Genomic DNA, 241,666 nt, shown 5'->3' with positions numbered 1-241,666 from the left:
TACACTATAATAAGAGAAGAGACTACTAGACCCTCACTACACTATAATAAGAGAAGAGACTACTAGACCCTCTCTACAGTAAGAGAAGAGACTACTAGACCCTCTATACACTAAGAGAAGAGACTGCTAGACCCTCTCTACAGTAAGAGAAGAGGCTACTAGACCCTCTCTACACTATAATAAGAGAAGAGACTACTAGACCCTCTCTACAGTAAGAGAAGAGACTACTAGACCCTCTCTACACTATAATAAGAGAAGAGACTACTAGACCCTCTCTACACTATAATAAGAGAAGAGACTACTAGACCCTCTCTACAGTAAGAGAAGAGACTACTGGACCCTCTCTACACTATAATAAGAGAAGAGACTACTAGACCCTCTCTACAGTAAGAGAAGAGACTACTAGACCCTCTCTACAGTAAGAGAAGAGACTACTAGACCCTCTCTACACTAAGAGAAGAGACTACTAGACCCTCTCTACACTATAATAAGAGAAGAGACTACTAGACCCTCTCTACAGTAGGAGAAGAGACTACTAGACCCTCTCTACAGTAAGAGAAGAGACTACTAGACCCTCTCTACACTATAATAAGAGAAGAGACTACTAGACCCTCTCTACAGTAAGAGAAGAGACTACTAGACCCTCTCTACACTATAATAAGAGAAGAGACTACTAGACCCTCTCTACACTATAATAAGAGAACAGACTACTAGACCCTCTATACAGTAAGAGAAGAGACTACTAGACCCTCTCTACAGTAAGAGAAGAGACTACTAGACCCTCTGTACAGTAAGAGAAGAGACTACTAGACCCTCTCTACAGTAAGAGAAGAGACTACTAGACCCTCTCTACAGTAAGAGAAGAGACTACTAGACCCTCTCTACAGTAAGAGAAGAGACTACTAGACCCTCTCTACACTATAATAAGAGAAGGGACTACTAGACCCTCTCTACAGTAAGAGAAGAGACTACTAGACCCTCTCTACACTAAGAGAAGAGACTACTAGACCCTCTCTACAGTAAGAGAAGAGACTACTAGACCCTCTCTACACTATAATAAGAGAAGAGACTACTAGACCCTCTCTACAGTAGGAGAAGAGACTACTAGACCCTCTCTACAGTAAGAGAAGAGACTACTAGACCCTCTCTACACTATAATAAGAGAAGAGACTACTAGACCCTCTCTACACTATAATAAGAGAAGAGACTACTAGACCCTCTCTACAGTAAGAGAAGAGACTACTGGACCCTCTCTACACTATAATAAGAGAAGAGACTACTAGACCCTCTCTACAGTAAGAGAAGAGACTACTAGACCCTCTCTACAGTAAGAGAAGAGACTACTAGACCCTCCCTACACTAAGAGAAGAGACTACTAGACCCTCTCTACACTATAATAAGAGAAGAGACTACTAGACCCTCTCTACAGTAGGAGAAGAGACTACTAGACCCTCTCTACAGTAAGAGAAGAGACTACTAGACCCTCTCTACACTATAATAAGAGAAGAGACTACTAGACCCTCTCTACAGTAAGAGAAGAGACTACTAGACCCTCTCTACACTATAATAAGAGAAGAGACTACTAGACCCTCTCTACACTATAATAAGAGAACAGACTACTAGACCCTCTATACAGTAAGAGAAGAGACTACTAGACCCTCTCTACAGTAAGAGAAGAGACTACTAGACCCTCTCTACAGTAAGAGAAGAGACTACTAGACCCTCTCTACAGTAAGAGAAGAGACTACTAGACCCTCTCTACACTAAGAGAAGAGACTACTAGACCCTCTCTACAGTAAGAGAAGAGACTACTAGACCCTCTCTACAGTAAGAGAAGAGACTACTATACCCTCTCTACACTATAATAAGAGAAGGGACTACTAGACCCTCTCTACAGTAAGAGAAGAGACTACTAGACCCTCTCTACACTAAGAGAAGAGACTACTAGACCCTCTCTACAGTAAGAGAAGAGACTACTAGACCCTCTCTACACTATAATAAGAGAATAGACTACCAGACCCTCTCTACAGTAGGATAAGAGACTACTAGACCCTCTCTACAGTAAGAGAAGAGACTACTAGACCCTCTCTACACTATAATAAGAGAAGAGACTACTAGACCCTCTCTACAGTAAGAGAAGAGACTACTAGACCCTCTCTACAGTAAGAGAAGAGACTACTAGACCCTCTCTACAGTAAGAGAAGAGACTACTAGACCCTCTCTACAGTAAGAGAAGGGACTACTAGACCCTCTCTACAGTAAGAGAAGAGACTACTAGACCCTCTCTACACTATAATAAGAGAAGAGACTACTAGACCCTCTCTACAGTAGGAGAAGAGACTACTAGACCCTCTCTACAGTAAGAGAAGAGACTACTAGACCCTCTCTACACTATAATAAGAGAAGAGACTACTAGACCCTCTCTACAGTAAGAGAAGAGACTACTAGACCCCCTCTACACTATAATAAGAGAAGAGACTACTAGACCCTCTCTACACTATAATAAGAGAAGAGACTACTAGACCCTCACTACACTATAATAAGAGAAGAGACTACTAGACCCTCTCTACAGTAAGAGAAGAGACTACTAGACCCTCTCTACAGTAAGAGAAGAGACTACTAGACCCTCTCTACACTAAGAGAAGAGACTACTAGACCCTCTCTACACTATAATAAGATAAGAGACTACTAGACCCTCTCTACAGTAAGAGAAGAGACTACTAGACCCTCTCTACACTATAATAAGAGAAGAGACTACTAGACCCTCTCTACAGTAAGAGAAGAGACTACTAGACCCTCTCTACAGTAAGAGAAGAGACTACTAGACCCTCTATACACTATAATAAGAGAAGGGACTACTAGACCCTCTCTACAGTAAGAGAAGAGACTACTAGACCCTCTCTACACTATAATAAGAGAAGAGACTACTAGACCCTCTCTACAGTAAGAGAAGAGACTACTAGACCCTCTCTACAGTAAGAGAAGAGACTACTAGACCCTCTCTACACTATAATAAGAGAAGAGACTACTAGACCCTCTCTACAGTAAGAGAAGAGACTACTAGACCCTCTCTACACTATAATAAGAGAAGAGACTACTAGACCCTCTCTACAGTAAGAGAAGAGACTACTAGACCCTCTCTACAGTAAGAGAAGAGACTACTAGACCCTCTCTACACTATAATAAGAGAAGAGACTACTAGACCCTCTCTACACTATAATAAGAGAAGAGACTACTAGACCCTCTCTACAGTAAGAGAAGAGACTACTAGACCCTCTATACACTAAGAGAAGAGCCTACTAGACCCTCTCTACAGTAAGAGAAGAGACTACTAGACCCTCTCTACGCTATAATAAGAAAAGAGACTACTAGACCCTCTCTACACTATAATAAGAGAAGAGACTACTAGACCCTCTCTACAGTAAGAGAAGAGACTACTACACCCTCTATACACTTTATAAGAGAAGAGACTACTAGACCCTCTATACACTATAATAAGAGAAGAGACTACTAGACCCTCTCTACAGTAAGAGAAGAGACTACTAGACCCTCTCTACAGTAAGAGAACAGACTACTAGACCCTCTCTACAGTAAGAGAAGAGACTACTAGACCCTCTCTACACTATAATAAGAGAAGAGACTACTAGACCCTCTCTACAGTAAGAGAAGAGACTACTAGACCCTCTCTACACTATAATAAGAGAAGAGACTACTAGACCCTCTCTACACTATAATAAGAGAACAGACTACTAGACCCTCTATACAGTAAGAGAAGAGACTACTAGACCCTCTCTACAGTAAGAGAAGAGACTACTACACCCTCTCTACAGTAAGAGAAGAGACTACTAGACCCTCTCTACAGTAAGAGAAGAGACTACTAGACCCTCTCTACACTAAGAGAAGAGACTACTAGACCCTCTCTACAGTAAGAGAAGAGACTACTAGACCCTCTCTACAGTAAGAGAAGAGACTACTAGACCCTCTCTACACTATAATAAGAGAAGGGACTACTAGACCCTCTCTACAGTAAGAGAAGAGACTACTAGACCCTCTCTACACTAAGAGAAGAGACTACTAGACCCTCTCTACAGTAAGAGAAGAGACTACTAGACCCTCTCTACACTATAATAAGAGAAGAGACTACTAGACCCTCTCTACAGTAGGATAAGAGACTACTAGACCCTCTCTACAGTAAGAGAAGAGACTACTAGACCCTCTCTACACTATAATAAGAGAAGAGACTACTAGACCCTCTCTACAGTAAGAGAAGAGACTACTAGACCCTCTCTACAGTAAGAGAAGAGACTACTAGACCCTCTCTACAGTAAGAGAAGAGACTACTAGACCCTCTCTACAGTAAGAGAAGGGACTACTAGACCCTCTCTACAGTAAGAGAAGAGACTACTAGACCCTCTCTACACTATAATAAGAGAAGAGACTACTAGACCCTCTCTACAGTAGGAGAAGAGACTACTAGACCCTCTCTACAGTAAGAGAAGAGACTACTAGACCCTCTCTACACTATAATAAGAGAAGAGACTACTAGACCCTCTCTACAGTAAGAGAAGAGACTACTAGACCCCCTCTACACTATAATAAGAGAAGAGACTACTAGACCCTCTCTACAGTAAGAGAAGAGACTACTAGACCCTCTCTACAGTAAGAGAAGAGACTACTAGACCCTCTCTACACTAAGAGAAGAGACTACTAGACCCTCTCTACACTATAATAAGATAAGAGACTACTAGACCCTCTCTACAGTAAGAGAAGAGACTACTAGACCCTCTCTACACTATAATAAGAGAAGAGACTACTAGACCCTCTCTACAGTAGGAGAAGAGACTACTAGACCCTCTCTACAGTAAGAGAAGAGACTACTAGACCCTCTCTACACTATAATAAGAGAAGAGACTACTAGACCCTCTCTACAGTAGGAGAAGAGACTACTAGACCCTCTCTACAGTAAGAGAAGAGACTACTAGACCCTCTATACACTATAATAAGAGAAGAGACTACTAGACCCTCTATACACTATAATAAGATAAGAGACTACTAGACCCTCTCTACAGTAAGAGAAGAGACTACTAGACCCTCTCTACACTATAATAAGAGAAGAGACTACTAGACCCTCTCTACAGTAAGAGAAGAGACTACTAGACCCTCTCTACAGTAAGAGAAGAGACTACTAGACCCTCTATACACTATAATAAGAGAAGAGACTACTAGACCCTCTCTACAGTAAGAGAAGAGACTACTAGACCCTCTCTACACTATAATAAGAGAAGAGACTACTAGACCGTCTCTACAGTAAGAGAAGAGACTACTAGACCCTCTCTACAGTAAGAGAAGAGACTACTAGACCCTCTCTACACTATAATAAGAGAAGAGACTACTAGACCCTCTCTACACTATAATAAGAGAAGAGACTACTAGACCCTCTCTACAGTAAGAGAAGAGACTACTACACCCTCTATACACTATAATAAGAGAAGAGACTACTAGACCTCTCTATACACTATAATAAGAGAAGAGACTACTAGACCCTCTCTACAGTAAGAGAAGAGACTACTAGACCCTCTCTACAGTAAGAGAACAGACTACTAGACCCTCTCTACAGTAAGAGAAGAGACTACTAGACCCCCTCTACACTATAATAAGAGAAGAGACTACTAGACCCTCTCTACACTATAATAAGAGAAGAGACTACTAGACCCTCACTACACTATAATAAGAGAAGAGACTACTAGACCCTCTCTACAGTAAGAGAAGAGACTACTAGACCCTCTCTACACTATAATAAGAGAAGAGACTACTAGACCCTCTCTACAGTAAGAGAAGAGACTACTAGACCCTCTCTACACTATAATAAGAGATGAGACTACTTGACCCTCTCTACACTATAATAAGAGAAGAGACTACTAGACCCTCTCTACAGTAAGAGAAGAGACTACTACACCCTCTATACACTATAATAAGAGAAGAGACTACTAGACCTCTCTATACACTATAATAAGAGAAGAGACTACTAGACCCTCTCTACAGTAAGAGAAGAGACTACTAGACCCTCCCTACAGTAAGAGAACAGACTACTAGACCCTCTCTACAGTAAGAGAAGAGACTACTAGACCCCCTCTACACTATAATAAGAGAAGAGACTACTAGACCCTCTCTACACTATAATAAGAGAAGAGACTACTAGACCCTCTATACACTATAATAAGAGAAGAGACTACTAGACCCTCTCTACAGTAAGAGAAGAGACTACTAGACCCTCTATACACTATAATAAGAGAAGAGACTACTAGACCCTCTATACACTATAATAAGAGAAGAGACTACTAGACCCTCTCTACAGTAAGAGAAGAGACTACTAGACCCTCTATACACTATAATAAGAGAAGAGACTACTAGACCCTCACTATAATAAGAGAAGAGACTACTAGACCCTCACTATAATAAGAGAAGAGACTACTAGACCCTCTCTACACTATAATAAGAGAAGAGACTACTAGACCCTCTATACACTATAATAAGAGAAGAGACTACTGGACCCTCTCTACAGTAAGAGAAGAGACTACTAGACCCTCTCTACACTATAATAAGAGAAGAGACTACTAGACCCTCTCTACACTATAATAAGAGAAGAGACTACTAGACCCTCTCTACAGTAAGAGAAGAGACTACTAGACCCTCTCTACAGTAAGAGAAGAGACTACTAGACCCTCTCTACACTATAATAAGAGAAGAGACTACTAGACCCTCTCTACAGTAAGAGAAGAGACTACTAGACCCTCTCTACACTATAATAAGAGAAGAGACTACTAGACCCTCTCTACAGTAAGAGAAGAGAGTACTAGACCCTCTCTACAGTATGAGAAGAGACTACTAGACCCTCTCTACACTATAATAAGAGAAGAGACTACTAGACCCTCTCTACAGTAGGAGAAGAGACTACTAGACCCTCTACAGTACAGTGAGCTTTCATTAAAAACCACCATGAACTATCAGAGAACAGTTTCCCACAGCAGCATGTTCCCTCAGTGTGAAGTTTTAACTGTATGGCAGTCGCTGAATCCTGCCCTTGGTGGTGCATTACTAACGGTGATGACTCGTCAGTGAGTGTGTCCCTGTCCCATCCAATGCCAAGACAGTTTGGTTAATTAAATGAACTCTTGCTCAGGACTTCCTTCCCGTGCCAGCTGTGACATGCTGCACTCAAAGGGAACCCGCGGGATGCCGTGACCACCCGAACCTCACCGAGAAATGTATTACAGACCAAGTGTTAAAGGAGCTCATGTTCTGAAGGCAGAATGAAACAGAGGTGGCATCCCAAATGGAACCCTATTCCCTTTTGTACAATTATTTTGTCCAGGTAGTTAAAAGTAGTGCATTATATAGGGAATAGGGCCCAGGTCAAAATGTGTGAATTGTGTAAGGAATAAGGTGTTCAGTGGGATGCACACTATGACAGCATAGGCCTACAGTGAATAGCAGAGGGAGGAGATCGATAGCATGCCATAAAATAAGACAGTGATGTCAGAGGGAGAGAATGAGCATACCTGCCTACTAAAGCAGAAAAAAAACTGATTCTGAGGCTGATGAGGTATTCAGAGTGGTCGTTCTGTCACTGTATGTGTGGTGTCTGTCCAAAGGGGTTGCGGATAAAATAAGAACACAGAAAGATGACTGAGGGCTGACACTATGCTACACCGGCAACACGTGGCCTCATGTGCTTCGTTGTATGAGGGTCTCCCCTTGTCAAACCAAGTCTAAGGGTAGATGTATTGTGGAATGGGTGAGCTGCTTTCAGGTATTATAGAGTAATTACACACGTATTACACTGTCTTGTACATTGAAGGCAATTATGGTTTGAATGACGGAATATAATCATCTTGTGTGTGTTGTGTGTGTGTGTGTGTAGTACGTGTATACCCTTGAATACTCACGTATATATATGAATGTATTCAGAGACATATATTTATGGCATAATGGTATGTATGGATACATGCTTCCATTGAAACACAATGAATAATATGGAAAGCATTTATTGACGCCTCTGTCAAGAAAAAAATAACTTATTACACAGTTTGGAAGAAACCATTTTGAAATCCCTTTTAAAGGAACGACGAACGCACAGCACAGCACAGGCTGATGAGCTGGTGGAGGAAACTCCACTCCGTCCAGGCAGCGCGTCTTTCCTTCCTTATCGTAATAGGCATGCTCAGCAGAAGGGCTGTGCAGTGCTCTCAGCAACTGAAGCTGGGCGCAGGGAAACTGCAACGGCCGCGCCAAGCATCTTCCAGGTAAGATGCGTATCTCTGTCATTTCGCGTTTATAATGATCTCGCAAATATTTATGCATTTTTATACTATGATAATGCTTTGCCATGCAGATATAATTTTTCAGGGGAGGGGCTGTCTATTTTTGCTTCACGTACACGGTAGCGCAGGGTGGCTGTGTGGGTCTTGGTAAACACACACAGTCAGCTAAGACGCATCTGCAAACCTTATAATTAACGGCGCTTTAAACTTGCACACACGGAACATGTTCAGCCTTCGATTGATCAACGTTAAACAGCGATTGATGGCGCGATGTGAATATGTATTTGATGGCATGGTGGGGTGTATTCTTTGGGGAGACGTGTAAAATTGCAATGGGGTTATGATTTGCCTAACGGCCGTTGTCAATGCACTACCGTTCACTACATTTTTAACTTAGTGTGTGTGCGCACGTATATACATTTTTCATAGGCGCTAGTATATACCTGCAGTAACCTAGCCTGCTGCGTAAAGCAATGTTTTGTATTGTATGGGAGTGCAAAGCTGACTTGAGAAATCATTCTTAACAGTCAATTATATGTAGGCTGTACCATCTAACACTGCAGTATAGCAAGGCTCTATAGCTAACCATAATGTATCTATCTAGTCTACATAGTAACAGGAATAATCAGTTATTGATAGGCAGTGGGCGGCTTCTCTGTTTCAGACGGTTATGCCTTTACGGAGGCAGGTTGAATCATATATGAAAATAAGCGTAATGAATATGTTATTTGTTTTTATATATATCCAGGACAAGGTCCAAACGTGGTATTCAACTTATGGTTCAACTTAGATAGCAAAGTTCAGACACTAGCCTAAGTCATAGGTCAAAGTTCAGACACTAGCCTAAGTCATAGGTCAAAGTTCAGACACTAGCCTAAGTCATAGGTCAAAGTTCAGACACTAGCTTAAGTCATAGGTCCGAAATACAGGACATTTAAAAAACAACATAGGATGAAGTGTCTGACTGACTTTCAGGTCTGCAATAAGATGGCATTCTAGATATCCATCATTAGCACAGAGGTAGGCTGCATGGTGTTGCAAGGGCTGCGTTCCTATTTGGCTTGGTCAAAAGAAGTGTACTATATTGGGAAAAGGGTGTCATTAGGGATGCAGGCTGGTATTGGTTGCATGGTTTTTCTGCACGGTGTTGCTGCACGGTGTCACAGTGCACTACTTACTACCTGACTACTCAGGGGAGGGGGAGGGAGGGAGGGAGGGAGGGAGGGAGGGAGGGAGGGAGGGAGGGAGGGAGGGAGGGAGGGAGGGAGGGAGGGGAGGGGAGGGGAGGGAAATGAAGGGAGGCGTAGAGGGGAAGAGAGGGAAGGATGGGGAGGAGGGAGGGATGGAGGGGGAGAGGAGGGGAGGGAGGGAGGGAGGGAGAAGAGAAGAGAGGGAGAAGAGAGGGAGGGAGAAGAGAGGAGGGGAGGGAGAGGAGGGGAGGGGAGGAAGAGGTGTGAGCCAGATCAACAGCAGACAGAGTCTCTGATGTGGTTTCAACAACCTCAGCATTGCCATTTTTCCTTGCATGCGTTGAATCAGTCAAGGTATTAGTCTTGTGAGTCGGTGTGTGACTGTTTGTCATTGCAGTTGCTGCTGGAGCCTACAAGGAGGCACATGTGCACATTCCAAATGACACCCCATTCCCTATATAGTGCTCTACATTGGACCAGAGCCCTGTGGGAATAGGGTGCCATTTTGGATACAACCTGGAGACACATGTGCCCAAGTGCTTCTTCTATGGTTTCCAGGGGTGACCTTGCTCAAAGATGAACCCTATTGGCCCTAGTCAAAAGTGATACACTATATAGGGAATATGGTGCCATTTCAGATACCGACACCGAATGGTTTCAGTAGCCACCTTCTTCATCTTCTCCAAACTACTTTTCTGTCTGTCCAATTTGTTTGGTCTATGGGTTTTCTTCACCATGGCAACAGAGAGAGTCATAGAGCACGTGCTTTTCATCTACCGTGTCAATTTTGGTTGCCATATTCACGAGCATCCTGTCCAGGGGGTGTCCTTGTACATCAAGCTGCCTCACTACTGGAACAGTAGAAGGGAGTCCTGCCCCTATGGACCATTCTATGCTCGGACGAGGCGTAGGTTGCCTATATTCAGTCCTCTACAATGCTCCTGCATGGTGTGCTAGTTTCGAAATGAAACCCTTAAGGAAATATTTTGTAGGTTATTGTAGAGAGGCAGGCAGCAGGTGTTCAACTGTTTGACACCACACACAAGGAGCCTGGAGTCATCAAAGGGGCTATGGGTTATTCTAGGCGTTAGAGGTTCTAAACGTTATTATAAACAGGGTGGTTCGAGCCCTGAATGCTGATTGGCTGACAGCCGTGGTATATCAGACCGTATACCACAGGTATGACAAAACATGTATTTTTACTGCTCTAATTACATTGCTAATCAGTTTATAATAGCAATAAGGTACCTCGTGTGTTTGTGGTATATGTCCAATATACCACGGCTAAGGGCGCGTGGCGTCGTGCCTAAGAGCAGTCATGGCCAATATGCCATTTGCCACACCCCCTCGGGCCATATTGCTTAATTCTAGATGTTAGAAGTTCTAGACATTATTCTAGACTTTAGAGGTTCTAGAAAATATTCTAGATATTAGAGATTATTTTAAGATGTTATTTACTCAAAATTATATCTCAAGTGCCACCTTTGGGTGTTTACTGAGGACTCATAAGGGGAGTAGCAAATGCCATTCTATTTCCTATATAGTCCTCTATGGGCCCTGGTTGAATGTAGTGCACTATATAGTGCCATTTGTAATCTATACAAGCTTTTTAAATGATGTTTAATGTTCGAAGGTCAAATTGAGGTCAAGAGAATCTGCTGGAATATAAATAGAAATTAAGAAAAATAAATAGCAACTTGATGTAAATAGTATATGGAAAGTGTGAAATTATGTGGATGTACGTTATGTGAAGTATCATTATTCCCTTTACAGTGCACTACTTTTGACCAGGGCCCATAGGATTCTGGTTAAAAGTAGTGCACTATATGGGGAATAGGGTGCTATTTGGGATGCAACCACCGATTTATTCACATAATTGTAAGAACTACTATCAGGAAAATGCAGATATGAATCTGACCCAGCCCCCGATAGGCTTACCACAACATTTCAAGGTTAAATGTTTCTCCATACTATGATTATATTATCAAACATTAAACACACATGGCAATAGTAGAATTATCGAATCCTGGCTACCCTTTCGCCCCACAAACTATGCCATTTACTTGACTTGTTTATAACGAGCAACTAGACTTTATCCGCGTCCCAAATAGCACCCTATTCCCTGTATAGTACACTACTTTTGACCAGGGCCCAATAGCCTCTGGTCAAAAGTAGATGCACCCTTTGTGTTGATGTCCTACCGAAAGTGCTAAAGTTTCCATGGACATCTGTTACTGACTACCCAACTACACTGAATTTGAAATTGTGTGCATTTGTGTAAGCGAACGAACGATGTACTGTATGTGTCAGCTAGTTTTATGGCAAAGGGACAGCTGTTTTGAACAAGCAGATTAAATGAGAAATCTGGGATTTATACATCCTTTTTTGGACTTTTAAATTAATTATATATAGCCATCGATTCTTTATGAATTTGAGAGTGGTTGCATTTTTTCAGCCTCATCCCTCATCTGTTAACCAAAAAAAGCGGCAGGGTTTCCAGTTTGTTTTTGTTTGAATCCCAGATTGCCCCTTTAATGGGTTTGCACTACAGTGTTGATCTTGTATTAGAACAGTGTTCCTCAATCCATTTCTGTGGACACTCATCCAGGGAGGGTCGTTTTTTGTTCCAGTCCTGCACTAACATACCTGATACAAGTAATCGCCAAACCATATTAGTTGAATCAGGTGTGTTTAGTACAAGGTTGGAAGGTAAATGTGCTCCCCTTAAAGGTTGAATGGGTTGAGGAACAAAGTGACAGAGGTGCAGTAACCTGTTCCCGTGTCGGCCTGGTTAAGGAGGAGACTCCACACATCATAAATAACTACTCATTGTTATTTGAAGATGTCAGTCACAATTTACCCATTGTACATCACGGTTTTGATGCTCCCAAACACGGGCTCTCACTCTGTATAATGTCTTATTGTTGTCGTTTAAAAGGGGTGTGATTCTGTTAAAGGAATCTTAGTTATTCAATTCTTGGTAACACTTAAAAGGGGAAATCTGCAGTTGCTACATCAATTTGTTGACCTGTAAATAAATGATATGTACCCATTGATTCATGTATAATATAGCTTATAAATGCCTAATGAACTTAGTCTAATTGTCGTACCCCATCAGAACCCAAAATATACGTTTTTTTTTTACTCCAGTGTTTGTTAACAAAGTAAATGTAAACAAACACTGTCATTTTTATATCATAGATGGTCAGGCCTTGCATCCATAGTCAACAGCTTGAGGTACAAGTACACCCCCTGGACAGGACATTAGTCTATCGCAGGGCCTTACCCTCAATCAATCTCCTCAATGCTGAGTGCCAAGCAGAGAAGCATCGGGGTCCCATTTTTACAGTCTTTGGTATGACTCGGCCAGGGATCAAACTACCAACTTTCCAATCTCAGGGCAAACACAGTAACCACAAGGCCACTGATCTGTTTAAAGGGATAGTCCACCTAAATTACACAATAACATGGTTTCCTTGACCTATAAGCAGTCTATGGACCAGGTAAGACAGCAATCAATGCTTTGGTTTTGTTCACCTGGCGTCTGTCTCCAAATGCTAACTTAAACCAACATGTAATTTTGTAATTTAGGGGAACTACCCCATTAAATTGCACGTATACCTGTGTAACAATAACATAATTACACCAGTAACAACATTTAGCATCAATGTTGTTAGTAGTAATCACAGCGCACAGAGCAACTTGTTTTTTTTCATCTCCTGGGTACCTAAAACACCTAGTCTATCAGCATGGAGAGTCCGCGGCAAGGAGTTTACATACAGTAGGAGTTTACATACCGTAGGAGTTTACATACAGTAGGAGTTTACATACCGTAGGAGTTTACATACAGTAGGAGTTTACATACCGTAGGAGTTTACATACAGTAGGAGTTTACATACCGTAGGAGTTTACATACAGTAGGAGTTTACATACAGTAGGATATGTTCCAAAAGGCACCCAAATGCACTACCTTCCACCAGAGCCCTTTTTATTTGTATATTTTATTTAACCTTTATTTAACTAGGCAAGTGGGTTAAGAACAAATTCTTATTTACAATGATGACCTACCCCGGCCAAACCCTAACGATGCTGGGCCAATTGTGCGACTCCCAATCACGGCTGGTTGTGATACAGCCTGGAATCAAACCAGAGTCTTTAGTGACACCTCTTGCACTGAGATGCAGTGCCTTATACCGCTGCGCCACTTGGGCTAGTTTAAAAGTGTATTCTAACTTAGTGTTAGTCTGGCCAGGCACTCATATTGCTTATGACTTGACATTTGTCCATTGAATGCCGACTTTTTCATGAAAACTGAATGGCAAGCCACTAATCACGTCCAAACCTGATAATCAGCATGCTAATGTGTGCAAAGCCTTTGATCACAGAATTTTTGCTTTATAAGCCCTGCCACTGTCATCTCCAGGCAGGCTGAGTCTGTGATGGGCACTAATTAATACTGTGTATTCAGAAAGTATTCAGAACCCTTCTCTTTTTCCAAATTTTGTTACGTTATAGCTTTCAATCTACACACAATACCCCATAACGACAAAGCGAAAACAGGTTTTACACATTTTTGCAAAGTTATTACAAATAAAAACAGAAATACCTTATTTACATAAGTATTCAGAACCTTTGCTATGAGACTGGAAATTGAGCTCAGGTCCATCCTGTTTCCATTGATCATCCTTGAGATGTTTCTACAACTTGATTGGAGTCCACCTGTGGTAAATTCAATTGATTGGACAGGATTTGGAAAGGTACACACCTGGCTATATAAGATCCCACAGTTGACATTGCATGTCAGAGCAAAAACCAAGCCATGAGGTCGAAGGAATTGGCCGTAGAGCTCCAAGACAGGATTGTGTTGAGGCACAGATCTGGGGAAGGGTACCAAAAAGTATGCAGCATTGAAGGTCCCCAAGAACACAGTGGCCTAGTAGTTAGGAACCACCAAGATTCTTCCTAAAGCTGGCCGCCTGGCCAAACTGAGCAATCGGGGGAGAAGGGCCTTGGTCAGGGAGGTGACCAAGAACCCCATGGTCATTCTGACAGTGCTCCAGAGTTCCTCTGTGAAGATGGGAGAACCTTCCAGAAGGACAATCATCTCTGAAGTAATCTACCAATCAGGCCTTTATGGTAGAGCAACCAGACGGAAGCCACTCCTCAGTAAAAGGCACATGACAGCCCGCTTGGAGTTTGCCAAAAGACACCAAAAGGACTCTCAGACCAAGATTCTCTGGTTTGGTGAAACCAAGATTGAACTCTTTGGCCTGAATGCTAAGCGTCACGTCTGGAGGAAACCTGGCACCATCCCTACGGTGAAGCATGGTGGTGGCAGCATCATGTTGTGGGGATGTTTTTCAGTGGCAGGGACTAGGAGACTAGTTAAGATCAAGGGAAATATGAATGGAGCAAAGTACAGAGAGATCCTTGATGAAAACCTGCTCCAGAACGCTCAGGACCTCAGACTGGGGCGAAGGTTCACCTTCCAACAGGACAATGACCCAAAGCACACAGCCAAGACAACGCAGGAGTGGCTTCGGGACAAGTCTTAGTTGCCCAGCCAGAGCTCTGAGTTGAACCCGATCAAACATCTCTGGAGAGACCTGAAAATAATTGTGCAGCGACACTCCCCATTCAACTTGACAGAGCTTGAGAGGATCTGCAGAGAAGAATGGGAGAAACTCCTCAAATACAGGTGTGCCAAGCTTGTAGCATCATACCCAAGAAGACTCAAGGCTATAATCGCTGCAAAAGGTGCTTCAACAATGTACTGAGTAAAGGGTCTGAATACTTATGTAAATGTTATATTTCTTAAAACCTGTTTTGCTTCGTCATTATGGGGTATTGTGTGTAAATTGATGAGGGTAAAAAACGATTTAATCAATTTTAGAATAAGGTTGTAACGTAATAAAATGTGGAAAAAGTCAAGGGGTCTGAATACTTTCCGAATGCACTGTATATCAGAGAAGCTAGGTTGTTTAGAGAGAAACACACACACACAGTACACCACACCTGCACATACAGTACACACAGTACACCACACCTGCACATACAGTACACACACACACACACACACACACACACACACACACACACACACACACACACACACACACACACACACACACACACACACACACACACACCACACACACACACACACACACAGTATAGCCCAGGAATCCTGCAGTGGAAGGCAGTACAAGTTATTTCTGTTGCAAGTTTGAGACGCATTTGTACATTTTAGTCATTTAGCAGAGCGATTTACAATTCGGGGGGGGGGGGTCATTTAAGATACTATTTGAAGTAGGGTAGGGTTTGAGATGTTTTTGGAAGCAACTCTGCTATCCTAGCTTCAGGAAATACATTTATAGGATTTAAGGAAATACATTTTCATGTAATTTACTTAATTATATTTTTCAGAAGAGATTCTGTGTTTTAGAAAATGATTGACTTCCGGGAGTTTGATCGCTATAGAGGTAGTGCCTGTTGTAACTGGGCTGTAACAGGAATATCTACAAATATAAATTGTCTACTAACCAAATGGCACCCTATTAGTGCACTACTACTTTCCCTAAATAGTGCACTACTTTGAACCAGGTCCCGTAGGGCTCTGGTCAAAGGTTGTGCACTTAGGGTGCAATTTGGGACGTATCCAGTGACCTCTCTTATCCTGTGAAGTCGCCCCACAGGAACATTCTGTGTACTGTGTGACTAATCTGAAATCTGCATGTAAACACATGTATTATTGTGACTGCCAACCAGGAGAGCTACATCAGAGCTGTGCTGTTTCCCATTTCTCCAGCAGCCAACATACTGTTGATCATTTTATACACACAGTACTGTGAAGACATGATCACTTAGGTTGGATCCCAAAATAGCACGTGTTCCATCTATATGGCACTGCTTTTGACCTGAGCCCTGGTCAAAAGCAGTGCACTTTATACTGTAGGGAATACGATACCATTTGGGACATACTGTAGATGGTCAAAAGTAGTGCACTTTTTGGACAGCGCTGACAGAACGTGATCTTCTTCCTGTTTCACTCTCCCTGTTTGTTCTCCCCCTATCTACAGTATAGTGTACATACATTAGTGTCCCGTACAAGATCTGGGTATCTATACTTCTGAAGATGAGATGCTAAAAGCTAAACGTTACCTTTTTCCCCATCTCTCTTCTCCCCATAGTGATGGCCTCTACTGAGCAGCTCTGCTCCAGCTCCCACCAGCAGCACTGAGCATAAGAACAGCAGAAACCCCTTCACCCTCCTGCTGCCAAGCCAGACAGAGAGACACACAGCACCATGTACAGCGTGGACGACCTCCTCATTTCTCACGGATACAAATTGCCCAAGACAAGCGTCCCCTGCCCCTCTTCAACTCCATCCGCCACCGCACCTTGCGAGAAACAGCGCCACGTCGCCGCCACGACCGATTGCCACCGTGAAATCCCAGCAGCAGAGAACCAGAGGCCTGGTCGTGTTGGCTCACTGAATGGGTATGAACAGGCAGCAGACAGGGGGGCCTGCGTCTTCAGGAGCAGCAGCAGGCAGGCTCTACTGGCGAAGGTCTACCCCGGCAGCGGTGACAATGAGAGCGGCGGGGAAAGGAACCAAAGGAGAAAAGAAGCTGGCAGCGGTAACCTAGGTGACAGCCTAGCACAGCCCCTGGGTGATTCTCTCGCCACGGATAGCGGGTGAGTTTTCCCCCCCTTATCTCTCTCTCTTTTGAGACTCCCTCACCACCCCCCTCACCCCATACCTTCCCTCCCTTTTTCTTTCTCTCCGGGCCCTTCGGCGTTGCATGTAAAGCCGAGCCACTCCGCCTGCACTGTGCAGGAGGGTGTTTTCTTCTGTCTCCCCATTTCCTTCCTTCCAGGGCTGTAGAACGAACACTGAGGCTTCTGCACCACTGTGATATGATCGGATATGAGGTCTGTGCTCCAAATGGCACCCTATTCTCTACATTCCCTTGGTCCTTGGTCAAAAGTAGTGCACTATATAGGGAATAGGGTGCTTTATGCTGTGATATGAGGAATAATGTACAGCTGCCGCCCTTCTGCACTGTTGGCTTGTTTACATTGCGATGTGAATCCATGCTTAAAGAGAGCACTCGTCTTTCCATTGGGTTAGTCCACCCCTCCACCACCAGCATCTCTACCAACACACAGACAGGTACACAGCCTGCAGCCCTATGGGCCCTGGTCAAAAGTAGTGGACTAAATAGGGAATAATGTGTCATTTGGGACGCAGCCAGACCATGAACACAGCAGCACAGGATGCTGGGCAGAGTAGCTTACTGTACGTGATGCCTTGAGAGCGTAACCAACCACCACACTGTGAACAGCTCAGGCACCCTGCACTGCACACACACCCTGCAGAGTGAGGATACCACTGGACAAGTGTATGGGTATGTGCACACTTGTCCAGAGTCATCCTCACTCTGCGGAGTGTGTGTGCAGCGCACAGAGCCTGAGCTGTTTACACTAATGTCTGTATGGATAATACATATTACACACTGGATGGTAGTGTATAAAGTGGACGCGTCTCAAATGGCATCCTATTCCCTATTTAGTGCACCACTTTTGATTAGCACCAATAGTATCAGGTATGTAGGTAAGACCCAGATGCAGACAATGTCAAATGATCAATGGTTTAATATTCCAACAGGGGCAGGCTATAGACAGGTCAAGGCAGGCAGGGGTCAGTAAACCAGAGGTAAGGCAATGGTACCGGACCAGCAGGCAGGGTCAGGGTAGGCGGAAGTCAATAATCCAGAGGTGGGGCAAAGGTACAGGTCGGTAGGCAGGCTCAGGGTCAGGCAGAGTGGTCAGGCAGGCGGGCTCAGAGTCAAGACAGGCAAGGGTCAAAACCAGGAGGGCGAGAAAAAGAGAGACTGGGAAAAGCCGGAGCTGAGACACACAACCCCTGGTTGACTTGACAAACAAGATGAACTGGCAACAGACAAACAGAGAACACAGGTATAAATACACAGGGGATAATGGGGAAGATGGGCAACACCTGGAGGGGGGTGGAGACAAGCACAAAGTGGTGAAATAGATCAGGGTGTGACTGTATATTGCCAGTTTAGATCATTCAATGAAATAACTGATTGCCAGATAACTGTGATCATTAATTTAGGGTTTGTTTTATTTTTTCATAGACATATGATTGTCTGAGTTACATCCAGAAACAAGTTAATTTGCTATTATCACCGTACTGAATGTGGGTGAACAGTATCCCTCTACTCTGTCTACTGTTGAGGTCTAACCTAAATAGCCAGGGTGCAATTTGGGAAGCAACACTTTACTCCATAACGACAGGCCCAGCCACTCTGCCTGCTGTCCATGGGACTGAGAGCATGTATGAATGTGGCTGACCATGTTACGATAATCAGGTACATCACTCAGCCTGAAGGGACACTCTTTTTGATTTAATTATATTTTTTACACAATTAAATGAAATCCTATTTTGAGATCCTCGTAGCATTGGATTAAATGGCTAAGAAATAAGACTATGGAGTTGTCTGTCCCTGCAAGATAATAAGATAATGTCTTTATTATCCTCGTGGGGTAAATTGTGATTGCGGCTCTGTGCCAAAACATAGACAAGGACACATACAGACAATAACTACAGGTAGAAAAAAAAGTTCATAAGCAATCAATGACCATCTGTACACTATATACACTATACACATCAGCACAATCTGTCATCTACATTGTCAACTGTACACTATATACACTATACACATCAGCACAATCTGTCATCTGCATTGTCAACTGTACACTATATACACTATACACATCAGCACAATCTGTCATCTACATTGTCAACTGTACACTATATACACTACACACATCAGCACAATCTGTCATCTACATTGTCAACTGTACACTATATACACTATACACATCAGCACAATCTGTCATCTACATTGTCAACTGTACACTATATACACTACACACATCAGCACAATCTGTCATCTACAATGTCAACTGTACACTATATACACTATACACATCAGCACAATCTGTCATCTACATTGTCAACTGTACACTATATACACTATACACATCAGCACAATCTGTCATCTACAATGTCAACTGTACACTATATACACTATACACATCAGCACAATCTGTCATCTACATTGTCAACTGTACACTATATACACTATACACATCAGCACAATCTGTCATCTACAATGTCAACTGTACACTATATACACTATACACATCAGCACAATCTGTCATCTACAATGTCAACTGTACACTATATACACTATACACATCAGCACAATCTGTCGTCTACAATGTCAGCTGTAGGCCAGCCCGCTGGTGCTGCTTGTGGTTTTAAACATTCAGGAGCCTTACCGCCGCTGGGACAAAGGATCATTTGGCTTTATTTATTTTGGGCCCTGGTGCCTGCCCGGTAACATTGTCCCGAGGGCAGTACATCAAACTCCTGGTAAAGAAGATGTCTGGGGACCAGCGGTACCTTGTTTGTGTTGACATCACGTAACTATCACTTTATATACAAGGAAAGTTACGTGTTTCTGCTCAGTGGCAGGCAGGCAGTGCATATCACCAGGGGTGCGTTCCAAATTAATCAAATCAAATCCAATTTTATTTATCGCATGTGCCAAATACAACAGGTGTAGATTTAAGAGGGAAATGTTTGCTTACAAACCTTTCCCAACGATGCAGAATTTAAAATTAATAATAAAAAATAAAATAGTAACTAACACAAGAGGAATAAAATACAATACACAAGAATGGAGCTATATACAGGAAGTACCAGATCAATGTGGAGCTATATACAGGAAGTACCAGATCAATGTGGAGCTATATACAGGGAGTACCAGTACCAGATCAATGTGGAGCTATATACAGGAAGTACCAGATCAATGTGGAGCTATATACAGGGAGTACCAGATCAATGTGGAGCTATATACAGGGAGTACCAGATCAATGTGGAGCTATATACAGGGAGTACCAGTACCAGATCAATGTGGAGCTATATACAGGGAGTACCAGATCAATGTGGCGCTATATACAGGAGGTACCAGTACCAGATCAATGTGGAGCTATATACAGGAAGTACCAGTACCAGATCAATGTGGAGCTATATACAGGGAGTACCAGTACCAGATCAATGTGGAGCTATATACAGGAAGTACCAGTACCAGATCAATGTGGAGCTATATACAGGGAGTACCAGTACCAGATCAATGTGGAGCTATATACAGGATGTACCAGATCAATGTGGAGCTATATACAGGGAGTACCAGATCAATGTGGAGCTATATACAGGGAGTACCAGTACCAGATCAATGTGGAGCTATATACAGGGAGTACCAGTACCAGATCAATGTGGAGCTATGTACAGGGAGTACCAGTACCAGATCAATGTGGAGCTATATACAGGGAGTACCAGTACCAGATCAATGTGGAGCTATATACAGGGAGTACCAGTACCAGATCAATGTGGAGCTATGTACAGGGAGTACCAGTACCAGATCAATGTGGAGCTATATACAGGGAGTACCAGTACCAGATCAATGTGGAGCTATATACAGGGAGTACCAGTACCAGATCAATGTGCAGAGGTACGAGGTATTTGAGGTAGATATGTACACGAAGGCAGGGTAAAGTGACTTGGCATCAGGATAGATAATAATAAGGTATTTGAGGTAGATACAGTTGAAGTCGGAAGTTTACATACACTTAGGTTGGAGTCATTAAAACTTGTTTTTCAACCACTCCACAAATTTCTTGTTAACAAACTATAGTTTTGGCAAGTCGGTTAGTACATCTTCTTTGTACATAACACAAGTCATTTTTCCAACAATTGTTTACAGACAGATTATTTCAGTTTATTTCAGATTATTTCAGTACCACATATCATCTGTACAAACAATAGTACGCAAGTATAAACACCATGGGACCACGCAGCCGGCATACCACTCAGCAAAGGACCTTGTAAAGATGCTGGAGGAAACAGGTACAAAAGTATCTATATGCACAGTAAAACGAGTCCTATATCGACATAACCTGAAAGGCCACTCAGCAAGGAAGAAGCCACTGCTCCAAAACCGCCATAAAAAAGCCAGACTACGGTTTGCAACTGCACATGGGGACAAAGATCATACTTTTTGGAGAAATGTCCTCTGGTCTGATGAAACAAAAATAGAACTGTTTGGCCATAATGACCATCGTTATGGTTGGAGGAAAAAGGGGGAGGTTTGCAAGCCGAAGAACACCATCCCAACCGTGAAGCACGGGGGTGGCAGCATCATGTTGTGGGGGTGCTTTGCTGCAGGAGGGACTGGTGCACTTCACAAAATAGATGGCATCATGAGGGAGGAAAATTATGTGGATATATTGAAGCAACGTCAAGACATCAGTCAGGAAGTTAAAGCTTGGTCGCAAATTGGTCTTCCAAACGGACAATGACCCCAAGCATACTTCTAAAGTTGTGGCAAAATAGCTTAAGGACAACAAAGTCAAGGTATTGGAGTGGCCATCACAAAGCCCTGACCTCAATCCTATAGACAATGTGTGGACAGAACAGTAAAAGCGTGTGCGGGTAAGGAGGCCTACAAACCTGACTCAGTTACACCAGCTCTGTCAGGATGAATGGGCCAAAATTCACCCAACTTATTGTGGGAAGCTTGCGGAAGGCTACCCGAAACGTTTGACCCAAGTTAAACAATTTAATTCTAATTTTACTGAGATTAAATGTCAGAAATTGTGAAAACTGAGTTTAAATGTATTTGGCTAAGGTGTATGTAAACTTCCGACTTCAACTGTATATAGTGTGTATATATAGTCTAGTGAGTGTGGATATATAGTCTAGTGAGTGTGTATATATAGTCTAGTGAGTGTGGATATATAGTCTAGTGAGTGTGGATATATAGTCTAGTGAGTGTGTATATGGTGTGTATATTTGATCTAGTAAGTGTGTATATGGTGTGTATAGATAGTCTAGTGAGTGTGTATATATAGTCTAGTGAGTGGGTATATAGTGTGTATATATAGTCTAGTGAGTGTGTATATGATGTGTATGTATAGTGAGTGTGCGTAGGGTCAGTGCAGATAGTTTGGGTACCATTAATTGACTATTTAGCAGTCTGGCTATTTAGCAGTCTGGCTATGGCTTATGGCCTGGGGGTAGAAGGAGCCTGTTGGTCTGAGAGCGATACTCCGGTACCATTTTCTGGACGATAACAGAGTGAGCAGTCTATGGCTTGGGTGGCTAGAGTCTTTGGGAATTTTTGGGCCTTCCTCTGACACCTCCCGGTATAGAGGTCCTGGATGGCAGGGAGTTCATCTCCAGTGATGTATTGGACTGTCCGCACCACCCTCTGTAGAGCTTTGCGTTCAAGGACGGTGCAATTGCCATACAAAGCGGTGATGCAGCCAGTCAAGATGCTCTCGATGATGCAGCTGTAAAACTTTTTGAGGATCTGAGGGCCCATGCCAAATCTTTTCAGCCTCTTGAGAGGGAAGAGGCACTGCCTTGCCCTCTTCACGACTTTGTGGGTGTATGTGGATTAGGTTATGTCCTTAGCGATGTGGACGCCAAAGAACTAGAAGCTCTCGACCCGCTCCACAACAGCCCTGTCGATGTGGATGGGGGTGTGTTCTCCCCTCTTTCTCCTATAGTCCACGATCATCAGTCGTGGGTGAACAAGGAGCACAGAAGGGGACTAAGCATACATCCCTGAGGGGCCCCTGTGTTGAGGGTCAGCGTGGAGGAGGTGGTGTTGCATACCCTCATCACCTGGGGCCGGCCTGTTAGGAAGTCCAGGATCCAGTTGCAGAGGGAAGTGTTCAGTCCCAGGGTCCCAAGCTTAGTGATGAGCATGGAGGGGGCTATGGTGTTGAACGCTGAGCTTTAATCAATGAACAGCTTTCTCACATTGTTTTTTTCCTCTTGTCCATGTGGAAGAGGGCAGTGTGAAGTGCAATTGAGATTGCATCATCTGTGGATCTGTTGGGGCGGTATGCAAATTGGGAGTGGGTCCAGGGTGTCTGGGACCCCGGTGAAAAGTAGAGCACTATATAGGGAACGAACGCCCAGCTTTCTGAATTAAGGTCAGCGTGTGTTCTAATATGCAGATCATATTGCAGCAGCCGCACAATTTCACGGCATCTTCAAGGGAGTTGGGAGCCGCTGACTCAAGCACTTCCGTCAGATATATGTGTGTTGCCTGACTCCGCCCTCTTGGATTGGAGATGGAGATATTGATTCCTAGGCTACGTCCCAAATCGCACCTTATTCCCTATGTAGTGCACTATATAAGGAACAGGATGCCATTTGGGATGCAACCCTCTTCTTCACTCCCAAAGCCAAAACATCAGCTTGGAGGCTAGCCAGATATACCAGCATTTAAAATGTCAGTTATCAATATCTCTCAGATCGTATAAAACCATGGCAGACTGGTCAGCATTGTGTCATCACAGTTAAACAGTGTATGGAGCGCTGGTATGGTTCCATAAGAGAGCGTTCCAGATAAAGCTCATTCATGATTTTTTTCTTCTCTCTCTTTGATCTTGTTTTGTGGGAGTCAGATGTTGCATCTGAGATTCCGTTTTAGAATGTCTTCCAATTGGCTCCATATTACCTATATAGTGCACTACCTTTGACCAGGGCCTAGTGCACTACAGAGGGAGTAGGGTGCCAATTGGGATGCAACTATAGGGTGCCAATTGGGATGCAACTATAGACTGGCAGGTCATGGAAAGGTCAGCAGACTTTTTCATTACAAATATAAGGGAGATAAACCGAATTCTATTGGTATTACAAGTTTATAAATCTATGAACGGAAATGCTTCAAGAGTTTTGTTATTTTTGGTGTTACGTTCAAAAACCAAGTTAATCCTATATCCAGGTTTTGTATTACAACCAACATGTACACTGTTTATAATATTTTTAGATTTTCCTATGTAAGACATGGGTTCAAATATAACATTTTTCATATTAATGTATTATACGGTATTATAACTGCAGTACCTTAACACTCCCTGGTTCTTTCTTTCTTTCTCCTTCTTTTTTTCTTTTCTATTTTCATTATATGATGATCACCAACCAATTGTGCTTTGTTGTCTTTCCAGGTTCTATGACGCTCCCAGCTTAACCTATTCTGAGCAGATCGAGAGAAGAGAGCAGTTGGACGAGAGGGATGTCTCCTACTGGAGGAGGAGAGGCCAGGACTTCAGCGTCCTCCTGGATTACGCCGATGGCCGGGAGCTGAGAGCGTCCGCTAGCTTTCTGAAAGCCTCTGAGGCGGCATGGAGGCCACAGGCCCTGATAGCAGAGGACCACAGGGGGGAGAGGGAGAAGCAGCAACAGAAGCAGCTATGGGATGACACCTCCATCTCCTGGCTGAGGGAAGCTGACGCGGCTCCTGGACAGCTGAGGGTATTGACTGGGGTGACTGGGGAGCGGAAGTGCCAGAGCCTGGGCACAGAGGAGTGGAAGCCTGCAGTGGGGCTGGGGAGGCAGCTGTCGGATGGGGAGGGCGAGAGGTGGGCTCAGGACCAGCAGCACCGCCTGAGGACTCCAGAGAGCGCTGGTGCTATCCTTCCCAGAACCAGAGGGAAGTCCCAGTCCCTCCCCAGAGTGCTGTCGCCTGATGGAACTACTGAACACACAGACACACAGTCCAGCTTGGTCAGTGTCCAGCTTCGACCGGGCCAGGTTGATAGACAGAGAGTGAACAGCACTGTATTTTCCGGGCCTTATAGTAGGTATTACCACAGCGCTGCAGTCGGCCGGGACCGGTGGGCCAGAAACAGTTGGCAAAGCGGCGGTCATGTTGCACTTTTACCAAAGCCCAGGTTCAGCAGGCCTGTCAAGCCTCCGTCGTACGAGATACACCAGCAGACTAGGGGTAGCCAGGAGATGCTTTCTGTAGCTGTAGTAGATGAGCAGGGTGGGTCCAAACAACAGAAGGACAACAGGCCTATCTATCACCCAAGGGGTGGAGAACTGCAGAGACAAGACTATTTTGCACAACACTCCGCAATCTTTGGCATGGAGCCCCCCGGTTACATCCCGCCCCCGTCTTATAAGAGAGCCCCGCCCCCAATCAGGGGAGGCCCAATCAACCGCAATGAAGTGGTGAACTATAAGTGGAGGGGGGAGATGCAGATACAGATGCAGATGCCTGTGAGCTCAGAGGCGGGAAGGTGGTTTTCCAGACAGACAGGAGGGTCGTGGCTGGAACACTATGGGGAACGAGGTATACCCTACAGGAAACAGGTTAACCCTAACCCAAATCTTAACCCTGGATACACCGAGGAACATCTGGGGCATGTTCACTATTTACCCTTTGATGATCCGCGAGTGAGACACATCTCAGGAGGGCCTGGCGGAAATTCTCTCACTGACTCGGACAAGCTTATCCGAAACATCAACAAAGAGATTCCCTGCGCTAAGGTTTTAGGACAATCCACACATGATAGTGCCTTTTCCCCCCCACAGGGGCTATCTCTCAATACCGACAGCCGCAAGACATCTGTCAATGACAACGATGGTAGTAGTACTAGATGGTGCCACAGGGGTTTAATAAACAAAGGAAGTGTAGACAGTGTAGCTCCTGACCAGAGCTGTGGTAACTATCCAACCGCTTTTCAGGTTAGACCGCCCCCTCAGCAGATCAGGCTTGTGGACCAAGGTGCGTCAGAAACTGTGACTCTTGTGAAAAAGAAAGAGCCTGACTCCTCAGAGAAAGAGAAACCAAGAAAGCCTGACTCCTCAGAGAAAGAGAAACCAAGAAAGCCTGACTCCTCAGAGAAAGCAGAGAAAGTAGAGAAAAAGAGCGTAAAAAAGAAACTTAGCGAGACAATATTCTGTTTGGTGTCTGTTCCCATCCCCCCAACGCCAGGCAGTACGTCCCATGATCAAAACAACAATGATGAGAAGCCGCCAAGCCCAGTCCGGCCACCAAGCCCAGTGGACAGTCCGAGCGAGAACAAAACTGGCCACTTAACAAACCAAAGTCTCCAAAGCACATCTTCAGCAGAGGCTGAGCTGCAAGCACTAACCGGTAGCATAGCAAGCAGCAGATCAAGCAGCAAAATAGTGAGAAAACTCCCCATTAAACCCCCCAAAATAAACCATCACAAGGAGCTGAAACTCTCGGGATCCTGGCCTGGGAACCAGTACCGTGACCAGGAGACTCAAACTAGCCCAGAGGTCAGAAAGCGTCAGCCTCCCCCTCCTCCTCCTCCAGGTCCTGAAAACAAGGAAGCACAAGACCCTCAAGTCCCTGCCCCAGGTTCCCCCGACCCAGGCGTCACCTCAGACCCCAGCGGTGTGGGCAGCACTGCATTCAGCTATCCCATAAAAGGGGTGAAGAGCCTGAAACCATCCAGCAACAGCGCCTTTTCCAGGACGGCCACTTTCTCAATCTCCAGCCAGCTGAACAAGAGCACAGTTCAGCCGCCAGCAGCAGCGCCACCACCACCACCCTCAGGAAACACGATGGAGGCCAAACCAGCAGCGTCCTGCATTGGGCAGGAGGGCTTCGGTCAGTTCCTGCTGAAGCCTGTTAGCAGACGGCCATGGGACGCCATTGAGGAGCTAGAGACTATCAACAAAGAGCTCCAGGATCAACAGCAACAACCACAGCAGCAGAGCAGCAAGAGGCCCAGTGTTGACCAATGCATCGAGGACCTCAACGAGGCCTACAAAGACATCTTAGAGCTAGGCACTGCCAGCAATAACGTTCCCAACAATGGCGGCACTGTGCAGATCCCTGAGCGGATCAAGATAAGGCTGGCGGGGGAGGCGGGACTCAGCAAACCCAGCAGCCTTAGGCGCACTATCGAGAGCTGGACTGTGTCCGTCGACCCAGAGTACAGGGAGGTCAAGAGCGCCTTCTCAAGACCCGCTGAAAGAAAGTCAGTGACATTCAGCAAGCAGCTAAGAGAGGAGCTCCCTGTCCCGCCACGCGATCCTACAGGATTCAGAGAATACAGGGTTGTTTCGAATTTGTCACAAAGGAGAAGTAGCTGCAGTGGTAGGTCGGTGAAGCTAGACCTCTCTTCGCCTTCGGAGACACCACCGCCTTGTGACTTTACCGGCCCTAGTGACTTTATTGACTCTCCTAGTGATCCCAGCGAGATCAGAGACTTAAGCCCAACGACGCCAACAACGCACACGGCAGCAGAAGTCCCCTGGGCAGATAGGCAGCCGATGCAGGACGCCTCCACACTTACGAGTCCCCCTGATTATGAGGACATATGTCAGTCTTTACAAAAGACCAGAGACTCAACAGAAGTTAACAAAACTTTGACGGCCAAATCTAAACTTGGTGGTGGTAGAGGCAATACAGTGCCTCCAGGGGGCGCCAGTCTAGACTCTGAAGAGGAATGCCCCATTTGTAAAAAAGAGAGCGAGAGCCAGATGTCCAGACCAAGCCCAATGTCTCCGCTCCATGAGGAGTCAAGCCCAGACTTGTCTGATCAAAGTAGCGCCACAATCGTCGGTGACAGTGGTAGTCCACAAGGAGATGAAACATATGAAGAACCAGCTGAGGACGAAGGAGACACAAAGCTATCCTCTGACTCTTGCTCGAATCGTTCAGAGGCTCAGACTCTGTGTCAAGATTGGAGGGAGCAGCTGTCACTCACAGATGATAAGAATGTGGGTGGGAGTGCTACTGCTGAGAAGACCAATCAAAACCAAGAAACCAAGGATCTCAACAATCTATACGAAGTGAAATGTGCCGAGGGCATCCCAGAGAACGAATCCATAGAGGAGAGGGCAGCCAGGATATTAGGGATTGATGTGCCTGCAGAGTCCCTAGTTACAGAGGAGCGGAGGCCTAGAGAGCCAGCAACAGAGGAGATTGAATTAAGAGAGAGTGAACCCACTGCTGGAGAAGATTCAGAAAGAAGCAGTGCAAACGAACAGACATTACAAACACATGTGAGAGATACAGAGTCTGGGGAACTGCGGTCTACAGCGTCTATGGTGCCTGACAGTGGGCAGGAGTTACAAGAAAACGAGCCGCCACAGGATACCCCAGAGCGCATCAGGAGTGCCAAATGGACCCAACTGGGTCGAGAAACTCCAGGTATGCTGGAGTTTCCACCAGACAGACTACCACTTTCGGTCCCCATGAACCCCGATCAGAAGCTGTCTCACAGTCTGGAGGGAGAGAGGTGGGGCAGAGGTGCCTCACAGCACATAGAGGCCCTGCAGGACAAGCTGGCTGCCTCGCCCAGCCACCAGGTGGTGATAGAGCGCCTGGCTTGGATGAAGGTGGTGGACTCGGTGTCCCGCATAAGACTCAGCATCAGGAGCACAGACTCTGGGGAGGTGGAGGAGGTGGACGGGGAGGTGGAGGGGGAGGCCAGCGGTGGCGTTGAACAAGTGGAAGAGAGCGCTGTCCTCCTTGCTCCCTCCCAGAGTGACACAGTGGACGATAGAGAGGTCAAGCTAGAGGACGATCGAGAGGCCTCTGAAGATACAGTGTTGCAAGATGAGGAGGTGTCATCTGTCTCGGGTAGCTACTTGATGCATTTGTTTTTTGTTCATTTTAATTCAAGTATTTATTTTCTGTTGAGCGGTGTTACATGTTTATTCTGAATATGAGAGTGTTTCACCAGGAATGAATAGTTTCATGTTTTGTTTGTTATGATACTTTTTTCACTGCCAAATGTGACTACACAAACATTGTTGGTTGTGACTATAATGAGTTATAATTTATGGCGCATGTATTTCAAGCAGTGAATTGTGGCTGTTATTATAGACTCTTCCCACAAGAGGGGGCTATTTGACCTACAATTCAAATCTACTATCACACACGACTGATATTACATTATTTTCATTCATTTTGAAGAAATTTTTTTATGTGTGTGAAATACATTTTGGACATGTTATGAGGACTGTCACATGATATAGTCTACGTCCAAAATGGAACCCAATTACTTATTTTGTGTACTAATTTTAAAGGGCTTTGGTCAAATGTAGTGCACTTGATAGGGAATAGGGTGCCATTTGGGACTCACAATATTCACACTAAATGATCTAGTGTATCCCTTCTTTCTGTGTATTCTACCAGAGGCCTGAGACCCAAGCCCAGTGGATTAAAGTGGAGAGCGACTGAGACGCCCGTCATCTTTCTCCATCTGAGGTTTAGCTCCCTCCAACACTGTGACCTGGCTGCCCACTAGAATGCCTTCATCTCATCCCAAACACAGAAACGGCCTTCTTCTCCGACAACAGCATTGTGTACACCCTCACCCTCGGCGTCGTTGAGTGCTAAGAGTGTTCCACTGCCAAAAGGGAGGTGTCCCCCTACCTAGGGGCAGCTTCCATCTACCCCCCCCCCCCATCTCCCCTTTATCTCCCCCCAACCCATCCTAGGAGGGGTCCAAAATGGTACCCTACTCTCTATATAGTGCACTACTGGGCCCTGGTCAAAGGTAGTGCACTGCATAGGGATCAGGGTGCCATTTTGGGACTCATTCCTAGTGTTATTGTAGCAGCTTGTTCTTTTTCCTTTCTTATTCTACCCTCCCGATGCTTTTCATTGGCTTATTCTACCCTCCCGATGCTTTTCATTGGCTTATTCTACCCTCCCGATGCTTTTCATTGGCTTATTCTACTCTCCCAGATGCTTTTCATTGGCTTTATTATTCTATCCTCCTAGATGCTTTTCATTGGCAGACATTATGCAATTCTGTCATGCATATAACAACCTAAAAAAAATGTCCATAGTGAATACAGTTAGCTGACTCATCGTTCACACGCTGTGTGATTCTGTTTGTTTATGGGCGAGCTGTTTAGATATGAATGTAAACACGTTTTACACAACAAAGTAGACATAGGAGTCATAAGAGCTGTTCTGTTACATTCAGTCGATTACACCAAAATATTTACATTTGATTGTTATGGAAGTGAGAAATGTATTATATTGGACATTCATGTCTTTGGCTCGAGAACTGTTTTAATTTTCAGATGTATCGATCGATCAATCCATCAATCAATCAACCAATCAATCAGTCTATTATTATTTTGTTACATTGTGGCCTGTCTGTCTCATCGCTTTCCCGTACACTGTAATCATAATCCATAGAGCTCTTCAATGAAGAGTGACTCTTTACCTACCAGATGTCAGGGTTAGGGTCAATTCAAATTCAAGTCAGTCGTTTCAGGAAGTAAACTGAAATTCCAATCTATTTTCAATGATTTCTCAAGAAATTGAAAATGAGAAGCTATTTATTAAACACGTTTTTCCATTTATGAATGTTCACCTCCTGAATTGAGTGACTTCAATTTGAAGTGACCCAAACCCTGATGTGGCGAAATGATAAATCAGTGAAATATATTTTGTGAGGCATTGGTTCTACGTTATGGGAGTGGGGGTTACCTAGTGACAGTCTGGTTTGTGCTGTCATGCCAACTCCTTGTCACTCATTGGCTTGACAATGTGCAATGGAGTTGACAAGAGCACAAACAGATCTGGGACCAGGCGTTGCCTTCTGTATCCAGATGTGCATTTCATTATAGACTGGATCAGGTTACAAGACCACTGGGTAGTTAAATCAATGTTTTAAAAAGATCTATCTGGGTGTATATTAGCTCTATTTCCCAGGTAATTTCAGGAAGCAATAATGGTATGGAGTGTGCTCGTTTGAGTTGTAAACAAGAATTATATGGACATAGTAAAAAGATAAGAGCAATATTGTCATACAAACAGCTTAGTTGCTTAGTCAGTGGAGCTGGGAACCATTGTCAGGAATCGAATTATTTCCAAGTCCCAAATGGCACCCTATTCCCTATATAGTGCACTACTTTAGACCAGAACCTCATGGGCCCTGGTTAAAAGTAGTGCACTAATTAGGGAATTGGGTGCAATTTGGGACGTAACATTTTAACGAGTCATCGTTTGAATCATCTTGTAGCTAAATGGAGATGTATCAGGGTATGCTGGTGGGCGGGTGCTTATTTCATAGGAAATATTAGTGGCCATACATGTGTATCGTGTTAAGTGATTACATTTCACTAAATATACATTTTTGTTATCATTGAATTGTTAATCAGTTTGCATAATGTACAAAATAAAGTATATTTTAAATATTTTAAGAGATATTTTGTATTTAACCATTCTATTTTATTTCTCCACACTTTGATCACAAGTTGAAAGTACCATATTGTCTGTACAGTATCATATTGTCTGTAGAGTATCATATTGTCTGTATAGTACCATATTGTCTGTACAGTATCATATTGTCTGTATAGTACCATATTGTCTGTACAGTATCATATTGCCTGTACAGTATCATAAAGTCTGTACAGTAACATATTGTCTGTACAGTACTATATTGTCTGTACAGTACTATATTGTCTGTACAGTATCATATTGTCTGTACAGTATCATAATGTCTGTACAGTATCATATTGTCTGTACAGTACTATATTGTCTGTACAGTATCATATTGTCTGTACAGTATCATATTGTCTGTACAGTACTATATTGTCTGTACAGTATCATATTGCCTGTACAGTACTATATTGTCTGTACAGTACTATATTGTCTGTACAGTATCATATTGTCTGTACAGTACTATATTGTCTGTACAGTACTATATTGTCTGTACAGTATCATATTGTCTGTACAGTATCATATTGAGAGTATATAATTTTCTAGCTCCTAAAAAAAATGAAAAAAGATTGACATAAAGCAGGATTGACCTTACAAGCAAAGCTATGTGCAGTGTGCCTTGATCAAACGGTCATTCTGTTCAGTGACAAGATGAGGGTTTATCTTCTTTGTGAGTCTTGACTTAATGGGAAATTCTGATTGTGCCATGAGTTCCCATTTCTAGTGCATTTTCACACGCTGTCTGAAAAACAGTTGAACATTTGATGTTGGACGCTCTTACTGATGATCCATCGATCCATCTCAGCTGTGTTCTTATGTTTAGGGTCAGCTGTGACCTGCAGTGTTGGGGTCAATTACATTTCAGTTCAGTCAGTTCAGGAAGCTAACTGAAATTCAAATTTACATTTTTCTCAATGCCTCTGTATTGTATTGTTTTTTTTGGGGGGGGGGGATAATAATTACATTTCTTTTCTGGAATTAACTGAATTGAAATGGAATTGACCCCAACCCTGGTGACCTGTCTTATGTTTGTCATCGTCTTCCAAGCCAAATCATGTACTGTTGTTTTGTCGCTGATTCATAGCAACATGTTTAGAAATAAAAATGAAGAAAAAAAAAAAACATTTATTTTATTCATGCAACTTAACATTTCTTTCTTTCTACATTGAGTGAATTTTGTGTTTTAGACTGCTGTCAATGATACAATGGTTAGTGAAGGGTGTATAATGCATTGCAAAAGGTGCATATTAATGCTGTTTTCCTATTTGTCAAAGGTGAATACATACTGTTCGATAATCACATCGTTTTATCACATACACTTTAATGTAGCATTGCTGCGGTTGTAGCATTTAATTGACTTAGAACTTTGTCTTAATTATGCTTAATATTTCTGACTGACATTTTTTTTAATCACGATGCCGGCATAGGCAATTTCGGCATTACATTATAATTAAGGCCAAATAATTACTAATTGCACACTGTTTCATAATTGTAAGTTTTACAAACAACTTATTGTTCTGCCATTTCTTAAGCCTGAAAGGTAGCAATGTTGACTGCATACGTACATAGTGACTGCACTTAACGTTCTTCACTGTGCTATGGTCTTTCAATCAATCAGGAGAACAATGCCGTTAGTCAAACAATACATAGACTTCCAAAAATGCACAAACTCCCATTCGAAACAACAACTATATTTAATATAACTATATTCATTGATTCAGAAGTTTATTGATCAATATCATGGATTAATATCCCATAAAGAGCAACCAGGTGGATAGATTAACAACAGTTGTTGACGCCCGCATTTCGTCTGAACTTAGTACCATTTTTAAGACTTTTGCTTGACTTACCTGTAATGAAGTCCTCTGTCTTAAAGGGAAATTTCTAAATGTTTAACTTCATATTCATCTCCAGCACCACCCCAACATCAACATATGTTAAAATGTTTCTGTGTATTGTAGTAAAAAAGATAGAGGAAGATACGTAATTGTTTCCAATGACATCATCGGTGTGCATCGTGGGATTTTTTTTATTTTAATCAAACATTTTGTTATTGTAATTTTTACCCTCCAAACCCCCTTTTTCTCCTCAATTTCGTGATTACGATCTTATCTCATCTCTGCAACTCCACAACGGGCTAGGGAGAGCCGAAGGTCGAGTCATGCGTCCTCTGAAACATGACCCACCAAGCCTCGCTTGTTAACACCCACCGTCTTAACCCGAAAGCCAGCTGCACCAATGTGTTGGAAGAAACACCACTCAACTGACAACCGAAGTCAGCCTGCAGGCGCCCGGCCCGCCACAAGGAGTCGCTAGAGCGCGATGAGCCTTCCCCTAACCCGGACGATGCTGGACCAATTGTGCGCCGCCCTTTGGGACTCCCGGTCACGGCCTGTAATGACACAGCCTGGCTGTAGTGACGCCGCAACACTGCGATTCAGTGACCACTGTACCAATCGGGACGCCATCATCATGTGATTTTAACCAATTATGAGTAGGCATTAACTACTAATTGCCTACTAATTGGATGATGATGTCATTGGAAACACATATCTCCCTCTATCGTTTTTACTACAAAACATAGAACATTTTTTTTACATATGTTGATGTTGGGGTGGTGCTGGAGATGATGAATATGAAGTTAAACATTTAAAACATTTCCCTTAAGAAGTAAACTGCCCCTTGATCACAACACAAAAATGGCCATTACAGAACATAGCTAGGCTACTGTCCATAAATTGGCATGCCAGAGGAAGCTGGAACTTGGTGTAATTTGACGTTTTTGTACTGCAGGCTATGTGCTACATTAATAATTATGCACACTTGTAATATTTTCTATTTTCATATGAGATTTAATTAATTTTGTACTCCCTGACATCTTTTTTTCTTCCTTGCATGAAATGCAAGAGAGACGAGGAAAACATGAAATGAGGGACGAGGAAAACATGAAATGAGGGACGAGGAAAACATGAAATGAGAGAGAGGCGAGGAAAACATGTTTTTGCACACAGTCTATTTGCAGTTGGTACTCTCCAGTAGGGGAAACCAATGGGCAACCATTATCTTTCATAATTTTATTTACAAAACTATGCCAAGTATTTAAATGCTATGTTTAGAGTAAAATCTAAAGGAAAATCGTTCATACCTTTGCTTTTGTATTGATGAATATCAGCATAACACACAGATTGTGCTACTGTTGTATGACACTGCAGTCTGATTCAGAATAAACTCTTTGCATGAAGGTTGTCTTTGTGATCAATTAGATTTCTTTTCTCGAGAGTGTTAGTTCAGATAAAGTAGCATGACGCCATTTTCCCAAACAGAAAAATGTAATGTACATGTTCGGTTTGTGTTTCTGTGAGCGTGCACCTGTGTGTGTGTGTGTGTGTGTGTGTGTGTGTGTGTGTGTGTGTGTGTGTGTGTGTGTGTGTGTGTGTGTCTGTGTGCGCCTCTGTGTGCGCGTGTGTTCTTGCTAGTAATTTCAGCCCCATTACCCAACCAGACTGTCACACTGAGCTGTGCTGTCTGTTGGATCAGAATGTTGGCACGGCACTTTGTGAACGGAAACCTCATAGAAACTTCCCAGCATGCTCTCTGTCTAAGGCTTGGAGGATATCCATCCTACTTTACATTTTTAGGAATCACAAAGTGTACGGATGCATCCCAAAGGCTACCTTATTCCCTACATAGTGCACTACCTTTGACCAGAGCCCTATGCAGAGAATAGGGTGCCATTTGGGATGCGCCCTAAGGTTTCTTTCTTACACAGAGATGGGGAATGACTGGGCCAATCATAGGCAGAAACACTACTCTGGAACAAGGCAGTCTATATAGACATATCATTATTATAATTTTGGATTTTTATATGCGATTACTGTACTATTATGCTTCTTCTTTTTCTTCTTCCTCCGGTTGACATAATAAGGTCAAAGGTGAAGGCCAAGGGCATGGGCTGAAGCCTAGACCCCCTGGCATGGAGGACATGGAGCCCATGTGAGAGTATGATAACCGGTGCCCCAGCACATTGACTCTGTACCGGTACCCCCTGTATATAGCCTCGTTAATGTTACTTTATTGTTGCTCTTTAATTAAAAAAAAAAAAAAAAAAAAATACGTATTTTTTATAAATGCATTGTTTAATTCAGTTTATTTAGTAAATACTTTAAAAAAATATCTTAAAACTGCCCTTGTTGATTAAGGGCCTGTAAGTAAGCTTTTCACGGTAAGGTCTACTGTTGTATTCGACGCATGTGACTTGATTGCAGCCCCCACCTGTCTCATCTCTTGGGTCTGTGTCTCAAAATGGCACCCTATTCCCCATATAGTGCACTACTTTTGACCAGGGCCAATAGGTTGTGCACTATATAGGGAATAGGATAGGGTGCCATTTGGGACAGAACCTGTTTTTTCTCTCACCTCCTGCCTGACATTGAAGGGCTGTCTGTTCTCCTCCCTGCCAGGGGATCTAGGCTTCAGGCCATTCCCTAAGGTCTTACCCTTTGACCTTGTTATGTCAACAGGAAGAAGGAAGAACGTGGCTCAGGTTTAGACACTAAGTGCATATCCCAAATGTATATTTCTTTCTGCGTACTGGTCCCCCGTGGGAAACAAACCCACAACCCTGGCGTTGCAAACACCATGCTCTACCAACTGAGCCATATTCGAATACTCATACTCGAATATTCAAACATTCAAGATGGCGTAGCAGTAGGAAGGGTGTTTGTCTTCTCCCGTCTTGTCCCATGTAAATAGTCGGTCTCATCATTTTTTTCGTATATATTTTAATCTCACTTTCCACCTACGATCTAAATATACTTTCCTGCAACCCGCCTCACCTAATGTTGTACGGATCTGATATTTTTATACGTCATAACTGGAACCTCCATCAGAAGCTAGCCAGCTAACTAGCTACTAGCTTGTAGTCACTAGCGGTCTTCACCTTTAGCTCGGTCACCTGCCAGCTTTAGCTCGGTCAATACCTGCCAGTCTGCACAGCGCGATATCAAACTGCTTTTCTCCACCACATCACCGGATTCCTGCCGCAAGCTCTGGGCCATTACACCAGATCATAGCAGCTAGCTAGCTGCAATCGAGTGGCAACCGCTGGCTAACGCCTCTGTCCCGAAGCAAGCACCAGTTAGCCTTGACATAGCCTCGAGCTAGGCCCATCTCCCAGCTAGCCGAAGAGGTATACCCGCTAATTCGTGGGCTACAATACCTTTTTTGCCAATTGGCCTGGACCCTTTATTGCCGACACGGAGCCCCGCCGGTCCATCATGACTGGTCTGCCGACGTAATCTTCTGATGTGGTTTCAACAGGCTTTTCTGTTGCGTTGTCACCGAAGACCCATCTGCTAGCCCTGGCCCGCTAGCTTTCTGATCAGCGTGCCTCCCGCTCGCCTAGCATAGTAGCGACTACCGAACGGCTCCCAGACTCACCTATTGCTGCTCATATGACCCTATGACCACTCGGCTACACATGCCTCTCTCTAATGTCAATATGCCTTGTCTTCTGCTGTTTCAGTTAGTTATTGTTTTATTTCACTGTAGAGACCCTAGTCCAGTTCAACATGCCTTAGATAGCTCTTTTGTCACACACCCAACATATGGGGAGACCTCACCTGGCTTAGCTGGTGTCTCCAGAGATGCAAGCTCTCTCATCGTCACTCAATGCCTAGGTTTACCCCCACTGTACTCACATCCTACCATACCCTTGTCTGTACATTATGCCCTGAATCTATTCTACCATGCCCAGAAATCTGCCCCTTTTATTCTCTGTTCCCAACGCACTAGACGACCAGTTTTATAGCCTTTAGTCGTACCCTTATCCTACTCCTCCTCTGTTCCTCTGGTGATGTAGCCCCCAGCATCACACCTATTTCCCAGGCGCTCTCATTTGCTGACTTCTGTAACCGTAAAAGCCTTGGTTTCATGCATGTTAACATCAGAAGCCTCCTCCCTAAGTGTGTTTTATTCACTGCTTTAGCACACTCCGCCAACCCTGATGTCCTAGCCGTGTCTGAATCCTGGCTTATGAAGGCCACCAAAAATTCTGAAATTTCCATCCCCAACTACAACATTTTCCGTCAAGATAGAACTGCCAAAGGGGACGGAGTTGCAATCTACTGCAGAGTTAGCCTGCAAAGTTCTGTCATACTATCCAGGTCTGTGCACAAACAGTTCGAGCTTCTACTTTTAAAAATCCAGCTTTCCAGAAATACGTCTCTCACTGTTGCCGCTTGTTATAGACCCCCCTCAGCCCCCAGCTGTGCCCTGGACACCATATGTGAATTGATTGCCCCCCATCTATCTTCAGAGTTTGTACTGTTAGGTGACCTAAACTGGGATATGTTTAGCACCCTGGCCATCCTACAATCTAAGCTAGATGCCCTCAATCTCACATAAATTATCAAGGAACCTATCAGGTACAACCCCAAATCCGTAAACATGGGCACCCTCGTAGATATCATCATGACCAACCTGCCCTCTAAATACACCTGTGCTGTCTTCAACCAGGATCTCAGCGATCACTGCCTCATTGCCTGCGTCTGTAAGGGGCCCGTGGTCAAACGACCACTCCTCATCACTGTCAAACACTCCCTAAAACACTTCACCGAGCAGGTCTTTCTAATCGACCTGGCCCGGGTATCCTGGAAGGATATTGACCTCATCCCGTCAGTAGAGGATGCCTGGTTGTTCTTTAAAAGTGCTTTCCTCACCATCTTAAATAAGCATGCCCCATTCAAAAAATGTAGAACTAAGAAGAGATATCGCCCTTCGTTCACTCCAGACTTGACTGCCCTTGACCAGCACAAAAACATCCTGTGGCATACTGCATTAGCATCGAATAGCCCCCGCGATATGCAACTTTTCAGGGAAGTCAGGAACCAATATACACAGTCAGTTAGGAAAGCTAAGGCTGGCTTTTTCAAACAGAAATTTGCATCCTGTAGCACTAATTCCAAAAAGTTTTGGGACCCCGTAAAGTTAATGGAGAATAAGAGCACCCCCTCCCAGCTGCCCACTGCACTGAGGCTAGGAAATACTGTCACCACCGATAAATCTACGATAATCGAGAATTTCAATAAGAATTTTTTTACGGCTGGCCATGCTTTCCACCTAGCTACCCCTACCCCGGCCAACAGCTCTGCACCCCCCACAGCAACTTGCCCAAGCTCCCCCTGTTTCTCCTTCACCCAAATACAGATAGCAGATGTTCTGAAAGAGCTGCAAAATCTGGATCCCTACAAATCAGCTGGGCTAGACAATCTGGACCCTCTCTTTCTAAAATTATCCACCGAAATTGTTGCAACCCCTATTACTAGCCTGTTCAACCTCTCTTTCGTATCGTCTGAGATCCTTAAAGATTGGAAAGCTGCCTGTTACAGACCTATATCCATCCTGCCCTGCCTTTCTAAAGTCTTCAAAAGCCAAGTTAACAAACAGATCACCGACCATTTTGAATCCCACCGTACCTTCCCCACTATGCAATCTGGTTTCCGAGCTGGTCATGGGTGCACCTCAGCCACCCTCAAGGTCCTAAACGATATCATAACTGCCATAGATAAAATACAGTACTGTGCAGCCATTTTCATCGACCTGGCCAAGGCTTTCGACTCTGTCAATCACCGCATTCTTATCGGCAGACTCAATAACCTTGGTTTCTCAAATGACTGCCTCGCCTGGTTCACCAACTTCTTCTCAGATAGAGTTCAGTGTGTCAAATCGGAGGGCATGTTGTCCGGACCTCTGGCAGTCTCTATGGGGGTGCCACAGGGTTCAATTCTCTGGTTGACTCTTTTCTCTGTATATATCAATGATATCGCACTTCCTGCTGGTGATTCTCTGATCCACCCCTATGCAGACAACACCATTCTGTATACATCTGGCCCTTCCTTGGACACTGTGTTAACAAACCTCCAAACAAGCTTCAATGCCATACAACACTCCTTCCGTGGCCTCCAACTACTCTTAAATGCTAGTAAAACTAAATGCATGCTCTTCAACCGATTGCTGCCCGCACCTGCCCGCCCGCCTAGCATCAGTACTCTGGACGGTTCTGACTTAGAATATGTGGACAGCTACAAATACCTAGGTGTCTGGTTAAAATGTAAAGTCTCCTTCCAGACTCACATTAAACATCTCCAATCCAAAATTAAATCTAGAATCAGCTTCCTATTTCGCAACAAAGCCTCCTTCACTCATGCTGCCAAATGTACCCTCGTAAAACTGACTATCCTACCGATCCTTCACTTCGGCAATGTCATTTACAAAATAGCCTCCAACACTCTACTCAGCAAATTGGATGTAGTCTATTACCGTGCCATCCGTTTTGTCACCAAAGCCCCATATACTACCCACCACTGCGACCTGTATGCTCTCATTGGCAGGCCCTCGCTACATATTCGTTGCCAAAACCACTGGCTCCAGGTCATCTATAAGTCTTTGCTAGGTAAACCCCCGCCTTATCTCAGCTCACTGGTCTCCATAGCAGCACCCACCCGTAGCACGCGCTCCAGCAGGTATATTTCACTGGTCACCCCCAAAGCCAACACCTATTTGGCCGCCTTTCCTTCCAGTTCTCTGCTGCCAATGACTGGAACGAATTGCAAAAATCACTGAAGCTGGAGACTTATATCTCCCTCACTTACTTTAAGCTTCAGCTGTCAGAGCAGCTTACCGATTACTGTACCTGTACACAGCCCATCTGTAAATAGCACACCCAACTACCTCACCCCCATATTGTTATTCTTTTTTTGTTGCTCTTTTGCACCCCAGTATCTCTACTTGCACATGATCATCTGCACATCCATCACTCCAGTGTTAATGCTAAATTGTAATTATTTCATCAATATGGCCTATTTATTGCCTTACCTCCCTAACATTACTACATTTGCACACAGTGTACATAGATTTTTCTATTGTGTTATTGACTCTTCATTTGTTTCTTCCATGTGTAACTCTGTGTTGTTGTTTTTGTCGCACTGCTTTGCTTCATCTTGGCCAGGCCAGGAACTTGTTCTCAACTGGCCTACCTGGTTAAATAATATATTTTTTTTTAAATAAATAAAATACTAACAGCACTAACCTTATAACCGCACTAATGCTTAGTGGTCATAGTATGGATATAGTTAGTATGCCAAAAGTTCCCGGATGTCGTACTAAATTCGCCAAAATATGAAGTATACACGCAGAGGACACTATTTCCGAACTTTAGTGCCCATAATGCAATTATTCAGGAAATGGGCTTGGCTTCATATCGTTTTCAGATTAGAAGAAAATGGCGGAAAATGTGCAGCCGAAGTACAACGAGAGCGAATACAAATTCATTGCTTTAACTAATTAGGACAAATGTTAAGGAAATGTTGAGCAATTTAATAAAGTAATGACTTTTCAAATAAGTTACCTTACACGTTATGTTGGCTGACAATTTGTTAGCTACGCTGTCCTTACGAACCACATAGCACATCATTACAGCAGTATGTATCGGTATGTTAGCTATCTACCTAACGTTAGTTGGCTATTCATACATCAAACTTGCCAGTATATTAACTATAGGCTATCTAACTACCCAAAGTTTATTGACTTGATTATTCCCGTCATTCTTAGCTTAGCTAAATGGTATAGTCGGTGTGCGTTCTTAATGGACATTCGAGTGCTTTTGTAAATTTACTAGCGCTTGTTAAAGTTGCTTCCTGTTCGTTTCTGGTATCAGAACAAAATAGTCAGCACATAGTAACTTCTGATTTATCTGTACTTTAATTAATGCAAACACGTGTATGGCAAATATGTCGTTCGTATACCGTCTCTCTGTTATACCTCGCAGGGCAAACAGAGAAGAGAGCGACACATCCTATTGTTCTCGCTTTTATACTCTGACAGAGATAGTTCCCGCTCAATGCTGGCCTGTCAGAGGGAGGAGGAGCGTGGTTTAAACTTGCTCCTCCTGTCGTCGGCGTGCAGGCTGATCCCAGCGTCGTGACGAACTTCCTGTTGCCGGTTGTAGTTCTTCTTGTCTTCAACAGTTGATTTACCCGTAGTTTATATACTTAATATTGTAGCATAGCTTCCCCGGTATATTATAAAGGTTATGCATACAAATAGCCAGTTCAACCCTAACACGCTCAACACCCGTTGAATATGGCTGGTGTCAGTAAACGTTGGCAAAAAAGTGTAATTAAATTGTTGCCAGCAGCACAGTTACAGCCACCAACGCTCTGGATAACATGAAAACTGCCTAACCAGCTCTGATAGGGAAAGTAAAATGGTCAGAGTGGTCTCATTTGTGTTTGGAAGTAGCTAGCAAGCTAGCCAACGTCAGCTTGGGTGCTTGACTGCCATTGTAAGGTCAGAACGCTGAAATCAACCCTACTCCTCAGCCTGAGCGTCCAGTGTGCGCTCTGAATATACAAACAACAATCTGACAATGCTCTGAACTTACGAGTGCACCCTGGCACTCCAAATTGAATTTAAAAACACACCCAAAGTTGTAAAATGTCTAACTAGTCATTTGTTATGCTCACTAGCTAGCAAGAGGTTGCATAGCAACAGCATCAACTTCCGGTAGACAGGCGAAGAGCTAGTACGCTCAACTGGAAGCATACTGTTCATTTACAGTATACTAAAATAAACTTATTGTATATCGTTTGTAGTATATACTCATTAAGTATGTAGTATACAGTATGGGTATTCGAACACAGCTATTGTCATTGAAAGAGCAGGTGTTTCTAATGTTTTGTACACTCGGTGTAGCGAACTACTTTTGACCATGGTCCATAGGGTTTTGGCCAAAAGCAGTGCACTAGGGTACCATTCGGGATGTAAACAACAAGTTAAATGTCAACGGGATCTGGATTTTCCTTTGCGACACTCTTTAACCATTCTATGTGTGTATGTTCTGTTCTGTAAGAGTGAGCAGGGAACAAAACATTAAGGGCTTGTTTGGGATTCATGCCAAGGTGATTACAAAATGTATTTTACCTAACAAAATGTAAGCAGTGAGACAGATTATAGGCTTATTATAGGGTAAGGTAAAAGTATTTTAAGCACATCAGCTGATATTATACAACCTATATTACACTACTCTCAAGACAAAAGTTATTGCAAAATTTTAAATACACTATATATACACAAAAGTATGTGGACACCCCTTCAAATTGGTGGATTCGGCTATTTCAGCCACACTCGTTGCTGACAGGTGTATAAAATCGAGCACACAGCCATGCAATCTCCACAGACAAACATTGCCAGTAGAATGGGCTTACTGAAGAGTTCAGTGACTTTCAACAAGTCAGTTTGTGAAATTTGTGCCCTGCTAGAGCTGCTCCGGTCAACTGTAAGTGCTGTTATTTTGAAGTGGAAATGTCTAGGAGCAACAATGGCTCAACTGCAAAGTGGTAGGCCACACAACGAGACCGCCGACTGCTGAAGCACGTAACTTGTAAAAATTGTCTGTCCTTGGATGCAACACTTACTACTGAGTTCCAAACTGCCTCTGGAAGCAACGTCAGCACAATAACTGATAGTAAGGAGCTTCATGAAATGGGTTTCCATGGCCGAGAAGCCGCACACAAGCCTAAGATCACCTTACGCAATGTCAAGCGTCGGCTGGAGAAGTGTAAAGCTCGACTCTGGAGAAGTGGAAATGCGTTCTCTGGAGTGATGAATCATGCTTCACCATCTGGCAGTCCAATGGACGAATCCGAGTTTGGTGGATGCCAGGAGAATGCTACCTGCCCGAATGCATGGTGCCAACTGTAAAGTATGGTGAAAGAAGAATAATGGTCTGGGGCTATTTTCGTGGTTCCAGCTAGGCCCCTTAGTTCCAGTGAAGGGAAATCTTAACGCTACAGCAAACAATGACATTCTAGACGATTCTTTACAGCAACAATTTGGGGAAGGCCCTTTCCAGTTTCAGCATGACAATACCCCTGTGCACAAAGTGAGGTCCATACAGAAAATGTTTGTCAAGATCGTTGTGGAAGAACTTTACTAGCCTGCACACAGCCCTGACCTCAACCCCATCGAACACCTTTGGGATGAATTGGAACACCGACTGCAAGCCAGGCCTAATCACCCAACATCAGTGCCCGACCTCACTAATGCTCTTGTGGCTGAATGGAAGGAAGACCCCGCAGCAATGTTCCAACATCTAGTGGAAAGCCTTCCCAGAAGAGTGGAGGCTGTTATAGCAGCAAAGAGAGGACCAACTCCATATTAATGCCCATGATTTCAGAATGAGATGTTCGAGGAGCAGGTGTCCACATACTTTTGGTAATGTAGTGTAGAAGGACAGCAGATTAAGGCTGTCCTTGGCATTGTGGAATGGCCATGCATTCAATATGTCCCAAATAGGACCCTATTCCCTATGAGCTCTTGTTAAAACTAGTGCAATACATAGGATGCCATTTGGGATTCAGAATACACACCATAAGGTCATGCTTGCTCAGAATACAGCTGTTTGGAATATGTAGGGTAATTTGTCCTCCTTGCTTGGCCAAGTCAACACTTCACAGCACGTGCATCATGGTGATTTCTACAGTAGTTTAGCTAGCCTAGCCTAGGAATCTGAATCTCATTGGCTGCCCAGTTATTGTCAAAAGACTTGATCTGATTGGTGAAAAGTCCAATTAGTGGAAAAATGATCAGAATAAGCAAGTGAAAACGCAGCCTTTGATGGAAGTCTCCTATAATTATTAAAAATATATATATTTCTTATTTTTATTTAACCTTTGTTTAACTAGACAAGTCAATTAAGAACAAATTCTAATGACAAACTAGTTGTGACTAAACAAATTGACACTATTAGCATACATACGAACATGCTTGATAAATGGCATTCATCCATCCCTCCATGTTAAAACTGTTGTAATCTCGTCCACAGGCTCAATTGCTACAGTATATAGGTTGTTGTGGAGAGAGAGAAGGCGACCGTTGGTGGACCGCTGTCACGACAAATGCGCGGAGATTCAGCGCGCATTCAATGGTGCCAAGTAGAATCAGTCCTCTGACTAGGAGTACACTACGGTACGTTTAGATTTTAGCTACCTATACGCTTTCTTTTTCTTAATCTTCTTTCGACACATCCCCGTGTTTTTCCTCTTGTCAAGAAGAATAGGAGACAGAATGGGCGGAAGCGGCACAAAGTTATCAAAAAAGCTCCATTGAGAGATACAGGTAAAACACAGGTAGGCTAAATCGTTTTTTTGTTGCTTCATTTTTACCAATGTTTTTTTAAAGATTTAATTTACATTTTGAATTAACACTTCGTAGCAAGACTATGCTATGGAATCACATCCCCAGTGTGCGCTCATATTCCATCAGTAATAATGATCATATTCTTAGACGCATGCAGACGTTACGGTAGGCCTAACGAAGATAGGGTGCAAATGGCATGAAATAAAGTAGCACACACCAACCACGTGAATATTGTTGACTTTTTCACTCGTGCAGCCCATCTGAGATGTCTGTCTTCCTCAGACAGGCAGCACATAGCAGTAGTGGGAGCACAGAACGCTAGTTGGCACTGGGTCAACCAACTGACTGGAAGGCTGCAGATTCCTTAGACACACCCAGGGAATGATAGTGGTTGTCATGACACTGTCCTATGGCAATGGATGTCCTGTGGAGGATTCTGTTTGGAAATCTTTCTATGAGGACTACTGTGTGTGTGTGTGTGTGTGTGTGTGTGTGTGTGTGTGTGTGTGTGTGTGTGTGTGTGTGTGTGTGTGTGTGTGTGTGTGTGTGTGTGTGTGTGTGTGTGTGTGTGTGTGTGTGTGTGTGTGTGTGTGAGAGAGAGAGAGAGAATAGTGTGCATTGAGAGATCTATGAATGATCATAGTGACCAATGACCTTATAGTACATCTGTAGCCTACTAGTAACTGCACACTAGTAAGTAGTAGACTCACGCTGGGCACACACAGTTCAACATCTAGTTTTGATTTACATTTGGTTGAGTTGTCAACAAACCTGAATTCAATGTGAAATCAACAAAACATTTCACCCAGTCATTGGATTTGCAAAAAGTTATGAAAGTAAGGGAATTCTTTAAAATGTTTAACCTAAATCCAATCCGTTTTCCACTTTGATTCAGTGTCATCACAAGAATTGTGAATTGTTGAAATGATGTGGAATCAACATTGACTCACGCTCGCCGTAGCCGATGTGAGTAAGACCTTTAAACAGGTCAACATTCACAAGGTTGCACAGCCTCCACATTGACTCTGTACCTCCTGTATATAGCCTCCACATTGACTCTGTACCTCCTGTATATAGCCTCCACATTGACTCTGTACCCCTGTATATAGCCTCCACATTGACTCTGTACCCCCTGTATATAGCCTCCACATTGACTCTGTACCCCCTGTATATAGCCTCCACATTGACTCTGTACCCCCTGTATATAGCCTCCACATTGACTCTGTACCCCCTGTATATAGCCTCCACATTGACTCTGTACCCCCTGTATATAGCCTCCACATTGACTCTGTACCCTCTGTATATAGCCTCCACATTGACTCTGTACTTCCTGTATATTGACTCTGTACCCCCTGTAAATAGCCTCCACATTGACTCTGTACCTCCTGTATATTGACTCTGTACCTCCTGTATATAGCCTCCACATTGACTCTGTACCTCCTGTATATAGCCTCCACATTGACTGGGTACCTCCTGTATATAGCCTCCACATTGACTTGGTACCTCCTGTATATAGCCTCCACATTGACTCGGTACCTCCTGTATATAGCCTCCACATTGACTCGGTACCTCCTGTATATAGCCTCCACATTGACTCGGTACCTCCTGTATATAGCCTCCACATTGACTCGGTACCTCCTGTATATAGCCTCCACATTGACTCGGTACCTCCTGTATATAGCCTCCACATTGACTCGGTACTGGTACCTCCTGTATATAGCCTCCACATTGACTCGGTACTGGTACCTCTTGTATATAGCCTCGTTACTGTTATTTTATTGTTCCTCTTATTTTAGTTTATTTAGTAAATATTTTCTTAAGAAAAATAAGAGTGAACTGCGTTGTTGGTAAAGGGCTTGTAAGTAAGGTTTTCACAGTAAGGTCTACACCTGTTGTATTCATGTGACCAATAACTTTTGATTTTTGATTTGACTCAACCAGTTTTTGCCCAATGGGCTATATCACACTACCTGGCTTTTCTGCTTTGAATAACCCCGAAAACAGATACTGCGCTGTTCAGAGATTATATCCATAACCAATGTATAAGGTAAACTATGGTTCAGACTTACAAATTTAGGTCATGTAATATGTAGGGTTCGTTTTGAAGGCAAGGCATAGGACGCGGTATAATAAGACGTTCTGAGGCTCAACGAAATCAGCTTGCATGGACTCCTTGATAATGCTGAAAATCCACACAACGGCGGACATGTTGTGCAACTCTGTCTCAGCAGCAACTTAGTGACATATTTAGAATGGTACCAGGATTTATAGGTGGTAAGCTACACATTCAATAATCCATGTGTCCCAAATGGCACTCTATTCCATATATAGTGTAGGGCCCATGACTCTGGCCAAAAGTAGTACACAATAGAGAATAAGTTACCACTTGGGACACAGACACTGTATCTGAATGTACGGTAGATGGGTTGCAGATGTCTTGTAGATGCACCTAGCTGTTGACAGTCCAATACACAGCTGCCTCATTCTGCATTCGGTCAGTCCGTAAACAGTACATGTATTATTGTACAGCAACACACCTGTTAATCCACTCTTGATGCTGGGGAATTTCAGAATATTGTCAGTCCTGTCAGTTTCCCCTTTCCTATTCTCTTCTCCCAGCCTCTGTGTCTGGGGTGGAGTGTGCAGAATGCCTTGAGTCTGGAGACTACCCCATTCCATTTCTCTGCCTTTACCCCAACCCCACAGAGAGGGGCTTGGAATGAGCCACACCCCAGACTCTGAACCCATTCCATATGTGATATACTGTCTCCCTGGAACACTGATATACTGTCTCCCTGGAACACTGATATACTGTCTCCCTGGAACACTGATATACTGTCTCCCTGGAACACTGATATACTGTCTCCCTGGAACACTGACATACTGTCTCCCTGGAACACTGATATACTGTCTCCCTGGAACAGTGATATACTGTCTCCCTGGAGCAGTGATATACTGTCTCCCTGGAGCAGTGATCCACTGTCCCTCTTGAATCGGTCTCGGAACAAAAACACTAATAACTTGTAATTTCTGCCGAGATCAGCTTGTATACCACTACATTTTTATCTTATTACATGAATTCTCTGTAGAAAACATTGCTTTCATTGCAGCCTGCTGTTCGCCATATACAATTTCAGAAATATTAGAGTCAAATAATTGGGGGGGGGGGGAATTATATGGTCTTGAATTGAACTCGTGTTGCTCTGGCCATGCAATAGCTGTCTTAGTCCACTAGATGGCGACTAACGTTTATAGAACACATTGGAGGGACTGCAGGGTTTATACAGAGAGTCATTTATTCATCGTACTGCCTGGGTGACAGAGGAACTGAAAACCATGACCTGTTGTGTTCTGCTGTGAACCTGACCTTCCTCCCTTTCACCCATCAGCTGACTGACCTATGGAAGGACGAAGCGCATGCCATGTTATCAATCCGCATGACTCTCTTCATGGATCTCTTCCAAAGACATGGGAGAGGAGACTGTGGGAACATCCCAAATGGAGCCCTATTCCCTATATAGTGCACTACTTTAGACCAGGGCCAATAGGGTTCGGTGTAGGCCGTCATTGTAACTAAGAATTTGTTCTTAACTGACTTGCCTAGTTAAATAAAGAAAAAAGAAAAAAAGAAGTGCACTATATATTTATTCTTTATTTAACTACGGAAGTCAGTTAAGAACAAATTCTTATTTACAATGACAACCTACCGGGGAACAGTGGGTTAATTGCCTTGTTCAGGGGCAGAACAGCAGATTTTTACATTGTCAGCTCGGGGATTCAATCCAGCAACCTTTCGGTTACTGGCCCAACGCTCTAACCACTAGGCTACTTGCCTGCCCCTACACTCTAACCACTAGGCTACCTGCCTGCCCCTACACTCTAACCACTAGGCTACCTGCCTGCCCCTACACTCTAACCACTAGGCTACCTACCGTCTCTACACTCTAACCACTAGGCTACCTGCCGCCCCCACACTCTAACCACTAGGCTACCTGCCTGCCCCTACACTCTAACCACTAGACTACCTACCGTCTCTACACTCTAACCACTAGGCTACCTGCCGCCCCCACACTCTAACCACTAGGCTACCTGCCTGCCCCTACACTCTAACCACTAGACTACCTACCGTCTCTACACTCTAACCACTAGGCTACCTGCCTGCCCCTACACTCTAACCACTAGGCTACCTGCCTGCCCCTACACTCTAACCTCTAGGCTACCTGCCTGCCCCTACACTCTAACCACTAGGCTACCTGCGGCCCCTACACTCTAACCACTAGGCTACCTGCCGGCCCCTACACTCTAACCACTAGGCTACCTGCCTGCCCCTACACTCTAACCACTAGGCTACCTGCCTGCCCCTACACTCTAACCACTAGGCTACCTGCCTGCCCCTACACTCTAACCACTAGGCTACCTGCCTGCCCCTACACTCTAACCACTAGGCTACCTGCCTGCCCCTACACTCTAACCACTAGGCTACCTGCCTGCCCCTACACTCTAACCACTAGGCTACCTGCCTGCCCCTACACTCTAACCACTAGGCTACCTGCCTGCCCCTACACTCTAACCACTAGGCTACCTGCCTGCCCCTACACTCTAACCACTAGGCTACCTGCCTGCCCCTACACTCTAACCACTAGGCTACCTGCCGCCCCTACACTCTAACCACTAGGCTACCTGCCTGCCCCTACACTCTAACCACTAGGCTACCTGCCTGCCCCTACACTCTAACCACTAGGCTACCTGCCGCCCCTACACTCTAACCACTAGGCTACCTGCCTGCCCCTACACTCTAACCACTAGGCTACCTGCCGCCCCGATAGGGTGCAATTTGGGGCATATTTTAAAAACATGGGACTGTGAATGGACTGTCATACAGTCTGTAGTTGTTCCCTTAGCTAACAAGGGGCCTGTCTCAACTGGCACCCTATTCCCTATATAGTGTGTCAACTGGCACCCTATTCCCTATGGGCCCTGGTCAAAAGTAGTGCACTATATAGGCCTGGAATAGGTTGCCTTTTGGAATTGGGATGCAAACTCTGTTTTACAGTCTGTGTTCCTTCCCTCAGCTAACAAGGAGCTGTCTCAGCAAGGGCTGTCTGCCTTCCAGCTCTAACAAGGAGCCTGTCTCAGCAAGGGCTGTCTGCCTTCCAGCTCTAACAAGGAGCCTGTCTCAGCAAGGGCTGTCTGCCTTCCAGCTCTGACAAGGAGCTGTCTCAGCAAGGGCTGTCTGCCTTCCAGCTCTAACAAGGGGCCGGTCTCAGCAAGGGCTGTCTGCCTTCCAGCTCTAACAAGGAGCCTGTCTCAGCAAGGGCTGTCTGCCTTCCAGCTCTAACAAGGAGCTGTCTCAGCAAGGGCTGTCTGCCTTCCAGCTCTAACAAGGGGCCTGTCTCAGCAAGGGCTGTCTGCCTTCCAGCTCTAACAAGGAGCCTGTCTCAGCAAGGGCTGTCTGCCTTCCAGCTCTGACAAGGAGCTGTCTCAGCAAGGGCTGTCTGCCTTCCAGCTCTAACAAGGGGCCGGTCTCAGCAAGGGCTGTCTGCCTTCCAGCTCTAACAAGGAGCCTGTCTCAGCAAGGGCTGTCTGCCTTCCAGCTCTAACAAGGGGCCTGTCTCAGCAAGGGCTGTCTGCCTTCCAGCTCTAACAAGGAGCCTGTCTCAGCAAGGGCTGTCTGCCTTCCAGCTCTAACAAGGAGCTGTCTCAGCAAAGGCTGTCTGCCTTCCAGCTCTAACAAGGAGCTGTCTCAGCAAGGGCTGTCTGCCTTCCAGCTCTAACAAGGAGCTGTCTCAGCAAGGGCTGTCTGCCTTCCAGCTCTAACAAGGGGCCGGTCTCAGCAAGGGCTGTCTGCCTTCCAGCTCTAACAAGGGGCCGGTCTCAGCAAGGGCTGTCTGCCTTCCAGCTCTAACAAGGAGCCTGTCTCAGCAAAGGCTGTCTGCCTTCCAGCTCTAACAAGGAGCCTGTCTCAGCAAAGGCTGTCTGCCTTCCAGCTCTAACAAGGAGCTGTCTCAGCAAGGGCTGTCTGCCTTCCAGCTCTAACAAGGAGCCTGTCTCAGCAAGGGCTGTCTGCCTTCCAGCTCTGACAAGGAGCCTGTCTCAGCAAGGGCTGTCTGCCTTCCAGCTCTAACAAGGAGCTGTCTCAGCAAGGGCTGTCTGCCTTCCAGCTCTAACAAGGAGCTGTCTCAGCAAGGGCTGTCTGCCTTCCAGCTCTAACAAGGAGCTGTCTCAGCAAAGGCTGTCTGCCTTCCAGCTCTAACAAGGAGCTGTCTCAGCAAGGGCTGTCTGCCTTCCAGCTCTAACAAGGAGCTGTCTCAGCAAGGGCTGTCTGCCTTCCAGCTCTAACAAGGGGCCGGTCTCAGCAAGGGCTGTCTGCCTTCCAGCTCTAACAAGGGGCCGGTCTCAGCAAGGGCTGTCTGCCTTCCAGCTCTAACAAGGAGCCTGTCTCAGCAAAGGCTGTCTGCCTTCCAGCTCTAACAAGGAGCCTGTCTCAGCAAAGGCTGTCTGCCTTCCAGCTCTAACAAGGGGCCGGTCTCAGCAAGGGCTGTCTGCCTTCCAGCTCTAACAAGGAGCTGTCTCAGCAAGGGCTGTATGCCTTCCAGCTCTAACAAGGAGCCTGTCTCAGCAAGGGCTGTCTGCCTTCCAGCTCTAACAAGGGGCCGGTCTCAGCAAGGGCTGTCTGCCTTCCAGCTCTAACAAGGAGCTGTCTCAGCAAGGGCTGTCTGCCTTCCAGCTCTAACAAGGGGCCTGTCTCAGCAAGGGCTGTCTGCCTTCCAGCTCTAACAAGGGGCCGGTCTCAACAAGGGCTGTCTGCCTTCCAGCTCTAACAAGGAGCTGTCTCGGCAAGGGCTGTCTGCCAAGGTAACCTGTCTAAAATGGCTGGGTCTTGGCAGGGACCTCACGATATGATCAGTATTACAATATATATGATATACATTGCGATTCTTCACGAACCAAGATTCTATATGTCTTGAGATTTGATTCTGCTATAGGGTGGAACTAAGGGTTGTTGTAATGCATTACATTTGAACTGCTATGGTATAAGGTACTTTTCTTAACCTGTTGGTGATGGCGTGCCCACAGGAGCCGCTTGTTCTTAGCTGAGAGGAGTGGAACCCGGTGTGGTCGTCTGCTGCTATAGCCAATCCGTGACAAGGACCGACAAGTTGTGCGTTCCGAGATATAGTTCTGCACACCACTGTTATCCTGCACCGTTATTTGTTTGTTTGTGTTCTGCCTGTTAACTTGTATGATTCTTGCCATTCTGCTTCGACCTCTCATCAACGAGCTGTTTTCGCCCAGAGGACTGCTGCCGACTGTATGTTTTTCGTTTGTCGTACCGTTCTCGTTAAACCCTAGACACTGTCGTGCATGAAAAGCCTGCGTGAAAAGCTCCTGGCAGTGATGATCATACCACGCTCAGAGTCGCTTAGGTCACTTGTGTTGGCCTTTCTAACGTTCAATCGAACAGTAACTGAATGTCCCGATGTCTGTCTGCCTGTTTTATATAGAAAGCCACAGCCACTTGACTCACTGTCTGTAGGAGCGAACCATTTTTGTGAACGAGGTGGCCACTGAGTGTTTACTGCTCAGACCCATATGAACACAGTACATGTGATATGTAGACTATCGACATTGAAACAAAGTGTCAAACATTGTGTTCGAGCTTCTTCGACCTTGCCATTTCTGGAGAGAAAAACATTTGTGTTGGCCTGAGCTTTTGATAAATATTTACCCTGGGGTATGACCACTCTCCCCACACACTTATGGGTAATCAAAAACCCCTTGCATAAACAACACTGGAGCTAGCTATCCTGTGGGCTCGCACATTCTCACATATCTATTGCCCTCATAAAATACCACGGGTCAGACGGTCAGGTTCATGGTTAAAGATACATAGAACAGACTAGATCAGGACCAGAGCCATAGATTTAGAGTTGTGCCAACTTTTAGAATGTTGAATATTGTTCTAATTCTAGATGTTATGTGGCATTATTAAAATCTTCCACATGTAATGTTGATGAGGCGCTAACATGGCTGCCGTAGAATTGTTACGTTTCATGTAAATACATCATAATGTACAAACCATGGTCCCAGTCATAGAATTAGAATTCAATAGGACCTCTGTAGGTCCCAACTCCCTAAATACATGGCTCTAATCTTGACCAGTCTGAAGTTTCTAGTTTGGTGTAGTTGTGTTCTGTAAAGGAATGCTCTGTTTGTGCCCAAACCTTGTTGATGCCAAATCATCATTGGCAGTATAGTGAGTCTAGAACGTGGTATTATTGTGTCTTTCTGTTAGTCAGCAGCTCTTGCAATTCTATGTGCATCAGCTCCTGCTTTTTATTGTTCCGTAGAGCAACACTCCATATGTCTGCTGCACCGTAGAGCAACACTCCATATGTCTGCTGCACTCATTTGTGTTATACTGTACACTGAGTGAACAAAACATTAGGAACACCTGCTCTCTCCATGACAGACTGACCAGGTGAATCCAGGTGAAAGATATGATCCCTTATTGGATGTCAGATGTTAAATCCACTTAAAACAGTATAGATGAAGGGAGGAGACAGGTTAAAGAAGGATTTTTAAGCATTGAGACAATTGAGACATGGCTTGTGTATGTGTGCCGTTGAGGGTGAATGGGCAAGACAAAACATGTAAGTGCCTTTGAACGGGTTATGGCAGTAGGTGCCAGGTGCACCGGTTTGTGTCAAGAACTGCAACGCTGTTGAGTTTTTCACGCTCAACAGTTTCCCGTGTGCATCAAGAATGGTTCACCACCAAAATGACATCCAGCCAACTTGACACAACTGTGGGAAGCATTGGAGTCAACATGGGCCAGCATCCCTGTGGAACGCTTTCGAAACCTTGTATAGTCCATGTCCTGACGAATTGAGGCTGTTCTGAGGGTAAAAAGGGGAGGGGGGGGGTTTGTGACTCGACAGTAGGAATGTGTTTCTAATGTTTGGTATGGTCAGTGTAGATTTATGGTGGTGAGTTGGCATTAGATGCCCCCTGCTCTTCCCAGCGTGGTGGAAGTGGGGCCCTGTGGTGTGGACTGCTGGAGCTGCAGTGGTTGCCTGGATTGTTGTTCTAACAGCTGATTTGATCCCTCTGAGCAAGACTTCTCCTTGGCTATTTATGGCAGATTCCCTGCTATCAAAGCTCCTCTCTTCAGCCCGTACATGGTTGCTCCTGTATGAGGTTACCACCACGACGCTTTTGGCACACAGTCCTCCTCAGCACAGTCACGAAAGCGCGCAAAGCCGGCCTCTCACTCGAAGACTGTCAGATGCCTAATGTTAGTGGTTAGTTAGAATGGACATTTTGAAAATCCGGCAGGCAGGGACAGCGGACTGGTGACTGGATCGTTGGACTATCTTAGAGAAGAATCTGAGGAACATAGAACTTTTGGAATAGTCTGAAGAATAGAACCACCTGCTTCTTTTTAGCATCCCTATTTATTTTCTCTCTCCCTGTCCCCCTTCTCCTTACCCCCTCTCTCCCTCTCCCCCTTCTCCTTACCGCTCTCTCGCTCTCTCGCTCTCTCTCGCTCTCGTGTTCCTGGACTGATTTATTTGGCATAGTGGTCTGTAAGGCACTGTTGTATAATTGTTGGCTGCTGAAATGATCTTCTCCATCGTGGATGAGGCTTGATCCTGGTGCCGCTTTGGAACGGTGTGGACCCTAACCCTGTCCCATCTGCACCTCCTGTACCTCCAGCCTGCTCACTACTGACCAGACATCTTGCCCCCTGCTGGACAAATAAGAGTATTTTCCTTCCTTGGCTGCAAAACCCTGAACTGTTATTTTTCACTATTGTGGTGTTGCACCACCATCTCAATGTCATGCTGAGAAATTGAATGTAGTTGGAACCAAGGAAAAGTAAGTGCCTTACCTTAATCAGGGCTGGATTACTGAACAGGCACGTAGGGCACATGCGCTGGGGCCCTAAAAAAATCTTATTTTTGGGGGGGATTAAGTGAGGTTGGCCTTTAGAGAGGGGTGGCCCCCAAATAGCATATTAACACGTCATAAGCAATGGCAAATTGTATAGAATAGCAAGAAATTTGCTTTAAAACTGCATATTTTCCAGGGCCCCTTGGAGGTAGGTGCCCTGGGGCCCGAAATGTGTTAGTCCGGCCCTGATCTTCATTCATCCTTTTGTTTACTGAAGACTTGCTAGTCTAGTACTTGGTCTTAATAATTAATCTGTCAATGTTGAGGTGTAATGTATATGATTTATATATGGATTGTGTCATTCATAGGATGTACAGTATGCACACCTCTTCATTGAATGTGACCCAAAATGCAAATCCCGGACCGTGATGTTGATATAAGCGAAATTTGAAGTGCTCCGTCATTTAGTCTATGTAACATCGCCAAAGTATGCAGTCTCAAAACGGAGACAATATTGGCATCTGCTCCAGTAGACTAAAGATAATTCAATCAATTATCTTACGTGACATCAGTGGTTATATATAACAAATGTAATGATGTCAGCTTATATCTCTCTACTGACAACAGGCCTAGGGCTTGGCTCTGCATGCTCTTAGAATTAGTGGCGACTCGAGGAACCAAAACTCTCATTCTACTAAACTCAGATTGTACTATGCTGGCATGGGGCTAAGAATGAGGCATCACCTGTCTACTGCAGCCTGTAGATCACTGCTCTAAAGACCAAAGGAGTCGTATATTAACTCTGTTTTGACCGTGTGTGTGCGCACGCACGCGCGTGGGTGGGTGGGTGGGTGGGTGGGTGTGTGTGCTCCCTCATTGCTTTCCTCATAGAAAACACTACAATATGTTTTAATATCAGATGAGTTGAATAAGGCTGCTATGGAGCAGGAATGGGTTTGGACAGTGTGTTCCGATGTGAGTGTGTTCCAATGCTGTCCAGCGGGTCCAGCCTTCATTTCCCCAAGTCTTTGTTATGGTGCCCCAAATGGCACCCTATTCCCTATGTAGTGCACAACTTTTAACCAGGGTCCCAGTGCACTAATAAGGGGAATAGTGTGCCGTTCGGGATGTAGACGGTGAGTATGAGGACCTGCCGGAAGGATCTGGGGCTGCTTCATGTTGTTTAGAGTCCTGCACTGTCACCTCCATCACAATAAAGAGGTTTACTGCTGCTGCTGCCTGAATGCTTAACCCTGTCTTCACCCTGTCTCTCTCTGTAGGCCACACACACACACACACACACACGGTTGTCTTTGACTGGCCCAGTAAGAGGACATCTAAACAACTTTTGGTTGTAGGGAGAAATCTAATGCTTTTAGATTTGTGGCAAGCAGTCAAAGAATGCACACTTAGGAGAAAAGAGAGATTATTGGGATGGCCACTGAACATGTTTCAGGCTTTGACCCTGTGGATCACTGTGGTCAGGTACTAAACCTATGGTCTGGTCAGGTACTAAACCTATGGTCTGGTCAGGTACTAAACCTATGGTCTGGTCAGGTACTAAACCTATGGTCTGGTCAGGTACTAAACCTATGGTCTGGTCAGGTACTATGCTTTCTACTGGTTGTCTTCTCTACAATCACATACTAGGGTCGTAATTTTCTAAAGATCAAAATTACAATAGTTACCAGTAAACACAGATGCCTGTTTATCTGCTCGTAGAGGAGTGTCGTCCTCCTGCTCGTAGAGGAGTGTCGTCCTCCTGCTCGTAGAGGAGTGTCGTCCTCCTGCTCGTAGAGGAGTGTCGTCCTCCTGCTCGTAGAGGAGTGTCGTCCTCCTGCTCGTAGAGGAGTAATTAAAGGCCTAGTTAACACATTTTGGGGAGATAAATAGAAATTAATTATTTTTAAAACATTTTATCAGGGGGTGCTGCAGCACCCTACTCCCCACGGCCATGCTGTAGGTATTTTCCAACAGCTATGGAAACCGATAGTGAACAATATGGCTCTTTGTTCCACCCTGTCCTGTGGTCACAAACACAAAACTAAGCTCTGCAGTGGAATTACTCACAGACAACCACAGACAACCACAGACGACCATCTATTGATGTCATTGGTGGCTGGTGGGTGGTGATACGACTCATTTTAATGGCTGGTATGGAATAAATGCAATGGTATCAAACACATGGAAACCTTTCCATCTATTCAATTCCAGGCATTACAATGAGCCCGTCCTTCTATATCTCTGACCACGTCCTCTGATCGAGGACGTTCACATGTCAGAGATGAACTCGATTATACTGATTTCTTGAGCACCGTGACCTTAACCTCCACATGATGAAGAGCTGTTATAGATGTGCTCTACAAAATTGCCATGGCATCTTGATGTACTGTACAGTATACTCTGAGTGTACAAAACATTATGAACACCTACTCTTTCCATGACAGACTGACCAGGTGAATCGAGTGGAACGCTATGATCCCTTATTGATATCACTTGTTAAATCCACTTCAGATGAAAGGGAGGAGACTGGTTAAAGAAGGCTTTTTAAGCCTTGAGACAATTGAGACATGGATTGTGTATGTGTGCCATTCAGAGGGTGAATGGGCAAGACATATTTAAGTGCCTTTGAACGGGTTATGGTAGTAGGTGCCAGACGCACCGGTTTGAGTGTGTCATGAACTGCAACACTGCTGGGTTTTTCCATGCTCAACAGTTTCCTGTGTGTGTATCAAGAATGGTCCACCACGTTTCCTGAGTGGCGCAGCTGTCTAAGGCATTGCATTGCAGTGTTACAGCGTCACTACAGCCTGGGGTTCGATGCCGGGTGCGTTACTTGGCTCATCTCACTCTAGCGACTCCTTGTTGTGGGCTGGGCACCTGCAAGCTGATTTCGGTCGTCACTTGAACGGCGTTTCCTCCGACACATTGGTGCGGCTGGCTTCCGGGTTAAGATGGTGGCTGTTAAGAAGCGCGGCTTGGCAGGTCATGTTTTGGCCTTCGTCTCTCCCGAGCGATGAGACAAGATCGTAATTGGATCGTAATTGGATATCACGAAATTGGGGAGAAAAGGGTGTAAAATTACAAAAAAAACCAAAAAATGGTCCACCACCCAAAGGACAACTTGATGCAATTGTGGGAAGCATTGGAGTCAACATGGCCAGCATCCCTGTGGTACGCTTTATTCAACACCTTGTAGAGTCTATGCCACGACGAATTGAAGCTGTTCTGAGGGCAAAAGGGGGTGCAACTCAATATTAAGACGGTGATCCTTATGTTTTGTTCACTCTGTGTATATCCTATAGTAACATGATCAGGCCAGAGAGAGTGGTGGAATCTTCCATCACATGGAAACAGGACCAATACCAAAAAACAAGACCCTTCCTTAGTAAATCGCTCCCATCTCCTTACTTTACCTGTAACCCCCTCTTCCCCTTAACCTTACTTTACCTATAACCCCTCTTCCCCTTAGTAACCTTACTTTACCTATAACCCCTCTTCCCCTTAGTAACCTTACTTTACCTGTAACCCCCTCTTCCCCTTAGTAACCTTACTTTACCTGTAACCCCCTCTTCCCCTTAGTAACCTTACTTTACCTGTAACCCCTCTTCCCCTTAGTAACCTTACTTTACCTGTAACCCCCTCTTCCCCTTAGTAACCTTACTTTACCTGTAACCCCCTCTTCCCCTTAGTAACCTTACTTTACCTGTAACCCCTCTTCCCCTTAGTAACCTTACTTTACCTGTAACCCCCTCTTCCCCTCAACCTTACTTTACCTGTAACCCCCTCTTCCCCTTAACCTTACTTTACCTGTAACCCCCTCTTCCCCTTAACCTTACTTTACCTGTAACCCCCTCTTCCCCTTAACCTTACTTTAACCCCCTCTTCCCCTTAGTAACCATACTTTAACCCCCTCTTCCCCTTAGTAACCATACTTTACCTGTACCCCCTCTTCCCCTTAGTAACCATACTTTACCTGTAACCCCCTCTTCCCAGTAACGTTACTTTACCTGTAACCCCTCTTCCCCTTAGTAACGTTACTTTACCTGTAACCCCCTCTGCCCCTTAGTAACCTTACTTTACCTGTAACCCCCTCTTCCCCTTAACCTTACTTTACCTGTAACCCCCTCTTCCCCTTAACCTTACTTTACCTGTAACCCCCTCTTCCCCTTAACCTTACTTTACCTGTAACCCCCTCTTCCCCTTAACCTTACTTTACCTGTAACCCCCTCTTCCCCTTAACCTTACTTTACCTGTAACCCCCTCTTCCCCTTAACCTTACTTTAACCCCCTCTTCCCCTTAGTAACCATACTTTAACCCCCTCTTCCCCTTAGTAACCATACTTTACCTGTACCCCCTCTTCCCCTTAGTAACCATACTTTACCTGTAACCCCCTCTTCCCAGTAACGTTACTTTACCTGTAACTCCTCTTCCCCTTAGTAACGTTACTTTACCTGTAACCCCCTCTTCCCCTTAGTAACCTTACTTTACCTGTACCCCCTCTTCCCCTTAGTAACCTTACTTTACCTGTAACCCCTCTTCCCCTTAGTAACGTTACTTTACCTGTAACCCCTCTTCCCCGTAGTAACCTTACTTTACCTGTAACCCCTCTTCCCCGTAGTAACCTTACTTTACCTGTAACCCCCTCTTCCCCTTAGTAACCTTACTTTACCTGTAACCCCCTCTTCCCCGTAGTAACCTTACTTTACCTGTAACCCCTCTTCCCCGTAGTAACCTTACTTTACCTGTAACCCCTCTTCCCCGTAGTAACGTTACTTTACCTGTAACCCCCTCTTCCCCGTAGTAACGTTACTTTACCTGTAACCCCTCTTCCCCGTAGTAACCTTACTTTACCTGTAACCCCTCTGCCCCTTAGTAACCTTACGTTACCTGTAACCCCCTCTTCCCCGTAGTAACGTTACTTTACCTGTAACCCCTCTTCCCCGTAGTAACCTTACTTTACCTGTAACCCCCTCTTCCCCTTAGTAACCTTACTTTACCTGTAACCCCCCTCTTCCCCTTAGTAACCTTACTTTACCTGTAACCCCCCTCTTCCCCTTAGTAACCTTACTTTACCTGTAACCCCCTCTTGCCCGTAGTAACGTTACTTTACCTGTAACCCCTCTGCCCCTTAGTAACGTTACTTTACCTGTAACCCCCTCTTCCCCTTAGTAACGTTACTTTACCTGTAACCCCCTCTTCCCCTTAACGTTACTTTACCTGTAACCCCTCTTCCCCTTAGTAACCTTACTTTACCTGTAACCCCCTCTTCCCCGTAGTAACGTTACCCTACCTGTAACCCCTCTGCCCCTTAGTAACCTTACTTTACCTGTAACCCCCTCTTCCCCTTAGTAACCTTACTTTACCTGTAACCCCTCTTCCCCTTAGTAACGTTACTTTACCTGTAACCCCCTCTTCCCCTTAACGTTACTTTACCTGTAACCCCTCTTCCCCTTAGTAACCTTACTTTACCTGTAACCCCCTCTTCCCCGTAGTAACCTTACCCTACCTGTAACCCCTCTGCCCCTTAGTAACCTTACTTTACCTGTAACCCCCTCTTCCCCTTAGTAACCTTACTTTACCTGTAACCCCTCTTCCCCTTAGTAACCTTACTTTACCTGTAACCCCCTCTTCCCCTTAGTAACCTTACTTTACCTGTAACCCCCTCTTCCCCTTAGTAACCTTACTTTACCTGTAACCCCCTCTTCCCCTTAGTAACCTTACTTTACCTGTAACCCCCTCTTCCCCTTAGTAACCTTACTTTACCTGTAACCCCCTCTTCCCCTTAGTAACCTTACTTTACCTGTAACCCCCTCTGCCCCTTAGTAACGTTACTTTACCTGTAACCCCCTCTTCCCCTTAACGTTACTTTACCTGTAACCCCTCTTCCCCTTAGTAACCTTACTTTACCTGTAACCCCCTCTTCCCCTTAGTAACCTTACTTTACCTGTAACCCCTCTTCCCCTTAGTAACCTTACTTTACCTGTAACCCCTCTTCCCCTTAGTAACCTTACTTTACCTGTAACCCCTCTTCCCCGTAGTAACTTTACTTTACCTGTACCCCCTCTTCCCCGTAGTAACGTTACTTTACCTGTAACCCCTCTTCCCCTTAGTAACCTTACTTTACCTGTAACCCCTCTTCCCCTTAGTAACCTTACTTTACCTGTAACCCCTCTTCCCCTTAGTAACCTTACTTTACCTGTAACCCCCTCTTCCCCTTTGTAACCTTACTTTACCTGTAACCCCCTCTTCCCCTTTGTAACCTTACTTTACCTGTAACCCCCTCTTCCCCTTTGTAACCTTACTTTACCTGTAACCCCCTCTTCCCCTTAGTAACCTTACTTTACCTGTAACCCCCTCTTCCCCTTAGTAACCTTACTTTACCTGTAACCCCCTCTTCCCCTTAGTAACCTTACTTTACCTGTAACCCCCTCTTCCCCTTAGTAACCTTACTTTACCTGTAACCCCCTCTTCCCCTTAGTAACCTTACTTTACCTGTAACCCCCTCTTCCCCTTAGTAACCTTACTTTACCTGTAACCCCCTCTTCCCCTTAGTAACCTTACTTTACCTGTAACCCCCTCTTCCCCTTAGTAACCTTACTTTACCTGTAACCCCCTCTTCCCCTTAGTAACCTTACTTTACCTGTAACCCCCTCTTCCCCTTAGTAACCTTACTTTACCTGTACCCCCTCTTCCCCGTAGTAACGTTACTTTACCTGTAACCCCTCTTCCCCTTAGTAACCTTACTTTACCTGTAACCCCTCTTCCCCTTAGTAACCTTACTTTACCTGTAACCCCTCTTCCCCTTTGTAACCTTACTTTACCTGTAACCCCCTCTTCCCCTTTGTAACCTTACTTTACCTGTAACCCCCTCTTCCCCTTTGTAACCTTACTTTACCTGTAACCCCCTCTTCCCCTTAGTAACCTTACTTTACCTGTAACCCCCTCTTCCCCTTAGTAACCTTACTTTACCTGTAACCCCCTCTTCCCCTTAGTAACCTTACTTTACCTGTAACCCCCTCTTCCCCTTAGTAACCTTACTTTACCTGTAACCCCCTCTTCCCCTTAGTAACCTTACTTTACCTGTAACCCCCTCTTCCCCTTAGTAACCTTACTTTACCTGTAACCCCCTCTTCCCCTTAGTAACCTTACTTTACCTGTAACCCCCTCTTCCCCTTAGTAACCTTACTTTACCTGTAACCCCTCTGCCCCTTAGTAACAGGCCCTATCATTCCCTGGCCGGCTGTCTCCATTCTGCCTTTATTTGGAGACGGTGACAGCCAGCCAGCCAAGCAGGCAGGTAGCTCTTGCCCAAGATGTGTGTTTAGATTAGCAATGTGCTCCAGCAAGGCTGCTGCTCTGAGCTGAGCCTGTCCAGGACAGCTTCACACATCCAGCCAGAGGACCATCCTACTCCTTCAGAATGTTTACTCTGGTATCCAAAGGAGAACCACGTTCCTGCACTCTCTCTGGCTTGCATCACTGGAGCTGACATTTTGGGGGCCGTCGGGGCAGGATTCTCCCTGGTCTTATATGGTATAGATTAGTGGAGGACTGAGTGGTGGAGAGACGTTCTGTGGAGAATCAACAGAGAGAGGACAGGCTTTCGGAGCAGAGGGGGTTGATATGTTCAGGGAAGCTGCTGTTCTTCAAATGTGCGTAGCCATGATGGATGATTCAGCATTGTGACACAAACACACAGACACACACACACACACACACGCGCAGCATAATGACACACACACACAGCGTAATGACACACACACACGCAGCGTAATGACCATATGTCTTTAAGTATTTCACAAAGACGCATCATTTTGCATTCCTTAGACACGTACACAGCTTAGCATTTGTGCAACAGGTAGAATGTGAATCATGCAGGGACAGCTGTCTGGCTGATGGCTGTCTTAAACTAGCCCGACATTAACACCATCAACTAGGCCTAGACCAGTCAATACTGTCCCCTAATGATGGACAAAGGCTGAAGGTCATCTGACCAAGGTTCTTTAGGGTTACACTGACTGACCCTGTCTCTCATTTAGCATAGCTTCAGATTACATAACAAGGAGAACACTATCAATAATATTGGTCCTAATTTACAACCCTTTTGAGACCTACCAAGGTTACATTTTATCGTGAATGTGCAATAACAAGCTCCTAGCCAACTCATGAGGCAGCATGTGAGCATGATCAGCTGTCATCTAAGTTAGTGTACTATCATAAACACCATCTTCACCAGTAAAAAAAATACGTACCTTTTGTCCATGTGTAATATTTCTGATTTTGTTTTATGTATTCTTTTTTTTTATACATTTTTTATTTAACCTTTTATTTAACTAGGCAAGTCAGTTAAGAACAACTTGTTATTTAGAATGAAGTCCTATCGTACACTGTTCTGTTCAGAGAGAGGGTGGTGGGGAGCAGAGCACAAGACGATGTGGGTTAATTAGACAATATGGATGAGATGTGAGATCAGACTGAACAGCTGTGGTTTATGAGGTGAGTCCGGGCACAGGCTGGAGCCGCAGTCAGGGAGTGGCTGTAGTGTGTGGCTAATCCTGTAGCTAACCACACACGGATATGACTGGGGCCAGAAATACCTGGATTTCTGACACATTTTTTGTCCCCCCCTTAAGGCCCCCATTAGCCAAATAATGATAGTTTTGCATAAAAACGCCCAATTTAGTCCCTGCTGGCCCTAGCTTTAGGTCTGAAAACCCACTTAACCTGGCCATTCCCACACTATTCATGTGCTGTTCACACACCAGCCTGTCCCATCACGCGTATCCCTGTTTATTTTGGTAACTAAGCAGCGTTGTGGTCTGGTGAGACGATACACAGCCAATGCTAGAGGTTACATTCAGCCACTTTATTTTTAAGAAGAAGCCCCGTGTGCATTGGGACTGACGTCTGTTTTGAAATTGTACATTTGTGTGGGTGGCTGTTACGGCCATTCAGGCAGAGGTGCTTAAGGAGGAAGGATCGTGTTTGTTGCTGTGGTGACTGTCAGGAAGGTGAGGGAGTGGGAGGAAGAGTACACACACACAGACTCCCGCTGTCAGGCAGCCACTCAGCTATCACTTTGCCTTATTAGGGATGTCTACTGGGAGTGGAGAGGGGCGGACTGGGGATGGGCGAGGCGTGCGTGAAGGGCGAGGCGTGAGGTGTGTGTTAAATGGTTACTCTGACTTAATTGGGAAGGCCAGTTAAACATTATTTAATGTTTTTAGTGTTCACCGTGTAAAGTACTGTCGTGTTCTGCAGGGAGTCTCCATTAACTCTCCTAGTGTGGACAACAGTAGGCTAGGTCTAATTTTCCTGGAATCGACACTGGTCTGCTGTAAATCTCTGCTGATTATGGAACCTAGGCTTGTACTCCAAATGGCAGTCTATTCCCTACATAGTGCACTACTTTTAACCAGGGCCCATAGCACTCTATTCCCTACATAGTGCACTACTTTTGACCAGGGCCCATAGCACTCTATTCCCTACATAGTGCACTACTTTTAACCAGGGCCCATAGCACTCTATTCCCTACATAGTGCACTACTTTTGACCAGGGCCCATAGCACTCTATTCCCTACATAGTGCACTACTTTTGACCAGGATCCGTAGGGTGCCATTTGCTTCTCTACTCAGTGTTGATCTTCTTAACTCACTGTCTGTTTCCAAAGCAGTTAGATTCTGTGGTGTTGACTACTAACACTATAATGGACACACACACATGGGTAGCAGCACCAAACAGGAGGACTACATCCCATATGTCACCATAGGGCTCTGGTCTAAAGTAGTGCACTATAAAGGGAATAGGGTGCCATTTGGGATGTAGTTTGTGATTATGACACCACTGTGGGAGGGAACTTATCTGTCCCAATAGGAGAACCCTTTTTGGTTCCAGGTAGAACTTTTGTTGTGTGTGTGTATGTTAGACTTCCTGTATTAACATGTAATAACACTGATAACACCCAAACAGTGCATCAGCAAACATGGTGTTCCTAAAGAATAGTTTTCCTGTTTGATAGTAGTGCAGTGTTGTAACAGTGTTGTGCAGTAGTGCCTAGTAATGTAACTCATTAACATATCATTCATCAAGAGGAATCTTCTCTCGCTCTCTCTGCATCTGCTCTCTTCTCGCTCTCGTTCTCTCTCTCTCTCGGCATCTGCTCTCTCACTCTCTGCTCTCATTCTCTCTCTCTGCATCTGCTCTCTTCTCGCTCTCGTTCTCTCTCTCTCTCGGCATCTGCTCTCTCACTCTCTGCTCTCATTCTCTCTCTGCATCTGCTCTCTCTCTCTCTCTCTCTCTCTCTCTCTCTCTCTCTCTCTCTCTCTCTCTCTCTCTCTCTCTCTCTCTCTCTCTCTCTCTGATCTCTCTCTCTGATCTCTCTCTCTCTCTCTCTCTGATCTCTCTCTCTCTCTCTCTCTGATCTCTCTCTCTCTCTCTCTGATCTCTCTCTCTCTCTCTGATCTCTCTCTGCTCTCAATTCAAAGGGCTTTATTGGCATGGGAAACATATGTTAACATTGCCAAAGCAAGTGAAATAGATAATAAACAATACAAAATGTACAGTTAACATTACACTCAAAAAAGTTCCAAAAGCATAAAGACATTTCAAATGTCATATGTCTATATACAGTGCATTTGGTAAGCATTCAGACCCCTTCACTTTTTCCATATTTTGTTACGTTACAGCTTTATTCTAAAATTGATTAAATTATATATTTTTCCTCATCTATCTACACATAATACCCAATAATGACAAAGCACATTTATTAAAAATAAAATACAGAAATACCTTATTTACATAAGTATTCAGAACCTGTGATATGAGACTCAAAATTAAGCTCAGGTGCATCCTATTTCCATTAAGTGGCCAGACGGAAGCCACTCCTCAGTAAATGGCACATGACAGCCCACTTGGAGTTTGCCAAAAAGTACCTAAAGGACTCTCTGACCATGAGAAACAAGATGCTCTGTTCTGATGAAACCAAGATTGAACTCTTCAGCCTGAATGCTAAGCGTTATGTCTAGAGGAAACCTGGCACCATCCCTACGGTGAAGCATGGTGGTGGCAGGATCATGCTGTGGGGATGTTTTTCAGCGGCAGGGACTGGGAGACTAGTCAGGATCGAGGGAAAGATGAACGGAGTAAAGTACAGAGATCCTTGATTAAAACCTTTTCCAGAGTACTCAGGACCTCAGACTGGGGTGAAGGTTCACCTTCCAACAGGACAACGACCCTAAGCACACACCCAAGACAACGCAGAAGTGGCTTCGGGACAAGTCTCTGACTGTCCTTAAGTGGCCCAGCCAGAGCCTGGACTTGAACCTGATCGAACATCTCTGGAGAGACCTGAAAATAGCTGTGCAGCTACGCTCCCCATCCAACCTGACAGAGCTTGAGAGGATCTGCAGAGAAGAATGGGAGAAACTCCCCAAATACAGGTGTTCCAAGCTTGTAGCATTAAACCCAAGAAATGTGGAAAAAGCCAAGGGATCTGAATACTTTCCAGGTTGTCTGAATACTTTCCAGTAAAAAGGAAAATAAATAAACATAAATACAACCCATATTTACAGTGGTGTTTGTTCTTCACTGGTTGCCCTTTTCTTGTTGCAACAGGTCACAAATCTTGCTGCTGTGATTGCACAATGTGGTATTTCACCCAATAGCTATGGGAGTTTCGAATTCTTTGTAGGTTTGTGTAATTGGAGGGAAATATGTGTCTGTAATATGGTCATACATTTGGCAGGAGGTAAGGAAGTGCAGCTCAGTTTCCATCTCATTTTGTGGGCAGTGTGCACATAGCCTGTCTTCTCTTGAGAGCCAGGTCTGCCTACAACAGCCTTTCTCAATAGCAAGGCTATGCTCACTGAGTCTCTACATAGTCAAAGCTTTCCTTAAGTTTGGGTCTGTCACAGTGGTTAGGTATTCTGCCACTGTGTACTCTCTGTATAGGGCCAAGTAGCATTCTAGTTTGCTCTGTTTTTTTGTTAATTACTTCCAATGTGTCAAGTAATTACTTTTTGTTTTCTCATGATTTGATTGGGTCTAATTGTGTTGCTGTTCTGGGGCTCTGTGGGGTCTGTTTGTGAACACAGCCCCAGGACCAGCTTGCTTAAGGGACTCTTCTCCAGAATCTCAATTTGGTGTTTTTCCCCATTCAGTGAATTCTTGGTTGGTGAGCAGACCCCAGACCTCACAACCATAAAGGGCAATGGGTTCTATAACTGATTCAATTATTTTTAGCCAGATCCTAATTCATATGTCGAATTTGATGTTCCTTTCGATGGCATAGAAGGCCCTTCTTGCCTTGTCTCTCAGATTGTTCACAGCTTTGTGGAAGTTACTTGTGGTGCTGTCTAACGGTCTTCGTCGTCCTCAGATGAAGGGGAAGAGAAATCAGACCAAAATGCAGCATGGTAAGTGTTCGTCATTTTTAATGATAAAACTGAACACTAAATCCGACAAGCAAAACAAAAGAACAACCGAACAGTCCCGTCAGGTGCAAAACACTAAACAGAAATGAACTACCCACAAACCCCAAAGGAAAACAGGCTGCCTAAGTATGACTCCCAATCAGCGACAACGAAGTACAGCTGTCCCTGATTGAGAGCCACACCAGGCCAAAACAAAAACACAAAGCATAGAAAAAAGGACATAGAATGCCCACCCCAACTCACGCCCTGACCAACCAAAATAGAGACATAAAAGGATCTCTTAAGGTCAGGGCGTTACATGCTGATGTTAAGGCTGAGGTGTGTATAGTTATTTTGTGTGCTCTAGGGCAACAGTGTCTAGATGGAATTTGTATTTGTTGTCCTGGCAACGTGACCTTTTTTTGGAACACACCATTAATTTTGTCTTACTGAGATTTACTGTCAGGGCCCAGGTCTGACAGAATCTGTGCAGAATATCTAGGTCCTGCTGTAAACCCTCCTTGGTTGGGGACAGATGCACTATCAGACCTCAGGATAAGACCCAGAAGCAGACAGTTTGAAGTAACAAAAGTTTATTACAAAAACTGGGCAGGCAAACGACAGGTCAAGGGCAGATAGTCAATAATCCAGGGCAGTGTCACAAGGTACAGAACGGCAGGCAGGGTCAGGGCAGGCACAATGGTCAAAACCGGGAAAACTAGAGTAAACCAGGAGTACGGGGAAAAACGCTGGTAGGCTTGAAGAGACAAGACGAACTGGCAACAGACAAACAGAAATCACAGGTATAAATGCACAGGGGATAATGGGGAAAATGGGCGACACCTGGAGGGGGGTGTAGACAAGCACAAGACAGGTGAAACCGTTCAGGGTGTGACAAGATAATCAGCAAATAGTATATGTTTTACTTTAGATTCTAGACTGTTCTAGTGCTCTCGCCAATTCATGTATGTATGTATGTATGTATGTATGTATGTATGTATGTATGTATGTATGTATGTATGTATGTATGTATACACACACACACTTGAAGTTTACATACACGTTTTCAACCAATAAACACATTTCTTGTTAACAAACTATAGTTTTGGCAAGTCAGTTAGGACATCTACTTTGCATGACACAAGTCATTTTTCCAACAATTGTTTATAGACAGATTATTTCACTTATAATTCACTGTATCACAATTCCAGTGGGTCAGAAGTTTACATACACAAGGTTAAAGGCACATGGAAAATTACAGAAAATGATGTCATAGCTTTAGAAGCTTCTGATAGGCTAATTGACATAATTTGAGTCAATTGGAGGTGTACCTGTGGATGTATTTCAAGAACGACCTTCAAACTCAGTGCCTCTTTGCTTGAGCTCATGGGGAAATCAACCAAGACCTCAGGAAAAAATTGTAGACCTCCACAAGTTTGGTAAATCCTTGGGAGCAATTTCCAAACGCCTGAAGGTGCCACGTTCATCTGTACAAACAATAGTATGCAAGTATAAACACCATGGGACCACGCAGCCGGCATACCGCTCAGGAAGGAGACGCGTTCTGTCTGCTAGAGAGGAATGTACTTTGGTGCAAAAAGTGCAAATCAATCCCAGAGCAACAGCAAAGGACCTTGTGAAGATGCTGGAGGAAACGGGTACAAAAGTATCTATATTAACAGTAAAACGAGTCCTGTATCGACGTAACCTGAAAGGCCGTTTAGCAAGGAAGAAGCCACTGCTCCAAAACCGCTATTAAGAAGCCAGACAAATGGTTGCAACTGCACATGGGGACAAAGATCATACTTTTTGGAGAAATGTCCTCTGGTCTGATGAAACAAAAATAGAACTGTTTGGCCATAATGACCATCGTTATGTTTGAAGGAAAAAGGGGGGCGCTTGCAAGCTGAAGAACACCATCCCAAGCGTGAAGCATGGGGGTGGCAGCATCATGTTGCGGGGGTGCTTTGCTGCAGGAGGGACTGGTGCACTTCACAAAAGGAAGGAAAATTATGTAGATATATTGAAGCAACATCTCAAGACATCAATCAGGAAGTTAAAGCTTGGTCGCAAATGGGTCTTCCAAATGGACAATGACCCCAAGCATACTTCCAAAGTTGTGGAAAAATGTCCTAAGGACAACAAAGTCAAGGTATTGTAGTGGCCATCACAAAGCCCTGACCTCAATCCCATAGAATTTTTGTGGGCAGAACTGAAAAGCGTGTGCGAGCAAGGAGGCCTACAAACCTGACTCAGTTACACCAGCTCTGTCAGGAGGAATGGGCCAAAATTCACCCAACTTATTGTGGGAAGCTTGTGGAAGGCTACCTGACACGTTTGACCCAAGTTAAACAATTTAAAGGCAATGCTACCAAATTCTATGTAAACTTCTGACCCACTGGGAATGTGATGAAAGAAATAAAAGCTGAAATAAATCACTCTCTCCTATTATTCTGACATTTCACATTCTTAAAATAAAGTGGTGAGCCTAACTGACCTAAGACAGGGAATTTTTACAAGGATTAAATGTCAGGAATTGTGAAAAACTCAGTTTAAATGTATTTGGCTAAGGTGTATGTAAACTTCCGACTTCAACTGTATATTGAAAATGGTGGTGCTTAAGCTGCATTCCTGTCTCAGCCCTGTGGAAAGAAATGTGTGCGTTTTTTGCCAGTTTCTATCCCACACTTGTTTGTGTACATGAATTTTATGTCATATTATTATTTTTTTTGTCCCCAACACCACTTTCCATCAATTTGTATAGCAGACCCTCATGCCAAATTTAGTCAAAAGCTGTTTTGAAATCAACAAAGCATGAGAAGACGTTGCCTTTAATTTTTTTTTGTCAATTAGGGTGTGCAGGGTAAAAACGTGGTCTGTCGTACGAAAATTTGGTAAAAAGCTAATTTGACATTTGCTCAGTACGTTGTTTTTACTGAGGTCGAATTTGTCTCCACTTTTGTGGATTGGGGTGATCAGTCCTTGGTTTCAAATATTGGGGAAGATGCCAAAGCTAAGGATCATGTTAAAAAGTTTAAGTATAGCCAATTGGAATTTGTGGTCTGTATATTTTATAATTTAATTTAGGATACCATCAACACCACAGGCCTTTTTGGGTTGCAGGGTTTGTATTTTGTCCTGTAGTTCATTCAATGTAATTGGAGAATCCAGTGGGTTCTGTTAGTCTTTAATATTTGATTCTAAGATTTGTATTTGATCATGTTTATGTTTTTGCTGTTTGTTCTTTGTTATAGAGCCAACAAGATTGGAGAAGTGGTTTATCCATACATCTCCCTTTTTGGATAGACATTTTGTTTAGTGTTTTCCAATAAGTGGTTAGATTTGATGGATTCTTCAATTACATTGAGCTGATTTCTGATGTCCTGTTACTTCTTTTTCCATAGAACATTTCTGTATTGTTTTAGTGATTCAACATAGTGAAGGCGTATCACTCAGGTTTTCTGGGTCTCTGTATTTAGTCGGATAGGTTTATGAATTTCTGTCTTAGGGTTTCATTCTTCATCAAACCATTTGTCATTGTTTTTAATTTTCTCAGGTTGTCTGCTTGACATGTTTAGATTTGATAGGGAAGCTGAGAGGTCAAATTTACTGTTTAGGTTTTCTACTGCCAGGTTCACACCTTCACTATCTTCACTATTACAGTGGAACGTTTTGTCCAGAAAGTTGTCTAAAATGGAATGAATTTGTTGTTGCCTAATTGTTTTTTGGTAGGTTTCAACACTACATTCCTCCCATCTATCGCATTTCTTAATATTATTCAGCTCCTTTGATTTGATGCCTCATGATTGAGTATTACTCTGTTCAAGTAGACTGTGATTTTCTGTGATCTGATAGGGGTGTCAGTGGGCTGACTGTATGCTCTGAGAGACTCTGGGTTGAGGTCAGTGATAGTATACAGTACTACTGCCAAGAGATGATAAGTGTACCTACCGTAGGAGTCCCCTCGAAGCCTACCATTGACTATGTACATACCCAGCGTGCGACAGAGCTGCAGGAGTTGTGACCAATTTTTGTTGTTTTGTCATAGTTGTAGCTAGGGGGACATTTTTGGGAGGGAATGCTGTCACCTCCAGGTAGGTGTTTGTACCCCTGTGTGCTGAGGGTGTCAGGTTCTTGTCCAGTTCTGGCATTTAGGTCATCACAGACTAGTACATGTCCCTGGGCCTGGAAATGATTGATCTCCCCCTCCAGGGTGGAGAAGCTGCCTTCATTAAAGTTTAGGGATTCTAGTGGGGGAATAATTGTAGGTAGCACACAGGAGGACATTTTTCTCTGAGATAATTAATAATGACATTTCTAGCCACATGTAAAATGTTCCTGTTTTGATTAATTTAATAGAATGAGTTTGGTCTGCTCTATACCAAATGAGCATACCCCCTGAGTCCCTTCCCTGTTTCACACCTGGTAGTTTGGTTAATCGGACTACCAGCTCTCTGTAACCTAGTAGGCAACCAGTGGGTCCGTCTCCTGTATACCATGTTTCTTGTAGGATGACAATGTCTGTGTTTCTGATTTCTTTGGTGAAGTCCAGGTTCCTGCTCTTTAGGCCAAAGGCAGATGACCTCAGATCTTGAATATTCCAGGATGAGATGGTAAAAGCTTTGTGTTCCATAGTGTCTAGTGTTTTCGTGTGGTTTAGGCCTGGACCATTACAGTAGGTGTGAGCAGAGCATCTGATACATACATCTCTTTGCTCTCTCTCCCTGCTTTTGCTACATTTTTTGTAATTTTGCAGATGCTCATATCCAGAGTGACTTACAGGCGCAATTAAGGTTAAGTGTCTTGCTCAAGGGCACATTGAAAGCTTTCGGTTACTGGCCCAACACTCTTAACTGCGAAGATACCTCTCTTTCTCTCCCTGCTTTCTCAATTCAAAGGGATTTATTGGCATGGGAGACATATGTTTACATTGCCAAAGCAAATGGAATAGACAAACAAGGGAAACATTAGTGAACATTACACTCACAAAAGTTTATAGACATTCCAAATGTTATATTATTGGCTATGTACAGTGTTGAAGTATGCTCCTCTGGTTGCCTGTTTCTCATGGCAACGGGCCACACATCTTGCTGCTGTGATGTCACACTGTGGTATTTCACCCAGTAGATATGGGAGTTTATCAACATTGGATTTGTTTTCAAATTCTTTGTGGGTCTGTGTAATCTGAGGGAAATATGTCTCTCTAATGTGGTCATACATTTGGCAGGAGGTTAGGAAGTGCAGCTCAGTTTCCACCTCATTTTGTGGGCAGTGGGCACATATGCAGACCTGGCTCTCAAGAGAAGACTGGGTATAGTGGCCTCTCTCAATAGCAAGGCTGTGCTCACTGAGTCTGTACATAGTCAAGGATTTCCTTAATTTCGGGTCAGTCACAGTGGTCAGGTATTCTGCCACTGTGTACTCTCTGTTTAGGGCCAGATAGCATTCCAATTTGCTCTTTTTTTTTTTGGTTTATTCTATCCAATGTGTCAAGTAATTTATATTTTTGTTTTCTCATGATTTGGTTGGGTCTAATTGTGTTGCTGTCCTGGGCCTCTATGGGGTGTGTTTGTGAACAGAGCCCCAGAACCAGCTTGCTTAGGGGACTCTTCTCCAGGTTCATCTCTCTGTAGGTGGTGGCTTTGGAATGTGTGGGTGTCGCTTCCTTTTAGGTGGTTGTAGCATTTAACAGCTCTTTTCTGGATTTTGATAACTAGCAGGTATAGTCTTTCTCTCTGTCTCGCTCTCTGTCTCTCTCCTGCTTTCCTTAGTCTCACTCTATTTGGCATGACTTAGACAAGTGGTATTTCGTGTCCATTAGCTTGTGTCTGCACCTCCTATGTGTGCCGCACTATTGAAACCTTTCCAATGACTGTGTATGATTGGGAGATTACAAACGGACTTCCTGGCTGGTCACAAAGCAGGTTCAATGAGTAAGCCACCAGTCTTTGATTTAAAAAAAAAACAACAGAAATAACTATTGATTTTCTGCCTAATTAAGAAAGCTGAACTTAGATACACTATATATACACAAAAGTATGTGGACACCCCTTCAAATTAGTGGATTTGTCCATTTCAGCCACAGCCGTTGCTGACGGGTGTCTAAAATTGAGCACCCAGCCATGCAATCCCCATAGACAAACATTGGCAGCAGAATTCCCCGTACTGAAGAGGTCATAGGATGCCACCTTTCCAACAAGTCAGTTTATCAAATTTCTGCCCTGCTCTAGCTGCCCCCGGTCAACTGTAAGAGCGGTTGTTGTGAAGTGGAAACGTCTAGGAGCAACAACGGCACAGCCTCGAAGTGGTAGGCCACACAAGCTCACAGAATGGGACCACCGAGAGCTGAAGTGCATAGCACGTAAAAATAGTCTGTCCTCGGTTGTAACACTCTACTGAGTTCCAAACTGCCTCTGGAAGCAACGTCAGCACAATAACTGTTAGTTCGGGAGCTTCATGAACTGGGTTTCCATGACCGAGCAGCCGCACACAAGCCTAAGATCACCATGTGCAATGCCAAGCATCGGCTGGAGTGGTGTAAAGCTCGCCGCCATTGGACTCTGGAGCAGTGGAAACGCGTTCTCTGTAGTGATAAATCACGCTTCACCATCTGGCAGTCTGACTGCGGAATCTGGGTTTGGCGGATGCCAGGAGAACGCTACCTGCTTGAATGCATAATGCCAACTGTAAAGTTTGGTGGAGGATGAATAATGGTCTGGGGCTGTTTTGCATGGTTCGGGCTAGACCCCTTAGTTCCAGTGAAGGGAAATCTTAGCACTACAGCATACAGTGACATTATTGATGATTCTGTTCTTCCAACTTTGTGGCAACAGTTTGGGGAAGGTCCTTTCCTGTTTCAGCATGACAATACCCCTGTGCACAAAGTGAGGTCCATACAGAAATGGTTTGTCGTGATTGGTATGGAAGAACTTTACTGGTCTGCACAGAGCTCTGTCCTCAACCCCATCAAACACCTTTGGAATGAATTAGAATGCCGACTGTGAGCCAGGCCTAACCGCCCAACATCAGTGCCCGACCTCACTAATGCTCGTGGCTGAATGGAAGCAAGTCCCTGCAGTAATATTCCAACATCTAGTGGAAAGTCTTCCCAGAAGACTGGAGGCTATTATAGCAGCAAAGGGGGGACCAACTCCATTAATGCCAGTGATATTGGAAAGAGATGTTAGACGAACAGGTGTCCACATACTTTTGGTCATGTAGTGTGTATATAGTAGACTGATAGGGCTCAGGTTAAAAGTAGTGATCATGTAGTTTGAGTGTTTTTGGTTGAGTCAATAAGACCATGCCCATTGCAAGCGTATCTTTCCAAAAAATAAAAGGTTATTTCAGAATAGTGCTGCTAGTTGGCTGTAGTATACACCTCTGTCCTACATCCCAAATCCCACCCTATTCCCTATATAGTGCACTACTTTTTACCAGAGCCCTATGGATGCACCTCAGTCCTCCTGGTGCCTTCCTCCAATCCCTTTTCAGCGTTTTTATCATCAGGGCTAATTTCTGCCTGTAATCTGATTATGGGCTCTGAGAAGGTTTAGCACCCTGCCTGCAGAGTCTCTCTCTCTCTCCTGTCTTTATCGCTCTCTCTCTCATCTCTCCCTCCATCTCCCTCTCCCTCTCTTTCTCTCTCTGTCTACATTGAGCTCCCTGGTTGCGCTCACTCACATACACATAGTGTCTGTCTGTCTCAGACTGCTGCGTGGTCTGCGCTGGAGATCCACTCCCACTCTGTGCTGTTGCCTGGCTGTATCTGAGTGTCTGTCTGTCTGCATCACTGCTGCTGTGACTGTCTTTGAGCTTCGTTAGCTGCTGTTAGCTGCTGTCACCCGGGAGAGGGGGCCTGTCATCCGTGTGTGTTCCGTCTGTCTTCAGCCTCCCTACAAGTATGTTCCGGAACCCATGGATCACTAATTATCTCAGCCATGTCAAATACGGTTTCGATGGGCAAGGTAAGGAGGAGGAGAGGGGGGGTGTTAGCAGTACTACCACTTATTATGGACTTATTGTCCATTCATAGTAAGGAATTGTTCTTGTGTTGTGCAGAGAGATTCCAAGGGCGTGTGCGTGTGCGTGCGTGCGTGTGTGTGTGTGTGTGTGTGTGTGTGTGTGTGTGTGTGTGTGTGTGTGTGTGTGTGTGTGTGTGTGTGTGTGTGTGTGTGTGTGTGTGTGTGTGATAATCAGTCAATGTCCATTTGTGGACTTTGAGTTGCTGTTTCTTTGTTACTTCTCACCCGACTCAAACTGCCCTGGTATTAAACGGGTGCTTTATCCTTTGTTGTCCATGAATCATTGTATTGCAGCAAATCTTTACACCCCTCTCCTCCACGCACTTCAAAGACTGTACTGTATGTACAGAGGTAAGATCTTAATTTGAGACAGTTTGCTGGAGCAGGAAATGTGAGTTATGTGGATTATAATTACTGGACATTTTTTGTAGGGGTTGATACATTTTGTTGATGGGGCAAATCAAGTCTGACATGTATTTTGTGTGGAAATTACAAACTTTAGAAGCCTTTCTAAACCTTGAATACATATACTGTCTCAGCAGCAAAAGAGTGATCAAATTAACATCCTACATCTGTATCAAGCATCTCAGAGTAGGAGTGCTGATATAGGATCAGTTTGGCCTTTTTAGATCAAATTGAGTAAGATTACATTGACAGCGTGTCCCTGATCCTGGATCAGCGCTCCTAATCGGAGAAGCCTAATACAAACGGCTCTAGATAAGACTATGGAGGATGACTGAGAGGGTGGTTTGCGTGATCTTTGCTGAAGATGACACACTCTCTAGTCTCTATTGGCTCCTGTGATGCCTGGCTGCGTGTGGACAAGACCAGCACCATTTTAACATGGTCTATTTTTCACTTTATCTTTTCCTCTGTGCATTTATAGAAAATCCCTTTATTCTCTGAGCTCACTTTTGACAGTTGGTCTTCTGAGCTTGTCGTGGGCGTGTTCTTTTCGCTCGGCTGCCCACGAAGCAACCAGACGTTGCCATGATGTAGGGCGACTGACATGCCTCTTCTTAAAGGCCCAGTGCAGTCAAAAACATGATTTCCATGTCTCAAGGCTTAAAAATTCTTTATTAACCTGTCTGCTCCTCTTCATCTACTCCGATTTGAAGTGGATTTAACAAGTGTCATCAATAAAGGATCATAGCATTCACCTAGTCAGTCTATGTAATGGAAAGGGCAGGTGTTCCTCATTTTTTGGTTGGAATAATACTGTGAAATTGTGAGAATGATAACAATGCCCTTTTAGTGTAAGAGCTGTTTGAAAGGACCGCCTGAAATCCAACCTGTTTTGGTGGGATGGATGTTATCAGTAGGCGGTAAATCAGTTAATAAACCAATAAGAAACAAGAGTTACTAACCTCTCTGCCAATCACAGCTAGTTTTCAGTTTTCCCCTCCCCACTCAGACCACTCCCAGACAGTCCTAGCAAAATTCTTGTTTGAGAAATTGATCTTTACTAAGAAGCTATTTTTTACCATTTTTATTGAAAACAATCACAGTAAGGTACTTAATTGTTAACCAGAAATGATTCAATATTGTAATTTTAAAAACGTCTGCCTTGGACTTAAGACGACCTAACTAACACTCTCAGGCCAACTGTAATCGCTCATCACCACCCATGACAACACCTACACACACACCGCTTTGCTGCACAATTCATTGCTCTGTCTTGGTCTAGTCTTTATTGTAAATGAGAATGTGTTCTCAATGACTTACCTGGTTAAATAAAGGCTAAATAACTACCAACACTCCCACTGTCCCTCCTGGCTGGGCCACCCCTCTTTGTCGTCATCCATTGGCTTTTGGGCTAAAATAACCAGGGAGCACAGGTGTATTCTGGGGCAGAGGAGCCTTGCCCAGTAACTTGACCTGCTCCTATACTGGGGAGAAACTTCACCACAGGGTTATATTGCTGCCTTCCTTGAGTAGAGGGACTGTCAACTATGCTATGGTGTACCTATTTAGCCAGAACTAGATGGTTTTACCTTTTTGGACTAGCTTTATTTTTGGACGACAGTGGGAGTTGATAGAAATGCTTATTTAATGAATGCACCTTGGTTGGAGAGCAAGACAGTGTTCCTTTCCCTCTGATTACACTACATGGCACCTGCTCGTCAAACATCTCATTCCAAAATCATGGGCATTAATATGGAGTTGGTCCCTCCCTCTGCTGCAATAACAGCCTCCACTCTTCTGGGAAGGCTTTCCACTAGATGTTGGAACATTGCTGCGGGGACTTGCTTCTATTCAGCCACGAGCATTAGTGAGGTCCGGTACTGATGTGGGCTCCCGAGTGGCGCAGCGGTCTAAGGCACTGCATCTCAGTGCTAGAGGCATCACTACAGACCCTGGTTCGATTCCAGGCTGTATCACAACCGGCAGTGATTGGGAGTTCCATAGGGCAGCATACAATTGGCCCAGCGTCATCCGGGTTAGGGTTTGGCCGGGGTAGGCCGTCATTGTAAATAAGAATTTGTTCTTAACTGACTTGCCTAGTTAAATAAAATAAATAAAAAATTAGGCGAATAGGCCTGGCTCGTAGTCGGCGTTCCAATTCATCCCAAAGGTGTTTGATGGGGTTGAGGTCAGGGCTGTGTGCAGGCCAGTAAAGTTCTTAAACCCCGATCTCGACAAACCATTTCTGTATGGACCTCACATTGTGCACGGGGGTATTGTCATGCTGAAACAGGGAAGGGCCTTCCCCAAACTGTTGCCACAAAGTTGAAGCACGGAATCATCGACAATGTCATTGTATGCCATAGTGTTAAGATTTCCCTTCAGTGGAACTAAGGGGCCCGAACCATGAAAAACAGAACATTATTCCTCCACCAAACTTTACAGTTGGCGCTATGCATTCAGGCAGGTAGCGTTCTCCTGGCATCTGCCAAACCCAGATTCGTCCGTCAGACTGCCAGATGGCGAAGCATGATTTATCACTCCAGAGAACGCATTTCCACTGCTCCAGAATCCAATGGCGCGAGCTTTACACCACTCCAGCCGATGCTTGCATTGCACATGGTGATCTTAGGCTTGTGTGCCGCTGCTCGGCCATGGAAACCCATTTCATGAAGCTCCCGACGAACAGTTACTGTGCTGACGTTGCAGCTTTAGCAGGGCAGAAATTTGACCAATTGACTTGTTAGAAAGGTGGCATCATATGACGGTGCCACGTTGAAAGTCACTGAGCTCTTCAGTTCTCTTCCATTCTACTGCCAATGTTTGTCTATAGATATTACATGGCTGTGTGCTCGATTTTATTCACCTGTCAGCAATGGGCGTCGCTGAAATATCTAAAATCACTAATTACTTTTGGACATGTAGTGTAGCTTTACTTTCACAGCTCTTGACTAATGCTATTAGACTCTTGAAAAAAAACAACAGTTTCCCTCTTCTTTTCCCAGGGTTATTGTTGATTTCAGGAGTGAATGCCTTATTTAGGCTGGAGTCTAGTGCTGGTTATCTAAAGTGTGTAATTCCCTAAAATGTTTCCATTTTAGATTATGATGGACAGATTTCAGTGGAAGAGTTCATCATTTTTAAACATGGTGGATTCCAGTTTTTTGTCCATTATCAATTGGCACATTCTTGATAGTATGGACTTTTCCTCTCTGTTTCTCTCCAGGCTTTGGAACTGAAGCTCCAGTCAAACTCTGCACTTCAACCTCACTGCCAACCGAAGCTCTAAGGTGCGGGAAACAATTTTATGTGCACTTCTCATGTGTCATGCTCTACTCACGTTTATCAACTTTCAAAGCAACATAACTTCCCCATGTTTTAAGCTCAGAGTCTGTACTTTTCTAAACTGTAAAAAAAAAAAAACTGAAATGCAGCCTAGATATGGTCGTCTGGGCCCTGATAAGAAATTGTGCACTGTAGGGAATAGGGTGCCATTTGAGACGCGACTATTGTATCTGCCATATCATCAGGAAAAGGGGTAGATAAGGATAATGGTAGGTTCTTCAGACTGGTTTAAGACTCGTCTTTCTTGCCTCGTAAGCATTAAAAGCTGGACATGCTTGGAGCAGCTTATCCTAAGATGCTTTGTTCAAATGTAAGAACAGAAGAACAGTAATTCCTCTATTAGGATTGCTTTGTTTGCCATATCCAGTAGTCTCTTTCTATCCTGATGGAATTAACATACTCCTGTAACTGAAGCTCCTTGGCTGTATGGGATGAATTTTGGGCACTAGCCATCTGCACTAGTAGCCGGGAAATTTCTACTAACCCGGTTTGAATTATACCAGCTAAGTGTCCAACATCTGTGCCTTAAGATTATATATATATATATATATATATATGGGGACTGACAAGATGTTTATTCCCTTAAAGGGACAATCTGCAGTTGAAACGATAACAAAGCGGTCGTCCCACTACTGGTTCGGTATAAAGCTAAGGGATGGGTCTGGAGAAATGGAACCACTCTCAAATGTATAGACAGAGCTATGGATGCAAAGACTAACCATCCATGATATTACAATTATAGTTTTGACCATGTTTTAAGGCTCATATGTTTACATTGTGGTTGTTTGCAAACATTGGAGTAGAACAACATTTTTACTCTGATGGGGTACGGCAGTTGAACTAAGCACATGAGGCATTTGTAAGTTATATTCTTTGAGAATCCATGAGTGTACACTATATCATTAATTTATAAGTCCAAAAATGTATGTAGCAACTGCAGATAGACCCTTTTTTAAAGGCAGTGAATATAGTAATAGTAGTAGACATGCTGTTGCCTTCACAACCTTCAAATGGTTTATTACTGTCACCAACTCAGTGGCCTTGTGGTTGGTGTCAGCCCTGAGATTGGAAGGTTGGACATTCCATCTCATTTTGAGTTGTACCGAAGACTCTAAAAAATGGAACCTTATTCCTCTCTGCTTGACACTCCACATTAAGATAGATTGTGGTCCTGCGACAGGCTAGCGTCCTGCAACAGGCCAGCATCCTGCGATAGGCTAGCGTCCTGTCCAAGAGGTGTACTTGTATATCAAGCTGCCTCACATGACAGAAACAGGAGATAGAACAACCTATAGGGGCAGGAGCCTGTCTGAGACAATGACATGTCTGACTTTAGAGTAATCTGATGTCCATTATGTGAGATGTATCCTGTATGAATGTGTGTTGGTACCTTACTAAACACTGGAATACATCGTACATGTATATACAGTGCCTTCAGAATGTATTCAGACCAGTTGACTTTTTCCACGTTTTGTTACTTTACAGCATTATTCTAAAATGGATTCAATAAAAACAATTCTTCAATCTACACACACTACCCCATAATGACAAAGAGAACATAAAAATACAAATAAACCTTATTTACATAAGTATTCAGACCCTCTGCTATGAGACTCAAAATTGAGCTCAGGTGCATCCTGTTTCCACTGATCATCCTTGATGTTTCTACAACTTGATTGGAGTCCACCTGTGGTAAATTCAATTGATTGGACATGATTTGGAAAGGCACAAACCTGTCTACATAAGGTCCCACAGATAACCAGTAGATGTCAGAGAAAAAACCAAGCCGTGAGGTCGAAGGAATTGTCCGTAGAGCTCCGAGACAGGATTGTTTCGAGGCACAGATCTGGGGAAGGGTACCAAAACATTTCTGCAGCATTGAAGGTCTCCAAGAACACAGTTGCCTCCAATCTTAAATGTAAGAAGTTTGGAACCACCAAGACTCTTCCTAGAGCTGGCCACCCGGCCAAACTGAGCAATCGGGGGAGAAGGGGCCTTGGTCAGGGAGGTGACCAAGAACCTGATGGTCAATCTGACAGAGCTCTAGAGTTCTGTGGAGATGGGAGAACCTTCCAGAAGGACAACCATCTCAGCAGCACTCCACCAATCAGGCCTTTATGGTAGAGCGGCCAGACGGAATTCACTCCTCAGTAAAAGGCACATGACAGCCCGCTTGGAGTTGCCAAAAGGCACCTAAAGGACTGTCTAGTGTGATAACCTGCTCCAGAGCGCTCAGGACCTCAGAATGGGGCAAAGGTTCACCAACAGGATAATGACCCTAAGCACAGCCAAGAAAATGCAGAAGTGGCTTCGGGACAAGTCTTTGAATGTCCTTTTAGTGGCCCAGCCAGAGCCTGGACTTGAACCCGATCGAACATCTCTGGAGAGACCTGAAAATGGCTGTGCAGCGTCGCTCCCCATCCAACCTGACAGAGCTTGAGAGGCTCTGCAGAGAACAATTGGAGGAACTCCCCAAATACAGATGTACCAAGCTTGTAGCGTCATACCCAAGAAGACTCAATGCTGTAATCGCTGCCAAAGGTGCTTCAACAAAGTACTGAGTAAAGGGTCTGAATAATTGTGATATTTCCGTTTTAAAAAATAAATAAATTAGCAAACATTTCTAAAAACCTGTTTTTGCTTTGTCATTATGGGGTATTGTGTGTAGGTTGAGGGGGGGGAACAATTTAATCAATTTTAGAATAAGGCTGTAACGTAACAAAATGTAGAAAAAGTCAAGGGGTCTGAATACTTTCTGAAGACAATGTACATCTTGAATAGCAAGTCTCATAATATGATGCTAGATTCATCTGAACTTTCAGCTTTCAGAACGACTTTTCATTCAGGGACAAGACTGCGCTGGTAAGGAGTGCTACTGATATCGATGCCAATCTTCTGGCAGTCCTTCCCAAAGGTGAGTTGCGTCCCGAACACAGACTGCATCGTAATGGCACCTTATTCCCTTGGCACTACTTCTGAACAGGACCCATAGGGCTCTGGTCCAAAGTAGTGCACTAGATAGGGAATAGGGTGCTATTTGGGATTCAGTCTTTAAAATAGGAATAAGAGTCTAACATGTTACTGTCATGCTTTCATGTTTTGTAATTTTTTCTTTTTTTTCTTTCCCAGTTTCAGAATTAAAGAAACATTTTGAAAGTGTTGTCTCTATTGATTTGGAAATGAACAGGTATGTTTGCATTTGTCGATTCGGAACCCTTGACAATGACAACCCTCCCTCTGTCCCTCCGTTTCCATACATCCTTTCAGTTCTCATCCACTGTCATAGTTACCTCAGACCGTTTCCATACATCCTTCAGTTCTCATCCACTGTCATAGTTACCTCAGACCGTTTCCATACATCCTTCAGTTCTCATCCACTGTCATAGTTACCTCAGACAGTTTCCATACATCCTTCAGTTCTCATCCACTCTCATAGTTACCTCAGACCGTTTCCATACATCCTTCAGTTCTCATCCACTGTCATAGTTACCTCAGACCGTTTCCATACAGCCTTTCAGTTCTCATCCACTGTCATAGTTACCTCAGACCGTTTCCATACATCCTTCAGTTCTCATCCACTGTCATAGTTACCTCAGACCGTTTCATGTTGGTACTACAGTAGGGTGACAAAATTTAGTTAAAATTCCTAGGTTTTCCAGAAATTCTGATTTGAAGATTTCTGGATGTCCTGTTTATTCCTTTCTGAATCCAGGAATCTTCCAACTGGGATTTCCTTTAGAGGAATGTGGTTTTTCATGATTTGTATTTAGTGTTTATTGGTGTATTTACTACTCTCCTATGCTACCTTCATTGTGCAATTGTTGAGATGCAGGGCTCCCTTGCAAAATAGACCTTGGTCTGAATGGGACTCCCTGCTAAAATAAAGGTTAAATAAATAAACTGTTTCAGTATGTGATAACACAGTAATCTCTGTATGCACCTGTCTGGTATGAAGCAGGAAGGAGAGGATAGCCAGGCGTCTGGAGGGTATAGAGAGTGACGTTCCTCCTGCCCTGACGCCCAGCTGTGTCAGCCTGGTGGTCAACCGTATCCTGGAGGAGGACCTGCCACGATACACCCGGGCTTCAGACCGCTGTGAGCCAATCATGGGTATGTATGCTGACGACGTTTGGGTGACAACCTGTTTCTGCTCTCTTGCCAACTCATCGTGTCATGCCATGTTTGAGACATTGTGTTCATATGATTTAGGTTGCGTTCCAAATGCCACCCTATTCCCTATATCACGGGTATCCAACTCTTACCCGGAGCCTGGTCGGGAGCCTGCTGCTTTTCTGTTCTACCTGATAAATCCTGTTAGGGCTAGGGGGCAGTATTGACACGGCTGGATAAAAAACATACCCGATTTAATCTGGTTACCACTCCTACCCAGTAACTAGAATATGCATATACTTATTACATATGGATAGAAAACACCCTAAAGTTTCTAAAACTGTTTGAATGGTGTCTGTGAGTATAACAGAACTCAAATGGCAGGTCAAAACCTGAGAGATTCCTTTACAGGAAGTGGCCTGTCTGACCATTTCTTGAACTTCTTTTCCATCTCTATCTTTTACTAAGGATCTCTGCTCTAACGTGACACTTCCCACGTCTTCCATAGGCTCTCAGAGCCCGGGAAAAAACAGAATGTCGTCATTCCAGCCCCAGGCTGAAACACATTATCGCCTTTCTCAAGTGGCCGATCAAGGGACTCTGGGCTTATGCGCGTGACCCGACCGCCCCCGCCTTTGTGATTTTTTTCCTCTGTTTGCCGAAAAGGAGATTCCCTGTCGGAATATTATCGCTTTTCTACGAGAAAAATGGCGTAAAAATTGATTTTAAACAGCGGTTGACATGCTTCGAAGTACGGTAATGGAATATTTAGAATTTTATTGTCACGAATTGCGCCATGCGCGCGACACTTCTTTACCATTTCGGATAGTGTCTGGAACGCACGAACAAAACGGCGCTATTCGGATATAACGATGGATTATTTTGGACCAAACCAACATTTGTTATTGAAGTAGACGTCCTGGGAGTGCATTCTGACGAAGACAACAAAAGGTAATCAAACTTTTATAATAGTAAATATGATTATGGTGAGTGCTAAACTTGCCGGGTGTTTAAATAGCGAGCCCGTGATGCCTGGGCTATGTACTTAGAATATTGCAAAATGTGCTTTCACCAAAAAGCTATTTTAAAATCGGACATATCGAGTGCATAGAGGAGGTCTGTATCTATAATTCTTAAAATAATTGTTATGCTTTTTGTGAACGTTTATCGTGAGTAATTTAGTAAAATGTTAGCGAATTCCCCGGAAGTTTGCGGGGGGTATGCTAGTTCTGAACGTCACATGCTAATGTAAAAAGCTGGTTTTTGATATAAATATGAACTTGATTGAACAAAACATGCATGTATTGTATAACATAATGTCCTAGGGTTGTCATCTGATGAAGATCATCAAAGGTGAGTGCTGCATTTAGCTGTCTTCTGGGTTTTGGTGACATTATATGCTGGCTTGAAAAATGGGTGTCTGATTATTTCTGGCTTGGTACTCTGCTGACATAATCTAATGTTTTGCTTTCGTTGTAAAGCCTTTTTGAAATCGGACAGTGTGGTTAGATTAACGAGAGTCTTGTCTTTAAATAGCTGTAAAATAGTCATATGTTTGAGAAATTGAAGTAATAGGATTTTTAAGGTTTTGAAAATCGCGCCACAGGCTGCAAGTGGCTGTTACGTAGGTGGGACGAATTCGTCCCGCCTAGCCCAGAGAGGATAATTAATTGCACCCACCTGGTGTCCCAGGTCTGAATCAGTCCCTGATTAGAGGGGAACAAATGAAGAAAAAAAAAACGCAGTGGAACTGGCTTCGAGGTCCAGATTTGAAATTGATACGGCTCTGGTCATAACTTGGGCACTATATAGGCGGTGGTGTCATTTGGGACACATCCTTACTGTGTGTTTGACTCCCTCCGGTTCCACAGTGAGACGTTACAGCAGAGAAGACATGGAGATCCCACAGATGCAGGCGTCTTCCCCAGACAGACAGTCCAGGACCAGGGGCAGACCGGGGGACCAGCCTGGACCAGCCGCCCACCCCCACACAGAGCCTGTCCTATCCCTCTCTGGCGGCCCAGTGGACCCAGCCAGCCTCAGCTCCAAGGCTGAACGGATCGCCCGCTACAAAGCCGAGCGCCGTCGCCAACTCTCTGAGCGTTACGGCATCGACCTGGATCAGGAGATCAACATGGACTACTCCCCCCGTTACTCGCGCTCACGTAGAGAGTATGACGTCTCCGACAGAGGGGCCCCAGCAGTCACCGAGCGTAGGAGAGATAGAGAGGAGGTGGAGGAGGGAAGAGGAGGGAGGGAGAGTTCTTGCAGGGCTCCCTACAGCTCCAGACTGGGCCAGGTCTACATGCAGACTCACCCTGCTGAGGCTGGCCAAGCTCCTGCACCAGGCCACGGCTCTGCCCATACCCAGGCCCCTCCACCCACCCGGGAGAGGGCCAGCACCTTCTCAGAGCGGGAGAGGATGATGAATCTGGAGAACTATCGGCTGGCCCAGGAGAGGACAATGGCAGGCGGGCCCAGAGGAGCCAGCAGTAGGCCACAGGATACCCTCCATACCCAACCCCAACAGACCCTTCCCCAGACCAGCCCTCTGGAGCAGCATCTCAGCCCCCCTTCATCCAGGGCCTCATCCAGGGAGTCTTGCAGTGTGGATGCCGTCCCCAGCTCCCCCCTGACAGCACGCCGAGCCCCCCTGCCCTACGGCATCTCCCCCGGGGACCTGTTCATCGAACAGCAGGCTCAGGCCGTCCTCAGCAGACATGGGTGAGTTCAAATCAGCTTTGCTATTATAATGCACTCTGTCTCCATTGAGTTTGATCAATGTATCAAGTTTCAAATGTACTCTATGCACATCTAATAAGTTGCTGGTACAAAGAACAAACTCCTGAAATACAGACAGTCCTCAAATCCAGAACAAAATCAAGAAAGTGTTCAGTATTATAAAGAGACATTATTGCGTGGAACTCGTATTGCTCAAATGAAAAGCAAACCTGGTTTCAAAAAACAGATGAAGCAACACCTCGCGGCACAACGTCTCTCTCCTATTTCACCTAGATAGTTTGTGTATGTATTAATATGTAGCTCTGTGTGCCTTTAAAAGAAAACAATGATTTAGTTCTGTCCTTGAGCTGTTCTTGTCTATTAATGTTGTGATTTATGTCATGTTTCATGTTTTGTGTGGACCCCAGGAAGAGTATCTGCTACTTTAGAAACAGCAATTGGGGATCCTAATAAAATACCAAAAATAGACACACTAATTAATGCTCCTGCTGTTTTGTCAGGCTTAAACCTTCAGGTCTTCACTAATGTTTTATAGGAGTTCAGATTAGGTCATGGCCATTATAATAACGCACTCTCAAATATGTTTGATCTCTGTATCAACTCGGGTTGCTTTCAGCATTAACTGACCACTTTAAGGATTAGTTGCTGTATGTTGTTGCCCTTGGTAACAGTGTGTTAATTATGCCATTAGGGGCTGTATCCAGACTGTGGTCACAGTGTTCTATCACACTAAGCACTGCTCTGGTTTCATAGAGGAGGTACTCTGCCTGCCTGGGTATCTCATCAGGGCCCTTAGAGGGGGTACTGGGTGGGTTTGGGAGGGGGTAGAGGGGACTATCTATTACGGGGGGGTTGTTCAGTGGGTTGGGTTTCACAGCTTACCCTGTGAGGCAGACCTGAGGCCAGACCAGAGAAAGAGGGGGAGAGAGCACACGTTTCAGATACTATAGCCTGTTACGAAACCATTTGGCCAGCCTACTGCTATCGCTACACTTGCTAGGTCTAGCGGTTCTAGGCCTGGCTAAATGATCTTTAACCTGTCTGAAACACTATGCAGGCCCATTATGTCCTGCTCTATTATTGTATAGGGTTAATGGCACAGTCTAATGGCACACAAAATACTATGTATTGTCCTGTAGCCTGGCAACCTTGTCTCAGACCCACTGGTCTCTCCAGACAGACTCAGGATGTGATGCTGTTGCTGACACCCAGTATATCTATGTAGCTGGGCCTACTATGTACTTATTATAGCTAGACAGGTTTAAAAGGGCTTTTTCAGCTGAATTTAAGAGAAGAGCAGTCACAGATAAAGTCAATCATAAATCAATCTAGTTTAACACAAGTTGCAACAGGGAGACACCTCCAGCACAGAAGCAGAGAAAATGTCTAATGTGCCTTTTGGAGATAAGCCCTTTAAATTCTAATCCGACAGTATCAAATGTTCTGTAAACACCGGCCCGAAAGGCTGCGAGGAGGACACAACATCAGCTGCTACAGAATCAGAGATACATTATCAGTGTGTCCCTGGCCCAGTGTTGCGTCAGACTTTAACCATAACATTAATACGAGAAGTTAAACAGGTTAACGGCAGGAACCTCAGTACTTAGTTACTGTTAAACAGGTTAACGGCAGGAACCTCAGTACTTAGTTACTGTTAAACAGGTTAACGGCAGGAACCTCAGTACTTAGTTACTGTTAAACAGGTTAACGGCAGGAACCTCAGTACTTAGTTACTGTTAAACAGGTTAACGGCAGGAACCTCAGTACTTAGTTACTGTTAAACAGGTTAACGGCAGGAACCTCAGTACTTAGTTACTGTTAAACAGGACAACGGCAGGAACCTCAGTACTTAGTTACTGTTAAACAGGACAACGGCAGGAACCTCAGTACTTAGTTACAGTTAAACAGGTTAACGGCAGGAACCTCAGTACTTAGTTACAGTTAAACAGGTTAACGGCAGGAACCTCAGTACTTAGTTAGCCGACAGTAAATCAGTTGAGGAATTAATAAAATAATTCCTCATTAGTTAGTGTCCAAATAAAATAAACACCAACAATGTTTCTTAATAGGCCATTGGGTCACCATGTGACGCCAAAATAGATTCTACAAGTGTGTGGAACTCTTCCAAGAGAAATTCCATCATTTGGTGTTTTGTTGATGGTGATGTAAAGCTCTGTCTCAGGAGCCGCTCCGCAATCTTCCATTAGTGTTCAATTGAGATCTGGTGACTGACACACACACACACACACACACACACACACACACACACACACACACACACACACACACACACACACACACTCTTTAAACCCCCTATGTCCCTTTGAAACCCCTCTTTCAAAGTCACTTAGATCACTTCTTGGTAGCCAATATAATGGGCAACTGGGATGTTAATTGCTTAATTAACTTTGGAACCACACGTGTGCGTGTGGAAGCACCTGCTTTCAATATGCTTTGTATTCCTCATTTACTCAAGTGTTTCCTTTATTTTGGCAGGTACCTGTAGTTGTTCTAATGGCCCAGTCTGTCTTTTCCTGTAGCCTGGCAGCCTTGTCTCAGAGTGACTGGTCTCTCCAGACAGACTCAGAAGGTGATGCTGCCTCTGAGTCTCTTATCAGCTGGCCATCCAGGTACTGTAGTAGGAACATATTGTATGGGCAGACCTGGATTCAAATGCTTTTTGAAACCTTTCAGATACTTTCCATGTTTGCTTTAGCCTGCCTGGATTCCCAGGTAGGCGTGGTTTGCACTTTCAAGACTTTTCTATTGGATTCAGTGTAACAGGCAAGTGCAATCAAACAATTTTTCAAATAGTATTTGACCCCAGGTCTGTGTACGGTATGGGTGTCTGTCTGACCTGTAGAACCCAAAACACCTGCCTAACCCATCCTCCTGAAGTCAGTCAGTCAGTCTGTCTGTCTGTCTGTCTGTCTGTCTGTCTGTCTGTCTGTCTGTCTGTCTGTCTGTCTGTCTGTCTGTCTGTCTGTCTGTCTGTCTGTCTGTCTGTCTGTCTGTCTGTCTGTCTGTCTGTCTGTCTGTCTGTCTGTCTGTCTGTCTGTCTGTCTGTCTGTCTGTCTGTCTGTCTGTCTGTCTGTCTGTCTGTCTGTCTGTCTGTCTGTCTGTCTGTCTGTCTGTCTGTCTGTCTGTCTGTCTGTCTGTCTGTCTGTCTGTCTGTCTGTCTGTCTGTCTGTCTGTCTGTCTGTCTGTCTGTCTGTCTGTCTGTCTGTCTGTCTGTCTGTCTGTCTGTCTGTCTGTCTGTCTGTCTGTCTGTCTGTCTGTCTGTCTGTCTTATCATTCCCCTATTCATTTTGTAATCTCCAAGTTAACAGGTGCTTAACTTGTAATCAACATTTTGCAGGCTTCATCCACTTCGATTTTTTTGTAAAATGTCTTACGACGTTATCTTTCAAATGTCATCAAACCTGCTTATCAGGGAATCGTTAACCTGGTTGTTGCATACAACTGCCACAAGTGAATGTTTTGGTCACACTTGAGTAATTGTCCCCCACAATGAAATCGGGGAGGAGACCGTTAATCTTTCTCTGTCCGTTCGTCACAGGTAATATCTCAGACAGCACCAGTCCGATTTTGACGAAACTTGGGTGAATGGTGTCTCTTGCCATAGCGATACGGCATTTACTAAAAAATACAATGATTGGCCAGATGGTGGCGCTATAACGATTGAAAAAGCTAACTTTGAAAGGTCACACCCCTCACACAGTTTGACCTAAATTCATGAAATGTGGTACGTATGTCCCTCTCTTGCCTCGGGGACCCATAAAGTCCACCATGATGGATTTTCCGTAATTTGTAATTTTGTGAAAAACACTTAACTCTACTCCTCTGGCACCGAAGGACCGATACAAAACGTGTTATGTGGCGTCAATGGACAAAGGACCCTCAACGCAATATTTTCCAGACTAGTACCTAAAATAACATGGCCCCTATTGACCAATAAACAATGTGGGTGTGGTCTGGCACATAAATGCATATAAATCAGTCAAGGATATTTATATTGTAACAAAATGTGGTACACATGTTGCAAACACTGTCAACACTCAACATATGTAAGAACATCTGCATCATTTGTGGGGGACGACGTGATGACAATGGTGACTAGTGCCCTTGTGTTCAGGAAAGGGTTAGCTAGGCTAGGGGTGGTATATTTGTGGAGCAGAGCTTGGCCCACATACACTGCATGGCTGGCCAGCTGAAGGCAGGGCTGTTGTCTGAGAAGGGCCCATGGTCAGGCCAGCCTTACTTTGAGGAGTATAGACAAGAGAGTGATGGTCTACTGAGCCCAGCCCACTGAGGCCCTGCACCAAGCCTGTATAAAGCTATCTGGAGTGGACCGTAAAGCTAGACGGTTTGCTTGAATTTATTATCAGATATTAAAATCTGGGGCTGCGATAGATGGCAGCCACATAGTCCCTATGTATTGCATAGGGTGCTGTTTGAGACACAGGCTGGGTCACTTTTCAGTCTGTTTGACACACTTCATTTGCAAGGGGAGAGTTTTCATCTATTTTTACTCCACACACAAATGTATGCAAGGCCCTCTATCGTCCTCCCTTTGGCAAATCAAGCCATAACTCTATCCTCCTGCTTACAAGTAAAAACTCGAACAGGAAGTACCAGTGACATGCTCAATACAGAAGTGGTCTGATGAAGCGGATGCTAAGCTACAGGACTGTTTCGCTAGCACAGACTGGAATATGTTCCGGGATTCATCCGATAACATTGATGAATTTAGTCACCGGCTTCATTAATAAGTGCATCGACGACGTCGTCCCCACAGTGACTGTACGTACATACCCCAGCCAGAAGCCGAGGATTACAGGCAACATTCGCATTGGGCTAAAGGCTAGAGCTGATGTTTTCAAGAAGCGGGACACTAATCCGGACGCTTATAAGAAATCCCGCTACGACCTCCTCCGAGCCATCAAATAGGCAATGCATCAATACAGGACTAAGATCTAATCCTACTACGCCAGTTCTGGCGCTCGCTGGATGTGGCAGGGCTTGCAAGCCATCACGGATTATAAAGGAAATCCCAGCCACAAGGTGCCCAGCGACGCAAGCGTACCAGATGAGCTAAATGCCTTCTATGCTCGCTTTGAGGCAAGCACCACTGAACCATGCATGAGAGCACCAGCTGTTCCTGATGACTGTGAGATCTCGCTCTTCGTAGACAATGTGAGTAAGACCTTCAAACAGGTTAACATTTGTAAGGCCTTAGGGCCTGACGGAAATCCAGGATGCGTACTCCGAGCATGCGATGACCAGCTGGCAAGTGTCCTCACTGGCATTTTCAACCTATCCGGTAATACCACTTGTTTCAAGAAGACCACCATAGTGTCCATGCCCAAGAACGCCAAGGTAACCTGTCTAAAAGACTATCGCCCTGTAGCACTCACATCTATAGCAATGAAATGGTTTGAAAGGCTGGTCATGGTGCACATCAACACCATCATCCCAGACACCCTGGACCCACTCCCAATTTCCATACCGCCCCAACAGATCCACGGATGATGCAATCTCTATTGCACTCCACACTGACCTCACCTACCTGTACAAAAATCATACCTACAGTTGAAGTCGGAAGTTTACATACACCTTAGACAAATACATTTAAACTCCGTTTTTCACAATTCCTGACATTTAATCCTTGTAAAAATTCCCTGTCTTAGGTCAGTTAGGATCACCACTTTATTTTAAGAATGTAAAATGTCAGAATAATAGTAGAGAGAATGATTTATTTCAGCTTTTATTTCTTTCATCACATTCCCAGTGGGTCAGAAGTTTACATACACTAAATTAGTATTTGGTAGCATTGCCTTTAAATTGTTTAACTTGGGTCAAACGTTTCGGGTAGCCTTCCACAAGCTTCCCACAATAAGTTGGGTGAATTTTGGCCCATTCCTTCTGACAGAGCTGGTGTAACTGAGTCAGGTTTGTAGGCCTCCTTGCTCGCACACGCTTTTCAGTTCTGCCCACAAAAATTCTATGGGATTGAGGTCAGGGCTTTGTGATGGCCACTCCAATACCTTGACTTTGTTGTCCTTGGGACATTTTTCCACAACTTTGGAAGTATGCTTGGGGTCATTGTCCATTTGGAAGACCCATTTGCGACCAAGCTTTAACGTCCTGACTGATGTCTTGAGATGTTGCTTCAATATATCCACATCATTTTCCTTCCTTATGTCATCTATGTTGTGAAGCGCACCAGTCCCTCCTGCAGCAGAGCAACCCCACAACATGATGCTGCCACCCCTGTGCTTCACGGTTGGGATGGTGTTCTTCGGCATGCAAGCCTCCTCCTTTTTTCTCCAAACATAACAATGGTAATTATTGCCAAACAGTTCTATTTTTGTTACATCAGACCAGAGGACATTTCTCCAAAAAGTACGATCTTTGTCCCCATGTGCAGTTGCAAACCTGGCTTTTTTTGTGGCGGTTTTGGAGCAGTGGCTTCTTCCTCGCTGAGTGACCTTTCAGGTTGTCGATATAGGACTCGTTTTACTGTGGATATAGATACTTTTGTACCGGTTTTCTCCAGCAGCTTCACAAGGTCCTTTGCTGTTGTTCTGGGATTGATTTGCACTTTTCGCACCAAAGTACGTTCATCTCTTGGAGACAGAACGCGTCACCTTCCTGAGCGGTATGACGGCTGTGTGGTCCCATGGTGTTTATACTTGTGTACTATTGTTTGTACAGATGAACGTGGTACCTTTAGGCGTTTGGAAATTGCTCCCAAGGATGAACCAGACTTGTGGAGGTTTTACACTTTCTTTCTGAGGTCTTGGCTGATTTCTTTAGATTTTCCCATGATGTCAAGCAAAGTAGCACTGAGTTTGAAGGTGGGCCTTGAAATACATCCACAGGTACACCTCCAATTGACTCAAATGATGTCAATTAGCCTATCAGAAGCTTCTAAAGACAAGACATAATTTTCTGGAATTTTCCAAGCTGTTTAAAGGCACAGACAACTTACACGGAACCCAAACCGGCTGCGTGCGTGCGCAATCGTGCATAAATTTGTTTTGTCCACCCACGCCAAACGCGATCATGACACGCAGGTTAAAATATCAAAACAAACTCTGAACCGACTACATTAATTCGGGGACAGGTCGAAAAGCATTAAACCTTAATGGTAATTTAGCTAGCTTGCTTGCACTTGCTAGCTAATTTGTCCTATTTAGCTAGCTTGTTGTTGCTAGCTAATTTGTCCGCGTCTATAAACATTGAGTTGATATTTTACCTGAAATGCACAAGGTCCTCTACTCTCTACTCTACCAATTAATCCAAACATAAAATGGTCAACTGAATCATTTCTAGTCATCTCTCCTCCTTAGAGGCTTTTTCATCTCCGGACTTTATATTCCAATTGGCAACTTTAATAAATTACGTGCATTACCGCCACCGACCTATTTCGTCTTTCAGTCACCCACGTGGGTATAACCAATGAGGAGATGGGTACCTGCTTTTATAAACCAATGAGGAGATGGGAGAGGCAGGACTTGCAGCGCGATCTGCGTCAGCAATAGAACTGACTTCTATTTTAGCCCTTGGCAACGCAGACGCTCGTTGGCACGAGCAGTGTGGGTGCAATAATTGAATAATATAGATTTCTACATTTATTTTGCAACGCTTGTGCACGCGACGCGAGCGGTGTAGTCAGCCGGTTAGTGTATGTAAACTTCTGACCCACTGGAATTGTGATACAGTGAATAATAAGTGAAATAATCTGTCTGCAAACAATTGTTGGGAAAATTACTTGTGCCATCCACAAAGTAAATGTCCTAACCGACTTGCCAAAACTAAAGTTTGTTAACAAGAAATGTGTGGTGGTTGAAAAACGAGTTTCAATGACTCCAACCTAAGTGTATGTAAACTTCCGACTTCAACTGTATGTAAGAATGCTGTAGATTGACTACAACTCGGCATTCAACACCATAGTCCCCTCAAAGCTCAGGACCCTGCGACTAAACATCTCCCTCTGCAACTGAATCCTGGACTTCTTGACGGGCTGTGCCCAAGGCGGTGAGGGTAGGCCACAACATATCCACCACGCTGACCACCAACATGGGGGCCCCTCAGTGGTGTGTGCTTAGTCCACTCCTGTATTCCCTGTTCACACACGACTGCGAGGCCGAGCACGATTTCAACACTACCATCAAGTTTGCTACCGACAACGGTAGGACTGATCACCGACGATGATGAGAACCTATAGGGAAGAGGTCAAAGACCTGTTAGTGTGGTGCCACATCTCCCTCAATGTCAGCAAGACAAAGGAGCTGATTGTGGACTACAGGATACATGCCCCCATATCCACATCAATGGGGCTGTAGTGGAGAGGGTCAAGAGCTTCAAGTTAATCGGTATCCACATTACTAAGGAATAAACATGGTCCAACATGGTCCACACCTCTTCCCCCTCAGAAGCCTGAAAAGATTTGGCATGGGCTCCGTATAGTACGGCAACTGCAAGGCACCCGACCGCAAGGCCCCACAGAGGGTGGTCAGTACCACCCAGTACATCACTGGGGCCAAGCTCCCTGCCATCCAGGACCTCTATATCAGGCAGTGTCAGAGGAAGGCCCAAAAATGGTCAAAGACTCCAGCCACCCAAGCAATAGACTGTTCTCTCTGCTACCGCACAGCAAGCGGTGCCAGTGCACCAAGTCTGGAATCAACAGGACCCTGAACAGCTTCTACCCCCAAGCCATCAGACTGCTAAACAAGACTGCCAAATAGCTAATCAACTGGCTACCCGGACTACCTGCATTGACCCTTTTTTGCAGTAACTCTTGTACTGACTCTCTTGCACACACACTGGCACCCAAACATACACACAGACACTTTACCCCTACCTGCAGTATATCTACATACAGTTGCTACATCAATTACCTCATACCCCTGCACATCGACTCGGTACTGGTACTCCCTGTATATAGCCATTTTATTTTTACTTATTGTTATCGTTATTCACGGTGTATTTATTCCTCACGTCACTACACAAAAGAAACATCCTCTCACTGTCAACTGCGTTTATTTTCAGCGAACTTAACGTGTAAATATTTGTGTCCATATGTCTCCGTAATCTAGCATGGGTAGGATGGCCATCTGAATCAGGGTTAGTTTGGCAGCTGGGATGAAAGAGGAAACTAAGTCTAGATTTAACTTAAGGTTCAGCAACCTTAAAGAAGAAAGGGTCTAAACCATCTGACCCAGATGTTTCTTTTTGCGGTCAAGTTTCAAGAGCTCCTTTAGCACCCCAGACTAAGTGACTGCCTGCAGGGTGAAACTTTGTTGTGGGGCAGGGGTAAAGAGCGAGAAGCATCGGGGATAGTTGCATTAGTACAATTCAATCCCACCCTTTCTAAGATTCATACTACACCGGCTCCGACGCTCGTCTTAACTATTACAGACTACGAAGGGAAGCACAGCCACGAGCTGCCCAGTGACACGAGCCTACCAGACGAGCTAAATCACTTCTATGCTCGCTTCGAGGCAAGCAATACTGAGGCATGTGTGAGAGCATCAGCTGTTCCGGACCACTGTGTGATCACGCTCTCTGTAGCAGACGTGAGTAAGACCTTTAAACAGGTCAACATACACAAGGCTGCGGGGCCAGACGGATTACCAGGGCGTGTGCTGACCAACTGGCAGGTGTTTTCACTGACATTTTCAACATGTCCCTGATTGTCTGTAATACCAACATGTTTCAAGCAGACCAACATGTTTCAAGCAGACCACCATAGTCCCTGTGCCCAAGAACACGAAGGCAACCTGCCTAAATGACTACAGACCTGTAGCACTCACGGCCGTAGCCATGAAGTGCTTTGAAAGGCTGGTAATGGCTCACATCAACACCATTATCCCAGAAACCCTAGTCCCACTACAATTTGCATACCGCCCAAACAGATCCACAGATGATGCAATCTCTATTGCACTCCACACTGCCCTTTCCCACCTGGACAAAAGGAACACCTACGTGAGAATGCTATTCATTGACTACAGCTCAGCGTTCCACACCATAGTACTCTCAAAGGTCATCACTAAGCTAAGGATCCTGAGACGAAACACCCTCTGCAACTGGAACCTGGACTACCTGACGGGCCGCCCCCAGGTGGTGAGGTTAGGTAGGAACACATCTGCCACACTGATCCTCAACACTGGAGCTCCCCAGGGGTGCGTGCTCAGTTCCCTCCTGTACTCCCTGTTCACCCATGACTACAAGGCCAGGCACGACTCCAACACCATCAAGTTTTCAGACGACACAACACTGTTAGGCCTGATCACCGACAACAACGAGACAGCCTATAGGGAGGAGGTCAGAGACCTCGCCGGGTGGTGCCAGAATAACAACCTATCCCTCAATGTAACCAAGACTAAGGAGATGATTGTGAACTACAGGAAAAGGAAGACCGAGCACGCCCCCATTCTCATCGACGGGGCTGTAGTGGAGCAGGTTGAGAGCTTCAAGTTCCTTGGTGTCCACATCACCAAAAAACTAGAATGGTCCAAACACACCAAGACAGTTGTGAAGAGGGCACGACAAAGCCGATTCCCCCTCAGGAAACTAAAAAGATCTGGCATGGGTCCTCAGATCCTCAAAAGGTTCTACAGCTGCAACATCGAGAGCATCCTGACGGGTTGCGTCACTGCCTGGTATGGCAATTTCTCGGCCTCTGACCGCAAGGCACTACAGAGGGTAGTGCGTACGGCCCAGTACATCACTGGGGCTAAGCTGCCTGCCATCCAGGACCTCTATACCAGGCGGTGTCAGAGGAAGGCCCTAAAAATTGTCAAAGACCCCAGCCACCCCAGTCATAGACTGTTCTCTCTACTATCGCATGGCAAGCGGTACCGGAGTGCCAAGTCTAGGACAAAAAGGCTTCTCGACAGTTTTCAACCCCAAGCCATAAGACTCCTGAACCTGTAATCAAATGGCTACCCGGACTATTTGCATTGTGTGTGCCCCCCCCCCCCAAACCCCTCTTTTACGCTGCTGCTACTCTGTTTATCATATATGCATTGTCACTTTAACTATACATTCATGTACATACTACCTCAATTGGCCCGACCAACCAGTGCCCCCGCACTTTGGCCAACCCGGCTATCTGCACTGTGTCCCACCACCCACCACCTGCCAACCCCTCTTTTACGCTACTGCTACTCTCTGTTTATCATATATGCATAGTCACTTTAACCATATCTACATGTACATTCTACCTCAATCAGCCCGAGTAACCGGTACCTGTATATAGCCTCGCTACTGTTATAGTCTCGCTACTGTATATAGTCTTTTTTACTGTTGTTTTATTTTTTTTTACTTACCTATTGTTCACCTAATACCTTTTTGCACTGTTGGTTAGAGCCTGTAAGTAAGCATTTCACTGTAAGGTCTACACCTGTTGTATTCGGCGCACATGACAAATAAACTTTGATTTCATTTGGGAGATGAGGAAATGTTGGATGGACAAGGGGGCATGACCGAGTCAAATAGGAATCCTGACTTAATGAAGTGGTGATTAAAGAGCTCAGCTATGTGCTTCTTGTCAGTAACAACCACATCAACTTTAAGGGACATGAGCAGCTGTGAGGTGGAGGGTTTATTCTCCAGGTCTTTAACCAACTTCTTGGGGTTAGACACAAAGAGAGAGAACTGCTCCTTAAAGTAACTAACTTTGGCCTTCCGGACAGCCTGAGTGCACTTATTTCTCATTTGCCTGAATGATAGCCAGTCAGCTTGAATATGCGTGTGCCAAGTCTTTCACCAAATGCAATTCTTGAGGTGGAGTAACTCTGCAAAATCACGGTCGAACCAGGGGCCGAACCTGTTTATTAATTCTCATTTTCTTTATGGGGGTGTGTTTGTTAACAATACCACTGAAAATATACCAAAAGAAGGTCCAAGTGTCTTCGACAGAGGGGATCAAGCTGATTCTATACCATTTTACAGAGGTCAGGTCATGAAGGAAGGCTTGATCATGAAAGTTAAAAAAAAATTTTTTTTAAATTAACAAGCGTCTATAACAAATCAAGACAGGTCATTTCACTGAGCCGCCATTACGAACACAGGCTGTAAAACAGTGATCATTACAGAAAACACCAGACTGATACCTATCAGGATTATTTGTGAGGATAACATCGAGGAGAGTAGCCTTTTCTGCGTAGCCTTTACCTTGTGGGATTTGTAATAATCTGAGAAAGATTTAGGGAGCTTTAGGACTTGGTCAGGTGATTTAAGCATGTCCCAGTTTAGGTCACCTAGCAGGACAAATTCAGACTTGGTGTAAGGGGCCAGGAGAGAGCTTAAGGCAGGTAGGGTACAGGCCGGTGCTGATGGAGGACGATAGCACCCAGCAACAGTCAACAAAGAGCTATTTGAAAGTTTAATACTTAAAACCAGCAAATCAAATTGTTTGGGTGGAGACAACCGAGCACTGAAGGTGATCCTTGGTAAAGATTGCCACTCCCCCACCTTTGGAAGATCTGGCTTGCCGAAAAAGTTATAACCAGAAAGGTTAACATCCGTCTTCAAAACATTCTTCCTTAACCACGTCTCAGTAATGACCAACACATCTGGATTGGAGCTGTGAACCCACACTTTCAATTGATCCATTTTAGGTAATAAGCTTCTAGTGTTAACATGCAGAAAACCCAGGCTTTTACGAGAGCAGAAATCAGTGAAGCAGATATCAGAGCACAAGTCCGAATTGGGGCTAGCAACAGTAGATGGGCCAGGGTGTACATGCACATTTCCAGATATCATCAACAGTAATACAATCAAGGCACGGCAGAGGACAGGGAGAGCTCTGCAGTGTTGATTTTATGACATCTAAATGTGCATCAGATGGCAACGAGATCATATTGTACAGCAATTTCATCAGGTAACATAAATACAAAGCCGCGAGAGGTGGTTAGAATAGGACGGGAGGCCAAAAGTCTGTGTAACCAATAGAGTCAAAGTCCCAAGTGTGGGAACAAACAGTCTGTCCCAAGGTTAGGTAAAGAAAGTTTGTAGTCAACAAAGTATGCAGGAGTCATAAGGCAAATAGCAAAATGCACAATAATGTTTTAAAATATATAACGACTTGGGGCTAGCCATTGTAAATGCAGAGTCACTTGCCCCAACAGTGCCTGTGTGCTGGAGGCGAGCGTGTGTGTGTGTGTGTGTGTGTGTGTGTGTGTGTGTGTGTGTATTTGTATCTTATCTTTGACTTTGCATTGTTGGAAAAGGCCCTGTAAGTGAGCATTTCACTGTTAGTCTACACATGTTGATAACGACGTATGTGACAAATAACATTTAGATTTGATTTGGTTCCAGCTATGTGCAGCTTTCCAACAGGTGTATAAGTGGCTATCACTTCAAACCAACATAGCATCTATGCAGTGCAGCTTATGTAGCATAGCTTGACCCTACATCTGTTTGTGCTCTTGCCAACTCCATCGCTGTTATTGTTTGTCAAGCCAAACATGACCGTGATGGACAAGGATTGTTGGCATAATAGAACTGCCAGACCGGCATTCAGGCTACTGTATGTGTGGACTTATCTTCCCAGTAACACTAGGTTAAGTGTTAGGTCAAAATGGCTACTGTAAAGTCGTGGCCAAAAGTTTTGAGAATGACACAAATATTAATTTTCACAAGTCTGCTGCCTCAGTTTGTATGATGGCAATTTGCATATACTCCAGAATGTTATGAAGAGTGATCAGATGAATTGCAAAGTCCCTCTTTGCCATGCAAATGAACTGAATCCCCAAAACGCATTTCAGCCCTGCCACAAAAGAACCAGCTGACATCATGTCAGTGACACTCTCGTTAACACAGGTGTGAGTGTTGACGAGGACAAGGCTGGAGATCACTCTGTCATGCTGATTGAGTTCGAATAACAGACTGGAAGCTTCAAAAGGAGGGTGGTGCTTGGAATCATTGTTCTTCCTCTGTCAAGCATGGTTACCTGCAAGGAAACATGTGCTGTCATCATTGCTTTGCACAAAAAGGGCTTCACAGGCAAGGATATTGCTGCCAGTAAGATTGCACCTAAATCAACCATTTATCGGATCATCAAGAACTTCAAGGAGAGCGGTTCAATTGTTGTGAAGAAGGCTTCAGGGCGCCCAAGAAAGTCCAGCAAGCGCCAGGACCATCTCCTAAAGTTGATTCAGCTGCGGGATCAGGGCACCACCAGTACAGAGCTTGCTCAGGAATGGCAGCAGGCAGGTGTGAGTGCATCTGCACGCACAGTGAGGCGAAGACTTTTGGAGGATGGCCTGGTATCAAGAAGGGCAGCAAAGAAGCCACTTTTCTCCAGGAAAACCATTAGGGACAGACTGATATTCTGCAAAAGGTACAGGGATTGGACTGCTGAGAACTGGGGTAAAGTCATTTTCTCTGATGAATCCCCTTTCCGATTGTTTGGGGCATCTGGAAAATAGCTTGTCAGGAGAAGACAAGGTGAGCGCTACCATCAGTCCTGTGTCATGCCAACAGTAAAGCATCCTGAGACCATGTGTGGGGTTGCTTCTCAGCCAAGGGAGTGGGCTCTCTCACAATTTTGCCTAAGAACACAGCCATGAATAAAGAATGGTACCAACACATCCTCAGAAAGCAACTTCTCCCAACCATCCAGGAACAGTTTGGTGACGAACAATGCCTTTTCCAGCATGATGGAGCACCTTGCCATAAGGCAAAAGTGATAACTAAGTGGCTCGGAACAAAACATTGATGTTTTGGGTCCATGGCCAGGAAACTCCCCAGACCTTAATCCCATTGAGAACTTGGTCAATAATGAAGAGGCAGGTGGACAAACAAAACGCCACAAATTCTGAGAAACTCCAAGCATTGATTATGCAAGAATGGCCTGCCATTAGTCAGGATTTGGGCCAGAAGTTAATTGACAGCATGCCAGGGCGGATTGCAGAGGTCTTGAAAAAGAAGGGTCAACACTGCAAATATTGACTCTTTGCATCAACTTCATGTAATTGTCAATAAAAGCCTTTGACACTTATGAAATGCTTGTAATTATACTTCAGTATTCCATAGTAACATCTGACAAAAATATCTAAAGACACTGAAGCAGCAAACTTTGTGGAAATTAATATTTGTGTCATTCTCCAAACTTTTGGCCATGACTGTATGTGTGGACTTATCTTCCCAGTAACGCTAGGTTAAATGTTAGGTCAAAATGGAGACGTGCTGTCTCTGTGTAGCGTGTATACTGTTTAAACTCCTTCCATGACAAATGAAGCAGCAGCCCATCAATTAGGGTTGGCTTAGTGGTGTACGAGGAGATTAAGGATAAATCCCAAATGGCATCCTATTTCCTATTTGGTGCGACCAGCGCCCTGGTCAAATGTATTGTACTATATAGGGTGCCATTTGGGACACAGCTTAACATGACCTTTGGCTACTGGGAGCAAGGGGTCACAGATAAAAATAGTTTAGGCTTGCTCACACTTTGGCCAAGAGAAATTAGTGAGCTAGAGATGACGCAGCAAGGATTAGTATTGAACTACAACATGGAGCGTGATGTCACTACCTGAACTTGTGAAACCATTCTGTCAGTCAGATGGATGTTGTTTGTCCCATGACAATCTACTGCTGTCTTTATATATCCCTGTTTGTTGACCCTAGATTAATGTCATTCTTAAATTAATAATCACTTGATTTGATCACATTTATAGTTGACTTGGTGTGCATCTCAAATGGAACCCTATTCCCTATATAATGCGCTACTTTTGTCCAGGGCCCATAGGGCACTATGAAGTGAATAAGGTGACATTTGGAACAACAAGGGCACTGACTATAGTTTATTTGGGTGTCTGTTTAATAGCCTTTGAGATCTGAAGTTAGTTCATCCATCCTTCCCCCTTTAAGAACCAGAGTAAGAGAGAGAATGTTAAAAGATGACAGTGGTGTCAAAATGGTCCCAGCAGAGCGGGTTCTGGCTCCAGAGCCCCGAGTGAACAGACAGCGTGATCGGGCTCACACCATCGCAGCTCACCACCTGTCCCAGCGTGGTCACAGCTCTGACCCTGTCACCTATCAAAATACTGCCCCCTCTCAGCCCTCCCAGCCTGCCTACATCCACGTCCCAGACCACCACGCCTCAGTACCACACACCCACACATCAGACCCTGCCTTGGGCCACCACGGTACCCACCAGTGGACCCCCATGGACCCCACGGTGGTGGAGGTGGTGCCCCCGAGGAGGAAGGTCAGTGCCGACCACATCTACACGACCCAGAGGGAGACCCACAGGGAGGGCAGGCCGGCGCTGAGAGAGGTCCTCACTGAGGGTCTGCTAAAGAGCAGGAAGGCCGTGCTGCCCTCTGAGATCCGCCGCAGGGAGAAGAGCGTGGACGACCCCCAGAGAGGGGAGCCCCAGCGGGTCCCAGGCAGCCGCCAGGACCACTCTGCCACCTCAACTGGCACAGAGTGGGAGAGCTATGGCATCGTGGGGGGGAGAACCAGTCAGGCGGACTCAAAAGAGTTGGAGACTAGGCCTCAGGACATGGACGAGCAGCAACATCAGCACTTGTCCAGGCACATCCAGGACACAGAGGAGACAGGTCCAGCCAGGCCCATGGAGATCTCTTCCCACATCCAGCCCAGACAGCAGCCCCTCCGCCAGCAGAGCCAGAGTCAGCCTGGGCAACAGAGAGGCAGTGACTCAGCCGTCTACCTCCAGAGTGGCGCCTACCTCCCCCAGGCCAAACCCAGCAGCATGGAGCCAGCTGGGCCGCGCAGGCCCCCCAAACCCAAGGTCCGCACACGCTCCATGTCCGACATCGGCGTGAGCCAGCGCCCGGCTGCCTACAGGAGCATGGAGAGGACAGCAGCCAGCAGAGAGACAGCAGCCCAGCTGGCCAGGGAGGGAGGGGTGGCGATGGGGGTGCTGCCCAACGAGGAGGTGGGAGCCCTGGACACCAGGGTCTCTGTGGCCCAGCTCCGACACTCGTACCTGGAGAACGCCAACAGGAAGCCAGAGCTGTAGGTGGAACAGCATGGCTACCACTGGCTAGCTACTGACTCTTTAATCTGTTTGATGTGGTTAATTACCTAACACTAATGTAGACCATCATCCTATTATGAGGCTTGAGGTGTTTGAGCTTGTGTTCATTTTAGGGCAGTGTATTGCATAGTCAAACGTGATATCAAGAGATCTAGGCCTGTTTGAGGCATAACTTATTATTTGTTTAGCCACCTGCTTGGACATTCTGTCAGCCTGTTGAGCAAACATGAGTGGTTTGTTGCTGCATGTTGTGCTGTGTGAGGATTCAAACACAAGTGGGCTGCTGACAAAATCTCAGATTTTTTTGGGACCGATAATATTTTGGTGGTGTGATCGTGCTCTAACCTGGATTGCTGTGGAAGACGTACTAAACGCATCATCAATATCGAACTGCCCTTGCCGTTTGCTCTCTCAATATTATTCTCCTTTTATGTTGCCGTCGTCTCTATATCGATCCCTAATCACGACCCTAAAAGGGAGCTGACTAAAGTAGAGCTAACTGCTGTGGAAGTAGATCCGGCTGCTGGGAGCGCTGATCGGGAGCGTGGTGCGGTAAGGAGGCCGCGGCGGTACATCACCCCAGGAGACAACCGCAAGTCCTCTGAGAGGTTTAGGACCCAACCCATCACCTCTGCAGAGTGGCTGGAGTCTGATAGGTGAGAGTATTAGGACGCAGCCCAGAGTGGCTGGAGTCTGATAGGTGAGATTATTAGGACGCAGCCCAGAGTGGCTGGAGTCTGATAGGTGAGAGAATTAGGACGCAGCCCATCACCTCAGCAGAAGGGCTGGATGGCTGGAGTCTGATGGGTATTGAAGGCCCTGAGTGACTGGATAATATCCACATAATATATTTGGTAAGATCACCAGTGGGTGTGATACATGCTGGAGGCTAGATGGATTTTTAAGCTCTCAATACTTGGATTGTTTGTTCTCTTGTGGGTAATTTGTACTGTGCCTTATAGCAAAAGACCACTATTGAATTTTGTCTTTGTTTTATCCCTCAGGTCTCATCTGACTCCAACAGCGCTACAGAACCCAGAAGGCAAGTATCCATGGAGATTTGCTTCATTTAGTTACCAATAACACTCTTAATTAAAAACATTTTTAATTGGCCACGTTGCCCCCCCATCTAACAGCACAATGGTTGAGGTGAACGATAGCTAAACTTGCCTAGATGAATTGACTTTGTCAGTCAGGGAAATACACACACACTTCAAAGTTATGAATATAACTACTGTTCCCCCGAAGGAGGGAAATGAGGTACACAGCTATGGGGGATCAAACTCGTGAGAGTGTTGGCATCCAAGCAATATTCCAAAACGTTATACTATTCTCCAACCAATTTGTGACAGATTTTCATGGAAATGTTCTAAAATCTGCAAAAAAAACTGTATGCGCATTTTCCCACCAGAGATGTGTTTCCATCAAACTGCTCTAGCTAACAGCTGGCAATTACAGTGCGGGTAGGCTACCTACATGATGAGATTATTATAGATAAGAGCGATATTATTTGTATTTGTCAAACAGCAGTCAAGCATTGATCATCATGTCACCAGAATAAGACCCATGATTTTTATTGGAAAGGAGCACACTGTGAAGTTCATCATTTATTTCCTCTGTAGCCTAATAAACTGCAGGCTTTCTCGAGTCCTAGTGGGAGGACAACACAACATATCACGTGACTCAAAATTCACTTTGATATGATTGTTATTATATCAATATTTGCCCATAAAGATTTTTCCACCGCCATATCTCGCATAATTAATTTTACCGACAAACAAATAGTTTGACGGCTTTTTTATGAAATTGTGCCGGCGTTTTATGTTTCCATCTGCCCAGTTGTGATGTTTGTTTCCATGCGTCAGGTAATTAATTCATGGTTGGATGGAAACGTGGTTTATGTTGTGATCTGACATTGACATTTTCTGCCCTTCCTTTTTCACAGCTGACGAAGAGAAGCTTGATGAGAGAGCTAAGATGAGTGTGGCTGCTAAGAGGTCCCTTTTTAGGGTACAGTATCTGCCTTGTGTGTAGTTGTCTACATTTAGGGACAGTTTCCCGGATACAGATTAAGCCCTGAACTAAAAATATATTTCAATGGACGTTCTCCATTGGGCCTGCTTTTCAGTCCTGGACTTGGCTTAATCCGTGTCCAGGAAACCAGTCCATAAATTATATACCCGTTGTTTTATGTATGTCGTTGATGAGCGGAGATTTACTCCTTAGGACTGTTCCTCTTCATTCCCTTCACAGGAGCTAGAGAGGATCACAGGTAGCGTTCCCAGACCACGGTCCCGTGACCCCGCCGTGGAGAGGCGTCTGTTACGAGTCCAAGACCGCTCACACACACAGCCTATCACCAACGAGGAAGTGGACATCGCTCACGCGTACGTCACCCTCTGTTCATTACTGAGTGCCACTAAGGTCATTTTGTCAACAAAGCAAGGGTTAAAAAATTTGGCTTGAGGACAGTTGGTGAATAGAAAGTGACACTTTCTCTTAACTCGCTGTTTCTTAACTCTCTCTCTGTCTCACGCTCTCTTTCTCTCTGTCTCTGTCTGTCTCTCTCTTAACTCTGTCTGTCTGACTGCTCTGTCTGTCCTTGTCTGTCCCTTCTTTCATGGACATTTAAAGTGGCCCTGCTATGTCCTCACAAACGGTGATGGTCCACTCCACAGTAGCACCTATCCCCAGCCCCACTGTAGTCAGCACCATCACAACCAGGTACGGGTGACTTGTGTGTGTGTGTGTGTGTGTGTGTGTGTGTGTGTGTGTGTGTGTGAGAGAGAGAGCCCTGGACATGGGTTTACCTAATTGATATCCAATTACAGCAAACACTTTTTTTTCTACATTCCATTCAGCTTTCAATTGGCTTGTGACATTGCATGGAATGTACTGTTCATCTGTGATTTAATATGAAGATATTATTGATTCATTCATAGGGTTGAAGAATTCTGGTAACCTTCCCAAAATATGTTTTTTTTTTTTTATCGAGAAATCCTGGTCAGAGGATTCTGGATGTTCTGCTTATTCCCTCTGATTCCAGGAATCTTCCAACAGGGATTTCTGAAAAACATGGGAATTTTAGGAAAGTTACCAGAATTTTTAAACGCTATTCATTCATTTGTAGTTGTTTTCTCTAGAGCAGGGATGGGCAACTGGCTGTATGCCCTCGATCAATCCCGATCACCCCAAAACATTTTATTTTGTATTTATTTTTTAGGAACTCAGTCGGGGTCTCAACTTACTATTGAGAGTTAGAATAGTAGAATACACAAGGTGACATTTCTAAATTTGGTTGTGCATCAACAGTTCTCTCTTATGTCAGCAAAAATGTTTTAGATTGGTAAGTTAGTCTAGTGGCCAGCTATTTAAACTTGTAGTAATCATGGTAAAATTACCGACTGGGGGGCTACCATTGATATTGTTAGTCACTCTCACTCAGATATCATTTTAAAATCAAATGTTATTTGTCGCATGCGCCGAATACAACAGGTGCAGACCTTACAGTGAAATGCTTACTTACAAGCCCTTAACCAACAATGCAGTTTTAAGAAAATACCTTCAAAAAAGTAACAGATAATAATAACAAATAATTAAAGAGCAGCAGTAAATAACAATAGTGGGGCTATATACAGGGGGTACCGGTACAGAGTCAATGTGCGGGGACACCGGTGTTGAGGTAATATGTACATGTAGGTAGAGTTATTAAGGTGACTATGTATAGATAATAACAGAGAGTAGCAGCAGGATAGAAGGGGAGGGGAAATGCAAATAGTCTGGGTAGCCATTTGATTAGCTGTTCAGGAGGCTTGTGGGTAGAAGCTGTTTAGAAGCCTCTTGGACCTAGACTTGGCGCTCCGGTACCGCTTGCGGTAGCAGAGAGAACAGTCTATGACTTGGGTGGCTGGAGTCTTTGACTATTTATAGGGCCTTCCTCTGACATCGCCTGGTATAGAGGTCCTGTATGGCAGGAAGCTTGGCCCCAGTGATGTACTGGGTCGTACGCACTAACCTCTGTGCTTTGCGGTCGGAGGCCGAGCAGTTGCCATACCAGGCAGTGATGCAACCCGTCAGGATGCTCTTGATGGTGCAGCTGTAGAACCTTTTGAGGATCTGAGGACCCATGCCAAATCTTTTCAGTCTCCTGAGGGGAATAGGTTTTGTCGTGCCCTCTTCACGACTGTCTTGGTGTCCTTGGACGATCTTAGTTTGTTGGTGATGTGGACGCCAAGGAACAATAGGGGGAAGAAGCTTGATCTAACACAATAGATTCTTGACTTGAGTATCTTTCAACTTTTTTCTCAGCATCACTGCTTTCACTATTGTTTATACTCTTAAAGGGATAGTTCACCCAAATGACATTGTGTTTCCTTACCCTATAAGTAGTCTATGGACAAGGTAACGCAGGAATCCATGCTTTAGTTTTGTTTACCTGGCCACTGTCTCCAGATGTAATTTTGTAATGTGGGTGAACTATCCCTTCAAGTTCATATGGTGAAATGTGTCACACGTCTTGTGATGCTGGCTGAGGGAAGAAAGGTCAAAAGGTGAAGCCAGTTAAAGCTCAGTGCATGGTCAGGTTTCCGTGTGAGTGTGTAGCACCCGGTTTGTTTACCGACCGAGGATAAACTTAAGATGTTGACAGAACCAAACGTCTAATATTCTCTACTACAGATGGCCAACTGCATCAACACTTTGAGTAACTACTTCAGTGTAGTCTACACACATCTACTTATAACTGCTGTTGCCACCCCATGGCTGCATCCCGGTTCTCCACCCTTCTCCAAAAGTATGCACTTGCCAATGCTTACACCATCCTGACCGCTGCGCTCTCGACCAATCCTGTGCTTTTAAATCCATGACAGGGTGTGTGCAATTGCAAGGGGGTGGAGAATCGGGATGCAGACCATTCTTTGATCAGGAATGACTTATTTACCTTGGTGCTATTCATAGGATACGTTTATCTGACTATTAACAATGTCGTTTTAACAGAATGTGTTTGACTAGTTACTCACCCAGAATGTCAACATTCTCTAGATATTGTCCTTCAATTGTACAGTACATGCATTACATATGGCCCTGCAGCTGTTACCCAAAGCAGCACAACATGCACTCATTGTGTGTGTGGTTCCTCCTCCCAGCTTGCAGGAAGCGTCACAGCACGGCTCCAAGGTGCGGAGCATGGGGGAGCAGGAAAGGGAGAGGGAGGCCCAGTCAAGGCAGGCAGGAGAAGGACCAGGGCCTGAGAGGATGATGGAGGACCTGGGTCCGGATGAGCCTGACCTCTCCACTCTCAGGTACAGAGAGACAATGTGCTCAACTCCTAGTCTGCACCCTGAGCTCTATACTGTATAGTGCAGTACTTTTGACCCAGGCCCATAGGTGCTATTTGGGACACAGCCTTACTCTCTTGTGTAAACGAATGATAGTGTGCTTGGAGCCGCCCAAAAGTAAACCACAGCAAAAGAGATTTGTAAAAGACCTGATCTGATTTGGCCATCTGAAAAGACCAATTAGTGGCAAAATATCAGAATTGGGCCGCCTGAGTAAAAGCAGCCTATTTAGGGAATAAGATGCTATTTGGGTCACACCCACTGATTACCATCTTCTCTCCTGTCCCAGCCTGGTGGAGAAGATGGCCCTGTTCAACCAGCTGTCCACGCAGCCCTCCAAGCCTGCCGCTAAGGGGGCTGGGGCCTCCAGGGTGGACACCCGCCAGCGTAGGGCAAACTCCCGCTTCCAGACCCAGCCCATCACCCAGGGAGAGGTGGCTCAGGTAGGGCAGGGGTGTCAAACTCATTCCACGGAGGGCTGAGTGTCTGTGGGTTTTTTGCTTTTTCCTTTCAATTTATTTAGACCTAGACAACCAGGTGAGAGGAGTTATTTACTAATTAGTGACCTTAATTAATCAATCAAGTACAAGGGTGGAGAGAACCCGTAGACAGTTGGCCCTCTGTGGAACGAGTTCGACACGTGTGGTAGGGAGTCAATCAATCAGTCAATCACTAATGTTGTTATCCATTACCCAGGTAGAGGTCGATCAGGTAGGGAGTCCTACCCCTCTTTCAGCCCAGATAGAGCCTCTCTTCACCAGGGACTTTATGCACTTCTTCCCTCTTGCGCTTCAACACTGCAGCCTCTAGGTGTCACACAAGTCAAGGAGACGTGGCTGTTGTACAAACTGATATTTAATTTCTGAATTGGTTCAAATGTAGGGTTAAGGCTTTGGTTAGGGTTAAGGCAAGGGTCAGTTTTTGGCTTTGGTTAGTCGGGCTGTCAATGGGATGGTGGCCAGGAAAGACCCCTTAGTCTCTACACAAGTCAAGCTCTACACTGACAGTATCTTGTTATACACAAACGTCTTTCTTTGCCCTGATACAACTACATTTGGATCATACTTTGTAAACACTGACGAACTCACACAATTACACAACTATTCAGTGATTCAAGATGAGCAGCATGTATTGAACTAATATTAAACAACAACATGAAGTCCATATATGGCTTGGTTTTACTGCTGTGTTAATATTGTAGAATTTGAAATGCTCAGGACCTCATAGAGGACATGATTTTCAACATTTTCTTTGACAACATGACATATCTCCACAGTGCCTCGTTAATATAGGAATGAAGAACTACAGTGTATCATGACAATGCTGGGTTGTGCTTTCTGACAGAAAACGTTGGCATGAAAGCGACCGTAGTGAATACGATGATATTCTGCCTCAAGATGTTTTATTATAATATTAGGAAGAGTGTTCTGCTCTTCTAAAATGCTTGTCCAATGACTGAATAAGAATGCATGTAGACTTTAGTAATTGTATTTTTGAATGTATTATACTTTTATATTTTTATACGTTTTTGTGTAAAGGCTGTCTTGTCTTGCACATAGAGTACACTCTAAAAGTAATTACATAAAACTGGCTGGAATATTTTAGGTTTAATTATAATTGCTTAAGCCGATTTTAGAGAACATCAAATTTCGACCCATCATCAAAGATAGCAAGGAAGTTGTGTTGTGCGCAGGTGAATGCAGACTGCTTGTTCTAAAGTTGTACTGCAGGTGAATGAGATCTGAACAAAGTGGTGACTATTCACAGAAGAGAATCACTCCTAAAAAGCGGGATGAATTATAATGCATGACATTGTAATGCTATGATAAGGTCCTACTAAAGAGTGGCCACTTACACGGAGTGTACAAAACATTAGGAACACCTTCCTAATATTTAGTTGCGACCCCCCCCCCCCCCCCAGAACAGCCTCAATTTGTCGGAGTGTGGACTTTACAAGGTGTCGAAAGAGTTCCACAGGGATGCTGCCCATGTTGACTCCAATGCTTCCCACAGTTGTGTCAAGTTGGCTGGATGTCCTTTGGGTGGAGGACCATTCTTGATACACATGGGAAACTGTTGAGCAAGAAAAACTCGTGTTCTTGACACAAACTGGTGCACCTGGCACCTGGCATACCCCGTTCAAAGGCACTAAAATGTTTTGTCTTGCCCATTCACCCTCTGTTTATTAGCAAGTGCATCGGTGATGTTGTACCCACAGCAACTATTAAAACCTTCCCCAACCAGAAAATGTGGATTGATGGCAGCATTCGTGCAAAACTGAAAACTCGAACCATTGCTTTTAATCAGTGCAAGGCAACCGGAAACATGACCGAATACAAACAGTGTAGCTATTCCCTCCGCAAGGCAATCAAACAAGCTAAGCGTCAGTATAGAGACAAAGTAGAGTCGCAATTCAACGGCTCAGACACGAGAGGTATGTGGCAGGGTCTACAGTCAATCACGGACTACAAAAAGAAAACCAGCCCCGTCGCTGACCACGATGTCCTACTCCCAGACAAACTAAACAACTTCTTTGCTCGCTTTGAGGACAATACAGTGTCAACGACACGGGCTCTTCTTCACCGCAGCCAACTTGAGTAAAGCATTTAAACATGTTAACCCTCGCAAGGCTGCCGGCCCTGACGGAATCCCTAGCCGTGTCCTCAGAGCATGCGCAGACCAGCTGGCTGGTGTGTTTACGGACATATTCAATCAATCCTTATCCCAGTCTGCTGTTCCCACATGCTTCAAGAGGGTCACCATTGTTCCAGTTCCCAAGAAAGCTAAGGTAACTGAGCTAAATGACACTCGCCCCGTAGCACTCACCTCCGTCATCATGAAGTGCTTTGAGAGACTACTCAAGGATCATACCCAAGACCCACTCCAATTTGCTTACCGCCCCAATAGGTCCTCAGACGACGCAATCACACTGCACACTGCCCTAACCCATCTGGACAAGATGAATACCTATGTAAGAATGCTGTTCATCGACTACAGCTCAGCATTTAACACCATAGTACCCTCCAATCTTGTCATTAAGCTCAAGACCCTGGGTCGCGACCCCGCCCTGTGCAACTGGGTCCTGGACTTCCTCACGGGCCACCCCCAGGTGGTGAGGGTAGGTAACATCTCCACCTCGCTGATCCTCAACACTGGGGCCCCACAAGGGTGCGTTCTTAGCCCTCTCCTGCACTCCCTGTTCACCCACGACTGTGTGGCCATGCACGCCTCCAACTCAATCATCAAGTTTGCAGACGATACTACAGTGGTAGGCTTGATTACCAACAACGATGAGTCAGCCTACAGGGAGGTGGTGAGGGCCCTCGGAGTGTGGTGTCAGGAAAATAACCTCACACTCAATGTCAACCAATCAAAGGAGATGATCGTGGACTTCAGGAAACAGCAGAGGGAGCATCCCCCCATCCACATCGACGGGACAGTAGTGGAGAAGGTGGAAAGTTTTAAGTTCCTCGGCGTACACATCACGGACAAACAAATGGTCCACCCACACAGACAGCGTGGTGAAGAAGGCGCAACAGCTCCTCTTCAACCTCAGGAGGCTGAAGAAATTTGGCTTATCACCAAAAACACTCACAAACTTTTACAGATGCACAATCGAGAGCATCCTGTCGGGCTGTATCACCACCCGGTACGGCAACTGCTCCGCCCACAACCGTAAGGCTCTCCAGAGGGTAGTGAGGTCTGCACAACGCATCACCGGGGGCAAACTACCTGCCCTCCAGGACACCTACACCACCCGATGTCACAGGAAGGCCAAAAAGATCGTCAAGGACAACAACCACCCGAGCCACTGCCTGTTCACCCCGCTATCATCCAGAAGGCGAGGCCAGTACAGGTGCATCAAAGCTGGGACCGAGAGACTGATAAACAGCTTCTATCTCAAGGCCATCAGACTGTTAAACCGCCATCACTAACATTGAGTGGCTGCTGCCAACATACTGACTCAATCTCTAGCCACTTTAATAATTTAAAATTGGATGTAATAAATGTAGCACTAGTCACTTTAAACTATGCCACCTTATATAATGTTTACATACTCTACATTACTCATCTCATATGTATATACTGTACTCTATACCATTTACTGCATCTTGCCTATGCCGTTCAGCCATCGCTCATCCATATACTTATATGTACATATTCTTATTCATTCCTTTACACTTGTGTGTGTATAAGGTAGTTGTTGTGAAATTGTTTGAGCACTTGTTAGATATTAATGCATTAACATCTGCTAACCATATGTATGTGACAAATAAAATTTGATTTGATTTTGAATGACACACATACACAATCCATGTCTCAATTGTCTCAAGGCTTAGAAATCCTTCTTTAACCTGTCTCCTCCCTTCATCTACACTGATTGAAGTGGATTCAACTCCCTATATCCCCCGTCCCTCCTCTCTCTTCCTGCAGCTGCAGAATGGAGACGGGGTCAAGCTGGAGCCGCTGTCCGCTTCCTTGGTCCGCTCCGTGGCATCCGTCACCTCACAGGTCTCGGTTGCCACAGTAACCACGGTGACCTCCGGCATGGGTGACCACTTGGGGAAATCTACGGCCGTCCCCTACAACCCCCCTGCCCCCACCACTACCACCCTGGACAGGGGAGGGGTGAGGTGTGTCTTTATATTATAACAGTTCTAAACTGTATCAAATAATTCTGCCTTCACTACTATTGATACAGTGTATTGTTGCAAAATTGAATTAAACCTCTGTCGCACGCTCGCTCTCTCTCTGGTACTTCAGCCTGACCCAAGGTGGAGACTCCTCCAGTGTCCCTGAACCAGATATGTACTCCGCTGGCCTTTCCCTGTCAGAGCAGCAGCAGGCTCACAGCAGAGGAGGCAGAGACAGAGGAAGGGCTCCTGGAGCCGGTCGCTTGTTCACTGGCTACAGAGGAAGAGAGGAGGAGGATGTATCGGGAGGAGGGGCCAGAGAAGAGAGGGAGAGCCGTAGTGGTCCTGGAGGCAGGGAGAGCAGAGACAGCAGGCAGCAGCGGTATCAGCCCACAGCCCCAGAGCCCCAGCCCCAGAGCACCACAGCCCCAGAGCCCCAGCCCCAGAGCACCACAGCCCCAGAGCCCCAGCTTCCTCAGGCTCAGCTGCGGCACGCCAGCGGTATCCACGGAAGGGGTGAGTTACAGGTGGAGCCTAGACAGTGAGACAGACAGTCAGACAAAGACAGTGAGAGACAGACAGTGAGAGAGACGGCAGCAGCAGAAGCACCTCCCTGCAAAATGAGGTAGCACAGGAACTACCTGAGAGACACACAGAGCTGCAGCACAGAGACACACAGAGCTGCAGCACAGAGACACACAGAGCTGCAGCACAGACACACACAGAGCTGCAGCACAAGCAGACAGAGACATCACATGGTGCAGAGAGAGCAGGGAGCTCCTCTCAGCTATGGTTGGAAACACACACCATGTATGTCTCCCAAATGACACCCTATTCCCTACGTAGTGCACTACTTTAGATTAGAGCACTATGGGACCCTATTCCCTACGTAGTGCACTATTTTAGACCAGAGCACTATGGGACCCTATTCCCTACGTAGTGCACTACTTTAGACCAGAGCACTATGGGACCCTATTCCCTACGTACAGTGGGGGGGGAAAAGTATTTGATCCCCTGCTGATTTTGTACGTTTGCCCACTGATAAAGAAAGGATCAGTCTATAATTTTAATGGTAGGTTTATTTGAACAGTGAGAGACAGAATAACAACAAAAATATCCAGAAAAACGCATGTCAAAAATGTTATAAATTAATTTGAAAATGGGTCGTGGATGGGTATTCCAGCATGACAATGACCCAAAACACACGGCCAAGGCAACAAAGGAGTGGCTCAAGAAGAAGCACATTAAGGTCCTGGAGTGGCCTAGCCAGTCTCCAGACCTTAATCCCATAGAAAATCTGTGGAGGGAGCTGAAGGTTCGAGTTGCCAAACGTCAGCCTCGAAACCTTAATGACTTGGAGAAGATCTGCAAAGAGGAGTGGGACAAAATCCCTCCTGAGATGTGTGCAAACCTGGTGGCCAACTACAAGAAACATCTGACCTCTGTGATTGCCAACAAGAGTTTTGCCACCAAGTACTAAGTCATGTTTTGCAGAGGGGTCAAATACTTATTTCCCTCATTAAAATGCAAATCATTTCATAACATTTTTGACATGCTTTTTTCTGGATTTTTTTATTTATTCTGTCTCTCACTGTTCAAATAAACCTACTATTAAAATTATAGACTGATCATTTCTTTGTAAGTGGGCAAACGTACAAAATCAGAAGGGGATCAAATACTTTTTTCCCCCACTGTAGTGCACTACTTTTGACCTGGAGTGAACAAGCATGCATGTAGACCAGAGGACAAATCTACTTACGGTAGATTTGTCTTAATGCCTAATGCTTCTTTGTCCATCACATCACAGAAGACATGGCTGAAGACATGGCTTCAGTACTGAATCTAATGAGCATTTTATTCATTTTTTTACATACATTTGCCCCCGTGGCTTCCTACGTTTGCAAAAGGACTGCCACTGTTACTGACAGGCTGTTTGTGATTCCAAATGAAAATCAAGTAAATGATTGTATGCTGTGGCCATGCTGGTAGATCAATGCAGACACTGTAATAGGGTTGATCCGTCTCTCTGTCTGGATGGCTGTGTCAGCATACTTTGTTTAAAAGAGGTCCAGGGTCGTCTTTTATTTTATTTACCCTCCTTTCTGGAGAGAGGGGGGGAGACCCTCCATGCAGACAAACCTCTAGACATAATAGACAGCAGCTGAGGTGTGTGAATTTTAATGTGTGTGTGTGCTTCTCTCTCTGTATGAGATGAGTATTGATTTCACTATGGATTTATTACAATGCATTGTGTGTGTGTGTTGCTGTCTTCATGTCTACACAGACGCGGCTCACACCACTGTGTCATTGAGAAGTGCTGTGGTGTCGTCCAGGATTGTCTCTCACAGCGCCAGTATCCAGCAGCAGCAGAATATTCAGTCTTTCACCCAGCCTCCCCAGACTCTGCCCAAGCCTTACACCCAACAACCTCTACAAACTCAACCCCAGCCCCAGCCTTACTCTCATCCACCTCAGCACCATCCCTTCACCCAACCTCCCCAGACTCTTCCCAAGCCTTACACCCAACAACCTCCACAAACTCAACCCCAGCCCCAGCCTTACTCTCATCCACCTCAGCACCATCCCTTCACCCAGGCACTTTCAGCCCAGCCCAAGCCCCAGGAAAGGGAGAGGCGATTCACCCAGCCACTACCCAAGCCCTACTCTCAGATAACCACCCATACGCGACCCAACGCCCAGTCCTTCTCCCAGCCTCCTCCGCACCCTCCCCAGACCACTCCCCAGACCCTACCCGAGCCCACGTCCTTTGTCCAGTCCCTGGTCAAGTCCCAGTCCCTGCCTCTGGACAACAGTGAAGTCTTCACAGGACACAGTGTGTCCGACCTCCTCTCCCCCGCCGAGACAGAGCTCTCAGAGATGTCCGCCAAACAGATGTCCATCAAGGAAAGGTGAATATGTGGGGGTGGCTGGTTATATAAGGGCTACGTAGTACCACAGTAATACCCATAATACACTGTTAGCACCTTTCTTTCTATCTAGAACCTAATAAGGTTCTTCAGCTGTCCCTATAGGAGAACCCTTTGAAAAACCCCTTTGGGATCCATTTCGAACCCTTTCCACAGAGGGTTCTACCTGGAGCCAAAACGGGTTCTCCTATGGGGACAGCTGAAGATCCCTTTGGAACCCTTTTTTCTAAGAGTTTATAGTACCACAGTCTGAGTCATGATACCTATAACTGGTTATATAACGGCTGTATAGTACCACAGTCTGAGTCATGATACCTATAACTGGTTATATAACGGCTGTATAGTACCACAGTCTGAGTCATGATACCTATAACTGGTTATATAACGGCTGTATAGTACCACAGTCTGAGTCATGATACCTATAACTGGTTATATAACGGCTGTATAGTACCACAGTCTGAGTCATGATACCTATAACTGGTTATGTAACGGCTGTATAGTACCACAGTCTGAGTCATGATACCTATAACTGGTTATGTAACGGCTGTATAGTACCACAGTCTGAGTCATGATACCTATAACTGGTTATGTAACGGCTGTATAGTACCACAGTCTGAGTCATGATACCTATAACTGGTTATGTAACGGCTGTATAGTACCACAGTCTGAGTCATGATACCTATAACTGGTTATATAACGGCTGTATAGTACCACAGTCTGAGTCATGATACCTATAACTGGTTATATAACGGCTGTATAGTACCACAGTCTGAGTCATGATACCTATAACTGGTTATATAACGGCTGTATAGTACCACAGTCTGAGTCATGCGTATAACTGGTTATGTAACGGCTATATAAGCTGGTGATTTACAGGCTTCTGTTAGCTAATGTTTGCAAACTTTTTGATTCACCTTGTTGTCTCTCTGAAAAGCTTGATGATGTAAAGAATATGAGGCAGTGTTGAATGAGTTTCTGTGTCCTTGTGAAATGTTTCTGCCTCTTGTACCTTTTTGAGGTGAAGGGGATTTATTTCTGGCTACTGCGTTTTCCTGAACTGTGACTAGCCTCTCTCTCACTCTTATTCTCCATCTCGCTCTCTCTCCAAATGTCTCCCAGGCTGGCCCTGTTGAAGAAGAGTGGCGATGAGGACTGGAGGAACAGGATCAATAAGAAACAGGAAGTGGTGAAGGTTTCTGTGACTGAGAGACACTCCACAGTACAGGGATGGGAGGCAGCACAGACCTACAAGAAGAAGGTGAGACTTCACATTATCTAACGGCGACGCTAGGCCACTGAGGCGACGCTAGGCCATTCCCTAAATAGTGCACTACTTTTGACCAGAGTTTGACCACAGCTCTATTGATCCAGGTCAAAAGGATTGCACTATATTGGGAATAGGGTGCCATTTGATGCCAGTGCCTGGGTCAGAACAGCCCTGCATGGAGCATATGGTGCCAGTATCCCTGGGGGGGGAGGGGGGCATGGTGCCAGTATCCCTGGGGAGGGTGGTGTATGGTGCCAGTCTCCCTGGGGAATTAGCAGTCTGGGGTCTTTGGAGAAATCCCTTGTCTATTTCAGACCATGATGAGATCAAGTCAATTTCACACTGATGGAAGATTGAGTTTCACTTGAACTAGCACTAGTGCTTCACCAAGAGCTTGTTTTGCAATATGTGTTTCTACAGAATGGCATGTTATTATATCTATTTAATGTACACTATTATATTGAATAACGCAAAGGTCTCGTTTAACTGACTATTAATCCTTTGATTTAAAGGGGCAATCCGCAGTTGAAACAATAACGTGTTACACCCTCACTGTTTTGGTAAAAAAGGGATGGGGCTGGAGAAAAGTAACCACTCTCAAATTCATATATGGACTTTTCCCCCTGTGTTGTGTTTCCCATGTCTTCAGGAGGAAAGGATGGTTATTGATGATTTTGCTGCTGTCACTGTGTCTGAGCAGCTGTGGGTAAGACCTGACGACGGTGCTGTGCCAAGGCCCATGTGCCAACGGTGGTCCACTGAGCTTTGTGTGAAACCTGCTGCTTCTTTCAGTCTCGTGTGTTCTGTTGTTCACTGCCGTTCAGTGTTGCTGTGGTCGAGGGTTGCAACGTTTCGATCATTTCCCCATATTGTTCAGGTTTTCCAGAAATCCCGGGTGGAAGATTCCTGGATGTAATGCTTATTCCCTCTTGATTCTGGGAATCTTCCAACCGGGATTTCTAGGAAACATTTGGTGGGAAATGAAAGTACATGCACAACCCTAGTTCTGTTGTTTACTGCTGTTCATTGTTGCTTTGGTCTGACTCGAACCTATTTTACCTCTGGTGGTTTGGAATGCTGCCGACGAGCACTTTTGCTTGCACTTTTGCTTGATTTGAAGTCAATATAGCTACGCTATTGTTTTTAGAGAGAAGATGCGATGTGTTTGTTGCTATGATGCTGCCAGTCACTGTCTTTTTATTCTGCTCAAAATGGTTGCTTTTTGTACCGCACGCTGCATACTGGTGATGGAGAGAAACGTGATTCATTAAAAGTAAAGAATATTACTGTAAGCCAGTAGCGACTGAACAAAATGGTGAACACCGACTTGTCTAGGTCCCTGTTTTATGTGCTGAATTGAATGGCATTGGGTACAGCAGCGTTAACGATTGGCCAGTTAACGATTACTTCACATTCAAGCACCTCTGGAAATGTTCATTCTTTAACACTTGCATGCCAGTGGTGGCTGGTGCCACGCTAAATCAGAGGACGGGCTCATAATAATGGCTGAAACCGAATGACTGGAATGGTATAAAACACATGGTTCCCATGAGTTTGATACTGCTCCATTCCAGACATTACTATGAACTGTCCTCCGCTCACCAGCCTCCACTGTTGCATGCCGTTGCATTTCATGTGAGGGGCTCAGGTGATGCTGTAGATGTTGTCTCCCTCTCTTTAAAGGGGAAAAGACATTGCGAACCAGCTAAAGATTTGACTGGGGAACCCTCCCTCTGTCTGCTTCAGCCCTGGACCCCCCATCATGACTTCAGACTTGATTTATCCAAAATAATCTCTGTGAGTTGTCTTCCATCAGTGTGTCGCTCTGCTCCTGGTCTCTATCACAACTTGTGAATGATCATTTCTGGTTGTGAATGTTATGGTAACTCTCCTCTAGCCTGGCTACCCAAACTCCTTGCTCCGGCCAAACGCTACGCCACGGATGTTAGTTTCTTCTCCGTAATGGGTCTGGATATGAGTACCTCCCCGACGATTTCTAGAATGGAAATCCATTCTAGACCATCTGATTGGTGCCAGAAACTGATGGGTTGGGCCAGTCAGGACACACGTGGGTAAAGTGGCGTTTTGAAAATTCGTCATTCTCTTTGATACTCTGATTGGTTGGAGATGATCCAATCGCTGATTACTTTGTTTTGTACAGCACTCCTCATTTGACATCACCACAAACTACTTAATTGATGGCCGTTTCAGACTGAAGCATGTAGCGAACGATAGAGCAGCAGAAGAATTCAGTTTGAGTCATCAGGCCATCTCCTCGGCATCCTTTCTCTAGCATCCCTCTGTATCTCTGCCCGACTGTCATTTTCCTCCTTATTTTCCAAGTCAGTGGTGGCTGGAGGACGAGCTCATAGTAATGGTTGGAATGAAATGAAAACCATGTGTTTGATACAATTCCATTCTAGCCATTACTATAGATATGAGCCTGTCCTCTGATTTAAAGTGACACCAGCCACCATTGATCCACATCTCTTCTTCTCTTATGCACTTATCCAATCGCCTCTGTCCTTAGGAACCTGTCTTTTCCTCCACATATTCTCCTCCCAGCTCCCTTGGCCATAAGTGCCAGGTTATTGACCCTCGCAGTCAGGTAAGAACATGCACCTGATCTGCCATGCATGTTTCACTGTTCTGCCTGGTATTTGGGCTGCGTCTTAAATGGCACCCTATTCCCTATGTAGTACACTACCTTTGTCAAGGGTCCCGGTCTAAAGTAGTGCACTATAAAGTGAATAGGGTGCCATTTAGGAAGCAAATTCGGTCTTCCATTATCCTGTCATGCCTGTCACTGGTAAGGACCGGTTATACGTGTGTCTTGTGTACACATGATCACCTCTTGAACACCTCCCCCTATTCCTACTCATCCTATTCCTCTATCACTGCTTGAACGCCTCCACCTATTCCTACTCATCCTATTCCTCTATCACTGCTTGAACACCTCCACCTATTCCTACTCATCCTATTCCTCTATCACTGCTTGAACACCTCCCCCTATTCCTACTCATCCTATTCCTCTATCACTGCTTGAACACCTCCCCCTATTCCTACTCATCCTATTCCTGTATCACCTCTTTCTGCCCTACCCCTTGGTTTTAGTGTGAATGAGAAGTATTGGTCAGAATGAATACTTATTCTACAAAGACAAAGCTACTGTACTGTGTTGCTTTCATTTCCAAGTGTTTTTGTGGTTTTGATCAAGTGGAACAGGCCATTTGGGAGACGACAACAGTGGTCTGTTATAGATAGGTTCAGATGCTGTACAGCAAGGACTATGTGTCGGGACGTGAAATAATGTGTGTACTGTAATAGTATCTCACAGTAAGAGACTTATAACAGTATATGTAAAAGTATTTGTAACAGTATATGTAACAGTGTGTAATAGTATATGTAATAGTATATGTAACAGTGTGTAATAGTATGTGTAACAGGATGTGTAAAAGGATATGTAACAGTATTTGTAACATATGTAACAGTGTGTAACAGGATATGTAACAGTGTGTAACAGGATATGTAACAGTGTGTAACAGGATTTGTAACAGTGTGTGTAACAATGTATCTAACAGTGTGTATAACAGTATATAGTACCAGTCAAAAGTTTGGACACACCTACTCATTCAAGGGTTTTTCTTTATTTTACTATTTTCTATATTGTAGAATAATAGTGAAGGCATCACAACTATGAAATAACACATATGGAATCATGTAGTGAACAAAAAAGTGTTAAACAAATCAAAATATATTTTATATTTGAGATTCTTCAAAGTAGCCACACTTTGCCTTGATGCTTTGCACACTCTTGGCATTCTCTCAACCAGCTTCATGAGGTAGTCATCTGGAATGCATTTTAATTAACAGGTGTGCCTTGTTAATTTGTATAATTTCTTTCCTTCTTAATGCGTTTGAGCAAATCAGTTGTGATGTGACAAGGTAGGGGTGGTACACAGAAGATAGCCCTATTTGGTAAAAGACCAAGTCCATATTATGGCAAGAACAGCTGAAATAATAAGTAAAGAGAAATGACAGTCCATCATTACTTTAAGACATGAAGGTCAGTCAATCCGGAAAATTTCAAGAACTTTGAAAGTTTCTTCAAGTGCACTCGCAAAAACCATCAAGCGCTATGATGAAACTGGCTCTCATGAGGACCGCCACAGGAAAGGAAGAACCGAAGTTACCTCTGCTGCAGAGGATAAGTTCATTAGAGTTAACTGCACCTTAGATTTCAGCCCAAATAAAGGCTTCAGAGTTCAAGTAACAGATACATCTCAACAACAACTGTTCAGAGGAGACTGCGTGAATCAGGCCTTCATGGTCGAATTTCTGCAAAAAAACACTACTAAAGGACACCAATAAGAAGGACTTGCTTGGGCCAAGAAACACGAGCAATGGGCATTAGACTGGTGGAAATCTGTCCTTTGGTCTGATGAGTCCAAATTTGAGATTTTTGGTTCCAACTGCCTTGTCTTTTGTGAGACACAGAGTAGGTGAACAGATGATCTCCTCATGTGTGGTTCCCACCGTGAAGCATGGAGGAGGAGGTGTGATGGTGTGGGGGTGCTTTGCTGGTGACACTGTCTATGATTTATTTACAATTCAAGGCACACTTAACCAGCATGGCTACTACAGCATTCTGCAGCGATACACCATCACATCTGGTTTGCCCTTAGTCCCACTATCATTTGTTTTTCAACAGGACAATGACCCAACACCCCTCCAGGCTGTGTAAGGGCTATTTGGCCAAGAAGGAGAGTGATGGATTGCTGCATCAGATGACCTGGCCTCCACAATCACCCGACCTCAACCCAATTGAGATGGTTTGGGATGAGTTGGACTGCAGAGTGAAGGAAAAGCAGCCAACAAGTGCTTTAGCATATGTGGGAACTCCTTCAAGACTGTTGGAAAAGCATTCCAGGTGATGCTGGTTGAGTGAATGCCAAAAGTGCGCATCAAGGCAAATGGTGGCTACTTTAAAGAATCTAAAATCTAAAATATATTTTGATTTGTTTAACACTTTTTTGGTTATTACATGATTCCATATGTGTTATTTCATAGTTTTGATGTCTTCACTATTCTACAATGTAGAAAATAGTAAAAATAAAGAAAAACCCTTGAATGAGTAGGTGTGTCCAAACTTTTGACTGGTACTGTACGTAACAGTGTATGTAACTGTGTGTAACAGGATGTGTAACAGGATGTGTAACAATATACTTAACAGTGTACGTAACAGTATATGTGTAACAGGAAATGTGTGTAACAGAATGTGTACCAGGAAATGTGTAACAGTGTACACTACCGTTCATAAGTTTGGGGTCACTTAGAAATGTCCTTGTTTTTGAAAAAAGCTTCTTTTTTTTTTGTCCATTTAAAATAACATCAATATGATCAGAAAGACAGTGTAGACATTTAATGTTGTAAATGTCTATTGTAGCTGGAAACGTCTGATTTTTAATGGAGTATCTACATAGGCGTACAGAGGCCCATTATCAGCAACCATCACTCCTGTGTTCCAATGGCACGTTGTGTTAGCTAATCCAAGTTTATCATTTTAAAAGGCTAATTGATCATTAGAAAACCCTTTTGCAATTATTTTAGCACAGCTGAAGTGCTGTGCTAAATAAAACTGGCCTTCTTTAGACTAGTTGAGTATCTGGAGCATCAGCATTTGTGGGTTTGATTACAGGCTCAAAATGGCCAGAAGCAAAGAACTTCTGATACTCATAATTCTATTCTTGTTCTGAGAAATGAAGGCTATTCCATGCGAGAAATTGCCAAGAAACTGAAGATCTCGTACAACGCTGTGTACTAATCCATTTACATTTAAGTAATTTAGCAGACGCTCTTATCCCTTCACAGAACAGCGCAAACTGTCTCTAACCAGAATAGAAAGAGGAGTGGGAGGCCCCGGTGCACAACTGAGCAAGAGGACAAGTACATTAGAGTGTCTAGTTTGAGAAACAGACGCCTCACAAGTCCTCAACTGGCAGCTTCATTAAATAGTACCCGCAAAACACCAATCTCAACGTCAACAGTGAAGAGGCGACTCCGAGATGCTGGCCTTCTAGGCAGAGTTGCAAAGAAAAAGCCATATCTCAGACTGGCCAATAAAAAGAAAAGATTAAGATGGGCATAAGAACACAGACACTGGACAGAGGAAGATTGGAAAAAGGTGTTATGGACTGACAAATCTAAGTTTGAGGTGTTCGGATCACAAAGAAGAACTTTTGTGAGACGCAGAAAAAATGAAAAGATGCTGGAAGAGTGCTTGACGCCATCTGTCTAGCATGGTGGAGGCAATGTTATGGTCTGGGGGTGCTTTGGTGGTGGTAAAGTGGGGGATTTGTACAGGGTAAAAGGGATCTTGAAGAAGGAAGACTATCACTCCATTTTGCAGTGCCATGCCATACCCTGTGGACGGCGCTTATTTGGAGCCAATTTCCTCCTACAACAGGACAATGACCCAAAGCACAGCTCCAAACTATGCAACAACTATTTAGGGAAGAAGCAGTCAGCTGGTATTCTGTCTATAATGCAGTGGTCAGCACAGTCACCGGATCTCAACCCTATTGAGCTGTTGTGGGAGCAGCTTGACCGTGTGGTACATAAGAAGTGCCCATCAAGCCAATCCAATTTGTGGGAGGTGCTTCAGGAAGCATGGGGTCAAATCTCTTCAGATTACTTCAACAAATTGACAACTAGAATGCCAAAGGTCTGCAAGGCTGTAATTGATGCAAATGGGGGATTCTTTGACCAAAGCAAAGTTTGATAGACACAATTATTATTTCAATTAAAAATCATTATTTATAACCTTGTCAACGTCTTGACTACATTTCTTATTTATTTTGCAACTCATTTCATGTATGTTTCCATGGAAAACAAGGACATTTCTAAGTGACCCCAAATGGCAGTGTATGTAACTGTGTGTAACAGTGTATGTAACTGTGTGTAACAGTGTATGTAACTGTGTGTAACAGTATATGTAACTGTGTGTAACAGTATATGTAACTGTGTGTAACAGTATATGTAACTGTGTGTGTAACTGTGTGTTCAGAGGATGGGAAAGGAGATGGAGATCCAGGCTCAGATGTCCACAGAGGAGAGGAAGCAGATCTCTACAAGGGAGGAGGCCTGGGAGTCTAAAGGAAAGGGCGTGGCCAACGACTCCACCCAGTACACTGTGACCGAACGCATGGTCAAGAAAGGTTAGAGCACGGATGGTCCATTTGTCTGATCATTTACTGTCCACTCACACCATTCCTTTTGTATTTTTTATTATTTACCCCTTTTTTTCCTCCCCAATTTCATTGTATCCAATTGGTAGTTAGTCTTGTGTCATCACTGCAACTCTCGTACGGACTGGGGAGAGGCGAAGGTCGAGAGCCGTGCGTCCTCCGAAACACAACCCAACCAAGCCGCACTGCTTCTTGACACAATGCCCACTTAACCCTTTAGCCAGCCACACCAATGTGTTGGAGGAAACACCGTACACCTGGTGACCGTGTCAGCGTGCACTGCGCCCGGCCCGCCACAGGAGTCACTAGTGCATGATGGGACAGGAACATCCCTGCCGGCCAAACCCTCCCCTAACCCGGACGACGCCGGGCCAATTGTGCACCGCCCCATGGGTCTTCCGGTCGCGGCCGGCTGCGACAGAGCCTGGACCCGAACACAGAATCTCTAGTGGCACAGCTAGCACTGCGATGCCATGCCTTAGACCACTGCACCACTCGGGGGGCCATTCCTTTGTATTTGATGAGAATGTTGACTGGTTGACCCTGTGAGCTTGGGGGGAAATGTAGTTCTCTAATTTCATTAGCAAATAATAACTGGTGAATTTGTTGACCTCTGAATGTATGATTTTGAAATGGCTTACTAGTTATTGAAGCATATTATAAACTGGGTGGTTTGAGCCCTGAATGCTGATTGGCTGACAGCCATGGTATACCATGGGTATGACAAAACCTTTATTTTTGACTACTCTAATTACGTTGGTAGATATATCACAGCTAACAGTGATATATTTAAGCAATAAGGCACGAGGGGGTGTGTTATATGGCAAATATACGATGGCTAAGGGCTATATCCAGGCACTCCACTTTGCGCCATGCTTAAGAACAGCCCTTAGCCATGGTATATTGGCCATATACCACACCCCCTCGTGCCTTAACGCTTAAATATATCACTGTTAGCTGTGTGGTGTTAAAAGAAGGCAACCCAGTTAGGTTATTCTGTCCTCTCAGTTTGTGTGTGTGTTTGTGTTTGCAAGTCTGACAGCCTCTTCCTCAGCCATCAGCCCTATCCTGTCTCCTGTCTCCACCAAACTCAAGAGCAGTGTGACTGGGTACAAACCTCAGGAGGGTCAGTCATACAGTCCACGAAGGATGCAATGTAGAATTGCAAAATTTCAATCACTTTCCTAAAATTCCCAGGTTTTCCCAGAAATCTTGGTTGGAGGATTCATGGATTTCCTGCTTTTTCCATCCTGAATCAAGGAATCTTCCAACTGAGATTTTGTGAAAGCTACTGGAATTTTGCATCCCTAGTCACATTTCTTTGAAACGTACACTCACAACATGACCTCACTGTATCTATCATGAATACAACTCTGTTGTCTAATCCACCAGAAATCTAAGCCAGACCAGAGATGAACTTGGAGTCGGATAAAAAGCTGGATAAATTGGAGACCTTTTTGGGACGTCTGAACAGTAGAGGTTGGGGCTGACATTTTTCAGTTGTCTTTACCCACGCCATCGAGTTGCTAGCTTTTCAGTGGTGTATCCGGCTAAGGGTTTTTCAAGAGTGTGTTTTGGAGACGAGATCAAATATGGAATACCAGTGTAGCTTGTGAGGAAGGAAGCTATACAGTTAATCCAGTAGTCTGTTCCAGTAGTCTGTTCCAGTAGGAATTTGACCTTTTGTGTTTCTATCAGTGACAGATCATCAGGAGACCACTCTGACAGTGACAGAGAAGGCTGTGAAGGAGGTGATGAGGATGGACGATGAGATCTTCTCCAAGTTCTACCGTCACGTGGCTGACTTCCCATGCATGCCCAGCAGGATCGAGATCGACGATGATTTTGATGCCATCTTTGGCACTCAGGCACCAAAGTAAGCATAATAATGAAGTATTTGCTCTAGGGTTGCGAAATTCTGGTTGGAATATTTCTGGAATCAGGAAACTCTTTGGTCAGTGAAGACATATGGCATTGGGTGTAGTTACATTGCATGGAGTTTTACTACATCTACATGCCCTCTCTGTCTCTCCCTCCCTGTCCCGCTTTCTCCCTGTCCCGCTTTCTTTCTGTCCCGCTCTCTCTCTATCCTGCTCTCTCTCTCTCCCTCTGTCCCTCGCCCCGTCTCTTTCGCCTTTTTCCCTATCCAGGTTGACCTCAGCCTTAGCGCAGCACAAACGGGCAGTGAGACCGTCTAGGAACGTCCAGTCGTCTAAGAACCCTCTGAAGATGCTGGCGGCCAGGGAGGACATCAGACACGAGTACACTGAGCAGAGACTCAACATCGGCCTCATAGAGAGCAAGAGGATGAAGGATGAGAAGTGTGAGTGTGTGTGTGTATATGTTACATGTATGTGTGTTACATGTATTCGAGACCTTTATATTAAAATATTATGCTACTGTCATAGGAGCGTAAGTGTGTTGTAAGAGTACATTTATATTTAGGAAGTTTTACCTAAGCACAGAATCTGTGTGTGCACCCGTAATATTTGCACTCACTGCTCACTCATCCGCCTGTGTGTTTTAGTGAATACGAGTCCTCCTCCTGTGTGTTTTAGTGAAATACGAGTCCTCCTCCTGTGTGTTTTAGTGAATGCAAGTCCTCCTCCTGTGTGTTTTAGTGAATACGAGTCCTCCTCCTGTGTGTTTTAGTGAAATACGAGTCCTCCTCCTGTGTGTTTTAGTGAATGCGAGTCCTCCTCCTGTGTGTTTTAGTGAATACGAGTCCTCCTCCTGTGTGTTTTAGTGAATACGAGTCCTCCTCCTGTGTGTTTTAGTGAAATACGAGTCCTCCTCCTGTGTGTTTTAGTGAATGCGAGTCCTCCTCCTGTGTGTTTTAGTGAATACGAGTCCTCCTCCTGTGTGTTTTAGTGAATACGAGTCCTCCTCTTGTGTGTTTTAGTGAATACTAGTACTCAGATGTACTCAGATGCTGGGCTGGCCAGTAAGGAGAACTTAAACAACGTGAGTCTGAGGAGCGTCAACATCTCCGAGCAGATGTCCAACAACAGCGCTGTGCCCTACAAGAACCTCATGTTGATGCAGGTCAAAGGTGAGATTCCTACTGCGCTACTTATCTGCCCATAGTAAGGTTATAACATTTGCAGAAATACTGGTTGAAAGATTCCATCTTATTCCAGGAATCTTCCAGGATTTCTGGAAAACCTGGGAATTTTGTGAAAGTTACTGTATGTGTCTATAGTATCTTTCCCATTCATTTGACAAAGAGGCATGTAGATAGTACATATCCCACACTAATCGCCATTTTTGAGGTCCACTTTAAAACGTCTAACCAACTTTGGTTTTGGGGAAAGCTATCAGTTCAAAATCAGGATGTTGACATTGAGGTTGCTCAATGTCATAGTGAAAGCTAAACAGGACATTTTAGAGTGAGCATATTCCCTAGGTTTTTCCTGAATGAGGACAGGTTCTTTTATTTCTGGAGGACTCTGTATCATTGGACCAAATCAGTGACCTTGTTGTTAGTGTGTGCCCTGAGATTGGAAGGTGGGGGTTCCATCCCTGGTAAGGGTCTGCGTCAGTCTACAGCCTGTCCAGAGGTGAATACTTTTACGTCAAGCTGCGTTACTACAGAAACAGGAGAAACGGGCTCCATTCTTGTTCTGACAAGGCTTACCTTACTGCGTACATTGAGGTAGAATGTTGCATCACATGAAACACAGAGGTTTTTCACTGATGTGGTTCACCAAGGAGTGATACATTTATCCATCAGATAAGAGAGTGTCTGGGAGGGATGGAGGAGGAAATGGATTAGAGTTCAAAAGAGAAAGAGCGTCATGGCGGGATAGTTAAAACATGTAGTTTACACACATGCAAACAGTAGTGTGCAAAAGTTTTAGACGGGTGTGAAAAAATGCTGTAAAGTAAGAATGCTTTCAAAAATAGACATGTTAATAGTTTATATTTATCAATTAACTAAATGCAAAGTGAGTGAACAGAATAAAAATCTACATCAAATCCATATTTGGTGTGACCACCCTTTGCCTTCAAAACAGCATCAATTCTTCTAGGTACACTTACACAAAGTCAGGGATTTTGTAGGCCTATAATCAGGTCTATGATTAACCAATTATACCAAACAGGTGCTAATGATCATCAATTAAATATGTAGGTTGAAACACAATCATTAACTGAAACAGAGGAACAGGAGGAATACAACTGCGTGAGGAAAAGCCAAACTCGGCTAACAAGGTGAGGTTGCTGAGGACAGTTTAATCTCAAAAGTCATACACCATGGCAATACCGAGCACAGCAACAAGACACAAGGTAGTTACACTGCATCAGTAAGGTCTCTCCCAGGCAGAAATTTCAAGTCAGACAGGTGTTTCCAGATGTGCTGTCCAAGCTCTTTTGAAGAAGCACAAAGAAACGGGCAACGTTGAGGATCATAGACGCAGTGGTCGGCCAAGGAAACTTACTGCAGCAGATGAAAGACACATCATGCTGACTTCCCTTCGCAATCGGAAGATGTCCATCAGTGCCATCAGTTCAGAATTGGCAGAAAACTGTGAGACCCTGGTACACCCATCTACTGTCTGGAGAAGTCTGGTCAGAAGCCTTCATGGAAAATTTGCGGCCAAAAAGCCATACCTCCAACGTGGAAACAAGGCCAAACGACACAACTATGCATGAAAACACAGGAACTGGGGTGCAGAAAAATGGCAGCAGGTGCTCTGGACTGATGAGTCAAAATTTGAAATATTTGTCTGTAGCAGAAGGCAGTTTGTTTGCCGACGGGCTGGAGAGCGTCACATGAATGAGTGTCTGCAGGCAACAGTGAAGCATGGTGGAGGTTCCTTGCAAGTTTGGGGCTGCATTTCTGCAAATGGAGTTGGTGATTTGGTCAGAATTAATGGTCTCCTCAATGCTGAGAAGTACAGGCAGATACTTATCCATCATGCAATACCATCAGGGAGGCATCTGATTGGCCCCAAATGTATTCTGCAGCATGACAACAACCCCAAGCATACAGCAAAAGTCATTAAGAACGATCTTCAGCGTAAAGAAGATCAAGGAGTCCTGGAAGTGATGGTTTGGCCCCCACAGAGCCCTGATCTCAACATCATCGAGTCTGTCTGGGATTACATGAAGAGGCTGCCTAAATACACAGAAAAACTGTGGTTAGTTCTCCAAGATGATTGTGCCAACCTACCTGCCGAGTTCCTTCAAACTGTGTGTAAGTGTACCTAGAAGAATTGATGCTGTTTTGAAGGCAAAGGGTGGTCACACCAAATATGGATTTGATGTAGATTTTTCTTCTGTTCACTCACTTTGCATTTAGGCCAGCCCATATAATCTATTAACCTGTCTATTTTTGAAAGCATTCTTACTTTACAGCATTTTTTCACACCTGCCTAAAACTTTTGCGCTCACACACACACACACACACACACACACACACACACACACACACACACACACACACACACACACACACACACACACACACACACACACACACAGACTAAACTAATCCAGCCAAGAACAGCAGACTAAACTAATCCAGCCAAGAACAGCAGACTAAACTAATCCAGCCAAGAACAGCAGACTAAACTAATCAAGCCAAGAACAGGAGACTAAACTGACCAGAGGTCATTCTTGGCAATTACTGTTGTGAGGGAAAAATTATGTATTCACTTTATTTGTTGGATATGTAACAATTATTTACTTAACAAACTGCAAGATATTTCTGTCCTGCTAATGCTGTGTTTTATGGTCTCCACTCTAACACCCTGCAGCTAGTCTGGGTGTTGAGGACATGGGTTCTACTAGAGATAGCTTGAAGCTGACAATTGATTGATGTTGGTGATTAAAAGCTGGCATTCTATAGACAAGATGTGGTGTGTGTGACTCGAGATAGAGAGAGCCTGGAAGAGTTAAAAACAATGCCTCATTGTCTCATCTTCCTGGCATCTGGGAAACTAAGTAAAATACCATCCTGTGTAGATAACCAAGGTGGCTTATGGGAAGGTTAGAAATGACTGACTAAGCAATCTTGGTATCAGCTATATAAAAACTGTGCGTCATCTGTAAAGGCTAGACTCTCAGCCTAACAGTCAGTCAAGACTGGTGGGCTGACGGTCTCATTATTGCAATAATTAATCAATATTAAATAAAGATGATTGTTTGAAGAAATTCCAAGTCTCTCTCAGTACTGTCAAGCTAGGCGTATGGCACTCAAAGACATTTGCTATGCCCGTTTATTGACTTGCTGCTATGCCAGTTTATGTTTGCCTTATTGATGATGCACTAGCCATATATTTAGGCAGATCATTTCTTTTTACTTATGTTTTATACAGTATGATATAGTTATGTGTATTTCTGCATATGTACCAACATGTTCAAATAAACCTAAATCTATCACCCAGGGAGCCGTCAGGACACTCTTCTCATATAGTTTCTCGCTGTCTCTATCCTATCCAACAAAAAATACCTTTAACATTTTTATTTTTATCTGTAGCCTCACTCTTCTCTCTCTATCACCCAGGCCGCCGTCACGTTCAGACCAGACTAGTGGAGCCCAGAGCCTCAGCCCTGAACAGTGGAGACTGTTTCCTGTTGGTTACTCCTCAGCACTGTTTTGTCTGGATGGGAGAGTTTGCTAACGTTATAGAGAAAGCCAAAGTGAGTCCCCTGCTGTGTGTGTGTCTGGCTTTGGTGAAATCCATAGTGAGTCCCCATCTCCCTGTGCCAGACTGCGTCAGCGGTTAATAATGTCTTTCCCAGTCTCCCTGTGCCAGACTGCGTCAGCGGTTAATAATGTCTTTCCCAGTCTCCCTGTGCCAGACTGCGTCAGCGTTTAATAGTGTCTTTCCCAGTCTCCCTGTGCCAGACTGCGTCAGCGGTTAATAATGTCTTTCCCAGTCTCCCTGTGCCAGACTGCGTCAGCGTTTAATAATGTCTTTCCCAGTCTCCCTGTGCCAGACTGCGTCAGCGGTTAATAATGTCTTTCCCAGTCTCCCTGTGCCAGACTGCGTCAGCGTTTAATAGTGTCTTTCCCAGTCTCCCTGTGCCAGAATGCGTCAGCGTTTAATAATGTCTTTCCCAGTCTCCCTGTGCCAGACTGCGTCAGTGGTTAATAATGTCTTTCAGGATTAAGAAAATGTCTTGTTTGATAATCTTATTCCCCTGGGGTTGGGCTAGATGGAATTTGTGATTAAAAACTTTTGGGGCAGGCTGATGTTTAATAAGGCTGATGTTTAATAAGGCTGATGTTTAATAAGGCTGATGTTTAATAAGTTATTTTGGATGGGATTTTTAAATGACTCCTTATGTTACTTTATAGCATGTCTCCTCAAGTGACCATATTGAAGTAGCTGTATTGAAGTAGCCATAATGTCTTTGATAGGCGTTAGCTCTATGGGCCCTGGTCAAAAGTAATGCACTTTATCGGGAATAGGGAGCCATTTAGGGGCTCAGCCACATACTGTTGAGATGTTCTGCTCTCTCATTGGAGCAGAGAGCTGTGCCATCTGTTCCTACAGCAGCTCTTATTCCCCATGAAAAGTGTCCTGTTTGTGTGCAGTAGACAGTTTCAAACAGACTGTGGCTTGATTCGTCCAGGCTACTTGGCTTGATTCGTCCAGGCTACTTAGCTTGATTCGTCCAGGCTACTTAGCTTGATTCGTCCAGGCTACTTAGCTTGATTCGTCCAGGCTACGTAGCTTGATTCGTCCAGGCTACGTAGCTTGATTCGTCCAGGCTACGTAGCTTGATTCGTCCAGGCTACGTAGCTTGATTCGTCCAGGCTACTTAGTTTTTCTCAGTCCTTGTATTTATTTCACTAGCTCTAGTATTTAACTGGTATCAACTAGGGTATCATTAGGAAGACATTGAACTACAGTATGGAGACCCTTGACCTGTCAAGATGAATGCTGACTCATCATTACAACGTACAGTACTGCTGGTAGAACACACCAAGTAGGCTCTGACATTATAACCTCCTACAACAATGAGTCTGGTAATTACGAGGCTGTTGACATTGGTCATTGCAAGTAAATCTAAAGCCTAATCCCCTTACAAGGCTTACACGATTTCTATTCTACTGTATTTATGATATTGACGTGTGTATTTCAGGTTAGTGACATTTTCTCTGTGTTTGTGTGTGTGTCTCGTACTGTAGGCCTCTGAGCTGGCCACGTGTATCCAGACTAAGAGGGACCTGGGCTGCAGAGCGAGCCAGATTCAGACCATTGAGGAGGGGGTCAACCCCCAGAACCATGCAGCCACAGAGTTCTGGAAGACCCTGAGAGGACAGCAGACCTACCAGTGTAAGCAGCAGTGGCAGTAGTAGTAGCAGTAGTGTCCATGGCTGCGTCTCAATTCTCAACCCTTCTCCGAAAATGTTGCACTTGCACACTTCCTGTCATTGATCTAAACGCATTAGTGGAATCACTGGCTTGAGGGCGTTTCCACCATTGTTAAATCATGACGGCAATTGTGCACACTTTGGTAAATGGGTGGAGAATTGGGACTTTGTTCATTTAAAAAGATTTAGCTACATGTAATCTGAAGCCTTTATCTTCATATTTTATACCACCGTTGTAGATTATTCTTGATATTTTTGGTGTGTGTGTGTCAGCTGCGGGGCCACTGGAGGAAGATGAGCTGTTTGAGAGTGCCATCGTGGAGACTAACTGTATCTTCCGTCTGTTGGATGATAAACTGGTTCCCGATGATGGCCAGTGGGGGAAGGTTCCACGCACCACACTACTGGAATCCAAAGAGGTACCTGACTGGACTCATCAGGAACCACATATAGCAGACAACTCATAGTAGGAGAGCTGATCTAGGATCAGTTTAGCCTTTTAGATCACAATGATTAAGATTACATGGACAGGGGAGGACCTGATCCTAGGTCAGCACTAGCAGCTGATCCTATTCTGAGATGTCTGACACATATTATGGCCCCTGGTCCACAGGGTGTGTGTTATTTTGGTCCCATATCTCCACTGTGTGCCCCCCCTTGCAGGTGCTGGTGTTTGACTTTGGCAGTGAGGTGTATGTGTGGCATGGTAAGGAGGTGACTCTGGCCCAGAGGAAAGTAGCCTTCCAGCTGGCCAAACACCTGTGGAACGGAACCTTTGACTACACCTGCTGTGACATCAATCCTCTGGACCCTGGAGGATGTAACGCACGCATACCCTGGTAGGCTACCAACACACACACACACGCACACGCACATCAACGCGCGCGCACATCAACGCAACGTTGGTGTGTGTGTGTGTTGATGTGTGTGTACGCGCGCACCTGCACATACACACTCTCTCTCCACCACCCAGTCAATTCATCCCTCAGGGACAGTTTGTCCTAGAGGGGTTTATAACGTCTATAGGTCCTGTGCTAAAGTCTGCTCTCACTTTCTCTTACTGTGTGTGTGTGTGTGTCCACAGGAAGGGCCAGGGGCGTCCTGACTGGGCCATATTCGGCAGGCTGACACAACACAATGAGACAATCCTGTTCAAAGAGAAGTTTCTGGACTGGACAGACACTAAGAAACCACAACCAAAGAATAGCAACCAACAAGTCACTGAGCAGAAGGTATGTCCTCTTGACTCTCTCTCTCTCTCTATTTGTCTCTCTCTCGTTCTTTCTCTCTCCATCTCTTTCTTTTTCTTTCCCTCTCTTCCTTTTACACATATTTCGTTATTTGTTATGTTTTCATCAGACCCCATGACCCTAGTTTTCTGAATGATTCTCTCTCTCTCTCCATCCCCCTCCCTCCCTCTCTCTCTCTCTTCATCCCTCTCTCTCTCTCTCTCTCTCCATCCCTCTCTCTCTCTCTCTCCATCCCTCTCTCTCCCTCTCTCCATCCCCCTCCCTCTCCCCCTCCCTCTCTCCATCCCCCTCCCTCTCTCTCTCCCTCCCCCTCCCTCTCCATCCCCCTCCCTCCCTCTCTCTCTCCATCCCCCTCCCTCCCTCTCTCTCTCCATCCCCCTCCCTCTCTCTCTCTCCATCCCCCTCCCTCTCTCTCTCTCCCACTTTCTCTCCACCCCCAGGATTCGCCAGGGTGCGTGTGCAGGCCGTATGATGCAGCGTTGATGCTTCCTGTACTCCAGACAGCTGTCAGCACGGTGTTGGATGGGATGAACGTTGGCCGAGGCCACGGCTCTGTAGAAGGAGAGGACAGGATGAGGACTCTAGAGATCAGCACAGTGTCTGTAAATGTCTGGCACATCCTGGAGTTTGACTACAGGTCATTATCTCACCCTTTACTCGGGTTGCAACATTCTGGAAACTTTCTCAAAATTCCCAGGTTTTCCAGAAATCCTGGTTGGAATATTTCTGGAATCAGGAAATCCTCCAACAGGGATTTCTGGAAAGCATGTGAATTTTGGGAAAGTAACCAGACTTTTGCAACCCTTCCCGTACGGAGTGCTGTAGAAATCCAATGAATTATTTGTATTGTTCTTATCCCAGCCGGCTGCCCCAGCAGAGTATAGGCCAGTTCCATGAGGGAGACGCGTACGTTGTGAAGTGGAAGTACATGGTGAGCGCAGCAGTTGGGAAGATGCAAAACCCAGAGCTGAGGAGCACAGGCCTGGTGAAAGAACAGTGCTGCTACTTCTTCTGGCAGGGACGGAACTCCACCGTGAGAGAGAAGGGAACGTCAGCACTGACGACAGTGGAGCTGGAGGAGGAGAGAGGGGCCCAGGTACTGTCGACCCTAAATACTAAGCCTGTGTCTTAAATAGCACCCTATTCCCTATACAGTGCACTACCATACCAGAGTGCACTATATAGGGAACAGGGTGTTTGAGATGCAGCCTAATTTCATGTATACACGCATCTACTGTCACTGATCTGAGAGCAGCCTTAGATGAATATGTCATGTATGAGCCGTGTCCCCGTCGCTGTCCCTGACAGGTCCAGGTACAGCAGGGGAAAGAGCCTCCTTGTTTCCTGCAGTGTTTCAACGGGGGGATGATTATACACGGTGGGAAGAGAGAGGAGGAAGAGGAGAACACACAAAGTAAGGAAGGATCTAGCCCGTCTTCTGTACCAGTGGAGGCTGGTGTCACTTTAAATCAGAGGACTGGCTCATTCTAATGGTTGGAATGGAATTAATGGAAGTTCCCATTGAGGTCCATCCCATTCCATTAATTCCATTCCAGCCGTTACTATGACCTGTCCTTCCCTCAGCTGCCACCACTGGTATCTGTGATCAGGACAGTAGTGTGTACGAGTGCGTTCCTGAGCGACTACATTGCTGATGCATACCAGGTTTTACAATGCCTGGATAGGTGTTTTACATATCAGCTAACCACATTATAGCAATCTGGTGCCCGACGGAACAGTTGATGTAATAAAAAGCATGAGCAAGGGAACACGACCTATGTGTGTGTCATACTGACCACGCGCCTCTTCGTCTTCTTCTAGCTGAGTGGCGTCTGTACTGCGTGCGGGGGGAGGTCCCTGTAGAGGGACACCTACTGGAAGTTGTCAGTCACTGCAGCAGCCTTCGCTCCAGGAGCTCCATGATCCTCCTCAACGTCAACAAGGCCCTCATTTACCTGTGGCACGGCTGTAAGGCCCAGCAACACACACGGCTGGTGGGCCTCACCGCAGCTCAGAGGATTAAAGAACAGTGAGTCTGCTTCTCAAATGGCTCCCTGTTGCCTAAATAGTGCACTACTTTTGACCAGGGACTAGTGATCTTTCCTGACCATGTACTATGCTGACCAGGAAAAACTCTTGTGTAATGAAATGTGTAATACGGTATATCTCTGTCCCAAATGGCACCCTGTTCCCTATATAAAGCACTACTTTTGACCAGGGCCTATAGGGCTGTAGTCTAAAGTAGTGCACTATATGGGGAATAGGGTGCCATTTTGGACGACCGGTATAATGTAGCTATGATGTGACGCATGGCTGCTGTCTTTTAGATGTCCGTTGGAGGCGGGGCTCCACAGCAGCAGTAAGGTGACCATTACAGAGTGTGATGAGGGATCAGAGCCCACGGGATTCTGGGATGCTGTAGGGAGTAAAGACCGGAAAGCCTACGATTGTATGCTGCAAGGTATAGTACTGTTACACACACACACACTGAAATAACACTTAACAATATGGCAAACTGATTATCCGGGTTTAGGTACATGTTAAAACTGAGCATGAATTTTCTTGTTTTAGATCCGGGTAAATTCAACTTCACCCCTCGGCTGTTCAAGCTGAGCAGTTCTTCAGGGGAGTTTGTGGCTACAGAGTTCTTCCACCCCTCCAGAGCTCCAGACATGGTTAGCTCTCTGCCCTTCCTACAGGAGGACCTGTACCGAGCCTCCCAGCCTGGTGAGTCCTATTATACCATAGTAATACATTAGACCTGTACTAAGCCTCCCAGCCTGGTGAGTCCTATTTTACATCTGTAAGGACCTGTACCGAGCCTCCCAGCCTGGTGAGTCCTATTATACCATAGTAATACATTACATCTGTAAAGACCTGTAAAGACCTGTACTGAGCCTCCCAGCCTGGCGAGTCCTATTATAACGTAGTAATACATTACATCTGTAAAGACCTGTAAAGACCTGTACCGAGCCTCCCAGCCTGGTGAGTGTATAAGCCTCTCTGCTTGGCACTCAGCATTAAGGAGATGTCCTGTCTGTTGGAATGTTGGTGTACAAAATGGCTGCTCTGAGAACTTCCGCTTCCTGTATAGCTCTGTTCCTGGTGGATAACTTCCATGAGGTGTACCTGTGGCAGGGCTGGTGGCCCCAGGACAGCGAGAATCCCGGCTCTGCCAGGATAAGATGGGACATGGACAGGAAGTGTGCCATGGAAACGGTGCTGCAGTACTGCAAAGGTAGCATACCTGATGATGTTATCATCTCTGGCCTCTCTCAGTTAAGATAAGGTGCTTGATGTTTATCTTTTCAAGAACATTACATCTTAAAGACTGTTTTATTAAGTGCAGGTTTTCCTTTTCCAGTTTATATGCCCTTTGAACCCTGCACCCACAGACCTTTTCACTAAGGGCATGTCTCTAGTTAGGATGTGTTGCAAAACTTGCTGACTTCCTCCCGCAGTGAATAATGAGAAGAAGCCTCAGAAGTCGTATCTGATCCATGCTGGTCTGGAGCCTCTCACCTTCACCAACGTGTTCCCAAGCTGGGAGCACAGAGAGGACATTGCAGAGATCACTGAGAGGGTGAGTTATTCACTACACTGATCTGCCAACCCTTATACACACACACACACACACTCTGACCATAAGGGAGAGTTGGATAAGCTGACACAATTTTTACTTCCAGCATCACTACATCAAGGGAAACATAGTATTCTTTCTAACAAAGCTATCTATACTAAACAAAAATATAAACACAACATGTAAAGTGTTGATCCCATGTTTCATGAGCTGAAATAAAAGATCCCAGAAATGTACCATTTGCATAAAGCTTATTTCTCTCAAATTTTGTGCACAAATTTGTTTACATCCCTGTTAGTGGGCATTTCTCCTTCGCCAAAATAATCCATCCACCTGACATGTGTAGCATATCAAGAAGCCGATTAAACAGCAGGATCATTACACAGGTGCACTTTGTGCTGGGAACAATAAAACGTCACTCTAAAATGTACAGTTTTGTCACACAACACAATGCCACAGACAGGGGCGCCGCCAGGGATTTTGGGCCCCATGAAAAGATATCACATTGGGCCCCACCACCACAGGCCACACCATCTCTGCCCAATTACAGTAACCACACACCTCCAGAACCCAATCGACCGATTCAAATCTTTAAATAACTCTACTTTGCAGGCTTGCAACTCTCTTGTAGTCCAATATTTACTGTACGATATTTACTGACTGTGAGCTGTGAAAATATAACACTGTGCAGACATGCATGCAACATTCTGTATACAGTGGAATTCACTATTGATGCAAGACTGATACCCTCTATAAGAAATGTGCTAAAGGCCATCTTTTACAGTCTAAATGTCATTTGAATGGTAAATTCTTGAATGGAAAATTCTCTTAACATTAATGATTAACTAAAAATAATTTAATTGAACAGGTTAAGTTATATTTAACATGTATCATCTATAGAATGATATAACAAACAAAATAATCAAATCAGCAGCAGCTTGTTGAACTTAGTATACATACCAACCAGAAAATAACAGCTGTAAAAGTGGAAATGGAAAACAAAATGGAAATGAAAAGGCCTGATGGTGGCGCTAGAGGAAAGGTCAAGTGGTCACCAAATCAATAGGTTTCTTCCACTTGGGGTCTTGATTGTGCACAACAAATGTTATGTCAATCCAGCCATTACTTTGAGATATATCTTGTTCTCAGCCTGTGGGCATCGTGTGTTAGTGATCCAATATCCATAGCCATGCCATTTAACAGTTATCACTGGCCCTTGCTCAGTCTTACTCCCCAAGAGCCCAGCGCCGAGCCTTCTTGCTAGCAAAGTTACTGATCAGGTCTTTGAAGTCCAGCTTTCTAGCTAACTGACTTTCAATGTACAGCATGGCAAGACTGCAAAGTCTGTCCTGGGACATAGTGGACCTCAAATAGATCTTTTTTAATCCGTTTTTTAGTTTTCTGAAAGCTCTCTTGCCACCAGCAACAGTCACAGGCAGTTTGGAAAATATATGTAAAGCATTGCACACTTCTCCGAAAAGGCTTTGCATCTGCATTGTACATACTGCATTCAGGAGACCAAGAGGGGACAAGTTAGGGGGTAAAGTGGCAGCATATACAGTGTTCAGGTGTCTTACTTCATTTTGAAACTCAGGCGTAAGATCTCTGGAATACTTCATGATCAGTGGTTGACACACAGAAGGGACTTTATCCTCACTAATCTGCCCAACATTCAGAACAGCAGAAGATTATTCTACAATTTTTTCAGTGGTGTGGAACCTAGTGTCCAAGTCACTTATGATGTTGTCCATATCAGTAAAAACACTGTGCTCTGAAACACTGCTGCTGCACTGTCCTGAGCTGTCTCCTCTTCAGAGGTCTCATCATGGAATCTCTTCCTTTTCCTCTGTGTTCCCAAACACCGCTGCTGCACTGTCCTGAGCTGTCTCCTCTTCAGATGTCTCATCATGGAATCTCTTCCTCTGGCGGCTGTGTTTCTTGCTAAATTGAGGTGCAACAACCATTTGCATAGCAATCAGTGTTGCCTCAGACAGGAGAGACTCCCATCCATCTCTAAGAGCCTGCATCTCTTCCTTTAAGGCTCTGATATTGGTTGCCTCTGTGTCAAGTGAAATTTTTCCTGACTGGAGAATCACATTCCTATCCTCATTGCAGTACCTGCAATTATGCCAACTGACATGTCATCCAACACAATGCTGCTCACCTCCTTCTTCAGTTGGGAGACAGGGCTGGTTCAGGGGTATGGGGATGGGGAGACAGGGCTGGTTCAGGGGTATGGGGATGGGGAGACAGGGCTGGTTCAGGGGTATGGGGATGGGGAGACAGGGCTGGTTCAGGGGTATGGGGATGGGGAGACCGGGCTGGTTCAGGGGTATGGGGATGGGGAGACAGGGCTGGTTCAGGGGTATGGGGAGACGGGGCTGGTTCAGGGGGATGGGGAGACGGGGCTGGGTCAGGGGGATGGGGAGACAGGGCTGGGTCAGGGGGATGGGGAGACAGGGCTGGGTCAGGGGGATGGGGAGACAGGGCTGGGTCAGGGGGATGGGGAGACAGGGCTGGGTCAGGGGGATGGGGAGACAGGGCTGGGTCAGGGGGATGGGGAGACAGGGCTGCTGAGCCTGAAGCTGCATCTGTTGGGCCTGGCACCAGGCAGGAACAACTGATTTAGTATGAATAGCTTGCTAAAAGTTTGCCTGCATTGATTAAATGTCGGCTAAAAGAGCAGCGAAATGTAAACATTCAGAATTTTCTGTGAAGATATTAAAAAACTAATGTTAGGAGGGTAAAAGTAGCCTATTTCTCTATAGACTAAGCTGCATTAACAGGTTAATTTCCACCACTCACGGACTACACCCACCTTCCTTTGTGAAAAATTGGGTGACATACCGTCGCCCTTTTCTCTCGCCTGTCTTTCGTTTTCTTTCTTTTCGTTTTTGGAAGCCAGATTTTTCTTTAGGAAGCTGAGACATGATGCTCCACCGGCACTTCTCACTCACAATTCACTGCTAGCAAGTACCATTCACGCCTGGTTTGGTGGCAGGACCGAACCATTTAATGTAAATAGAGGGGGGGAGGTTGGGCAATACAGAGGCTCTCTGGATGTTTACTTTTTGCCAAACACAAGAAAAGAAAAAGGTTTGTTTTTTATTAGTTCATTGTAAATAAAATATTAATGATGATGATGATAGGTTAATAATTTAATATTTTTAAAAAATGATCTGTTTTAATAATTTAGGGCCCCTGTCAGTCACAGGCCCTTCGAATCCCCCCCATATGGCGCCCCTGGCCACAGATGTCTCAAGTTTTGCAGGAGTGTGCAATTGGCATGCTGACTGCAGGAATGTCAACCAGAGCTGTTGCCAGAGAATTTAATGTTTTAATTTTTCTACCATAAGCCACCTCCAACATCGTTTTAGAGAATTTGGCAGTACGTCCAACCGGCCCCACAACCACAGACCACGTTTAACCACGCCAGCCCAGGACCTCCACATCCAGCTTCTTCACCTGCGGGATTGTCTGAGACCAGCCACCTGGACAGCTGATGAAACTGAGGAGTGTTTCTATCTGTAATAAAGGCCTTTGGTTGGGGAAAAACTAATTCTGTTTGGCTAGGCCAGGCTCCCCAGTTGGCTAGGCCCCTGCCCAGTCATGTGAAATCCATAGATTAGGGCCTAATACATTTATTTCAATTGGCTGATATCCTTATATGAACCTTAACTCTGTAAAATCTTTGAAATTGTTGCATGTTGCGTTTTATATTTTTGTTCAGTATACATATATTTCTGGATGTTGTGTATACCTGGAAGTAATTTAGAATTCATGTCAACATAGCTTGTCTCTTGTAATGGTGCGTGGGTTTGTTCACCCGCCCGGAATTGCTAATAACCCATCCGCAACGGCCTGATTTATATGTGATAAAGTGAATATCTAAGGTCCACACCCAATCCTAACCCACTAATATAGAAAATGTGCTACAGACTACAATCAGACGATTAATTGATTTTAATTTTTTGGGCAGGGGGTGCAGGATTTTCTTTTGCCTGCTTTAGATAAGTTTCTGCTTATAATTTCTGACATTTTGGTAGGCTATTTATTAGTCAACTTGTCTATAATTAGATACATGCAGCTTCTCTGTCATTATATGTTTCCCTAGAGGACTAGTAAACCCTAAATCACCAGAATAATGTCATAAATCGTTAGGTTCATGCAGGTACATGCTAATAATTTTTTTACTCAATGTCCCTCTTCAGTGTCATTCAGTCTATTTTTCATCCCTTGTTGCTGCTCGAATGGACTTCTTCCCTTCTGCCACTTCCTTGACTGCTCTCTCAAGAACATCAAGAGGGGGCTAGACCCCTGCTTGTTTTACATTATACATGGGACATGATGCTGTCTGCTCTGTAACAAAATGTAATCACAATTTGTATGGGGTATGGTGGCCGTTGGCCATGTGGTAAATTGAGCCATTGGCTCAGCTTACCCCATGGCAAACATTTAGACTACGCTAGCCCACACGGCTACGCTAGCCCACACGGCTACGCTAGCCCACACGGCTACGCTAGCCCACACGGCTATGCTAGCCCACACAGCTACGCTAGCCCACACAGCTACGCTAGCCCACACAGCTACGCTAGCCCACACAGCTACAGTGCATTTGGAAAATATTCAGATCTCTTGACTTTTTCCACATGTTGTTACTTTACAGCCTTATTCTAAAATTGATTAAATAGTTTTTTCCACTCATCAATCTACACACAATACCCCATAATAACGAAGCAAAAACAGGTTTTTAGAAATATTACATGTACATAAGTATTCAGACCCTTTACTCAGTACTTTGTTGAAGCACTTTTGGCAGCGATTACAGCCTTGAGTCTTGGGTGTGACGCTACAAGCTTGGCACAACTGTATTTGGGGAGTTTCTCCCATTCTTCTCTGCAGATCCTCTCAAGCGCTGTCAGGTTGGATGGGGAGCATCGCTGCACAGCTATTTTCAAGTCTTTCCAGAGATGCTTGATCGGGTTCAAGTCCGGGGCCACTCAAGGACATTCAGAGACTTGTCCCGAAGCCACTCCTGCGTTGTCTTTGCTGTGTACTTAGTCGTTGTCCTGTTGGAAGGTGAACCTTTGCCCCAGTCTGAGGTTCTGAGTACTCTGGAGCAGGTTTTCATCAAGGATCTCTCTGTAGTTTGTTCCGTTCATCTTTTCCTCGATCCTGACTAGTCTCCCAGTCCCTGCCACTGAAAAACATCTCCACAGCATGATGCTGCCACCACCATGCTTCACCATATTGATGGTGCCAGGTTTCCTCCAGACGTGACGCTTGACATTCAGGCTAAAGAGTTCAATCTTGGTTTCATCAGACCAGAGAATCTTGTTTTTTTAGGTGCCTTTTGGCAAACTCCAAGTGGGCTGTCATGTGCCTTTTACTGAGGAGAGGCTTCCTTCTGTCCACTCTAACATAAAGGCCTGATTGGTAGATTGCTGCAGAGATGGTTGTCCTTCTGGAAGGTTCTCCCATCTCAACAGAGGAACTCTAGGTGCTCTGTCAGAGTGGCCATCAGGTTCTTGGTCACCTCCCTGACCAAGGCACTTCTCCCCCAATTGCTCAATTTGGCCGGGCGGCCAGCTCTAGGAAGAGTCTTGGTGGTTCCAAACTTCTTCCATTTAAGAATAATGGAGGCCACTGAGATCTTGGACCTTCAATGCTGCAGACATTTTTTTGGGACCCTTCCCCAAATCTGTGCCTTGACACAATCCTGTCTCGAAGCTTCACGGACAATTCCTTTGACCTCATGGCTTGGTTTTTGCTCTGACATGCACTGTCAACTGTGGGACCTTTATATAGACATGTGTGTGCCTTTCCAAATCCTGTCCAATCAATTGAATTTACCACAGGTGGACTCCAATCAAGTTGTAGAAACATCTCAAGGATGATCAATGGAAACAGGATGCAACTGAGCTCATCCCGAGTCTCATAGTAAAGGGTCAGAATACTTATGTAAATAAGGTATTTCTGTTTTTTTAAATGTTTTATAAATTTGCAAACATTTCTAAAAACCTGTTTTGTCATTATGGGGTATTGTGTGTAGATTGCTTAGGAAAATGTTTAATTGAATCATTTTTAGATTAAGGCTGTGACATAACAAAATGTGGAAAAAGTCAAGGGGTCCAAATACATACATTCCGAAGGCACTGAATGTGTATGTGACCAATTAAAATGTGATTTGATTTATTAACCCACACAGCTACACACACATTAAGCGTAACGCTCACACACACACACACTCACACACACACACACACACACACACACACACACACACACACACACACACACACATCCAAACATCATCCTCCTTTTTGGGACTATTTGAGTTGGTTTGTCTCTGTGTCAGGAGGTGGAGGTGTGTAACCAGATCATCCTGGTGGAAGATGTGCTGGCCAGGCTGTGCCAAAACACCTATCCCCTGGCTAATCTGTTGGCATGCCCACTTCCTGAGGGCGTCGACCCCCTCCACCTGGAGCTCTACCTATCAGACGAGGACTTCGAGGTGAGACCACACCCACTGATCAATGGCCATTCAGTTCCAACACACCCTGTGAGAATAGGATACCTTGATTTCAGGTTTAATGAGTTGGTTTTCCAGACCATTGTTAGGCCTGGTCCTGGACTAAAAGCACTTTCAATGGAGAATCTCAATTTCTTAAAAGCACTTCTCTTCTCTCTCACCATTCAACAAGAGAGGCCATCTCCCTCCCTGTGTGTTTATCTCTATTTACAGAATTCAACACCTACACAGAGCACACACTGAGGGGGGACAGAGTGGGGTCCAACGTCGGAGCTCTCTGTGTGCTCAAGAAATTAGTTCTCTCCCTGGGTGTCAGCTCCACTCCCCACACAGTCTGACCAATAGGATAGAAGGCCAGAGGGATGCTTGGCCAATGAGAGAGAGACCAAGGGCTGTATGCATAATGCATCTCAGAGCGCTGATCTGGGATCAGTTGGCCAATAAGAGAGACCAGGGGCTGTATGCATAATGCATCTCAGTGCGCTGATCTGGGATCAGTTGGCCAATAAGAGAGAGACCAGGGGCTATATGCATAATGCATCTCAGAGCACTGATTTAGGATCAGTTGGCCAATAAGAGAGAGACCAGGGGCTGTATGCATAATGCATCTCAGAGTGCTGATCTAGGATCAGTTTGACATTTTAGATCACAGTGAATGTCATTGATGTCATTGATGTGATTATCTTACCATCATTACTTTACGCTCCCTGGCTATTGATGTAACATATACGCTGGGAGTCAGGAAGCAGGTGCAGAAGGTGAGATTAATAAAGAAACGATGCAGATGAACAAACATGAGAGGCGTACAGAATGTGAGAGAAAACAATACTACCTAATGACTGACTGTCATCTGAGGGCTAAATGAAAGGGGGAGTAATCACGGAGGTAATGATGACCAGGTGTGCTTAATGATGGGGAACAGGTGTGTGTGTGTGTGTATTAATAATTGTCAGGGCCGGTGGTTACCGGTGACGTCGAGCGACAGGGAGGAAGCAGGAATAGGCGTGACAATTGACGTCTCATAGCACTGTAATAAACTGACTGATACCCAGGATCTAGAGTCCAAGCTAACTCCTCTTGCCTTTCAGGCTGGGTTCTAGGGGATTCAGAGAAGGTGAGTTGTTTGGGCTGAGGACCATGATGAATGAGAATGATCTGACTGTTCTTCCTCAAGGATACAGCATCCTCACTGAGCTGACTCACTCCTCTCTTCCTCTGGGCTGTCCTGCTTGCCCCTCTCTCTTTCGCTCTCTCTCTCCACCTGCGCTCCTCCTCCGCTCCTCCACCCCTCCACCTGTCTTTTCTTTCTCCACAGCGATGAGGAACACTGTGGATCACTTCTGTCTTTTTGGCATGGACTCCCAAATGTAACTACTTCTGTGTAAACTGTATTTCACTTTGAACTTGGAACTCTGGTGGGACCACAAACGGATAAAAAAAAAAATGACGGTTCACTATTTGACATTGTCCGAACTCAAAACAGTGCTATGTTAAAATGTACCACCTCACTCCATCTCTCATTGTATTAATTGGTTATCTTCTCCCCACGCAGAAAGCGTTGGACATGAAGAGAGAGGAGTACAAAGGATTACCAGGGTGGAAGCAAGTCAACTTAAAGAAGGCTAAAGGACTGTTTTAGTGTAAGTTAACCTGACGATGGTTGTGGAGAGAAGAAGAAATTCAACAACTCTTGGAGGACAGTGGAAGTTGATAAAATGCTTCTTTATTGTTAAGACCAACAAGTTTTGGCCCACGTTTTTCCATTCATCAGGTTGGTTGTGGAGAGAAGAGGACACAGAGACCGATGTAGGCCACCAGGCGGTGTCACCCATCCAGCCCTTCCCAGCGGTGTGACTGAACACCGCTGGTAGCTGGCAGCACTTTAAATCGGAAGATGGGATCATGGTTTGGGTGGAATGGAATCAATGGAACCCTATCAAACACATTGATTTTTACAAGAGTTTGATACAATTTCATTCACTCCGTTCCAGTCATTGTTATGAGCGTCCTCCCCTCACCAGCCTCCTCTGCTGAACACACTCTCAGGGACGATAAGTGGGAGAAGAGGACAGAGGCTGAGTTGGGGGAACTGCTAAGGTGTGCTAGCATCATGTTTTTACCTTTTGATTATGTAACTATGTAGGAAATTGAAAATCCTGCTTAGCACATTTTTTTCAGTGGCTTATCAGGAACTGTACAAGCAGGCCCTGCTCTCGCTCTTTCTCGCTGTGTGTCTCTTTCTCTTTGTGTGTCTCTCTGTCTCTCTTTCCATCTCTCTTTCTGTCTCTGTCTCGCTCTCTTTCTGTCTCTGTGTTTCATACTGTACTATGTTTCCTAGAAGCACTTGCTATGTCACCACTCCTGCCATGTGAGTTGAAGAGGACAGTCAGCAACTCTGGGAGGACAGTGGAAGTTGTTAAAAATGCTGCTTTATTGTTTAAAATAAACTCGTTCAAAACGGCCCGTAGCCTTCATCAGGGTTTTACACATAGAAAAATTAAGATGGCCGACAGAACGCTATACCATTGACATCATCAATGACATCGTCAGACACACCGCTGTGGTCTCTGGCTTGGTGGTGTTTGAAGTCTTTCATAGAATGTGTATTTACAGATTCAGAAAGTATTCATGACTTATTCCACATTTTGTTGTTATAGCCTGAATTCAAAATCTATAAAATAGATATTGTTCTCACCCATCTACACAAAATACTGCACAATGACAGTGATTTCAAATGAAATACAGAAATACACCCCTGAGAATACTTTACAAAAATGTGTAAAAATTCGACAAACATTTTGAAATGCATAATTTCACTTTGACATTATGGGGTATTATTGTGTGTAGGCCAGGGACAAAAAATACATCTAAATGTAATCAATTTTAAATTCCGGCTGTAACACAACAAAATGTGGAAAAAGTCAAGGGGCTGAATACTTTCTGAAGGCAATATATGTCAATATATGTAAAAATGTATTCAACTTGAAAGTTCTCTGTAGTATCTATATCAGTAGATTTTTTTTTCTTGTCTACAATGTCTCAAAAGGTGTTAACATGCCAAGTATGTACCTTTTTTTGATTCGCATTCTCTGGTCTGGTACCTGGGGCTGTCATAATGATGTCTCAGCTTCACAGGTACCTGAGAAATGCCAATGGTTGTATTTTTAAAGGCATGGAATTCTTTATGGGGGGGGGGGGGGGGAGTGATTTATTTGAATGTGCTGTATAGTGCCTTGCGTTTGTGTACAGTTTATATACAGAAATTGTAGTCTGCGTTTTCAAAGACTTTAGTGAATAAACAAAATAGAAAATCCCAAAATCCAAATAGATGTTAGTGTGTTTCTTTGATAGACGTCAGTGAATGCACAATTGTATTTTCTTGACTCTTCACATCCTCGTCTCCTTCTCAAAGCACATTCAAATAGATCTGAGGTTTTTCCCCTCGGTCTTCTCCAATGTGCTTTAAGAAGGAGGCAAGGAGAGGATGAGACAAATCAAGGAAATACAATTAAGATTCACTGTGTTGGATCTGATTGAATCGAGCCCTAAAACTTCCTTGACTTTGTAACAGTTTGTCTTATGCCCAGCAGGTGGTGCTCTTCGTCCTCAGAACGTTCAGTGGAGTTCTCGTAAGAGGCATGTATACATTTGCCAAGTCAACTCAACAACAAAAAAGAAACGTACCTTTTTCAGGACCTTGTCTTTCAAAGATAATTTGTAAAAATCTAAACTTCACAGATGTTCATTGTAAAGGGTTTAAACACTCTTTCCCATGTTTGTTCAATGAGCCATAAACAATTAATGAACATGCACCTATGGAACAGTCGTTAAGACACTAACAGCTTACAGACAGTAGGCAATTAAGGTCACAGTTATGAAAGAGGCCTTTCTACTGACTCTGAAAAACACCAAAAGAAAGATGCCCAGGGTCCCTGCTCGTCTGCGTGAATGTGCTTTAGGCAAGGAGGCATGAGGACTGCAGATGTGGCCAGGGCAATAAATTGCAATGTCCGTACTGTGAGACGCCTAAGACAGCGCTACAGGAAGACAGGATGGACAGCTGATCGTCCTCGCAGTGGCAGACCACATGTAACAACACCTGCACAGGATCAGTACATCCGAACATCACACATGCAGGACAGGTACAGGATGGCAACAACAACAACTGCCCGAGTTACACCAAGATCGCACAATCCCTCCATCAGTGCTCAGACTGTCTGCAATAGGCTGAGAGGCTGGACTGAGGGCTTGTAGGCCTGTTGTAAGGCAGGTCCTCACCAGACATCACCGGCAACAACGTCGCCTATGGGCACAAACCCACCGTCACTGGACCAGACAGGACTGGCAAAAACTGCTCTTCACTGACGAGTCGCGGTTTTGTCTCACCAGGGGTGATGGTCGGATTCACGTTTATTGTCGAAGGAATGAGCGTTACACCGAGGCCTGCACTCTACAGCGGGATTGATTTGAGGGTGGAGGGTCCGTCATGGTCTGGGGCGGTGTCACAGTATCATCGGACTGAGCTTGTTGTCATCTCAATGCTCAATGCATCTCAAGTCCCGTGTGGCTCAGTTGGTAGAGCATGGTGTTTGCAACGCCAGGGTTGTGGGTTCGATTCCCACGGGGGACCAGTACGGGAAAAAAATGTATGAAATGTATGCATTCACTACTGTAAGTCGCTCTGGATAAGAGCGTCTGCTAAATGACTAAAATGAAACGTAAAATGTGTGTTACAGGGAAGACATCCTCCTCCCTCATGTGGTACCCTTCCTGCAGGTTCATCCTGACATGACCTTCCAGCATGACAATGCCACCAGCCATACTGCTCGTTCTGTGCGTGATTTCCTGCAAGACAGGAATTTCAGTGTTCTGCCATGGCCAGCGAAGAGCCCAGATTGCAATCCCATTGAGCACATCTGGGACCTGTTGGATCGGAGGGTGAGGGCTAGGTCCATTCCCCCCAGAAATGTCTGGGAACTTGCAGTTGGAAGAGTGGGGTAACATCTCACAGCAAGAACTGGCAAATCTGGTGCAATCCACGAGGAGGAGATGCACTGCAGTACTTAGTATCTGGTGTCGACACCAGCTGCATTGACTGTTACTTTTGATTTTGACCCCCCCCTTTGTTCAGGGAGACATTATTCCATGTCTGTGGAACTTGTTCAGTTTATGTCTCAGTTGTTGAATCTTGTTACGTTCATACAAATATTTACACATGTTAAGTTGGCAGAAAAAATTTTGTAACCACATGTGTCATTGGCTTCATCAGTAAGTGCATTGATGACGTCGTCCCCACAGTGACCGTACGTACATACCCCAACCAGAAGCCATGGATTACAGGCAACATCCGCACTGAGCTAAAGGCTAGAGCTGAAGCTTTAAAGGAACGGGACCTAACCCGGAAGTTTATAAGAAATCCTGCTATGCCCTCCGACGAACCATCAAACATGCAAAGAGTCAATACCGGACCAAGATCGAGTCGTACCTCACTGGCTCTGATGCTCGTCGGATGTGGTGGGGCCTGCAAACCATTACAGACTACAAAGGGAAGCACAGCCGAGAGCTGCCCAGTGACACGAGCCTACCAGACGAGCTAAACTACTTCTATGCTCGCTTCGAAGCAAATGACACTGAAACATGCATGAGAGCACCAGCTGTACAGGAAGACTGTGTGATCACGCTCTCCGCAGCCGATGTGAGTAAGACCTTTAGACAGGTCAACATTCACAAGGCTACAGGGCCAAACAGATTACCAGGACGTGTACTGCGAGCATGCGCTGACCAACTAGCGAGTGTCTTCACTGACATTTTCAACCTCTCCCTGTCCGAGTCTGTAATACCAACATGTTTTAAGCAGACCACCATAGTGCCTGTGCCCAAGAACACTAAGGTAACCTGCCTAAATGACTACCGACATGTAGCACTCACATCTGTAGCCATGAAGTGCTTTGAAAGGCTGGTCATGGCTCACATCAACACCATCATCCCAGAAACCCTAGACCCACTCCAATTTGCATACCGCCCCAACAGATCTACAGATGATGCAGTCTCTATTTCACTCCACACTGCCCTTTCCCACCTAGACAAAAGGAACACCTATGTGAGAATGCTGTTCATTGACTACAGCTCAGCGTTCAACACCATAGTGCCCTCAAAGCTCATCAATAAGCTAAGGACCCTGTGACTAAACACCTCCCTCTGCAACTGGATCCTGGACTACCTGACGGGCCGCCCCCAGGTGGTAAGGATAGGTAACAACACATCCGCCATGCTGATCCTCAACACAGGGGCCCCTCAGGGGTGTGTGCTCAGCCCCCTCCTGTACTCCCTGTTCACTCGTGACTGCACGGCCAGGCACGAGTCCAACACCATCAGTCAATTTGCCGATGACACAACAGTGGTAGGCCTGATCATCAACAACAATGAGACAGCCTACATGGAGGAGGTCAGCGACCTGGCTGTGTGGTGCCAGGACAACAACCTCTCCCTCAATGTGATCAAGACAAAGGAGATGATTGTGGACTATAGGAAAAAGAGGACCGAGCACGCCCCCATTCTCATTGATGGGGCCGCAGTGGAGCAGGTTGAGAGCTTCAAGTTCCTTAGTGTCCACATCACCAATAAACTAACATGGTCCAAACTAACATGGTCCAAGCACACCATGACAGTTGGGACTGGGCACGACAAAACCTATTCCCCCTCAGGAGACTGAAAAGATTTGGCATGGGTGCTCAGATCCTCAAAAGGTTCTACAGCTGCAACATCGAAAGCATCCTGACTGGTTGCATAACTGCCTGGTATGGCAACTGCTCGGACTCCAACCGCAAGGAACTACAGAGAGTAGTGCGAACGGCCCAGTACATCACTGGAGCCAAGCGTCCTGCCATCCAGGACCTCTATACCAGGCGGTGTCAGAGGAAGGCCCTAAACATTGTCAAAGACTCCAGCCACCCTAGTCATAGACTGTTCTCTTTGCTACCGCACGGCAAGCCATACCGGAGCACCAATTCTAGGTCCAAGAGGCTTCTAAACAGCTTCTACCCCCAAGCCATAAGACTCCTGAACATCTAGTCAAATGGCTACCCAGACTATTTGCATCCCACCCTCCCCACCACTGCCACTCTCTGTTGTCATCTATGCATTGTCACTTTAATTAACTCTACCTACATGTACATACTACTCTGTACCGCCCCCCCTCCCCGTATATATTGTTCTTTTTTTACTGCTCCTCTTTAATTACTTGTTGTATTCTACACCTGTTGTATTCGGCGTATGTGACTAATACAATTTGATTTGATATATCATTTAAATGAATTAACGTTCTTGGACTTACCCTATGCTTCCCAAGTCTGCATGTGCCTTACTGATGAGGAACATTAATTTGTCTGCTGTATTGCTGGTGATGGACTTCACTCCAAATTCACATTTTCTGGGTTTGTGTTTGGCGAAAGCAACAAGCAAGTCCTGTACTTTCTCATCAGAGAAGTTGTTCTTACGCAGACTGAAAAATATGGACTAATTGGAGTTAGGCACAGAAAACACCCTTTTAAAAGTGAGCAACAAACAGTCCCTCTAAAAACATCCAGAGAGTAACATGAACATTCCCTCTAAAAACATCCAGAGAGTAACAGAAACATTCCTTCTAAAAACATCCAGAGAGTAACAGAAACATTCCTTCTAAAAACATCCAGAGAGTAACAGAAACATTCCTTCTAAAAACATCCAGAGAGTAACAGAAACATTCCTTCTAAAAACATCCAGAGAGTAACAGAAACATTCCTTCTAAAAACATCCAGAGAGTAACAGAAACATTCCTTCTAAAAACATCCAGAGAGTAACAGAAACGTTCCTTCTAAAAACATCCAGAGAGTATCCAGAGAGCATCCAAGCAGTATGTAAACATTATCTAAGTGACCGTTGTTCAATGAATCTATGTAGATAGGGCAGCAGTCTCTAATGTGCAGGGTAGAGTACTGGGTGGTAGCCAGCTAGAACAGTGACTAAGGTTCAGGGTAGAGTATTGGGTGGTAGCCAGCTAGAACAGTGACTAAGGTTCAGGGTAGAGTATCAGGTGGTAACCAGCTAGTAACAGTGACTAAGGTTCAGGGTAGAGTACCTGGGTGGTAACCAGCTAGAACAGTGACTAAGGTTCAGGGTAGAGTACCTGGTGGTAGCCAGCTAGAACAGTGACTAAGGTTCAGGGTAGAGTACCGGGTAGAGTACTGTCTTTGCCTTCTAGATGGTAACAGGATGAACAGGCTGTGGCTCGGTTGCTAGAGGTCCTTGATGATCTTCTCTTGGCCTTCATGTGACACCGGGTGCTATAGATGTCATGGAGAGCAGGCAGTGTGTCCCTTGGTGACGTGTTCGGCTGATCGCACCACCCTCTGGAGAGCCTTGCTGTTGTGAACGGTGCAATTGCCATACCAGGCGGTGATACAGCCCGACAGGATGCTCTCAACGTTTCATCTGTCGAAGTTCATACAGGTCTTAGGAGCAAAGCCTAATTTCTTCAGGCTCCTGAAGTTGAAGAGGCACCATTGCACCATGCTGTCTGTGTGAAGGGCCCATTTCAGGTTGTCAGTGATTTGCATGCCGAGGGACATTCATCTTTTGAACCTCTCCACTGCAGCCCCGTCGATGTGGATGGGGGCGTGTTCTCTCTACTTTCTCCTTTAGTCCACAATCTTCCTTTTGTTGACGTTGAGCGAGAGATTATTTTCCTGGTACCTCTCCCCGCAAGTGCTCTCACATCCCCCCTGTAGGTTGTCTCGTTGTTGGTAATCAGGCCTACCACTGTTGTGTCATCAGCAAACTTTCTGATTGAGTTGGATACGTGCATGGACAGCAGTCATGGGTGAACAGGGAGTACAGGAGGGGGCTGAGAATGTATCCCTGTGTTGGCCCGTGTTGAGGATAAGCGTGGCGGAGGTGTTGTTGCCTACTTCACCACGTGTGGTCGGCCCGTCAGGAAGTCCATGACCCAGTTGCACAAAGAGAGGTTAAGATCCAGGGCCCTGAGCTTAGTGATGAGCTTGGAGGGCACTGTGGTGTTAAAGGCCGAGCTGTAGTCGATGAACAGCATTCTTACAGAGAAGGGTGCAATTGCAGCCAGCAATTCGGGGCATTCCTGCATGTGGGAATTCCTGCATCTGCAGGAACCCCTCTTTATACTTATATTGATTCATGTTTAAGCTAGGACAGGCAGAAGACAGGGACGTTCCAGTACGTGGCATTAATGCGCAATAACGTTGGATGCCAGCTGCCAATAAACCCCACACAAGCCGGGGCGGGGGCGACAATGGTAGATAGCTAGCCATACAATGGTAGACAGTGTCCTTCGCCCCCGCTTATCTGGCACTGTTTTCCCGCAGTTCTGTTAACAACGGCGAGGGCAGGTGTTCGGGAGGCGGGAGCGAAGGACACTGTGTGCTAGCTTAACCAGCTAGTCGTAAGGAGGATTCTGGTACACAGCAGGCGGGAGCGAAGGACACTGTGCTAGCTTAACCAGCTAAGGAGGATTCTGGTACACAGCAGGCGGGAGGCTAGGGCAACACTGTGTTCTAGCTAGCTAATATGCATCATATGCATCATACGGGCCAGATTTATGTATTTTGAAAGTTACATATCTTGATAACTTGATTGCTGACATGCAAAACATTGTTGGACTATATCAACAATGGACTAATGAAACAAATACAAACACTTTAAACAAAAATATTGCTGTCAGACTGCAGTATAACTGTAGGACACTGCAGTATAACTGCAGTATGCTGTAAACACTGCGTCCAAAATAAGTTTTTTTTTTTTAACTGCAGTACAATGCAGTCTTTTCTGATATTACTGCTTCCAAAAAACACTTTCAAAACTGCTATCTTTTTTTGTAAGGGAAAAGATGGTATTTGGGTGGAGCTTTTCTTTAACTACATTTACATTTAAGTCATTTAGCAGACGCTCTTATCCAGAGCGACTTACAAATTGGTGGATTCACCTTATGATATCCAGTGGAACAACCACTTTATAATAGTGCATCTAAATATTTTAAGGGGGGGGGGGGGGGTTAGAAGGATTACTTTATCCTATCCTAGGTATTCCTTAAAGAGGTGGGGTTTCAGGTGTCTCCGGAAGGTGGTGATTGACTCCGCTGTCCTGGCGTCGTGAGGGAGCTTGTTCCACCATTGGGGTGCCAGAGCAGCGAACAGTTTTGACTGGGCTGAGCGGGAACTGTGCTTCCTCAGAGGTAGGGAGGCGAGCAGGCCAGAGGTGGATGAACGCAGTGCCCTTGTTTGGATGTAGGGCCTGATCAGAGCCTGAAGGTACGGAGGTGCCGTTCCCCTCACAGCTCCGTAGGCAAGCACCATGGTCTTGTAGCGGATGCAAGCTTCAACAGGAAGCCAGTGGAGAGAGCGGAGGAGCGGGGTGACGTGAGAGAACTTGGGAAGGTTGAACACCAGACGGGCTGCGGCATTCTGGATGAGTTGTAGGGGTTTAATGGCACAGGCAGGGAGCCCAGCCAACAGCGAGTTGCAGTAATCCAGACGGGAGATGACAAGTGACTGGATTAGGACCTGCGCCGCTTCCTGTGTGAGGCAGGGTCGTACTCTGCGAATGTTGTAGAGCATGAACCTACAGGATCGGGTCACCACCTTGATGTTAAGATAGAACGACAGGGTGTTGTCCAGGGTCACTCCAAGGTTCTTAGCACTCTGGGAGGAGGACACAATGGAGTTGTCAACCGTGATGGCGAGATCATGGAATGGGCAGTCCTTCCCCGGGAGGAAGAGCAGCTCCGTCTTGCCGAGGTTCAGCTTGAGGTGGTGATCCGTCATCCACACTGATATGTCTGCCAGACATGCAGAGATGCGATTCACCACCTGGTTATCAGAAGGGGGAAAGGAGAAGATTAATTGTATGTCGTCTGCATAGCAATGATAGGAGAGACCATGTGAGGATATGACAGAGCCAAGTGACTTGGTGTATAGCGAGAATAGGAGAGGGCCTAGAACAGAGCCCTGGGGGACACCAGTGGTGAGAGCACGTGGTGCGGAGACAGATTCTCGCCACGCCACCTGGTAGGAGCGACCTGTCAGGTAGGACGCAATCCAAGCGTGGGCCGCGCCGGAGATGCCCAACTCGGAGAGGGTGGAGAGGAGGATCTGATGGTTCACCGTATCAAAGGCAGCAGATAGGTCTAGGAGGATGAGAGCAGAGGAGAGAGAGTTAGCTTTAGCAGTGCGGAGAGCGTCCGTGACACAGAGAAGAGCAGTCTCAGTTGAATGACCAGCCTTGAAACCTGACTGATTTGGATCGAGAAGGTCATTCTGAGAGAGATAGCAGGAGAGCTGGCCAAGGACGGCACGTTCAAGAGTTTTGGAGAGAAAAGAAAGAAGGGATACTGGTCTGTAGTTGTTGACTTCGGAGGGATCGAGTGTAGGTTTTTTCAGAAGGGGTGCAACTCTCGCTCTCTTGAAGACGGAAGGGACGTAGCCAGCGGTCAAGGATGAGTTGATGAGCGAGGTGAGGTAAGGGAGAAGGTCTCCGGAAATGGTCTGGAGAAGAGAGGAGGGGATAGGGTCAAGCGGGCAGGTTGTTGGGCGGCCGGCCATCACAAGACGCGAGATTTCATCTGGAGAGAGAGGGGAGAAAGAGGTCAAAGCACAGGGTAGGGCAGTGTGAGCAGGACCAGCGGTGTCGTTTGACTTAGCAAACGAGGATCGGATGTCGTCGACCTTCTTTTCAAAATGGTTGACAAAGTCATCCGCAGAGGGGGAGGGGGAGGAGGATTCAGGAGGGAGGAGAAGGTGGCAAAGAGCTTCCTAGGGTTAGAGGCAGATGCTTGGAATTTAGAGTGGTAGAAAGTGGCTTTAGCAGCAGAGACAGAAGAGGAAAATGTAGAGAGGAGGGAGTGAAAGGACGCCAGGTCCGCAGGGAGGTGAGTTTTCCTCCATTTCCGCTCGGCTGCCCGGAGCCCTGTTCTGTGAGCTCGCAATGAGTCGTCGAGCCACGGAGCAGGAGGGGAGGACCGAGGATAGGGGACATAGAGAATCAAAGGATGCAGAAAGGGAGGAGAGGAGGGTTGAGGAGGAAGAATCAGGGGATCGGTTGGAGAAGGTTTGAGCAGAGGGAAGAGATGATAGGATGGAAGAGGAGAGAGTAGCGGGAGAGAGAGAGCGAAGGTTGGGACGGCGCAATACCATCCGAGTAGGGGCAGAGTGAGAAGTGTTGGATGAGAGCGAGAGGGAAAAGGATACAAGGTAGTGGTCGGAGACTTGGAGGGGAGTTGCAATGAGATTAGTGGACGAACAGCATCTAGTAAAGATGAGGTCAAGTGTATTGCCTGCCTTGTGAGTAGGGGGGGGAGGTGAGAGGGTGAGGTCAAAAGAGGAGAGGAGTGGAAAGAAGGAGGCAGAGAGGAATGAGTCAAAGGTAGACGTGGGGAGGTTAAAGTCACCCAGAACTGTGAGAGGTGAGCCATCCTCAGGAAAGGAACTTATCAAGACGTCAAGCTCATTGATGAACTCTCCAAGGGAACCTGGAGGGCGATAAATGTTAAGGATGTTAAACTTGAAAGGGCTGGTAACTGTGACAGCATGGAATTCAAATGAGGAGATAGACAGATGGGTCAGGGGAGGAACTAGCCTCTCAAATCACTTCATGATGACAGAAGTGAGTGCTATGGGGTGATAGTCATTTAGTTCAGTTACCTTTGCTTTCTTGGGTACAGGAACAATGGTAGACATCTTGAAGCAAGTGGGGCAACAGACTGGGATAGGGAGAGATTGAATATGTCCGTAAATTCTCCAGCCAGCTGGTCTGCACATGCTCTGAGGTCACAGTTTGGGATGCCATCTGAGCCTGAGCGAGGGGGGGGGGGGGGGAGGAGAGAAATGCAACCACTCACAGACATGACCGCAAAGACTTACCATCAAGTGGACCAAAATGTAAGTTTACAATGGTGTTTTAAAAAAAGGGAGCAAAATAAGCATACTTTTTGGGTCTGACGGGGCAAGAGGCATACATAAGTTACATTCTTCAAGCATTGATGGACACACATCACCAATCTCAAGGCCTACCCCCACCAAAAAAAACAAAAAACACCCCTCCAACTAGTAAGTCAGAGGTGTAATGTGGTGAGGTTGGACCCAGGTGCAAAGAAGAGACCAGATGAGGAATCAGTGGTTATGGATGAACATAATACTTTACTGAGAAACGGTAGCCGAAGGATCACGAAAACTCTCTCAGGAAACAAACGCACACGGTAAACAATTCATAATGAGTAATAGGACACACCTGAATGTCATTAATGTCTCCAGGATGGTCTCTGGCGCCCTCTGGTGACAGGTGGAACCATGACAAGAGGGAAGTCAAATGCATATTTATTTTGTTTTAATAAGAATGCCATCAGAAGGTGGACTGTTCAAAGTAAGACCGGTATGGAGCCTAAGTTTCATAAAACAGTATGGAGTTCCCACGTGTACTCAATGTAATGTCTTATTTATAAGATGGGGGAACCACCATCTTCCAGTTCTGGATTACTAGCATCTAGCTAAAAGAGTGGTATAAAGATGGTTGCCTATGGGTAGTACTCCAAAAATGGCTGTAAGGGAAGACAGATCTCTGACAGTGCTATATCAGAGAAACATTTAAATGTTATTTCCAACCTGACAGTTTATGACAGTCCCAAAACATATGAAACAGTGTTGCTGATTCCGTTTTACATCGAACACAAGTAGGATCAAAATCTGAGAATATTCTTCCAAGTTTGGCCCCGGACTAGTGGATACACTGAACCAACTTGAATTGGATGAGGCTGTGTCTAGTGCTAAAAGAGGAAGATGGTATCCTGTGTAGCACAGATTCCCATAGAGTCTTTAAAGGCAACAAAGATGGGTTCTGTAAGTCATTAATGATTGCATATGTGTCTGAAATTGTACCCGTAGGAAGCTTGATTAACTCTCCATAGCTATACTTGCGGGCCTAATGGGTAATTCAGATGTGTTAGCTAACGAAGTATTTTCATCCACAAAATATTCATGACAGATTCACAAGACTATAGCATTGGAATGGTGTGATGCTGCCAGGGGCGTAACCAACATAAAGACCAAATAAAATAAAAAATAATTAACTAGGCAAGTCAGTTAAGAACAAATTCTTATTTACAATGACAGCCTACCTCGGACGACACTGGGCTAATTGTGCGCCGCCCTATCACGGCCAGATGTGATGCACCCTGGATTCAAACTGCACTCTTGCACTGAGATGCAGTGTCTTAGACCACTGCACCACTCGGGAGCCCAAAGGAGGAGAAGAGAGAATTGACTCATCTCCTGTGGCCTACATTTAATAATAACACTACGTGCCATTTAGCAGACACTTTTATCCAAAGCAACTTCCAGTCACGCATACATTTCATTTCCGGGTGGTCATGGGAATCAAACCCACTGTCCTAGCACTGCAAGCTCCATGCTCTATGAGCGGAAACCCAGGGAATATGAGAGGTTCAGAGAAATGCTGCTTGTCTCCTGCACTTAAACTCACAGAATCAGAATCACAATCACCTTTATTCACCAAGTACATTTACAGTACATGTACCAGGGATTTGACCTGGTGAAATGGTGCTGCCAATGCCTTTCAATAAACAGACAGAATGTAGAAATAAGAATTTACACAAACAGTATATACAACATCTATAGTATGAACAATTACATGTAATAAAGTATTTAATTAAAGAATAATAATATCAAGAATAAACATAACTATGGTGGTAATAAATTAATGGGGGTAAAATATATTACAATGAAGGAAGTAATGCAGTGGCAAAGTTCAAATTGGCATGTACAGTGGGGGAAAAAAGTATTTGATCCCCTGCTGATTTTGTACGTTTGCTCACTTACAAAGAAATGATCAGTCTATAATTTTAATAGTAGGTTTATTTGAACAGTGAGAAACAGAATAACAACAAAACAATCCAGAGAAACGTGTGTGAAAATGTTATAAAATGATTTGGATTTTAATGAGGGAAATAAGTATTTGACCCCTCTGCAAAACATGACTTAGTACTTGGTGGCAAAACCCTTGTTGGCAATCACAGAGGTCAGATGTTTCTTGTAGTTGGCCACCAGGTTTGCACACATCTCAGGAGGGATTTTGTCCCACTCCTCTTTGCAGATCTTCTCCAAGTCATTAAGGTTTCGAGGCTGACGTTTGGCAACTCGAACCTTCAGCTCCCTCCACAGATTTTTTATGGGATTAAGGTCTGGAGACTGGCTAGGCCACTCCAGGACCTTAATGTGCTTCTTCTTGAGCCACTCCTTTGTTACCTTGGCCGTGTGTTTTGGGTCATTGTCATGCTGGAATACCCATCCACGATCCATTTTCAATGCCCTGGCTGAGGGAAGGATGTTCTCACCCAAGATTTGACGGTACATGGCCCAGTCCATCATCCCTTTGATGCGGTGAAGTTGTCCTGTCCCCTTAGTAGAAAAACACCCCCAAAGCATAATGTTTCCACCTCCATGTTTGACGGTGGAGATGGTGTTCTTGGGGTCATAGGCAGCATTCCTCCTCCTCCAAACACGGCGAGTTGATGCCAAAGAGCTCCATTTTGGTCTCATCTGACCACAACACTTTCACCAGTTGTCCTCTGAATTATTCAGATGTTCATTGGCAAACTTCAGACGGGCATGTATATGTATTCTTGAGCAGGGGGACCTTGCGGGCGCTGCAGGATTTCAGTCCTTCACGGCGTAGTGTGTTACCAATTGTGTTCTTGGTGACTATGGTTCCAGCTGCCTTGAGATCATTGACAAGATCCTCCCGAGTAGTTCTGGGCTGATTCCTCACCGTTCTCATGATCATTGCAACCCCACGAGGTGAGATCTTGCATGGAGCCCCAGGCCGAGGGATATTGACAGTTATTTTGTGTTTCTTCCATTTGCGAATAATCGCACCAACTGTTGTCACCTTCTCACCAAGCTGCTTGGCGATGGTCTTGTAGCCCATTCCAGCCTTGTGTAGGTCTACAATCTTGTCCCTGACATCCTTGGAGAGCTTTTTGGTCTTGGCCATGGTGGAGAGTTTGGAATCTGATTGACTGATTGCTTCTGTGGACAGGTGTCTTTTTTACAGGTAACAAGCTGCGGTTAGGAGCACTCCGTTTAAGAGTGTGCTCCTAATCTCAGCTCGTTACCTGTATAAAAGACACCTGGGAGCCAGATATCTTTCTGATTGAGAGGGGGTCAAATACTTATTTCCCTCATTAAAATGCAAATCAATTTATAAAATTTTTGACATGCGTTTTTCTGGATTTTTTTGTTGTTATTCTGTCTCTCACTGTTCAAATAAACCTACCATTAAAATTATAGACTGATCCTTTCTTTATCAGTGGGCAAACGTACAAAATCAGCAGGGGATCAAATACTTTTCCCCCCCACTGTATAGTGGTGCATATATACAGAGATACACAGAAATGTACATATAATATTTAACAATACAGCATATTACATTGTTAATGGTGTGAACCATTCCCATAAAGACTCCAATGCAGGTAAGATACGTTCAGTTCATTTGGCTTAATCTTGTAGTCTTTCTAAAGTCTAAAGTTAAATTTTGAAATTACCTCCCCAAAAACATTTCCAGTATGTATAGTTAGTATCAGTCCAAATCTAAGTGGTATCAGGATCAAAGGTATGTATCTTCACTCTTGTCTTTGTCCTCAGTCTCTTGTATGCTATGTTTCTCACCATCTCTGTTGTCTTTGTCCTCTTGTTATATTTCTTATACCATCTCTGTCGTCTTCATCATGGTCACTATCCAACAACACAACAGCCTTTACACTTTATATCATCTCTAGGCCTATCGTTTTCGTTCCCATTCCAAGTGCCATCGTCTTCGTTCGCATTCCACATGTTATAAATTTTGATTTCGTTCTCATTCCGCATGTCATCAATATTGATTTTGTTCCCATTCCATGTGTCATCAATATCGCTTTCCTTCCCATGCCTTAACACAATCTCTATGAATGATTCTCCATGTAGATTGAGTAAAACGTTGTCATTACAACTGAGCCTCTTGTCCTTCTCAGAGCACTGGTCAGCAAGCTTCCTGCATCTCCTCCTGCAGAGGTAAGGGATGATTAACACCTGAAGAGATCTAGTGGCACACCGTATTATTAACTTCAGTTGATTAATTGGTTTATTTTAGCCTCAGATATCTGATATGTAACAGATAATCAACGAGGGGCTATGCGTTCTATGGAAAATAAGGAACGACGTGGAAGGTGTGTTACACGACGCGCTAGCGAAGTGGACTGACCTTCCACGCAGTGTTGCCAACTTCTCAGTAAGGAAAGTAGCTATTGGCTGTCCTAAAAGTCGCTAGAAGTTGCTAAATGATGTCATCACCTAATTTGCCTAATTGGCCATGTGCATGTAATTGTGATGGACGCTGTAGGAGAAAGGAATAAAGTCGTGGGAGAGACAAAAGGTGAGTAAAAAACACCCTAAATATGTTTAGAACTACAAATGAACTTTCTTCTGTCGATTCTTGTTTTTTTTTATGTCACAATTTCAACCCTCCTTTATCGGGGATTGGGACCGGCAAAAGTGACCCAAAAGAGACACTCTGGCAGAGATACTATTTTTTAATTTTTTTAGTTTAGTTTTCTTAATTTGGTTTTTAACCTTACGGTCCACTCAGGAGCATAGAACAAGTCACAGAAAAACATGAACATTTTTAACCATAACATTTTTTACATTTTTTTGTATATAATCTACATTAACAATCTAAATGGACCAATAAGAGACAATAGAAAAAACTGTCAATGGCAATATATATATATATTTTTTTAATGTAAACCAGGACGAGATCAGCCAGCGGTGGCTTCCCGCATGCCGGATTAATTTGCAGTCTGGAAGCAGAGGGGTGAACATCTGCCGCTCTGACTGCAGCGCGACGACTGGGCCGTCTGTGAGTGCTTTGGGACGGGGTGGGGCCCACGTCAGCACCCGCTGCTCGTTGAGAAGAGTAAGAACGATACGTGCTTTCACGTCAGAGTCTCCAAAAACACCAGCAAAAGTCGCTAGATTTGTCGCAAGACCCTTTTTTGTAAATGTGTCGCTAGAGGGGTCTGAATACTCGCGAAATATACACTAAATTGGCAACGCTGCTTCCACGGAGTTGTATTACTTTCTAGAGCCCCGATTTGATTATCCCTTTTATACCATGGCTATAATTTAACACATTTGCCGCTAGACATTTGTTCATTTGCTGGTAAAAATGTGTTCATCATCCACTGAAGTACAGTAGCTTGCAAGTTTACTAGATAGCTAAAGTAGCTGCCGTGGTAACCAAACAAACAGACTTGCTAGTTTAGCTAACCAAATCATCAGTCCTAGCTTGCCATTATGAAAATCAAATTCAACAATGCCAATAATGTTCCCAATTCGACTTTTGCTATCAAAAGCTGCTCAAACATAGATCATGTAAGAATGAACTATAGCCATTGAATTCTACCGTGCATTACAGGGAATTATCCAATGGGTGTGTCTAATACTGAATGCTGATTGGTCAAATCCGCATTCAATCTATACCTTTAAAATGCCTATTTACTCTTTTCCATCTGACTGCGCAATCCACTGTCTCATCAGCCCAGACAGGGAAATTATAAACTTGATCTCCACTATAAAAATTATATGCAGCTAGTTTGCTGTCTTTCCAGCTTCAGTTTGAAGTGATTGTGTTAGCTGTGTTGTTGGCTAGCTCCTCTGAACAACAATGTCCTGACAAGAAAGCATATGTTCTATGCCAGGCAAAATCACATATCATTAGCTCATTATTAGGGATGTATACACAATACATGTCACTAGAAAACAACTCAAATAAACTGAAATACAGCTAATTTGCTGTTATTCTGGCTGCACTGTTCGACGTGACTGTAAATTAGCTGTAGCTGGCTAGCTAGCAAGCAAGGGATAATAACGTGGCCAGCCAGTATGGCAATGGAAAATTTATAACAAACGACTATGTTGCGTCCATAGATACAGAACAAAAAGACTTAACGACTGGGTTGCTTCTCTAGCAACCAAATGAACGACCAGGCGGCTTGGGTAGCAACCCTAGATTTGACTCAGGACTAAATCTTGTGGAATGATGAAATAGTATGAATGAATTTATCAAAATAATGTTTTTAATGAAAATATGTAAATTATTATTTGGTAACCCATTGTAAAAAAGTGATAATGCCCGAGAATCCGGTGTTTGAAGGATATATATTGCACAGTTTGCCGGCCCTCAACAAAACAACACCCATGCCAATATATCCTCCAAACACCGGCTTCTTGGGCAATATCATTTAAATAATGCACGCCCTAGAATGCCCTTCAAGCCAATCAGAAACAAGTATTCATCAATGCCATGGTATAAAATATAATATACATTAAGTAAATGCATACCCCAAGAGAAGTAACTGGCAATCTGGGTGCCTCTTTGATTCACGTAAGCATTGTATTCCTTCCTCCAATAAGAAACCGTTTACTTGAAGGCTGAGAGAAAGAGAATAGAGGAGTCATGAGTGGAACAGTAACACTGAAACAAATTTAAGAACACAGACACTGATAGTATAGTAGGTTGGACTCACATTATGTCCTTCAGGTTGGAACAGGCCTGGCTGAGACTGATTACACTGGCAGCACACCTTTCTGTGAAGCTGCTCACATACAGATATATTCCCTCCAGAGAGGTTTGAGAGTGTAGCAGCGAGATCAGTCCTTCAACATGCTCATCCCACTCTGGACTGGTAGAGGTCATTCATATGACACAAACATAGACACAGACACCAATTAAATCTTTGACATATTTTTGTTGGTGTGCAGCTATGTAATAGTATGGGCCGGGATTCAATCCGAGGCATGTTATAGAGCAGAGCACTAAACAGCATCGTTTTCAAAGCAATTTCGCTACCATTGGCAGAGACTGCATTCATAATAAACACTGCAGATGTTGGCTCAAGTGTAAATGACCTTTAAAAGGCTCATTGTCAGCTGTCCAGTGTGCTTCTCTATAACTGTGTGTGTGTGTGCATGCTGCGCGTGTGCATGTCGTGTTGAGATTTAAATTGAAGACAGTAGTCTTTACTTATGCTTCAGAGTTTGAAGTAACTGAAAGATGCATCTCCAGTTAACTACATCATCGCCGTATAGGGACAATTCAATGCTGCAGTGTGCTAACTGTAGACCTCCACGCTCTACGCCGCATCTGAGAGGCCCTTTTATGTGTAACCTGTACACATGAATGTATACCAATGAATGTTTATTCACTGTCTGGCTACAGTATGTTGAGCAAAGTTAATCACTATATGGCAGCAAGTCACAAATTATATGAAATTCAATTAAACATAAAAAAATTCACCAGTGAGAGTTTCAAGGTTCAATTTGAGATTTTCAAAATAAGGAATATTTAGAAAGTATAATTTATTAGTCTCCCTTACGTTAACCTACACTTGTCTGTAGGGTAGATGAATGCGTGTTGATTATCCTCGTCAGCCACACGCCACACTCTCAACCTGTCATCAGGAGAAAAAAAAACGTCTTTCACTGTACTACTCCAAACCTTGTATGAGGAAGATAAACTGTAGTTAATTTGTGTTATAATATTACCTACTTAGTGATGTCAAAGATAAACTAGAGTGCAACAAGTACAATAATATTTCTAAACTACAGCTATAGGATCAAAATGTGTTAGCTCACTGAGTTTAAACCTAGGCATTAGCATGAGAAGTCTTCAGGTCTCAGAAAGGGTTACTCATCACTTGAGTGTGCTTCAACGAATCATCTCCATAACACGTACAATCAATTAAGATATCCGCTGTAAAATGTGTGATTTGCGGTATTAGAGATGTGAAATTATACTTACTTCACTCCAGTCAAACTGTAGCCAGATGTTCTGATGGAGTCACAGATCATTTTCATCTCTGCCACTTTTAACCAAAGAACAATTTGGGGAGCTCTTCACAAACAAGAGATTTTTTAAATTATTGCATGAACAATTTAATTAAATTTAAGATGCGTACTGTAAAACACCAGATACATAACAGAAAATGATTTTCACAAACAAAACCTCTTCATCCACTCGAGGCAGTTATTCAATTATGAACTTTTCAGAAGTCATCTTTACAACTGTTAGTCAAATTCAATCAAATACACATTTCTACATTCATTTCAACTGAAAACCAAAATACAATGAATATTAAAATATACTCACCTCACACCATCTTTCTGTAGCTGGACACTCAAAGCAACATTCCCACAACAATGAAGCCTGAGGAAACAGTGGTAAGTCATATTCTTGAGGATTTAATATACAGTATTATTGTGGAAATTAAATATTGTTACATTTTGGTAACACTTCCCATAAATAATCTCCATGAATATCCTCATAATGCATTAAGCACATTTATAATGCCTTATGATCAATGCATAAAGCATTGTGATGCATGACATACAGTTATTGCTAATAACTGCTTACAAACATCTACAGTAGGACTACATTTCCATGACATGTTAGTCATTTAGCAGAAGCCCTTATCCAGAGACACTGACAGCTAGTACATTCGCACTAGTTGCGACAACCACATATCACATGTCAGAGTAGGTAAGTGCAAGTGCAAGTTTTTCCATAGGTTTACAGATGCTTTCATAAGAATGACCACGTTCATATAGCATTATGATCAAGGCTATATAATGTCTTATGAAGCAAAGTGTTATAATGCCCTATAGGAAAAGCTCAACAGGAAAGGAAATATTGCATTATACAGTACATGCTCATTCAGGGGTGGGCTATATTGTCAACAGATCTTCAGTTTCTGGGTAATTTCTCGCATGGAATAGCCTTCATTTCTCAGAACAAGAATAGACTGACAGAGTTTCAGAAGAAAGTTCTTTGTTTTGAGCCATTCTGAGCCTGTAATCGAACCCACAAATGCTGATGCTCCAGATACTCATCTAGTCTAAAGGCCAGTTTTTTTTGCTTCTTTAATCAGAACAACCGTTTTCAGCTGTGCTAACATGATTGCAAAAAGGTTTTCTAATGATCAATTAGCCTTGTAAAATGGTCAACTTGGATTAGCTAACACAACATGCCATTGGAACACAGGAGTGATGGTTGCTGATAATGGGCCTCTGTACGCCTATGTAGATATTCCATAAAAAAATCTGCCGTTTCCAGCTACAATAGTAATTTACAACATTAACAATGTCTACACTGTATTTCTGATCAATTTTATGTTATTTTAATGGACAAAAAATTAGCTTTTCTTTCAAAAACAAGGACATTTCTAAGTGACCCCAAACTTTTGAACAGTAGCTTGAGGCATTCTGCTGCCTGCTGTTTTCAAAGACAATCAATTCAGTTAAATATTGTATGATATTTAATCAGTTGATTTGGAGCTAAAATAAAAGTTTAGACTTACTTTATCAGATCCAAGACTCCATGTGCCTTACTGATGAGGAACATTAATTTGTCTGTTGTATTGCTGGTGATGGACTTCACTCCAATGTCAACGTTTCTGGGTTTGTGTTTAGTGAGAGCAACAAGCAAGTCCTGTACTTTCTCATCAGAGAAGTTGTTCTTACGCAGACTGAAAAATATGGACAAATTGGAGTTAGGCACAGAAAACACCCTTTTAAAAGAGAGCAACATAAACAGTCCCTCTAAAAACATCCAGAGAGTAACAGAAACATTCCTTCTAAAAACATCCAGAGAGTAACAGAAACGTTCCTTCTAAAAACATCCAGAGAGTAACATGAACATTCCCTCTAAAAACATCCAGAGAGTAACAGAAACATTCCTTCTAAAAACATCCAGAGAGTAACAGAAACATTCCTTATAAAAACATCCAGAGAGTAACAGAAACATTCCTTCTAAAAACATCCAGAGAGTAACAGAAACATTCCTTCTAAAAACATCCAGAGAGTAACAGAAACATTCCTTCTAAAAACATCCAGAGAGTAACAGAAACATTCCTTCTAAAAACATCCAGAGAGTAACAGAAACATTCCTTCTAAAAACATCCAGAGAGTAACAGAAACATTCCTTCTAAAAACATCCAGAGAGTAACAGAAACATTCCTTCTAAAAACATCCAGAGAGTAACATTCCTTATAAAAACATCCAGAGAGTAACAGAAACATTCCTTCTAAAAACATCCAGAGTAACAGAAACATTCCTTCTAAAAACATCCAGAGAGTAACAGAAACATTCCTTCTAAAAACATCCAGAGTAACAGAAACGTTCCTTCTAAAAACATCCAGAGAGTAACAGAAACATTTATTCTAAAAACATCCAGAGAGTAACAGAAACGTTCCTTCTAAAAACATCCAGAGAGTAACAGAAACATTCCTTCTAAAAACATCCAGAGAGTAACAGAAACATTCCTTCTAAAAACATCCAGAGAGTAACAGGAACATTCCTTCTAAATGCAATATTTGTTTATCCAACAAATATATGAATCTGGTTATCAAACTTAATGAAGGATGTTCTTTGTTGAAGGTTTGTGTGAACCAGCACTAATAACAGACAAGTGGGGTTTGAATAATGTTATTTCAAAGTAGTAGACTGATGGTAGAAACGTTATTGAGAAATGATCATTCATATAATTGGTATAAATTGAGTTGACGTTCTTGATGTTGATGTAGAGATGCAGTAAATTAAACTAAAAAACTGTTTATGGTGAATAAGGTATGATATAACAGTAAAGATCATGTGATTCTTACTCCAGCTCCAAACTCTTTCCCTCTCCCAGTGCTGTCAACAGATCATCTAAATCGTAATTGGCTAGGCCGTCCACCTGCAACCTACAAAAACAATTAAGAAAAACAAGTCCCAAATACAATTAAGTGACAAAAATTACAGAAATAATTCATTCAAGAGTTAACATTGTAAAAAAAAATATATAACTCCAATTCCATTTCAAGTATCAATGTGTATCCACTTTCCCGTAGCCCAGACAGGCATTCATAAACTTAATCTCCCCCAGAAAAAGTTTCTAGACATCATTTCCACATGCTTGTTGCCTAGTATTTGATTTGGTACAGCTGGGGTTAATAACATAAGTCTCGCTGTGTGCCTGACCAACATGTTGCATTTATTCTTTACCTCCCCGTACAATACATATGAGACTGACAGCTTCTCGGAGCCAGGTGAATTCATTTATCTGAATCATTTTAATGGATAAATCCAAATAAATGGCAATACTGAAACGAAGGTGAAACAAATTAAAATGCACATAGTTTGTTGTCATTTCAGCTGCTTGATGTGATTGTGTGTATGCTAGCTAGCTACATTTGCCTAGCGATCTTCCGTTACTATATTATTAATCGGCTGGTTTTTGCCTATTTATAAAATATTTATTAAATAATGATTTATTGAAGTTCTTGTCTCATCGTCATTGAACCTGTGCTAGCTAGCTGCCATAGATTTTGGCTTTGACCTCGGCCGAAGAACATCCCTTAGGTGGTGAGTTATCAGATGATAATTCCCGGGTTGTAATGGCTTTTTATTTAAATATCCATAATGGAAATGATCTCCCTTGGCTCCAGTGATGATGTTGCAGGAGAAACTGAGCATAATTCAGTCTACATTATTTATTCAAAATCAAAAACATTGGTAAAAATAGGCTATCTACATTAAAGGGACAAGCAACAATACTCACACAAGAGCTTTACATTTCTGCAACGCTGGCAGAAGGATTTTCATGTTCTCTGCAGTTAAATTGCACCCACTCAGTTCAAGACATTCGATGGACTTGCAATGCTGAAGACAATACATCAACACCCAACAGTCTGTTTTCTTCAGGGGACTTCCTGACATATTAATGTCTGTGTATGTTTTCATGGCTTCTTTAACAAAATCATCTGCATGGAGCTCATATAGACAATGAAATGTGAAAAGCTGCATTGTACATCTAACAATTTGATCCTCCTTTCCTTTTTCAATGACTTCCAGAATAAAATGTTTGAGCTGGGTCCAGATTCAAATCAATCAAATCAAATCAAATCAAATCAAATCAATCAAATTTATTTTTATATAGCCCTTCGTACATCAGCTGATATTCTCAAAGTGCTGTACAGAAACCCAGCCTAAAACCCCAAACAGCAAGCAAAGCATGTGAAAGAAGCACGGTGGCTAGGAAAAACTCCCTAGGAAAAACTCCTTGAGAACAAGAGATATATTTTTCCTCCAGTCGTTTTGCAACTTCCTTGTTTGCGATGCCAAAGAGAAATTGAACTATGGGTAGGAGGTGACTGTTTTCTTTTCCACGTCGAACCTTAGAAAGTAGCTCTCTAACTTTCCCCTGAGCTTCCTCATCACCCAGTAACATGTATGAGAGGGCTGTGAAAAACTCCTGGAAGCTGAGGTGCATGAAGCTGTACATAGTGGTCTGACTTACTCTCTTCTTTTGGAGAAGCTTACACAAGAAGGGGACTTTGGAAGGATCTGACACTGTCTGTGAGACACTATGATGGTCAAATAAGACTTGCTGCTCTTCCGTCCCCTTTTCTGCCAGCTTGCCTAGTCCTTGGAGGATGGTAAGATCTGACTGACCCAAATCAGTGGTGCTTCAACAGCGTGGCAACAAATTCAACAAAGATGGAGGTGGTGGTCTCCAGTGATTGTATTATCTCTGTGCCTTCATAAAACTGCTCCCTATAAACTGTGCAAATGATCCAGCAGATGACTGGAATGAAACATGCGGTGAAAAGTGTTTCATTTTTTCTCACAGAGTCATAGGCTTGCTGTGAGTGTTGCTCCTTCTTGAAGAATCTCTGGAAGTATTCCTCCACACCCTCTTTAGAAAAGCCCAATATCTCAGCACATCTCACTGGATTTTTGACCACTCCATTCAGTTTGTCCAACCCTGTGGACCTGGTGGTAACAAGCAGGAATGACTCGGGTAAGATCTGTTTCTGTATCAGGCCACTCAGTGTCACTTCTGGGGAGCAATGTGTCCATGGGTCCCTGGGAAGGGAGTCTTTAGGTACATCAAGTGATCATTTGAGCTCATCAAAGCCGTCTACCAGGAAGAGAACCCTCTCAGGAGACTGGCAGAGGACCTGCTTGATCATTGATGATGAACTCTGATTGTAGTTAAGCAGATCCATCAGACTTTTTCTCCCGGTGGCCTGGTTCAGTTCTTTGCACCTCAGGTGAAAAACAAAGTCAAATCGGTCTTTGTAAAGTCTTCCAAACGCCCAGTCAGACATGATCTTCTGAGTGGTAAATGACTTGCCAGTTCCAGAGTGGCCCTGCAGTATCACTGTTCTCTGAATGTCTCCGTGCTCATCTGGATCAAACAGCCTCTCCACTTTGGTACTCTTGTAGGTCTCACTGTCCCTCTGGTCCATGAGTAGATAAAAGTTCTGTCCTCTGGAGCGGATCTCCTCCTCTCTCTCTCTCTGCAGACGGTGTTTCTGGATGATCAGGGGCTCAGTGTAGCGATCATCTAACTTCACATGTTCTCCAGGGAGAGAGTTGTACTCCTGCACTGTGGCATATTCACCTCTGATGAATTCCTTGTACTTTAGGCTTGTTGTGCTTTTGTTCTCTACACATTGATACAATACAGAAAGTCACTTCATTTTTTCTGTTGAAAACAATGTTTAAATCATATTAATTGAATCATATTCATTTTAACATTTAAAAAGGTGAAAAAGACATGGCTTACCTCGTTGATCTCCTTGTTTGATGTGGAATTCTATATAAATGATACAAATGATGAACAAATACCACACATTAAAGTCTTATTACAGTACAAGTTTTCACACAAGAAATTGTTATGGCAGACTCTGACTACATCCTAATAATCCATTGAAAATGTTAACACACAACAGTCAATTTTCAAATACACAACAGTCCGTTTGGGCAGGGCACTGTTTCACCTTTACTGTACAACTTGGCTCTCAAGATTACATGTCTGTGTACATCTTCACTCACCCAAGTCCTGGACCAGATTAGGTTCATTCTCCCTCAGCATGGAGAGAAAGGCAGATTTCACTTTGTTTCCACCAGAGTGGAGGGCTTTAAAGAGCTCCCTCATTTTGTCCTCGTCAGTTCTGGCAGCGCTGATGTTAGAGTACACCTCTTCATGGATCATGCCTTCAGCGAGCAGCTTATCAGCTATAGGCATCACCGTGGAGACCCTCTGAATGAGCTGGGACCTGTGTTCATCCACCAACTCAGCATCTATGGAGGGCACAGGTTAAACTTCATTATTATCAAGAATATACAGATTATTCACCCTTTTAACTGGCACAGCAAGAAGAAAAAAGAGATCTGGATTTTCTTTCTGCAAAATATGTGTATTTAGTCTCAGTAAATTAATATTTGTTAGCATTACTTAAACTTTGATAGATAATGCATTGGAAGCATCTCAAACACGATGCATCTCAACCAGCCGGTTGAGTTGCCCAATTAGAGTATACACATTTTGGATTGGAATTAGCGTAGACGTTTTTAATCAAAAAAATGACTTTGTCTTCTTCATTTACTGTACCTTTAATGGAAGATAGGATACATGAGGATGGATATAAAATGTGATACATTTGTGTGTCAAAATGTGAATATTCAAATGCATGTAAATTAATGCATTTGCAGTTTATATGCTTAGAATACGAGTACAATTACATGTACTGAATGATATTGTGAAACACATTGAAGATAACAGGCTGGCAGTAACTAATTATATGGATTTGAAATTATTTTTGTATTTGCACAGACAAAAAAATCTCAGAACAATATTTCTCCATAGTCCATTATCACTAGCTTTGACCTAATAGCATTCCTTTAATGGGCAACTCAACTGCCTGGTAGAGCATATTTTTCAAGAGTTCCTAAAACAACATATTAGTAGTTTAATCATTCATTTTTGAGGTCAACAACATTTTACGAACTTGCAATTTCCCATTTTATACACAATTAGTTGCATTTTGGGGGGGTAAATGAGGTTCGGTTTGGCTCATGTTCACTTACTGGATTTGAACCATCTTTGAATGTGTGTTTAAAAAAATATGGGAGTCCGATAATGAAAACAATATGACCATTTTACTAAATGGCATTGGTTGAGACGATAAAATATGCCAAATAAAATGTATATGTTTAATTTCATTTGAAATTGGTTTAGAATAACCACCGGGTCGAACTGCCTGTTAAAAAGGTTATAAATGGCACATGTCATTTTGGTTGATTATCATCTTGATTACATGAGTAGGTTACATGCATGTTCTGTGAATTGCAAAAAAAAAACGATTAGGGAAGACTGCAGCATCAGAATTCTGCTCAGTTCAATAGCTGACCACAAGATGGTACTGTAGGCCACTACTTTGACATGTCACAGTCAGGAGACACAATAAACACAATCAAGTGGTACGGTATAATAAACAACAGACTACACAGACTACACGAGTTTTGCTGCTAGTCATTGGTAGAGTGTGGTATTTGAGGGTTGTGGCGTGGGTGGTAGTTGTGGATCGGGGTTGGACTTAGTCTGCTGGCAGGGCCAACCCCCCAAGGTTGTGCTGGCCCTCCTGCTGGTGGGGGCAGCTTCTGGTAGTGAACCAAGGTTTAGATGGACCCAGGACGTCACTGAGGACTATGTCAGGACCTATTTACGACGTTCTCAGGACTTTTATTTTACTAGTCCTTAAGTCATCACGTGATTGTCCCAAGGGAACATTCTCTCTGGGACCTTTGTGTAATTCCTGGTTTCAGGACCTTCTTGGGTCCAGGTGACCATGACACAATGTCCCAACCATGACACAACATTCCAAGAACGTCCTAAAATCTTCCCAGAGGACGTCCCAGGGACAAACGGGGAACTAGACAAAATCTCCAGGGGACCATGACACAATGTCCCAAGAATGTTCAGGGGACCATGACACAACAATCCAAAAAAGTCCAAAAAACATCCCCGGGACAAACCGTGAACTAGACAAAACCTCCAAGGTCCATGACACAACGTCCCAAGAACGTCCTAAAAACTTCCTTGGACGTCCCAGGGACCAAACTGAAACAAGAAATAACCTCTGGAGGACCATGATACAACATCCCCAAAAAGTTTTAAAAACATTTTCATGGACGTCCCCGGAACAATCTGGGAACTAGACAAAATCTCCAAGGGACCATGACACAACGTCCCAAGAACATCCTAAAAACATTCTCGGGGACGTCCCCGGGACCAACCGGGAACTAGACAAATCTTCTAGGGTACCATGACACAACGTCCTGACGACTTTAGGAGACCCTCTTGTGATGTCCCCGGGACATCCTAATGACTCATTATTGTTTGCAGGGAATCTTAAAGCTCTCTTCCCGAAATTACATATAACCTCAGGATTGACTGGAGCTATAGTAGTATATTAGTATAGTTCAGTATAGTCTCACCATATCCAAGTCTAACTTACTGTGTTCAGACGACTCCATTATGCTCTCAGGAAAGGTCACACCTCAGCACTAAGTCATCTGTCTCGTCACTGGTTGTCTACTAGGGAAACAATCATTAAGGATATGCAATTCTATGCCCATGTATACCCATACATGTATGCCCATCAATAGATCAAATCAAATGTATTTATAAAGCCCTCTTTACATCAGCTGATGTCACAAAGTGCTGTACAAACCCAGCCTAAAACCCCAAACAACAAGAAATGCAGGTGTAGAAGCATGGTGGCTAGGAAAAACTCCCTAGAAAGGCCAGAACCTAAGAAGATACCTAGAGAGGAACCAGGCTATGAGGGGTAGCCAGTCCTCTTCTGGCTGTGCCGGGTGGAGATTATAACAGAACATGGCCAAGGTGTTCAAATGTTCATAGATGACCAACAGGGTCAAATAATAATAATCACAGTGGTTGTCGAGGGTGCAACAGGTCAGCACCTCACTAGTAAATGTCAGTTGGCTTTTCATAGCCGATCATTCAGAGTATCTCTACCGCTCTTGCTGTCTCTAGACAGTTGAAAACAGCAGGTCTGGGACAGGTAGCACGTCCAGTGAACAGGTCAGGGTTCCATAGCCACAGGCAGAACAGTTGAAACTGGAGTAGCAGCACAACCAGGTGGATTGGGGACAGCAAGGAGTCATCAGGCCAGGCAGTCCTGGGGCATGGTCCTAGGGCTCAGGTCCTCCGAGAGAGAGAGAGAGAGAGAGAGAGAGAAAGAAAGAAAGAATTAGAGAGAGCATACTTAAATTCACACAGGACCCCGGATAAGACAGGAGAAATACTCCAGATATAACAGACTGACCCTAGCCCCCCGACACAAACTATTCTAGCATAAATACTGGAGGCTGAGACAGGAGGTGTCAGGAGACACTGTGGCCCTGTCCGACGATACCCCGTATATTAGATAAAACGTGTATTTGGAGTATAGGAGTATTTGACAGTTAAGAAATACAAAAGGAGGACCAAGGTACTTTTAATAAAATTAAAATGCCTTCATTTGTCACGTTCGTTAGAAAAATGATCGGACCAAGGCGCAGCGTGAGTAGCGTTCCACATAATTTATTATAAAGTGAAACGTAATGCAAATGCAAAACAAATAAAGAATAGACGAACCGTGACTATAATACAACTATACATAAACAATATCTCATAACCCCCCAGTGAAACACAAGCTACTTAAGTATGATCCCCAATTAGAGACAACGATTAGAACCCCACATAGAAAATAACAACTAGAAAAAAAACTGTCACACCCTGACCTACTCTACCATAGAAAATAAAAGCTTTCTATGGTCAGGACGTGACATCATTGGTATGGAATGTTCAATGGAGAAAAAAATCCATGCAAGCAGTTTTAAATGTTTGTTCCATTTAACATGCTGTAACAACAAAAGCATTTTAATTATATGAAGTATGTTTTTTAGATGACCAATTAACCAAAGAGCACCCTCTATTTACAAAGATCTACTGTATCATAGCAGCACTTCCTTTCCTTCTTCTTTTCAACAAGATATTAAAACTAGTTCACTTACTTCAGGTTGAAATGTCTGTTTTTCTTCGACTCTCTGTGGCCCACAAATGCTCAATGCCAGTCCAGTTTCTTTTGTCCCAGTTCTCTACAGGAGGCACACCTTAAGGGTTGGGCTTATTTTACTTTTCCATATCGGAAGAATCACACATTCCGTTTGCAATTCTATCATGTCCTAACCTGTTTCCAATTCATTTTAACTGTAGTAATTAAAGAAAAACTATACTAAAAACTAAACATGCTCTAAAATGTACTCCAAGCTCGCTTTTCCATGTGTTTGTGAAAGCAATGATGGAGTGGGATGCATTTTAACATGTTACAATTTGATTACAATTCAAATACATCACAATAAAATGTGTTAGTGTGTAATTATTGTACATCCAACACATTTTTAAACATGTACATTTCTAGTAGGCTACTCACCCCTCATAAACAAAGTAATGTAGTTTTCTGATCTTTATAAATGTAGTGTTTTGTGTGCAAGTGAATTATTGACAGGCAGGGAGTGGTCTACCTTTACAGGCAACATTCCTGTTTAACTTGTTCAGTAAAGTTGTGGAAAAGGGGTTAGGAGATTTCAGTCACAGACAGACTGATTAGACACAATGAAAACCTGTCCATAATGTGAAAATAAAAGGACCGTCTGCCTCATTTGATAATAAAGTTAAGTTCACAACATTTTGTAATGGTGTAAAACTGTTGGTGCTGACATCTTCAGGACAGGAATACCGGTTTACTTAACGGAGGAATAAACACACATGTTCATCATTGGTGTTTTAACCAGAACGGGGGAAAATGCACTTTATTTATTTTCGCACATGCGCAGTCATACATCTCTCATAGGGCATGACTGTACCAGTGTAAGAACACAACTCAACAACATATTAGTCCACATGCCAACAAAAACCATATTGGGATTGGTAAACATTGATCAGTCAATTTCTTATAAGACAGAGAGACTAGTGTTACAGTAGACAGTGTTTATTATTATGTTCTCTAGCCAATACTACTGTATATGCAATACATTCACTGGTAGTTATATGTAGCCTACTAATATAATTGTCTACTTTCCAAAGACAACAACAAAATAAAGAGATGAAACACATTCAAATGGCTGAAATGAAATGGTAATATGAATATAAGTGTAATGAACACAATGGGAGACAGACAGCTGGTTTCAAGGGCAGGGCGCAGCAAGTGTTTATTTGTAAAGGACCACAGGAGGAGGCAGGTAGCTGGGTCCAGGGGCAGGCAGAGGGTCATACACAGGGGGTCCAAAAAGGCTAGTAGCGTCATCCGGGAGATCAGGCAATAGGTTGATAACAGGAAATCCGATAGGCGTGATGGGGTGCAAAGAACTGAACTAAATAGTGTGTGATAATGACATGCATGTGTGTTCAGGTGATTGGGATCTGGAGAGTGAGCTACGTTCAGGGGATCTATGTGTTTGAGGGTGTGAGTTGGAAGCAGACGTTACAATAAGACAGTTGAATATTTTCCATAATAGATTAATCAAAACACAGGTTACAAGCAATGTATCAAAGATCTAACTGCAATTGTGGTGATTATACGGGTCATCTCAGAGGATAACTGACATATCTTCTTTTAAAGCATAATACTTACACAGAACCCAAACCGGCTGCGCGCGTGCGCCATCGTGCATAAATGTATTTTGTCCCCCCACACCAAACGCGATCACGACACGCAGGTTAAAATATCAAAACAAACTCTGAACAATTATATTAATTTGGGGACAGGTCGAAAGCATTCAAAATGTATGGCAATTTAGCTAGCTAGCTTGCACTTGCTAGCTAATGTGTCCTATTTAGCTAGCTTGCTGATCCTAGCTGATTTGTCCTGGGATATAAACATTGAGTTGTTATTTTATCTGAAATGCACAAGGTCCTCTACTCCACCAATTAATCCACACATAAAACATTCTCCTCCTTCCTGGCTTTTTCTTCTCTTGACTTTATATTGCGATTGGCAACTTTCATAAATTACGTGCATTACCGCCACCGACCTATTTTGTCTTTCAGTCACCCATGTGGGTATAACCAATGAGGAGATGGCACGTGGCTACCTGCTTCTATAAACCAATGAGGAGATGGGAGAGGCAGGACTTGCAGCGCAATCTGCGTCAGAAATAGAACTGACTTCTATTTTAGCCCTTGGCAACGCAGACGCTCATTGGCGCACGTGAGCAGTGAGGGTGCAATAATTGAATAATATAGATTTCTACATTTATTTTGCAACGCTCGCGCATGCAATGCGAGCAGTGTAGTCAGCCTGTTAGCTGTAGAACGTCATCTAACAGATTGCACCAACATCACTACCAATCTCTTTTTCTTTGTTGGTCAATAATTACATGTTGATTAAGAAAAAATGACAAATGACATTGATAAGAGCAATCTAGTGGCGCAGTGGTCTAAGGCACTGCATCTCAGTGCTAGAGGCGTCACTACAGCCCCTGGTTCGATTCCAGGCTGTATCACAAATGGCCGTGATTGGGAGTCCCATAGGGCAGCTCACAATTGACCAAGCGTCGTCCGGGTTAGGGTTTGGCCGGGGTAGGCCATCATTGTAAATAAGAATTTCTTCTTAACTGACTTGACTAGTTAAATACAAGTTTACATTTTTTTTTAAATAAGCCTATTTTAATGTGGGAATAATGTGAGATTATGTCAGTGGTATCTTGCTAAATGTACCAATGTCACATGTGGTTTGCATGTTGTTACGTGGTTTGCATGTCGTTACGTGGTTTGCATGTTGTTACGTATTTTGCATGTTGTTACGTATTTTGCATGCTGTTACGTGTTTTGCATGTTAAGGGTTTTTGCATGTTGTTACGTGTTTTGCATGTTATTACATGTGTTTTACATTTTGTTACGTGTTTTGCATGTTGTTACAGCACCTTCAGAAATTATTGACAACCCCTTGACTTTTTCCACATTTTTTTGTTACAGTCTGAATTTATAGTGGATTAAATTGAGATTTAGTGTCACTGATCTACACACAACATCCCATAATGTCAAAGTGAATTATGTTTTTAGAAATGTTTGCTAAATTAACTAAACATGAAAAGCTGAAATGTTTTCAGTCAATAAGTGTTCAACCCCTTTGTTATGGCAAGCCTAAATACGTTCAGGAGTAAACATTTGCTTCTACTTGAAAATCTACGGCAAGACCTGAAAAGTACTGTCTAGCAATGATCAACAACCAACTTGACAGAGATTGAAGAATTTTAAAAGAATAATGGGCAATTATTGTACAATCCAGGTGTGCAAAGCTCTTAGACTTACCCAGAAAGACTCACAGCTGTAGTTGTTGCCAAAGGTAATTCTAATGTGTATTGACTCAGGGTGGTGAATACTTATCTAATCAAGTTATATTCGTCTTTTATTTTCTATTCATTAAAACTAGTGTTAAGAGTTTTTCTTCCACTTTGACATTACAGAATATTTTGTGTTGATCGTTGACAAAAGATGACAATTGAACCATTTTACTCCCACTTTGTAACAGAACAAAATGTGGAAAAAGTCAAGGGGTGTGAATACTTTCTGAAGGAACTGTTAATATGTAACAGAACAAAAACAAACATACCTAGAGAAATACTAGCATAAATTAATTGAAATGTAAATGCAATTTACAAAGTTCATTTAAAGAGCTTTAGTTCCAAAATGTTAAATGGGTTTTGTTGCAAAACGCTATATATCCATCCGTTGTTTAGCTGGAATGGAATGTTGTATATACTTTACACACAGATCTCATATCACTGTACTGATTCATTTTGAAAATATATTTAATAAATATAGATTTAATCAAATGTATTATTTGCACAGTTCTTTATTAAATATGAAATTATTTGTCACGTTTAACTGTGTAAAACCTAGCTTTGCTGCTTTTTTCTTTGAGAGGGAGGCGAATAAATATTGCGTTTTGTAACAAACATGATTATTTGTCTCTGAAATTAAACGATTTAGTGATAGATTTTAAAGAAATACATGGCTGTCATTTAACAACCCCATGCGATTAGATGGAGAGAAAAAACACATTTCTTTCATACATTCTTTAAACAATAAAAGCAAATTTACTCAAATTTGCAGCATTTTTTATGGGACTCTTAATTTCAAGGGCAGTTGTCTGTGAAGCTTCGTTCTCTCCTTCATTAAACACACATTTCCAGACAGACATTTCAAAACTTCAGTGATGTTCCTTAAGGGGTTCAGTTAACACTGAAGGTTGGAAAGCTATGTTCCTTCCATATCTGATGCAACATGATCCAAGATGGCAGCTGTAGCCTACGAGCCTGATTTCTTTATAATAGCTCTCATTAATTGTGGAAATAGGCCCTCTTGTGGATGAGAGATGTTATGTCCATATATCTTACTTGAAATCTTTCCCTCTTTCAATTGAGTAGATAACTGAACTGAGGTGTCTGTCTATAGTTTAGTCAGCGTGTAATGAACTGTCTGTCTATATTTTAGTCAGTGTGTAATGAACTGTCTGTCTATAGTTTAGTCAGTGTGTAATGAACTGTCTATAGTTTAGTCAGTGTGTAATGAACTGTCTGTGTATAGTTTAGTCAGCGTGTAATGAACTGTCTGTCTATATTTTAGTCAGTGTGTAATGAACTGTCTGTCTATAGTTTAGTCAGCGTGTAATGAACTGTCTGTCTATAGTTTAGTCAGTGTGTAATGAACTGTCTGTCTATAGTTTAGTCAGTGTGTAATGAACTGTCTGTCTATAGTTTAGTCAGTGTGTAATGAACTGTCTGTCTATAGTTTAGTCAGTGTGTAATGAACTGTCTGTCTATAGTTTAGTCAGTGTGTAATGAATTGTCTGTCTATAGTTTAGTCAGTGTGTAATGAACTGTCTATAGTTTAGTCAACGTGTAATGAACTGAGGTGTCTGTCTATAGTTTAGTCAGCGTGTAATGAACTGTCTGTCTATATTTTAGTCAGTGTGTAATGAACTGAGGTGTCTGTCTATAGTTTAGTCAGCGTGTAATGAACTGTCTGTCTATATTTTAGTCAGTGTGTAATGAATTGTCTGTCTATAGTTTAGTCAGTGTGTAATGAACTGAGGTGTCTATAGTTTAGTCAGTGTGTAATGAACTGTCTGTCTATAGCTTAGCCAGTGTGTAATGAACTGTCTGTCTATAGTTTAGTCAGTGTGTAATGAACTGAGGTGTCTGTCTATAGTTTAGTCAGTGTGTAATGAACTGTCTGTCTATAGCTTAGCCAGCGTGTATAGGCACAAGGAGTCCCCAGGCAGAGCGACCGGGAGGTAGAGGTTTTCTTTCCTGCTCTCTGATATACTGTGGAACCACTACGTCCTTCAAGTACTCTAGCAGGTATGGGTACTTATTCACTTCCTGGAACTCATGCACGTGCAGCAACTTTGAACAAGAACATACTGTAGGAAGACCACACTACTGAAGGAGACACAATAAATCCTGATTGAACTTCTCAATAAGCCTGAAGGGTAGGTAGCATAAACAGAACCACATGTAACATATGGATTTGCATTCAAATACACATCAAGAGTCCCAATGCAAAGTTACATCACACGAGATATTACATAAAACTGATCAGAATTCCGAAGAACGACGAAGACATGCCGACATTTGTTTTTGCAGGGTGTGACGTTATGTGGAGGACCCGTCAAGCCAGCCTGTTCCCTATAAAGCCAACTCCAACAGAAATAACTTCAAATGTATAACTTCAAATTCAACCAAATTTTCTGCACGCATAACTAATGGTTTAAATATAATTTTCAGCTAGCTTACAAGCAAATCCTTTATGAATGTATTTTTACAAATCAGCTTGCAATTGCCATAATTGGTTAAAGAAAATTGTGATACATAAAAAAGTATCCCAGTTTCATTTCAGGACCTAAAAATTGACATCCGTGCCATATAGATTGCAAAATAGTAGGGAAGATATTTTTGACGTACCGATTCCATGGCACATGGTTTATGAACTGACAAGCAAAACGACACCGGACTCAAAACATTTAAATTATTATACAAAATATAATGTTATTTGTATGGTGGATACAACCTTCCCAGCTCTGCAGATTTTGCTGCGAAGAGGCAGAATCATTAGATCATTTGTTTTGGTACTGTCCGTATGTATCTGTCCGTAAGAATTGCAATATTTACTTTGAGCTTTTCCTGCAGATAGCACTAATGGGCGATTTGAAAAGTCATAATCAATCGATCAATAATATAACAATACTTTTAGCAAAAACATTTTTTTTCAATTTACAATCTGTAGAAACTATGAGAATAGAAAGGTTCAGAGCTTTTGTGAAACATCACAGCATAGTTGAAAAATATATTACAAATAGAAATCCAAAATGGATGGTGTTGTCATGACGTTGGCCTGTGGGTAAGGTTTATGACCCCCCCCCCCCCCCCCCCCCCATAAATACCTTTCTCTCTTCCCCTCTCTGAATCTACTGAAGGACGTGAATAGCCTGTGTTAAATATAGAGAGTCTGGGAACATCAAACAAATGGGGAAAAGGAACCATATTTTGTTAATAAAACCAGTTGGAAATATGCTTGATAACGTAATGAGTATGGATTTCATTTCAGTTGTCATCTGAGACATTATGATTGATGACAGGACGACATAAACTGTACCTGGGAAAGTATCCACCCTCTAGTTATCAGAGTCACATGGAATTGTTATGCAATTGAAATGTTTGATATTGAAAATGTTTGTTAGGAGATGAAATGTAATTTTAGCTTCCAAACGAGAGAATTGAGTTTTCATAAGGAAAGTGCCCTGCTCGATCAGTGGCCCAACCCTGTGAAGAGACAGCGGTTATAAACGATGAAACACCTCCCTCCCCCTCTCCACTATATAATCCTTTGACGAAAAGATAACCAGTTGGTTCCAGTACGGGAGGTCTGCAGCCTCTACGTTAGAAGGACACACATGTCAAGGACAGAACTAAGCCAACCTCGGCGTGAGCTCTGGTATGAACTGGTATGAACTTTGAGCTTATTCACTACAGAAGTGCTACTTCCTAGCCGTTGAGTTAGCAGCGGCCGCTGCTTACGTGGGCTAGGAAAGGACGGACGACGGATCCAGTCTAACAACCAGACGAAGATACCACCACGTATCCAATCGACCACCATTGACATTCTTCCGAAAACAGGGAGATCTGTTGGTCAACCCGGCCAGCATCTACGACCAATCTACCGAAGCGCAGCTCAGAGTAAATATTTATTGCATTTTCCTTTTCCAAATGGGCGGTAATTTAGAATGCATAAGATAATGTATTTACGATAGCATAGCTGCTGTTTCTCTGTTCCTAAATCTTCCCGCTCTTTCATTCAAGCCCAACCCCCTTTCCTTTGTGTAACCAGCCGTCATATCTGTTCCGTCTACCGGGACGTTTTCTGTATAACATCATTGTATTCTGTGTATTTGTAATTCTGTGTGATTAGTTAGGTATTTAGTAAATAAATAAATAAACCCAATTTTGTATTGCTGATTCAACTTGTTAGCCAGGGTTCGTGAAGATAGCCAAGAACTTACAACTTTCATTATGAGACTGAAAATAAGACAAGGGTTAAGATTGACTGCTATCGTTGTAAAATATTACAAAGTATTTTAAGAGTTTATTCGGAAGATAACAGCTCTATAAACGTTCTTCCGTGGTGCCCCGACTTTCTAGTTAATTACATTTACATGATTAGCTTAATCAGGTAATATTAATTACAGAGAAATCATTTTATAAGTTAGCATGTCATATCACTTAATCCGGCATAGCCAAAGACACGACAGTGTTAAGAGATTGTCACACCCTGATCTGTTTCACCTGTCCTTGTGCTTGTCTCCACCCCCTCCAGGTGTCAACCATCTTCCCCACTTAACCTATTCTGTCTGTCTGTGCCAGTTTGTCTTGTTTGTTTAAGCCTACCAGCGGTGTGTCTCAGCTCCTGGTTTTCCCCAGTCTCTCTTTTCTCGTCCTCCTGGTTTTTGACCCTTGCCTGTCCTGACCCTGTAACCCCCCAATGTTGATTCCACTTCACAATATGTTGACAGTGGGAGGAAGCTTGTCAAAAGGCAGATAAATTCCTGTACTTTTGACCAGGGCCCATAGGGAATAAAGTGTAATTTGGGATGCAATCAAAAGGGCCTCATGCCGCTTGTCTGCAGTGGTGTAAAGTACTTCAGTAGTACTTTAAAGTATTTTTACTCAAGTATTTTTCGGGGGATATCTGTACTTTACTATTTATATTTTTTGTAACTTTTACTTCACTACATTCCGAAATAAAATAATGTACTTTTTACTCCATACATTTTCCCTGACACCCAAAAGTACTCATTACATTTTCTAACATTTCCACTCCATTTATAAAGTAGGGCACTACTTTTCTACTCTCTGTGAAATTCACTGAACAGACCCTTCCTGTCCCTTCAAGACCATAGTGAAGATGATTCATGAAGAGAGAAAGGCTTTATGAATAGGTTATTGGCCTGCTGTTTAATGGTAGGTACTAACACTGGAGTTATTAACCCATATTTAGTCCAGGTCCTGTTTACTGGGTGGTACTGTAACACTGGAGTTATTAACCCAGATGTAACTGACTTGCCTAGTTAAATAAAGGTTAAATAAACAATTTAAAAACATAATTAACACAGATTTGGTCCAGCTCCTTGAGATGTGGGGTCAGACAGGTCTATAGACTTACTGTATAATTATCATCAGACAGGTCTATAGACTTACTGTATAATTATCATCAAATCAAATGTATTTATATAGCCCTTCTTACATAAGCTGATATCTCAAAGTGCTGTACAGAAACCCAGCCTAAAACCCCAAACAGCAAGCAATGCAGGTGTAGAAGCACGGTGGCTAGGAAAAACTCCCTAGAAAGGCCAAAACCTAGGAAGAAACCTAGAGAGGAACCAGGCTATGAGGGGTGGCCAGTCCTCTTCTGGCTGTGCCGGGTGGAGATTATAACAGCACATGGCCTAGATGTTTAGATGTTCATAAATGACCAGCATGGTCAAATAATAATAATCATAGTAGTTGTCGAGGGTGCAACAAGTCAGTAACACAAGATTAAGTGTCAGTTGGCTTTTTCATAGCCGATCTTTGAGAGTATCTCTACCGCTCCTGCTGCCTCTAGAGAGTTGAAAACAGCAGGTCTGGGACAGGTAGCACGTCCGATGAACAGGTCAGGGTTCCATAGCTGCAGGCAGAACAGTTGGAACTGGAGCAGCAGCACGGCCAGGTGAACTGGGGACAGCAAGGAGTCATCAAGCCAGGTAGTCCTGAGGCATGGTCCTAGGGCTCAGGTCCTCCGAGAGAGAGAAAGAGAGAAAGAGAGAATTAGAGAGAGCATATTTAAATTCACACAGGACACCGGAAAAGACAAGAGAAATACTCCAGATGTGACAGACTGACCCTAGCCCCCGACACATAAACTCCTGCAGCATAAATACTGGAGGCTGAGACAGGAGGGGTCAGGAGACACTGTGGCCCCATACGATGAAACCCCCGGACAGGGCCAAACAGGTAGGATATAACCCCACCCACTTTGCCAAAGCACAGCCTCCACACCACTGGAGGGATATCTCCAACCACCAACATACCATCCCGGGACAAGGCCGAGTATAGCCCACAAAGATCTCCGCCACGGCTCAACCCAAGGGGGGGCGCCAACCCAGACAGGAAGACCACGTCAGTGACTCAACCCACTCAAGTGACGCACCCCTCCCAGGGACGGCATGGAAGAACACCAGTAAGCCAGTGACTCAGCCCCCGTAATAGGGGTAGAGGCAGAGAATCCCAGTGGAAAGAGGGGAAACCGGCCAGGCAGAGACAGCAAGGGCGGTTCGTTGCTCCAGCCTTTCCATTCACCTTCACATCCCTGGGCCAGACTACACTTAATCATAGGACCTACTGAAGAGATGTGTCTTCAGTAAAGACTTAAAGGTTGAGACTGAGTCTGCGTCTCTCACATGGGTAGGCAGACTATTCCATAAAAATGGAGCTCTATAGGAGAAAGCCCTGCCTCCAGCTGTTTGCTTAGAAATTCTAGGAACAATTAGGAGGCCCGCGTCTTGTGACCGTAGCGTACATGTAGGCAGGTACGGCAGGACCAAATCGGAAAGATCGCTAGGAGCAAACCCATGTAATGCTTTGTAGGTTAGCAGTAAAACCTTGAATCAGCCCTTGCCTTAACAGGAAGCCAGTGTAGGGAGGCTAGCACTGGAGTAATATGATAACATTTTTTGGTTCTAGTCAGGATTCTAGCAGCCGTATTTAGCACTAACTGAAGTTTATTTAGTGCTTTATCCGGGTAGCTGGAAAGTAGAGCATTGCAGTAGTCCAACCTAGAAGTAACAAAGGCATGGATTCATTTTTCTGCGTCATTTTTGGACAGAAAGTTTCTGATTTTTGCAATGTTACGTAGATGGAAAAAAGCTGTCCTTGAAACAGTCTTGATATGTTCTTCAAAAGAGAGATCTGGGTCCAGAGTAACGCCGAGGTCCTTCACAGTTTTATTTGAGACGACTGTACAACCATCCAGATTAATTGTCAGATTCAACATAAGATCTCTTTGTTTCTTGGGACCTAGAACAAGCATCTCTGTTTTGTCCGAGTTTAAAAGTAGAAAGTTTGCAGCCATCCACTTCCTTATGTCTGAGACACAGGCTTCTAGCGAGGGCAATTTTGAGGCTTCACCATGTTTCATTGAAATGTACAGCTGTGCGTCATCCGCATAGCAGTGAAATGTAACATTATGTTTTCGAATGACATCCCCAAGAGGTAAAATATATAGTGAAAACAATAGTGGTCCTTAAACGGAACCTTGAAGAAAACCGAAATTTACAGTTGATTTGTCAGAGGACAAACCATTCCCAGAGACAAACTGATATCTTTCCGACAGATAAGACCTAAACCAGGCCAGAACTTGTCCATGTAGACCAATTTGGATTTCCAATCTCTCCAAAAGAATGTGGTGATCGATGGTATCAAAAGCGGCACTAAGATCTAGGAGCACGAGGACAGACGCAGAGCCTCGGTCTAATGTCATTAAAAGGTAATTTACCACCTTCACAAGTGCAGTCTCAGTGCTATGATGTGGTCTAAAACCAGACTGAAGCGTTTCGTATACATTGTTTGTCTTCAGGAAGGCAGTGAGTTGCTGCGCAACAGCTTTTTCTAACATTTTTGAGAGGAATGGAAGATTCGATATAGGCCGATCGTTTTTTATAATTTCTGGGTCAAGATTTGGCTTTTTCAAGAGAGGCTTTATTAGACTTACTGTATAATTGTATAATTATCATCAGACAGGTCTATAGACTTACAGTATAATTATCATCAGACAGGCCTATAGACTTACTGTATAATTATCATCAGACAGGCCTATAGACTTACTGTATAATTATCATCAGACAGGCCTATAGATTTACTGTATAATTATCATCAGACAGGTCTATAGATTTACTGTATAATTATCATCAGACAGGTCTATAGACTTACAGTATAATTATCATCAGACAGGTCTATAGACTTACTGTATAATTATCATCAGACAGGTCTATAGACTTACTGTATAATTATCATCAGACAGGCCTCTACTCTCTTGGTAGTCTCACATCCTGAACTGGAGTAGCTGGTTGTTCCATAACTGAGCCCTCCCTGTGCTTCCCCTCACAACATGAAACCTGCCATGGAAAAGGGGATAGATAGCGAGACAATGGGAATCTATTCCCTTACTCTGTGGCCGCTGTATGTCACTCTGCTTGATGGCTGTAGGAGACTGACCTATAGTATGTCATTTGGTTGATGGCTGTAGGAGACTGACCTATAGTATGTCATTCTGCTTGATGGCTGTAGGAGACTGACCTATAGTATGTTATTCTGTTTGATGGCTGTAGGAGACTGACCTATAGTATGTCATTCTGTTTGATGGCTGTAGGAGACTGACCTATAGTATGTTATTCTGTTTGATGGCTGTAGGAGACTGACCTATAGTATGTCACTCTGCTTGATGGCTGTAGGAGACTGACCTATAGTATGTCATTCTGTTTGATGGCTGTAGGAGACTGACCTATAGTATTTCATTCTGTTTGATGGCTGAAGGAGACTGACCTATAGTATTTCATTCTGTTTGATGGCTGTAGGAGACTGACCTATAGCATGTCACTCTGCTTGTAGACTTATAGCACCTGAGCGTGTCCAGAATGCCCGATGACAGTAAAACATAGGTATAGGTCAGTCAAAAAGGCATCCATGTGCCTGCATCAATTATGTCCTTATGGACAGTCTGAAAGACAGCTTTGTGTTGAATTCATGTTGTACTGTCTGTGTTGTACTGTCTGTGTTGTACTGTCTGTAACTATGTGGATGAAGCTAGAAAAACAATGAAATACCCATCAGAATAGTACATACTGTCAACGGAACACCTTGATAAGGTGAGACAAGGGAGAGAGAGAGACAAGGGATTGGGAGATAAGGGAGAGAGAGAGCAAGAAGGGAGAGAGAGAGCAAGAAGGGAGAGAGAGAGACAAGGGAGAGAGAGAGAAGGGAGAGAGAGAGCAAGAAGGGAGAGAGAGAGACAAGGGAGAGCGAGAGAAGGGCGAGAGAGAGCAAGAAGGGAGAGAGAGACAAGGGAGAGAGAGCGCAAGAAAGGAGAGAGAGAGACAAGGGAGAGAGAGCGCAAGAAAGGAGAGAGAGAGAGAGACAAGGGAGAGAGAGAGAAGGGAGAGAGAGCGCAAGAAGGGAGAGAGAGCAAGAAGGGAGAGAGAGAGCAAGAAGGGCGAGAGAGAGCAAGAAGGGCGAGAGAGAGCAAGAAGGGAGAGAGAGAGCAAGAAGGGAGAGAGAGAGCAAGAAGGGCGAGAGAGAGCAAGAAGGGCGAGAGAGAGCAAGAAGGGAGAGAGAGAGCAAGAAGGGAGAGAGAGAGCAAGAAGGGAGAGAGAGAGCAAGAAGGGAGAGAGAGCAAGAAGGGCGAGAGAGAGCAAGAAGGGAGAGAGAGAGCAAGAAGGGAGAGAGAGAGCAAGAAGGGAGAGAGAGCAAGAAAGTAGAGAGAGCGTGAGAAGGGAGAGAGAGAAAGGCTGTATTCATTAATGCACAACATAGCAAAAAAAACAAGAGTTTCTTGATGAACAGTGAGAGTAGTAGAGAGTATTACTGCAGGGCATGTCTCTGCTGGTCATACACTGCTCAGACAAACGCACACATGCACACAGAGACGTGCACACACACACATGCACACACACACATGCACACAGAGACATACACACACATGCACACACACACACGCACACAGCAATTTGTACAGGACTGGGACCCAGGGAGAGTGGATCAGTGAGTGGATAAATGTACTGGTAATTGCACAGCGTCTAGAAGGAGTCGGGACTGCATTTCATCCGGTCACTTACACAGGGACACGGTGTAATTCCCCCACTCGTTTACATTTCACCACCAATTGTCTCATTAAATATTTAAAGTTTGAGTCCTCATGCTGGGTAGCAGGAGAAAACGGATGTGGTGATTGCATCACAAATGGCACCCTATTCCCCATATAGTGCACTACTTTTGACCAGAGCCCTATTTGGGATGCCTCCATAGAACAGTGCTTCAGTCTCCCATACCCACTCCGCACACTCTTCAAACTGAAACGCCACTACAGAGGACTGACAGCATTGGATTTAGTAGACTCACAATTCTGAAAATGCTTTTTCACTATGTCTGTGTCCCTAATGGTAGTCTATTCCCTATGTAGTGCACTATATTGGGAATAGGGTGACATTGGGGTGCAGATTTTGTTCTGATTCAATACATTCTCTTCGTGTTATCATTTAGGCATGGCAATTAATTGAGGACTACACAGAGCTGTTAGGTCTCTACGTAGCACTAGGTGGCAGACACAAGCATCTTCCATACTCCACAACACACTGAGTTCTGACTACAACATGAGAGAGAGATTGAGTGTGTTATGTGGGCTATCAGTGGTTTTGCTGGTAATGTTTGGCCCTTGGTTGTAGTTGGTAATCTACCCCACTGTTCCACGCCATTGTCTCTCTTCGTGCTGCTTATCAGAGCTCATTGTTGACATACCTGCCCCTTCTATCACATGACGTCTGCGTCTGTGACAGCAGGATCATATTCATTAGGGAATAAACAGAAGAAAACTGGCTGAAGCGAAACCAGGGATGGTCAACCAGACATTTTATTTTTCCGTTGTAAAATGTTTCAAAACTTTGAGACCTAATAAGTACAACCCTGTATCTGTCAATTGTCTGCCTGTCTGACAGGGCTGGCTGGGAGACACAGCGTCATGCCTGCTCCCGCTTCCCCTCTCTGGCGCTCGTGGGCGCCAGGCTGCCCTTCATTACACACACCTGTCACCATAATTACGCGTATCTGCGCTCACTGGACTCACCTGGACTCCTTCACGTTTGTTGATTGCCCCTCGATCTGTTCCTCAGTTGGTTCCCCGTGTCAGCATTATTGTCGGTTACGTTTCCCTTGTCCAGAAGCTGTTATTCTTTTGTTTGATGTTCGTATTCTGTTCCTGTCCGTTGGTTATTAAATGTTCACTCCCTGTCTCCAGCGTCGGTCCTCAAACACAGAGCTGTTAGGTCTCTATGGAGCACTTGGTAGCAGACGCGAACATCTTCCATACTCCACAACACAGAGAGAGAGAGAGAAAATGTTGTTATTTCCAACATAATGCCCATCCATGGGACAACAGGACTGGAGAGGCTGTTCGGTTGTAGTTTATCTCCCTCTCTGTCCGTCTGTCCACCCGCCCGCCCCCCCGTCCGTCCGTCTGTCAGTGGCAGGCAGCTTACTGCTCGTCTCCTCTCTCTGCCGGCCGGGTGTCCATAGTAGCCTTAATGTGTTATTGCAGGAATGAAGTGATCGGGTACATAATGAATGATCCTGTGTCCACACACCACACACCCCACTCGGCACACACACACAACACTCGGCACACACACACACACACACACACACATACACACACACACACACACACACACACACACACACACACACACACACACACACACACACACACACACACACACACACACACACACACACACACACACACACACACACACACACACATACACACACACAGCTCTTTTGATCCAGTCACCTCCTCAATGTACCAGCTGAGAGGCTAGGGGAGATAGAGGGTTAGAAAGATGGAGTGAGAGAGGGAAAGAAAGATAACTACATTTGGCAGGAGCCAGAAAAGCCTTAATGGGAGATGTTGATTAGCTGGAGCAGCAGTGATTGGTACAACTGTGTGTGTGTGTGTGTGTGTGTGTGTGTGTGTGTGTGTGTGTGTGTGTGTGTGTGTGTGTGTGTGTGTGTGTGTGTGTGTGTGTGTGTGTGTGTGTGTGTGTGTGGGTGACTGTTGTGAGTGTGGTGTGACTGTTGTGTGTGTGTGTGTGTGTGTGTGTGTGTGTGTGTGTGTGTGTGTGTGTGTGTGTGTGTGTGTGTGTGTGTGTGTGTGTGTGTGTGTGTGTGTGTGTGTGTGTGCCCCAGATGCCGAGGTGATCACTCTGACTGTGGATAGACCTGCTGTTGCTGTTCGTTAACTTACCTTCTGGATGAAACATTGTATTGTTATTTATGAATATAAATGTTATTTATGAATATATATGTTATTTATGAATGGGCATGGTATTTATGAATGTATATGTTATTTATGAATATATATGTTATTTATGAATATATATATATATGTTATTTATGAATGTGTATGTTATTTATGAATATATATGTTATTTATGAATGTGTATGTTATTTATGAATATATATGTTATTTATGAATGTGTATGTTATTTATGAATATATATGTTATTTATGAATGTATGTTATTTATGAATGTATATGTTATTGATGATATATATGTTATTTATAAATATCTGTAAAAGGTCATAGTTACCCCAAGATGTTAAACTAACACTCCATCAGTCTCTGTCAGTGTCCCAAATGGCACCTTATTCCCTTTGTAGTACACACACTTGACCCATAGAGCTCTGGTCAAAAGTAGTGCACTATATAGGGAATAGAGTGCCATTTGGGACACAATCACCATGTCCAGATGCAATCCAGATGGCTGGTCACAGTGGAGCTACCCTGCTGTTTTTTTCTGATGAGATTCCATCCCCCTGCTGTTTATTCTGATGAGATTCCATTACCCTGCTGTTGTTTATTCTGATGAGATTCCATCCCCCTGCTGTTTATTCTGATGAGAGTCCATTACCCTGCTGTTGTTTATTCTGATGAGATTCCATCCCCCTGCTGTTTATTCTGATGAGAGTCCATTACCCTGCTGTTGTTTATTCTGATGAGATTCCATCCCCCTGCTGTTTATTCTGATGAGATTCCATCCCCCTGCTGTTTATTCTGATGAGATTCAATCCCCCTGCTGTTTATTCTGATGAGATTCAATCCCCCTGCTGTTTATTCTGAGATTCCATTACCCTGCTGTTGTTTATTCTGATGAGATTCCATTACCCTGCTTTTGTTGTCCCTTTAAAATTGCTGTAAGTATAACAATAATTGACTCAGGAAAAAAAAATTCTGTTACAGAGTGTCATAGGCGTCATAAGGATTGGACCAAGGCGCAGCGGGTAAAGTGCTCATCTTCTTAATTTATTAAAGAACACTCATTACAAAATAAACAAACGATGTTAACAGTTCCATAAGGCTCCCAGGCTATACAGAAAATAACCACCCACAAAACACAAGCGAAAACAAACCCAACTAAATATGGCCTCCAATTAGCGACAACAACAACCAGCTGCCTCTAATTGGAGGTCATTGCCAAAAACCCAACATAGAAATAGAAAACTAGATAAACACATAGAAATTGATAACATAGAATATAAACCAAAAACACACAAAACAAACACCCCCTGCCACGCCCTGACCAAACTACAATGACAAATACCCCCTTTTACTGGTCAGGACATGACAGTACCCCCCCCCCCCCAAAGGTGCAGACCACGAATGCACCTCAAAAACAAAACCCCACAAAAACAACCCCAAACTTAAAGGGAGGGAAGGGAGGGTGGCCACCGTCCCTGTGCTACACCCCCCCTTCCCAATCCTCCCACTACGGAGGTGGCTCTGGCTCTGGGTGTAGCTCCCATTCAGAAAACTCCAGGCTGCGCGGCGTCGCTGGAGACTCCGGGCAGAGAGGCGTCGCTGGAGGCTCCTGGCTGGGGGGCGTCGCTGGAGACTCCTGGCTGGGGGGCGTCGCTGGAGACTCCGGGCTGAGGAGCGTCGCTGGAGACTCCGGGCTGAGGAGCATCGCTGGAGACTCCGGGCTGAGGAGCGTCGCTGGAGACTCCGTGCTGAGGAGCGTCGCTGGAGACTCCGGGCTGAGGAGCGTCGCTGGAGACTCCGGGCTGAGGAGCGTCGCTGGAGACTCCGGGCTGAGGAGCGTCGCTGGAGACTCCGGGCTGAGGAGCGTTGCTGGAGGCTCCGGGCTGAGGAGCGTCGCTGGAGGCTCAGGGCTGAGCCGGCGCACTGGAGGCCTGATGCGTGGGACTGGCGTAGGAGGCGCCAGACTAGTAACACGCACCTCAGGGCTCGTACAGGGAGCAGGAACAGGACGAACTGGACTGGGCAGGCGCACTGGAGGTCTGATGCGTGGGGCTGGCTTTAGAGGTGCCAGACTATTAACACGCACCTCAGGGCGAGTGCGGGGAGCAGGAACAGGACGTACTGGGCTGTGAAGGTGCACTGGAGGTCTGGAGCGCACGGCCTGCACAACCCGTCCTGGCTGGATGGTCACTGTAGCCCGGCAACGCTGCGGAGCCCGTATCGACCGCACCGGACTGTGCGTGCGGATGGGCGAGAGTGCGCACTACCCCGTAATGCATTTCTCGCCCCTCTGTCTGCCAGCTTCGTAGTGCCCTTTCCGCCAGCACCATTCTCCGGAATCTCGCGTCAAACTCCTTGCTTGACTCCTTGACTGGCTCCGCTTTGATCCACGGCTCTCTCCTGTACACCCGGGAAGTTAGGTCAGGGCTGCCCCCTGACTTAGCCAAACTCCCCGTATGCCCCCCCCCCCCCCCAAATAAAATTTTTGGGGCTGCCTCTCCACCTCCTGAAATGGAGGATACAATGCCTCGTACCTCCGTCGTTCCCTCTTCGCTTCCTCCAGTTCCTCCTTCGGGCACTGGTACTCCCCAGCCTGGCTCCATGGACCCTTTCCATCAAGGATCTCCTCCCATGTCCACGACTCCAAATATCTCTCCTGCTGCTCCTTCTTCCGCTGCTTGGTCGTTTTTTGGTGGGTGGTTCTGTCATAGGTGTCGTAAGGATTGGACCAAGGCGTAGCGGGTAAAGTGCTCATCTTCTTAATTTATTAAAGAACACTCAAAACAAAATAAACAAACGACGATAACAGTTCCATAAGGCTCCCAGGCTATACAGAAAATAACCACCAACAAAACACAAGTGAAAACAAACCCAACTAAATATGGCCTCCAATTAGAGACAACGACAACCAGCTGCCTCTAATTGGAGGTCATTGCCAAAAACCCAACATAGAAATAGAAAACTAGATTGTCATGGGTGTTGTAGAGATTGGACCAAAACGCAGCGGGAACGCGTAAACTCATCTTCTTTAATGAAGGAAAACGTAAACACTTAACAAAACAACAAACATTGACGAGAAACAGTCCTGGCAGGTGCAACAAACACTAAACAGGAAACAACTACCCACAAAAACCCCATGGAAAACACTCCTACTAAATAGGACCTTCAATTAGAGGCAACGAGGAACAGCTGCCTCCAATTGAAGGTCAAAACAATAAACTAGACATAGAAATAGAAAAACTAGAAAATAGAACATAGAAATACAAAACATAGAACACTACCCAAAAACCCCGACAACACAAAACAAACACACCCCTGCCACGCCCTGACCAAACTACAATAACAAACAACCTCTTTTACTAGTCAGGACATGACAGTACCCCCCAAGGTGCAGACCCCGGAAGCACCTCACCCAAAAAATAAACACAAAAAAATAAACCCCAAAACCCAAAAATTATCCTAACTGAAGGGAAGGAAGGGAGGGTGGCCACCGTCACCGACGGTTCTTGTGCTACGTCTCTGCTGGCTCCGGACTGTGGGCCGTCTCTGCAGGCTCCGGACTGTGGGCCGTCTCTGCAGGCTCCGGACTGTGGGCCGTCTCTGCAGGCTCCGGACTGTGGGCCGTCTCTGCAGGCTCCGGACTGTGGGCCGTCTCTAGACGGGGCACTGTCGCCGGAAGCTCTGGACGGGGCACTGTCGCCTGACACTCTGGACGGGGCACTGTTGTCGGAAGCTCTGGATGGGGACTGCGCACTGAAGGCCTGATGCGTGGGGCTGGCTTAGAAGGTGCCAGACTAGGGACACGCACCACAGGGCTAGTGCAAGGAGCAGGAACAGGACGAGCTGGCCTGGGCTGACGCACTGGAGGCCTGGTGCGTGGGGCTGGTACTGGAGGTACCAGACTGGCAACACGCACCCCAAGTCTAGTGCGAGGAGCAGGAACAGGACGTACTGGACTGGGCTGACGCACTGGAGGCCTGGTGTGTGGTGCTGGCTTTGGAGGCGCCAGAACAGAGACACGCACCTCAGGGCTAGTGCGAGGAGCAGGAACTGGATACACTGGGCCATGAGTAGGCACTGGAGGTCTGGAGCGCACCTCCTGCACAACACATCCTGGCTGGATGGTAATAGTAGCCCTGCACGAGCGGAGTGCTGGCACAGGGCGAACTGGGCTGTGCAGAGGCCTGATGGCTGCCTTGCATAGAGCAGGCATAGGGTAGCCTGGGCCTAGGAGGCGCACTGGTGGCCAGATGTGCTGCGCAGGCATCCTCCTTCCAGGCTGGATGGCCACTCCAGCACGGCACTTGCGATTGGCTGGGATCGCTCGCACCGGACTGTGCGTGCGCATGGGCGAGAGTGCGCATTTCCGCATACAACGGCGCTCTCCTCTCCACACGCTCCCCATAATAAGCACGGGGAGTTGACTTAGGGCTCACCCTTGGCTCAGCCAAACTACCCGTGTGCCCCCCCCAAAAAAATGTCTTGGGGGTGCCTCTCAGGCTTCCTTGCCAGCCGTGTTCCTGCATAGCATCCCTGGTCCTCTTCAGCCTTCCTCCATGGTCCTTCTCCCACTAGTATCTCCTCTCTCCTGGCTGCCTCCACCTGTTCCCATGGGAGGCGATCCCTTCCGGCCAGGATCTCTTCCCACGTATAGGATCCCTTGCCGTCCAGGATGTCCTCCCATGTCCAGTCCTCTTTACAGCTCTGCTGCCGCTCCTTCCTCCGCTGCTTGGTCCGTTGGTGGTGGGTAGTTCTTCACGGGTGTCGTAGGGATTGGACCAAAATGCAGCGGGAACGTGTAAACTCATCTTCTTTAATGAAGGAAAACGTAAACACTTAACAAAACAACAAACATCGACGAGAAACAGTCCTGTCAGGTGCAACAAACACTAAACAGGAAACAACTACCCACAAAAACCCCATGGAAAACACCCCTACTAAATAGGACCTTCAATTAGAGGCAACGAGGAACAGCTGCCTCAAATTGAAGGTCAAAACAATAAACTAGACATAGAAATAGAAAAAATAGAAAATAGAACATAGAAATACAAAACATAGAACACTACCCAAAAACCCCGACAACACAAAACAAACACACCCCTGCCACGCCCTGACCAAACTACAATAACAAACAACCTCTTTTACTGGTCAGGACGTGACATAGATAAACACATAGAAATAGATAACATAGAACATAAACCAAAAACACCGAAACACAAAAACAAACACCCCTTGCCACGCCCTGACCAAACTATAATGACAAATAACCCCTTTTACTGGTCAGGACATGACACAGAGGATAATAGATATTTCTGCGTGGTATTTCTTCACTTTCGACATAACCCGTTAGCCTGTTCAGCTAGGATCAAACCTATTGTCCTTGAACAGCCTTTATGTTTCTTACAGTGTATTTATTAGTGTCTGTGTAAAACCCGATTCAGACACTAATACTTTAACTCATGGTGTATGTGCTCTCACGACAGCAAGCCAATCCCCTTGCTGTGACTTATCACATTTCCTGGTTATTACAGTCTCCTTGACGACATAATAAAGGAAGCTGAACCTTTGAAGGGATAATTGCTTGACTTTCTGTGACATGTGGAAGGATTGACAAGTCTAAAGGCTGTGTTTAAGAAGCAACTGACTGTTTAATTAAAGCACATTTAGGGGTTAGAACAGCTCAAAGTTCATGAATAATGCCCTAGCCACTTGAATACCATTTCACCTTCCCTTAATACCAGACAATACCTGTCAGATAATAGCTTGTACTTTCTTATTTCAAATGAATCCACTCTAAGCCTTATGTGAGTTAGAGCATTGTTTGGCTATTTTTCTTGAGTGAAATGTAAGTTTGAAAATCCCCGTGCAGAACGATTTCAGGTTTTCCCTTTGCCCCTCAGCCACCACATCACCTCCACACACACACACACGCACACACACGCACACACACACACACACACACACACACACACACACACACACACACACACACACACACACACACACACACACACACACACACACACACACCACACACACACACACACACACACACACACACACACACACACACCAACTACTGCATGTCTACAGGGATATGAAGATGGGATACAAGACAATGGTGTCTGCAACATGAAAACAGAAAACATTCCTACATTTATCAGAAAGATTTGGCAGAGGAATATGCTCTAAAGGCTTTTTTAGGCAAGAATTTACACTTTTAACATGATACTGTACAAAGGCTACCTAACCCTACATGACACCCTAGACCCACTCCAATTTGCTTACCGCCCCAATAGGTCCACAGGCGACGCAATCACACTGCACTCTGCCCTAACCCATGTGGACAAGAGGAATACCTATGTAAGAATGCTGTTCATCGATCACAGCTCAGCATTTAACACCATAGTACCCTCCAAACTCGTCATTAAGCTCGAGACCCTGAGTCTCGACCCTGCCCAGTGCAACTGGGTCCTGGACTTTCTGACGGGCCGCCCCCAGGTGGTGAGGGTAGGAAACAACATCTCCACCCCGCTCATCCTCAACACTGGGGCCCCACACGGGTGCGTGCTCGGCCCTCTCCTGTATTCCCTGTTCACCCATGACTGCGTGGCCATGCACGCCTTCAACTCAATCATCATGTTTGCAGACGACACTACAGTGGTGGGCTTGATTACCAACAACGACGAAACGGCCTACAGGGAGGAGGTGAGGGCCCTCGGAGTGTGGTGTCAGGAAAATAACCTCAAACTCAACGTCAACAAAACAAAGGAGATGATCGTGGACTTCAGGAAACAGCAGAGGGAGCACCCCCCTATACACATCGATGGGACAGTAGTGGAGAAGGTGGAAAGTTTTAAGTTCCTCGGCGTACACATCACAGACAAACTGAAATGGTCCACCCACACAGACAGCGTGGTGAAGAAGGCGCAACAGCGCCTCTTCAACCTCAGGAGGCTGAAGAAATTTGGCTTGTCACCAAAAACACTCACAAACTTTTACAGATGCACAATCGAGAGCATCCTGTCGGGCTGTATCACCGCCTGGTACGGCAACTGCTCCGCCCACAACCGTAAGGCTCTCCAGAGGGTAGTGAGGTCTGCACAACGCATCACCGGGGGCAAACTACCTGCCCTCCAGGACACCTACACCACCCGATGTCACAGGAAGGCCAAAAAGATCATCAAGGACAACAACCACCCGAGCCACTGCCTGTTCACACCGCTATCATCCAGAAGGCGAGGTCAGTACAGGTGCATCAAAGCTGGGACCGAGAGATTGAAAAACAGCTTCTATCTCAAGGCCATCAGACTGTTACAGTAAACAGCCATCACTAACATTGAGTTGCTGCTGCCAACATACTGACTCAATCTCTAGCCACTTTAATAATAAAAAATTGGGTGTAATAAATGTATCACTAGTCACTTTAAACAATGCCACTTTATATAATGTTTACATACCCTACATTACTCATCTCATATGTATATACTGTACTCTATACCATCTATTGCACCTTGCCTATGCCGTTCGGCCATCGCTCATCCATATATTTATATGTACATATTCTTATTCATTCCTTTACACTTTTGTGTACAAGGTAGTTGTTGTGAAATTGTTAGATTACTTGTTAGATATTACTGCACGGTCGGAACAAGAAGCACAAGCATTTCGCTACACTCGCATTAACATCTGCTAACCGTGTGTATGTGACCAATACAATTTGATTAGATTTGAGGCTACAGTTCTTTGTGTCAATAGCTCTGTGGAAACCTCAGTTCCAGTTCTGTTGTTGCCTGATAACCTACATTAGAGAAGGTGTGTGTGTGTGTGTGTGTGTGTGTGTGTGTGTGTGTGTGTGTGTGTGTGTGTGTGTGTGTGTGTGTGTGTGTGCGTGTGAATACATGCACTTTCTCTCTGTTCTCCTGCTTTCATTTCCATTGTTTCTGAGTGGTGGAATGAGCTGATTTCACAGGAGTACCTCCTCTCCACCTCCATTTAACTCATTCTGTCTGAAGCCCTTTGATCGCATCTCCCCCATAACCTCTACATGCACATCGCACACACACACACACACACACACACACACACACACACACAAGCCAACACGCAGGCCTATTCTCTGCCACCTTGGCTTGCAGCTCTTTGAGGCTTCCTGCATAATCCTCTCTGGTTAAAACTGAGGAGGCTTCCTGCATAAACCTCTCTGGTTAAAACTGAGGAGGCTTCATGCATAATTCTCTCTGGGGTTATTGTATGATGAATGTGTTTTTTGATTGCTTTTCGTCCCTCCATCAAATAAACCTAGATGTGATACCATGGGCACAGGATGTAAGGGTGCTGAGGGTGCAGCAGCACCCCCTGATGATACAAAAACAAAACAACATTTGTGATGCTGTAGCTTCTGTTTCTAATAATATGTTATAAAGGTGTATAAGGTGTATAAGGTGTGTAAGGTGTACAAGGTTTGTCATGGTCTATAAGGTGTATGAGGTGTATAAGCTGTATACGGTGTATAAGGTGTGTCAATGGTGTTTATGGTGTATAAGGTGTATTTGGGGTTTCATGTGTATAAGGTGTATAAGGTGTCAAAGTTGTGTCATGCTGTATAAGGTGTATAAGGTTTATAATGTGTGTCATTTTGTATAAGGTGGGCAAGATGTATATGGTGTGTCATGGTGTATAAGGTGTATACAGTATATAAGGTTTATAAGGTGTATAAGTTGTGTGATGGAGTATATGGTGTGCAAGTTGTATAAGGTGTTTCAGTTGTGTAAGGTGTACAAGGTGTATATGGTGTTGTATGTGTATAAAGTGTTTAAGGTGTATAAGGTTAATGAGGTGTATATGGTGTATAAGGTGTAAATAGTGTTTTATGTGTATAAGGTGTATAAGGTGAGTAAGGTATATAAGGTGTAAAAGTTTTGTCATGGTTTTAAAGGTGTATGAGGTGTAAAAGGTGTGTCAAATGTGTGATGGTGTCCCATGGTGTATAAGGTGTTAAGGTGTAAAAAGAGTGCCATTTTGTATAGGGTGTAGAAGCTGTATGAGGTGTGTGATGGTGTATAAGGTGTGCCATGGTGTATAAGGTGTTAAGGTGTATGAGGTGTGTCATTTTGTGTAAGGTGTATGAGGTGTGTGATGGTGTATAAGGTGTATAAGGTGTATAGGGTATATAAGGTGTGTCATGGTGTATACGGTGTATATGGCGTGTGATGGTGTATAAGGTGTGTGATGGTGTATAAGGTGTATAATGTGTGTGATGGTGTATAAGGTTTATATGGTGTATAAGGTTTGTCAAATGTGTGATGGTGTATAAGGTGTATAATGTGTATAAGGTGTGTCATGGTGTATAATGTTTATAAGGTGTATTAGATAAGGTGTATAAGGTGTGTGATGGTGTCTAAGGTTTGTAAGTTGTTTAAGGTGTTTCAGTTGTGTAATGTGTACAAGGTGTATATGGTGTTGTATGTGTATAAAGTGTATGATGTGTATAAGGTTTATGAGGTGTATACGGTGTATAAAGTGTATAAGGTGTGTCATGGTGTATAAGGTGTATAAGGTGTGTCATGGTGTATAAGGTGTATAAGGTGTGTCATGGTGTATAAGGTGTATAATGTGTATAAGGTGTGTAAGGTGTGTCATGGTGTATAAGGTGTATAATGTGTATAAGGTGTGTCATGGTGTATAAGGTGTATAAGGTGTATAAGGTGTGTCATGGTGTATAAGGTGTATAATGTGTATAAGGTGTGTCATGGTGTATAAGGTGTATAATGTGTATCATGGTGTATAAGGTGTATAATGTATATAAGGTGTGTCATGGTGTATAAGGTGTATAATGTGTATAAGGTGTGTCATGGTGTATAAGGTGTGTCATGGTGTATAAGGTGTGTCATGGTGTATAAGGTGTATAAGGTGTGTCATGGTGTATACGGTGTATAATGTGTGTAAGGTGTGTCATGATGTATAAGGCGTACGAGGTGTGTAAGTTGTGTCATTTTGTTTAAGGTGTATCAGGTGTATAAGTTTTATCATGGTATGTAAAGTGTATAAGGTGTAAAAGGTGTATAAGGTTTATCAGGTGTATGAGGTGTGTCATTTTTTAAGGTGTAGAAGGTGTACAATGTTTGTCATGGTGTATGAGGTATGTAAGGTGTATAAGGTGTGTCATGGTGTTTAAGGTGTATGTGGTGTATGATGTGTATGAGTTGTATACGGTGTATCAGGTATATAAGGTGTATACGTTGTTTCATGGTGTATGAGGTGTATGTGTTGTATGATGTATATAAGGTGTATCTGGTGTATGAGGTCTATAAGCTGTATCAGGTGTGTCATGGTGTATAAAGTTTATAAGGTGTATAAGCTGTATAAGGTGTGTATAATGTGTATGAGGTGTACAAGGTGTTTCAGGTGTGTCAAGGTGTATAAGGTGTATAAGGTGTAAAAGGTGTGTCATGGTGTTTAAGGTGTATAAGGTGTAAAAGATGTGTCATGGTGTTTAAGGTATGTAAGGTGTATTAGGTGTGTCATGGTGTATAAGGTGTATAAGGTGTATAAGGTGTGTCATGGTGTTTAAGGTATATAAGGTGTGTCATGGTGTTTAAGGTATATAAGGTGTATTAGGTGTATGAGGTGTGTAAGGCGTATCAGGTGTGTCGTATTGTTTAAAGGTGTATGAGGTGTGTCATGGTGTATAATGTGTATCAGATGTGTCATGATGTATATTTGTAAGATGTGTATAAGGTATTTAAGGTGTTTAAGGTGTATGAGGTGTACGGTAATGTGTTAAGGATCATACTCTTTATTTCAATTTTCACCTAAAATGACATACCCAATTCTGTAGCTCAGGACCTGAAGCTAGGATATGCATATTCTTGATACCATTTGAAAGGAAACACTTTGAAGTTTGTGGAAATGTGAAATTAATGTAGTAGAATATAACACATTATATCTGGTAAAAGATAATACAAAGAAAAAAAACTGCTTTTTCAACAACAACAAAAATTGTTCAATCATATTTGAAATGCAAGAGAAAGGCCAAGGACATAGGACTCTAGGCGCAGTTTACATTTTGGCCACTAGATGGCAGCAGTGTATGCTTAAAATTTTAGACTGGTCCAATCAACCATTGCATTGCTGTTCAAAACGTTGTATCAAGACTGTCCAAATGTGCCTAATTTGGTTTATTGATACATTTTCAAGTACATAACTGTGCACTATCCTCAAACAATAGAATGGTATTCTTTCACTGTAATAGCTACTGTAAACTGGACCGTGCAGTTAGATTAAATTCTTGTTAATCTATCTTCCCATGTAAAACATGTTCTTACAACGTCATGCTAATCACATTAGCGAATGTTAGCTCAACCGTCCCGCGGGAGGGACACTGATCCTGTACCTTTTTAAGGATCGGACCCTTTTTTTTAAATGTTCTCCTAAAATGACACCAAAATCTAACTCCATGTAGCTCAGGACCTGAAGCAAGGATATGCATATTCTTGATACCATTTGAAAGGAAGCACTTTGAAGTTTGTGGAAATGTGAAATTAATGTAGGAGAATATAACACAGATCTGGTAACAGATAATACAAAGAAAAAAGCATGTTTCTCCATATATTTTTTTTCTTCATCATCTTTGAAATGCAAGACAAAGGCCATTATATCACTTATGAGTCTAGGCACAAATTTAGATTTCTGCAACTAGATGGCAGCCGTGTAGACAGAGCAGGGGTTCAAACTGCCTACATTTAAATATAAAAAACTATGCTACATTTTATCTCTGGGACCCTCTGGATGACAAATCAGAGCACGATTACTGAATGTAAGTACATTATTTACCTTCAGAGGTCAATGTATCAAACCAGTTTCCGTGATAAAAGTTTTTTGTTGTTGTGCACTCTCCTCAAACAATAGCATGGTCTTTTTTCACTGTAATAGCTGCTGTAAATTGAACGGTGCAGTTAGATTGAAATGAATGCCTCAACTTAACCCTAGAGTTGTTTCTGTTTTAAACCTAACTCATTGTTTCCGTGACCTGCTTATCCGTCTCCGTTATGAAGGCTGGCTCCAGGCTGCGTCCCAAATGACACCCTATTACCTTTATAGTACGTTACTTTTGACCAAGGCCTATAGGGAATTCCAAAGGTGAAGTACTATAGTTAGGAGAGTTACATGATGTCACTGGTCTCTGACGGATCAGTGCAGAGCTTCCGTGTGTGTGTGTGACTACGTGTGTGACAGAGTGCGTTTGTGTGTAAGGTATGTGTGTGTGTGTGTGTGTGTACCGCTGCAGTCCAGCGAGCCATGCAATCTGAAGGTCAAATCCTCCTTTGTTTTATTAGGTTGGGTTAACAGAGAGCCAGAGATTCCATTTAGAAAGGTGACAGTGCACCTTAGGGGGATTCATCAGATGGTGACAGCAGCAGTCTCTCTGCGTCTACGTGTGTGTGTGTGTGTGTGTGTGTGTGTGTGTGTGTGTGTGTGTGTGTGTGTGTGTGTGTGTGTGTGTGTGTGTGTGTGTGTGTGTGTGTGTGTGTGTGTGTGTGTGTGTGTGTGTGTGTGTGTGTCACTGTGTTTGTGATTAAAGACATCATTTCAACCACGTTGTGTTTGTTCTGAGTATCTCTAACCCTATACTATTCAGTAACAGCAGTATACAAATGACACAAAAGACATACAAAAAGTATACAAAAGATATCAAAAGTATGGAGAAAAAGGTCATTTCCATAGAGATGACACTACCTGCCATCCAAACGGCACCCTATACCCTATATAGCCCTGGTCTAAAGTAGTGCACTACATAGCGAACAGGGTGCGATTTGGGACACATTCACTGTGCATTTTGAAAACTATATATCCTCCGTCAGAAATTGAGGTCATGTCACTTACCGCGTTCCTTATCTGAAAAAGCATACTCTTTATACACCATGACACTTTGTTTTTTTAACCCTTATTTTATCAGGTAAGTTGACAGAGAACACATTCTCATTTACAGCAACAGCCTGGGGTATAGTTACAGGGGAGAGGAGGGGGGATGAATGAGCCAATTGGAAGCTAGGGATGATTAGGTGGCCATGATGGTATGAGGGCCCGATTGGGAATTTAGCCAGGACACCGGGGTTAACACCCCTACTCTTACGATAAGTAAGTTAACACCCCTACTCTTACGATAAGTAAGTTAACACCCCTTCTCTTACGATAAGTAAGTTAACACCCCTTCTCTTACGATATCGGTCACTTATCAGGACACCCGTTTAACGTCCCATCCAAAAGACGGCACTCTAAACAGGGCATTGTCCCCAGTCACTGCCCTGGGGCATTGGGATATTTTTTTAGACAAGAAGAAGGCCTCCTACTGGCCCTCCTCCACCACTTCCAGCAGCATCTGGTATCCCATCCAGCGCCCAACCCTGCTTAGTTTCAGAGGCAAGCTAGAAGTGGGATGCAGGGTATGCTGCTGGCAACACCATGAAACACCATGACAAACCTTACACACCTTATAAACCTTATACATCATGAATAACCGTATAAACCTTACACACCTTATACACCATGACACACCTTATGCACCTTATACATCATGACAAACCTTATACACCTTATTAACCTTACACACCTTATACACATTAAGAGGTTTTAAGGATGAAAGTTTGGGTTAGAGCTATAACTTTTTTGGTTGCAGATAGGCATTAATTCCTACTAGGCTTGCTAAATCATTGAGGACTAATGGGAGAGTGGTTTAAGCTGCAAACTCTGTCTCTGTAGATTGTAGGTTCAAACTCTGGCTCTGTAGATTGTAGGTTCAAACTCTGGCTCTGTAGACTGTAGGTTCAAACTCTGGCTCTGTAGACTGTAGGTTCAAACTCTGGCTCTGGCTCTGTAGACTGTAGGTTCAAACTCTGGCTCTGTAGACTGTAGGTTCAAACTCTGGCTCTGTAGATTGTAGGTTCAAACTCTGGCTCTGTAGATTGTAGGTTCAAACTCTGGCTCTGTAGACTGTAGGTTCAAACTCTGGCTCTGTAGACTGTAGGTTCAAACTCTGGCTCTGTAGATTGTAGGTTCAAACTCTGGCTCTGTAGACTGTAGGTTCAAACTCTGGCTCTGTAGACTGTAGGTTCAAACTCTGGCTCTGTAGACTGTAGGTTCTATCCCAGTGTGGGGCACTGTTTTATGTGGTTAATTTGCCCCTAGTGGCCGGTTTTGACAGTCTCCCGACATCCTGTGGACCTACAAAAACGTTGAACTTTACCTTGGATCTGGAATGATCCCTCTGGAATTTGACTTAGTGAATTGGTGTGGTCAGCAATAGACGAATGTACAGACAGAGGAATTTACACAAAGACGTCAACACAGAGTATACAATACAAATCATATAATCATATACAGGAAACATATAACTCTAGGGCCCTCAAATGAAAGAGCTGATTGTGGACTTCAGGAGGAACCAGGTTGGACACGGCCCCCATTCTCATCAACGGGGCCGCTGTGGACAGGGTAAATTACTTCAAATTCCTCTGCATACACATCTCTGAGAAGGTGAAATGGTCTAACCACATGGACACCGTAGTGAGAAGGCACGACAACGAATCTTCAACCTCAGGATGCTGAAGAAACTCGACCTGTCCCCGAGGGCCATCACAGTGTTCTACAAGAGCACCATCGAGAACATACTGTCGGGCTGCATCACCGCTACTCCACCGCCGCCGACCGCAAGGCTCTTCAGAGGGTGATACGTGCAGCCGAACGCGGCTGCACACTGCCTGCCCTACAGGACACCCACAACACCAGGTGTCAAAAGGCAATTTACAGTGTGGATATACAATTGCAGTGTGGATATACAATTTACAGTGTGGATTTACAATTTACAGTGGGGATATAGAATTTACTGTGGGGATATACAATTTACAGTGTCAAAATACAATTTACAGTGTGGATATACAATTTGCAGTGTAGATATACAATTTACAGTGTGGATTTACAATTTACAGTGTGGATATACTGTATCTATATATGCAGAGGGAGGGATGCTGCCGTGATGTGTATATATATATATATATATATATATATATATATATATATATATATAGATATATATATATATATATATAGATGTACATAGTGCAAAAGCAGTATAGCGCAGTTATTCATTTTGCAGTCAGTGATAGCACGGTGCAGTGTTCGGCACAGAGCGGAAAGTCTCTTCATCCCTATGAGCCCGATGGCCGGTTGGTGGGGGCCACAGCGCGGAGGTAGAGCATGTTGTCCACTCCTCTGGAATCCTCTGAGATTAACTGGCCAATAGTAAATGATGAATGAGATCCAACAGAGTGGGAGGTAAGATAGATGGAAAGTCAAAATGAAGTCACAGACAGAGGAGTATTGGCTGCTTCCCAAATGGAACCCTTTTTACTATATAGTGGACTACTTTTTATGAGGGTCAAATGTAGTGCACTATATAGGGAATACGGTGCCATTTGGGATGAATCAATGGTCTGTGTCCAATCAGTGATACTTACATGACCTTTGCCTCCACCACTGACCTCGATGTTATGAGAGAGAAGACAAGGATAAAGCAGTGTTAGCTGTTTTCTATCTTGATGGTTGTAGAGGGGTGACACCCAAACTAAAGTGAACTATAAGTGGAGTGTGTGTGGGACATGTTCTATGCACAATGTACTATGGATGCTAGGCTAATGGCTACTTGCTAATGTCTACGCAAACTGACATTGTTACACTGGCACTAAGTTGTCAGACTCCCTTATTCACCTCACTTTACAATGATGTTATGGCTGGACAGAACATTGTTGTGTCTGGATGGGTAGCACCAGTCCCAACACTGCACTCTGGTGGACAAATTGTGGTCCCTGGAACATCACATCTGGGAACAATCTCAACTGCATATTCATGATTCCTTGCGTCCTCTCTCCTTGCCTCCTCAAAACACATTGGAGAAGAAGATCAGAGGGGAGGAGTTTTAGATTTTTTGGGGGGGAGGAGCCTTAGAAATGGAGACAAGGGGAGATGTGAGAAAAAAAAAGTAAAAAAAATGAGATACACTTCTGCACTTGGGAAGCATGCAAAGAGAGAAGATGCATATGCTATTTGTGCATGACACCATTCTAAGTATTCTGACAGATTCTTCGGAGGTACACAGGAACATAATGACTCATATTTATTTGTAACAATGGTTGGCTCACTCTAATAGGCTTATCATCCAACCCCATCTAATGTCATGTGCTTTGTGGACTTCTTCCTTTGCGTTAAGCCACATTATATTTGCCCCGTTCACGATGCCTCCCATCATTTTGCACTCAGACAAATTCAGGAGAGTTCAGTTGAACTACATGTAGACATACATGTAGGGTTCTGGTCAAAAGTAGTGGACTATATACATGCTTAGTAAAAAGGGCTCCAAAAGGGTTCTTCGACTGTCATCATAGGAGAACCGTTTTAGGTTCCAGGTAGAACCCTTTTGGAACCCTTTTTTTCTAAGAGTGTATATAGTGCACTACTTTTGACCAGAGCCCTATGTCTGCGTCATTTGGCATGCAGACAAATTCTGGAAGTGTGTCAATGGAATGCGTTGTGAACGGGGAACATATAATGTGGCCTTTAAGGTTCTAGATAGCAAATGTTTTCTAAGAGCGTAGGGTGCTATTTGGTACGCAGGCAAAGTCTCCTCCTCCTACAGTATAACAGCAAGGCGGGAGAGAGAACTAATGAGGACACTGCTCTCTTCTCCTCAGACAGACTCCTCATGTTAATTTGCACTCTTCATTCGGAGACTACAGCAGGGCTCTCTCTATCTGATAGTCTGATTCATCCTCTACAGCAGACAGTCCCTGGTTGGCTTCTCATCTTCCCTCAGAACAGCCACAACACCACACTACCACATCCCACATATTCGCCATTGAAGCAAAGGGTGTTAGATGAAACAGCATGATTGAGACAGGTAGTCTTGTGTTGGGCCAGTAAACGAAAGCTTGCTGGTTTGAAACACCGAGCCATCTGTGTAATAAAAATCTGTCAACGTGCCCTTGAGCAAGGCACTTAACCCGAATTGCTCCTGTAAGTTGCTCTGGATAAGAGCGTCTGCTAAATTACTTACAAGTGTAACCGATGTGAAATGGCTAGTTAGTTAGCGGTGGTGCGCGCTAATAGCGTTTCAATCGGTGACGTCACCCGCTCTGAGACTTGAAGTAGGGTTGCCCCTTGCGTTGCAAGGGCCGCGGCTTTTGTGGCGCGATGGGTAACGATGCTTCGTGGGGTGTCAGTTGTTGATGCGTGCAAGGGTCCCTGGTTCGAGCCCAGGTTGGGGCGAAGAGAGGGACGGAACCTACACTGTTACATTGATGCTGTTGACCCGGATCGTTGGTTGCTGCGGAAAAGGAGGAGGTCAAAGGGGGGGTGAGTGTAACCGATGTGAAATGGCTAGTTAGTTAGCGGTGGTGCGCGCTAATAGCGTTTCAATCAGTGACGTCACTCGCTCTGAGACCTGAAGTGGTTGTTCCCCTTGCGTTGCAAGGGCCGCGGCTTTTGTGGCGCGATGGGTAACGATGCTTCGTGGGGTGTCAGTTGTTGATGTGTGCAAGGGTCCCTGGTTCGAGCCCAGGTTGGGGCGAAGAGAGTGACGGAACCTACACTGTTACACAAGCACTGTGTCTGTGAGTGTGTCCCAAATGGCAGCCTATTCTCCATATAGTACGCAGGATGACCTTTATTGTCGTGAGTCTTGTCCTGGAAGAAGAACTGAGCGATTTCCCCTTAGATAGGCCAGTTGCAATGTCAAAATTGGCTATATTGTAAAAGATTTATGAGAACATAAATGTGCTTTTTGGTCTTTAAGGTCAGGCATTAGGGTTAGCAGTGTGGTTAAAGTTAGGGTTAGGGTTAAGGTTAGGTTTAAAATCTGCTTTTATGACGTTGTGGCTGTGCCAGCTAGTGACCACTCTGCAGAGCTGCCTCCAGAACAAGATTCATGATGAAAAACACTAACCTGCATATAGTACACTGTTTTAGACCAGAGTCCTATGAGCCCTGGTTAAAAGTAGTGCACTATATAGGGAATAGGGTTGCCATTTGGGACACACAGATAAAGTGTAGCTTTATGGATTAGGGTTAAGAAGTGTAGTTTTATCAGTTAGGGTCAGGGTTAAGAAGTGTAGCTTTATCAGTTAGGGTTAGGGTTAAGGTTAAGAAGTGTAGTTTTATGAGTTACGGTTAAGAAGTGTCGTTTTATGTGTTAAGGTTAAGAAGTGTCGTTTTATGGATTAGGGTTAAGAAGTGTCGTTTTATGGGTTAGGGTTAAGAAGTGTTGTTTTATGTGCTAAGGTTAAGAAGTGTCGTTTTATGGGTTAGGGTTAAGAAGTGTCGTTTTATGTGTTAAGGTTAAGAAGTGTCGTTTTATGGGTTAAGGTTAAGAAGTGTCGTTTTATGGGTTAGGGTTAAGAAGTGTCGTTTTATGTGTTAAGGTTAACAAGTGTCGTTTTATGGGTTAAGGTTAAAAAGTGTAGTTTTATGGGTTAGGGTTAAGAAGTGTAGTTTTATGGGTTAGGGTTAAGAAGTGTCGTTTTATGGGTTAGGGTTAAGCAGTGTTGTTTTATGTGCTAAGGTTAAGAAGTGTCGTTTTATGGGTTAGGGTTAAGAAGTGTCGTTTTATGTGTTAAGGTTAAGAAGTGTCGTTTTATGGGTTAAGGTTAAGAAGTGTTGTTTTATGGGTTAGGGTTAAGAAGTGTTGTTTTATGTGTTAAGGTTAACAAGTGTCGTTTTATGGGTTAAGGTTAAAAAGTGTAGTTTTATGGGTTAGGGTTAAGAAGTGTAGTTTTATGGGTTAGGGTTAAGAAGTGTCGTTTTATGGGTTAGGGTTAAGAAGTGTAGTTTTATGTGTTAGGGTTAAGAAGTGACTTAGCGACTGAGAAAACTTGAGATAGGAACACTGTACAGCTAGCTAGCTGTTTTACAAATCAAATTTGAGAAGAGACAGAATGTTATGAAGTGTTGTGTTGACTTTACCTGCTGATCTATCTAGCACCTGTTCATGCTGACTATCTTCATGGCATCTTAAAAGTCTTAAGTGTCTCAAGTATCAAGAAAAGACTGTCATTTCTGGAATTATTTCTTTATAATATAAACCTAGATGGAAAAAGAAGACATAGCCTGTCTCCTCTTTCCTTTAATACAATCCCACCCTTAGTGGCGTTGACAGTAAGCAGATGTTATTTTTTTCAGGGATACAGTATTTTCAACCTAACTTCCATTCTCCCTGAAAAACGGAAGTGGGGACTTTGCTCAGGCTTCTTTTCCTCACCAGCTGCATTAGGTTAATACAATCCCATCATCAAATAATGGCACTGGATAATGCGTTCATTTTATTTAAGACTCCACTCAATAATTATGGCACTTCACATCAGAGCCTCTCTGGCTATCTTCATCTGATCAGAAAAAGAAAAAAGTACATTCGTTTCGTAAGGGTTATTATACTGTAGGTATTACGGTAATTTTAAATGTGCTTCATGTTGGAATAATCTTACCTCTTTGTTTCCTAAAGGTAAGCATTTTTTGATGACAACCACACATTTTTGATGAATCCTGACCCGGGATGGTGTGGGAGCCATGCTATGTTCCACATTACAGGCTGTGTGTTCAAGGTCTCAGAGCAGCCACCAGCCCATGCCTGGACCACATTAAAGACATTATACCATTGTTTTTCTTTCCTCAGCATGGTTGCGTCACAAATGGCACCCTATTCCCTTTATAGCACACTATATGGCTCTGGTCAAAAGAAGTGCACTATATATAGGGATAGGGTGCCATTTGGTAGCCAGTCCATGTCACACCTGGAGTAGCCCATCTCTCTGCACTCTGAGGTGGAAATACTTAGTGTTTAGTTTTTCTTTTTTCCGTCTCTGTGGCAGGAAGGGGTTACTTTACACATCCCCTGCTCTATTCCCTGTGCTGCCGGGGACTGCCTGCCTGCCGTCTTGATGTTAAACATTTCCAGGCTCTCCTAACTTCCTGGTTCGCCTGCCTGTCTGCCTGTCTGTCTGCCTGTTCGTATTATTCTGTACGTAAATCTTCGACACTCCATTTAGTATGATATGTTACGTTTCGTATGGTACAGTATTAATTTGTGGATGTCCATCACCAATTTTGTATGATATGTTACGAATTACAATTCGTATGATATGTTATGAATTTTCAAAACGTACAATATCTTATGAATTTGCAAAATGTATGAGATGTTACAAATTCTTTCTAGGGGCTAACGTTAGCTAGCTGGCTAATGTTAGCTAGTCTAGGGGTTAGAGGTTAGTGTTAAGATTAAGGTTAAGTTTAGGAGAAGGGTTAGCTAAAAGGGTTAAGGTTAGGGTTAAGGGAAGGTTTAGCTAACATGCCAAGTAGTTGCAAAGTAGCTAAAAAGTAGTAAGGGACAGATCAACATTTACTGGGGGGGTGTCATAAAAAAAATGCACCCCCCTTCCCAAAGTTTAAAATATTTTCACATGACCCTCCCCTTGTACTGTAAAATAATTTGAACACCCTCCCCCATCCATAGAATGAACTCAAGATAATGTTTACGACCACAAATAACTGTAGCGACCTTGTGTTTATAAACGTGGATATTGATTTTACCACTTCAACATGATTTTTGTGGCACAGTCGATGCCACGCAGGGCTACAGATCAGAAGGTTGAGGGTTCGCCGACCACCACAGACGAGCTCACTCTCCCTGCCTGTTTCATTACACTACGATCAGCTGGCTGCAGACAACCATCAGCAAGGGAGAAATCCGTTTTTCAACATGACATATTTAATCGCATATTTATATTTAGATAAAATATATGCAACAAATTTTCCAGCAACATGTTTCTGTGCCAATGCACCACACAACCAATAAACAAAGCATACTAACTTCGGTCACTTCAATATCATGGTTTGCGGTTTCAACACTACAATAAAAAGACTATGTCAGTGTGGACAAAGAGAATATACATCCTTCCCTTGTAGGCCTACCCAGAATCGAAGGCTTGGCTTGACAATCTCTGAATGTCATTAAACATTTTGGTGTTTTGTAACAGATGTCTCTTTCCATTCGTCAATTGACCTCTGCACAGTTTGGATTGATTGATTGATTCTATTTGTCAGTTCAAAAAATACATACAGTATATACATAAAGATTTTATAAAGTGGGCAGGATAAAGTCTGAGACTTATTTCCATTGTGCTCCCTATTACATAGATACAGACACATTACAGAAACAATAAAAGGCTCAACCTCCATATGAGTATGAGGGGGGAGTTTAAGTACAATTCCTACAAGCTTGTTTGGCTGGTAGCTTATTATTTAGATGCTTGGGGCTGCTGGTGAACTATGATGTGCAGCATAATCAAAGTGACACTGGACTAGTCTTTAGGGTGTCTATAGATAGGTTTCCATCCAATTGGCGACTGATGTTTATGGGAATTTTCTAAAATCTTCATAAAAACAATATGCCATTTCAGGGTTTCCTTTAGGAAAATTTGGTGCCGGACAATGACAGGGAAGATTTAATTTACCAGACATTTGAGAAATTTTATGGACATCCAAACATCCATATGCATTTAGATCCAACCAGGCACAGCCAGCACCATCAATAAATGAGGGATATTGGCTAAATTAGCCACATTTACATGTCCTTAAAAACAGCCTATAACAAATTACAAAAACACTATTCATTGTGTTTCGATGTGTAGCATATGCAAAACTTTATAGCCAATTAATATTTTTGGGGCTACTTTCCTAAAACAATAATTGTCTGCCTAACGGTTCAGCTGTCAGAGATTTGAGCACTAAATGTATCAGGCCATTGCATGCAAAGGCCTATAGGCTTAGGTGTCCACTGTATGATTCATATTTTAACAAATATATATATATATATATATATATATATATATATAGCCTATATAAAGGAAGAGAAGTTTAGGCCTAACCCCAGAGAGATAGAGATATGCGGTGGCATGCTACAACACCGAAATGCATTTCTTTATGTTAGATTGCTGCTGCGTCTGCTATACAGATATAGACGTGCAGAAGGAGAGTAATTCGTCAATTTTCGATCTGAATATTTTGTATAAAGATAAGCATTTTTTTGTTAGTTTACAGGAGTAACTCTGGTAGATCTGAAACAGACTTTCTCACCTCAAGTTCAACTGTGGGAGTCTATCCTCCCCTGTGCCCAAAAAACACTCTATCCTCCCCTGTGCCCAATAAAACCCCACACAACCCTCCCTAAAGCAACCCCAAAAAAGTTAACCAACTCTCTCCTATTTTGGACCACCCCTCCCCCAATACATTTAGATCTGTACCCAAGCAGTTGAAAAGTTGCAAATTAGCTAAAATGCTAAAGTTGTCTGTGTTGAGATCAAGACTCACAACCTTTGGGTTGCTAGACGTTCAAGTTATGCACCCACCAATCAACCCCTACCAACTACCCTACTTTTGTTTTTGCCTTATTAAGTAACCTGTTTTATTTAACCATACCAAACCTCATTCTCTCTTTCTCTGTCTCTCCCTTTATCTCTCTCTACCTCTCTCTGTCACGACTTCCGCCGAAGTCGGCTCCTCTCCTTGTTCGGGCGGCGTTCGGTGTTCGATGTCACTGGCTTTCTAGCCCTCGCCGCTCCTTTTCATGTATCCATTTGTTTTGACTTGTTCCCTGCACACCTGGTTTTCATTCCACAATCAATCTACATGTATTTATTCCTCTGTTCCCCATCATGTCTTTGTGACAGATTGTTTGTGCTACGTGTTATTTGTTGACGCGCCAGACTGGTTTGTTTTTTCCGTGGTATTTCACGAAGATGTTTATTGTTAAACATAATTCTTGTGACTGTTTTGCGCGTTTTGCACTTTTGCCTCAATAAAGTGTGTGCCTGTTCACAAATCTCTGCTCTCCTGCACCTGACTTCGCTACCAGTACTCACACACCTGACACTCTCAGCAACCTTATCCGTACCCCCCCCCCCCCCCCCCCCCTTCTCCTGTAATGACGACAAGGTAGAGCGCACTCTGTCTTTACAATGTGCCAGTTACAATGCCTCTTGTTCAGTTACAATGCCTCTTGGCCAGTTACAATGCCTCTTGGCCAGTTACAATGCCTCTTGGACAATTACAATGCCTCTTGGCCAGTTACAATGCCTCTGGGCCAGTCACGATGCCTCTGGGCGTATGCATGTTTATCCTTCAGAGAGAGAGAGAGCATTCCCATTTTAATGTTTACAATGCTATGCTGAGGATTTCTGTTGATATGCTGAGTGTTTCAACAAACAGTACGTGTCTCAATGTACTGTTGCATATCATTATTATTATTCAACCTCTGAATATATCTACAATGATTTTGTGGGGAAAACAACGGCATCAGTATGTCCTGTCTTTTCCTTCCTTCACTCTCTTCTCTCCTCTCTCCTGTCTTTTCCTTCCTTCACTCTCGAATCTCCTCTCTCCTGGTCTTTTCCTTCCTTCACTCTCTCCTCTCTTCTCTCCTGTCTTTTCCTTCCTTCACTCTCTCCTCTCCTCTCTCCTGTCTTTTCCTTCACTCTCTCCTCTCCTCTCTCCTGTCTTTTCCTTCCTTCCTTCACTCTCTCCTCTCCTCTCTCCTGTCTTTTCCTTCCTTCACTCTCTCCTCTCCTCTCTCCTGTCTTTTCCTTCATTCACTCTCTCCTCTCCTCTCTCCTGCCTTTTCCTTCACTCTCTCCTCTCCTCCCTCCTGTCTTTTCCTTCACTCTCTCCTCTCCTCTCTCCTGTCTTTTCCTTCACTCTATCCTCTCCTGTCTCCTGTCTTTTCCTTCACTCTCTCCTCTCATCTCTCCTGTCTAATCCTTCACTATCTCCTGTCCTTTCTTGTCTTTTCCTTCACTCTCTCCTCTCTCCTGTCTTTTCCTTCACTCTCTCCTCTCCTGTCTCCTGTCTTTTCCTTCACTCTCTCTTCTCGTCTCTCCTGTCTTTTCCTTCACTCTCTCCTCTTCTCTCTCCTGTCTTTTCCTTCACTCTCTCCTCTTCTCTCTCCTGTCTTTTCATTCACTCTCTCCTCTCTCCTGTCTTTCCTTCACTCTCTCCTCTTCTCTCTCCTGTCTTTTCCTTCACTCTCTCCTCTCTCCTGTCTTTTCCTTCACTCTCTCCTCTCTCCTGTCTTTCCTTCACTCTCTCCTCTTCTCTCTCCTGTCTTTTCAGTAACCTTCTTCTGTCAGTCTGCTCTACAGCTGTTTCTGGACTGTAATGGGTTTGTTTCGGTTGTCTACTCAGGCATAACTGAGCAGCATCTGCTTTGCTTTAAGTCAAGTTCAAAAGGTATGACAACAAGAAACGAACCTACCCCCACATACCAAACCTGTCTAAATCTAGCCATGGGATGCTCTGTCTGTCCGTCCGTCCGTCCGTCCCTCCCTCCCTCCCTCCCTCCCTCCCTCCCTCCCTCCCTCCCTCCCTCCCTCCCTCCCTCCCTCCCTCCCTCCCTCCCTCCCTCCCTCCCTCCCTCCCTCCCTCCCTCCCTCTTTCCATCCATCCCTCCCTCCCCTCTACTGCTATGTCCCCTCCAGGGATCTTATTTTAATCATTTCCAGACCTCGCTGTCCACACAGCTGACTAGGAAAAACAAAATAGAGCAACCATGAGAGTTTGCAAGGCAGCACTGTGGCTGGCAGGGGGTGAGTGACTGGAAATGTGTTCTGTGTGTGTGTGTGTGTGTGTGTGTGTGTGTGTGTGTGTGTGTGTGTGTGTGTGTGTGTGTGTGTGTGTGTGTGTGTGTGTGTGTGTGTGTGTGTGTGTGTGTGTGTTGCTCCCATTGGACTTATGTGAGTAATAAGAAGCTGTGATCAGAACAGAGAGGATGTTGGAAGGTTGCCTGCTCCAGTCCCAATCAGTCCCAGCTGTGTGTGGCTCGTAGCGATTATTACATTATGGCCATCCTCAGGCTTCTCTAGTTAAGGTATTCCCAGGGGTCGTACTGTGGTTTAACGAGAGAGGTGTGAGATCCATTTACTAGGCTTTACTGAAGCTTTATGCTCTTGGCCGGACCAGACATATAGACATCTACAGTGAATGGACAAAACATTAGGAAAACCTCCCTAATATTGAGTTATACCCCCTTTTACCCTCAGAACAGCCTCAATTCATCGAGGCAGGGACTCTACAAGGTGTCAGAAAGCGTTCCACTGGGATGCTGCCCATGTTGACTCCAATGTTTCCCACAGTTGTGTCAAGTTGGCTAGATGTCCTTTGGGTGGAGGACCATTCTGATGCACACAGGAAACTGTTGAGCGTTAAAAAAAACAGCAGCGTTGCAGTTCTTGATACAAACCGGTGTGCCTGGCACCTACTACCATACTACTACCTGACCCTGTTCAAAGGCACTTCAATATTTTGTCTTGTCCATTCACCCTCTGAATGGCACACATATACAACCCATGCTTCAATTGTCTCAAGGGTTAAAAATCCTTCTTTAACGTGTATCTTCCCCTTCATCTACACTGATTGAAGTGGATTTAACAAGTGACATCAATAAGGGATCATAGCTTTCACCTGGATTCACCTGGTCAGTCTATGTCATGGACAGAGCATAATGTTTTGTACACTCAGTGTACACTCCCTACACTTTATTAAGTTTTAAATTAAGTTCTATCTATGGAGATTTATAGAACAAAGATGATGTCAGAAAGTCATGATAAAACTTAATTCAAAGATAAAACAACTCATTTTTATATCACCTTCAAAGTGACAAATATATTGAGCAGCAAGCATTTGATGGCTTTGAAGTTGGCTTTTGCTGTTCTTAGCTCATTTCCTGATTTGGGAGGAGAAGTTAAAATATAAAGGGCGACCTCTTTTTTAAGCTCACCTAAATAAAGACTGTGTGGTTAAAAAACAGTGTTTTGCTGGCTACCCAGCTAACAATTCTAGGGAGAGAGAATATTTTTATAATGTTACCCATAATGTTCCCCTGATGTTTGAGTGTCCATGTTATACAGGCCCAATAAGCACATGCCCTAGAGATATTCCTTACTGTGACAGTGGTTAGAGTGTTCGTCATTGGTGCTGGTGGCCTACAAAAACAATACACAACACAGAGTTCCACGTCTAAGATTTAATGTGGAAAAATAGACAAATGCAACAGAATCACTTACAGTAACATATTACTTTATATGAGAAAAGGAGTAATATCACAAATTACTGTGTAATGTGGTCTGTGTGTAGCTTATGTAGAGGAGTCAGGCGCAGGACAGCAGATATGAGTAAATAAACAAAATTTACTCAAAATAGATAAATATAATACAATAAAGCGAGCCCACATAACACACCCAGCATCTCTCCTCCGGACCGTACCCCTCCCACTCCACGAGGTACTGAAGGCCCCTCGCCCGACGCCTCGAGTCCAGGATGGCTCGAACAGCATACGCCGGGGCCCCCTCGATGTCCAGAGGGGGCGGAGGAACCTCCCGCACCTCAGACTCCTGGAGTGGACCAGCCACCACCGGCCTGAGGAGAAACACATGGAACTAGGGATTAATGCGGTAATCTGGGGGAAGCTGAAACCTGTAGCATACCTCGTTCAGTCTCCTCAGGACTTTGAATGGCCCCACAAACCGCGGACCCAGCTTCCGGCAGGGCAGGTGGAGAGGCAGGTTTGGGTCGAGAGCCAGACCCGATCCCCCGGTGCAAACACCAGGGCCTCACTGCGGTGGCGGTCGGCGCTCGCCTTCTGCCGCCTCACGGCCCGTTGCAGGTGCACATGGGCGGCGTCCCAGGTCTCCTCCGAGCACTTAAACCATCCGTCCACCGCAGGAGCTTCAATCTGGCTCTGATGCCAAGGTGCCAGAACCGGCTGATACCCCAGTACGCACTGGAAGGGAGAGAGGTTATTGGAGGAGTGGCGGAGTGAGTTTTGGGCCATCTCTGCCCAGGGGATGAACGCCGCCCACTCACCCGGCCGCAGAAACCTACCCACATCCTGGTTTACTCTCTCCACCTGCCCGTTATTCTCGGGGTGAAAACCTGAGGTGAGGCTGACCGAGACCCCCAGCCGTTCCATGAACGCTCTCCAGACCCTGGACGTGAACTGGGGACCCCGATCAGAAACCATGTCCTCAGGCAACCCGTAGTGCCAGAAGACGTGTTTGAACAGGGCCTCCACAGTCTGTACGGCCGTAGGGAGACCGGGCAAAGGGAGGAGATGACAGGACTTAGAAAAACAATCCACAACGACCAGGATCGTGGTGTTGCACTATGAGGGAGGAAGATCCGTCAGGAAGTCCACCGTCAGGTGCGACCACGGCCGTTGTGGAACGGGTAGGGGTTGTAACTTCCCTCTGGGCAGGTGCCTAGGAGCCTTGCACTGGGCGAACACCGAGCAGGAGGAAATGTAAACCCTCATGTCCTTGGACAAGGTGGACCACCAGTACTTCCCACTAAGGCAACGCACCATCCGACCGATGCCAGGATGACCAGAGGAGGGTGACATGTGGGGCCAATAGATCAGACGGTCGCGGACAGCAGACAGAACGTACAGGCACCCTGCTGGACACTGGGGAGGAGTGGGCTCTGTGCGTAACGCCCGCTTGATGTCCGCGACCAGCTCCCACACCACCGGTGCCACCAGGCAAGATGCCGGAAGTATGGGAGTTTGAATCATGGACCGCTCCTCTGTGTCATACATCCGGGACAGTGCGTCTGCCTTAGCGTTCTGGGAACCTGGTCTGTAGGACAGAGTGAAAACAAAACGGGTAAAGAACATGGCCCACCTTGCCTGGCGAGGGTTCAGTCTCCTCACCGCCCGGATGTACTCCAGATTGCGGTGGTCAGTCCAGATGAGGAAAGGGTGTTTAGCCCCCTCAAGCCAATGTCTCCACGCCTTCAGAACCTTGACAACAGCCAACAGCTCCCAGTCCCCAACATCATAGTTTCGCTCCACAGGGCTGAGCTTCTTCGAAAAGATAGCACAGGGGCGGAGCATTGGTGGCGTGCACCGAGCGCTGAGAGAGCACGGCTCCTATCCCAGCCTCGGACGCGTCCACCTCCACTATGAACGCCAAAGTGGGATCCGGATGAGACAGCACGGGAGCCGAGGTAAACAGAGCCTTCAGGTGACCAAAAGCCCTGTCTGCCTCAGCCCACCACTGCAGTCGCACCGGTCCCCCCCTTCAGCAGTGAGATAATGGGAGCCGTTACCTGACCAAAACCCCGGATAAACCTCCGGTAGTAGTTGGCAAACCCTAGAAACCGCAACACTTCCTTTACCGTGGTGGGAGTCGGCCAATTACACACGGCTGAAATGCAGTCACTCCCCATCTCCACCCCTGAAGTGGAAATGCAGTACCCTAGGAAGGAGACGGACTGTTGGAAGAACAGACATTTCTCAGCCTTGATGTACAGGTCATGTTTCAATAGTCGACCAAGCACCCTGCGCACCAGGGACGCAGCGGTTAGCTGTACCTCACTGTGATCTGATTGATACCCTGATAGTCAATAGACGGGCGCAGACTTCCATACTTCTTCACAAAAAATAAACTCGAGGAGGCAGGTGAAGTGGAGGGCCGAATGTATCCCTGCCCCAGGGATTTGGAGACATATATTTCCTCCTGTGACAGAGGATACACGTAGCTCCTGGGAAGTGCTGCGTCTACCAGGAGATGTATCGCACAATCCCCCCGTCGATGGGGTGGTAATTGAGTAACCTTCTTCTTACAGACGGCGAGAGCCAAATCGGCATATTCTGAGGGGATGCGCACGGTGGAGACCTGGTCTGGACTTTCCACCGTAGTCGCACCGATGGAAACTCCCACACACCTCCCTGAGCACTCTCGTGACCACCCCTTGAGAGCCCTCTGTTGCCACGAAATAGTGGGGTCATGACAGGCCAACCAGGGTAGGCCCAGCACCACGGAAACGCAGGAGAATCAATAAGGAAGAGACTGATTCTCTCCTTGTGACCCTCCTGCGTAACCATGCTTAGTGGAGCGGTGGCCTCCCTAATCAGCCCTGACCCTAATGGTTGACTATCTAGGGCGTGCACAGGGAAGGGCATACAGGAACAAGGGGGATCCCTAAACTGTGAGCAAATGAACGGTCAATAAAATTCCCAGCTGCGCCTGAATCTATGTACGCTTTATGCTGGGAATGCGGGGAAAACTCAGGGAATGTAATTAACACATACATGTTAGCAACAGGGGGCTCTGGGTGAGCCTGGTGCCGACTCACCTGGGGTGACGTGATAGTGCCCTGCCTGCTGCCTCGACTCCCTGAGGAACCCCCCCAGCACCGACCAGCGGTGTGCCCTCTGCGGCCATAGATGGTGCAGGGAATGGCCCCTCCTCCGGTCGCCCTAAGTGCAGCACCTCCCAGCTCCATGGGTGTCGGAACGGAGGTGCTGGGGGATGGAACTGACAGGCCCCGATCCGGACGTCCGTGGGTAGCCAGCAGGTTGTCCAGCCCGGATGGACATGTCCACCAGCTTGTCCAACGTCAGGGTGATGTCTCGGCAGGCCTGATCCCGACGGACGTCCTCGCGCAGACTGCACCGGTAGTGATCAATCAGGGCCCTGTCGTTCCAACCCGCGCTGGCGGCCAGGGTCCGGAAGTCCAAAGCGAAATCCCCTTCCTCAGGTGGAACAGACGTTCACCCGCCGCTCGACCCTCAGGCGGGTGGTCGTAAAGTGCCCGAAGGCAGCGGGTGAACTCTGCGTAATGGTCCAGCGCCTCCTTCACTCCATACGATGTTGGCCCACTCCAGGGCTTTGACTGAGAGGCAGGAGACGAGGGCCGACACACTCTCACATCCCGAAAGACGCGGGTGGACGGTTGCCAGGTAGAGCTCAAGCTGGAGGAGGAACCCATGGCATCCGGCAGCCGTCCCATCATACTCCCTTGGGAGAGCGATCCGAATTCCACTGGGACCGGGTGAAGGAGGGGTGGACAGTGGGGCCTGCTGTAGTGGGGCTGGTGGAGGCGCTGGACGACCTCCTCCTCTCTCCCAACGATCCATCGTCTGCAGCACGCGATCCATGGTGGTGCCCAGATGTTGCAATACGGTCGGGTGCTGCTGGACGCGCTCCTCATTCACCACAGGGAGGGCGTCTGCTCCTGCTGATTCCATTCTTGGTGAGTAATTCTGTAATGTGGTCTGTGTGTAGCTTGTGTAGAGAAGTCAGGCGCAGGACAGCAGATATGAGTAAATAAACGTAATTTACTCAAAATAGACAAATATAATACAATAAAGCGAGCCCACGTAACGGACCGTCTTACATACAAACAATTGCTCACAAACAAACATGGTGGAACAGAGGGTTAACCTGTCTGGGCAAGGTGGGACGTTTGCGTCCCACCCTAGTCAACAGCCAGTGGAATCGCGTTGCGCGAAATACAAAACCTCATAAATGCTATAACTTCAATTTCTCAAACATATGACTATTTGACACCATTTTATAGATACAGCTCTCCTGAATCGAACCACGTTGTCCGATTTCAAAAAGGCTTTACAGCAAAAGCAAAATATTCGATTATGTTAGGAGAGTACCCTGCCAAAAGAAATCACACTGCCATTTTCAAAGCAACTAGATGCATCACAAATACCCAAAACAGCTAAATGCAGCTCTAACCTTTGACAATCTTCATCAGATGACACTCCTAGGACATCATGTTACACAATACATGCATTTTTTGTTCGATAAAGTTCATATTTATATTTAAAAACAGCATTTTACGTCGGCGCGTGACGTTCAGAAAATATTTTCCCTCAAATGCTTCCGGTGAACAAGCGCTACAATTTACAAAATTACTATTCGAAAACATTGTTAAAATTTAATATTGTCATTCAAAGAATTATAGATTAACATCTCGTGAATGCAACCGCATTGCCAGATTTAAAAATAACTTTACTGGGAAATCACACTTTGCAATAAACGACGTGGTATGCTCAGAAAAATAGGCTAGGCGATACATGTTAGTGCCATCTTTGAACCATCTAAAATCAAAAATACTATTGTAAATATTCCCTTACCTTTGATTATCTTCATCAGAAGGCACTTCCAGGATTCCCAGGTCCACAACAAATGTAGTTTTGTTCGAAAAAGTTAATAATTTATGTCCCAATAGTTCCTTCTTGTTAGCGCGTTCCGAAGGCTACTCATAATGTATTGAAGCGCGCGGGACTTCTCATCACGAATGTGCAAAAAATATATATTTACGTTCGTTCAAACATGTCAAACGTTGTATAACATAAATCTTTAGGGCCTTTTTCAACCAGAGCTTCAATAATATTCAAGGCGGACGATTGCATTGTCTTACTAAACGTTTCGGAACAAAAGGTTTCCCATGGGCGCCCGCGTCATAGTAGTAATAGCCCTCCCCCTGTGACCAACTTCCCAAGCCTCTCTTTGAGTCAGTTTCTACCATAGAAGACTCAAACCACTTTGTAAAGACTTTAGACATCTAGTGGAAGCCTTAGGAAGTGCTAACTGATTAATAAGTCCCTATGTGTTTCAATGGCAAAGGTTTGAAGTGATTCCACACATCAGATTTCCATTTCCTGTTAGGATTTGTCTCAGGGTTTTGACTGCCATATGAGTTCTGTTATACTCACAGACACCATTCAAACAGTTTTAGAAACTTTAGAGTGTTTTCTATGCAAATCTACTAATTATATGCATATTCTAGTTACTGGGCAGGAGTAGTAACCAGATTAAATCGAGTACGTTTTTTATCCGGCCTTGCAAATACTGCCCCCTATCCCCAACAAGTTAAATAATGAACAAGTAATTGGGGGATTGAAACCAGGTGTGTAAGACAAAGACAAAACAAATGGAAAATGAAAAGTGGATCGGCGATGGCTAGAAGGCCGGTGACGACGACCGCCGAATGCCGCCCGAACAAGGAGAGGGATCGAAGTATTTGACCCCCTCTCAAACAGAAAGATTTCTGGCTCCCAGGTGTCTTTTATACAGGTAACGAGCTGAGATTAGGAGCAATTTGTTACCTGTATAAAAGACACCTGTACACAGAAGCAATCAATCAATCAGATTCCAAACTCTCCACCATGGCCAAGACCAAAGAGCTCTCCAAGGATGTCAGGGACAAGATTGTAGACCTACACAAGGCTGGAATGGGCTACAAGACCATCGCCAAGCAGCTTGGTGAGAAGGTGACAACAGTTGGTGCGATTATTCACAAATGGAAGAAACACAAAAGAACTGTCAGTCTCCCACGGCCTGGGGCTCCATGCAAGATCTCACCTCGTGGAGTTGCAATGATCATGAGACCGGTGAGGAATCAGCCCAGAACTACATGGGAGGATCTTGTCAATGATCTCAAGGCAGCTGGGACCATAGTCCCCAAGAAAACAATTGGTAACACACTATGCCGTGAAGGACTGAAATCCTGCAGCGCCCGCAAGGTCCCCCTGCTCAAGAAAGCACATATACATGCCCGTCTGAAGTTTGCCAATGAACATCTGAATGATTCAGAGGACAGCTGAGTGAAAGTGTTATGGTCAGATGAGACCAAAATGGAGCTCTTTGGCATCAACTCAACTCGCCGTGTTTGCAGGAGGAGGAATGCTGCCTATGACCCCAAGAACACCATCCCCACCGTCAAACATGGAGGTGGAAACATTATGCTTTGGGGGAGTTTTTCTGCTAAGGGGACAGGACAACTTCATCGCTTCAAAGGGACGATGGACGGGGCCATGTACCATCAAATCTTGGGTGAGAACCTCCTTCCCTCAGCCAGGGCATTGAAAATGGGTCGTGGATGGGTATTCCAGCATGACAATGACACAAAACACACGGCCAAGGCAACAAAGGAGTGGCTCAAGAAGAAGCACATTAAGGTCCTGGAGTGGCCTAGCCAGTCTCCAGACCTTAATCCCATAGAAAATCTGTGGAGGGAGCTGAAGGTTCGAGTTGCCAAACATCAGCCTCGAAATCTTAATGACTTGGAGAAGATCTGCAAAGAGGAGTGGGACAAAATCCCTCCTGAGATGTGTACAAACCTGGTGGCCAACTACAAGAAAAGTCTGACCTCTGTGATTGCCAACAAGGGTTTTGCCACCAAGTACTAAGTCATGTTTTGCAGAAGGGTCAAATACTTATTTCCCTCATTAAAATGCAAATCAATGTATAACATTTTTGACAGGAGTTATTCTGGATTTTTTGTTGTTATTCTGTCTCTCACTGTTCAAATAAACCTACCATTAAAATTATAGACTGATCATCTCTTTGTCAGTGGGCAAACGTACAAAATCAGCAGGGGATCAAATACTTTTTCCCCTCACTGTAACCAAGGCCTTGTAGCCCCCAGCATCACACCTATTCCCCAGGCACTCTCATTTGTTGACTTCTGTAAACGTAAAAGCCTTGGTTTCATGCATGTTAACATCAGAAGCCTCCTCCATAAATGTGTTTTATTCACTGCTTTAGCACACTCCGCCAACCCTGATGTCCTAGCCCTGTCTGAATCCTGGTTTAGGGTTAGGAAGTCCACCAAAAATTCTGAAATTTCCATCCCCAACTACAACATTTTCCTTCAAGATAGAACTGCCAGAGTTCTGCAGATTTCTGTCATACCAAACAGTTTGAGCTTCTAATTTAAAAAATCCACCTTTCCAGAAGTAAGTCTCTCACTGTTGCCGCTTGTTATAGACCCCCCTCAGCCTCCAGCTGTGCCCTGGACACAATATGTGAATTGATTGCCCCCATCTATCTTCAGAGTTCGTACTGTTAGGTGACCTAAACTGGGATATGTTTAGCACCACGGCCATCCTACAATCTAAGGTAGATGCCCTACATCTCACACAAATGATCAAGGAACCTACCAGGTACAACCCTAAATCTGTAAACATGGGCACCGTCATAGAGATCATCCGGACCAACTTGCCCTCTAATAACACCTCTGCTGTCTTCAACCAGGATCTTAGTGATCACTGCCTCATTGCCTGCGTCCATAATGGGTCCGCGGTCAAACGACCACCCCTCATCACTGTCAAACTCTCCCTAAAACACTTCAGCGAGCAGGCCTTTCCAATTGACCTGGCCCGGGTATCCTGGAAGGATATTGACCTCATCCCGTCAGTAGAGGATGCCTGGTTGTTCTTTAAAAGTGCTTTTCTCACTATCTTAAATAAGCATGCCCCATTCAAAAAAGGAAGAACTAAGAACAGATATAGCCCTTGGGTCATTCCAGACTTGACTGCCCTTGACCAGCACAAAAACATCCTGTGGCGTACTGCATTAGCATCGAATAGCCCCCGCGATATGCAACTTTTCAGGGAAGTCAGGAACCAATATACACATTCAGTTAGGAAAGCTAAGACTAGCTTTTTCAAACAGAAATTTGCATCCTGTAGCACTAATTCAAAAAAGTTCTGGGACACCGTGAAGTCCATGGAGTATAGGAGCACCTCCCCCTAGCTGCCCACAGCACTGAGGCTAGGAAATACTGTCACCACCGAAAAATCGAGAATTTCAATAAGCATTTTTCTACGACTGGCCATGCAATCTACCTGGCTACCCCTAACCTGGCCAACAGCTCTGCTCCCCCCGGAGCAACTTGCCCAAGCCCCCCCGCTTCCTCTTCACCCAAATCCAGATAGCTGATGTTCTGAAAGTGCTGTAAAATCTGGATCCCTACAAATCAGCTGGGCTAGACAATCTGGACCCTCTCTTACTAAAAGTATCCGCCGAAATTGTTGCAACCCCTATTACCAGCCTATTCAACATCTCTTTCGTATCGTCTGAGATCCCTAAAGATTGGAAAACCACCGCGGTCATCCCCCTCTTCAAAGGGGGAGACACTCTAGACCCAAACTGTTACAGACCTATATCCATCCTGCCCTGCCCTTTTAGTCTTCGAAAGCCAAGTTAACAAACAGATCACCAACCATTTCGAATCCCACCGAACCTTCTCCACTATGCAATCTGGTTTCCAAGCTGGTCATGGGTGCACCTCAGCCACCCTCAAGGACCTAAATAATATCATACCCGCCATCGATAAAAGACAGTACTGTGCAGCCGTCTTCATCAACCTGGCCAAGGCTTTAGACTCTGTCAATCACAGCGTACTTAACGGCAGACTCAATAGCCTTGGCTTCTTAAATGACTGCCTCGCCTGGTTCACCAACTACTTCTCAGATAGAGTTCAGTGTGTCAAATCGGAGGGCCTGTTGTCCAGACTTCTGGCAGTCTCTATGGGGGTGCCACAGGATTCAATTCTCGGGCCGACTCTTTTCTCTGTACATGTCAATGATGTTGCTCTTTCTGCTGTTGATCCTCTGATCCACCTATACGCAGACGACACCATTCTGTATTCATCTGGCCCTTCTTTGAACACTGTGCTAACAAACCTCCAAACGAGCTTCAATGCCATACAACACTCCTTCCGTGGCCTCCAACTTGCTTTTAACAGCAAGTAAAACTAAGTGCATACTCTTCAACCGATTGCTGCCCGCACCTGCCCACCCGACTAGCATTACTACTCTGGACAGTTCTGACTTAGAATATGTGGACAACTACAAATACCTAGGTCTCTGGTTAGACTGTAAACTCTCCTTCCAGACTCACATTATTCATCTGTCATGTCCTGACCAGCAGAGGGCGTAATTGTGTTAGTTTTGGTCAGGATGTGGCAGGGTTTTGTGTGTGTTAAGTGTTGTGTTGGTGATTGGACTCCCAATTGAAGGCGGTGTGTTGAGTTGCCTTTGATTGGGAGTCCTATATAGTAGTGTGTGTTTTTCTTTGGGGATGTGGGTAGTTGTTCTTGCATTGCGTTTTGTGTGCCTGCAACACTGTTGCTGTCGTGTATTGTTTTTGTCTGGTGGATGCTTTACTCCTTTTTTGAATTAAAATATGAGTATCCACATTCCTGCTGCGCCTTGGTCCATTTTTGAAGATGGTTGTTACATAACTACCCACCACCAAAGGACCAAGCAGCGGACGAACGAGGAGGAAGGATGGACCTGGGAGGACAAGTTTAAGGGAACTAAGGGAACCCGAGAGGCAGCCCCAATAATTTTTTTTGGGGGGGGCACAAGGGCTGTTTGACGGGGCGAGAAGGGAGCCCCAGGCCAGCTCCCCGCACTAGCCCTGAGGTGCGTGTCTCCAGGCTGGCACGTCCAGTACCAGTACCAGCCCCACGCATCAGGAGTCTAGTGCGTCAGCCCAGCCTCGCCAGTCAGGAGTCGCCAGAGCTGCCCGCCAGTCAAGAGTCACCAGAGCTGCCCGCCAGTCAAGAGTCGCCAGAGCTGCCCGCCAGTCAAGAGTCGCCAGAGCTGCCCGCCAGTCTAGAGTCGCCAGAGCTGCCCGCCAGTCAAGAGTCGCCAGAGCTGCCCGCCAGTCAAGAGTCGCCAGAGCTGCCCGCCAGTCAAGAGTCGCCAGAGCTGCCCGCCAGTCAAGAGTCGCCAGAGCTGCCCGCCAGTCAAGAGTCGCCAGAGCTGCCCGACTGCCCGGAGCTGCCAGAGTGGCCCGACTGCCCGGAGCTGCCAGAGTGGCCCGACTGCCTTGAGCTGCCAGAGTGGCCCGACTGACCGGAGCTGCCAGAGTGGCCCGACTGCCCGGATCTGCCAGAGTGGCTCGACTGCCCGGATCTGCCAGAGTGGCCCGACTGCCCTGATCTGCCAGAGTGGCTCGACTGCCCGGAGCTGCCAGAGCTGCCCGCCAGTCAAGAGTCGCCAGAGCTGCCCGCCAGTCAAGAGTCGCCAGAGCTGCCCGCCAGTCAAGAGTCGCCAGAGCTGCACGACTGCCCGGAGCTGCCAGAGTGGCCCGACTGCCCGGAGCTGCCAGAGTGGCCCGCCTGCCCGGAGCTGCCAGAGTGGCCTGCCTGCCCGGATCTGCCAGGGTGCCCCGCCTGTCCTCCGGCCCAGCCCGAGTGGCCCGCCTGTCCTCTGGCCCAGCCCGAGTGGCCCGCCTGTCCTCCGGCCCAACCCGAGTGGCCCGCCTGTCCTCCGACCCAGCCCGAGTGGCCCGCCTGTCCTCCGGCCCAGCCCGAGTGGCCCGCCTGTCCTCCGGCCCAGCCCGAGTGGCTCGCCTGTCCTCCGGCCCAGCCCGAGTGGCTCGCCTGTCCTCCGGCCCAGCCCGAGTGGCCCGCCTGTCCTCCGGCCCAGCCCGAGTGGTCCGTCTGCCAGGGCCATCCCGAGTGGCCCGTCTGCCCGGCGCAGCTATTGGCGCCACCGAAGTGGGCGACGCCGAAGGTGGAGCGAGGTCCACGTCCCGCACCGGAGCCACCTCCAGGATAGGTGGGTTGGGGAGGGAGGGTGTAGCACAGTGCCGTCGTTGACGGCAGCCACCCTCCCTTCCCTCCCTTATTGTTTAGGGGGATATTTTTTGTTGTTTGGGGTTTGTTTTTTCTTTTAGGTGCATTCCGGGGTCTGCACCTTGAGGGGGGGGGTACTGTCACGTCCTGACCAGCAGAGGGCGTAATTGTGTTCGTTTTGGTCAGGATGTGGCAGGGTTTTTGTGTGTGTTAAGTGTTGTGTTGGTGATTGGACTCCCAATTGAAGGCAGGTGTGTTGAGTTGCCTTTGATTGGGAGTCCTATATAGTAGTGTGTGTTTTTCTTTGGGGTTGTGGGTAGTTGTTCTTGCATTGCGTTTTGTGTGCCTGCAAGACTGTTGCTGTCGTGTATTGTTTTTGTCCGGTGGATGCTTTACTCCTTTTTTTTATTAAAATATGAGTATCCACATTCCTGCTGCGCCTTGGTCCATTTTTGAAGACGGTTGTTACAACATCTCCAAACCAAAATGAAATCTACAATCAACTTTCTATTTCTCAACAAAACCTCCTTCACTCATGCTGCTAAACATACCCTTGTAAAACTGACTATCCTACCGATCCTTGACTTCGGGGATGACATTTACAAAATAGCCTCCAACACTACTCAGCAAATTGGATGTAGTCTATCACAGTGCCATATGTTTTGTCACCAAAGCCCCATATACAACCCACCACTGCGACCTGTATGCTCTCGTTGGCTGGCCATCGCTACATATTCGTTGCCAAACCCACTGGCTCCAGGTCATCTATAAGTCTTTGCTAGGTAAAGCCCCGCCTTATCTCAGCTCACTGGTCACCATAGCTACACCCATGTATTTCACTGGTCATCCCCAAAGCCAACATCTCCTTTGGCCGCATTTTCTTCCAGTTCTCTGCTGCCAATGACTGGAACGAATTACAAAATTCACTGAAGCTGGAGACTTATCTCCCTCACTAACTCTAAGCATCAGCTGTCAGAGCAGCTTACCGATCACTGTACCTGTACACAGCCCATCTGTAAGTAGCACACCCAACTACCTCATCCCCATATTTGTATACCATAATTTCTGGACTATTAAGCGCACCTGAATATAAGCCGCACCCACTGAATTTAATTTTTTGTATTTTTTTTAACATAAATTAGCCGCACATGTCTATAAGCCGCAGGTGCCTACCGGTACATTGAAACAAAGGAACTTTACACAGGCTTTAACGAAACACGGCTTGTAACAAAAATAAATAGGCTTTAACGAAACACGGCTTGTAACAAAAATAAGTAGGCTTGTAACAAACATTTTTAAATTAGCAGTAAGCTTTAGTTGTCTTTTTGCACGGAGTCAATTCCTCACGCTGCTGTTTCCAACGTCTTATCATCGACTCATTAAGACCAAGCTCCCGTGCAGCAGCTCTATTTCCTTTTCCAACAGCCAGATCAATCGCCTTCAACTTGAAAGCTGCATCATATGCATTTCTCCGTGTCTTTGCCATGATGAGGGTGACAAAATGACTACCGTAATCAGAATGATGGGAAGTTTGAGAGCGCTCGATTTAATCTAAACAGTAAACAAAAAAGTTGTTTGACCTTAACCCGTTCGGCAATTTCATTGGTCTAATGAAAGCTTCATGCTGCCAAAAAACTGAGCACGTCACAGAATGTGTTTTTTAAAAAAAAAAAAAAATTGAAAGCGGGAAAAATCCATATATTAGCCGCGTCATTGTTTAAGCCGCGATGTTCAAAACGTGGGAAAAAAGTTGCGGCTTATAGTCCGGAATTTACGGTATATTTTTTTGCTCTTTTGCACACCAGTATCTCTACTTGCACATCATCATCTGCACATCAATCACTCCAGTGTTAATGCTAAATTGTAATTATTTTGCCACTATGGCCTATTTATTGCCTTACCTCCCTAACCTTACTACATTTCCACACACTGTACATACATTTTTCTATTGTGTTATTGACTGTACGTTTGTTTATTCCATGTGTTGTTGTTTTTGTCGCACTGCTTTGCTTTATCTTGGCCAGATCACAGTTGTAAATGAGAACTTGTTCTCAACTGGCCTACCTGGTTAAATAAAGGTGAAATAAAAATAAAATAAAAAATAGAAAAACATTGGCAGTAGATTGGCCTTGCTGAAGAGCTCTGTGACTTTCAACATGGCACCAACATAGGATGTCACCTTTCCAACAAGTCAGATTGTAAAATGTCTGCCCTGTTAGAGCTGCCCCGGTCAACTGTAAGTGCTGTTATTGTGAAGTGGAAATGTCTAGGAGAAACAATGGCTCAGCTGCGAAGTGGTAGGCCACACAAGCTCACAGAACAAGACTGCTGAACCACGTAAAGAAAAATCTTTTGTCCTTGGTTGCAACACTCACTATTGAGTTCCAAACTGCCTCTGGAAGCAACGTCAGCACAATAACTATTCGTCGGGAGCTTCATGAAATGAGTTTCCAAGGCCAAGCAGCCGCACACAATCCTAAGATCACCATGCACAATGTCAAGTGTCGGCTGGAGTGGTGTAATGCTTGCCGCCATTTGACTCTGGAGCAGTGGAAACGTATTCTCTGGAGTAATGAATCACGCTTCACCATCTGGCAGTCCAACAGACAAATCTGGGTTTGGTGGAAGCCAAGAGAACGCTATTTGCCCCAATGCATAGTGCCAACTGTAAAGTTTGGTGTAAGAGGAATAATGGTCTGGGGCTGTTTTTCATGGTTCGGGATAGACTCCTTAGTTCCAGTGAAGTAAAATCTGAACGCTACAGCATACAATGACATTCTTGACAATTCTGTGTTTTCAACTTTGTGGCAATAGTTTGGGTAAGGCCCTTTCCTGTTTCAGCATGACAATGCCGCCGTGCACAAAGCGAAGTCCATACAGAAATAGTTTGTTTAGATCGGTGTGGAAGGACTTGACTAGCCTACACAGAGCCCTGACCTCAACCCCATCGAACACCTTTGGGATGAATTGGAACGCTCTCTGCATGTAGTGTATGTAAGTTGAAAACAGTGTATTTTAAAAGCATTGTGTGTGAGTATCCCTTGACAATTAACAAAGAGCTATGAATGTAGCTCAGTGGTTCACCAATCAGGGCCTTGATTGGCTCGGCAACAGTAACAAGACGTGTTGTGTAATGATTTTTTTGGGACATAGATGTTCTTGCAACGTTCCAATGAAACGTGTCTAGAACATTCATGTCTTATGTTCTGAGAACATGACAACCATGCTCTGCATACATTTGGTGGGACGTTGGAGGAATATTCTCCTAACCCACATAAATCTGGACAAATGAATGTTCTTGCAATGTTCCCATGAAATGTGTCTATAACATTCATATCTTAAGTTCTGAGAACATGGCAACCACGTTATGGGTAAATTCTATTTGACATTAAGGGAATGGTCTCTTGGAAAACATTCCATGCATATCATGGGAACATTCATATGAAAAGTTAATAACCTAATGAGACTCTTAAGAGAACGTTCTCTAAAGTTATGAGGACGTTTGCTGTTAACTGGGATACCTGCTTACAGTCACAATGTCAGGATATACAGCACGGCGCTCACCCACCGGACTCTCTAGAGCTTTTGATGTTCTTTATTTAGATGAGAATATTAGCTGTGCAGCGTATCCTGTCTGTTATGTTGATCTCCCAGGAGACATGGGCTTTACTTCCTAATTCCCGCCCTCTCTCCCTCCAGCCCTGCACTAGCATCCTGGTGGCCCTCTTCTGGGAACCTGTGGAGCTTCTACTATAGAATCATTAGAATCATTCAAATTCTATGGGTTCTACTGTACTCTGTTCAAGCCTTAAAATGTCTGTTCATTGTCAATTACAATAATACCACTCCACACAACACAACACTATGTTCTACTGAACACCCTGAAACCACCCTGCTATCTCCTTTCTTTCTCTTATCCCTTCTTCCTTTTCTCTCACATGGGCAGCAGCATCTAGCTGTCGATCGCCAATTCCCTTTGTGGTGTGAGTGTCTCTGACCTGTCAGAGGTTCTTAGCGATGAGGCAGGCGATCTGAATAACATATTGATTCGACTTCCCTCTGCTAATTCTAATGAGGAGCCCAATTCCCCTCCATTCCTCTCCTGTCGGTTAGCAATGGAGACAGAGGCTTCTTCCCAAATGGCACCCTATGTCCTATAGTGCACTACTTTAACGTATATAGGGCCCTGGTCAAAAGTAGTGCACAAATATAGGGAATGGGGCCCTGGTCAAAAGTAGTGCACTATATAGGGAATGGAGCCCTGGTCAAAAGTAGTGCATGGCATTAGAGACTCAGCCTGACATCTTTCTCTCTCCATCTCTGTCTCCTTACTGGTGTAGGTAAACATGAGTGAAGAGTCTGTTCTGGGAGGAAATCAATTTGTCATCATAAGGCCTGGTGAGTCACAGACGTGAGTCACAGACATGCAGCCACACACTCCGGCCCTCCTTTCACTCGGAATTAAACACACTCCTCTAAGGGCTTCATCACATCACGAGGGGACAGTTAAAAGACACGAGGACCAGAAATGACATTCTCTAGAATTGATTGAGTAAGCCTGCATGGCAGAAGATACTGGTTATGACGAGCCTAGAATTTGATTGAAATGAGTATTCATTTATCTGTCTCCTAGCAACACTATATTTGTTCTAGAAGTGATATCATCACTATATGTCATGGCAGGGAATGTCTTCATATATCGATGTAGGCTGCTCTATGTGTGCCTGTGTGTCCAGGCCATTATGTTAAAGGACAACCTCAGAGGAAGTTGCCGCACCTATTTTGAGTAATTCCTGTCCTAGAGTGGCAATTCTCGTTTAGGTTCCACTTCGAAGACTGACGCAGGCTGCTAATACATATTCAGGAATTGTGGGAACGGTGTGATGATTTCAACGTGTAGCAGAAAAATAACAACAAATAGGCCACTGACTGACAGCTCAGTGACTAGCTAGCGTTATGTGAGCACCATTTCAGTTAAGACAGGCATTTTGAATTTTTTTATTTAACCTTTATTTTATTTAACCAGGTAAGCTAGTTGAGAACAAGTTCTCATTTACAACTGCGACCTGGCCAAGATAAAGCAAAGCAGTGCGACACAAACAACAACACGGAGTTACACATGGAATAAACAAGCATACAGTCAATAACACAATAGAAAAAAAGAAAGTCTATATACAGTGTGTGCAAATGGCGTGAGGAAGTAAGGCAATAAATAGTCCATAGTAGCGAAGTATTTACAATTTAGCAGATTAACACTGGAGTGATAAATGAGCAGATGATGATGTGCAAGTAGAGATACTGGTGTGCAAAAGAGCAGAAACGTAAATAAAAACAATATGGGGGATGAGGTAGATAGATTGCGTGGGCTATTTACAGATGGACTATTTACAGCTGCAGCGATCGGTTAGCTGTACTGTAATACTGTAATAATACAAATATATTTCAGAAAAAGCCTACCAGCCTACCTGTCAAGAGATGAGTCTCATCTAAACCGTGCCTATACGCGCTGTTGACATGTTGAGGGTTGACGTTTGTCTGACTTGTTTTGATAGTTCCATTGAAACCGTGTCGGATTCCAGTCTGCGTTAATATTTGCACATGCACATGGACATTATCAAATAGCTACAGTGCATTCAGGAAGTATTCATACCCCTCGACTTATTCCACATTATGTTGTGTTACATCCTGAATTCAACATGGATTAAAATTATTTAGTTTTCTCACTCATCTACACACAATGCCCAATGATGGCAAAGTGAGAATTTGTTTATAAAAAATGAAATATAGAAATATCTCATTTTCATAAGTATCACACCCCTGAGCCAATACATGCTAGAATCACATTTGGCTGCGATTACAGCTGTGAGTCTTTCTGGTGTCTAAGAGCTTTGCACACCTGGATTGTACAATATTTGCACATTATTATTTTCAAAATTCTTCAAGCTCTGTCAAGTTGGTTGTTGATCATTGCTAGACAGACAGTTTCAAGCCGACTTCAGTCAAAACTGTAACTAGGCTACTCAGGAACATTCAATGTTGTATTGGTAAGCAACTCCAGTGTATATTTGGCCTTGTGTTTTAGGTTATTACCCTGCTAAAAAGTGAATTTGTCTCCCAATGTCTGTTGGAAAGCAGACTGAACCAGGTCTTCCTATAGGATTTTTCCTGTGCTTATAGCTGTTTTCCGTTACTTTTTAATCATAAAAAAACTCCCTAGTCCTTTCCGATGACAAGCATACCCATAACATGATGCAACCACCACCATGCTTGAAAAGAGTGGTACACTGTGATGTGTTGTGTTGGATTTGCCCCAAACATAACACATTGTATTCAGGACAAAAAGTACATTTCTTTGCCACATTTTTTGTAGTATTACTTAAGTGCATTGTTGCATCGAAGATGCATGTTTTGGAATATTTTTTATTCTGTAAAGGCTTCCTTCTTTTCACTCTGTCATTTAGGTTCGTATTGTGGAGTAACTACAATGTTGATCCATCCTCAGTTTTCTCTTATCACAACCATTAAACTCTGTAACTGTTTTAAAATCACTATTGGCCTCATGGTGAAATCCCTGAGAGGTTTCCTTGCTCTCCGGCAACTGAGTGAAGAAGATAAGATTAAGATATTTATATTGTTCAATTGCAGACAAGGTCCAACAGAAATGTATCTTCCACTTTTAACGCAGCCCCTCCAAAAGACAAACATACATACACATACTGGTTTTGGAGAGGTGCGTGGGGTTGCCATACTGGGCGCCCTGGGAGCTGTTGTGGGGGATTAAGTGCCTTGCTCAAGGGGCACAACGGCAGGCAATGGCATCTAGGATTTGATACCAGCAACCCTCCGGTTGCCAGCAAGATTTCTTCAAACTGGAAACCTCCGTCTGCTTGCTCGCCCCTCTAACCGCTAGGCTACCTGCCGCGGTTAGGAAGGATACCTGTATCTTTGTAGTGACTGGGTGTATTGATACACCATCCAAAGTGTAATTAATAACTTCACCATGCTCAAAGGGATATTTTTTTTTACACATCTACCATTCGGTGACCATCTTTGTGAGGCATTGGAAAACCTCCCTGGTCTTTGAAGTTGAATCTGTGCTTGGAATTCACTGCTCGGTTGAGGGACCTTACAGATAATTGATTGTGTGTGTTAGAGAGACGGAGTAGTCATTCAAAAATCATGTTAACCACTATTGTTGAACACGTCCATGCAACTTATTATGTGAATTGTTCAGGCCATTTTTACTCCTGAACTTATTTAGGCTTGCCATAACAAAGGCATTGAATACTTATTGACTCAAGATATTTCAATGGATTTCTAAAATGTTTTCTAAAACAAAATTACACTGACATTATGGGGTATTGTGTGCAAATCAGTGACACAAATTCAGGCTGTAACACAACAAAATGTAGAAAAAGTAAAGGGATGTGAATACTCTCTGAATGGACTGTACGTCATTGTGTAACATCATGGGTAAGCTCTGGCCATTGTCTTTTAGCTCAAAAAAGTGGACGACCATCTCTGCAGCACTCCACCAATCAGGCCATTATTGTAGAGTGGCCAGACGGAAGCCACTCCTCAGTAAAAGGCACATGACAGCCCGCTTGGGGTTTGTCAAACGGCACCTAAAGGACTCTCAGACCACGAGAAACAAGATTCGCTAGTCTGATGAAACCAAGATCTAAATCTTTGGCCTGAATGCCAAGCGTCACGTCTGAAGGAAACCTGGCACCATCCCTACGGTGAAGCATGGTATGGCAGCATCATGCTGTGGGGATGTTTTTCAGCGGCAGGGACTGGGACAGTAGTCAGGATCGAGGGAAGGATGAACAGAGCAAAGTACAGAGAGATCCTTGATGAAAACCTGCTCCAGAGCGCTCAGGACTTCAGACTGTGGGTGAAGGTTCACCTTCCGACAGGACAATGACCCAAAGCACACAGCCAAGACCACAGAAGTTGCTTCGGGACAAGTTTCTGAATGTCCTTGAGTGGCTCAGACAGAACACGAACTTGAACCCAATCGAACATCTCTGGAGAGACCTGAAAATAGCTGTGTAGTGACGCTCCCCATCCAACCTGACAGAGTTTGAGAGGCTCTGCAGAGAAGAATGGGAGAAACTCCCCAAATACAGGTGTGCCAAGCTTGTTGTACCATACCCAAGAAGACTTGAGGCTGTAATCACTGCCAAAGGCGCTTCAACAAAGTTTAAAAACTAGTTTTTGCATTGTCATTATGGGGAATTATGTGTAGATTGACGAGGGGAAAAAAATATTTAATCCATTTTAGAATAAGGCTGTAACGTAACAAAATGTGGAAAAAGTCAAGGGGTCTGAATACTTTCCCAATGCACAGTATCTGATGACATCCTTTCCCCCCTCACACACATACGTCAATCAGACTGTGGAGGGTTGGTCCCCCTCCAAATGAATCTTTGATCCACCCCTGGAGAGTTTCAAATTATTTGATCCATTTACCACAAACATGCTCTTTTTTTATCTCGTCTTTTAAAAGCCAGGCTTCCTTCCTCCATTAGGGCCCACTCAGCCAGCTGGCTCCACTAGGGCCCACTCAACCAGCTGGCTCCACTAGGGCCCACTCAACCAGCTGGCTCCACTAGGGCCCACTCAGCCAGCTGGCTCCACTAGGGCCCACTCAGCCAGCTGGCGCTGTATATGCAAAAAGTATAAATATAAATGTCAAGGGAAAATAAATCAACATAAATTACAGCCTAGGTTCTATTTGTTCTCTACTGGTTACCCTTTTCTTATTGCACCAGGTCACACATTTTTCTGCGATGATTGCACACTGCGGTATTTCACCTAACAGATACAGGTGCCTTTCAATATTTAATTTGTTTTCAAATTATTTTGGGATCCTTGTAATCTGAGGGAAATGTGTGTCTCGTATATCGTTGTACATTTGGCAGGAGGTTAGGAAGTGCAACTCAGTTGCCACCTCATTTTGTGGGCAGTGTGCGCATAGCCTATCTTCTCTTGAGAGCCAGGTCTGCCTACGGTGGCATTCTCAATAGCAATCTAGGTGCTTCTGTAGGCCCTCCTTAGTTGGTGACAGAAGCACCAGATCATAGACATTTGACTTCAGATTCCAGTAGGGTGAGGCCGGGTGCTGCAGACTTTTCTAGTGCCCTCGCCAAATCGTTGATATATATATGTTGAAGAGGGTGGGGCTTAAGCTGCATCCCTGTCTCACCCCACGGCCCTGTGGGAAGAAATGTGTGTTTTTTGCCTATTTTAACCGCACACTTGTTGTTTGTGTTCATGGATTTTATAATGTCGTATGTTTTTCCGCCAACACCACTTTCAATCAATTTGTATAGCAGACCCTCATGCCAAATTGAGTCTGTTTATCTCTCTCTCTGTCTCTATGTCTCTCTGTCTCTAGAACTAAGGGGCCTAGCCCGAACCATGAAAAACAGCCCCAGACCATTATTCCTCCTCCACCAAGCTTTACACTTGCCACTATTCATTGGTAGCAGTCTCCTGACAGTTTGGAACTCTGTAGTGAGTGTTGCAACTGAGGACAGACAATTTTTGTGTGGCCTACCACTTCGAGGCTCAACCGTTGTTGCTCCTAGATGTTTCCACTTCACAATAACAGCCCTTACATTTGACCGGGGCAGCTCTAGCAGGGCAGAAATTTGATGAACTGACTTGTTGGAAAGGTGGCATCCTATGACGGTGCCACATTGAAAGTCATTGAGCTCTTCAGTAAGGCCGTTCCACTAGTTTGAAGGGGTGTCCACATACTTTTGTATAGACATGCAAGAGGTCATAGCTCAACATTTACTTTTTACTCATTTTATCTGTTTTCTTTTTCTCTCTGAACATAAACATGGTTCTGATGCCTGTGATGGAGGACCTAGGTCGGGATTCATTCAAAAGCGTGTTTTAGCGCATTGCACTTTACTATCGTCAATGCACCTTTTGAAGGCAATTTCACAGACGTTCGCTGTAAAGGCATTCACTGTAAACGCTGCAGATGTCAGCTGAAGCAGAAGTTACCTTTAAATGTGAAGCGCTACACAATGTTCTTCGGCATGAATCCTGGCCCTGGTATTGAGCGAACACTGTTTAAAGACATTGAAACTGACTTCCTCCAGTTCAATAACCTCTCACTGAGATCTCAGAGATCTTCGATAATGGAGAAACCAACCAACAAACGCAGGCAGGCAGCAGCATCAGAGAGCTGTGAGCTGCAGACACATTTTAACAAGCCCAGACGCTTATAGAGAGGGAAATGACGTCTGATGAATTATTAAATAAAATGGATGCAACTCTTTTGAGGAGGAGATAAAAGATGTGTCGGGTTTTTAAGTCAGAGCTTTATGCATTAAAGCCAGCAAGAAGTGTCAGAGACTCACATCACTTCTTACAGTATCTTAGGGTACATCCTAAACGGCACTCTATTGGATTATATAATGCATAGGGCATCGTTTGGGACACAGAAAGTATCTTACAGTCTGCTCACTCCTCAAGTGATGCTGTGTACTCTACTGTACTGTAAGTGTTACTCAGAGAGACTTAAAACATATGTTTGATACTATTGATACCATGTGTGAGTGATGGTACCTAGTTGGATGTAACCGATGTCTAATCCACTTGTGTGTGAGTTCATTTTAAACTGTATCAACTGACGTCTTCTGTAAAGCCAAAAGGTGCTGTAGGGGTTGAAGGGTAAGGTTTTCTGGTTAAAGCAACTGTTCAGCAACAAACATAGATGTGTGTTGATCTACTACCCTGTACCCCACAGACTAAGACATATATGAGCTAGGACGTTTGTTTTAATTGTGTGTGTTTGACATCCCAGAACACCTTGGGGGAATCAGATGCTTCACGGCACCTCCCTTCCTGCAATCTCAAACAGCACACTATTTTCTATATAGTGCACTACATTTGACCAGGGCCCATAGGGAAGAGAGTGCCATCTGGGACTCAACTATCCTCTCTCATTGTTGTTCTCCCTGTAGCATGCCAGTCTCATCCTGTTGCCATGGAGCCTTTCTGACTTGTTTAACTGTAATTATATAGAGGTAAGTCCCTGGCAGAGATGTGATGGCTGGCTGGGGAATAGGCTGCCTACCACACACACACACACACACACACACACACACACACACACACACACACACACACACACACACACACACACACACACACACACACACACACACACACACACACACACACACACACACACACACACACACACACACACACACACAAACAGCTGTGCTCCTTAACACACCCCTCCTCTCCTCTCCTTAACAAAGACACACCCCCCTTGTTCCTTCCCATAAGGCTCTGGTCAAAAGTAGTGAACTATGTAGGGAATAGATTGCCATTTGGGACGCACCCAGAGAGTGGGTGGACAGGTCACTTTTCGCCTAAAGTGAGGTTGAAGTCCGTGAGGTTGAAGTCAATGAGGTTGAAGTCAGTGAGGTTGAAGTTAATGAGGTTGATGTCAATGAGGTCAAAGTCAGTGAGGAAATTGGGAATGTTGGACGTCGTACAAAAAACTGTTAAAGGGATTTATAAAGACTCCAAGTCACTGCTTTGACATGTGACCCCTGTAAAGTCATGAAAAGAGGACAAGGTTTTAAAATGGAGCTACATTTCCAGATTAGATGGCTGTTTTCTCCTGAGGCTTTCTCATCTTCTCTGGTCTTCTCCCTTTAGAGGACTCTCAGAGACTCATGGCAGTCAGTCAGTATCCTGATTTTCCTCCTCTCATTTCTCATTAAAACATACCTTTTTTTATGATCTGGCATCCATCCATCCACACTGACTGACTGACTGACTGACTGACTGACTGACTGACTGACTAACTAACTAACTAACTAACTAACTAACTGACTGACTGACTGACTGACTGACTGACTCACTGAATAATTGACTGACTGACTGAATAATTGACTAACTGACAGAATGACTGACTGACTGACTGAATAATTGACTGACTGACTGAATAATTGACTAACTGACAGAATGACTGACTGACTGACTGAATAATTGACTAACTGACTGACTGACTGACTGAATGACTAACTGACTAACTGACTGACTGAATAATTGACTGACTGACTGAATAATTGACTAACTGACAGAATGACTGACTGACTGAATAATTGACTAACTGACTGACTGACTGACTAACTGACTGAGTAACTAACTGACTGACTGAATAATTGACTGACTGACTGAATAATTGACTAACTGACAGAATGACTGACTGACTGACTGAATAATTGACTAACTGACTGACTGACTGACTGACTGACTGACTAACTGACTGAGTAACTAACTGACTGACTGAATAATTGACTAACTGACTGAATAATTGACTGACTGAGTAACTAACTAACTGACTGACTGACTGCCTTCCTATCCTGATATTCCTCCTCTCATTTCTCATAAAAATATACATTTTCTATGATCTGGCATCCATCCACACTAACTAACTGACTGAGTGACTGACTGACTTCAGCCAGATTTAAAAACACCATGATGATGATGAACAGCCTGTCAGACAGAGACAACATTTGTTTTTAACTAAAAGGCTATACAGCAGACTCTTATCTATCTGATGTATGTGACAATAAACATTTTATTGCTGTCCGGTTATGTGGGACAGTATACAGTATTCCCCTGCTGTCTGGTTCTGTGGGACAGTATACAGTATTCCCCTGCTGTCTGGTTATGTGGGACAGTATACGGTATTCCCCTGCTGTCTGGTTATGTGGGACAGTATACAGTATTCCCCTGCTGTCTGGTTCTGTGGGACAGTATACAGTGTTCCCCTGCTGTCTGGTTTTGTGGGATAGCATACAGTATTCCCCTGCTGTCTGGTTATGTTGGACAGTATACAGTATTCCCCTGCTGTCTGGTTCTGTGGGACAGTATACGGTATTCCCCTGCTGTCTGGTTATGTGGAACAGTATACAGTATTCCCCTGCTGTCTGGTTCTGTGGGTGCTGCAGCTGAGGCGGTTGGAAGAGAAAAGCTGGTGTCACGAGAGGATCTCTTTCACAGCACAGTGCTTACAGCTTATTGAGAAGCGTCAGTATTTTTAGAGAGGCAGTCCGTTAGATATGTTGCATAGTGCCAACACAGTGATATGCCGAATCACATATCATCTTATTTTTTTTATTAAAGATATTAAGACCCCTTATCACATTTTATATATGAGTTACTCACCTGGACTGCTTCCCAAATGCCACCCTATTCCCTATGTACTGCACTACTTTTGACAAGAGCCCTAGTTACCTGAATGGTGAGTGACAACCATTTGCTTGGTCAGGATCAAGATGTACCAGGGCTGATGATCTGTGTGGGGCTGCTAATGACGGCGGGAGGCTGGCATGTACAGGCACACAAAGGAGAGGAGGGGAGGAGAGAGAAAGGATGTGAGGAGAAGAGAAGGTGAGGGAGGCTGGCACGTACAGACACACAAAGGAGAGGAGGGGAGAAAGGAAGGAGGTGAGGAGAGGACGAGGTGAGGGGAAATCTAACACAATGCTGCATTTCCTTTTTTCAATAAATCAAAGAGCACTAGCTAGCTGGCTAGATCATGGGGGACTCCACTAGCTAGCTGGCTAGATCATGGGGGACTCCACTATCTATCTGTCTGTGCTGTGCTATAAAGAGAGAGCCGTGTGGGAACAATAGAGGTGCCAGGCTGCGTTGTCTCCCCTATCGTCACCTGATCATTCAAACAGCCTGTAGCTAGATGAGAGAGATAAAGTACATGTAGTTACCATGAACAGATGAAGGATGGAAGGAGGCTTCTGCTTTTCATTTCTCTCACCTCTTAATGTCTTTCAGACAGAGGCTTGCAAGCTGCTCTAACAAGGTTC

The 241,666-nt window shown here is 44.4% G+C and overlaps 4 protein-coding genes across 20 annotated transcripts; 2 read left to right on the top strand and 2 right to left on the bottom strand.

Moving 5' to 3' along the window:
* The first annotated feature begins 23,948 nt into the window (after positions 1 to 23,948).
* LOC106569573 (junctional cadherin 5-associated protein) lies at positions 23,949 to 34,690 on the top strand. The gene is made up of 3 exons (XM_082961398.1): positions 23,949 to 23,959; positions 24,632 to 29,034; positions 29,593 to 34,690. The coding sequence occupies exons 1-3, from the start codon at positions 23,949 to 23,951 to the stop codon at positions 29,598 to 29,600; spliced, it is 4,422 nt and encodes a 1,473-aa protein (XP_082817524.1). The 3' UTR covers positions 29,601 to 34,690.
* Positions 34,691 to 53,978: 19,288 nt separating this feature from the next.
* LOC106569572 (supervillin) lies at positions 53,979 to 147,226 on the top strand. Of its 17 annotated transcripts, none has more exons than XM_045694415.2 (41): positions 73,995 to 75,114; positions 78,803 to 78,866; positions 81,744 to 81,835; positions 82,051 to 82,108; positions 82,877 to 83,031; positions 84,903 to 85,755; positions 88,314 to 88,403; positions 101,662 to 102,777; positions 103,276 to 103,455; positions 103,804 to 103,841; positions 104,745 to 104,809; positions 105,053 to 105,186; positions 105,434 to 105,523; positions 107,944 to 108,099; positions 108,425 to 108,578; positions 112,570 to 112,769; positions 112,900 to 113,285; positions 115,054 to 115,678; positions 116,816 to 116,954; positions 117,613 to 117,669; positions 118,647 to 118,760; positions 124,030 to 124,180; positions 125,909 to 126,086; positions 126,361 to 126,533; positions 127,113 to 127,262; positions 130,719 to 130,855; positions 132,354 to 132,501; positions 132,813 to 132,958; positions 133,203 to 133,378; positions 133,624 to 133,771; positions 134,230 to 134,426; positions 134,651 to 134,885; positions 135,098 to 135,203; positions 135,611 to 135,818; positions 136,117 to 136,250; positions 136,361 to 136,516; positions 136,884 to 137,027; positions 137,251 to 137,372; positions 143,728 to 143,883; positions 145,454 to 145,541; positions 145,673 to 147,226. In XM_045694415.2, the coding sequence occupies exons 1-40, from the start codon at positions 75,051 to 75,053 to the stop codon at positions 145,538 to 145,540; spliced, it is 7,782 nt and encodes a 2,593-aa protein (XP_045550371.2). In that variant the 5' UTR covers positions 73,995 to 75,050; the 3' UTR covers position 145,541; positions 145,673 to 147,226. The 17 variants fall into 17 exon arrangements, 16 of the variants coding, with proteins under 16 accessions (XP_045550374.2, XP_045550367.2, XP_045550373.2 ...); XM_045694416.2 differs by adding an exon at positions 144,990 to 145,015 and having other exon boundaries at positions 145,454 to 147,226; XR_006758829.2 differs by having other exon boundaries at positions 73,994 to 75,114; positions 143,728 to 145,541.
* An 11,217-nt stretch (positions 147,227 to 158,443) lies between these two features.
* LOC106569570 (uncharacterized) lies at positions 158,444 to 167,662 on the bottom strand. Its single transcript, XM_045693676.2, has 8 exons — positions 166,367 to 167,662; positions 165,160 to 165,216; positions 164,812 to 164,904; positions 164,387 to 164,461; positions 164,035 to 164,178; positions 163,538 to 163,693; positions 163,353 to 163,442; positions 158,444 to 161,016 (listed from the first exon to the last, which is right to left on the bottom strand). Exons 1-8 carry the CDS (start codon positions 166,615 to 166,617, stop codon positions 160,710 to 160,712), a joined length of 1,173 nt encoding a protein of 390 aa, XP_045549632.2. The 5' UTR covers positions 166,618 to 167,662; the 3' UTR covers positions 158,444 to 160,709.
* Positions 167,663 to 167,668: 6 nt separating this feature from the next.
* Positions 167,669 to 175,014, bottom strand: LOC123723855 (NACHT, LRR and PYD domains-containing protein 3). Its single transcript, XM_045694426.2, has 6 exons — positions 174,918 to 175,014; positions 173,354 to 174,067; positions 170,889 to 171,137; positions 170,620 to 170,649; positions 168,607 to 170,499; positions 167,669 to 167,749 (listed from the first exon to the last, which is right to left on the bottom strand). The coding sequence occupies exons 2-5, from the start codon at positions 173,370 to 173,372 to the stop codon at positions 169,946 to 169,948; spliced, it is 852 nt and encodes a 283-aa protein (XP_045550382.2). The 5' UTR covers positions 173,373 to 174,067; positions 174,918 to 175,014; the 3' UTR covers positions 167,669 to 167,749; positions 168,607 to 169,945.
* Positions 175,015 to 241,666: the final 66,652 nt, after the last annotated feature.

The sequence above is a fragment of the Salmo salar genome, chromosome 14 (assembly GCF_965601325.2).
Source record: "Salmo salar chromosome 14, fSalSal1, whole genome shotgun sequence".
Taxonomy (NCBI): domain Eukaryota; kingdom Metazoa; phylum Chordata; class Actinopteri; order Salmoniformes; family Salmonidae; genus Salmo; species Salmo salar.
The sequence above is the reverse complement of the archived record's forward strand: the minus strand, read 5'-3'. Positions and strand labels throughout refer to the sequence as shown.

Coding starts and splice junctions, on each gene's coding strand:
- LOC123723855 (XM_045694426.2), bottom strand. Junction 170,650..170,888: donor TAATCTGGTCCAGGACTTGG/GTGAGTGAAGAT, acceptor TCATTTATATAG/AATTCCACATCAAACAAGGA. Junction 170,500..170,619: donor CAAACAAGGAGATCAACGAG/GTAAGCCATGTC, acceptor ATCAATGTGTAG/AGAACAAAAGCACAACAAGC.
- LOC106569570 (XM_045693676.2), bottom strand. CDS start 166,617: ATGTTTTTAGAGGGACTGTTTATGTTGCTCTCTTTTAAAAGGGTGTTT. Junction 164,462..164,811: donor TACAGTTTGACTGGAGTGAA/GTAAGTATAATT, acceptor TCCTGATGACAG/GTTGAGAGTGTGGCGTGTGG. Junction 163,443..163,537: donor TCCAACCTGAAGGACATAAT/GTGAGTCCAACC, acceptor TCTTTCTCTCAG/CCTTCAAGTAAACGGTTTCT.
- LOC106569572 (XM_014141055.3), top strand. CDS start 75,051: ATGTTCCGGAACCCATGGATCACTAATTATCTCAGCCATGTCAAATAC. Junction 103,842..104,744: donor AGCGCTACAGAACCCAGAAG/GCAAGTATCCAT, acceptor CCTTTTTCACAG/CTGACGAAGAGAAGCTTGAT. Junction 132,502..132,812: donor AGGACAGCAGACCTACCAGT/GTAAGCAGCAGT, acceptor TGTGTGTGTCAG/CTGCGGGGCCACTGGAGGAA.